Source organism: Carettochelys insculpta, chromosome 2 (assembly GCF_033958435.1).
Source record: "Carettochelys insculpta isolate YL-2023 chromosome 2, ASM3395843v1, whole genome shotgun sequence".
Classification (NCBI taxonomy): domain Eukaryota; kingdom Metazoa; phylum Chordata; order Testudines; family Carettochelyidae; genus Carettochelys; species Carettochelys insculpta.
In genome coordinates this window covers 45,309,950-45,532,629 of record NC_134138.1, presented here as the reverse complement: position 1 = coordinate 45,532,629, position 222,680 = coordinate 45,309,950, and the positions used below count along the sequence as shown (strand labels likewise).

At 44.2% G+C, this 222,680-nt stretch overlaps 4 protein-coding genes and 1 long non-coding RNA gene across 17 annotated transcripts; 3 read left to right on the top strand and 2 right to left on the bottom strand.

Annotated features, from left to right (window-relative positions):
* Window positions 1-16,928: 16,928 nt before the first annotated feature.
* MATN2 (matrilin 2) lies at window positions 16,929-144,574 on the top strand. 8 transcript variants are annotated; one of them, XM_074986893.1, is made up of 28 exons: window positions 16,929-17,000; window positions 34,832-34,997; window positions 61,278-61,847; window positions 70,196-70,318; window positions 75,643-75,765; window positions 88,937-89,059; window positions 94,150-94,272; window positions 101,761-101,883; window positions 105,539-105,661; window positions 114,402-114,524; window positions 116,760-116,882; window positions 117,040-117,162; window positions 117,346-117,468; window positions 117,624-117,746; window positions 117,899-118,021; window positions 118,177-118,299; window positions 118,632-118,754; window positions 118,913-119,035; window positions 119,126-119,248; window positions 119,392-119,514; window positions 119,660-119,782; window positions 119,872-119,994; window positions 135,253-135,666; window positions 138,230-138,382; window positions 140,945-141,016; window positions 141,594-141,704; window positions 142,052-142,150; window positions 144,249-144,574. In XM_074986893.1, the coding sequence occupies exons 2-28, from the start codon at window positions 34,874-34,876 to the stop codon at window positions 144,299-144,301; spliced, it is 3,933 nt and encodes a 1,310-aa protein (XP_074842994.1). In that variant the 5' UTR covers window positions 16,929-17,000; window positions 34,832-34,873; the 3' UTR covers window positions 144,302-144,574. The 8 variants fall into 8 exon arrangements, with proteins under 8 accessions (XP_074842994.1, XP_074842993.1, XP_074842992.1 ...); XM_074986892.1 differs by lacking the exon at window positions 16,929-17,000 and adding an exon at window positions 17,022-17,336; XM_074986891.1 differs by lacking the exon at window positions 16,929-17,000 and adding an exon at window positions 17,454-17,540.
* Window positions 144,575-155,013: 10,439 nt separating this feature from the next.
* RPL30 (ribosomal protein L30) lies at window positions 155,014-161,482 on the bottom strand. Its single transcript, XM_074986890.1, has 5 exons — window positions 161,437-161,482; window positions 161,293-161,343; window positions 158,981-159,126; window positions 156,666-156,796; window positions 155,014-155,129 (listed from the first exon to the last, which is right to left on the bottom strand). The coding sequence occupies exons 2-5, from the start codon at window positions 161,311-161,313 to the stop codon at window positions 155,080-155,082; spliced, it is 348 nt and encodes a 115-aa protein (XP_074842991.1). The 5' UTR covers window positions 161,314-161,343; window positions 161,437-161,482; the 3' UTR covers window positions 155,014-155,079.
* A 66-nt stretch (window positions 161,483-161,548) lies between these two features.
* LOC142009204 (uncharacterized) lies at window positions 161,549-176,853 on the top strand. 5 transcript variants are annotated; one of them, XR_012644375.1, is made up of 4 exons: window positions 161,549-161,629; window positions 169,975-170,729; window positions 173,594-173,751; window positions 176,349-176,853. It is a non-coding gene; the product is annotated as an uncharacterized LOC142009204 (long non-coding RNA). The 5 variants fall into 5 exon arrangements; XR_012644376.1 differs by having other exon boundaries at window positions 161,569-161,629; window positions 169,972-170,729; XR_012644377.1 differs by lacking the exon at window positions 161,549-161,629 and adding an exon at window positions 161,652-161,666 and having other exon boundaries at window positions 169,972-170,729.
* A 2,994-nt stretch (window positions 176,854-179,847) lies between these two features.
* Window positions 179,848-199,762, top strand: ERICH5 (glutamate rich 5). Of its 2 annotated transcripts, XR_012644372.1 has the most exons (5): window positions 179,848-180,078; window positions 188,825-189,247; window positions 192,132-192,245; window positions 197,440-197,577; window positions 199,010-199,762. XR_012644372.1 is itself a non-coding variant. In XM_074986888.1 (4 exons), exons 1-4 carry the CDS (start codon window positions 179,976-179,978, stop codon window positions 199,030-199,032), a joined length of 663 nt encoding a protein of 220 aa, XP_074842989.1. In that variant the 5' UTR covers window positions 179,848-179,975; the 3' UTR covers window positions 199,033-199,762. The 2 variants fall into 2 exon arrangements, 1 of the variants encoding a protein (XP_074842989.1); XM_074986888.1 differs by lacking the exon at window positions 197,440-197,577.
* Window positions 199,763-206,852: 7,090 nt separating this feature from the next.
* Window positions 206,853-218,102, bottom strand: RIDA (reactive intermediate imine deaminase A). The gene is made up of 6 exons (XM_074985674.1): window positions 217,993-218,102; window positions 212,417-212,522; window positions 211,588-211,642; window positions 210,510-210,578; window positions 208,374-208,429; window positions 206,853-207,955 (listed from the first exon to the last, which is right to left on the bottom strand). Exons 1-6 carry the CDS (start codon window positions 218,055-218,057, stop codon window positions 207,887-207,889), a joined length of 420 nt encoding a protein of 139 aa, XP_074841775.1. The 5' UTR covers window positions 218,058-218,102; the 3' UTR covers window positions 206,853-207,886.
* Between the last annotated feature and the right edge of the window lie 4,578 nt (window positions 218,103-222,680).

The following is a 222,680-nucleotide window of genomic DNA, read 5'->3' as shown; positions in this document are numbered from 1 at the left end:
TCCAGGCCCTGGTTCAGGGCAGGGCAGCAAACAAATGCAATTTGAGGGCCCAGACCCTGGGTCAGAGGTTTGCCCTAGCACAGGAAAAGGCAGTAGCCATACAAGCAGTGGTGTGAGTTGGGAGAGGCGAGGGGTTGCCTCTTTGTGGGTGGCACAGGGGAGCACAGGCCCACCCACCCCAATGTGCTCCAGCCTGGTGCCCTAACAACAACTGTCACCAGGAGCTGAGCAGTGGGGATCCAGACCGAAACACACCACCATGGCCTCTGGTGGAGCATCTCCCTGGTTGCTTTCTACCTCCATCTCCATCGGTGACTGGTCCCACTTGGGGTCCTCAGAGAGATCAGGAAGGCAGGCATCCTCCAGGTATGTGGCAGCTGGCAGGTGTGACCAGTTGGGCATCTCCACGCCCTTCGTGTAGTGGATGGGGGGTCAGGATTGTAGGATCTGGCAAGTCTGAGGGTTCAGGGTTGCTGGTGGCAGGCAGGATCCCAGGCTTTTGCTAGTCCACGTCCTCAGGATAATCAGAAGCCAGGGGAACCCTGTGGTGTAGGCAGGTCTGGGCCCTCAGGGCAGCTGGCAGTGGACAGGCATACTGGCTCAGGCTGGTCCTTGAGGCATGGGGCTCACCAGCTGCCAGAGGGCCCTGGTAGATATGGAAACTCCAGGTACCAGGCCAGAGGCAGGCTTAGCTGCAGTCCCCACATTTGGTCAGGGCAGCTGACCAGTGGCTCTGGCCAGCCTGATTGGCGTGGGCCCTTTTGCTCCAGCTTGCAGGAGCTCAGTTGGAAGTCTCCACTCTGCTCCGAAGCCAACCTTTTAATGAGCCTCAGGCCCCACCTCTGGCACTTTTGGCCCCACATGCTGCTCTCTGTGGGTAGGTCACAGGTGTTCTGGGCCCACCCACCAACGTCTCTCAGAAGCCTCCTCTGCCTCAGAGTCATGGGAAGGCTACTGCACCTCTCTACAGGCACCCTCAGGACCCAAATAGTACTGTATGAGAGAATTTGCTAGACTATGGAAGGTCAATATTGCCTAGCACATTACCAACACTTTCACTGCTTACTGGGCTCTTAGGAGGTTTGAGGGGTAAATTACATCTAAATAACAGTACAGAACATTGAGCCCCAGGACTGGTGGTTGTAAACAAACTTCATGGAACCCTGGGAAACTTGGCCACGCCCATAAGTGGTCATCCAGCTAACTAAAATCATGCTGGATTACAGATGTTGCCGAATGAGAGAGTTCTGGGTTAGTGAGATTCAACCTGTAGTCTCTCTCATACAAAAATAATGCAGTGTAGAGAGTGAGCAGAAAAGTTTGTGATCTAGTATTACCTGTACTTTTGATGCTACAGTGCTCCTAACATATTGCAACAATTATTTAATATACTTTTGAGTGATGCACTGGTCCAGTTAATATTAAAGAAAATCTCTGGTTTGTTTGCATAACCCCACAGATGACCTCTCTCCATTTCTAAAGAGTGAAAGTTGCTGGAAGACGCAGAGCATAGTATCCCCATTTCTAAGGATATAGATTAGAAATACTGTTCACATTTTTATTATAGACTGGATTGGAATTGTGTTCTGAAATAGCTTTCCATGTAAAGATTCTACACCTAAAGTTAAGGTGATGTGTAACATTGTTTTAGCTTACAACTGAGTAAATAAAAGTAACATCCATAATTGTAAATGGAAGATTGGTTCTGATAAATCAGGGCTACATCTACACTTAACAAAAACTTCAAAGTGGCCATGCTAATGGCCAGATCAAAGAGTACTAATGAGGCACTGAAATGAATATTCAGCACTTCATTAGCATGCTGCCAGCTGCAGCACTTTGAAATTGCCACATTTTGCTCCTTCGTGGCTTGCCTACACGGGGGTCCTTTTCAAAAGGACCCCACCAACATCAAAATCCCCTTATTCCTATGAGAATTGTATTTATAAAGAGGTCTCCTCATCCAGGGATTTGACCCAAAGGGGTTCTGCAAGCGGGCCAAGTATTCAGATGAGTAATTCAGCTGGATATGGCAGCTGTGACCTTCTGCCCAGAAGCCCATCTCTGCCTCCTGCAGAATAGGATATTGAATTATCAGGGACAAAGAACTTCATTGTCACCCAGCCAATAAATATTAAGTTACTTCAAAGCTAAAGGCTGTTGGACAAACATCTATTTGATCTTAGACAATTAGTCAGAATGGCTGCTTATTTGAAATGTGTAAGTGAAGTGAAATGTAAAGCAGGTGGAGGGTTTTTGGTTTTGTTTTTTAAACTATATCCAAACTTTTCAAACAGCAAAGCATTATAACCAGGTCTGGGTTATTTAAGGGTACGTCTACACAGCAAAGTTATTTCCAAACAACTCTGCTAGCGTCTACACCAGGGCTGTACAACCTTTTGGCTTGCCTGGGCCGCATTGAGTGAAGAGGAATTGTCTTGGACCTCATATAAAATATATAATATAGTTAATGTATATAAATCACATAATAATGTTAAAAGTTTACGATCTTGTGGGGCCGCATTACTAGCTGTCCAGGGCCACATGAGGCCCGTGGGCCACGGGTTGGACACGCCTGGTCTACACAATGCAACTACTATTTCAAAATAATTTTGAAATAGCAGTTGGTTTATTTCAGAACAGGTAAACCTCATTTCACAAGGAATAGTGCCTATTTCAAAATAGCTGTTTTGAAATAGGGGCTATGTAGACAGGCTGGGTCTACACTTGCATTTCTCTTTCAAAAGAGGCATGAATATGAGGGAAATTGAAAATGCAGATGAGATGCAGATTTACATATCTGGCACCTCATTTGCATATTCTGTTGAAAGAAGAAAAGCAGTGTAGCTCATGGGAATAAGGGGACTTCAAAGTAGGCGGGGTCCTTTCGAAGAGGAGCCCCATCTGGACGAGACGTGCGATGGCGAGGCGCATCAATTTCAAAGTGGCGTGGCCGCCCGCATGCTAATGAAGCGCTGAATGTGCATTTCAGCGCTTCATTAGTAAACTTCGAAATGGCCATGTGCGTGGCCATTTCGAAGTTTGGGGCACGTGTAGACGTAGCCATAGTGTGTGTGTGTAGCAGCATTATTTCAAAATAAGCTATTCCAGAAAATCTCTTCCAGACTAGCTTATTTTGAAATAATGCTGCTGTGTAGACATAGCCTAAGAATAGTCCTACAAGAGAAATGAGGGTGTAGTTATTGCATGGGAAGGCATTGTTTTAGTCACTAGCATAACACCATGGCATGGGCTTACAACCTGAATGATGATGTATCCAGGATCCACAGCAGGCTTGTACTGTGCTGGCTAGCTGCTGTTCAAGCTTCTGCTGTTACATCTTTACAGTTCCCTATGCTGTTTATATTAAAGCTATCCTGGGCAACTAAAAGTTATCTAGGAATAATACAATCAGACCTCCAATTGCAGCATAAACGTACCCATTGGTGAGACCAGGGCACAGTGATTTTGGCCCTGCTCCTACCTGCAGCTCCATTCCTTCTGGAGCATAGACCCAGATCCCACACATGCACCTTGTCGAGGGAACCAGCAAGTTTCCCTTCTCCCTCTCTCCCCAGAGAGCACTCTCCCAACAGCATAATTATTCCACTCCACAAGAGGCAGAGGCTAGGTTGGCAGGAGCGTGTCTGCCACTGACATAGGGCTGGCATGGGCAGTGCTCATGTTGCTGTTACTTACGTTGCTCAAGGAGAGAGAGGAGAAGGATTTTTTCAAACACCTGAGTGATGCAAGTTAGATGGACTTAGGCAGTAATGTACACCTGCCCTGAGATTCCTTCACACTAAACTCCAAAACCAGAAACTCAAGAAATGGGACAAGCTTCTAGCTTTCTCCATCCATTTTCCCTTTCAAATTTCCAAAGTCACTGCCACCAGCTTCTGCAGGAGCAGTAATGGTAAATGTGTTATTGTATTTATAGCTACAGGACTGCTTATTATTTATGAAGCTACTGACTAACACGACTACTCCTCTGAGACTATTTCTCTTCTTCCAGTTTTCGACTTCTGTTCACAGTATTATTAGAAAATGGAATGGCTTTCATTTCCTTGCCTGCAAACAAGGTACTAACTTCATCTGTGGTGCAAATAAAATGAAATGTCCTGCTATTATGCAAAGCTGTTCTCCTTTGCTAAACAGAGAAACTAAATTAGAGATGAGTGTTTCCAGTGAAATTGTGGTAGTTGATGTTGCAATTTGTTTCTTAAAAATAATTTGCAATTTACAATTTAATGAAAGAAATCAACTGAGTTATGGACATTTAGTCCAAGATTTTCGAGCCAAAATGACCTCTGCAAATGTGGTCTGGTTTCAAAGTTTTCATATTAATTCCTTGTTAGTATTTCAAAGCATCCAACAAACAGTAGTTGCTGATTATCAACTTATTGTTTTTGCCTAAGCTTATAATTCAAATATTACTGTTGATAGCGGCCTGATATCTAAATTATTTAATAACTGTAGCATGCAAACATACAAAGTGTTGTGTATTTTATGTCAACTGATGAATGTAACAGCCATCTGTCATTCAGGATAAATGTAAAGAACAGCAGGAGACAACCCAAAATAAATCAGAACTGTGTAGGATGATGGGGTTTGGTGGGAGAGGCTTGTTTGGAGAAGGCTATGGATATGTCAAAAAAAGTAGGAGATCAGAAAAGCGGCAGAGAACAAAGTCCTTTTGTCAAGTACAGTGTGAACAAGCTGTGAAGCATGGGCCTGAGAAAAACACATAGGCCACAGCTACACTATAGCGATCTGTCAACAGAAAGTACTGTTGGAAGAGCTCTTCCCACAAAACTTCTGTCAACAGATCACGTCCACACACAAAAGCAGATCAAAAGAGCAATCTGCTCTTTTAACAGAGAGCGGGCAGACTGCCCACCTCTCTCTCAACAGAAAGCAACTGAAAGCTCAGCAAACAGGTCTGACCAGCGAACCAGAAACTCTGTCTGTGGACAGAGGGCCCACCCAGAGTGTCTTTACAGCTTTTTTGTTGATGGATACGGTCAACAAAGGCATTGTTCCTCATTACAGAGAGGCAGAACACTGTTGGCAGAAGTGCTGATTTTTCTCAACAGACTGTCAACAAAACTCATTTTGTGTGTAGATGCTCTGAGTTTTGTTGACAAAACTCTATAGTGTAGACGTACCCATAGAGAAGAGCTTTTGGGCAGAGTACTGGCTAACAGAAGCTTGAAACATTCAAACAAAGATGTCTCTTGTAGTTTGATTCCTTCTGTTTTCAGAAAAATCAAACTTATTATTTATTTATTTATATTTATATTTATTTATTATTTATAAATTTATTCTTTGTAGAATAAACAGGATTGCATCAAAAATACCTAATTCCATCCTCAATTTCTTCAGACCAAAATAATTTAAAGGACTCCAAATTTTATCTAACTGCTTGCCTGAAAAAGGGATAACTTTATCATCCACAAGCAGTGCAAATAGTTCAGGAAAAAAGGAATCCTGCAAAATCTTCAATATGTATACTAAGCAGTTGAAACAGTGAGAATCTAAGGGAGTGTCTGTACTGGAACTGGAACGTGTAATTTTCAGCTTTAGAAGACATGCCCACATTAACTTTGATCAAGCTAGCATGCTAAAAATAGAAGCATTAAGCACAGCAGAAAAGGAGTTAGCTACCCAAGTAAGTGCCTAGCAGCTCAGGTAGTCCATTTTTAGTGTACTAGCTTCATCAAAACTAGAGTGGGTTTTCCTTCTCAAGCTGGAAATTATATTTTCCCACACTCGAAAGCATTGGGTTTCACATAATCAAATGTGTTATGAGTTCATATATATCCAATAGTCCCATATGACTGGATCATGGGGCACTACAGGTTGCTAGTAAAAAAAAGGGGTTAACCTTAGATCAGCTCAACCATCTTCTTCCACAGGTTTTAGGAGGAAAGGATATAAGAGCTGGTGTTTGGGAATGTGAAGAATGCCTTTGGGGAAGTTAGATTTCATGCCCAGAGGTCATAAGACTGGATAGACTCACAGGCTGGGATGTTTTGAGCTGTGATATGATCTCTGATCAAAGAGCTGGGCTTATGACGTGACATTATCTAAATCCGTGTATCAATTTATGTCAATTTTGAGTTCATCTTTCAGACAGTTGGTTTGGCTAGTGTAGACATGGCCATTGTCAAGTACCATTTAGTCTTTCAGTGATTTTCCTATACTGTAGGAAATCTTTTGTCTCCATAGTAACAGAGAGGAAGCTATGTTAGTCTGTATTCTAACCACAAAAAGTAGTCATGTAGCACTTTAAAGTCTAACAGAATGATTAAGTGATGAACTTTCATGGGACAGACCCATGTCTTGTCTCTATGTACATTTTATCACAGATTCTCACCTTGCTGTGTTTCACTAACAGCTTGTGTCTTGTTCAGTAGCATCATGTATATTTTTTCTCATGGTGAACATTTTCTACTTCCCTATTCAGTTATCAGTATTCTCAATATCTGAAGAAGTGGGTCTGTCCCACAAAAGCTCATCACCTAATAAATACTGTTAGTCTTTAAGGTGTGACAGGACTGCTTTTTTTGTTTTGTGAACACACAGACTAAACACAGCTACCTCTCTGAGACTAATGCACTAATTAACAAAGACCAAATGGTGCCATGAACAACTTTACTAATATGTCTGTTTTCTTCACAACTGTTCTGTAAGTTCTTCATGATGGATAAGGCATTTTGATTGGAGGTAACAGAAACCAGGTACTTTGTCCCCTGCCCTTAGAAGAACAAAGGAAAGGGTCAAGATAGCAAATAAGTGATTTACAGGACTTAAGGTATGATAGGAAATTAACCATATCTGGCAATAGTTTAGACAAACTAGATAACGTACATTGGATAGCTCAGAACATAGAACCTTTGTGGAAAATAGATCTTGTCAAATAACATTTCTTTTTATTAGATTAGAAGTACTCTTTTAAGACATTTGACTTCAAATTGCAAGCTATTTTGATTAAGAAACTAGAACAATGCAAAATTAATACGGCACATTAAATGTATTTAAAACTGGATAAATAAAAAATGTAATCGTAAATGAGAAATTATCAAGTATGTTTCTATTTGGTTTCTTGCAGGGTTGGTTCTTGGCCCTACTCTATTTCATATTTGTATCGATGACCTGAAACAAATTATCAATGATAAAGTCTGCAGATGACACAAAGATTGGGGAAGTAGTAAACAATGAAAAGGACAGGTCACTGACAAAGTAATCTAGATTGCTCGGTAATGCAACCAAACATGCCTTCTAATATGGCCACATGAAAATGTATTTATTTATAAACAAAGGCAGACCATGTTTACAGGATAAGGAGAATCCCCACATTCATCCAGAAGGGGTTAAATAGTTCCTCTGGATAAACTCAGCTCCAGCCCAGCACGCCTGTGAGGACTCTGATATCCAGAGAGGGACAGATCCTTAAAAGGGAGGATCCAAACCCATTGTAGAGTGGCAATTAGAAGGAAGCAGAGCCAGAGTTCCTTAGATCCATAATGCAAGAGCTGTTCACCCAGAAAGCTGCTGATGAATCTCTCCTTTCTGGAACCTCTTGGAAAGGTAAAGAGGGACCATCTTTACTTTGCTTTAGTCTTCAGTAGAGCCCCGTGTACTCAGCCTGGGCCTCTCAAACAGCTGAGGGTTAGGAACCACTCCTCTTCCACAGACACTATTTATCTATTCCTTATGTGAAACAGCAGAGTGAGCCCAAACTGTTTTAGATATTACAGATGTCTTTTTTTTTTTGTTTTGTTTTGTTATGGGCGGTAGCCATGACTTGACAGGAGAAAGCTGCCTCCTTAAGCCTCAGAGCCAGAACACTGTACACCTCAATCCAAACCTGTGTTACAGCAGAAACTACAGCCAGAAAGAGCATCAGGAACAGTAGAACTGCCCATCCACATCTGACAGGATGACCTGCTGACCTTTGAAAAGGGTACTTTCTTGGGATGTAGTGATTCGGAAAAATACTTGTGACAGGGTCAATATGGAGGTCCCAGAAGGCTGCCTTGAGGTACAGAGTGCCACTGGGCTATAGTGAGCATATGGAAACTGAAATAACCTATCATCCCAAAGTGGTTCTCCAAGAAGACTTCATTTGAGGGCAATATTGTAGCTATTCTGTGACTATATGGATGGAGGGCTTCTGCTTTCATCTGATACGTTTAACTAGCATAATGATCACAGTTAACTGCACTCCCACTGATAGATGGTGCTATATCTTTAGCTTAGTATTTTCTTGTTGTATCTGATGGGGGGGTGGGGTGAGGGGGAGGGTGGTAGTAAGAAGTTTGAGTCCTGCCTGTTTGTGCCAGAGTTGTTACTTGCAATGTTCTAACAAATACTTGGCATTCTGTAAGCAGCTACTATAGCCCAGAAGAATGCCTATAGTGGTGGATCACACACTGAGGCTGTCTACACTACACAGAAATCTTGAAAGGGGGAACATCAAAAATCTATATCGAAAGAAAAGATTTCAAAATAGTGCGGCCACACACACAAAGTAGATCACCATACTGGCCCACTATTTTGAAGGAGGCCCCCTGGTCTTTCGAAAGGGAGTGCCCACACAGCAATGCGAGTCCTTTCAAAAGAACAAGTCAGGAAACCACACACGGGGTCAAATGGCTGACAAGCCCTTTCTGGTCCCACAAGTAGTGGCTCCTTTAAAGGCCCCCTCCCAAACACACCCAGCCTGCACATGCAGAGCACAGCAGAGCATCAGACGGCACTGCGGAGACCGTGCTCTGGGAAAGTTGCTGCACATGGAGCACCAGCAGCTGCCCAAGGCTGATGCCTCCAACACTGGGGCCCAGATGGCCATGGTCATCCTGGCAACTGTGGAAGCCCTGCAGTCCACAGAACTCCCGCGCCACCAGGGTCCTGCAGGCCCTCGCCAGAGGGCAACCACCACACCCCATTCCCCATCCCCTATGGTGCCTCTGGAGCCACCCCAGCAGCAGGGACTGGTGGGAGAGGCTGGTACTGGGCCCGTGGGATGATGAATGGTAGTTCCAGAACTTCCGCATGGCAAGGCAGACATTCATGGAGCTGTGCCAGTGGCTCACACCCGCCCTGCAGCACGTGGACACCTGCATGTGGCCCACACTCCCAGCTGACAAATGTGTGGGGATTGCAGTGTGGAAGCTGGCCACCCCAGCCAGCCACCATTTGGTAGGACACCCTTTATCTTGGGCAAGGCCACTGTTGGAGCCGTCCTCCTGGACGTAAATCAGGCCACAGCCCCACACTCACCCCGGGAAGCGGGGGGGAGTGGGCCCCTGGACAGCAGGCTCTCCAGGGGCCGGGGCCACAGGGCTCCCTGACATGCAGGCCCACGTGTCAATGCCCCCCACACACATACACACAGGTGGTCTAGGTGATCAACTGTGTGATCCTGCAGAGGGCTTTTTGTCTCAGGCACCTGGATGATGCCATGGCAGGATTTGCAGCCACTGAGTTTCCCCCCTGCTTTGGTGACCTCAGGAGCGCCCATGTAGCGATCTGTGCCCTGGACCACAGCGCAGGCCACTACATAAATGGCAAGGGGTACCACTCAGTGCTGCTGCAAGCTCTCGTTGATGCCCGGGTATTCTGGAACTCCTGACTGGGGCGCTGCATGGAGGAGGAGGGCACGTATGTCCCTGCCCAGGAGCTCCTCATGGGGGACGCCACAATGCCACCTTGCACAGTGCCTGATGGGACTTACCCACTGCAGCCATGGCTGATGCACCCCTATACACGGCACACCACCGCCTGCCAGGACTCTCTTAAAAAAATCACTGCCTCAACTGTGCCTGCAATACCATGGAGTGGGCCTTCAGCTGCCTGAAGGGGCACTTCTAATACCTCAAAGCGCGGCTGGCCGGCAGCCTGCCCAATGCCCCAGGGTGGTTGCAGCCTGTTGTGCTCTGTACAACATCATGGAGGGCAAGCATGAGCATTTTGTGCAGGGGTGGGCTCCAGATTGCAGCCCCAGGCACAAGCAGACGCCCATGGCCCTGTGCTGCCAAGCGCACAGGGATGGGGTTAGGCTCCGGGAGGCCTTTGATTGGGAGCCTTACTGACCCTCTCCCGATACCCCCAGCCCACACCCACCCCTCATCACAGCCCTCCATGAACCCACCTCACATCACAGCTCATGCATGCACAGGGGACACAGGATGCGCAACACAACGGTTTACTAAACATAACTTAACCAACACACATATAAATGAACTGCACATGAACAAGAAACAGTGTGGGGTCATAACAACAGAGACAGACATGGGGCCGAACTATGTACAAAGGAGTGGGGGCACACCCCATAGATGGGCCACAGGCATGGGCAGGCCTAGTCCTCCACAGGGGTGGAGGGTCGGGACCCTCGGGGTGCAGGAGCCCCATCTGGGCTGGGACAACAGGGAGGTAGGCTCAGGCAGGGAGTAGGGGCACTGTCCTGTCAGGGGGCCAGGTGGGCTGGGAGGGGAGGGGGGAGTTGGCAGGGCAGGCTCTCCCTGGCCTGCCCGCACTGGTGACAAGCCAGTGGCCCAGTGCAAGCCGGGTGGCCGGGCAGAGGGTGGCCAGGATAAGGGTGTTGAGTTTGGAGGCAGCAGAGGTGGGGATGGGGCTGGAAAGGGAGGGCGGAAGCGGGGGCAGTGGGTTGGGCAGCAGGGGGAGCAGCAGAGGAAGTGGACAGACCTCCCTCCCCCAGGCCCTGTTCTCCCACTCCATCTGAGCCAATCCTGGAAGGCAGCCATTAGTTTCTAGATGGCAGCAGTATGGGCCACTGTGGCCTCATCCAGGTCAAAGTGATGGTGAGCCCTCTGGGGCTGGGCAGACAGCATCCTGGGTGCTGGGGATGAGGGTTCCCTGGCCCTGTCAGATGGCAGGACTGGTGTGCTGGTGACAGGGACAGGACTGGTCCAGCCCCAGAGGACGAGACTGGAGACACTCAAGGGGGGGAGATGCCACCCATCAAAGCTGCCACCCAGCCCCAGAAGCCCCCACAGCTCCCCCATCTCTCTGACCATTCCCCAACACAGCATCTGCTCACTTGACCCCCCCACAGGGCAGTCCTATGATGGCCGCTGGGGCTGCATCTGTGGGGTGCCTACTGGCTGCAGCCTATCCCTCGCATCCCTTCCTGCTCCAGTTGTCCACAGATGCAGGTGCTGGATGTCAACACACCTGGGTCTGGGACCTGGCTGGGGGACACAGGATGGCTCCCCCCTCCCCCATCTGATCCACCCATTACCTGCTCTAGAGAACAGATCTGGGTGCACCGGTCTTGAGGGAACCTGGCTGGAAGTGCTGGAGCTGACAGTGATGATGAGGGGGCCTTCATCTTCTGAGCTGCTCCCTGGCTCCACTGCCCCAGTCCAGCCAGATGATCCTGGCTGGTCGTGTGGGTCTGCATCAATGTCTGTCTCGGGGCTGGCCATGTCAACCATGGCCACGGGCTCGGGGGCGTCCTTCTGGCTGAGCAGCTGGTTCAGTATCCAATAGTATGGGCACCTTGGGGTGGCCCCTGCCCCCAGTCACCTGCAGGTGTCCCTAAGTCCATCCATAGGCCCGCCTCAGCTCCTTTACTTGGTTGGCTGTGCACTGGGGGTGGCCCTGCTTCCATAGCCCCAGCAACAGCTGTTGGAATGTCACTGTGTTTTGGGGCCACCCAGTGCAGTGCAACAGTATGTCCTCATCTGCCCAGAGGCCGAGAAGATCTTTAATCTCGGTCTATGTACAGGAGGTACCCCTCCTCTTCTGGTCCTGGCTTGCCTCTGGAGACCTCTCAGGCTGGGAGAATGGGGCCTCCTGGGGGTCCCTAAGGTGTGGGAGACTCACCATCTGGTCAGTGGGCTGAGTGGCACCATTGTCTGGGCTGCTGAAGTGTGTGTTGGGCAGAGTTTGTGCTGCTGAGACTCTCAGCTTCCTGAGCAGGGTTTCCAGAGCTGTGCAGCTATAAGAGGCTGGCCCCGGAGACCACAGAGCCCTGCTGGGACTTGCTCGAGCAACTCCACACTCCCTGAGGCCACTGCCATGGAGGACCCACTATTTTGAAATAGTGGCCCCGGAGCATCTACACATGCCCTATTTCAAAATTCAGTTTTGAAAGGTGCCATTCTTCCTGAAATCGGCTGGGAAGAGCGGTTTCAAAATTTGCACCCCTTTTTCCCCAAAAACAATTTTGAAAGAGGCTGTTATGCTTGTGGATGCTCTGCAGCCTCTTTCAAAATTGGACCCCCTTTCTATGTTAATTTGAAACATGGGGCTAGTGTATATGCACCCTGAACGTATTTTCAAAATCCACTGTAAACCAGGAAAGTAAAATATCATGGCAAATGCTCTGAGAGGGCAGTGAGAAAAGACTCAGCCTGATCTTGTGACAATATCTCGGAAAAACAGTATTTTTATGTCAGGAAGCTTACAGAGAACAGGGCTGAAGTGTCTTTGCAATAATAATACAGCAGGACACCTGTGGTATGAAAAGACATGGAGTCAGGCATCTGACAGATATGTTTGGCTACCCACTGCTGCAGCAGTAAAGAACTGTGTGCTTTCCTATCTTGTCTGTCAAGAAAGCAGAGCAGCAGCAAGGAGAGGAAGAACTCCTTTAAAGGAGATGCTCTACATTAGCAGGCCATGGGAGTTCACATGCCAAGCACAAGATGCCAGGAAAAAGGAGAAAAGCCAAAACCTATTTTAGAAGGACTTAATGACACTGTTAAGAATGCTGGCAACTTAACACAGTTTATGCAATGAACATGGCTGTCACAGCATACCTCCTTTCCTATTTAAGTGAGATACCACACAGTACAAACTGGAGGCCTATGTTAGTGAATTGTCTCTTGTTAACCCTGAAGTTGGATATTGGTTCCAAACAAGAATGGCAAATGGTCACTATCTTTCTGAAAGAAACACAACAACTGCCTAGAAGCATGCAGTGCAATAGTGAAAGTCTCAGCAGTCAAAAAAAAAAAAAAAAGGAAGAGCGGCATACAGGGCTGATGAGTGCACCAATACAAATGGGCAGCTAGTATTAAATCATTTTATATATTATCTTGATGTCAGTGGTAGGGGAATAGATGCATTTGTAGATGTTCAGATTATAGTAACCTATTAGCAGCATCTGTGATAACACATCTTAAAAGAATTAAATACTTCTAAATTAGACAGAACTGATGGCTCTTGTGCATTCTGATGAAGCTATAAACTTCTCAGGAGGACATATTTGGCTCAGAGAAAAACATAATTCTAATATCTCCTATCCACGTTGCAGCAACCTTTTTTAAATGTACGTACCTGGAAAGATAATGCAGAAAATAATTATGCAAGCACTTTGCAAAACACCTAGATGATGATAAAGTGGTAACAACATGGATTTGTTAAAAGAAAAGCTTGTCAAACCAACCTAAAAGATTTCTTGGACAAGGAAACAAGAACAGTAAATCCATTTATATATCACAGCCCAGGAACCAGGAGGTCACCGGATATTCAAATTTACTGGATAATAGAGAGGCATACCTAGCAATGGATAATAGTAAAGAAAAACAAAATTAGCTATTAAAAAACAAACAAGTGTATGAAGAGTACTTTATTTACCAACAGCAGCAGTATTGTACACTGTAAACGTATTGGCTGTGGACACACTAGCCCCTCCTTTCGGAGGGGGCATGGTAATGAGGCACTTTCATCAATATGCAGTGCCTCCTTAGCATAATGGCAGCCACACATGCTTCGAAAGTGCTGCTTTTGAAACGCATGCCACCCATGTAGCCGGGGGCCTTTCAAAATGACTCCCTGATTTCAAAAGCCCCCTTTCCCCAAAACCAAATAAGAAGGAGCTTTTGAAATCTAGGAGTCATTTGAAAAGGCTCCAGGCTACACGGGTGGCGTGCATTTTGAAAGTGGCACTTTTGAAGTTTGCACGGCCACCATTATTCCAATGAGGGGCTGCATATTCATACCAGTGCCTCATTGGCATCTCCGAAAGTGCCTAATTACTGTGGCCCACAGCCATACTGTTTTTATTTGTATTTACTTTCACTGTACTGTACTTATGGAAAATATAACTAAAATTTAACCTAGGGTAAAAATACTGGTTGAGAGTTCCAGATAACAGAATGCCAGATATGAAAGAGTTTACTGTATTGTGAATGAGTGGAAGCAGTAGATATAGTATATGTTCAATTTCAGAAGGCTGTTGATACTGTCTTGCACGAGCTTCTTATTAACAAACTATGAAAATAGAACTTGGCTGGAGCTACTATAAATTGGGTGTGTTAACTAGTTGGAAAACTGTTCCCAGAGTGAATGTATCAGCAGTACACCATTGATCTGGAAGAGCATATTTAAGTGGGATCCCACAGTATTTTTAAGTATCTTCATCAATGGATTTAGGTAGATGATGGCATAGAGTATACATTTATAAAACGTGTGGACAATACCAAGCTGGGAGAGGTAGCAAGTGCTTTGGGGAATAGGACGAATTCAATAAGGCCAAATGAAAAGTATTCAGTTTAGAAAGGAATAATTAATTGCACACATACAAAATGGGAAATGGCTGTCCTGGAAGAAGTACCACAGAAGGGGGTCTAGGAGTCAAACAACAAGCAGTCCTGTAGCACCTCAGAGATTAACAAATGTATTAGGTCATGAGAAAGACCCACTTCTTCAGCCAAAGTGGATCAAAAAAAAAAAAAAAAAAAAAAAAGTAACTCTTCCACTCTACTCCACCCTAATATAGTCTCAACTGGAATACCGTGTACAAGTCTGTTCCTGAAACATGGCACCCAATGTGGAGATGTAAAGTTCAGAGAAGATAAATTATTTTAGGTCTAAAACAATGACCTGTGAGTAAAGACTGAAAGAATTTGGTTTGTTTGGTCTGAAGAATAGAAGAAAGTACATAAAATGTTGTTACAAGCAAGAAAAATTGTTTTGGTTAACCTTAGAGAATCAGAGGCAATGAGCGTGCAGCAATGGAGGATTAAGTTAGACACTAGGAAAAACTTCCTGTCAGGGTAGTTAGGTGCTGGAATAAAATGCCTAGGGAAATTGTGGAATCCACAACGTTGGAGACTTTTAAGAGAAGGTTAGACAATCATTTCTCAGGGATGTCTAGAATAAGTTACGTAGCCCTCACCTGAGTGCAGGGGACTGGACTAAGATCTCTCAAGGTCCCTTCCAATCATAAATTCTATGAGCGACTCAAATAGTATTAGTACAAGCTGCACACTCTTAAAAATGCATTTTAAACTCCATAAATGTAATGTGTTCATTATGGTTTCTTTTCCCCATCAAGAGCATCTTTGGAAAGAAACAGAAGATGCTCTGGGACTTAAGTTCAGATTAGTCCAAGATGGGAAAATGCACTGGCTCTCTCATGAGTGATCTTTGGCTGTTGTCTTAAAATTTCTGCAACTGGTTTGGACAGTATCAATCAAGATGGAACAGATTTACTTTCACTGTTACATTCAGAGAACACAATCGCCATTCTCTCTCATGTAAGTCTACTGTTGAAACCACTTCGATGATTAACAATGCCATCCAGACATCTGCAAGGACAGTAGTAGATCTTGTTCCAGCAACAGAAGCTATACTTGGATCAATCAGAAAACTATGCTTTGCAAACATACTACAAGAAACAAAGATTTCAGTTCAGAGGTTCACTGACAAAGGCACTTACATAAAATCCTTAAGTGAAGATGAAAAGAACTGTTTGCTAAACCAGCTGAAAAGTACACAGATTTGGTTCTTACAAATCTACAACAGTGACTTCTGGATTCTACCTAATCCCTACATAGCTCTTCCAGAAGCCTGTCTTATAAAACACTGCCAGCTGAGTAGAGTGAGGCACTATTGGCAATGGAGCTCCTTTGATCAGGACTGAAGAGGAAACTTGAACACAGAGTTAAATGTCGTACAATGAATGAATGAAGGTTTGACTTCAATTTTTTAGCCATCACTAGAGCTTTGACCTGACATTTTGGTATTCCCAGTCATAACCGCTATAGTTGAGGGTTCGAATTCATTATTGAATAGACTTTTGTGTTCTGAAAGAAGTTGCCTTGTGACTAATCAACACGAATGAACTAATGGCATATTAACTGCAGGAGTGGAAGTACCCCACACACAGGTCACCAAAGTTGAATGCACTGCATTCAAAAAGTTCATTAACAGAGCTCTGCATCATTAAAACAAGAAACCAGAAAAGATGTAGACAAAGTGTTTCAAAGAAGGGTTGAGTAGCCAACTTCAATATGGGGAAATGATTTAAGAAACAGAGTGATAATAAAATGGTTACGAAATATTTTTCAGTACATACCATGGTGCTATAAATCCCATCTTCGCCTCCATAGTTTCAGCCCTTGGCCATCCTCTCTCCTATTAATTTGAACCCCTTCCTGCCCCAATACCAATTCTTGGGGAAAATACCGATATAAATTAATACCATTGACAGTGAAACAGCCAACTCTGAAAGATATTGCAGGTTTTACGATGGGCTTCTCCCAGTTGTAGTTCCCGGGTGTGTTTTATAATGGAAAAAACACATCTCTCTACTCTTAAGAAACCACTGAAAGCACAAATTCTGAAGTGTTTGAACTCAATTCATAATTGCTTTTTGTAACTTAAAATTGCAGGCTTCCACTTAGAGCTTGTTATCCCACAGTGCTAGAGAGCTCTCATGCACCCTTGCACTTGACCAGCCCTTGGCCCCATTTGCATCCCTGTTTGCCATAAGGAAGTCATTTAGACTAACAAAGATGATGACTCTAGTTTTCTTCCCCGACAAGGTTGTAGCTGTTGCTTTAAAGCCCACGTCCAGCTTTTTCCAGCTAAGTAATTTATTATCTTGCTGTCTACTCCCGTGCTAACTAAAACGATCATTACCCCAGCCCGACCTACTCATTTGCACTGCTGCCACAAGCTGCTTCCCCGCCACAAGCTCCCACCGCCTCCCTGCAGGCACAGCAACCACGGCTGAGGTGAGCCAGCCCGCAGGAGCGCTGGGGCCTGTTTGCTTTGGCGCCGGGGGTGCTGCGCCTGGGGAATGGGATTTCCATTTCCCAGCGTTTCCTTGGGTGGATTTCCCTGGAACGGCGGCACGAGCCGCGCGGGGGCCTTGTGCCAAGGGCTGACGCTCAGATGCTGGGAGCAGGATGCTGCTGCGCCCGGCCTGAAGTGCAGCTGCTGGTGCCCGGGAAAAGCAGCCCGCTCCGCGTGGTAGGAGCCGAGGCAGCGGGCCCGCGCCTGACGGGAAAGCCGCCCGCCTGGGAGCGCCAGGCGCAGCGCGGGAATCCTGCGAGCCCCCGCGGAACCAGGTCAGACCCAGGGCTGTGGCGGGAGGGGGAGGGGGAGGGGGAGGGGGAGGGACCCGGCCGCCGTTGGCCTCACGCGTGGGAGGGCGCTCAGACGGGGGGGGCAGCGACCCCCTTCCCCCTCCCGGCCCGGGCGGAGACGAGCCGAGTCCAGCTTCGGAACCGCTCCCGCGCGTCGCCCCGGCTTGCGGCCCCTCCGCGCCGCAGGTAAGCGCCGTCTCAGCCCCGCTGCCGGCCCGGGTAGCGCCCGGCGGCCCCAACCGCCGCTGGGCTGGCGGGAGGTGCTGGGGACAGCCTCGGCGCCGGCAGCCGCTTCCCGTCCAGCGCGGGCGCGCGAGGTGGGCTCTCCGCATGCGTAGCCAGGCTGGGCGGTGGCGGGGTGAGGCGCAGCGCTGCCTGCGCTCGGCGCTGCCTATAGGGGGCTTGCCGCCTGCCGCCGGCACGGGCGGGGAGTTGGCTTCGGGTTTATTTAGCTTGCGGCCGCGCAGCCGCGTTATTTCCGGGTAACAGCTGGTTCTAAGTCCCAGCTGGACAAAGTCCTGGCTGGGATGATTTAGTTGGGGTTGATCCTGCGTTGGGCAGGGGGCTGGACTCGATGGCCTCCTGAGGTCCCTTCCGGCCCCAGGCTCCTATGATGATTGAGAACATCTGGCTGTGCAACTCCTCTTTTGAAATAAATCTGGGTGCGTTATTTCAAAATCGGTAAGTCTCAGTGCAGGAGGAACAGTGCCTATTTCAAAGTCACCCTTTGGAAATAAGCACTGTGCCCGCGCACTGTGCAGTTTGAAATAGCCAGGTGCTATTTGGAAATACAGTTTTGTGTGTAGCAGCCCTCTTGTGAAATAGCTGTTCTGGAATCGCTTATTTCGGAATAAGGCTGCTGTGCAGATAGTCTTACTGGCTATATTTTGATGTGTTGTTGGCAGTGGCTACGTCTACGCGTGCACACTACATCGAAATAGCTTATTTCGATGTAGCAACATCAAAATAAGCTATTTCGATGAATAACGTCTACACGTCCTCCAGGGCTGGCAACGTCGACGTTCAACTTCGATGTTGGGCAGCACCACATCAAAATAGGCTCTGCGAGGGAACGTCTACACGCCAAAGTAGCACACATCGAAATAAGGGTGCCAGGAACAGCTGCAGACAGGGTCACAGGACGGACTCAACAGCAAGCCTCTCCCTTAAAGGGCCCCTCCCAGACACAGTTGCACTAAACACCACAAGATCCACAGAGCCGACAACTGGTTGCAGACCCTGTGCATGGAGCATGGACCCCCAGCTGCCACAGCAGCAGCCAGAAGCCCTGGGCTAAGGGCTGCTGCACACAGTGACCATAGAGCCCCGCAGGGGCTGGAGAGAGAGCGTCTCTCAACCCCTCAGCTGATGGCCGCCATGGCGGACCCCGCTATTTCGATGTTGCAGGACGCAGATCGGCTACACGTGCCCTACTTTGACGTTCAACGTCGAAGTAGGGTGCTATTCCCATCCCCTCATGAGGTTAGCGACTTCGACGTCTCGCCGCCTAACGTCGATTTCAACTTAGAAATAGCACCGAACACGTGTAGCCGTGATGGGCACTATTTCGAAGTTGGCGCTGCTACTTCAAAGTAGCATGCACGCGTAGACGCGGCCAGTGTGTGTTATAATGGTCATAAAGCAGTAGTGTTTTGCATCTCAGTGTCTACTAGCATGACATAACTACAGTACACTCATCCCTTGTTAAACAAGTACTTTCTTTACAAGTACTCGCTTAAACGAGGGACATATACTTGCCTTTTGTTCACTGGACAAGTAAACTCTCTCCCCACTAATGTGGGGCTTACCCAATCCCTGCAGCTCCAACCCCACAGCCTGACACCCCACTGCCAGCCTCACAGACACCAAACCACCAAAACTTAACGCCCTCCCCACATACCTGAACTGCTGCAACTTAGACACCCCCCCAGCCCTGCACACCTGAACCACTGCAACTTAACCCCCCCTGCCAGCCCCACACAACCAAACAGCTGAAAATTAACCACCCCCCAGCTCCATGCACCTGAGCCACCAAAACTTAACACCCCATCCCCGCTGGCCCTGCAAATCTAAACCACTGCAGCCTTAACCCCCACCCCACAGACCAAACCTGTGGCAGCCTGCACCCCCATCATATTTTAACCCTCCCTCCCACTCATGTCTCCACATTGCCTCCAGCCTTTAACCCCCCACAACCCCAGGTTCACTTACCTTTTGAAAGCAGTGCCACCTGCTGCCACTCTGAGCACTTGGAACAAATCAGAATCTTTTACACGTATTTTAGTAGGAATTTAGTGTCTCTCTTATGAGTTTTCCCCTACAAGCAAAAAGTTAGGAACCAATTGTGCTCGTATAGTGGGGGATGAGTGTATCTGCGTCCCTTAGCGTCTGACACCTGCCCTTAGTTATCCACAACTGTGACCATTTAAATTGCTGAAACTAGGGGGGAAATGCTTGAAACCCATAATTGCAAGCAATTGGGAATGCATACATCACTAAAAACAGGCAAGAAAACTTAAAAAGAAATATTGGGTTTATCAATTGAAATTACTTAAAACTCTAAAATTCTGCTAAACATTTTTATAGCAGAATCAAGAAGATTCCTTGGTGCTTAGAGTCCTCGCTTGAAAGAGCTATCTGCCCTGCCTCTCTTAGAGACAATCAGATCCTTTCTACTAGCCTTAGGCATCAGAAAGCATCAAAAATAGCCATGCTGAATCCCCCATACATTTGAAAACACTATTAACAACTCAGTTTTATACTTATGTCTGTATTTTTAAGGAATAGCATGGCTAATATGTATGAGCCTAGCAGCTTTCTCATGCAGTCTCAGAATAGCTCAACTGTGTCATATGCACTATAGTGTAGCTAAAGGAGATAAGGGTCTACACTCTTGGAGTAGGAGAATCTGAGTTAGGTTCCCAGTTTTCACTGTAAAGTTCTGAGTGGTCATGATATAGAGTATTTTGACAATTATAAAGTCCTGAGTAGCCAAAGACTTTTAATTTCTAATGTTAACTGTTTGATATTGAGGAGTGAGGTGGAAAGGGATGTAATTTAAGTGTATTCCTTCATTTTGTGCACTGTCAAAGAACTGACACACCTGTCACTATACAGATAGCTACGTTCAGTGGTGGGCAAAATGATTCCATATCCTATTGTATATTCAATGTAACTGTGAATTGTGTAACAGTAAGCTCCCCGTTCTGTGGGACCATTCACATGCATCAGTCTCGTACATATGTAGGCTTAGGTTTGCAAAAACTTGTTTTTAATATTACTGCTTCCTGACATAAATTTGACCTCACAATAACTATTTAATACAGGCTGAACCGCTCTAATCCAGCTCCCTTGGGACCTGACCAGTGCCGAACCACAGGAGGTCAATATTGTCTAGTAGTATTACCAACACTTCCACTGCTTACTCAGCTCTTAGAAGACATTTAAGGGTAAATTACAGTACAGAACACTGAAAACAAGGACCGGTGGCTGTAACAAACTTTCTGGGACCATGGGAAACTTGGCCACATCCATAAGTGGACATCTAGCTAACTTAAAATCATGCCAGACCACGGACGTTGCCTGACCAGAGAGTGCTGGACTAGAGCAGATCAACCTGTAGTTACCCAAAATTATATTTAATAGTTGACAATCATATTTTTTACTTAAACTCTTTACAAATTACTCAGAATTGAATCATGACCCTTTCTGGCCATAACATGACTATTTTGACATCCTACAGGCAACACACAATACAGTTCTGAAGAACACTGCAGCCAGTTGAAATGTCTGGAGAATATAAATTGAGTGGAAAATGTTTAGTTAATCCGGAAATTAGCCAGTTGATGATAACTGTCTAATCTAATGAAAACTGTGGGATCTTCGGTGACCATAAGTGGTCAGGATCTCAGTTTCAGAAGACAACAATTCCGTGTCATACTGCCTCCTGATATGATGCTGGACGTTGGTTTACAATTAACTCAGTGGGGAAGAATGCAACCTAATGATGTACAAAGCACTTCCTGAAACATTTGGCTTTTCTTCTTAGGTCACCATTCAAGAAGTGAACAGGCCTGACTCTGTTTAGCTTGAAATATTGGAAAAAAATCGCACATGATGTGGTATGCCTGTGCTACTAAGGGGCACTAAAACAGAAGGCATAATCTCAACAAATCTCACCACATCTCGGGATAAGAGGCTCTATTAAAGGGCATTGTGAGACATGCATATGATTTTTCTATGAAAACTGAAATGTTAGAAACTGGAAACAGCTTTAATCATATTCTAAACTATTTTCTTTGCATTTTAAAATCTATTGAAAGTGTAGCTTTGTATAATACATAATGTGAACGTATATGGATATATATTTAAATCAACATTATTATCACTGCATCTGATGCATTTACATGTTATTTTAATGAAGTACAACATCAGGTTGATTATATGAGGCTGCAGCTAAGGCCCTAATCCTGCAAATATGCACCTGCTTAACTACTTCTGTGTACGTTCCATTGACTTAGTAGGACTGCTCATCAGTACTGCATGCTTTAGAGTGTGCAAGGTTGACACCACAGAATACTATAGTAAGGGTTATTTTAAGCAGTTGATGCAAACTAGAGGAAGACTAATCAGACATAATCTGGCATGATTTGTATACTTTACTCAGGTGAGGAGACAACACCAGTTGCCACTATTGTACATATAATCAGAACATTAGGGACAAACATTTCTGACTGATAAAGCATGTTCACAATTAAACTTTGTTTTCATTGTAAGTAAGGAGTATCTGGAATGCACTACTTCATATCCTGAACATTTTGTTTTAGGCAGATGGTGGTGTACAATTCACCCTTTCTTTAACCTGACACAGCAGCATGGAGTCAATATGGATAAGCTAATTCCATTTAGCATGCCTGCTTATTTTTATTTTTTTTTAAATAGCGCTTTCAGTTTGTAAGTCAGGCTATGTCCAGATTGCAGGCTTTTTTTGGGAGCTTGGAGTTTTCCCAACAGAAGTCTGCTGCTGTAGGAGCCTTGTGCTGACATCCTGGTCATCCATGAGGAAGACGGGGTATTTGTGCAGAGGAGTTTTCCCAATATTTGGCCCCAGGTGGACAGGCCAAATGTCAGGAGAGCCTCTCCTGACAGAACTGTGGCAGGAGATATGCAAATGTGTTGCACAATTTGCATTTCTTTTGATGACAATTCTCAGCAATCTAGACATAGCCTCAGTTGCTGTACATTATACCAACAACCATGTATGATTTGTATAAACTGAATTTCTCACCATTATGATGCTACTATTTCAGTAACTTTGTAAAATATCTGATGTCTAGAACAGACCTATAACCAGAGAGTGCAGATGTGTCTGCTACAAAAGAACAAGTTTAATGAAAGACCTATTGTTTAAGCAGCAACTGAAGAAAAATCACTAACAGGGTGGTTGATGCTGTCATAAAATAAGAATTCCCCCTTGATAAATGCTGGTTACTAGAAATTGTGAAGAGTGATCCAGGCTGTTGTGCTGGTATCCAATATCATTGTAAACTTTTCTTATGGTAAATTTCTGAAATTCTTGAAATGACACACACACACACACATATCTCCTAGAACTGTAAGGGACCTCAGGAGGTCATCTAGTCCAGTCTCCTTCTTTCTTGGCAGGACCAAGCACCATCCCTGATATCTATTTGCCCCAATCCCTAAATGGCCTCTTCAAGGATTGTACTCACAACCCTGGGTCTAGCAGGCCAATGTTGTCAATATTAACCACCACAATATTAATAGTCCAGATGTTACAAGGATGGATGTGTTAGAAACAAGTAACGAAAGCTATATTATTGTTTTATTTCATTAGACATATAAAAATGAAATTTTATACATGTAACTCTAAATGTATTCTCAAACATACTTAACACTTTCACTAAATTCATTAGATTATAAAAGTGAGTAAGCGTGAGCAAGAAAATGTTATTACAGCATTTACACAGCACAGTGACGTAATGTGGAAGCTGACGTGTGGAGCATGTTTATAGAATCGTAGAATCATAGAAGAGTAGGACTGGAAAGGACCTCGAGAGGCCATCGAGTCCAGCCCCCGCCCTCATGGCAGGACCAAGCACTTTCTAGGCCATCCCTGAAAGCCATCTAGCTAACCTCTTCTTAAATATCTCCAGTGATGGAGATTCTACCACCTCCCTTGGCAATTCGTTCCAGTGGTTGATCACCCTGACAGTTAGGAACTTTTTCCTAATGTCCAACCTGAACCTCCCCTGCTGCAATTTCAGTCCATTGCCTCTTGTTCTATCCTCAGAGGCAAGGAAGAACAAGTTCCCTCCCTCTGCCTTATGACACCCTTTTAGATACCTGAAAACTGCTATCATGTCCCCCCTCAATCTTCTCTTTTCCAAACTAAACAAGCCCAATTCTTCCAGCCTTTCTTCATAGGTCATGTTCTCTAGACCTTTGATCATTCTCGTTGCTCTCCTCTGGACCCACTCCAATTTCTCCACATCCTTCCTGAACTGCGGTGCCCAGAACTGGACACAATACTCCAGCTGAGGCCTAACCAGCGCAGAGTAGAGCGCTGTGTGCTTTGTGTTTGTAAGGAGTGCGTTGATCTTCTGACTGCAGAGTTTTTTTTATTTTCACTTTCTTCTTAAAATGTCTTGTTTGTCAAAAATTGTAAGATGACATAACTGAATAATCCTTTTACATCAAGAGAAATATGTAAATATTATAAAATATTTAGTGTGTTTTTGCATAATGAATTGCTGTGGATTTTTTTTAGCTGAACTCTGTACAATTCCTGGAGCTTATAATTTTTTTTTTTTTTTTTAGTAACTAAGATGGTGAAGGTCTTGAGCTCTGAGTATGAGATATACTCAAATTATTATAACATACAAATAAAATATCAGTGGGTTAGCAGATATGACTGGTACGTGAAATTCTGTTTGTAAGGATTTTTAAGGAGAGAAGTAAGGATTAAGAAGTTCTAAAAAACTTCCAACTGTTTTTTACCACTTGTAATTTAAAACTAATTGTAATTAGTTCATACGTATTGAAAAGATGTTTGATGTAGGTCTGACTGTGTGCTGCATGTACAATATTACAAGAGGCACTGTATTCTGAAGTGTATAGGCTTACATGTTTAGCTCTGGGTATGACTTTTGTGTTTGTTAGACTATATATAGCATTCCTTAATAAAATCTGAATGATTAAAAATTGCTACAAACAAAATTTTGTGTGACAGCTAATGTTTATGAAAAAATGCACTATAAAATCCAGCTAATTTAGAGATAGCCACCAACTGAGAATATTGGAATTCAGTGGTGGCACAAAACTAGTGGAAGACTTGATCTTTGTGACTCTTCTGAAGTATGAAAAAATGTCTTATTGCTCATATCATTTGTGAACCTGCTATAGTGATGATTCTTGTTAGTCCAATCCCACAGCTGGACTGAGTTTGCCCCAAAGCAAAGGAAGTTAACAGAAAGCTGCAGTTGCCTTTGACTTCTCTTCACCACAATAAATAAATAAATCAGCAGCTCAGCTGAGTGATGTGTTATATGTCATTATGTCCTGGACTCCCCATTAGGGAGTGTGATCGGAAATTGTGTGAAATGAGTTTGCAACCACAGCCTTCTGTTATCTTCCTTTGCTCTGTGGTCTCCATGAATGTTTGGGCTGGGTGGGAAGGAGGCACACATTATAACACTGATGGTTCGGCATGATACCCCCAACGTTAGTTGCTGTGTATAAACTTGCCTCCTTATTAGCTTGCCCAATTTCTATAGTGACCATAAAAGAAATTGTGGGAAAGATGCCTTGAAATCTCTACGTTTTCTGCCGTGCAGAGAGCTCCTTTTACCTTTCTAATGAGGGTTTTCTGGTACAGATATCTTGGCTGACTGGTGCTAAAACCGCTATCCAGAGAGAAAGGAAAATCTCCAGCAGAGATCTGAGTGCCTTGCTGGTGTCCCCTAAGGTGCAGGAGGTGAGGAAGCAGTGAAGGACTAACTCCCTGTAAGTTCAAATAGTACCAGATGCAGGCACCAGAAAAACACAGTTCTGTCTTCAGCAGATCTTCATTCTCAGAATGGCCCAAATGTTTGGAGATTAGATTGCAGCATATCAGGCACTGAGACACAACCTGACCTATTGCATGACTGCTGTTTAGAGGATGAGTCTGACTGCAGTAAAGTGGGACCTACATAAAGACATATCATGAGTGGACAATGGACTGTAACATGAATAGCCACACTGCTGGGTCTCTCATCTTCAAAAGGACAGATTTAGAACCCTATCCTGTGTGGTACTGTGCACCTCCTGTGAGATGCTGCTGAACCACTGTTAATTCCCAATACTCAAAAACTCACAGAATTGGGGCCCTGAATAATCTAGCTCCTAAGGTAGGGCTGGCACCCTATATGATTCTGCATGTCTGGTTTGGGGATCATGTATTAAATACATCATTTCTATCAGCTTAATTACACTTTATAGGATGATAATTGTTCATTTTAAAAGTGCTTGAGATTTAATGTTGCCTGTGAAATTTGCCAGCTTGTTCCTTCATGTGAAAGCAACCTCTCCTTATCTCGTTACCAGATCTGTGCCATTTTTCATAGGACCTTTTTCCTCATCTAGTCGCTTTCTGAGGAAAAACTAATCCCATTTTTATGCACTAATATCACCAAGCCAAGGCTCCTTGGTAGTGAAATATGGTTTGGGAGGCAGGGTGATTTCTGGGAAGTATTGCCTCACTCTCCCCTTCTTTCCTTCTGCTGCACAGGATGTAAGGACCATTGACCAAAGCATTGTATTCTGGGTTTGGAGGTGGTTGCCCAAAAAGGGGAGGGCTGGAATTCAAACAGGATGCAATCTGACCAGGTCTACACTAGGGAAGAAGGTCAACCTAAGATATGCAACACCAGCTACAAGAATAGTGTAGGTTAAATCAACATACCTCAGGTTGAAGTTCTGCACTGTCCTTACAGAGGGAGGTTGACCGGAGTAACTCTCCCGTTGACTTCCCTTACCTCTCATGACTGTTAGGAATACCAGGATGGATGGGTACACCCTCAATATTTGATTTAGTGGGTCTATACTAGACTCACAAAAACAAGCCCTGGAAGATTGACTTTTGGTGCATCAGCCTAGCAGTAAATGTAGACAAGCCCACAAAATCACTTAGAAAAGCACCAAGGGTATGTACTAGAACCAATTTAAGCTCTTTATCACTGTTATGTAAGAGTACCATGGATGACAAAACATAATCTGTTTTGGAGACAATATGATATACCAGGAAATGGAATGGTGTTAATTTGAGTCAAAAAAGATTGGGCTGAGCAACAGATTCCAGAAGCCAGGTTAGAGAGGTCAGAATTTCTCTCTTCACTTCCTTTCAGTGCCAAGTATGCCTGGGCAAGGTAGTACCTTATGTCAAGTACTCCTTGCAAAATGATTAGGTTGAAATTTGGATAGAAGTACCTGTTTTCTCATCGACAGTTGGAAGGTAAGAGAACTCAGTTCCCTACAGGGAAAAAAGTAATCAGTTAGTACTGATGAAGGCACATAGTGATGCAGTCTCAGTAAGAATGATTTGCTGTGTTGTTCTAGTCAGCATTACAAACTTATCTGCATTACCTCTGAGCTGCCTTGTGTATCATGATGGAACCTTGGGGCTAGATCAGGGTGGGCAAGATAGACCCCAGGGGCCAGATCTGTCCCCCCAAACATTTTAATCTAGCCTGAGGCAGACCCATAGGGCAGCAGAAGGAATGGGGCTTCAAGTGCTGCTTCCACCACCTTAGGAAATTCTCTCAGCTTCTAATGGCCTGAAACTGGCCAAAGGCTGCTGAGACATTGGGTTGCACTGTCCCATCCCCAGTAAAATTTCTCAGGACTTATTGGCCAGATGCACAAAACTGACCCAAGGGAACTGAGAGATTTTGCAAAGGGTAGGGACAGTGCAGCACAAGATCTTAGTCCCCATTGGCTGTTTTTGGTCAATAGGAGCTGAGAGATTCTGTTAGGGTGGGAACAGGAAGTGCCCCCCCCAAAGGCAGAGACCTACACAGAACAGCCTTTATGCTAGGGCTGCTGGTAGTCAGGGAAGCCTGGCTGAGGCTACGTCTACACCATGAGATAAATTCCACTTTTAATAAATACCATTTTTAACCTTGTTCCCATGAATCCAAATTGAAGTGTCCACAAACCTTCTGTAAATTCAACCCTCTGTTTTTCAGTATCAATCTACTGCATCCTCATTGTCTTATCCAAGTTTGACTGCATGAGCAATGCCTTGTGCGTATCTATCCCACAGTGCCTTAGCCCTGGTTGCTCGTGGGTGTTTGTCACTATCCCAGAATGCAAAGTGGTGTCTCAGAATTCAGAGCACCCAGTAACCTCATGAAAACAAACAGGAGATTGCACCATTTTCTCTGTCACAATACTAGTGCAATGATGGATCCTCAAATGCTTCAAGTAATTTCACACACCATTACAGCAACTTCATGGGCTGTTGTGCAATTTTGCTCCCCATTAAAAAGGGTGATGATGGTTGAGGATGATGATGACATTTTTGAAGAGGAAATGTTTCTACTGCAGTCTAAGAACTCACAACTGCTGGCTGCCCTGAATGCATAGCTGGTGGTGGAACTGCAGTTTTGGACTCATATGACCAGCACACACTGGTGGGACCATATCATTTTGGAGTCCTGGGATGACCAGCAGTGGCTGCAGAACTTTCACATGTGCAAGTCCACTTTTATGGAACTGTGTGATGTGCTGGCCCTCACGCTGAAGGACAGCAACACAAGAATCAGGCCAGCCTTAACCGTTCAGAAGTGAGTAGCAATCACTTTGTGGACGTTGGCAATGCCCGACAGTTACCAGTCAGTGGCAAATCAGTTTGGGATGGGCAGATCTACAGTGGGAGCTGTGGTGATGCAGGTAACCAATGCAATCTGTCGGCATCTCTTCAGAAAGATTGTGACCCTGGGGGATGTACAGGTCATAGTGGATGGCTTTGCTGGCTAAGGGCTTCCTAACTTTGGTGGGGCAATAGATGGCATACACTTCCCCATCTTGTCCCTGGACCACCTGACCTCTGAGTATATAAACAGAAAGGGGTACTGCTCCATGGTTTTGCACGTATTGGGAGATCACAAAGATTGTTTCACTGAAATCGATGTGGATGGTTGGGGAAGGTTCACAACAGGCGCATTTTCAGAAATTCTGGGCTGTACAGAAAGCTCATGGATGGGACCTTTTTTTGCAGATGAGGAAATCAAGATTGGCAATGTGGGGATGCCTATTGTAATATTGGGCAACCCTGCTTACCCTCTACTCCCCTGCCTTATGAAACCCTACACAGGAGCCCTGGACCGCAGCAAGGAAAACTTCAGTCAAAGACTCAACAAATGAAGAATGGCAGTTGAATGTGTGTTTGGCCATTTAAAAGCAAAGTTCAGATGCATATTGATCCGTTTGGACTTTTATGAAACCAGTGTCCCCACCGTGATTGCAGCATGCATTGTAAGCATAATATCTGTGAATTCAGGTGGGAGAATTTCCTGAATGTCTGGAATAGTGAGTCTGAGGCCGTAAGCAGGGATTACTCACAGCTGCCTACACAGCCATTCACCAATAACCATGTGGAGGCAGCAGCATCAGGGATGCTTTAAAAAATAGGTTAATGAATGATCTGCCTTGCATACGATAGCGATGTATTTCTCTGTTGTAATAACAACCAACCCCCACTCACCAGACTGATTTGTGCTCCCCATCAAATGTGAACCACTAAATCAGACTGTGTCTTACATGAATGCTTTTACTTGGTGGGAGGGGGCTAAGTTGCAGGCAGAAGAATGGATATGGGGGGTGTTATTTTCCTAAAATTATATTCCCCGCCTCCCCCTACCTGGGTGCCTCTGCCTCCTCTGTGGACCTTGGCTGAGCAGTGGGCAGTTGTGCTATTGACCCTCTCCACCCCTGCCCGGATGCCTCTGCTGAGTCCTCTGTGGCAGGTAGCTGTGTTATCGCCCCTCTCCACCCCGCCTGGTTCCCCGCAATGATTTGTGCACCCTACCATTCATGCATGCCAAAAAATCACATTGAGCTCAAAAGGATATGTTTATTTTTGGGGGAGGAGAGATTTAAGCAGTGGGAAAAAGAAGTATGATCCAGGGTGGTGGAATAGCCTTTTGCAGTAGCCCTTGGGACTGGAGCCCTTGGGGGCTATAGTGGCAGGCTGCCCTTGCCTTCCCTCCCTCCGTTCGGGGACCACGGGAATGGAGGGTGGGCCACCGGTCTTCAGGGGACTCCGAACTGCTGCATTGGGAGTGTCTGTGCAGCTCCAGCATGGAGCACAGGACCTCCGTTTGCTGCGTCCTCCCTCTGGTTTGCTGCTTGCTCTCTCTGAAAGTTAAGCATACTCTGCAACCACTCTGCTGTCTCCCTTTTCTTGTCACTGGTTTCTGATTCAGACCACTCCATGTGCTGCAGGATCAGATCCTGCTTGGACCCTTTTTTGCTTCCTCTCCCTGTCTACCACGCTGAGCATGACAGCTGGAAAGTGAAGGTCAGAAATGAGATACAATTCACACAAAGCAGTTACCCATGGAATGAATGGGTCTGTGTCTCTACTGTCAGGGCAAGTTTCTTTTTGCAAGGCCACTTAAGACTTAAATATGGGATTCAAAGCATGCTTTGCACAAGCCTTAATTTACCATCATTTATCCAGAACATTTCACTGTGGACATGATAAGCTATTGTCTGCTTTCACTGGGGAGGATGGATGGGGGCTGCAAATAAGGGTAAGCAGTCCTGATGCCCTGGAGCAGGGGAAAGACTTTTTTTGGCCATTTCTGAAACAATCCTCCTCAAGGAGCAAGGCCCGCAGAGCCTGGCAGCTGCGTGGCAAGAGGAAAGGGCAGGGAAGGGTTCGATTCCAGCCACATGGATACAGAGGGATCCCTGTAAATTGGAAAAAAATACTAGGCGGGGGCAGGGGGGTTCCAGCTGTCTGCTGATTTGGGGTAAAAAAAAAAGTCTCAGTGGTCACCTGAGCAGCCCTCATTAGCGAAAAAAGGCCACATGAAGCAGGGCAATCTCACCTGTGCTGCACATGCCAGTTTGTGGTAGCAGGGTCTGCAGAGCTGGGCAGCTGTGTGGTGAGGGGGAAGGGTGGGAAAGGGTTCGATTCTAGCTGCATGGATGGCTGGGTATGGAAGGATCCCTATGAATTGAAAAAAAAATGTGGGGGGAAAGGGAAATGGGAGGGGAGAAGGCCCAGAGAGCCTGCCACCCATGTGGAGGGAGAGAGAGACAGAGTGCACACCAGTCACATAATGCAGCAGTGTGATCCAGGGAAATGTACAGCGGCAGGAAGCACTTAAAAAAATCCAGTTCAAATTCCCAGGCTTCTTTAGGTTGCCAAAGATGACAACACCCTCCTAAAACTAACAGATATCAACAAAGAATTGCTGCTCATTCTGTGTGACCACAAACCTGGAAAATTTGCCAAAATGGTGTGTGGTGCCATGACACCAGATCACTATCTGGTTGCCTGGCATGGCAAAGTGTGCTACCGTGGAACCTGCACTAAGTCAGGCCTGCCCAAAAACCTGGTGCAAAAAATACAAGAGTGCCTGGATGAGGCCTTCGAGGATATCTCCAAAAAGAATAAGCGCTCCTTCCCTAGAAATATTAACAAACTGTTCTGAGGGGCACAGATCCATAGAAAACCTATACCCATACTTACACCCACCCTCAACCCTCTTCTAGCATTCAGAAAAAATACTCACCGCAGCAGCTTGGTCCCGGGAACTCAGGGACCAGCATAGGTTGGACCAGTTCCAGCTCTAGGGAAAAGAGATCTGGGCTGCTGGGAAGAACTTCCTCGGGCCCCGGCTGGTTGTCCCCATCCTCCTCTCTATTAGCCTCTTCCTCCTGGCCCTCCAGGTCCTCTCAGCTCACACCAGACTCCAGATGAGGGCCTCCACAACTGTGGCAATGAAGAGTAGGCAACGTGGTGGGGTCCCCCTAAGAAGTACATGCAGCTGTTCATACTAGTGGCAGGTTTGTGGAGATGACCTGGACCACCAACTGGCTTCCTGGACTCTGTGACAGGCCTGTTGGAGTTCTTTCACCTTCACCCGGCATTGCATAGAATCCCAGAAGTAACCTCTGGCAATCATCATCTGCAAAATCTTTTCATATGTGTTCACATTTCTTTTGGACACCCAAAGTCTGCTCACAACCGATTCCTCTCCCCAAATTGCAAGAAGATCCAATATCTCCTGATGGCTCCACAGTGGAACTCTCTTGAACTGCTAGGCAGATCACTACCCTCAATGCTCATGATTGAAGGAGGTGGCTACAGATGCGATAGCTACCAATCTGGTGCGATGCAATGGGAAAAAGACATTTTTCATGATGGGCACCCTTTGTATTTTCAGGCCTGGGTGCTGATGAATTCAAATTTGCAGGCTTCCTGTGACCTCCTGCAAATTTGAATTCCTGTGCACCTGGAGAGCAGCAGAGAAGGAAGTGGCTATACGTGGCAGGTAACCACATAGCTTTGTGGGATACATACAGGACACTTCTGGAAGCTAATAAATTCAGTTTTAAGACATGGCCCTTGCATCCTGGTCTTTATTTAACATTTTAAATTCGAGCTTGATGCTACACCCTACCAGTTCCAATGACGTGATATCGATATTAGTGCTTCCTAATTCAAACTAATGGTATTGACAGTGAACACAGTAACATTTTAATATCAAGCTATATGGCTTAAATATGAATTTATCTCGTAGTGTAGACATAACCAGAGGGTGCTGCTGGCCAGGAGCTTAGGTGCATGCCTTCTGGCCAGAGTCTGCTATTGGAACCACTTCCCAACTCCCTCCCAGACCCTGCACCTCTTGCTATGCCCCTCCCCAAGTCCAGGATCTTCTCCTGCACCTGCTCCCCCTCCTGGACCTTGCACCCCAAGACCCTGCCCCAGGTCACAACCCTCTCCTTCATCCAAACTCCCTTGCAGACCAGCACTCCTGGTGCAGAAGAGGGTGGCCATCATGGCCCAACCCTGAATAAAGGGCTCCCACTGTCCCTCCACAAGATTGTGGAGGGCACAGCAGGTGGCGATGACCAAGGGGACATTTGGGAGGCTGACATCCAGCCTGGTGAGGAGGCTGCAAAACCTTCCCTTCAGCCTCCCAAACGCCTGCATAACTGTGCCCTGGCATGGTTGAGGTGACTGTTAAAAGTGTCATGGGCTGGCGTGGTGCATCCAGTATAGGGCTGCATGAGCCACATTTGCAGCAGGTCCACAGTGACAGCCACGATGCAGGGCGGCATCATGATATCCTCAAGCAGGAGCTCCTGCAGGGGGATATACGTGCCCTCCTACATCAGGTGTCCCAGCCACAAATTCCAGAACACCTGGGCATCATGGGCATTGCCCAGCCACCCCACACACACATCCAGGAAATGGCCCCTTGCATCCACCAGGGCCTGCAGTATCATCGAGTGGTACCCCTTCCTGTTAATGCAGGCACTCCTGGTGTGGTCAGGAGCCCCGATCACCACCTGTGTCCTGTCCAGAGCTTTGAAACAACTGGGGAAGTCCAGGTGCACGAACCCGGCGAGGGCAGTGTTCAGGTCCCCCACGGTCACAACTCGTGGCAGGAGCACGCTATTGTTGGCTCCAATGACCTGCAGGGTGTGGGGGGAAGGAAGACACGTCCATGAACACCTGACCAGGAGGCCCCCTGCCCCCTGTTTCCCCCCCAACAGGGACCTCCTGCCCACCAGGGACCCCTGGTCCCTTGCCCAGTAGCCCTCTCCCCAGCATGGGTCCATGGTGCACGGTGGACTTACCTCAATCATCACCGCTCTGATGGTGGCCTTGCTGATACTGAATTGGTGGCTGATGGACTGGAGGCTGTCGGAGGTGGTCAGCCTCCACAGGGTGATGGCCACCCTCTTCTGCACTGGGAGCACTGGCCGCATCCATGTGTCCTGGTGCTGGAGGACTGGGGTGAGCCAGTGGCAGAAGTCTTCGAATGTCTGGTGGGTCATTATGAAGTTCCTCAGCCACTGCTTGTCATCCCAGTCCTCCAGCACTAGCTGGTCCCACCACTTGCTGGTGGTGGTGAAGGCCCACTGGCGCTGGATTGGGGGGACCCAGGGAAGGGGCAGCAGAGCCGTGGCCAGGGTCTGCAGGCTGGGTCCCATGTGGGAAACCTGGCCATGCCACTAAAAGATCAGGGTGAACTGCATGGCCAGCAGGCTGGCCAGGATGGAGAGGACCTCATCCTTGGGAAGGGTGGGAACTGGCATGTTGCTCAGCTGTTCTCCCCAGCATGTGCTTTGTTGTTGTCCACAGCATGGCAGCCTTGAGCATGTGCCGGGTAGGAGTGTTCGGGCTGGCTGGCTGCGAGCCCAGAAGGGCTTGTCTGCCATGCGACCCCATGTCTGCATCATTTCCTGGCCCCTTACTTAGAAGTAGGGGCTAATTGTGTGTAGATGCTTAACTTCGAAGTAGGGGAAAGCCTATTTCGAAATAAGGGAGGGTGCATTTTGTGTTTAGATGGTCTACTTCGAAGTAAGCAACTTGAAAGTTATTTTGTAGAGTAGACACAGCCTGTGACAGGTAGGTGGGACAGTACCTGTTTGAAGTAGGCTGGACAAGTGATAAGAATGGGGAAAGAATGATCAGGAAGAGGACATCAAGTAAGGTCATGGCAGACTGAGGCTATGATGGAAAGACTCATCAGGAAGTGTGACGAGAGACAAGTGGAACTCTGTGATCTTCAAACATGTGCCATGGACCAGAAGTTGTAGAATTAAAATTCAGGAATTTCCAGTCCTGTGTAAACAGGAAAAGGAGTGGAGAAGTGAGGTGTGAAAAGTTCAGCCAGTCTATCTATTTTCCTGAAATTCGTTATGTATGTGAGTGTGTCTTCCTTCCGCTATATCCATGATGACTTTTCACAAGCATATTTTTGAGAGTTTACTAGCACTAGATGGTTTAAGGAGACAATTTTTAGAGAATACACTCCATTCACTGACAGCTCAGGGTTTTGAATATTGTGAGGTGTTTATTTTTGTTTTATTTTAGCTATTTCCAACCTACATATAATAATTGGCATAATTACAAAGAGAACGTCCCTTTTCTAGACTTACATCAATTTGCTTCTTGTGAATGACCTAGGTATAGATCTGTTAGCAATGTCAACTGTGAAGGTCATCTATTTATACAGTCTCGTAAAGACCAAGCTGTTTTCGACTAGCCTAGATTACTTACCTATGTAGACCTGTTTTTAATGGATATGAGAATCATTACAACCCAGAGCGTCTGGGTGTTTGTATGTGGTAGAAAAGGGAAGAGGGGTGCTCCATGAGCACAGTATAAGCATATATGGTTTGGTTAATCAGAGAGTTCATTTCATTTCTTTTCTTTGTCACAGTTTTGCATCCCTGATTGTCCATCTTGCTTTTTCTTCACGAAAATGAAGATTATGAATCCATGCTTCCTACTGCTGTTTGGACAAACTCTGCTTTTCAGTGCCTCTGCCAGGGAAAGACATCTTCAAACAGCATTTTCAAGCCGAAGAAATGGTGCTAACGTACAAGGTAATTTACTTAGTGAGGCATAATAAACCTCCCTCACGCAAAAATTACAAGGGCATGGCTTATTAGTCAGATACTGGCTGAGATAATTATAGTAAAAGGAAGTCTTCCATCTGTAGAGAGGAATGAGAGATTTTGACTTATGAGTCTGTTGTTGGGAGAAGGAGTTTGCTACCAATGTGCTAGACCTATGTAATTTATTTCTAACTGGTGTGTGTTTTCTACAAATAAATGTGCAATGTCGGACTATTGCATTGGAGAGTGACACCCATCTTGCCTGGTTAGAGAATGGATGTTTATGTGAGGTCCTGTCACAGCCATCTTACCACTGCACTTTGTAGCAAGTTCCAGCTGTGTTTGTGTGGGCCGAGATCAGGGAATTTGTGTCAAATTTAATTAACAGCTATTGAAAATTGGCTGCCTTGGTCTCCTATTAAATCAGTCAGATAATTCCTACATTTTCATCATGTTGGTTTTCTTTTAGTGGCTGAGAGATTTCCCTGGCTGTGCTGAGACACTGTGGAGGATGGAAAGTAGCATTTAGCTAGTGACTGGAATATATAGAGTTGTCGAGTACATTTGCACTGATCGTGGATGTCATTTCATAAGGTAGTGTTCAGGTCAGCTTTTTGGAGGTCATGAATTAGTCATGTTTGTGTTCCACTACTCACAGTCTGAAGTAACTGAGTGGATGAATTACAAATATGCCATACTGCAGAGCCACAAGAATTGACATTATAATTAAGGTTGCATTTTGAAACTCTTAAAATAGGACTAAAATCTTATATTTTGTGCTTTATTGGTGAATTTAGACTCCAGATTTGGTACAGTAATTTTTCAGGGAACAACTCATTTTTCTGTGTGATTTTTCAATGTTTATTTTTGAAAAAAAATTAACTGTTCATTCTGAAATGTTGCCCATTTGTTTTCTTTTGAGTTCCAGTAACTATATATTTACAAACTTCAACTCCTCCTTCCCATGTATGATGATAATATTGTGCCTATACGTCACTTCTGAAACTTCAAAATTAAAGAGATTTATTCCTTTAACTCATGAAAACTAATGGAATTTCACTAAATTTAGATGATAGAACTGCTTAGATCTATTAGCTACACCAGTTTTTTTATTCTGCTGTTCTGTTCCACTTGGCAGCCTTTAGTTCCAACCTAAATCCTTCATTACCTCCCAATGCACACATCCCCATGTATTCCTTCTGAGTCCATCAGATAGCATTAAACTAAAGACATATGAGTGGACACTTAGAAGAGATGTTTGGGAACATGAGGAAGAAGTGAGTGTTGAGTTTGGTTGTGGAAGAAGGGAAAGGAGCATCTGAGTTTTGACAAAGTGGATATTCTCCAGTGAACCACCTGGGCTGTGGACCATAGACACATTTCTTGTTGGGACTGTTTTTTGGTGATTTGTGCTATCCAAAATTTGTCTAATTTATGAACACCAAAGAAACACCAATATTTTATACCAGGTGAAATGTTTAGAGTGTCTGTACTTGTATGGGGTAGGAAAACAGGACTTCTTTTGAAATCTAGAAACTGTTAAGTGAATTTAGAAAAACCCTGAAATAAATTACTATATATTATATGGGTCATAGAGCTATTGAACTCTAGGTGGGGGTTTCAATTATTGTAATGTGATATAGGAACCCAAGGTTTAGATTTCAAGTTGTCGTGTACATTCCTGGGCTAGACCAGAGAATGTCCAGTGTTAATGAATGATTGCCTTGTAAAAGTTCCCTGTAATTTGTATCTTGCACATGCCAAAATGGCACATGAACCAGAGTTTCCTGAAGAAGCATAGGCCACAAAATTGCTCTGACGTTTCAAAGGAGGAGGACATTTATTTACTTAAATAATTTGATTTGTGTAAAGAATGTATCCTTTCAGTATCAGGCAGCTCTTACAGAAAATAAAATATACAAATACTGATATTAAAAAAAAATCAAAAAAACTCACATAATAAAATGAGAATTTTTTAGACTATTAGAATCCTTGTATGTTCTGCTGATGTATTAGCTTGTTGAAGATATTCTTTTATTCATTGAAGGATTAAGCTTTTTTAGGCTAACTGCATTGGAAACATTAGCTGTTAATAAAGGTTATTTTATGTTTACAATTTCACAGAATATCATGATTAGGAGTCAGTCTTTGTGAAACATGTTTGGTTGGTTTTTAGTCTCTGTCATTTTGACAGGTTGATAAATATCTAGCTTTAATGTAAAATAGTAAGTATGAAATGCCATAATAAGAAAAGGCTTGTAAATGTGTCAAACAAAAACTTTCTTCTGCTGATCCAGGATACTTTGTTAGGTCTACTAGAAAAAGTGAGTTTAAGGAGGATTTCAGAAGGAATGACCCATAGGCCGCCTTTACACTACCAAGTTCTTTTGAAAGATTTTTCGAAAGATGAGGCTGTTCTGAAAGATCCTGCTGAATGTCTATACACCAAATGCGCTCTTTCAATCTGACATCAAAAGAACGCATCTCTTCTTCCAGAAGTCATCTTCTGCTCCCAGAGCAGGAAGAACATCTTTTTCTGAAAGATTCTTTCAGAAAAAAAAACATGTGTAGCTATTCCACGGGCCCTTTTTTTGAAAGAGCAGTCCTCATGGTGCCGGCTTTTTCAATCCCTGGTTTATTATTTTGAAAGAGCTGGGACTATATGGAAGCTCTCTTTTGAAAGAGCAGATTGTTCTTTCGATCCACTCTTCCAGAAGAGATCTACTGGAAGATCATCTTTCAGAAGATCACTGTAGTGTAGATGTGGCCATGGTGTTTAACTCATTTTTTGGTTCATCCCAGTCTCTCTTGTACATCACAGGGTATTTTATGTTTATTTTATGGCCGCTTATTTTATTATGCTCACTTTTTAATAATTTTTCTTTTAAAGATTTGAAATAATTTTGCTTGCAAGAGCAGAGTAGCAGTAATGTTATTGGAATTCACTGTGGGGAAATTGGTCCACAATAAATTGGTTAAATTTCCCCTGCCCCCCCCCCCAAAGAAAAAAAAGAAAAAAAAGAAAATTTATCCTGAATTCCTAGCTATTAAACCACTTCACTCCTGAATCACTTTCTTCTTAGTGCTTTTTCTTTAAAGTTTCTTACAATATAGTAATCACAACAAATGTACAGCAAGTTAGTATTACTAAGCTGATTCAGCATATACGTGTGTGTGATTACATGTGGTTGTGTATATACAAACATAGTGGCCGTGTCTACACTAGCCCCAAACTTCGAAATGGCCATGCAAATGGCCATTTCAAAGTTTACTAATGAAGCGCTGAAATACATATTCAGTGCTTTGTCAGCATGCGGGTGGCCGTGGCACTTCGAAATTGATGCAGCTCGCCGCCGCGTGGCTCGTCCAGACGGGGCTCCTTTTCGAAAGGACCCCGCCTACTTCGAAGGCCCCTTATTCCTATGAGCAGATGGGAATAAGGGGACATCGAAGTAGGCGGGGTCCTTTCGAAAAGGAGCCCCATCTGGACGAGCTGCGCGGTTGGCGAGCCGCATCAATTTCGAAGTGCTGCAGCCGCCCGCATGCTAATGAGGTGCTGAATATGTATTTCAGCGCTTCATTAGTAAACTTCGAAATGGCCATTTGCATGGCCATTTCGAAGTTTGGGGCTAGTGTAGACATAGCCAGTGAAACATTTACACTGATCTAATTTCAGAGAAGTTGCTATTGCTATAAAATGTGTTATTAGTTATGTATATGAACATCTGTCTTGGTATTTAAGCTATGATACGTAGTCATGTAAGACCTTGCAGACTGTGGGGAAGAAGGCAGGATGGCTCATGGAACTGGCAATTATAACAAGAATTGCTGCAGGATGAATAGGGAGCCCCACGTGTTTTGCATTTTTAAAACACCACAAAATGATAAATCATACAAAATGACATAAAATGAACACTCACGCTCAGCGAAGTCTCCTGCTGCTCCTGTCCTGCAGGCTGGGCCTGAAAACCTGCTCTTGCATTGCTCTTCTGCACATAACTCAGATCACCCAAGGAAGCGGGAGTAGTGGAGGATCAAGGTTCAATGAGGGAGAGAGAATACGTAAGGGATATAGAGGATAGGTCCCTGGGACTGACGGAATCTTGTGGGGTGGGGGTGAGGCTCAGTGGCAAAGGGGAGTAATATAAGAGGAGATGTGGCACTCTGGGGATACAGAGGTGGGAACTGGGATGGCTGCCGAGAGAAGCAATAAGGGTTGGGAGCATTTGATATGTGGAGTTTCGTTTGTCTGAGTGGGATGGAGAAATGGGGATTATCTGAAGGCTGCAGTACTGGGTACATTTGAAGGAGTTGTCTGGAGTATTGTAGGGTGCATAACCATAATGGGGATGGTGAGTGTCTCAAGGCATAGAATAAAATCAATAGTGCGTACTAAAATGATGTAATATACAGAAACTGAGTTTATATCCTGTTTTTACATTCAATCTTTGAATTATTTAATCTATGTCAATGTAATATAAAGAAATAAAACAACATTTTAAAGATATAAATTTCCCTCCTCCCCCACTTCCCACCAAAATGAAAAACATTTAAAACTAAAAAGAATTTCAGGGGACTCTAAGGAAGAGAGAGACAGGAAAACATGGTTCCTAGTCATCTTACGTTTCCGTCAGAACTCTGCTTAGTTTGGTCTTCTTCTCTCTTTCAGGAGAAGTAGCATGGGGAAGCTAAACCCCATCACTCTGGAAGAGAGGTAAAGGCACGGTAGCCCCATGGTTAAAGTCAACATGGCTGCCCTCAGCCTCAGGGCTGTGTTACTCAATGGCCAGACTGAGGACTCTTCTGAGTTTCAGGAAAGCACAGTTGAATGGCCAAAGTCAGGAGGAGGGGGTGTGATGGGTAGTCCACGCAGGGCTGGCGAAAGATTGCACTGGGCAAAGAGAGTGTGTGTGTGTGTGTGTGTGAGTGAGTGAGAGAGAGAGGGAGAGAGAGAGAGGGCTTGGCTTTTAGGCCTGTGGAAGGGGTGGTGTCTCAGGCGGAAGAGGTGGGTCTAGAGAGAGTGAGTCCTTAGTGCCACCTGAACTGTGTCACCCCCAGCCAGTCCTCACCACTGCCCTTATTGTGCCACGCAGCGTTCCGGCAGCAATTTAAAAAGCCCAGACACCCAGGCCCTTTTAAACTGCAGGTCCCCAGGGCAACTTTTCCCTTTCCTCTCACCCCTGCCAGCAGCCGTGTGCCTGCCAAAGGGACCAAACAAGGGAGAGGGATCCAGGTTCTCCCTGCTCAGCCAAGTTCCATCTAAGAGCCCTGGTAGTGGCCAATGGCTTCACGTCTAGGTCACCAAGGAATGTGCTGCAAAATGTGCTAGTCCCTCCCTGGTTATGTCCTACAACAGTTTCTACATATGAAGTCAGGGTGTCTCTGGAGTCTGTGGACTCCTTGGGCAACAGCAGCAAACTCCCTGGGGCATCCACAGATACCTAGTGCCTGCCTGAGCCTGGGAGGGCGGGGGGTGGGGAGGGTGTCTCCTGATCATGTGGTCAGGGATCTCAGCTGCTCATTGGCTCAAGCCAGTGAAGTGCATCCTTTCTTCTCAGTTGTCAGCCCAGACTGAGCTAGACTGCTCCCATGTTATACTACAGCAGCAATTGGAGCGTGCCCAACAGGGCTGAGGGGCATGGCTTCCACTGCCAAGTGCGCTGCCTTAACTCCTTCTGCCCCAGTGGAGGGCAAGTATTCCCTGTCACAAGAAGGCTGAGATTTGTATTGAATCTGTCCACAACCTTACGGTGCCCTGCAAAAGGGGGGAACTCAAAGCAAACCACACCCTGAGAGGCGGCCTCTGTAGTGAAACTGTGCAGCAAAGAATTCTTGTAGAGCCCAGTGAGAGAGCTCTATTCAAGCCCTTACTGGGAACTGGTGAGAATGGAAGTTGAGGAGAGGTAGCTCTGGTCCCCGGAGAGCTCATCTCCCTGTCTGCATAGTAGATGGGGCAGAATACAACCTTTTTTGGCTGGAACTGGATCTCTGCCTTGAAGCTTGGCTGCAAAAGACTTCTGGGACCTTGGTATGCAAGATAAATCAATTACCTGCTGGAAAAACAGGCACATATTTAGAGAGGAGCTGAGAGAACTCCAGGATCTCAGGATAAGAATACATGCAGATTCCACTGCATGTCCTGAGTTTTGCCTGCTCTACCATCTGCTTTATGATCTACAAGCCAAGTAGAAGAAGTTGGTCTTTAGAGACTGCAGGGACTATCTGTTCAGTGAAATTCTCTGAATGGGCTGTCCTGGTGTTGGGGATTTTTACCATCCCCTGGGCATAGTCTTCCCCGGGGGCCAGGGGATACAGGCCTTTGGCTATATAAAATCAGTGCAGGCACATGAGAAATCTAAAGTGTCATAGGCTGCCATTTGGCTGCAGCACCAACGGTCACTTTGGGTCAGTTGGTTTCCCCGGTAACCTGAACTCATGAATAATTCATGATCAAGGATTTAAATTCCAGGCCTCTGATTGGGCAGAGGTGAGAGTTTCTGGCACCTTCTAAGCCCCAGAGGACCTGGTGGAGAACCACAGGTAGAATCATGAATATTTAAATCACGTTATGAATCATGCCTGAGAACTCTCTATATAAGCAGGTGCTGCAGAGCATTCTGTGGCCCTGGGAGCTTGCTGACATAACAGTGGCGACCATATAGGGGAGCGTGGCTGCCTCAGCAGCGTCTGCTGGACCCTTAGGCTAGCCCACTGCGCGAAGACTTTGTGAAGAGCTCCCGTGAAATCACTCGCGGCCTCACCTGCTGCTGCGGCGCCAGCAAGGCCAGCTCCATCACCACGCTTGCATCTAGGAGCAGCAAGCGGACCCTGTGGCCAAGCACCCAGGTGGCGAACTGGCCCTGCCTTACAGCAGGGTACTGTGTACCTGGCTGTGCAACCCAGGGTCTGCCATCTTGCAACACCAGCACTCGCGCTGCCTTCATACCAGCAGCATCACCGTTCATGCCGCCATTTTCACTGCTTACCTGATTTGACAATATCACCAACTTTGACTCGACTCACCGGACGTGACAACCATACTGATCTTTAGGACACGTAAAACTTATATACTTATCCAGACAAACACAGATGCTGTCGCCTGGGGTATCGGGACCCCCAATGGGGGAGCAGGGGGTGGCTCCCTTGCAGTGCAGGTGTCTGACAAGGATCCTGCAGTACCCGAGGGCCTGACCTTTCGAGGCTGGGCCTACTCCCCAGGCTGGCAGTGCATTTAATCATTATTGTTTAGCTGTTAGTAGTTTAACTAGTTATTAGTATTTTAATTTAATAACAATAGAGTTAATATTAAATAGCTATAACACAAAGCAAGGTGAAGGCAAATGCCTCCCTTATTCTTATTTCCTGTATACCTACCTATTCCCTCCACTACTGAGATATCCTCCAGCTTGTGCAGAGAACACAAGCAGTGGAAATTTTCCCATCCGGTAGCACCGTTAAAGGGATACGGACACCGGGTACCCCGTTTTTCCTATAAACTAATCACCTTAGTCCTCATACCCATCTATATTAAACTAATTATGAGATTCTTGCCTTCTGGTACAATAAAGTATTCATTTGAGGGGAACTCACAACAGAGTCAGCATGAATATAAGGGTATAATAGTATAATATATAATAATATAATAGTAAGTTAAAGTAAACACTGCTACATATTGCATAAGTTACTTTGTTACCTTTGTTATTATTTGTTTTTTGTTTAACCTTGTTATATGACTAATAAAACAATTTGTTAGTTTGTTACCTGTCTGGGCCTCAGTCTTCTCTGACAGCTTCTGCCTGCTGGGTGGGTTCACAGCGAGTCCATAGCTCCAGCGGTGTTCCCTGGGGTAGCACGCTCTCAAGTGTCTGGGTTTGTTGTGGGGTCTGCAACAAGGTCCTTAGGATAGAGGGAGGGCTGTGACGCCCCCTCCCGGTAGCGACCGACCTTTTGGGTCCCAGCGGGGTAACTTGACTGGTCCGTGTCTTTTCCAACTACTGGTCGCGACTCCTGGAAGTGACAGTAGTGTAAGCTGATCGCTTCATATGTCTATGCTGCAAACAAACAAACAAGCTACAAACCAGGCCACCTGCTTGGCCCAGTACCCTTTCATCACACAGAAGTGCCTTACCAAGCTAGATATCTTGCATGATTACAACATTCCTGCATGAAAACTTGCAGAATGTGGTCACTGTCAATAGAGCCCTGCAAATCTGTGGCTATTGATTTTATATCTGTGGATATCAGTATCTATGGCTGTGGATGCAGATATCTGTGGATCATTTTTTCCTGATATAAATTACCTGTGTCAGGCTCTAACTGTCAATATACATAAAGGATTCTGTGGGTATACTTTTGGGATTTCCTATTTGTGCCATCGTTCAAAGAGTGATGGAAAGGTTATTGGCTGGATTGCACCATGTCATGGTACGTAAATGATGTTCTTCTGACAGGAAAGACAGAAGTGGAGCATGTACACAGCTCATATGAAGTTCTACAAAGGTTAAAAGAAGCTGGGTTGCAACTCAAATGCTCAAGGCATATATTCATGACCAAAGAGGTGGTTTATTTAGGAAATGGTATTACTGGAAAAGGACCGCAAATGCTGGAAGAGAAAGTTAAAGCCATCAAAGAAGTTCTGATTCCAGAAAATTTGAGTGAGCTCACACCATAGCTTTGTCTTTTAAACTCTTTCTGTTGATTCTTAGCAAATCAATCAATGTGGCTTGCACTTGTTCATGCTATATAAAGGGTAATGTGGCTCTGGGGTAAAAAGCAGAGGTCGCTATCAAAGACAGAAAAGAGTTTTTAAGGTCAGCCAAACTTCTGGTACATTTTAGCGCAACCTGTTCTTGTTACTTATTTGCATTAAGTAAGAGATGGGACTGGCTGGCTAATCTCTTGTGCCTCATGCTTGTTGTTGCCAGAATAACAGTATTCCTAGTTAGATAAGGAAAGGCTGGCTATTGTCTTTGCTGTCAGGAACTTCTATCAATATCTATATGGGCAACAGGGGCCAGCAGCCATGCGCAGCTTGACCTGCTGCTCACAAACAGAATAGTAGGAGAGGTAGAAGTGGGTGGCAACCTGAGCTGCAGTGATCGTGAGATGGTAGATTTCGTGATCCTGACAAAAGGAAGAAAGGTGATCAGTAAAGTACAGACCGTGGATTTCAGAGGAGCAGACTTTGACTCCCTCAGGGAACTGATTGTCAGGATCCCCTTGGAAGCCAGCGTGAAGGGGAAAGGAGTCCAGGAGAAATGGCAGTTTTTTAAAGAAGCCTTATTGAAGGCACATGAGCAAACCATCCTGATGCACAGTAAGAAAAGCAAATATAGTAGGTAACCAGCTTTGGCTTACCAGGGAAATTCCTGGCAAGCTTAAACAGAGAGAGGATGTGTATAAGAAGTGGAAATTTGGATGGATGACCAACGAGGAGTATAAATATATTGCTCGAGAATGCTGGAGAGTCATCAGAAAGCCAAAAGCACAAATGGAATTGCAGCTAGCAAGAAATGTGAAGGGTAACAAGAAAGGCTCCTACAGGCATGTTAAGCTGGTGAACAGGGAAGGTGTGGGGCCCTTATTAGATGAGGGAGGTAACCTTGTGGCAGATGATGTCAGAAAAGCTAAAGTACTTGACTCTTTTTTTGCCTCTGTGTTCATGGACAAGGTCAGTTTCCAGACAGTGGCACAAGTCAATGCAGAATGGGAAGGAGCTGGGCAGCTCTCAGTGTGGAAAGAACAGGTTAAGAGCTATTTAGAAAAGCTAGACATACACAAATCCATGGGTCCAGATTTAATGCATCCAAAGGTAATGAGGGAATTGGCAAATGTCACATCAGAGCCTTTGGCCGTTATCTTTAAAAACTCGTGGAGATTAGGAGAGGTCCCGAATAATTGGAAAAAGGCAAATACACTATCCATCTTTAAATAAGGAAAGAAGGTCAATCCACGGAACTATGGACTGGTCAGCCTTACCTCAGTCCCCAGAAAAATCACGAGGGGATCCTCAAATAATCTATTGTGAAGCACTTGTTAGGGGGAAAGTGATAAGGAATAGTCAATGTGGATTCACCAAGGGCAAGTCGTGTCTGACCAATCTGATTAGCTTCTATTATGAGGTAATTGGCTCTGTGGATATGGGGAAGGTGGTGGACATGATATACCTTGACTTTAGCAAAGGTTTTGATACAGTCTCTCACAGTATTCTTGCCTGCCAGTTAAGAAAGTATGGATTGGATAAATGGACTGTAAGGTGAATAGAAAACTGGCTAGATGATTGGGCCCAACAGGTGGTGATCAACAGTTCTATGTCAGGTTGGCAGTCAGTTTCAAGGGGAGTGCCCCAAGGATCAGTTCTAGGGCTGGTATTTTTCAACATTTTTTATTAATGACCTGGGTGAGGGAATGGATTGCACGCTCAGCAAATTTGCAGATGGTACTGAGCTAGGGGGACAGGCAGATATGTTGGAGAATAGGGTTAAGGTCCAGAGTGACCGAGGCAAATTGGAGGATTGGAAGAAAAGAAATCTGATGAGGTTCAACAACGACAAGAATTCCAAGCACTGTTACAGGCTTGGGGCCAACTGGCTAAGTAGCAGTACAGCAGAAAAGGACCTGGGGATTACAGTGGATGAGAAGATGGAAACAAGTCAACAGTTTGCCCTTGTAGCCAAGAAGGCTAACGACATGTTGGAGTGCATTAGGAGGAGCATTTTCAACAGATCTAGAGAAGTTATTATTCCCCTCTGTTTGCCAATGGTGAGGCCACATCTTGAGTATTGCATCCACTTTTCGGTCCCCCCCGCAGTATAGAAAGGATGGTGGATGCATTGGAGAGGGTCCAGCAGAGGGCAACAAAAATGGTTAAGGGGCTGGTGCACATGACCTATGAGTGAGGCTGAGGGATTTGGGCTTATTTGCAGAAGAGAAGAGTGAGGGGTGATTTGATAGCAGCCTTCAACTTCCTGAAGGGGAGCTCTAAAGAGGTTAGAGAGAGACTGTTCTCAGTAGTGATGGAGGGCAGAACAAGGACAAGTGGTCTAAAGTTACAGAGCAGGATGTGTAGTAGTGGCAGGGCCTGACAATAAGGCCTAAAGGCCTGAGTAACAGGCAATACTTTGTTGACATACAGCAAAAGCCTAAAGCCTGAACAACACAGGGTTAAAGCAAAAGCTGTCAGCTAAGCAGGTTCCGCTCATAGGAATTCAACCAAGGCAGGGCTGATAGGGAACGAAGACAAAGTACCAAGCACTCAGTGATGCACATAAACACATTCCAGGGAGGTATTGGTACATCTAACATACTCCCCTCAAACAATGAGTACATCTCGCTAAGACATTCCAGCCCAAGTACAGATCAGAATGGCAACATGATGAATAAAAAAGCAGTCCAGTAGCCAGTTTTTTGTTTTGATAGTAGATAGACCAGCACGGCTATCTCTCTGTTAATATTCAACATGATGGATAGTGTTGTTTTGGTGGTACCTTGTACCATCTACAAGATAATGGGTAAGATATAGTTACGTCAAGGGGTGTCAACATATTAAAATTAGGGGAGGCTCCTGGGATATGTAATATACAAGTAAGTTGTTTGTACCTGGGTATAAAATCATCTGTCAGTTGAGGTGTGTTGGCCAGTTAAGGGGACAGCGGAACGTCCTAGCCATGTATCAGGGCTGTGTAATCCATTGTCATGGAGTATGCATGTACCAGTGTAAACTTCTGAGTCATAATGGAGACATACAGGGTGTTGGAGTCCATGCGCTATTGGCAGTAAACTTGGTTCCAGTTCCTTCATACATCGCTTGATTTGTGGTTATTGGGGACCCTCAGAAGTCTGTGGTGCAAGCTAACTGGCATTGGAGAGGGCAAATACGCATGCAGCCAAAGGTTATCAACACAGCAGGGAGCAGTACAGCCCTCCAGACACCACACCAGTAACAGCATCTCACTACAGGGCTACGTCTACACGTGCAGCCAACATCGAAATAGCTTATTTCGATGTTGCGACATCGAAATAGTCTATTTCGATGAATAACGTCTACACGTCCTCCAGGGCCGGCAACGTCGATGTTCAACTTCGACGTTGCTCAGCCCAACATCGAAATAGGCGCTGCGAGGGAACGTCTACACGTCAAAGTAGCACACATCGAAATAGGGATGCCAGGCACAGCTGCAGACAGGGTCACAGGGAGGACTCAACAGCCAGCCGCTCCCTTAAAGGGCCCCTCCCAGACACAGTTGCACTAAAAAACACAAGATACACAGAGCTGACAACTGGTTGCAGACCCTGTGCTTGCAGCATAGATCCCCAGCTGCCGCAGAAGCAGCCAGAAGCCCTGGGCTAAGGGCTGCTGCCCACGGTGACCATAGAGCCCCGCAGGGGCTGGAGAGAGAGCATCTCTCAACCCCCCAGCTGATGGCCGCCATGGAGGACCCAGCAATTTCGACGTTGCAGGACGTGGATCGTCTACACGGTCCCTACTTCGACGTTGAACGTCGAAGTAGGGCGCTATTCCTATCTCCTCATGAGGTTAGCGACTTCGACGTCTCGCCGCCTAACGTCGAAGTTGGTGCCGCTACTTCGAAGTAGCGTGCACGTGTAGACGCAGCTCAGGAGGTATAGGTTGGATACTAGGAAAAACTATTTCAGCAGAAGGGTGGTGAAGCACTGGAATGCATTACATAGAGAAGTGGTGGAATCTCCATCCTTAGAGGTTTTTATGTCCTGGCTTGACAAAGTCCTGTCTGGGATGATTTACACAGGAAGCTGGACTTGATGACCTCCTGAGGGCCCTTCCAGCACTACGATTCTATGATTCTGGGAATGCTTTTAGGACTTCTGAGAGAGTCCCAAACTACTCCTGTTTTGGCTTTTGCATGTCTGAAGCATTGGCTATCATTGCTAAGAGCTGACCAGTAGGAGCTGATCTATAAGCCTGGATCAGAAATTACTGATATGTATGCCCTCATTTCACTGACAGTGGGTAGAGCACCAGAAAACAATCTTGTATCTCGAGAATTGTTGCTAGCTTTAACCAGAGTAGAAGAAGCTCCACTAACAGCTAAACGGATCAGTCACTGGACTGAGACTCTGTTCTATACCAGGTCTCTCATTTTGTACTCCACTGATGGCCTAAGTTGATGGTATCTTCAGATATATGTCCTTATTTTCACAGGCATTAGGAATTAAATCTCCAAAGCAGATTTCTCCTCTGGGGATCTTGAATCATAATATCTTTCCAGATAGGAAAGTTAATACTGGAGGAACTGCATGGAACTCAGCCTGGGATGATCTGAATGTAAAACTGGCCAAAAGGTACATCTGGTGACCAAGCCTAGACAGAGGGAGAAAGCAATTAGTGCTAGCCTGTACCACAGGCAAAAAGTTAAGGGAGCTGCCTTCAGAACTGATGTTGTTAGCATGGGAATGGCCAGACAGGCTTTGGATCAGACCATAGATTGACTGTGCTGATCCCTTCACTGGGTTAACATTCCTTGTTATGGTGGATGCACATTCTAGGCAGATGGAAGTCATTCCAGTCAGAGCAGCTGCCTCCTCTGTAACTATTGAGGATTTTCATTTTTGATTAGCACATGTTGACTACCTGAGACTAGTCTCTGACTATGCCAGTATCTTTCCCACTGATGCATTTGAGGCTTTCTTGAGGGCTAGTAGTATCACATATGTAATATCTGTTCCCTACCACCTACACATGGACTGGTAGAGTGCTGTTCAGTCCTTTAAAAGTGAACTTGGCCAGGGTAAGGGGGTTGCTGCAGACCAGGCTGTCTCAGTTCTTGTATAATTACAGAACAATCTCTCATGTCACAAAGGGGATCTCGCCTGCTGAACTACTTATGTAGTAGGCATCCTTCAGTCTGCATAGACTATGGATCGCGCCCTTTAAAGTTTCAATTGAGGACTTCATTTACAGCGTCTATTGTGACTATGAAGACCCACACGAGAGTGACAGTCCTTGCTGCATCTCTTGCAGATGTAGTGGGTGTCTGGCAAGTCCTTATTGTGCTTTCTGTGCGCTCACTTCTCCTCTGCTAGCCGTCTGATCTTCATCTCGCCCTTCTGAAGGCCCTTGTGTAACTCCTGCCTCCAGCTGCTGCGGTCATCTGCTAGTTCTTCCCAGTTGTCCAGCTCGATGTCTACCTCTCTGAGGTCTCTCTTGCAGACATCTTTGTAGTGCAACTGGGGGCGTCTGGGAGGTCTTTTGCCAGAGGCTCGCTCACCATACAGGATGTCTTTTGGAATCCTTCCATCATTCATCCTGTGGACGTGGCCAAGCCAGCGGAGTCGACGCTGCCTGAGGAGGGTGTGCACGGTTGGGATTCCAGCTTGCTCGAGGACGGCGGTGTTGGTCACTCTGTCCTTCCATGATATTCCAAGGATGCGCCTGAGGCAGCGCAAGTGGAAGACGTTCAGCCTCTTTTCCTGGCGGGCATACAGGGTCCAAGTCTCGCTGCCATAAAGCAGGGTGCTGAGGATGCAGGCTCTGTAGACTTGCATTTTGGTGTGAGTGTACAGCTTGTTGTTATTCCACACTCTCTTGCTGAGTCTGGACAGAGTTGTGGCTGCTTTTCCAATCCTCCTATTTAGCTCAGTGTCCAATGACAGGGTGTCAGTGATGGTGGACCCGAGGTAAACGAACTCGTGGACGACCTCTAACGTATAGTTGTCAATGCTGATTGATGGGGATTCAGCAACATCCTGACCGAGTACGTTTGTCTTCTTTAGGCTGATGGTAAACCCAAAGTCCTTGCACGCTTTGGAGAACTGATCCAGCAGTTTTTGAAGCTGGTCTTCTGTGTGAGACACTACAGCAGCATCGTCTGCGAACAGCATGTCTCTGATGAGGACTTCCCGCACCTTAGACTTAGCTTTCAGCCTTGCAAGGTTAAACAGTTTCCCATCAGATCTTGTGTGCAGCAAGATGCCCTCTGTTGAAGATCCAAAGGCATGCTTCAGGAGGAGTGCGAAGATCCCGAACAATGTTGGAGCAAGCACACATCCTTGTTTGACACCGCTCCTGATTCTGAAAGCATCCGATAATGCACCGTCATAATGGATGGTTCCTCTCATGTCTTTGTGGAATGACTGGATCATCTTGAGTAACCGTGGAGGACAGCCTATCTTGTGGAGCAGTTTGAACAGACCATCCCTGCTGACCAAGTCAAATGCCTTGGTCAGGTCGGTGAAGGCTATGTAGAGTGGCTTTCTCTGCTCCCTGCACTTCTCCTGCAGCTGCCTTAGAGAGAAGAGCATGTCAACGGTAGACCTCTCTGCGCGGAATCCGCACTGCGATTTGGGATACACCCTCTCAGCAATCTTCTGGATTCTGCCAAGGATGACGCGAGCGAACAGTTTACCAGTGACGCTTAGGAGGGAGATTCCACGGTAGTTGTAGCAGTCGCTTCTGTCTCCTTTGTTCTTATACAATGTTACAATGTTAGCGTCGTGCATATCCTGTGGAACCTCACCCTCTTTCCAGCACAGTTACAGTAGCTCATGTAGGGGTTCCAGGAGTGTGTCCGCAGCACATTTGATTACCTCTGGTGGTATACCATCCTGACCAGGGGCCTTTCCTCCTGCAATGCTGTCAATGGCTCTCTTCAGTTCATCCACAGTCGGTTCTTGATCCAGTTCGTCCATTACTGGTAGGAGCTCGACAGCATCGAGGGCTGCGTCAACCACAACGTTCTCGCTGAACTACTTATAAAGCAGCTGATATATACTCAGTGGCATTTCTTGAAACCTTGTCTTGAGAAACAAGTGCATCAACATTAAGAAAATATGAAGCACAATCACAATCATCAGTGGGGCATTTTCTCTCCTGGAGTGCTTGTTTACATTTGCAGTTTTCTAGGCACACCCAAGTGGCTGCCTGACATGATCAGAAAACTTACAGTCCTGCTTTCCTATCAGGTTGCTGTAGGACATTCCCCCATGAGATGGCATAAAGGTAGGCTGCTTGCTTGAGCAACAGCCAAGGATCCCAAATTCAGGTTCAAAGGATTCCACATCTCCACCCGATAGTGGTGGATCAGTGGGTATTACTGGTTCTGTGATTTACCCAAGTTCCGCATTGGGCGAGAGGCTGCTCTCATTGAAGCAGGTATAGGAGTAGAACTCTTGAGGGACTCTGCCTCTTACTACTGTGGTTCCAGTAGAATTTCATCATATCCTGACTACACTAGAAATATCTGCTCCATTCTGCTGCCTCTGCATGAGACAACATACCTCACCTGTTCTACTGAATCTATAAATAAAGTGTTTGGGGGTAGGGAATGATTTGGGACAGAATAATCCCTTTTGTCCTTTTTTCCACATGAGCTCAGATACAGTTCCAGATAATATACTGAGCTGATCATTTTCCTATCAAGAAACTTTTGTTGAACTGGATGGGGAGGGAAGTTGTATCCTAGGGGGTTCAGAATAGCTTTTTTATGATTGTCAATCAACATACATTCTGGGATAGGGAGTTTTGTCTGTTTGCTTGTAAGTTAATAAAAATCAGTTGCATACCCAGTTTGTTATGCTCCCTACATGACCTATGCAGTTTTAACAAGCACAAAGAGCATCACCATTCCTGGTGAATGTTGCTGCAAAATGATCTTTAAAATAGCTGAGAGTCAGCCTAGTGATAATTTTATCAGCTAGGGTAATATTGTTTTTAGGAAACTAAAGTGAAATAGATTATTTATAATACACCGAGGCAAAACGTCCCAGCAGAATACATGTTACTTTCACTTATGGCAAGGAACAGTATAGTGTAACCAATATACAGTATGGAGTCTCTGCACTCAGATTGAGAAGACCAGCTAACAGCTGTATAAATGCTCCAGTGCTTCTATCTTTTATTCTACAAAATAAAACATGGATTTTTTTTCAGAGAAAACAGTTTGTTTTTTAGATATCTGCTCTGTTAAAGGCTACACGTATTTTGTATGACATGGTATCAGTTTCTGGGAGCTATAGCATGAATACATTTGGGTAATTGAACGTGTCTTGCAATTGCATGTCAGGTAGTGAAAATCATGTTTTTTAGGAATATAAATTAAGTTCTGCCTGTTTCTGAGGGTAAGAATATAATGGAGGAAAATGTTAATTCAGGGAACATTTCTTCCAGAGTTGTTTTTAGGTAGCACTGGAACTTAAACTGCTTTAAGTTTCCTGAAACTGGGGGCTGAAAAACACACACACACACACACACACACACACGGAGGGAGGGAGGGAGGGAGGACGGGAGAGTGGGCAAAAAATGTAGTTGGACTCTGTCCAGTAAAACCAGCTGTGAGTCAAATTTGCATGTCTGTGTTGAATTATATTTTGCAACTAAAGACATAATGATTTATCCCTTGGTTATACCCTTTTCCCTTAATAACATGAATAGAAGAAATACGATGCATGCAAGTGATTACTACATTTGTGATTCATTCACTCTAAACCGTCAAGCAACACAGGGTTATTCAAAAATATATTCTATCCCATCTAGCTTTTACACGTGTGTGTGTATGAGTATGTTGTGTGGTTAGTTTTTTTTTGCTCACAAGAGGTGTCAGATTAAGAACCTGGATTAAGTTAATCTGTCCACAGACAGGACCACAAAGACAGGGGCCAGGAGGCTTTCCACATGACTTGCCATTGTGACACCTGCCTGACATAATACACCAAATGTAGGAGTTAGAGGGCAGTGTGGTCTCCATTCCCATTCAATCCTAAATGTTTCTGCTGGCCTGCTAACAAGTTTCCCATGAGTGCCAGTTGTGGTGGTTATATTATGGTCCCTGTATTTAGTAAGGGCTGGACTGAGACCAACAAACTAGAAAAGTGGACCACTGAACATTATCGGATGGTAACAGCTTTTGATCACTACTTACCTGGTCTGGATTTGAAACAGTGATAATGTCAAATGGTTGTGTTTAGAGTTTACCGCTTATTTTTAAGTTATGCATCAAACAGCATTGTCCTCTTTCTAGCAGATAGCGACCAATACAGTATCCACTGTGGCAGTGGGAGGGCATTATTCTTGTAGTGATACAAGAATAGCAAGTTATGTTCTTGTCCATTTTTTTCCAGAAGGCTGTCCCAATTCTGTCCATAACGGCTACGTCTACACGTGAAGCCAACATCGAAATAGCTTATTTCGATGTAGCAACATCGAAATAGGCTATTTCAATGAATAACGTCTACACGTCCTCCAGGGCTGGCAACATTGATGTTCAACTTCGACGTTGCGCGGCACCACATCGAAATAGGCGCTGCGAGGGTACGTCTACGCGCCAAAGTAGCACACATCGAAATAAGGGTGCCAGGCACAACTGCAGACAGGGTCACAAGGTGGACTCAACAGCAAGCCGCTCCCTTAAAGGGCCCCTCCCAGACACAGTTGCACTAAACAACACAAGATACACAGAGCCGACAACTGGTTGCAGACCCTGTGCCTGCAGCATGGATCCCCAGCTGCCGCAGCAGCAGCCAGAAGCCCTGGGCTAAGGGCTGCTGCCCACGGTGACCATAGAGCCCCGCAAGGGCTGGAGAGAGAGCATCTCTCAACCCCCCAGCTGATGGCCGCCATGGAGGACCCGGCAATTTCGACGTTGCGGGATGCGGATCGTCTACTAGGTCCCTACTTCGATGTTGAACGTCGAAGTAGGGCGCTATTCCGATCCCCTCATGAGGTTAGCGACTTCGATGTCTCGCCGCCTAACATCGAAGTTAACTTCGAAATAGCGCCCGACGCGTGTAGCCGCGACGGGCGCTATTTCGAAGTTAGTGCCACTACTTCAAAGTAGCGTGCACGTGTAGACACAGCTAATGTGTCTCTGATATAGTGGTATTTCTCTAGCTAGCATTCTTTAAATAGGGGTAATAATTCACTAAATGAACATTTGATTAAAAAGCAATGCAGGTTTCACCTGCCTTATCCAGCACACTTGGGTCCTGATAGGTCCCACACAAGAGAATTTGCCAGACGAGGGGAAGTCCAGGGCATCTGCACCCAGACAGCTCCACCCTCCAGGGCTGCTGCAGCCCCAGCCACCCTTCCCTGGGACTACAGCCCCAGTCCAGCCTCCCAGAGGCTGCCAGGGAGCTGCAGCTCCTGCCTCCATGCTGCCGTGGGGCAGTCAGCAGCTCCAGCTCCTGGCCCCTACAATACCATGGGGCAGGTGGGGTGGGGCTCAGCTCCCAGCTCTACGGCTGCTCCTGCAGCAGCTTGGTACGCTCTCATCCTGGAACATCAGCAGTCCTACCAGACCACAGTACTGTACTGGATTTGAAAGGTGCAACCTGTCCTAAAAATCATGTACCAAAATCCAAAAAGTTTTATTCTTGTGCATTCTCTATTCAAAACTGCTTGTTTAAAAAACACAACCACCAAACTACTGTTATGGACTGTGTATGTGTGGAACACCGTTTGTTTTGAAAATAAGTCACACTCTAAAATTAAAAAGTCCACGTTCATACAGGAGGACAGGCCAAAAAACAACATGAAACATCCAAAAGTGTAGCATTCCTGGCTTCTATGTTAGCACTTCAGTTTACCATTTGAAAAAAACTTTAAAATCATTGTGAAAATACTGTCAGTAACATTTTTCAGGGGACTCTGAGAAGCTGCTTCACTTTACAAGAAAGTGCGGATAAGCAGAAAGAAGGTCTTGCCGGCAAAGAGTGGAGAAAATTGTTGTGAAAGCCCTGAGGCCCTGAATATTTAGGTTTTGGAAAAGTAGTGGTACAAATGTACTGGCTCAGCTCTTGTGATGTAGCTTGCACTTTATTTATTTGCAAGCTATGTCGCACTAGCTCATGATATTGTTTCCAAAGGAATTTATGGCAGTGGGAAAGGTCAGCTTCTGAAATGTGAGAATGTGTTCCCTCTGGATGAAAGTGACTTGTTGCAAGGCATGCTTTTAGTGATTAATGTTGAGATGATTGGCAGCTTACAATGTATAGAAAACTTGCATTACTATACAGAGTCAGAAATTCACATTTTAAAAGCAGATTGTTATACACCTTTAAAATATTTTGATACGGTATCCTGAGTGAACAGTAAAAACTCATTAAACTTATATTGTTTTATGTTGAATTTTCCACACAATTCTTCCAAAAGCTATTTTCTTTTTAAATCTGGCCCTTCTCAACTATAATTATTTCCATGTCCTCAGTATGATGCCATAAGAAGGCTGAGAAGTAGGCTACAAAGAATTTTCAGGCCTGCGAGAAAAAACAAAAATTAAGAATCCCCCTGTACACACTTGTGTGCACCCACTATTTTATGTGTATGTTTTTGTTATGGTTTGTTACAAGGTATTTAAATATCATTTAACAGTAAATACTGGGCCTGGGGTCCCACTGGAGCTCTGGGGCTAGAGTCCCACCAGCCAGGCATGTTGGAGCCTTCTGCTGGTATGGCTGTGGCCTGTCTGCTGCAGCTGGGGCCCAACTGGTTGACCACCTCACTGTGGCCCAGATCTCACCAGCCAGCTGGCACGAAGCAGCCAGGATTGGGTTCCCTTTGGCCAGTGCCCTTTTTGTTTTTTTTTTAAAAAAAAAAAAAAAGGGTGCTAGTACTCAGCCGGCTTCCTGCAGTCCCCGCACCCTGACCCCTCAGCCAGTCTCATGGCTGAGGCTGCTGAGGTGCCAATACTCAGCACCAGCACAAAAAAAGCACTGCTTTGGGCTGCCAGGTTCTGAGCAAGGTCCATGTAACTGGTTAACCAGTAAGCATTCCAGTAACTCTAATACTGACCTGCTAACCTTTTACATCTCTGTTTATGTGAGTAGGAGGAGGAAGCAAAGAGGAGAAAATGATCACAAACTGTACAGAAACAGGATTAAAAGTAGCACTAGTTGTGCTTCTGCACATTAGCCCCTCCCTGTCGTTGCTCAGGAAACTTATGCTTAGTCTCTTACATATCTCATCTGTTCTCAGTTGGGGGCACACGTGACATTCATACATAGTGGAGAACAGCTGAAACAAATGAGGACAACTGGAGAACTGTAGGTCATCAGAATCTGTGTCCCTGTGGTCCATGTAAATGGCAAAAGGAGTGCTTCGTACTGAACTGAGTAGGGAATTGAAGAATTATTTGAGCTCATTTTTGTCTTTGGTGCTCTAGGAGGAGAGGCACTAGCTAAAGATATTAGTAGTTACTCTGGTGCTTTGCTGTGGGTGAATAGGGGAAAGGAAGAAGAAAGAGGCAAAGAACAGGGCAAGGTAATCATTTCCAACAGTGATGGGTAATGAAGCATTTGTGTATGGAAGGAAATGGAAGTCTATGGGCAGGATCCCTGCTGGAACATGGTGGAAGAGAGCCTGAATGAGGGAATTTGGCACAGAGGGCATGAAGAAGTGACTGGAGGCTGTAAAATATTAGAAAAAGCTATTTTCCAAGTCACTCTGCTTAAGGGCTTTATGCTAAGGAATGGAGGAGAGGGAGATTGGGAAGGGAGGAAAGAGAGAAAAGAAAATGAAGGATGGAGAAAAGCTGTGCAAAATATTTAGTTGGAACTGAAAAGCACTCAGAAATATTCATATAGGTTTATTTTTGATAATAGCCACAAAAGCTGTGTCTACACGTGCACGCTACTTTGAAGTAGCGGCACTAACTTCGAAATAGCGCCCGTCGCGGCTACACGCGTCGGGCGCTATTTCGAAGTTAACTTCGACATTAGGCGGCGAGACGTCGAAGTCGCGAACCTCATGAGGGGATTGGAATAGCGCCCTACTTCGACGTTCAACGTCGAAGTAGGGACCGTGTAGACGATCCGCGTCCTGCAACGTTGAAATTGTGGGGTCCTCCATGGCAGCCATCAGCTGGGGGGTTGAGAGACGCTGTCTCTCCAGCCCGTGCGGGGCTCTATGGTCACTGTGTGCAGCAGCCCTTAGCCCAGGGCTTCTGGCTGCTGCTGCTGCAGCGGGGGATTCATGCTGCATGCACAGGGTCTGCAACTCGTTGTCGGCTCTGTGTATCTTGTGCTGTTTAGTGCAAGTGTGTCTGGGAGGGGCCCTTTAAGGGAGCGGCTTGCTGTTGAGTCCGCCCTGTGACCCTGTCTGCAGCTGTGCCTGGCACCCTTATTTCGATGTGTGCTACTGTGGCGTGTAGACGTTCCCTCGCTGCGCCTATTTCGATGTGGTGCTGCGCAACGTCGATGTTGAACATCGACGTTGCCAGCCCTGGAGGACGTGTAGACGTTATTCATCGAAATAGCCTATTTCAATGTCGCCACATCGAAATAGGCTACTTCGATGTAGGCTTCACGTGTAGACGTAGCCCTTATGTGATAAATACTTTCCAAACAGAAAAGAAGGAACAGTAATTGCCCTGAAGAGCCTGCAGTGTAGGTTCAAGCTTGATGTGCCTTGCAAAGCTTTTGCAGTTCCCTAGAATTACGTATTTGCAGGGCTGGCGACAGACTTCGCTGGCCCCCAGGCAATGTGGAGGGGGCCTGAGATCTGGACCCCAGAAGGGGCAGAGCTAAGGGCCAGCCTCCCCCCAGCCAGCCGTCAGCACCACCTGGGCCACGCCACATAGCATTCCAGTGTATAATTAATTGCAGGGCTGGGAGCTGGGGAGACGGAGAGAACATAGAATTACTTTGATCTTGGAGGTTTGGGGGGAAGCTAGAATCATGGAAATGTAGGGCTGGATAGGACCTCATGAGATCATCTAGTCCAGGATCAAGTGCACTTAGGCCATCTCTGACAGCTGTTTATCTAACTGGTTCTTAGACACCTGCAGTGACAGGGATTCCATGAGCTTTGTACTGTTGGGCAGTTTTTGACATGCCTCCTTGCAGATAGAGCAGTGGCACCACCTGAATTAATCTCTAGGTGGGGCCTTAGGACACCCTGGCTGGATTTTCAGACTTTGTTGCTGGGGATATTATTGGGACCCCAAAGCCTTTGGTGATCACATACTTGCCAATTTGAGCTCAGCTGGGTTGTTTCAGTGAGAGCCAAAATCATATTATGATACATATATGGGAGAATTGCAGCAGTGTTATTTCACATCCCCCCAACGATGGGCAGAGGCTGTTCAAAAATCAAAAGATAAACCAGAAGCTGATATTAACTTTTCTTCTTTATGTCTTGTTCTTGGGCCAGTCACATGAGGGATGTGACTCATGCTTTTAAAGCTCCTGTGGCTGGCAGTACTGAAATCTGCTTTGGCCAGGAGTTGGACTGGAGGACAGGACATATCTTTCCCATTTCTAGAGCCTATGAATGTGCTGCTTCTCATAAGTACAATTGATTAGGATATGAGTTGCTTGCCAAAATCGTGAATTGTTTATCTGCTCCATAAATAGGTGGATGAGCTCCCAGAATTATGGAGAAAATACATTGAGTGACTGCGAAATTAAACTTTGCAAAATCAGGGAAATGAGGTAGTGCCAAACGAAATATCAGAACTCTAACAAAAGACTAAATGTCAGTGGAAGAGAATGTTCTCAGACTGGTCAGTCTAATCAGTCCAAAATACCACTTTTCCTTACTTTAAGAGTTCTATGTAGTACAAGAATTAAAATTTTATTTTTCACTGAACTGAGTTCAGTTACTTCAGCATTACTATTGCACAATAGCCACCAACTTATTCAAATAGCAACTTTAAGCAATCCCGTTTTTTTTTAAAACAACACTATTGATTTGAAGACAAAAATCTAAATCCACAAAGAAACTATGGTCTTATTTTCAAGTAGGTGAGAACCTTACTGATGAAAATAACATTGGAATGTATTATGAGTGGTATCTATCCCTGACTATCATTCCATTCAGTGCTGTAGAATTTCTGTAGCACAGATCAGTACTGTTGTGCAGATCCTGTCCAAATGTGTATACAAAGATCTGCATCTGAACCCCCAAGTGTGGAATTAGGAATCCAACAGGAACCAGAGCCCTTGAGGTGAGTCCAGCTTCTTAGATTTAAGTTGAAAATCCCCTCTGCAGCACAAAGAGATCCAGATGTGAGGTTCCACTTTTGACCTATCCTTGATAAACTAGTTTTACAGCCAGCTTTCCAGAGAAGCAGCCTTAGCTCTTCTTCACTGTCTTGCTTTCCTCCCTTTTGCCTCCACTCCTGTAAATTACTTCACATCACACCTGGGGGAGGGGGTTGCAATGTAATTAGATGACAGTGTTTTACTCTTTTTAGCTAAAGCAAGAAGTAATTAGAGCAGTTAGATAATGAGCTGGAACATAGTTTAATATGCCGGCAAGCCTGTATCCCATTCAAACTGGAATTCCATTTCTGCTCATTTTGGTGTATGTGTAACATCCTCGGATTTTGTAAGACTGTGTGGCTCTTGCTTATTTGTCTGCTTGTTAATAAAACTGTACTGTAGATTCCAGAGGAATAAATCTGTGCAGTTATTTTACGGTCAGCAAATAGCACTTCTATTCTATGCCTACAAATGTTCTAGGCTGCCTGTGAAAAGGCCTCTGATTTAGTGAATGGAAACAGAATCATTTCCTTCTCCTTGGCAGAAACGTGTAGTTAATATTTTTCAGCTGTTCACAAGAAAACTTAAACCAGGGATTGTCTACATGTAGGGGCTTTACGGGGTTAACTTTAGTAGCTTCCTTTCATGTAGGAAGACCACTTGCCAGCTTTGAACCAGTTCTCTTTTGGGGTGATTTGTCTTGCGTCCAGCACTGGGACAAAACAGGATGTGGTTTTGTCTGGTATTGCATAGGGGATGCCCTTTTTAAGAACATGCTGCTCTACCCTGTCTGGTATGACCTTGAATGCACCATGTGTGTGAGGTAACACTGGGAAGGAGATACACACTTAAACCTGGTGCCCACCATGTAGTGTAACCACCTCACTCACTGTATGTTTGAGATCACACAAGTGGGACAGAGTAGCATGCAGTTAGATGGCACCCTCCATGTGGCACAACCTCATGTGCACTGTGCATGCGGGATCACACTAGCAGGGGCATTTTTCATGCAGCACAAGCTCACATGCCCTCTGATGCTAGGGAGTGGGGCGGGTCATGCCATTTTTGAAAGTACTGTAACCTCCGGTATCCCAGGAACATGCAAGCAGCTATTTGTGCATATGTATAATACAATCTTGAAAAACTGGATTCCAGTTTCCTTTCCAATGGTAGACCAGTTGTTTAACTTTACACATTTGGCTACAGATTGTGTTTTCCTTATTTTCTGCATGCCCAACTTGAAACGCAGAGGTTTTATTGGCAGAAATGCTGAGTATTCCCAGCTGCCATGGAAGTCACTGAGAGCTGTGCTTTGAATGTGTACAGCACTATACAATGCCAAATTATCTGAAAAATCAGGCCCATTGCATCTCATATAGGACACACAAAACTAATAAGCAGTTTTAGCCTTTAAATGCTCCGTCTCAGTTCCTCCTCTGTAAACAGGGATGATAATATCTCCATTCATTAAAGATAAAAACAAATTAATCCATGTATTTGAAGCAGTCAGATACTGCAGTGATGAGTTCTGTAGGAAAGCCCATGAGAAAAATACTAATTCTGTCTTCAGGACAGAGTTTGAATAGTGTGCGGTACATAAATCCTGGTGACACATTTTAAACCCTGAAAGCAAGAAGAAAATAATGAATAGCTACTCATTCAGTGAGCAATGCCTATCGTGTGCACTGAATGAAGAAGGAATCTGGGGAAAAATAGTATTTGATAAATACTTGTACCAGGTCCATCTTTCTCCTCTTTCTCTCCTTATGGTGCTGAAATGGAATGGGAACAGGGACAGATTAAAACACTAATGAGAAACCTAAAAGAGTGTGAAATTCGGATTAGGGAAAGTGGAGGAGGACCAAGAAGAGAGGCACTGTTGGGGCAAATGAGAGAATAAAAAAGTATTCAAGATGATGGGTAGGAGAGAGAAAATGTTGGGGAAGGGTGAGGAGAAGGGAAGAAGGAATAACAGTCACTGAACAGCCCAAAGGAGCAGGGCAGCATATACATAAGAAGGAAAGAAAAGTGCAGTGAAAGAAGGAAATGTGAGAGTATTACTAGAAAGTGTGTGTGTGAATGTGTGCAGTGCACATATGCTGTGGAAACTCTATACTCTCAATAGATCTCCCCTCTGCACTGAAGAGTAGCTGAACTGTAGGAAATTAGTTTTTGTTCCATAGCCGAACTTTGCATTCCCTTGACATAAATAGTCACTTGCTGTTTGCCAGCACACTTGACTCTTTGAGCCAACTTGATTTGCTTTGTATTTTAGAATTCTAATCAAATAATCTTTATTTTTTCCCCTTCCAGAGAACTCTTGCAACCACAAACGTCTTGATCTCGTCTTCATTATTGACAGCTCTCGCAGTGTGCGTCCTTATGACTTTGAAAAGGTGAAGGAATTCATTTTAACCATCTTGCAGTTCCTCGACATCAGTCCTGACATGACCAGAGTAGGCCTCATTCAGTATGGCAGCACAGTCAAACACGAGTTTTCCTTGAAGACATACAGGAGGAAACAGGATGTGGAACGAGCAGTGAAAAGAATGATGCACCTGGCCACTGGCACTATGACTGGGCTGGCAATTCAGTATGCATTGAACATTGCATTTTCAGAATCAGAAGGGGCACGGCCTCTGAACCAGAATGTGCCTAGAATTATCATGATTGTGACAGATGGGAGACCACAGGATCCTGTGGCAGAGGTTGCAGCTAAAGCCCGGAACACAGGCATTCTGATTTTTGCCATTGGTGTGGGTAGAGTGGATATGAACACCTTAAAGTCTATTGGTAGTGAGCCTCATGAAGAGCATGTCTTTTTGGTGGCTAATTTCAGTCAGATGGAAACGCTGACCTCTGCATTCCAGACTAAACTTTGCGGTAAGAAAACTATTTGTGATTTTGAAACCCCGGGTGAAAATAGTCAGGGTGAAAAACAAACATGCAAAAACATCAAATAAAAATTGCTTAGGGTTTTATGGCACAATTTAAAAAGTAAGCAGAGAGCTAATTAAACCCAAAAACATTGGAGCCTAATTCATATAAAATGTATATGCCAATAAAAGCGATTTAGCCAAAAGACACTCAGAATAACCAACATATCTATAGAGGAGAGAGCCTGTTCTGCTGTTTAACCCATTAAAATGTGATTTATTTCTTAGTGGAAATATGCAGTGAGTGAAGTACAAATACAATTCTTTTAGTAGTTGTTATCATCACTGCAGAATTTACTTAAATGTCAGATAAGTAATTTGATCTATATTCATATTTTGATTTTTTTCATTTAATACTGATCTTTCAATTTGATTACCTCATGGTTGTCGTGTTCTGGGCACAGTCCAAACCAATGAGGAGTTGTTTCACTGCCTGGCCTATAAGGTTGGGTGCCTTAAATTATTCTGCTGTTCTAGCACCTTTGTCTGGATGCTCTCAACCATTTTACAAACACGCACTGGCTGTCTGTGTGATAAGTAGCACTGGGCCCATGATTCTGACTCCAGTTGCACTTCTTACACCCCAGCCACAATCTCATGTCTCTCAGATTTTTGGTTACATCTGGCAAGATGACCCTAACACACTACAATCCCAAATTTTCCCGAAACTGTGGCTCGGCAATGTGCAGTCCTTTCCTGGGCCATTCAGGGGCTTGCTTGCTCCATTAAAGAGACAGAATACACATCTTATCACTTTAACTGGAGTAACAATCAATTCAATTCAAACACAGCACTGGACTGGTTTAAATTAAAAGTGAAACAAATTTATTATCAAAAGGAGATAGGATTTTAAGTGAGTTTAACTGAGAAGCATAAAGTTACAAGCAAATAAAAGTGAAAAACAATTCCCAGGGATTAAGACTTCATAAAATTGTTGCCTTAGTTCAAGATCAGATTCACTACCTTGTAGCTGGATTGCAAATCACCCTGCTGGCCAAGATCTTCCACGTATTCCAAAGTGCTCTGTTCCTTTGAAAGGTAACTTGGGGTTCTTTGCCCCTCTTTTAGAGTCCAGTGACCTTTTGAAATGGATTCCTTTGAAGGTTCTCCCCTCAGAAAAGTAAGTGTTAATTGAAGCTGTGTGGAAGGTGGAGTCTGGTTTTGAAAGGAAGTTTCATGATGATTTCTTTGCCCATTGGTGTATACAAAAAATGAAAATTTTTCTATTCTTCCTCTTCAATCCTTACCATGTGGTTGCCAAATGACTCTGACAACACTTGGCTTATCCGTTGTCTGGCAGGAACATGTTTACCTACTCTCCGGGCACGTTTTAGTTCCACATTTCCTTCACATTTGTATGGTTACTTGGCCATTTACTGTACGTATACCATAAAAGAATGTTAATCATCAGTTTTTTATTTTTCAGTGATAACATATATCAGATGCAGTTTATGACACTTCTGAACTGGGGTATGCTGAATTGGTCATGCCAAATGAAGGTTACTACCAGATGCCAGTTAGTCCCTTGCTTTCCTGCACTGGCATTCTTTTAGGGTCAAAATGGTCTCTTGGCTATAGTCAAAATAGAGTGCAAGCAGTATGTGTGGAACCCTTCCAGGTCCTTAACCTTTGGCAGCTTGCAGAGAAATAACTCTGCCCATACCTTGAGATTAAAATAGACATTAAATTTAAGCAGTGCTTTTGCTCCATTCAAAGCACTTGTTGTGTGCCCAAAATTATGAACAGCCATTGCTGCAGGATTGTCAATACATGCAATAAAGTTGAAAGTAAGATTTGCTAATGTACACTACTTTGCAATAGGCAAATGGCTTCCTGGCTAACAAGAGTTCTGAGGCACCTCACTAACACCTACTCTGAGGGTCAGGAAGCCTTGTTTGTGCCTGGCAGGGGTCATCTCCTCATCTCTACCAGCCACAAGTTCACAAGCAGTCGCCTCTCAGCCCACACACATTCCACAGTCCCTTTGCAGGTAAGCAAGAGGCCCGCTCCAAACACCAAACACTGTAGAATGTCCAGCCCCTGTGCCACTAAACATTCACAACATTCATAGATCTGCTACTCGCAAAAGAATGTTCCACTAGTTTACCAGTTTCACCTCCACGTCATGGCTCCACTCTGCTCACCGCACATAGGATTGTTTGTAATGAAAATAAGTACAAATTTATTTAATAAAGAACAGATAGACAGAAGTAAAATCACAACATGCTTTCTGAAGCCTGAACTTAACTAGCAAGTCATTCTGTTTCAGCTTTTCCCCCCAGGGTGAGTATGTAGCTCTGGCGATACATTCTCAAAGCCACAAACTTTCTTTGTTTTCATTGATTTCTGTGCTTTTCTCTTTCTTTCCTAGGGAATGGCCAAAAGTTTTTGTCTTGTTCCAGCTGTAGAGATTGCTTGTATTAACACCATTCTTTTTAGATTACATCTTGAAATTTTATCTGTATCTGCTTTAGCAGTATTAATCGAGTGTGTAGTGATACTGTGTGGAAAGATTTTTTGTTGTGTATTTCATGGGTTTTGTGCTTCACCAAACATCCTGAGGAGTTTCCATGCTTTCCTGATAGATTTTAAGCTGTCTGTTTCTAAGATTGTTTTTACCACACATGATCTTTGGACTACATCCGGGATCCTTGGAAGACGTTAGTCTATTTGTGTATCCTGGGGCTTTTTGGTACTGTTTAAGGATGTTTGCATATTCTAGTTCTAGACATGGCAGTTCAGAGCAGCCACACGGGATGGACTTGGAAGCCGTATTGAAGATTGCTTTGGTATACTTTGTATATGTTCAATCTTTTAAAATGTTACACAGGACACAGACTATATATTGGTCAATGAACTTAGTATAATTGTTCCAGTCTGCCATTCTGTAGTTCCAACAATAAGTAACAATAGGTGTGGTAACACCTATTTGAAAGAGGATGGGATCATGCTGGATGAGGAGGGAAGTTTCCATTTTGCAAGTGACTGGTAGAGGATGGTCTCAATTACAAATGACCCAGGGGAGCAGAATCATAGAATCATAGAATGTTAGGACTGGAAGGGACCTTGAGAGGTCATCGTGTCCAGCCCCCTGCCCTCCTGGCAGGACCAAGGACTATATAGACCATCCCTGAGAGACACTTATCCAACCTGTTCTTAAATAGCTCCAGAGATGGAGATTCCACAACCTCCCTAGGCAATTTATTCCAGTGTTTGACCACCCTGGCAGTTAGGAACTTTTTCCTAATGTCCAACCTAAACCTCCCTTGCTGCAGTTTAAGCCCATTGCTGCTTGTTCTATCCGCAGAGGCCAAGAAGAACAAGTTTTCTCCCTCCTCCTTATGACACCCTTTTAGATACCTGAAAACCGCTATCATGTCCCCCCTTAATCTTCTTTTCTCCAAACTAAACACACCCAATTCTTTCAGCCTGTCTTCATAGGTCATGTTCTCCAGACCTTTGATCATTCTTGTTGCTCTTTTCTGGGCCCTGTCCAATTTCTCCAAATCTTTCTTGAAATGCAGCACCCAGAACTGGACACAGTATGCCAACTGGGGCCTAACCAGCGCAGAGTAGAGCGGGAGAATGACTTCTCGTGTCTTGTTCACAACACACCTGTTAATGCATCCCAGAATCATGCTTGCTTTTTTTGCAACAGCATCACACTGTTGATTCATATTTAACTTGTGGTCCACTATAACCCCTAGATCCCTTTCTGCTGTACTCCTTCCTAGACAGTCGCTTCCCATTCTGTATGTGTGAAACTGATTGTTCCTTCCTAAGTGGAGCACTTTGCATTTGTCTTTATTAAACTTCATCCTGTTTATTTCAGACCATTTCTCCAATTTGTCTAGATCATTTTGAATTTTGACCCATTTTGATTAGGGGCCAGTGAGTAGCCTAGTGAGCAGAGTAAAAAGTTACTGTGTGCTTAGTGTGGGAGGTGGAGCCCTCTCGGGGAGAGGAGCTGCCAGTGATGTGACAGACTGATGACAGTAAATTGTCTTTATTCATAAAAGCCTTTATATGTGAACATGGGTATGTCAGTAAATTGATGAAAGGCTTCCACTACAGTTTTGACAGTAGGAGACTCAGGTTGCCAAACTTGAGAGCCCTGGCTCTCAGTCCCAGGCTGGAAGATGGCATATTCCCAGATAATCGAATCAAAGGGCTGAAAGGGACCTCAGGAGGTCATTGACTCCAGCCCCCTGCTTCCAGCTGGATCAACCCCAACTAAGTCATCCCAGACAGGACCCTGTCAAGCCGGGACTTAAAAACCTCTAGGGATGGAAATTCCACCACCTCTCTAGGCAACACATTCCACTGCTTCACCACCCTCCTGACGAAGCAGTTTTCCTGATATCCAACCTACTCCTCTCCTTCTGTAACTTCAGACCATTGCTCCTTGTTCTGCCATCTGTCACCAACGAGAACAGTTTATTTCCATCCTCTTTAGAGCTCCCCTTCAGGAAGTTGAAGGCTGCCATCAAATCACCCCTCATTCTTGTCTTCTGCAAATAAGCCCAAATCCCTCAGCCTCACTCATAGGTCAAGTGCTCTAGCCCTTTAATCATTTTCGTTGCCCTCCACTGAACCTGCTCCAGCACATCCACATCCTTTCTATACTGGGGGGGCCCAAAATTGCACACAATATTTGAGATGTGGCTTCACCAGTGCCAAATAGAGGGGAACAACAACTTCTCTAGATCTGCTGAAAATGCTCCTCCTAATGCACCCCAATATGCTGTTAGCCTTCTTGGCTACAAGGGCACACTGTTTGCTCATATCCAGCCTTTCGTCCACCATAATCCCTAGATTCACTTCCACTGTACTGCTGCTTAGCCAGTTGGTCCCCAGCCTATAACAATGCTTGGGATTCTTCCATCCCAAGTGCAGGACTCTACTCTTCTCCTTTTTGAGCCACATTGGATTTATTTTGGCCCACTCCTCCACTTTGCCTAGGTCACTCTGGATCCTATCTCTACCCTCCAACATATCTACTTCTCCTGCTAGCTTAGTGTCATCTCTGCCTCTCTGATAGTCAGTTTCGAGTCACTTAATCCTTTCCCTGCACTGGATGTGTATCTGGTGAATCCCCAGTGCTACCAGCATCTTCACTATTTCTAGATATGCATGGCCATTCCTGCAACTTTTGCAAAATTGGACTTTTTGTTCACCTTGCTGCAGAGATTCTCCAAAATCTGAGTATGCGCCTGTGACCAGAAAGCTGCACGCTTGGCAAAGGGCTTTTGGTTGGTGGCCACTGCAAATGCTGTGTTACTGTGCTAGAACAAGGAAGGTTACTTCCATTTCCTGGGAGTCAACTGAATTTAGAGAGGAAAAAGAACACCAGCCCATGGAGTTGTGGGTTAGCACTGGAAGACACTCATATCCCAAGTCCAAGGCCCTGGGCCCAAGTTGTACCACAGGACAAAAGATGAAGTATGAACCTCTTTGGGACTGGACTCAAAACCTTCCTCCCAGTGCAAGGTCCCAGGGCCTGGACCCACGCCTGAGTCAGACAGAACTGTGTGTGGATAGAAATGGGATTTGGACTTGAGCCTGAGTGTAAACTCAGATTTACATTTCAACATAAACATACCCACAGGCAACCTTAATCCTAGTATTTCCTGACTTCTGAGTACTTGACTTTGCAACTTGAATATTCTAAGATACCATGTGGGTCTTTGTATGTAGTAGTCTATAAATACATCTTGTGCTGCATTTGCTCACCTTGTAAATGGAAGACTCCCTAGTGCCTGGAACATTGAGATGAGTTTGTTTTCTACTTAGCATCTGACAGATTGAAAAGGCATTTTTTGACATATTAAGTTAGTCTTTAATTATTATGGCTAGTGGCATGCAGCCTGCAGGAGACTTATGTTTGGAAAAGCATCAGAGAGCTTAAGTGTCACTTTCAGAAAAGTATTAATGGAAAAGAAGAAGACAAGGAGTCCCAGGAGATCCTTGTTCACCTAAATGACAGCACTTGAAAAGTTGTAGTACAGTAGATGATTGCATGATCCAAAAATTTTAATTGGATAATTAGTAATAGAGTTGGCTTGTGCACTGGTGGTGAATTCATAAGGCTGGAATCTGTTCCAAAGACTAGACACAGGGTATGTGTTTCTCAACTGTAAAGTTTTTTTCTTAAGAAGTACCACACACAACACATGCTTAGTTGTTTCTCTGGTGTCTGCTGGAATCATTAGAAAAATATGGAAGCCCATAAATTTAGAGGTTCATCCACCTCATTCCATGAAGACTCGTGAAGATTTAGGTGGCTTCTACACAAAGTATACTTATCCATAACTAGGTATTCATTGGGAAAGTTTTCACCTTATGGAACAGAAGTGACATATAAACAATGTAAAGAAAAGATTGGAGAGGATTCTTAATGCCCAGAGTCAGTCTGATCTAGAAAGCAGAACTCAATAAAACAGCAATGAGCATTGAAGAACTAGCCCTAAGTTCTTGCTTCCTTTTTCCTTACCCACTCTTTGTATTTTGCTACTTTTATCTTGCAATTTAATTTAGCAAGAAAATAAAAAATATTTTGTACTGTGTATTGGGCTGCAGGTGAATGAGTCTCACTTGGATCTAGTGTGATCTAGTTTGATCTAGCTCGGAGATGGGCAATAATTTTTATGGGGGCCACTCCAAGAATTTGGTAAGTGGTCAAGGGCTACACTCTTCTGTGATGTTAATGGAGGAGGTGTGGGGTCTGGAATGGTGGTTGGGTGCAGAAGGAAGCTCTGGGCAAGGGACTGGGGTGCTAGAGGGGATCTGAGGTCTAGGAGGGAGTTTGGGTAAAGGAGAGGTTGTGACCTGGGACAGGGGATTGGGGTGCAGAAAGGGATGCAGGGTCTGGGAGAGGATTGTGTCCAATGTCATGTGTGAGATGAGTGCTCGGGCATCCACATGGGAGAAATTCAGATTCTGCCCAGCTGATTAGCAGAGCACCCATGGCTGCACAGACCCAGCAGCATGTGTTTCTGTTGGTGATGCACATCCACACATGTCCTGATGCACATAACAAATTTTTTTCCGCCCATGGAAGGAAGAAGTTGGAGGGAACATTAGTTGTGAGCAGGTGCAGGGGTGTAGGAGCAGGTGTAGAGGGTTTGGGGTGTGACCTGGGGCAAGGGATTTGGGGGCCATGTCTCAGAGGGAGTATGGGTGTAGGAGAGGACTGTGGCCTGGAGGAGGGTGAAGTAGGAGTGCAGGGTCTGGGAGGGTGTTGTGTCCTGGGGTAGGAGTACAAGATGGGGGGCACAGGGTTTGGGATGTGATCTGGGGCAAGTAGTTGGGCTGCCTGACCGGGTGAGGTGCCTGGTGCAGGCTGTGGCCAGGAGGTGCTTATTTTAGGTGGATCCTGCCTGCCTCTCTCCCACCCCCCTGCACTCAAAATGGCCAGTTACAGGGGCCATGTGTGTCCCTGTGCACCATGCATCCCTTGGGGGAGGGGACCATCTGTGCACTGCCTACGCCACAAGCACAGCCCAGGCAGCTTCCATTAGCCAGTTTCTGGGGCTCACAGTACACAGAGATGCCCAGGAGTGTGTCAGGCAGGGAGCTTGCCTGAGGGTCCTGCTGGGCTGTGGGGTGGTGGCAGGCCAGATCCAACGTTTTGGCAGGCTAGATCCAGACCATGGGCCTTATTTTGCCTGCCCCCGTCTAGCTTGATGCTTGTAAGCACTTTGTGAGCTGAATAGTGCAAGTTTCCTCATTGCTTTGTCTGCTACTTACTCTATTTCATTAGTTTGATGTTGGGTTATGTTCTTCATTCAATAATCATATAATTAAATACTCCATAAAAATGCATGTATTTAAAGTCATTTTATTCCCCAAACTACTCAAGTGAGATATTTGTTTAATTGGTCTCTATATCCCATTAAAATTGACAGTAATTCAACATGTTAGGATATCTGCCTTACAAACTCTGGTTTGTGTTTTATTTATATTAACTCCTTGTAAAATTTTAACTGTTAAGGTACAAAACTTGCACGCAGGTAATTTCTTTCACAAAAGTATTATATGCATTTCAGCAAGGCACAGAAACATCTTAAGTATAAAATATTCTCAGGTATAAATATACGCAGTTAATTATAGTTTTATCATATGTTTCACAATATTGCATAGTTGTCAGAATTCCTTGTTTGTCTTGGGAATTGAAAATTAATTTTAGAACCTGTAGATTTTTATAGTATAATTGTTAACAATTTATTTTCACTTCAGTTATAGTCACCATTAGCTGACCATGTTAATGAATGATATTTTGACTTTTTTTGTCAGTGCCCCATGTGTGCAGTATAATTGAGCATGGTTGTGATCACTTCTGTATTAACACGCCTGGCTCCTACCTGTGCAAATGTAAACAGGGATACACTCTGAACACTGACCAGAAGACTTGCAGCAGTAAGTTATCCTTTCTAACTTATTTTCTTGCTCATTCCCATGACGTGCAAATTCTCACGCTTTCAGTGAGGGGATAAAAGTGGACTCAAGAGAACATAAAAACTTGGGAGGTCTCCAAGACAAATAAGTTGGGGCAAAATTTTGCCTCCTTTTGGTAAATGGGAAAGCTCTTCCTGAACCCTTCCAAAGTGTGTCAACTCTAAGTTAATTTTTAAAAATTGTAGCATTGTACTGTTAAAAAGTGAAATCCTATTTATATTTGTTTGTTAATTAATGCCAGAGGCTCATGGAAAAAATCAAGACGAGAACTGCATCTCTAACCAACATTCCATCTCATCCAGTAACCTGTCTCAGGTCGTAGCCAGCACCAAATGCTATGGGAAGATGCGATAAATCCCTCAGGGGACAACTACAAGATAATATGAGGGGAAGTTTCTTCCTAACGCCTGTCTAAATCATGAGATTTTATGTATTTTCAAAAAGCTGTTTTAATTTTCACATCCAACATAACTGTGGATGTTTCGGTTATTCACATAAATGGCTAACATTTTTTTAAATCTAAACAATAGGCCTTCATGATATTGTATGGTTATCAGTTCCACTGGTTAACTGTGCCTTATATAAACAGTATTTCTTTATAACTGTTTAAAATTTGTAGCCTTTCAATTTAATTGACTATCAAGTTGTTTTTATGTGAGAAGGTAAACTGGAGGTGCCTAATTTGTCTTCTGTGTACTAACCATCCCTTTTAAATACCTCTATCATGTTATTTATTAGGTGTTGTACTACCCACTATGTGCAAGGCACATGTTCACTCTTAAATGTCTCTTTTTTAAATGAGAGTTCCAGTCACTCCAGCCTTTCTGCATATAGAAGTTTGCCAATGTAATTGTTTTGCTGCCCATCTCAGATGCCCTTCTATATCTGTTATCTATCTTCTGAGAGAGGAATATCACAATCAACCATAGCCCTCCATGTGAAGTTACCAATTATTTATGTAAAGATGATATATTATTTTGACCCATTCTTTGTGTACCTTATCATTTTGTTTGCTTTTCAGACTATCCATTTGCAAAATTTCATCTGTAGAGTCCGACCTTCACTTAAAAAACTTTAAGAATTTAACTTTGTACTTCTACTGCTTCTTCCAAGACTCTCAGATTACTTTGCAAATATAAAGAATTAAATGTCACAATTACGCCCATGTACACTTTGTGTTACTTCCCCTGCACTCTCATATTACACATGGAGAAATCAAAATTGACAAGTCACTTGTTCAAGCTCATGTAGTACGGAGGTATTGAATCCAGATCTCCTGGCTCCTGTCTTTGTATTTTATCCCATTCTTGCCTTTCGTGATCATCAGATCCAAAATGTAGTTTAAATTACAGTAATCCCCACTGGCCCTGCACCATGCTGCCTCACTAGCTCCTGTACCCAGCTCTGGCTCCAGCTCACCAGCCCCACGCCCATCTCCAGCTCCAGCTAACCCCACCACCACCACCACCTGTCGCCCTGCTTCACCCCACCCGTGGCCCCGGTTCACACACTTCTCCACACACATCTCTGGCTCACCCCCACCCCTGCATGGCTCTGGCTCAACCCCCCAAAGAGCTGCGCAGCCCCAGCTCACCACCACCTCGCCCCGCCACTGACCTAACCTGCTCCAAGCTTAGCCCCTCAGCCCCCATCCCATGGCCCCAGCCCACCACCAGGCTTAACCCTCTCCAGCTGCCACCCCAGCCCCAGGACCTACCTTTCAAAAGGAGCTCCAGGTGCTCCTGCCACTTCCCTGGCTGCAGAACGTGCATTCTGCCGTGGAGAAATCTGCCCCCCCAACTTATGTGAAATTCAAGTTATGTGAGGGTGCATGGGAATGAAACTCTTGCATAACTCGAGGGACTACTGTACTCTTATCTCTGTTTCCCCACCTCAAAAATATTAGAAGGAATTCTTCTGAGTCATGCTAATTTTTTGTCATGACCATGTTCAGACACGGCTGCCCCTGAGAGGCCATTCTTTCACTCCTTCCATAGCTCTATTTGCACAGTCAAATATGTTTTTTAAGAAATATTCCCTCTTCCCTAGCTTTACATGCAAACTGTTCTCCTCTCAAAAATTTTGAACCCGATAACTGAATGTAATTGCTGTTCAGTTTTGGATGAGATCCTTTCTTGAGTAGTTCACGCTGTTTTCTGTTGTGTTCCACATTTATGCATTTCCTGAATTTCAACTGGAATTTCAGATTTTGGGCTCCGTGGGTAGACCTGTAGAGCATGTTGGAGTGAGCCCACTAGTCCTGGCCAACAAAAAATGGGCTAGCAAAAAACAGGTGTGCAGACAGCCCTTTGAAGTTGCCGTGTGAGCCTTCCTAAGCCACTTCTATTGACCCAGGTTGAGAGGTTCATTCTAGAATGTGGTGTAGACATTCCCTGCTCTGCTTTCAACCTTTAGGGGGGACTTCAGGTTAGTCAGCTGGAATTTTGTGTGTGGAAATCACTTAGGGGAGCATCACAATGGCAGTTAATGTGTTAGTGTTACCACTGCTGGTTCGGCAGCAGCATCTGGATCTCCAGTCTCCTTTGAAGTGCTGTAGCAGTGCTGCTCTGGTGTTCCATGTGACTCCAGTCCAGGCAGCACCAAGGGCTGACTGCCTGAGGCTCCACCCCTGGCTCTGCCCTGGCCCCACTCCTTCCAGGGCACAGAGCCAGGCCCCCTTGCCACAGGGCCCATGGTGGCTATTGGCCCTGTTGCTGGCAGGAGCCTCAAAAGGTCATGAAGTCCAGTCCCCTGCACTCCTGGTAGGACCAAATCACCATCAAGACCAGGGGTCAGCAACCTTTCTGAGGTGGAGTGCCAAAATTTGACCTTTTGACCTTTATGTATTTGGACCAGTGATACTTTTAAAAGTTGCTAATAGTCCCATTTACAGCAGCTTCATCAATAAATAAATTAAGGTGCAGCGCTCTTCCATTTAGGTGCTGGCTGGTAGCATTAGCTGGTCTTTTATTAATCCACAGGTGGCATGGCTTTGAGCAAGCTCCCAGCTGCAGGGGGAAGGAAGGGCAGGGCTGAGCTCCTACCACACATGCCAGTGAAAATTGACTCACGTGCCAGGGGTTGCTGACCCTGATCCCTGCCAGGTGATTGCCTAACCTGTTCATAAAACTCTTAAATGATGGACATTCAACAAGCTCTCTAGGCAATTTGCTCTAGTTCTTAACTGTGTTGCTTATGTAAGGAGTGCAGGGCTGGACTCTGTAAAACACATTCTCAGAGAAACGTTAATCCATGGATTAGTGCATCAGACTGAAGGTGCCTTGTGAAACAGCATCAGCTTGAAGGAATACATGGTGGATCAGTGTGTATTTAGGAGGAATATAGTGACACCCCTCTGGAACATCAACCCTTTTCAGATACAGTACGTGGTAGCATGTCCAGAGTACCTCAACTCAAAGTCAAGTGTAAAAAGGTACATGAACTCCAGCTCCTGGTGGGTTCATTCCAGTGCATGGCTCAAACAAAAATATGATAAACGTGGTGTGGCAGAATAGGTTACAAATACCACAGGTATGCTAGCTTCAACAGTTGCAAAGAAATGGCAAGAGTAGTCCCCAGCATGGCCCCTAGGAAGCATCCAAAAGAAGATGTGGGCTCATCTGGTGCCCCCTTTTAGTCCATGCCTCCCCTTTGTCTAGAGTCAATTATGTAACCTGCAGATCTCCTAGTCAGTCCTGGGGTACATCTTATTGGGAACCAGCGGCACCAACAAGCACCACGGGGCAAGGTGTGGGGAGCCAGCTCCGTGTCTGGAAGAGGTGGGGCCAAGAGCAGAAGGGGCATGGCCAAGGGCAGTCTACCCTCATCGCTGCCTGTACTGCAGTGCTGCTCCCCCCTCCATACCATGTCAGCTATGGGCAGCCAGAGCAGCACTGCTGCAGCATCTCAAAGGGTCCTGGAGCGCTAGCCATTACCACAACCAAAGTAGCAACAGTGGTGGCTGGAGCTCCAGGCCCCTTTCAAGCCCCAGGCCTAGGGGACAACTGCCCCTCTTCCCTCCTTCCCCTGGTCAGATTGGAGAGCCTGTTGGTGACATGTCTGCATTTTTCCTCTGTGCTGATGCAGCAGTTCCTGCATTGCCCTCAACAGAAGATAGCTCCTCTGTACTTGGCTGGTGTCCAACTCAATAGTCAACTCTGGGACAGCTGTGCGCCAGTTCTGATAACCCACCTGCCTTCAAACGATGCACAGCACATCTACTCAACTCCTGAGCAACTCTCCTCCCACCTGCCACAAACATTTCCATTTCCACTGTCCTATGGTTGCTGCTCAGCACAGTCACAGTGGCCACATTTGTATCATTCAGGCCATCCATAGAAACTTGCCTTTGACAAGAATCCTGGTACCTCGTTCACAAGCGAAGTAGTGGCACATAAAATCCTTTGTAAAACTTAAAAGGAAATCAAGAGAGTAGTAAGTATGTTACTGCATGTCAGTAACTAGCAATAGAGTGATGGCTGTTTAATAATTCTCAGGATTTCTGTAGCACACTCTGAAGAGTCACAGTTCAGCTTGTGACAGAACTGTGCCTTGTGAGTTCATAAAATCATTTACTACTATTTTGTGTGTTACGTTGAAATGTGTTACAGAAAGTAGTGTGAGCAGCCATCTGAGGTGAGAACTCATGGTCTCTATGTCTTTAGACAAATCACTTAACTTCTAGGCTGCATCTTCCTTCTTTTAATCGTATATTGATTCTGGTGTGTTTGCACATTTTTTTACTTAATGTTTCACAGGTATTTGCTCAAGCAAGGATGGGCCCTCTGACTGTTTGTGGGATATGAATTTTGGGCTCGCTAACAAAGATTTGTTTAATGAAGCAGTAAAATGTTTTAGAACTAAACTGAATTTTAAGGGAACATAAGTAGTTTATAAAAATGTTATCTAATCAGGGAACAGAAAAACAAAGCAAAAAAACCAAGAAAAAAACATGATTTTTGTGACCAATATGTAATTTTTTTAAAACCCAAACAAGCAAAAAGCCCCCAACTTTTGTCAGCCAGCTCTACTAGGGTGTGATCAAGTAAATAGCAGTTTTGCTATTGACTTCAGTGGATGCAGGATCAGGCCCCTAAACAGTATGTGGTCACTCTTGAAAGTATGACGTTTTCAAAATTTGTCCAGGAGATAGGTGCTCCACATTAGTATGTGACATTTTCTGACGAGTTATTCATATCTTCCTGAGCAGCATTTTCAATCTATAACCCAGCTATGCAAATTTGGAAGGTACAGAAATCTCATATTCACATAATGGTCTTTTGCAGCCCAGAACCTATGTGCTGTGGAGAAACATGCCTGTGAACACATCTGTGTGAACACACCTGGGTCCTATGTCTGTCAGTGTTATGATGGCTATGAGCTTGATGAAGATGGAAAGAAATGCATCAGTAAGTATGCCTTAGGAATTCTCCTGGGCACGCAGGCCAGAGACAAGAAGATGAGATTCTGCTGTTCGGGGCTGGTTTTTGTAGGGGAAAGAGTGTGAAACAAGCAATCTGATTCACTTTGTTCAGATCTCACTGAATTCTGTGACCAAATTTTGTAATCAGACTGTTAAATAGTATGAAAGATTCTTGCTTAATTCTTTCAGTACAAGTAAATATACAGTATAGCCACAAGACTTGATAGGAAACTCTCCTTTCTCACACAAATTTTAAACATGGTATGTTGTATATATGTTGTTACATTTTGGGGGGGTTTTTTCAGTGAAAAAGTGACCCAGCTAATTTCACATGGGGTTATACTGGAGTTTTGAATCAAGAGCCTGATTTTCTAGTCATAATCCACACAGTTCCTAGCAATTGCATGGCACTATTTAGACGAATACCATTAAAAAAAAAAAAAAGCAAGCATAGAGACTACTCTTACTACTCGTGCTAGTAATACTGCTCTAGGGTTGCTATCTCTTCAAGTAGAAGTCAGATTGTGGGAAAATCTAGGAGAGGATGGATATTCCTTGAAACCTCTGTTTCTATGCCATGGTATGTTGAGAAGACTTTCCACATCTGTTTCCAAGGGGTGGCATTAAAAGATCACTATATCATTATTTATTGTGTTCTCCCCACACTGCACCGTAAATTGCAAGCCTTAGGTAGACAGACTAACAACTTCGCTACATGGCTAATTTATTGCACTGTAACTTTCTCATGTAGGAGTCTGACAAAAGACACACATACTGAGTGCAGAAAGTTACGCTGCTGTAAAGCACCAATGTAAACAAGCTCCCAGTGCTGGGAGTTATCACATTGTGGAGGTGGTTTACCTATAGCTCTGGGAGAGCTTTCTCATAGCACTAGCCATGACCACACTGTCATTGCATTAAAGCACTACTACACCAGCACTTTAAACTTGTAAGTCTAGATAAAGCCTTAATCTACAATATATTTTAGAGAGTTTGTGTGCCTGTCTGTCTGTCTCTCCATCTGTGAGTCCATTTGTTCAAGAACTCCACCTAAACAGTAAGAGCTAGGAGCTCCATATTTGGTATGCAGCTTCCTCTTATCCTAACTTAAAGCAAGGCCAGGGTTTGGATTTGCCTGGAATGTGATTCTTTCTTTTCAGATGGAAAGAGTGGGGTTTGATGTGGGAATGGTGATACTCGTGAATGACCACAGGAGAGCATCAAACACACTAAGCCCAGGAAGCAGCATGTCCCCCATGACCTCTGCCTGCCCCAGGGAGCAGCTGCTGGCTGCCACACAGCCTACACGTGCCCTGTCCTCCCATCCAGTGCCCCAGGCCAGCCCCAGGGAGAAGCCAGTGGGCAGCCTGCATGTGGCCTCTCTCCACCACTCCTTGTGCCACACCTGGGCAGAAGCTGGTGGGACAGGCTGCATGCGGTCCCCTCCAGCCCCACCCCAGGGAGAAACCAGTGAGGGCCACCACCCCCACAGCCCCAGCCCCAGCCACCCTTGGGTATATCTTCTAGTGGGCTGTAGAAGTTTTGCAGAAGAGACAGGAGAGTGCTCTAACTTTTTGCCCTTGAGGCAGGAAGTCAGAATTTTGTTTATAAATAGAGTGATTATGTGATGTGTAGATGATTAAGGTAATAAAAGGTTGTTCAGATGTTTTCTAAAGATAAGTTACCTGTTCCAAACTTTGTGAATTGCAAAAAGTAAGTAGCCAGAATAACAGAAAGTACAATGTTAGAGCCTAGGCCCCACCCCTTCCACGTGGTCCCACCACAATTCTTCTCAAGTTGTAAGAAATTACTAGCTCCCCAAGTTGTATCTCTCTTCCAGCTGACTTCTTGTCAGTTTAAAGTCCCATAACATGATACAAAATTCATCTTGACATCCCACTTAAGTAATTTCTTAGCATGCCCTCAGACACCACATAGTATTAGTTCAGCATGTAAAACAGGTAATTGCCCATACCAGTGGGCATTTTACATATCATTACCCATTGTATGCACACAAATAAAGTGCCATTTTGTTTGCTTTATTTATAAGAGCCAATGTTGTATGTGCCTTTTGCAGATGCATCAACTGTGTGCTTACTCCTTTGAAATATTTCAATTACTTTTGAACTTGTGATTAAATATGGGAATGTTTACTTGTCTCTGTGTCTCACACATTCTTCTTAGCACATTGTTTTGTTTTCCTGGATTCACAGCCTTTTGAAGATTCAGAGCATGTGGGATTCATTCTCACCCATAAGCAGATGAGGATCTAGATCCACGTCTGGCTTTTTAGAGGACATTTACCCGCTTGTTTCGCAATGAAGCCATCATCATTTTTTCATGCTGTGTAACCTTTGCTTTTCCATAGGTCTTAAAAGTCAAGTACCATTTTAAGTTTTTGTCCTCTGAAGCTAGATTCTTCCCAATGGCCTCCTGTATAAAAGAAGCCATAGAATTTTACCCAGTTACCCCTGTACTGAACCCACTAACTTGTTTGACTGAAATATATCCTCTGGTAAGGCCTCCAGTATTGATGTGAAAACATCAAGAGATTCAGGCTATGTCTGCACTACAAGATAAATTTGAATGTATTAAAATTGATTTTGTAACGCTGGGTTTTATAAATTTGAATTTGAGTATCCTCACCTCCCCACAAATTCCCCACAAAGTCAACTTGTTGCTGCTGCACTCTATCACCAAATATCAACTGTTACAGCAGTGCACTGTGGGAACCTGTCCCACAGTTTCCTCAGCCCCATAGAATTATGGGCATTTTCACTTGTGCAGCATCAGAAAAAAAAATGTTCCACAAGTGGTTGTGGGTATATTATGTCATCTTCCCACATTGCATTGCCCTCATTCCCCTCCCATTGAAAGCAAATGGCCATTTTCCCAGAAGGACAGAAGGAAATGTACAGCATCAACAAAGATCACCAAATTAACTAAAATCTCTTTGTTTGTTAACTGAACTATCAAAGATTTTACAAAAATCAGCAGTTGTCTGTGTCTTCTCAACTGGCCTTCCAGCCACTTTTCCCTGTGTTTGAGGAATTTGCCAACGCTTGAAGAAAAGAAGGATAGAAAAGGTTAGGAAAAAGAGTTTTGGCTTCTCACTTCACTGCAGAGTTGTCCAATACTGGGGATAGGGCTCAACAAATTTCAGCGAGCAGTGTTTCTCAGGCAGGGGTGAAGGGGTCATCCCCAATTAACTCTTAGGAGGCCTGCCCCCTCATCCTATTGGGGAGGGTCCAGGAGATTGGTGGATGAAGGGCCAGTTGAGATGGTCCCCTCAGTGTTGCTCAGGTGGGAGGGGCAAACCCCAAAAATCTTTCCCGCCTTTGGAACCCTCACCCCACGCAAGCCAGGACATGGTGCTGCCTGGCAGCCTGGTCTGCACTAAACAGCAGGCACGTCCTTTTATTGGGTCGGGGGCTAGCCGCATGATGTGCTTGGGTGCAGGAAAGACCCTGACTGCATGGCGCTGTGGGGGAAGGAAGGCCCTGCCCAAAAGTAAACCACAGAAAAGAAGTTTATCAGCCTCTTAGACAAGCACAACCCCCTCCCTGCCCCAACAACCTAGCTGCCATGTGGTGTGGTGGGGCAAGGGCTGGCAACAGTGCTAAAAAAAAAAATCCAAGTGCTCAGTTTGCAGAGGTAGGCAGAGAACCAGGAACTCTGCATTGAGCCTATTTTTAATGGGTAGATGCACCACTCACCACAGTGATAGCAAAGAAAGAAAGAAGTTTCTCAGCCTCTCATACACGCACGACCTCACAGCCACATGCTTCCTGGTGCCGAATTCAAATTCGTGGGCTTCCTGTTATCTAATTCCTGCACACCTGGGGAGCAGTGGAGATGGAAGTGTCCGGAACGGACAACTATGGGGCATTGTGGGATACATATGGGACACCTCTGAAGGCCATTAAAGTCTATTAAAAGACATGGCATTTCCACACTAGCCTTAACTCAAACTTGATGCTATGTTGAGTCGCTTCTCACAGTGTTATAATAGCGACATTAGCACTGCCTAAAATCGACCTAATGGTATTTACAGTGAAGACAGTAACATTGTAAAATCGAGCTAACTGCCTTAACTGACTTTATTATGTAGCGTGGACATAGTCAAAGAATCCACCACTTCTCATGGTAGTTTGTTCCAGGAGTATATCACCCTCACTGATAAAAATGTACATCTAATTTCTAACTTGAATTTTTCTTGCTTCAGCTTCTAATTTTGTTTTTCTGTACGAGATTAAGAACCCTTTGGTACCCAGTATTTTCTATTCAAGGAATTACATGAAATGATCAAGTCACCCCTTTAATCATCTTTTTGATAAACTAACCAGATTGAACTTGAACCTACATTTCTCACTCTAAGGCATTTTGTTTCCCACCGTGACATTGCTTTGTGGCTCTTTCTTGCACCTTTCCAGTTTTCCAACATTCTTTTAATATGTGGTCACCAGAACTGGATGGCGTATTGCAGCATCAGTCTTACTAGTGCTGAATACAGAAGGCTAGTGGAGCTGTGGGTATATGTCTGTTTAAATACATATATGATTCCGTTTAAGTTTCTCTTAATCAGAAATGTAACCACATTAAATAACCCCATATCATTGCTGTCCTCCACCTCCCTCACCATTTCCTCTATTGTTTGTTACGTCTACTTGTAACACTGTCTTAAACTAAATTGTAAATTATACAGAGCAAGGAGGGTGTCTTCTTTTGTATTTTTATAGGAACTGTCACAATGGGATCCAGTCCTTATTGTGACTCTGGGACCTCTAGTACAATACAAGTAAAAATAAATACACCTGCATCATTGGAGATCATTTATAGGTTCTGTTGATGTCCGCTCCTATCCTTTACAACACAAAATGTACATTTATCTTATTAAAATAGTAATACATTCCTGTGCAGTTTCTTGCTTCAGTCTAGCTGTTGTCTTGTCAGTCCCTTCACCACCTCCGTATAAATTCTGTAATGTTTTACCCAGAACTGAGCTGCATCTTTAATTTTTCATGTTTTTTTCATTTCATTACACTAACATGTTGGCTTCCCTTGAAAGGAAGAATTAAGTTCCAAATTCTCTTGGTAATGTTCAAAGCATTCATATCCTAAACACTAATTAATTTGTGTGATCTGGTTCTGGCTTGCATTCCCTCTAATAGGTTGCTTTCTCCTTCAGCCCTAACTCCACATGATCTCTCAAGTACTTTTTACTTATACTTAGCTTGGTGGAATTTCCTAACTCATGCTATTCTTCCTGATGCCAGTGTTGGCAAGTTCAAGAGTAAATGCAAAACATCTCTAGTCGCACTTTTATTTGTAGAACAAAAAGCAGTCAAGTAGCACTTTAAAGACTAGTAAAATAGCAAACTATTTTGCTAGTCTTTAAAGTGCTACTTGACTGCTTTTTGTTTTGATAGTGTATAGACTAGCACAGCTTCCTCTCTGTTTTTATTTGTAGGTTTTGGGTTTTTTTGCATCATATACAAGATTTCACTTTTAATTTTTTTGGCTCCCTACAATTCATATGCATGTGTCAATATATGATCATTAATCATGTTTCCCTGAAGTGTTAAAACTGTGTAGAAGTCAGCCATTCTTTTTTTGTTGAGAGGGGATGTTTGTTTTTGCGAAGAAAAGAGTGATTGGCTAACCTGTAATTCCTATTAGCAGTGTATCTGCAGGAAATGATGTCTGTGATTTGAGCAACTTCAGGCTGTAGAATGGATTTGTTATGAAAAAGGTCCTGCTTCTGCAAATGTCATCAAGGATACATGCTGGTTTCTGGTGGAAGATCCAAAAAATGTTCATATGTGCGGTACTCAGTCAGGAGCTATAACTCTCAGCTTTCATTAGCTTATGTTAAAGTATCATTCATTTTTGTGGGTAGCATTTACTAGGTAAATGATTTAGTACAAATTAGCCATCAAAGGAAAAGTCTGATGCACTGTGTATTTAAAGATTTACAGTCAAATGGGCCAAAATATATTGGTCAAAATGCTACCTCCCCTAACACAAATAGACCAGTGGAAAAAAAACCAGAAAACATGTACACCATGTTTTTAGTTTATCTGGTTATGTACACTGGATTTGCACAGATCCCAGTGTAGCCAGTTTGGGCTCCTGGAAGGGTGCTCCCATTCTGGATCAGTGGGCAGCCATCCCGCCCTACTGCCACAAGTCTACCAACCCTCCAAGTCACTTGTTTGGGGGAGGGGTTCCCACCTTGCCTCAGGTGGGTGAGAGACAACAGTTCAAGCCCCCCTCCCTTACCTCAGGCAGGTGTTGGGGAGAATTAGCTTTTCTTAGGGCCTAGCCCGAGGTCCGGGCACCAGCAAGCTCACAGTCTTTAGGCGGCCCCTGGCCCTAGCTCAGGGCAGGCCATCAAGCCCACAAAAGCCCAAGCCCTGGAGCAAGGAGCACACAGAAGAGCCCTAGCCCTGGAACAAGGTCGGGCAGCAAACCACAGTTCACAGCGGCCCAGGCACTAACTCAGGGCAGGGCAACAAACAACACAACACTCTGCGCATGCTGGCAGAGAGTGGGAAGACAGCCATCTGGCAAGTGGATGGCAGGGGGGACGTGGGCCCACCCGCTCCACCACGTCCTGACCCAGGGGCACTGGTCGCAGCAGCACAGCCTGCTGTGCAGGTCAGTGGGGAAATCCAGACCGCAACACACTGCCCTCGGACCTTTAATGGTCTGCTCTGTCCCCTGAGCCACTCCTGGTCTCCCCCCACCAGCACATGCCTAAAGTCCACCAACGTCTTGGGGCATCTGCTCTGGCTGGGGCCTGGGTGGCCCAGTCCAGGCCTGCATAGCCTCTCAGTTCCACTGCCTCGGGCTGGCTCAGGGTGCAGGCTGCGGCATATACTCTGGCCAGTCCTCCGGGCCCAGCTGGTCTTCTCCAAGAAGGTTCCACAGGTCTGACTGTGGTCCACAGAGTGTCAGGACCAGCAGGGCCCCAGGTGGCCCAATCCTGACCTCAGCCTCCCTCAGCCAGTCCTCCACCTCCCCGGATGGGAGCCCAGAGCCATCCTCTGGCTTCCCTGGAGTCTGTCCCCCAGCAGAGTCCTCAGGCTGCCGGGCAAGGAGCACAGAGCCATCCTCTGGTCCCTCTGGAGGCTCAACCCCAACTGAGTCCTCAGCCTGGGCTTTTAGAGGCCTGGCCCCACCTCCTGTCTTCTGGTCAGGTGATTGGAAGGGGCCAGGCACTACACAAAATGGCTGCCCCCTTCCGGGTAGTGGGGTGGCCATCCTGTCCCACTACACCAGACACTGAGCTAGATAGAGATCACTGAAAGCTGAATTCCAAAACACAGACTTCACCTGATTTAAATCCAAGGCAAATCAAAGAGCAGAGTGCTACTAAATCAGCTTTCCTTCCAGTGGCTGATACATCACATGGAGGGCAGGGGTTACAAACGACACTGCAGAATTCTGTGCAAGCCATTGGTTTCATTACAGATGCCGGTATTCTCTCGCCTCTTGATTAGGAGAATGAAGGGAAGGATTTAATGGGACACACATGAGTACTACCAAAGGGGCAGAGGTTCTCTAAGGTGTGTTGGCACCTTAACCTAGCAAGAGGAAATGGTAAAACACAGATCACAGAACAGTTATCTGCTGGCCCTAGTGGGTTATTCAGACCCTTGTCCGATGTAGAAATATTTACATTATTTCGTTAAGGAACAGGAACTATATTGTCTAACATCAGTGATCAGTTGTACACTTACACATTGATACTCAAAGGAATCCTTACGGCCAGCACTTCACCAACAGTGCAGAAAGTGAAATTTGGCCACTCCATATTCACTGAACAAAATTGAAAAAATCAGTCAGTTGTTGGACAGCTTGGGACAGAGAGCAGGTTCAATCTGTAGACCAAATTATGCGTTGAGAATTAGTCACATGGCTCTGGAAGTGGTGCCCGTAGAAGCCTGGTAACATGGTTCCATATTCAGCTAGAGGAGCTGCACATTACTTCTTAGTGGGTTTATTGACAAGGAAATAAGATGGCCTATGGCCGTGTTAGAAAGGAAAACCAATCTTTTGGATGCCTTGCAGGCCAAAAGACCATCTTATGGTGGCCGCCTCTTTTCAGATGAGCAAAAAATTTACAATAAAATACATTCTGGTTTTAAAACATGTTCTCTCCCTATAGGATCTCTCCTTCAGGGGCTCCTGGACTCTTTCTTTGCCAATTTTGCTGCTAGTTCACATATTAGGTGCTTCTGGGTTTTCACTCTCCTCTTCTGGCAGTGGTGTGGCTGGTGGCATCCCTCTGCTCTCCTGGCGCTACTGCATTCTTTTTAGCTGACTTCTCTTTCTTCTTCCCAAATCTTTCATCCCCCACCCTTCACACCTCTTTCACTTTCCTTCACTCTTCCCAAATTATTTTCCAAGCCTTCTTTGGTCTCTGTGCACTCCCCCCAGCCTTCTTTTTTCCTGCCTTCTAGCTCATCTCACACAGCTGATGGAGGTCTGTGGTGGTATCCTACAAATGTACGGGCAGCATTTGAGAGCCACACAGAAACAATGCTCCCATACTTCTAGCAGAACTGGGGAGCACGCATAAGTATCCAGAAGGCAAAGCATCAGACTGGAGGTTAATAATGGTTTGGTAGTATGGAGGACCCACTTATGAGCAACACATAAATTCCAACTGATTTTATAAACCTCACAACTCCAGTCCTCAACGTATAGTAAGTCAGCTATGGGCATCTCTCTCTGTAAGGCTACGTGTACACTAGAAACATCTGTCCGCAGAGGTTACTGTCAGAAGAAATGTTCTGACAAAACTTCTGTTGACAGATTGAGTCTACACATAAAAGCAGATTGATCTTTTCACCCTCTCTGTCAACAAAAGAGCCCCCGGAGCATCTACACAGCTTTTTTGTCAACAGTTTATGTTGATAAAACACATTTTGTGTTGACGCTCCACAAGTTTTGTCACCAAAACCCCCGTTTTGTTGACAAAATTCTCTAGTGTCACGGTAGCTTATGAAGCTGAGAAAAAACAAAAGGAGTTGTTAAAATTGTAGGGTTGCTCTGGCAGGGCAGTGGGTTTGCTAAAGAGAGGGTCTGAGCTTGAAGTGTTGTGCCAGATCCATCTGCAGGGAAATGTGTTTGAAGGAACAGAAAACCCCACAAGGAGAACAAAGAAACCAGGTATTAGTGCAGGCTTTTAAAAATACAAGAGAGAGGAATGAAAGGTCAGACTTTGAGAAGGAGAGGGAACTAGCCAGAGTTGACAGACACTGACTGCAGGACACAGGGAAAAAGACTCCCTGATTCAAAGGAAAAGCTGTGAGTTAGAGGTGTGAAACCCAACAAAGGGGACTTGGAACCCTCAAAAGACACTGGTCCAAGTCCCAAAAAATGCTCAAGAGGGTGAGGAAGCTGAGGCAGGGAATGGTATACTTGTGTTTATTGCTTTTTCTAGAGCTGAATCTCACTTGTGCTGTCTAAAGTAAGAAGAATGAGAAATCCGTCTGTTAAATCTGTGCCCATTTGCTTCCACTTTCCCATCTCCCTGAAGGAGTTGAGCTATAAACTGGAGAACACTCAATGAGGGAGCTCTGGGAAGGGATGTGCTTAAATTACTAGGGATTCTTGGAATGTCAGCATTGATCTTGGAGGCCACATGGCCGGGCCACATGGCTGGGCCACGTGGTTCCACTCCTAGAAGGGATACAAGACAAGGAGACTGTGTCGAGGAATCATACCAGAAAAGAAAGACACCATATTGGAACCTAGTCAGACCAAAGAAACTTAAAAGCACACAGACCCAAATGGGTAGGCCCAGAAACAGCAACCTGCTGAATGTTCAGCAGTGGGACATTTACCAGACCTGTAACAGATGGAAATTGTAGAATCTCATAAAATCTTTTTAAAAAGGCTGCTGATGATACTGTTGGAGAGAATAAGATCGCAGATAGAAGAACATCTAGCAGATGAGCAAGCAGGGCTGAGGAAAGATAGAAGTACCATACAGCAGATATTGGCACTAAGATTGATAGCGGAGAATGTGTGATGAAAGAACAAGAACAGCTACACTTGCTTCATCGATTTTTCAGAAGGCATTTGACAGTATAGATCAGAAAGTGACTTGGGCAGTGTTGGAATCATACGGAGTGGATTGTAGACCGATGCGGTTGTCGAAGGATATCAACAACAATATGGAGGTAGTGGTGAGAACATGAGGAGAGTTGGAAAGTTGGTTTAGAATGAGTAGAGGTACAAGACAAGGAGATGTGATATTGCTGAGTATCTTCATCACGTATGTAGAAAGACTGATGGACAAGATCAAGGAAGAGGTAGAAGGAGTATCTGTGCATGAGATAAGAATTAACAACTTGAGGTTCACAGATGATATAGTTATCATTGAGGAAGATGAGGAGAAGCTAGCGAAAATGGTGCTGGTGCTAAATGAGGAAGGGAAGCAGTAGGGACTGATTATGAATATTGATAAAATAAGAACAATGGTATTTGGAGATAAGAAGATATAAGGAAATAGGAAGGAAGATCTGTGTAGATGGGATTGAACTAGAGAATGTAGAGAAGTTCACGTATCTGGGGAGCAATATAATGTATGATCTAGACTGTAAGAAGGAAATAGTAACTACAATAGCGAAAGCAAGAGAGAGTTTGAAGGCGATGGATAAGATCTGGAAAAGCAAAGTGATTAGCTTAGGAAGGAAGCTGAGCGTCTTAACGTGTGTATTCAGCAGCATGTCATACAGATGTGAAACATGGGTGATAATGAAAGATTTGAAGACAAGAATATTGACTTTTGAGAGCTGTTGTTATAGAAAGATCCTGAGAATAGGATGGATGCAGAAGGTCACCAATGAAGTATTATATAGGAAGATACAGCTGAAAGAGAGCCTACTACAGAAGGTTATACAACACAAGTTATAGCTATTTGGGAATATTTGCAGAATAAACAATGAATGAAAAATCAAGACCCTGGTATTAAGCATAATGGATGGTTTGAATAGGGAGGCAGACCCCACAGAGAATGGGTAAATGTTACAGTAGACTAGTGCAGAGCTAATCTACAGAAATAGCCAGTCTGCACTGGGCAGGGAAAGGTGGAAGGAAATAGTAAGAGAAGCATCAGACACCAACAGGCTCTGAGCCCACAGTTGATGATGATGAGGTAATGCCATGCCTGTGAGTATCTGAATAAATTGTTAGACTAGCAACGGGTGGGAGCCGGGGAGGCTAACCCTACCTGGAGCAGGGGTTCTCACAACAAAAATTTTTGGTGGCCACTCTGACAATGTTTCCTAAAATTCTTAATTAAATTTAGGAAAATAAATAAACATTCACATATACTTGTCCAAATAATCGTTATTGATTATTTCAAACTAATTAAAAAAATGTGCAGTTGTGTACAGTTACATCCTATTCTTAATGGACCTAGACAAAGCAACCAACAAAGGAAAAGCAAAAAAGCAAAAGAAACAAATGAAGTGCATTGCATGCTCTTGTCTTTTGTTGTTGTTTCTTTTGCTTTTTTGGTTTTGCTTTGTTGGTTGCTTTTTCATTTTGTACTTGCTAACTAGTAAATCTGCCACTTTGAAAAGTAGTATTTGTGTGTTAATATTTTTCACAGAAGCAGACTTGCAAGCTACGTAGGAGACAGTGAAAAGTGATGTTAAAAAATATACCTCCTACTCCTCACAACAAATATCACTTTTAGCAGCAAATTTACTCAGCCCCAGAAAGTTAGGAGACAAGTTCAGCCCTTCATAGGGAGATGGGTGGGAGGCAGCAGGGGCCAGGCGCAATGAAGGGGAGGCTGGGAGAGGCAGCAGGGGCCAGGAGTTATGCAGGCAAGTCCAGAGTCAGTGCCTGAAGCCTGGGGTCCAGGCTGAAGCTACATAGCCAGAGGCCAGAGCCTGATGTTCTGTGGCCAGAGCCTGCTACCCATCAGCCCATAGCTGAAGCCAGAAGCTCAAGCAGTGGAGACGGGGCTGTTGCCATTCGCCATCACCATTCAGAAGTCTGTGGCCATAATAAAAGCCCGTGCTGGCCACATTTGAAAAATGTTGGTCTAAAGTATGGTTCATTTGTATATGAAAAGTATTACAACAATGCAGCAATGTAAGAAAAATTGGCAAGAGAGACAACATACAGTGACATACAATCAGCCACTAACGTTTGTTTACACTAGAGAAACTGGCAAGCTAACTAGTGTTGCCAGCCCTCCCAGACTGGTGGGGGTGGCTGTCTGAATCAGCATCAGTCTGCCAGTGGCTATTGAAAGCAGTCTTGGAGATTTTAATGGGTTCAGTACAATTAATGACATTGCACCCTGTTGAGAGGAAGACATCTCCCTGAATAGCTCTAGTCAGGATTGTCCACCCTACTCCTCTCATTTCTATGTGAAGTTGGGTGTGTTGCTGTCCTGAGTATAAAGAACTTCAGTCAGAGGAACTAGGAATAGTGTTGGCTCAGCTTCTTGATGCCATATGCAATTGGGGATAAGTTACAATAGGTATTGTGGGGTCTGTCAGAGCCCCAGTTCATTCCAGGATTGGGAGTAGAAGGACAGATGACAATAGAGTAAAACCAATATTACCTCTCCCCAACCTGTGCTAAAGGCATCTTGTATGGAGTATAGGATTAAGGCACCATTTCAAGAACTGAGTAGAAATGATGAAAAGTTGAAAAAGTTTCCGGTAGCTTATGCAAAACTGTATTTGGTGAGCGAATCAATCTGTGATCAGATTCAAATTTCAGTTAATCCGGTTTAATTCCTTTCCATGAATGGCAGTAGCCTGGTTTAACATCAAGTAGTCCACGTTAGAATCTGCCCAATGTCCCTTCTCTAATCAATACGAACAAGTGGGATTGGATAGGATTTCATGCTGAGTCTTGCCATATTCGACCAACCATTCAAAATGTATCCCTTATGATAGAAAGAAGCTAGCCCCTAATCATTGGTACATCACTCATTGCACTAAAGTTCTTAAACTGCAAGCTTTTCAGAGCAGAGATCATGTCAGTTCAGTATTTGTACAGCCCTTGACGATGAATGGGTTCCTTTGCTGCTGCCCTAAAATAAATATTGAATCATATTTTTATTTGAATCTGCTTATCTTAATTATGCATACCCTTCCTGTTTTATTTTTTAGTTGTAGACCTTTGTGTTTTGGATAACCAAGGTTGTCAACATGAGTGTGTAAGTACAGATGACTCCTACTACTGTAGATGCCATCAAGGATTTATTCTAAATCCAGACAAAAGAACTTGCAGAAGTAAGTTGTGATGAATTTTAAGCTATTGTAAATTTTTCCTCATATCTTCCAGTGGTGATTCTCCCACTGCTGTTCTTGAACGTGCTGAAAACATTCAGTAGAATGTCAGGGATGGACGAGCTCCTGGAGGCATAAGTAATAAAAGCGGTGCAAGTTTCCTTGTCCTCTGGGGTCAAGGAGTCCTTAACCTGAGGGCATGCCTCTCCCTAAGTTGTAAAATTAAAAGCCTTTATGTTGAATGATCACTTTGGATTGCTGGAGTCCTTAATTTTGAATGTCCCAATTCCCAATTTTCTTTTTTTATAGAACAAGTTTAATCATTAACAACAAAATACCATGCATTAAGACCCTGTTAAGGTTGCATAGATAAGTATGCCACGTTTAGGAGCTGTAAATGAACAGGCTGAATATACATTAGCACTGGTTCTTTCTATATATGGTTTATGATAAAGAAATTTAATTGTTTTGGGTGTGAGTGAGTGCAGTTCTTAACTTCTGCTTACACCAGTGTGAACAAATACTGTTTATCAAATATGCAATATGACAAAGAGCCTTATACAATCCTAGATATGCATGAATGTCTAAGACAGCCCGTGACTGTAATAAAGGGCTGTATCTTAAAGAAATGCTGCTAGCCAGAATAGAGTTGGTGTCCAGTTGATGAAATTGGCAACTTGCAGGCCCTTGGTAACATTGAAAAGTCCCATTCAGAAGGAAGTCTATTAGAATTTTATGCAAAGTGTATTTCCATACCTGTGTTTGCATATACCAACACGAGCATTCAGTTTAAACAATTCTTAGTACGGCATAATTGCATCCCACTGCTCAGGCAGCAATCCAGAGTCATTGTTGTTCCCCAAAATTGTGGAGGATTTTAGAAAGTGGGATTTTTTTTTCAGTTTAAACTGATCAAAGACCTAGAAACTGCAGACACATCTTAAAGCAAGTTAAATCTTTACATCAGCTGGAGATAAACTGATATAAATCTTAAACTGTTGTAAGCATGTTAAAGAGATCTAAATCTCTGGAGCACTTTAACCTGTTTAAGATGCTTTAAATACTTTAAATCAGTTTGAAGTGCAAAAAAATGTTCCAGCAATTACAAGTTGCAGAAGAGAGATTGGATGGATGTAGTGAGAGAAGGAATGCTGAATAAGAAGCAGCAGCCAAACAAGAAAAGGCTGGAGCCAGGACAGCATTGGTTAAGACTAGCTCAGTTCAGGATGCCCGTGATGAATTTTTTTTTTTAATTAATCAAAAATCTTTAAAACTTACCAAACCACTTCTCTGAAATCTAGACTTCTTTTGCGTCTTGCAAACCAAACTGAGAATTAAGAAATGACTGCAAAGTGCAATTGCCTTAAAATCAGCAAATTGTTTGGGTTAGACTGAGATTAGTCTAAATTGATTCAGAGGAAAGGTGTGTCAGAGATCCCCTGTGTGCTAAAGCTTTGGGTCAGTGTGAACAACACACAAGAAAAAGCTCCTAATGACTCATTTTAAATGTTCAAAATTCAAAACGCTTAACATTATTTTCTACAAATTTGGCTTGATGGGTAAATCTCCATGAGAGACAAAAAACTAGACAGGATTCTACCCATTCTAAGAAAGGTGGAGGCAAAATGGTCAAACAATCATTTTTTTGCGCTTCGATTAAGGCTGACAGCTTTCTAATTGCACTAAACTGAACACCCCTGTCCCCTCCCCTTCCTGAGCCCCACTGCTTTTCTGAAGCTCCACCCCCGACTCACTCCATCCCCCTTCCCTCTGTCACTTGCTCTCCCTCACCCTCACTCACTCATTTTTACTGAGCTGGGTTAGGAAGCTGGGATGTGGGAGGAGGTGAGGGCATCAGCTGGGGGTGCAGGCTCTGGGCTGGGGCTGGGGCTGGGGCTGGGGCTGGGGCTGGGGCTGGGGCTGGGCCTGGGCCTGGGCCTAAGGGGTTTGGGGCGCAGGAGGAGGCTCTGGGCTGGGATGAATAAGTTCGGAGTATGGGCAGGGAATTCAGACTGTGGCAAGGGTTGGGTGTGCGGGGGTTGGGATGCATGATCTGGGAGGGAGTTTGGATGGGGGAAGGGGCTGAAAGATGGAGAAAGAAGTGTGGAAGTGGGGCTTGGGGTGTGAACTCTGGGAGGGAGTTTGGGTGCAGGAGGGGGATCAGGGCTAAGACAGGGGATTGAGGTGCAAGAGGGATTTTGGGGAGCTGGCTCTGGGCTGCATTCAACTTGGGTCACTCCAAGCCATGACCAGGAGGCTCTGCATACTGCCTCCACCCACAGAAGCTTCATTGGCCCTGGTTCCTGGCCAATGCAAGCTCGGAGTAGGGCAAAGCAGCACATGGAGCCCCCGTGGCCATTTCTTCACATAGCTAGGTAGGTACAGAGCCTGTCAGCCCCACACCAACCAAACTTCTAACAGCCAAGTCAGTACTGCTCACTGGAACTACCAGGGTCCCTTTTCAACTGGGCATTCCAATCTAAAAATGGACACCAGCCAACCCTAGATCAGTGCAGGGTTAGAGTAAGAGATAAGCACTCTTGGCCTTTGCCTAGGGCTCCAACTCCCAGAATTGTTTGATCACATCTTAAAGTTGGCTTTAATTTACAAAAAGAAAAAAAGTAAGCTTCTAGCCCCCTGTGGTTACAAAGCAAAGCCTGAAAATATAAATGTTACCAAGATTGTTTGGAACAAAAGTGCTGAGAGGCGTGAACTATCCATCCATCTCAAAGTTAACTGCAAGGCACTGCTCTGGGGGTTTGCCAATACTAGCTCATCCACCAAAGCAAGTACACTCTGGTACTCCCTGGCTTTTGGGCTACTTATTAGGGGCCTTTCTGCCACTGTTTTTGTTGCTGATTCTGTTCCTTCTTAGGGTAGGGGATCCCCTCTTGTTACACGTGAGGTGCAGTGGGAGCCGATCTTGCAATCTAAGGGTATGGCTGCACTATGGGGAAAATCAACGCTGCAGTGGTCAATCATCTGGAGTTCAATTTCGTGCATCTGGTAGGGATGCACTAAATAAAACTCACAGGGCACCCCTGTTGGCTCCAGTACCCCTGCTCCCTGTGAGGAGTAAGGGATGTTGTTGAGAGCATTTGCTTCTGTTGGCCTGCCGCAGTGAAGACAGCCTCAAAGCTTGAATTAAGGTATGTTGACTCTAGCTACATAATTAGTGTAGCTGGACTTGCTTATCTTAATTCAACCTTCCCCTTTAGTGTAGACCTGGCCTAAGCTTCACTCATGCACCATGGCCCTACTGTGCGAAGCTCTGTATAAACAAATATCAAAAAGACAGTCTGTACACCATCAAGTTTGTTCTATGTTACCTTTCACTCACCTCTAAGGGTCAGATTTCTAAAGGTATCTGGGGCACTTACAGATGCAGATGGGCACCTACTTGGATTTTCAAAAGCACCTTAGTACCTACCTGTGTCCTTAGGAGCCAAAACAATAACTGGGTAGGAATTCTTAAGCAAAATATTTCTCCATTTGAAAATAATGCTCTGTCAAAACTGTAACTTTTAATGGAAACAAATGTGTTGTGATGAAATGTTCCTTGGGAATGTTTCTGAGGTCCAAGATGGAATTTCTGATGAGGGGGACCAGAACAGTGGTCATCACACTCATCCGGGAAGTGGAAGACCTGCGTTTAACCCACTGATTCAGAGTGGAAGAGCTCCAGAAGGAGAAATTAAAAGAAACTGATTGAGAACAAAGAGTGAAACTGGGTCTCTCCCCTCTCCCAGGTGAGTGCCCAAACTATTAGCTCTTCAGCCATGAGCAGACCTCTGTGGGGTGTTTGTTTTTGGTTTTTTTTTTCATTAAAATTGTGGAAAGGTTTCAGTTTTCTTCCAACGAAGAATGAAACCACATAGGAAAACTTCAAAATTTTTCACAAACTGGATTCCTGTCTTCCAGCCCTGACTACCTTTAAAAATCTGACTCTAGGGCCTTGTTTACATTATTCAGCACTGTCAGTGTACTTCAGCTATGCATGCAAATAGTGTAGCTGAAGTCGACATACTGCAGCATCTTGTGTGAGGTAGGGTCAGCAGGGGCTGCTCTCCCTTTGATGCAGAGTAGTCTTCTCATCTTGAAGTACTGATATCAACGGGAGAATGCTCAGAGATCGATTTATTGCCTCTACAGTAGCTGCAATAAATCAACTGATGGCTCAATTGCTGCAATATTGATCCCCAGCCTAGTGCAGACAAACCCTGTCTAACTAATTTCTGCAATCCTGTCTAATTTTGCCAAGAATGAAGTGTTAGTGGCTAACTCTGACTGGTGTAAATCAGGAGAAACTCCACTGAGGTCAGTGGAGCTACACTGATAGAAAACCAGTGAGGCCCCTATGGCCAAATGCTGTTTTTCACTGCAGTAAATTATAAAACTCTCATTGACTTCACACTGGTGTAGGATAAAGCCTTAATTGTTAGTCCTCGGGGAATTCTGCAGTTGTTGCATTTGGAAACACAGTAACAATGCAGAATTCCCCCAGGACTGTGTTGTACATCAGTTCCATTGATCCCTGCATGGTGAGCATCCTTTTCTGACATACTTATACAAAGGTGGTAGTGGTTGCCTATAAATTTTCATGGCTACCATCTCATGAGAAACTTAAATGAAGGAACTGCAAAGCAAATGTGAGGTGTTCAAACACTAACTTTATAGGGGAAGAAATGCTCTGAAAGGCACCCAGGGACACACTAATATAGCCTTTTATAAATCACATCTAAAATCCTATTTTGCATATAGTAAAATAGCATTACCATGTAATTTGTTAGAAAATCAAGTGATATGTTTTCAGTGTGATCTTTGGGTGTTTAGCTGCAGTAGTCTCAAAAATGCTGACACTCACTTCTGTACATCCTCCTATTGAAAACGTATCCCCCAAGGGTTCATTAAAAATATGTTAGATTTATTATTGTCTGTGTGAAAATGGAGCATTCTGTTTTCACAGCTTGAGTTAGTATGGCATAGTGTCAGGAGCATGTCCAGAAAGCAACATGTTCATTGAAAGAAACTGAGATAATTGTTTTTAATTTAGTTTATTTGTCTGTGTTCCTTATTGCTACACATTCTTTCAGGACCAGATTACTGTGCATTGCAGAACCATGGCTGTCAACAGGAATGTGTAAATACAGATGATTCCTATTTTTGTCAGTGCCAACAAGGGTTTACTCTTAATCCTGATAAGAGAACTTGCAAAAGTAAGTGTAAATTATCCAATAGTATATAATAAAGTTCACCTGCTTTTATTTCTCAAAATCTGTATGGATGGCTTTCTGGAAAGACTGTAATCACTTCAAGAGTGGAGATTCTAACTTCTATTGTAATGTTCATTTTTAACCTCACCCCCTTCCTCCACTCCATAACTTTACCCAAAACCGAATCAAATTCCTTGATATTTTGCAAATCAGATTTTCCACCACATTAGAATTTTTCTGAAGAGTTTGATGCAATCCTGGGGAATAATATAGGACACATGGGCTACGTCTACACGTGAAGCCTACATCGAAGTAGCTTATTTCGATGTAGCAACTAACGTCTACACGTCCTCCAGGGCTGGCAATGTCGATGTTCAACTTCGACGTTGCGCAGCACCACATCGAAATAGGCGCTGCGAGGGAACGTCTACACGGCAAAGTAGCACACATCGAAATAAGGGTGCCAGGCACAGCTGCAGACACGGTCACAGGGCGGACTCAACAGCAAGCCGCTCCCTTAAAGGGCCCCTCACAGACACAGTTGCACTAAACAACACAAGATCCACAGAGCCGACAACTGGTTGCAGACCCTGTGCCTGCAGCATGGATCCCCAGCGGCGGCAGCAGCAGCCAGAAGCCCTGGGCTAAGGGCTGCTGCCCATGGTGACCATAGAGCCCCGCAGGGGCTGGAGAGAGAGCGTCTCTCAACCCCTCAGCTGATGGCCGCCATGGTGGACCCCACTATTTCGAAGTTGTGGGACGCGCAATGACTACAGGTCCCTACTTCGACGTTGAACATCAAAGTAGGGTGCTATCCCCATCTCCTGATGAGGATAGCGACTTCGACGTCTCGCCGCCTAACGTCGAAGTTAACTTCGAAATAGCGCCGGACGCGTGTAGCTGTGACGGGCGCTATTTCAAAGTTAGTGCCGCTACTTCGAAGTAGCGTGCACGTGTAGACACGGCTATGATGGCTCAAAACTAGGATGCTCATTACCTCTTTGAAATTTTCCTGTTTGGACTTGTTAATATAAGTGGTTTTGCCTAAATACTTCAGATATATGTTTTAGCCAGGAATGGATGCCTTTGACTAGTTTTGGACAGTAGGAAATGTATCTGTATTTTAAAAAATCAATGTTCTTTAAATCACCATCCCAGTTTCTTTCAAAGTTTAGAAAACAGCATCAGTTGTATCACCTTCCTAAATGGGACATAGATAAGGTGACCATATTTCCCTAGGCCAAGTACAGGACAGTCTAAGGGGGTGCAGCTCCTCAGCTGCGGCTGCCAAGCAAGTGCAGCTCCCTGCCTGGCCTATGCTATGGGGTGCTGGAATGGGGCTGCTGCCCCACAGGGGAGCTCCCTAGTTGCAAGGGCCCTGAGGATGTGTGGGGGAGTGTTTCTGGATGACTCAACACCAGGCTCTGGGAACGAGGCTGCTGCCCTAAGGGAAACTCCCTGGCTACCCCATGCTTCTGGGTGCCAGGAATGGGGCTGCAGCCCTGTGGGTGAGGCTTCTGGCTTCTCCAAGCCGTGGGGAGCTGGAAACAGGGCTGCAGCCCTGCCTGGGGGTAAGAGGGGTCTCCCTGGCTGAAGGGGCGGCTGCCAAAGGCACCAGGTCCCATTAAATTCTTAAAAAGGACTGGGGGACATAACACTACCCCCACCCCACCCCAACATATCCTGCCTTAGTTATGGCATGGCCTCTGCTGGCTCCCTCTTGTGCTGCTGCCTGCACACATGGCCAGTGCGTGCAGCATCCTACACATACTCTCCATCCACCAGCTGTGGCTGCACTGACCTGGGGGAAGGGCAGCTTAGCAGGTGGCGTAGATATGGGGCAATTAGCCCTTTTGTTAAAATAAATCAGGACGCCTTCCTGGCACCTGAAATATGGAACCATCCCAGCCAAAATGGGATGGATGGTCACTCTAGGCATGGATCTCGGTACAGAACAGGTGTCCTAAGGAAAACGTGGAATCTCGATCACTGGAGGTTTTTAAGAACAGGTTAGACAAGTGCCTGTCACTGAGAGTCTGGATAACATTTAAACCACATCTATATTACAAAATGTTGCTGATGTAAGTTACACAGCAATTAATATATTGCTTGTGCACGTGCATACTTGTTCTCTTGGATCAGTACTGTGCTCAGCCTTCAGGATAGCTTGTTAATAGGCACAATGCACCATGGGTAGATACCTGCCATCATTCAGGACACTATCTTTTAGATAGCTTTGGCAATGAATAATGGGACAGAAACTCTTGCATGATGACTGAAATGAAGGGGTCAACCTCCCATAATGCACTGCATAATATCATCTGTATTCCATAACTTTTGAACCTGTTTTTCAATTGCCTGTAAACTTGCATGAGACTTGCTGTCTCTGGCAGAGGCATGAAGCTTGCACAGCTTGGAACTACTATCATGAGCACTGCAAGCACAGGATGCACAAGTCTTTGGTATTTATATGGCTGCAAGAAGAGCCTTGAAAAAGATGGTGGTCAGTTTGCTGTGGGACATAACAAGAACCAATTCAAGGTTATTGGTGGCATTTATAGAGCATCAGCAGATGGCGAAGTGCCATTTCTGAGCCTGAGAAACAAGCACTGACTGGTGGGATTGTATCCTAATGCTAGTTTGGGATGATGAGCAGTGGCTGCAGAACTTTCAGACACACAAGGACGTATTCCTGGATCCGTGTGCCAGATTCCTTACAGCCATCAGTCATAGGGACACTGGACTGCTGCAGTGACAATGGAAAAATAAGTGGTGACCGCAGTATGGAAACTTGTGACATTGGATCACTATCAGTCAGTGGGAAGTCATTTTGGAGTGGGCAAAGCCACAGTGAGGGCCTTTGTCATGCAACTGTGCAGGGCCATTAATCATCTTCTGCTGTCCAGACTGTGACTATGGGAAATGTGTAGGACATAATGGATGTATTTGCACCAGTGAGGTTCTTGAACTGCAGTGAAGCGATATCCCTGTTTTGGCTGAAGATCATCTGACCACAGACCACATCAACAGGAAGGGCTACATTTCAATAGTTATGCAAGCACTGGTAAATCACTGGGGTTGCTTCACTGATAACAATGTGCAGTTGTCAGGGAAGATAAATGATACCTTCACCTTTAGAAACGTATCACTGTCAGAAAGCTTCTAACAGGGACCTTCTTTCCAGACCGGCAGATTGCCATTGGCAATGTTGAAACGCCAGCAGTGATCCTGGGGGATCCAGCCTGCCTCTCACTCTTCTGTCTTATGAAGCTATGCATCCCAACAGTGGCAAGGAAAGATTCAGTCTCAGCAGCTGCAGAATGACAGCTGAATGTGCAGTTGGTACAATGGAAAAGGTGCTGGTGTTGTTTACTCATTGGTCTGGATCTCAGTGAAAACATATCTATCCCAATGTTTATAGCTGCCCATTGTGTCCTGCATAATATTTGTGAAGCAAAGCGGGGAAACTTGACACAAGGAAAGGAGGTGATACAGAAAGTCTGAATAGCCAAACACAAGGGCCATCAGATGAGTTCATTTAGGAGCTGTACAGCTTAGAGGACTTTCAAAAAGCACATTAACAGCAAGTCATGGAAATTTGCTATGGTTCACTGTGCTCAGTCTAGCTCTTCAGTTAGGAATTCTGTGGAAGCTGATGCACATCTGTTGCATATAGTGCTGACGCTGCACCTATTCATGCTGGGGGTCTTGCTCTATGTTTCTGATGACTACACTGTCATTGGCCCTATGAGCTGTGAGCGTACAATACTGCTGCTTTCAAAGACAACAGGCATTATCCACTATGTGTTATAAACTAACTTAAGATAAATAATTTTTAAAGCAAAATATTTTAGTTATTTACAGTACATCTCCAGAGAATTTAAAAAAACAAATATTTTAACTTAAAATATTTAGATACCTTAATAAACAAGCAAGAGGAATGGACGTTGATGTTGATTATAACGATGCATATATCCATGCTGGATAACAGAGTGGGATTTACCCATGAAAGCTTATGCCCAAATAACTCTGTTAGTCTTTAAGGTACCACAGGACTCCTTGTTGTTAGTGCAGGTGAAGTTTCAGTTGACCATGCTTCTCCTGGTGGGGTGTGGGAGAGGCAGGTATGTAGACCCTGAGGTCCTATGGAATGGGGCAGAGGATTGCTGTGTTGCAGTTCTCCACAGACTGCAATGGCAGCCAAGCCCAAAAATGTTCAACTTGGAGGTCCACAACAGTCTGCAGCATCTGACTTTGCTTATGGAGGCTCGCCATTATCCCCATTCTTGTGCATCTCCCTCACCTTTTCCTACACTTTTCTCCTGTCCATTCCTTTCTTATCCATAGTCTGCAGTATTTACCCTTCAGAGCCTGAGCATCTGGTGCAGCACTGACTTGCAGAATTTGGCAGAATATGTCCTTCTGCATCCTCTTTTTTGTTCTTTCTTGTCTGACTCAGTTGTTACACTGGTGTGGAGGAGGAATCTCTCAAGGCTGCAGCAGCCACAACTGAAATACACAGAGGTACCATTGTCAGTATAGTAGAAACAGAAAGCAAAATTTCTGATTCAGCATCCCTTCCTTGCTTTGTTGCCCTAAAGTGTTAAATAATATGAGCTTATTAGCTCATCTGCTTTGACATGCTTGTGCCTGGTTCCACTCTCAGCTCAACCCATTGTGAGTATGGCCTGCTGGGGTGAGTTAAATGAGGAAAGAATTGCTTGGTTGCTTGAAACTACAAATATAGGGCACTGGCATGGAATGCTGGTGCCATCCTCCATAGGTGGGGATATTTAAACCATGTTTGAATGGTACTTGAAGTTATCACCACCCAGCATGGGAAAGTGTCCTACCATGGAGAAAGGAATAAAACTTCTAAGAAACCTTCAGGAAAGGACTACAATGTATTTCCATGGAAGTTTCATTGATATCTCTCTGGAGGACTCGAGAGGCATTTTTGTGTACCTAAACAAACTACTCCACATGGCTCTAGAGGGGGAATGAAAAGCAGATAGCAAGACTGCTTCTTTGTTACACCTCTTGTAGTAAGAGTAAATTAATGAAAATCTGATAGCTGCTAAGTTGGCAGTGCCAGTGCTTTAATGGGACATTCATTTACATAATTACCTGAGGTTTCTTCCCTTGTTTTGGGCACACCCAGGCTCAACTGCAGCTGGACTGCAGAAGAATCAAAAACAGATCCTGGGTCACAGCACAACTGGAGCCCCTCTCACCTGTCCTCCGTACTCTTCCTCCTTGCTGGTCACAGCAGGACCGGTGACTTGGTCTCCTCAAGACAAACTGCAGTCTGAAATGGCCCCTCATCATTGGCAAAGGGACCTCCTGGTTTCTCCTGCACTGGCTGCTTCCCTGCAGTTCTAGAACCCCTCAGGCCTTCAGAACAAGGCCTCAGTCTGGGAATTTGCCTGGTCAGAGCTCCCTGGCTCTTTCTGCGGCACTGCTCGGTTGCAGGTATTGTCTCTAGCTTCCCAGGAAGCCAGGTCTTTCCTGCTCCACAGCTGGAGCAGTAGAATGAGCTCCTCTGCCCCACAAGCCCTTCTGATAGGACCTAACCAGGCCCTGATTGGCTGTCCCAGCCCCCCCTTAACTCTTTATGGGTCAATTTGATTTTTGACCTTACTGACCTTCTGATATGTCTGCTGCAGTGCTTTGACTTCCATTGCTGTTACTGCTGCTGGTCCCTGTCACAGCCCTTTCCTGCCTCCCCCAAACAAGCTGCTCATAGATGCTGACGTTTATACTGCTGGTTCAAGCTGTGCCTGCAAAGCTTCCTCTCCCCGTAGGCCCAAGAGGTCCAATACCTTCTGTTTACTCGCAGCAGGAGTATATCTGGTGCATGTAACTGGGATGGTCAGCCAGGCATTTGGACTCAACAAAGGGGAGCAGATAGAAGTGTGCTCACCACATTGGACAACCAGGAAAAGGCATTTCACACATTCACAGGGATTGTATGGGAGTGGGGGCTTCTGATATATGTTGCCTCTGGGCAGTAGAATTAACAATTAGCACTAACCAGAGCAGTTAGTGTTGGGCATTGTGTAACAGCTACTGGAGGACTAGTTAGGATCAATGTAGACATCACAGCATCTAAACTTGCATTGCATCAACCTTCATCTGTGTCTCAGTGATGCTCCAGGAGTTAGTGCTGCTATGTGAACAGCACTTACTTTGGTGAGAGACCAATTTAATTGCAGGCAGGTGCACAGCTAGGTGGATGTAAGGCAGTTTATGCTGACCTAATTTTGTGTGGTAAGCACAACCTCAGGGCAAGAAACTGGACTAGATGGTCAGTCTAGGTCCTTTCCAGTCCTACATTTTTATGGTTTCTGCAGTGTGGCTCTTCCAATGTGGGGCCAAGCAAGCTTGCATCAAAGCAGATGTATCACAAGAGTTTCTTAAGACATATATAAAGCATGCAAGCAGATGAAAAAGCTAGCTTTTCTTACTGCCTAAGCACTATGAAAGTTAGACAGAAGAGGTATTATTCTAGTTTCTCTAATTCCGTAGTCACATACAGTGAAAGTAAGAAAATAGACTCCTCTGGAAGATGATTAAATGTCTTTCATTTTCACAAAAAAATGTGTGTTTTGGCATGAGCTTTCTAAATTGAGGAAATACTTTTCATGTACTATTATAATTGAACTGAGCTGTTGCTATTTTTGAAATTTTATATGGCATTGTGACTATATTCTTGAGTTTAGAAGACAGATGTTCCTGGAGGAATACAAGAGCAAAGGTTCCCATCCTGAAAATGTATCCAAGCATAATGTTTATTACCAGGAGTACAGTTATGAATTATGGACAGGAACTCAGAATTCCTTCCAATTTTTTTTCTTTCATGGGTGGAATAAATTTTATGTGCACCAATGCATGTTTGGATGTGTAATACCAATGGAAACACATGCTGCCCACTGTGGGTGACTATTAGTGCTCTGCTAATCAGCTGGGCAGTGCCTGAATCTCTCCTGGGTGTCTGCCTATGCGCTCAGCTTTCAGGGAACACTTGGCAGGTTAATGTCTCTAGTAACATCAATAGGATTTTTTCAGTGACTTCAGTGGACTTTGGATCAGCCCATGAGTTTGGTAGTATTTTCAGAAAGGGGCTCTCCTTCCCACACCCTTTACTTCATGGTTTATGTGTAACAGACTTGTAAATATAACAATCCATCAACTTTTCTACTCTCTCCTTTCTAAGCCAAACTGTGTGTGTCACTCTACAGCAGTACCAGGCAGTCTTCTGCCCCAAAGTGCTGATGTCACTTCTGATGGCTGGAGAAGAAAGAGTATGGGAGTCAAAGCAAAGTCTTGCATGTTTTTACCAAGAGGCCACTGGATCAGTTGCTTCCCACAGTTGTATTAACTGTCTGCCACATGAGGTTTAGTACCATTTAAGAAGCATGATGTTCTCTAAACCATTTAGGTCCAGTAACCATCATACTTAGCTTGTATTCTTTAACGTCTCCTCCGCAGGAATAAACTACTGTGCTTTGGGGAAGCATAACTGTGAGCAGGAATGTGTTAACACAGAAGACTCTTTTGTGTGCAGATGTCATAGTGGATACACCCTAAATCATGATGGCAAAACGTGCAGAAGTGAGTGTTTCACACAAACTGCAGTAATTAGTTATTGCATTGGGCTGAGATTTCAAAATAAGGGAACTCTCCAGGGCCCCTTCTGAGATATGAGAGCGATGTAAGCTGCTGTAAGTGTAAGTCCAACAAGAGCCAGCTCTGGTGAGGTAATGTTGGTAGGGTGCCTACATATGTTCAGCCAGTAGAAAACAAGTTTATTGTCTTGTAAAATTCTAATAACAGGAATTATTTATGTAGCAGAGGTGCTCTTACATATTTTGAAGTGTTTGTTACCAATGCACCCAATCTTAGCTGATATTTAGACAGCTACACCTAATACTAGTGATTTTTTCCCTTGAGGGCTAGTTTATTTATTTTTTCTTGTCAAGTTTATCTGGTATAAATGCATCTCTCTGCATGTGGTTTTGAGAATACTACTGAAGGAATGATATGCTAACAAAAATCATGCCAACTCTAGCTATCAGAAGATACTGTTTTCCCCAGACATTTTGCATATTGAAAGCAACATTTTAAAATGCAGAGAGCATTATTTTTTTGTGATGTACTTATGCCATTTGGAAAAAAACCCCAAAAGTTTATACAATTTAGAAAGTTATTTGCTTCAACAAGCACAGGAAAATGGTGATGGATTTGGTAGCATACAAGAAAATGTTGATACATTGTAATATAAATAAATGCAACAACTTGGTTTGATTTTCAGATGGGCAGATGCTTGGCATTAAAGTCAGGCCCCTTATAAGTGTCACAAATAGGGCACTTCATGGCTGAGGCATCTAAGTCACTAGGTACTTTTGAAAATATTGGCCATTTTCTCCTTTTTAATGCTTTTTATTTTTTGAAGATTTAGGAATCAAAATATGAGTGTTGACCTAAATTTACAGTTACTGTAGTTCCAACAGACTGGAAATGGGCAGATTTGTGATTGCATTTTTACTTGAGAGAACATATGGAAAGATTTAGTATGAGAAACAGGGAGGGTTAGATTTTAAGTGAGATTAATAATACAATGTGCGTTTGTATTTGCAGCAGATGATGGTGATCTGAGACTGTAATTTGCCAAATAGGATAGTGGTTTGTTTATTTTAGTTATTTCAGATTTCTCTTTGTATAACTTCCCCCAAAGCACAGCTCCACTTATGCTTATGTAAACTTATGGAAAACAGGAGAATGTGCCAACTGTAACTTACTGTAACTAGTAAAAACTTCAACCTCAGCTTCACTTGTTCAAGCCAACAGTATTTGTAACTATGTATGATGTTAAATCTGGACAGATTCCTGTCTATATATATATTTAAAAAAAATCTTACGTGGTACAGGCAGCCTTTTTTTCCGTAGCAAATGGCTATGACTGTGATAATCCAGTACATTTTTTTATCTACTTTGCAGAAAGGAGACATAATAGACCATAATTTATCATAGGTCACATTGACTTAAGGCAAGTTAAATTAAGGTAAATTTGACTCATGTGACTAAGAATAGTGAAGAGTTTTCAGTGTAAAATATTAAGGGAAAAGCTTGCTGTAAAAAACTTGTAAGATTTTTGCTTCCTTAGAAGTGCTCTGTACTTTTACAGAATTGGCAGTTAAACTGTAGAGTCCCATAAGCACATAGCTTTCTTTATGATCTGTCAACCGTACCTTTCAATTGTCCCTTGCTACCAAAAAAATGCAGACTTTAAACTCAAATCACTATAAAATATTTTTATAGAGACCATTTCCATCATAAATACAAAATCAATAAAATGCGAAGTGGTTACATTGCGTTCCCTGCACTCTCAGTTTTTAAGTGTCCCATATCTTGGCTTTCACAGCACAAGAATATTTTTGGATTACTGTATTTGTCAGTTTAAACAGAATTTACTCATAATCTTTTAATTTTTGTGAAATAAGTTGAAATTCATAAATGATTAACATTCACATTTACTAAGAAGGGTAGCTGTATTAGGCTGTAGCTTCAAAAAAAAAAAAATCCCACAAACCCAAGCAGCCCTGTAACACCTTAAAGACTGACAACATTTTAATTAGGCAATGAGCTTTCATGGGTAAGAGCCACTTAAGTCCAAAATCTGAGAAAGCGGGTCTTACCCACAAAAGCTTGTTACAGTAAACACTCAAGATACGCACAAGCAAGTTGCCCATGTCTTGGGTTAATCCAACGGCTGTCCATGGCAGTAGTGGGGAAACCTCTCCAGTCAGGGGCAGCAACTTCTGCCGTCAAGGGAAGCAACCTCACAGGAGAAGTTTTCTGGTCTCCAGACTGGGAGGGAGCTGGAAACCAGGTAGCAGCCTGGATCCTGGCTTCCCTCTGCTTGCAGAGCCAGGAAACTGAGCAGGGTAGCAGCCCTGGTTAGTTTCCTGGCTCCAAGGAGCAGAGGGGAGCCGGGAACCATGCTGCCCCTGGTTCCCAATCTCCCTGCACTGGCTGGAGTCAGGAAACTGACCAAGGCTGCTGCCCTGCTCAGTTTTGCCTCTCTGCAAGTGGAGGGCACCCTGGGTCCAGGCTGCCACCTGATTCCCTGCTCCCCACCACTTGCGGGACCGGGGAAACTGACCAGCTGGTTCCCAGGTCCCGCAAGCAGCAAGCTCTGGTTTCCAGCTCTCTGCCACTCTGGGAGCCAGGAATCAGACCAGTCCTGCTGGGCTTGTCAGTTTCCCAGCTCCTGCAAGCCCAAAAATTTGAGTTACATGAGGGTTACAGAAATACAACCCCCGGGAAACTTAAGGGTTTACTGTTTCTAATAAATAAAATCATCTGTCTTTCAGGTGCTACAGGGCTGTTTGGGATTCTTTAATTCACATTTACTGTCTGAGAAATATATGTGGTAAACAAAGAAGAGATTTCTGTGTGTGGAAAAGGGACCGTGGCCTTGTGTTAAGGCATAGCACTATTAAGATTCCTGGGTTCTCGATTCTCAACTCTGTTGCAGATATCCTTTGTGACTGTTGGCAAGTCACAGCCTTTCAGTGCCTTATATTTGTTGCCTCTAACACAAGGATAATAGAACCTACTTCACTGAGGTGTTACAAGGATGAATTAAGGGGGAGGGATAGCTCAGTGGTTTGAGCATTGGCCTGCTAAACTCAGGGTTGAGAGCCTAATCCTTGAGGAGACCATTTAGGGATTGGGGCAAATAGAAGTCAGGGATGATGCTTGGTCCTGCCAAGAGAGCAGGGGACTGGACTAGATGACCTCCTGAGGTCCCTTCCAGTTCTAGGAGATCTCAGTTATAATAAGTCATGTTTCTCAAATGGATCATTAGATGAGATAGCTATGTAAGTGCAAACATTTATGATTTTTTTTCTTAATGATCATATGTACACAAATTCTGCAGCCTAAAGGACAGATCTGCCCTAGGGGAAAGTTGATGTAAACTACACAATTTGAGTTATGTTAGTAGCGTGACTCGAATCAATGTAGTTTAGATCTACCTACCTTGGGATCCACACCATACTGGATCAATGGGAGAAACTCCCCCTGATTCTACTTATTTGTATGGAGTACTGGAATCTACGCGAGAGTGATTAGCAGTTGACCCCTGGTGGATTGATTATCACAGCGTCGGTCTGCCCAGAAGTGGAGATGCCTTGGTACCATGTCTTGCTTTTGGTCTTTAAAATTCTAATGTATTTTCTTAATTTCTAACATAAACCATTAGGAGTGGATCACTGTGCTGAGAGCAACCATGGCTGTGAGCAGTTGTGCCTGAACGTAGGTGACTCATATGTCTGTCAGTGTTCTGAAGGCTTCATCATTAATGAAGACGTAAAAACCTGCACGCGTAAGTCTCTTGATAATTTCTTTGATCAGGATTAAATCAGAGAGAAACAAACAAATGGTAGGAACTGCTACACTGTATCAGACCCGTGGTCTATCTAGTCCTGCTTTCTGTCTGTGACAGTGGCCAGAACCAAATGCTTCAGAAGAAGATGCAAAAACGCTGCAATAGACAGATGTGGGGTAATTTATCCTCCACATTAGGTCTTATCCTGGCCTGTAATAGAGATTGGCATAAATTCTAAAGCATATCCCTTTTGTAACATTTTATCATCCTTAATTATAACGCTGGATAATTTGACCCATGTTAAGTTCTTGTTCTCAATGACTGCCAGTGGCAGAGAGTTCCACAGTTTAATTACTTATTGTATGAAAAGTATTTCCTTTTAATGATTTTTTTAATTTTCCACCTTTTATTTTTATTTAATATATTTTGTTCTTGTGTTATGAGATAGGGAGAACAGAAGCTCATGATCTGTCTTCTCTATACACCATTCATTATTTTATGTACTTTAATCTTGTTCTCTTACTCATTTCCTTTCCAAGATGACAGTCCCAAAATTTCTCAATCCCTCTTCATCTGAGAGTTTTCCCAGGACTTTGATCTTTCTTGTTGCCCTTTTGTGAACCCCCCTTTAGTTCTGCAATAGCCTTTTTGAGCTAGCATGACCAGTACTGCTTTCAGTTTTCCAGATGAGGACCTGCAATTAATTTACGTAATAGCATTACAATAGTCCCCATATTATTCACTACCCCATTCTTTAAACACTGTAACATTTATTAGTTTTTTAGGCCACACCTATGTACTGACTTGTGCGCATTGGTGTCCAGGTCCATTCTTGAGTTAATTTAGAATACTGTAAAGTGTATGAATACTTATGAAGGTTTTTTTCCTGCAATGTTCATTATTTTGCACTTAGTGACAATTAATTTTATTTGGCAGCATATCGCCCATTCACTACCTTGTTCCAGTCTTTCAGAAGTTCCCTCCAGCCCTCTCTAGTCCTGACTGACCTAATAATCTGCAGTCTTGGCTACCTCATTATCTGCCCCCTTACTTGATAATTAGTAAATATCTAACCTTTTGCCACAATGAAAATTTACCATTTAATCCTTCTCTTTGTTTTCTGCTTCCTAGCCACTTTTTTGATTCATGACAATATATTTGCTTCTCACCTAATGACTAAAAATTCCTATAAAAAAGCAGATTATGCTTCTAGTTGAGCAGCTGAGAGTGTAAATGATGTAGGTCAGACTGAAAGTCTTTTTTCTGCCATTGCAGCATGTGCACATTTTCGTAGAAGATTGCACTGAATCTACAATTTGTGCTTGAATCCTGCATTTTTGAGATGGCCATTCCCAAAAGTTACTGGTTATGCCAATAATGCAGCACAAAACATCTTCTGCGTTGCCTTATTGATTAATCAGAAGTTTAGACAATGCAGTTTCTTCTTCGAGTGCCCCAGTGGGTGCTCCACCTTAGGTGTCCGGATTGCCCTAGCGCTACAGCTTGGAGATCTTGATGGCTGGTTTTCAGCCAGACCGTGCATGCACGGGCTCCAACATGCCATTTCACACCCTTTCTATCATGTGCATGGTCCGGACTCAGCCAGCTCCTCTCAACTGCCAGCAGCTGCAGATGGAGCTTCTACCTTCTCCTCAGCCTTGATCGTTATTCATCTTCTTTCTCCCTTCTTCCGGTTCATTACTTGAAATAGAGGCTTTTACAGTTAGAGTTTGAAGTTTGAAGTTTTCAAGTTGCTTGTTATCTAAGTCAATGGCTATTACCAGTTAAGCTTCGTTGACAACTCCTGTGGAGCAAACAGACTCCTTATCTCTATTTAAGTGACTTTAATTTACATGTTAAAGAAACTGTGATAACCCTACCTGGCACGGTTGGTTTTAAGAAATGTGACACTTGCCACGAGGCGATACCTGCCTCAGACGGCCAGTCTAAGTGCTTCCCGGTGTTTGGGAGGAGGGCATGTCCAATAGATGTGCCTGCATTGTTCAGAGCTTAGCGCATGGGCCTGGAGGAACAGGGAAGTGCGGCTGCACACGATCCTGTTCAACAAGGCTCTCCAGCCTTCCTCCCTTGGAAGTGCTGAGCCTTCCCAAGATAGCCAGCACAAGCACAGCGTACTCTCCTCTGAAGCTGTTGCTGCACACAAGAATCCAAGAGCCTCCCTGACTTGATTGTTGCCTAGTTTACCGAGAGGAACAACAAGTGAGGCTGAAAGTGCTGCTGAAACAGTCTCTGGCACATCTAAAAAGGCCAAGACCAAGAAAACGGTTCCACCAATGGCACCGGCGCATGAAACAGAACCGAGTGGTAGATCAGTTCCGGACTGTCCAAAGGCGGCACCAACAGTTTCTGTACCACAACGTTCGGTACCAACAGCCCAAGTCCAACAGCACTAGAGGCCCTGGCACTGAAGAAGGCACCAACCCATGAGGCACTGATGCCAACACCGACTCCCGCAGCACTGACTGTACCAGCACCCGGCCATGAATCATCATCACTGACTGTACTGGCACCGACTGTCTTGCAGTCTTCTAAGGACTTGACTAAAGCTACAGATAAAGACCCTAAACACACCAAGGCTAAGTCCAAATCAAAGCACAGGTGCACTCCCGAGCCTTCACCACAGTGCTCGTTGTCACTACCTGTTTCTGTTACCTTGCAGATATCTCCAGGATGATATTTGATTCCATCGTCATTCCTGCTTCCTTCATCACCTTATCACAGATCGAGGTCGCATTCACCATTTTTAACACCACGATCTCCTTCTTTGTGAGAGTTCGAATCACGGAGGCACCAGGGTAGCCGCCCCTCCATATCGCAACCTCCTTCATCCATGTGCTCACAAACGTATTCCTCACACAGGCATGGTTATAGGAGCCATTCTCCATACAGATGCTACTCACCTGCAAGGCATCATCACCATCGTTGCTGTGCTAGATCCTGGGACTATGAGACACATTATTTTTGAGAATGAGGCATGCATGAGTGACGAGAGTTCTCAGGAAGATACTCCGTGGCGTCCTGGTCTTCCAGCCCATCTCTGGTAGGTCTGCCACCATCGGAGCCTCAGCCTCCATCTCCTCCCCCACAGTCTGGGGAAGAGAAAGCCTGTTTTTCTGACACTGACACCCCTCCTAGGCCATCATCACCAATTGATCTTTTTTCATCTTCACCTGACGAAACCATTATTCCCAGCGATACATCTCCCCTGATGATCTCAGGGACCTTCAGGACTTGTTCCTCAGAGTGGCCAGTACACAAGGTGTTAAACTGGTGGAAATCCAAGAGAGGAAACAAGGGCTGTTAAAGAAGTTGGGACCCCCGGTTTCCTCAAAGATTTCTCTCCCCTTGGGTGGGGTCATTGTGGAAGCAGCTGACAACATATGGCAGACAGCAGCCTCCACTCCCTCTACCAACAAAAGGGTAGATAAACACTTGGTCGTCCCTTCTACAGGTATGGAGTACTTATTCACACACCCACAGACAGACTCGCTGGTGGCGGAGTCCTCTCAGTAGAGAGCTAAAGCTCCACAATACAAGTCTACCAACAAGAACTCTAAGCGTCTTGACCTTTTGGTCGAAAGATTTATTCCTCTTCCACACTAGTGCTACGAATGGCCAATTATGTGGAGCATTTGTTGAACCACAATTTTGACAATTACTCCATGCTAGCATCGTTAAAGGAGTAGTGGAGAGCAGTACACAACGCTTGCAAGCACCTTCTGCCACGCATTCGCGACATGCCTGTCAAGATACGCGCAGACAGCATGGCTATGATGTATTACATCAATTGCCAAGGAGGAGCACGCTCTCAGTCTCTTTGTGCAGAGGTGATTCGTGTATGGAACTTGGTGCATTCGCAATGACATAATGCTGGTAGCTTCATACTTACCAGGCGTCAACAATATGGAAGCAGAGGCCTTGAGCCAATGCTTCATGCCAGACCACGAATGGGAGACCTGCCACGACATTCTTCTCCCTGTGTTCCACCGATGGGGATTCTCAGCCATAGACTTATTTATTACCCATCTGAATCACCAATGCAAATGATGTTGCTCCAGAGTGGGTCTGGAGCTGAACTCCCTGGGCAACGCATTCTTAATCAATTGTAGGGGTCCACTACTCTACTCATTTCCCCCGACAGTGCTAATTCCCAGAGTGCTGGAAAAAGTCAACAGGGATGGAGCCAAGCTCAGACTGGTAGCACCTGCATGGGCACGTTAGCATTGGTTCCCTGTCCTGAGCAGGGTGTCATTACACATGCCACAGCTCCTGCCTTATCCCATAGATCTATTGACTCAGAATCAAGGGGTGATCATGCACCCATAACCTCAGACTTTTCACCTCATGGCCTGGCTCATTGCTGGTTTGAATGTGCCAAAGACCTCTGCTCGGATCAAGTAAAAGAGGTCCTCATGCAGAGCAGACAGCAAAATACACATATAACTTACCTTTCTAAGTGAAAGCAATTCACGATCTGGTGCTCCTCTAGGCAACTGTCTCCAAGTGAAGCACAGAGTCCCTCTATTCTGGACTAATTGCTGGACCTAAAACAACAAGGTTTAGCACTGGCATCTTCGAAAGTGCACCTGGCTGCCATATCAGCATTCAGGCACACAATTGACAGCACATCAGTCTTTGCTCACCCAATTACGGCACGTTTCCTTAAAGGGCTGGCTAACCTGTACCCACCGAGGTGGCCTGTTGCTCCCCCATGGAGTTTGGACTTGGTCCTAGAGACACTGACAAGAGGCCCATTTGAGCCTATGGCCACGGCCTGGCTCAGACTGTTAATGTTAAAGACTGTGTTCCTCATGGCGATTACATCTGCCTGAAAGGTGAATGAGCTGTCTGCCCTCATGGTGACCCCGTCATATAGGATTTTTGACAAAGATGGGGTGATACTCAGATTACATCCCCGATTCATCCCCAAGGTCTCCTCGGAATTCCACATTAATGAGCCAATAGTGCTGCCTGCGTTTTATCCTAAACCGCACGCCTCGGCACGTGAAGTGCAATGGCACACATTGGATGTTAGAAGGGCTCTAGCCTTCTACATCAACAGAACCAAACCCTTTTGGAGGACTGATAGCTTGATGGTGTCTGTAGCCTGTCGCTCTAAAGGCAAAGCAATATCTTCGCAGAGACTGTCTAACCTTATCACGTCCTGCATCACAACTTGCTACTCCCTGCAGACGTGTCCTTACCTTGCCAACCATGGGCACACTCAACCAGAGTGATGTCAGCATCAATGGCATACTTCAGAGGAGTCGCCCTTCACAACAACTGCAGGGTGGCAACCTGGGCATCCTATGACACATTAGTCAGACACTACGCCGTCTACCAACAGATGACTGAGGATACCTCCTTGTCCACAGCAGTGCTGTCTATCCTGGACAAGACTGGAATTCAGTACCTGCCTCCTTGTTTACTTAGCTGGGAATACTGCTACTCAGTCACCTGAGGTAGAGCACCCATGGGGACACTTGAAGAAGAAAAAGAAGTTACTCACCTTCGTGCAGTAACGATGATACTTTGAGGTGTGTCCCCATGGATGCTTCACCCCCCACCCTTCCTCCCCGCTTCACTCTTCTCTGTGTTTTTCTGTTTCAGATTCAAAGTGCTTTTGAGCAACTGGCTGAGTCTGGAGGTGCACATGATAGAAAGAGTGTTAAACAGCGGGTCAGAGCCCACGCATGTGCAGTCCGGCTGAAAACAGCCTTCAAGATCTCCGAGCTGCGGCTCCAGGGCATGCCTGACACCTAAGGTGGAGCATCCCTGGGGACACATCTCAAAGAATCATTGCTACTGCACAAAGGTGAATAACTTCTTTTTCCTTGAAGTACTCAGCCTCAGGTCAACACCCAGACAATCCAGTCACATAAAGTTCTACCAGTCCCAAGGGATTGGACACATCATCTTTCAGGTCAAAAAAATATTTCACACCTTAACCAAAATACACATTTCTAGCTAATTCTTATTAATTAAACTAAAATGTATTTAAAAGGGAAAATAGAGGGTATTGGTTAAAAGATCAGTATGCAAACAGACATGAGTTCAATTCTTGAGGTTTAGTCACAGAGTTGTTGAGCTTGGTAGCCGCAGATGAGTCTTTTCAGATTGGTCCAGAGTTATTAAGGCAGTGTCCATAGTAGGGAAACCAGGATCTCCTGAGATCTCATTCTTGATGGCTTGCAGCTTTCCCAGTGACCATCCACACAGATGTGAGATGAAGAAGGATCCTGTCCAAGGGATTTTATACCTTTGGGGCAACCTCTGGGCCTGGGAAAATATGATAGTCTTTTAATGTAAACTTCTATTTCCTAACCTTTATGGCAATTAGCACAGGATAATGTATTCATTAAATGGTTCTTATACAGTTTACCATACCTTTTAAAGACATATATAAACAATACCACTTCACTCCAGTTTAATCATAAACATTAATATTCTCTTCTGATCTTGAATCAGAACTGTAGTAACAGACAAGGATTGTTTGTTCACATCACAAGACCTGAGCAAACACCTCACATTCTACTGTTCTAACAATGCAAATTTGCATTTCAAAGTTTTACTCTAACCTAATGTAACATTTACAAATCTTCCCAACAAGCCTTAAAGGTTGACCCTGGGTCAGTTAGCCTGTGAGCTGGTTAACCCTTTCTGACTGTGTGCCACATTTGAATCAGAAATCTAATATTTCAATCAGAGAACATCACAGCATGGAATAATGAACTGAGAATACTGAGAGGGAGACAGGGAGACAGAATTAGAGAAGTCTGGCCAATGTAACTACAAAGGCTGGGTTTTTCAAAAGTCTGAGGACATTTAGGCACATAAATCAATGAGATGTGAGCACCTAACACCCTTCAAGTTTTGAAAATCCTGAACTATTAGTAAGACTATACAGACCATAGAAATACACTTATGAGTCTATATTCCCTGAGTATTTCCATTCCCCAAATGTGTACAAAAATACTCTTTTCTGTTTTATAGGTTTATTTATAGACTTTTAAGTCCTGAAGGGACCATTATGACCATCTGCTCAGGCATCCTATACAACATAGGCTATGCTATCCATCTCCACAGAATACAGTTATGTACAAAGCCCTACAGAGAACATCCATCATCACTCTCCATTAAATCTATATATACAAAATACCTCTCCCCTAAGAGATCTGCCATCAGTTGCTCAGGTGATCTGAGAGACTAAATAAATGCTTCCTGGGAAAATCTGTTTTCAATATTCTTGCTCCACAGGCCTTCCACCCACCCCAGTCCCTTACACACCTTTTCAGCTCCTGGGCTCCAGAATTCCTCTGTTGTAGAGCAGCAATCTGTAACAGACTTAGAGTCCATTTTCAGCCTGCAGTTCTAAAATCTCTTTGCTGGGCGAAGGTCTCTGTCTCATTTACTGTTCACTTATGATCTCTGGCTATCTGTTCTTCTATCCTGCTGGCAGGGAAGAAGACGATATTGGGCATTCTTATCCTGTCCTCTTTGCTGTTGAAGAGGGGGGTGTTGGTGAGTGTTCTATTCTAGCTATTATTCTAAAGCCAGATACCTCATTTGCCCTCTTCACAAATTTCATGCTGCTGCTTTTTTCATTTTATGCCCTTCTTGTATGAGTGGATTTCCTTGGTAGTAGAAAAGATGTTTTAAAAATATGGCAATTTAGTTTCCTCTGGGTGTTACTTAGATTCCTACAACTAAAACTCTACAGTGACTCCCAGGCTCCTCTGGGCCCTGAATTTAATCCTTGAGTATTTCTTCTATTTGCTCATTTATTCCTCTCTGCGTATCTATTTGAAAACAGACTTTGTTCTGCTCCTGAGCTCCAGTTGATGCTGTTAAAATCATATGGGCAATATTTTAGGATTATTGGAAGAGATTTTTGGGTCTTTCAGATACCTGTTAAATGGATAGCTGAACTGATGCATTTAATACATATTACTTTTGTGTAAAAGCATTTGGGAATCAAGATACTGCTGTCATATATACAGGCAAGAGCATCTCGTGGCACTTGAGGGAACATCCTAGTGATAAACTGACTTCTGGTCCAATATCTATCAATAAAAGCAAATGGAATTCAGATGCAGCAGTGATCATGCACAGCTAAACTGAATGCTGATTACTGAATTCCCAGGGAGCACCTTGTCCTTAGAAAACTCAAAGATGACAAATGTAACTGAATTAAAACGATTTATGTCAGTTACTGTTTAGCATGAAAACCTACAGGATCTAATCCAAAATCCATTGTAGTCAATGGGATCAGGTAAGCTGTGAACACTAGGACTTACCCACATCTGCTTTCACATCAGATATGTATGCAGAATGATCAAGGAAAGGTGAATGTTCAGAAGCAAACCTCTGTTATTTTGCTAACTTGTGGTTGTTAGTGTGTATTACCTCATGTCATTTGCAAAATATCTTAAAGATTTATTCAAAAAATACTGAAGTATCTGGACTCTTTTCTGAGCAGTTCTGCAAATAGGATGGTTGCTTTTCCCTCTTCTGACCACAGGAACCACTGCAAACCATATCTAATGTTGTTTCTTAAAGTTATATTTATTTTTAGGCTAATGAACTGAACTAGGGTTCAAACAATACAGTGTTTGCTTGTTCATATGCCATGCGGTTTTGATAGAGATGATCAGCTGCTAATTCATTAATTTTTAACTTCTTTTTATAACTCCAATCATCTGAACTGGTATTGTAGGTGTGGACTATTGTGCACTGAGTGACCCTGGCTGTGAACATTTGTGTATAAATGGTGAAAAATCTTATACTTGTCAGTGCTTTGAAGGATATGAGCTTCGTGATGATGGGAAAACATGTAAACGTAAGTTTTTATTAGACCAAATGCCATGGTACCATGTCTTTTGTTCCCTGAATCTTTAGAGTATAAAATCAGTATGTGCAATAAAAATGAGTAGATTTGAAACTGGATTCTTTGTGACCAAAGGTGCAGAATTGTATCTTGCAACAGGCAGCAGTAGTTTTCTTCACAAAGCAGGTTAAAACATTTAACATTTCTAAGACTTCTCTCCATTTACTGCAATGAAGAAGCTCACAGTATTAATGTTGTTTCCGTTTCTTTGCCCCACTTGTGGGACAGAGAAGGTTAAAAAGGTTTGCATAATTTGTGCAACACTGAAATGAAATTCTAAGATGGAAAAATGTACTGCAGTTTTTTTCAGTATTACAGCCCTCCCTGCTGTTCAGTCTCTGTGTCTTACATTTTTATAAGTCACCAAAGTGTATAGCAGGGCTGAGTAAACTTTTTATATCAGGCCCCACTTTTCATCCCTGCAATTAGCAGGGCTCCCCTAACCTGTCTAATGTCATCCAAACCAATGGAAACTTTGATTATGTAGATATTAAAAAAACTCTTTTCGGCATATATAAGAAAATAAGTACGTAGAATGTAAAAGTTTTATTACTTGGTGTGTGTATGTGTGTGTTGATAGATAGATAGATAGATAGGAATACACATACGTGAAAACAGTAACATATTTCAATATTTTTAATAAGAAGGATGAGCCTGACACCCAGCAGCCAACTGTGCTGCGCCCCCACTTAAAAAATTTCATTCCACCCCCCACTTTGTGCACTCCTCATGTAATTGTAATCCCAGTTGTTTGGGGTCTAATTCATTAAATTGATTCACATCTGAGGTTAAAGCCATGTTATTAGGAAAGTTTTTCAAAGACATTCAGATGCTACAGTGATAAATCAATAGTATCATTAATTACTCTTTGTATTAAACCCTAATCAGCATTGGAGCTCCATTGTGCTAAATTATGCAAACATATAGAAAGACTCCCTTCTCTAAAGTATATATGAGGCCCTGATTCTGTAAGAAATCCTGTGCAAGTAAATTCCCGCACCAGCTCAGAGTTCTGTGGTGGTGTGTTCACAACATGCTTACCTGGAAAGCATTAATGTTGGCAGGATGGGGAGAGGTGTGCACTTAATCAGACAGGCTACAGCCAAATGATCGTCTGGTGGAATGAGGAAGCCCAGTTGAGGAGGAAGAGCTGGCTGGGGTTTCTGAAGAGGCAGGCCTGCCAATGGGATGGAGGTTGGGAAAAGGGGGCAACTGGCCCAGAGCCCGGTGATTCAAAAGAGCCCAGGGCTCCCAGCCACCACCACAGTGGTGACACTGGTGGTAGCCAGAGCCCTGGATCCTCTAAATCTCCGCTGGAGCTCTGGGTGGCACTGAAGACTAGCTGCGGGGGTGAGCTGCAGAATAAGATAATAAGATGATGATAGCAGCAACAAAGGGTCCTGTGGCACCTTATAGACTAACAGAAAAGTTTAGAGCATGAGTTTTCGTGAGTTAACTCACTTCTTCAGATGCTGGAGCATCTAAACTTTTCTGTTAGTCTATAAGGTGCCACAGGACCCTTCGTTGCTGCTATCGTCATCTTATTATCTTATTCTGCAGCTCACCCCCGCAGGACCCTTCGTTGCTGCTACAGATCCAGACTAACACGGCTACCCCTCTGAAAGATGATGATAGAGATTATTTTCACGGGAAAAGATGGATTTGTAAATAACTTGACAGTTTAAAATCTGCTCACTCCTTTGAGGCCAGTGACCCACCGGCTGTGTTTTTGTAGGTATTTAGATTCTCACATATGCTCTTAGTGGGATTTTCAAAAGCACACACAACTCACTTGTCAATGGCTTTTTAGGAATTTAACTCCCCTTGGTTTCAGTGAGAGTTGGACACATAGGTACCTTAGAAAATCCTAGTAGGGGCCTACTTGCATCTTTAGGTGCCTAGACCATTGAAAATGAGCCCTTAGTTTCTATGCTTTCCTTTCTGATTCTACATATCCCTTTACAAAAAGACCATGGATTAAGAGGAGAAGAAGGAAGCGCTTGTTTGTTAAAAACAAAAGATGGAAGGTCAAAGGTTATTAGGAATGCATTGCCAGATTCCACTAAGCCAACACATGAAAGAATATAAACTGCAGGGTTCTTTCACTGGACAACTAAGATCTTTTTAATTTTTGCATTTATAAAAATTATATCTAGCAAACTTTCTTTCCTGTCAAATTATTCTCAGGTAAAAATGTCTGCAAATCAGTCAACCATGGTTGTGAACATGTTTGTGTTAATGTGGACAATTCATACATCTGCAAGTGCCATGAGGGATTTGCACTACGGGAAGATGGGAAAACATGCAGAAGTAAGTAACCTTATTTTTGCTGTACATTTGTGCATGCGGCAGGCACAGAAAGAAAGAGAAATTTGCTGCATTTTTACAGAAAGGATGTTCTTATAGGATTTGCATTTATAAGAACATTTTAATTAGTAAACTGCTTAAATATCTAAATTCTTCTCAGATAAAGACCTCTGCAAATCAATTGACCATGGTTGTGAACACATATGTGTTAATATGGATAATTCATACATCTGCAAGTGCCACAAAGGATTTGTACTGCAGGAAGATGGGAAAGCATGCAGAAGTAAGTAAACTTATTTTGCTGTACATATGTGTGTGCAGCAGGGAAAGAAAGAGAAAAAGGCAAGAAAGAAAGAAGGACGGGTGTCCTTCATGGGTCTTTTACTGAAAGAATATTCTTATAGGATTAGCATGTATAGGAATGTTTTACTTAGTAAATTGCCTTACATATCTGATCTGTTTTCAGCTGAAGACCTCTGCAAATCTGTTGACCATGGTTGTGAACATGTTTGTGTTAACACGGACAATTCATACATCTGTAAGTGCCGTGAGGGATTCGCACTACGGGAAGATGGGAAAACATGCAGAAGTAAGTAAACTTATTTTGCCATACATATGTGTTTGCAGCAGGCAATGAAAGAAAGAACTTCACTGCTCTTTTACTGAAAGAATTTTCTTGTAGGATTTGCGTTGATAAGAGTATTTTAATTAGTAAACTGCATTAAAGATCTAAATTGTTCTCAGATAAAGACCTCTGCCAATCTGTTGACCATGGTTGTGAACATGTTTGTGTTAACATGGACAATTCATACACTTGCACATGCTGGGAAGGATTTGTACTGCGGGAAGATGGGAAAACATGCAGAAGTAAGTAACCTTATTTCAGCCATACGTTTCTGTGTTCAGCAGGCAAAGAGAGAAAGAACTTTACTGCTCTTTTATTGAATTTTCTTATAGGATTTGCATTGATAAGAGTATTTTAATTAGTAAACTGCATTAAATATGTAAATTGTTCTCAGATAAAGACCTCTGTAAATCTGTTGACCATGGTTGTGAATATGTTTGTGTTAATATGGACAACTCATACACGTGCACGTGCCAGGAAGGATTCGTACTGAGGGAAGATGGGAAAACGTGCAGAAGTAAGTAACTTTATTTTTGCCATACAGTTGTGTGTTCAGCAGGCAAAGAAAGAAAGAACTTCACTGCTCTTTTATTGAAGAATTTTCTTAAAGGATTTGCATTGATAAGAATATTTTAATTAGTAAACTGCATTAAATATCTAAATTGTTCTCAGATAAAGACCTCTGCCAATCTGTTGACCATGGTTGTGAACATGTTTGTGTTAACATGGACGATTCATACATCTGCAAGTGCAGTGAAGGATTTGTACTGCGGGAAGATGGAAAAACATGCAGACGTAAGTGTAAGCCCAGAGGCACCGAGACCATGTACTAGGGTGAGTGAAGTCTCTGCTCTACAGCCTTGGCTGAGAGCTAGTTGATCTTTACCTCATGTGGTAGAGCACAGGGCTGTAGAACTCTATAGTTGCAAGTTCAATCCCTTGTGCTGGCAACCCTGGCCTGTTGGCATTACATAGGTAACCAAATTTTTGCCATACATTTGTGTATTCAGCAGGCAAAGAAAGAAAGAACTTCACTGCTCTTTTATTGAGAGAATATTCTTATAGGATTTGCATTGATAAGAATATTTTAATTAGTAAACTGCATTAAATATCTAAATTGTTCTCAGATAAAGACCTCTGTAAATCTGTTGACCATGGTTGTGAACATGTTTGTATTAACACGGACAATTCATACATCTGCAAGTGCCGCAAAGGATTTGCACTGCGAGAAGATGGGAAAACATGCAGAAGTAAGTAACCTTAGTTTTGCTGTACGTTCATGTATGTAGAAGGCAAAGAAAGAAAGAGGAACATCACTGCTTTTTACTGAAAGAATGTTCTTATCAGATTTGCATTTATAGGAATATTTTAATTAGTAAACCGCTTTAAATATCTAAACTCTTCTCAGATAAAGACCTCTGCAAATCGATTGACCATGGTTGTGAACATGTTTGTGTTAATATGGGTAATTCATACATCTGCAAGTGCCGTGAGGGATTTGTTCTAAGAGGGGATCGGAAAACATGCAGAAGTAAGTAGTCCTGATCTTTAATGGAAGATTATCCTTGTAATAATATATTTGTAGAAATATTTAACTAGCAAACCTTTCAACTGTTCTCAGAGAAGGATGTCTGCAGATCAGTCAACCATGGTTGTGAACATGTTTGTATAAATACTGATAACTCATACACCTGTCAGTGCCATGAAGGATTTGTATTAAGAGAGGATGGGAAAACATGCAGAAGTAAGTAGCTTGAAACTTGTAGTACATTTTTGCCTTCACTTGATTAAAAAAATAATTTCCTTGCTTTCTAACTTGAGAAATATCCTTTTAATCTTTTATAAATATAAAACAGTTCTGACTAGCCAACTCCCAACTATTCTCAGATAAAGACCTCTGTAAGTCCATTGACCATGGCTGTGAACATGTTTGTGTTAATGATGGTATTTCATACACCTGTCAGTGCCATGAGGGATTTGTTCTAAGAAAGGATGGAAAAACATGCAGAAGTAAGTGGTCTAATATTTACTGAATACTTTATTCTGGTCTCAGTACATGAAAGGATAAAAATCTTCAGAGCTCTTTTTTTGCAAGATTGTCTTGTAATCTTTTCATTATAGTGTTTTAGCTATTTAATATCTAAATTGTTCTCAGATAAAGACCACTGCAAATTAGTTGACTCTGGCTGTGAACATATTTGCATTAATACTGACGATTCATATGTCTGCAAATGCCGTGAGGGATTTATACTGAGAGAGGATGGGAAAACATGTAGAAGTAAGTAATCTCATATGTACTGGCAGACTGAGTTTGTAATCCCACTTATAAAAGCATTTTAATGAGCAAACTCTCTCAACTGTACTCAGACAAAGACCTCTGCAAAACGGTTGATCATGGCTGTCAACATATTTGTGTTAATAATGACCATTCCTATGTCTGCAAGTGCCGTGAAGGATTTGTACTACATGAAGATGGGAAAATATGCAGAAGTAAGTGACTTTGATCCTCTCTGTACCTTTTGTTCACTGAGTAACTGCTTGTTTGATTTTTAAATGAACTGATCCAGCATCCCTTCTTCAAAAATCATATAACATTTGAGATCACAAAGCATCAGGGACACTGATGGAGAGTGGAGGGAGTAAAGGGGCAGTGGCCCCAGAGCCTCATGATTTAAAGGGGCCAGGGCTTCAAGCCACTGCTGGTACCATAAAAACAGTAGTGGCCAGAACCCTGAGCCCTTTAAATCACCAGAACCCTACAGAGCTCATTCTGGGCAGCAACAAGGGCTGGTAGGGGAGGGCAGTGCCCCTTTTGAGCAATGCTGAGGGATCACTGACCCTAGCATGGCCCGTTCTGCCTGAGGCCTGCACCTTCCAGGAGGCCTGAAGTCAAGCTCCTGCCCTATTCCCCATGGGCCCAGGCCCACAAAATACACAGAAGACCTCTTGGCACTTTCCTATCGATATGTTGGGCTGCAATAATCAATTACTGTCTAAAAATATATAGATGTTGGCTTTTAGGTTTTAGTAAAGAGTAGATTTTAAATTGCTTAGAGAAAAGGAACAGGGTAACGGCATCTGGAATGTAAACACAGCTATATGCCAATATGTATTTATATTTTCAGAAACTACCCCAAGTTGCACACATGATTTATTATTAATTGATAGTAACATATTAGACTAAGTTTGTGACAGTTACTGTGTAAAGCAGAGCTAAATTGGACACCTAGTCAGCTAACCAGAGCTTAGTATACAATGTATAAACTTTTTCTAAGCCTTTTAATTCAAGAGAAAGGAGAGAGAAAATCTCCGACTAATTTGAATATTGTCTATCAGGAATTATAACTAGGAAAGTACACACTGATCTCAACGCCAATAAAAGTTATAAATCAAAGTTAATTTGGGGCAGTCAGAGGAGACATTGGAAGTCTGAAAGAAATAAAGGTGCATATCCTACAGTCCCTACTCAATCACATTTCCCTTAGAAGTTAGTGAGAATTTTGACTAAATGAATACCCAGGCATTTGGTTTAACATTATCTAAAACAAATGTGTTCTTTTTTGTGTCCATTCCTATACCAGTGATGAGGCTTGATCTGGCAATATTTGATCTATGTTGAGGTTCCTTTAGTGTTTCTGCTGTAAATCAGCAATTAGAAGGATAACGTAAAGTTTCAGATGAGAGGAAGTTGAAAGGGGAAGCACAATTGTATTTGATTTTTAGTAAGATTTGTAACACCAAGGAAAACCTCAGAATAAGTTCAAATGGCTGGTGGTCATTCATTTCTTTCAAAACTGACAAATACATATCTGAATTCAGCACATTTAGTACATTCCTATCAAGCCTTTTTGGGCACTTTCTAAACGCTTATCTAAATACATTAAATGTAGCATCACAACACACCTGTGAAATAGAGGAGTATTATCTCCATTGTACAAATAAAGAACTGAGGCACAGAGGGATGAAGTGCTCAATCTTGTAAAGTGCTGAGCACTGCTTCTGGTCCAGCCAAAGCACCTAAGTACATCAATATTCCTGTATGTGTAACTTTAAGCACACAAAGCCAATAGGACTACTCCTGCTCTTCAGACCAGATGATTGCAATCATCCCTTCTAGCCTTGGCATCTATGATTCTGAGTGCCAGATGGGAGCCAGAGTTCTAAATACCTTACAGGATGAAGCTCGTAAGTGTCTTGCTTAAGGACACAGAGGATGTCTGTGGCAGAGGGGCTTTCTACACATATGCAACAGGTAAACCCATCAGGCACGGGCTTTTCTGGGGATACTTTATAGTATCACTGCCTAAGCTCTTGTCTTCTTTGAGCCCACTGGTTCACAGCCTGCAGGGCTAGCTCACCTCACATCCTTCACTGACTTCAGCTAAAACTGTGGCTACCTCCTGTGTGGGTGGGTGACTGACTATAAAATGTGCAGTCTTCTCCTCTCCACTGTTAGTCCATCTCAGAACACCTACCATCATATTGTAGCCTTTAATCTTCAAAGTGAGATATTAGTTACTCAATTCTGAGGAACTGTAGCTGCCTTCCAAGTGGATAAGGGTAAGAGAAGGAGGGGAAGTTGTTTCATCCATATGTGCCAGCTGGTAGCATGATACAGGTTGTTAGAACTTGAACCTGGGTCAAGTGATGAATATAATAGGAACATATAACGTATGTAAGAAAAAACTTTATTTTCAAAGATGCTTGGCAAAGACAGAGCTGACCCACCTTGAGGAAACAGCCAGCAACACCCTCCTTCAGAAATGTAACCTGTTTCTTGGTGTCTGAAATATACTTTCCAGGTCCATTTCCATCACTCTGTGGTCTCTGTAGTCTATTTGTTTTGAGAATAGGGACAGATGGCATTAATTTAAAAAATGCAGACTGTGACCATTCCATTTTAAAAATTTAAATCAAAACATAGCAAAACAGAACCCTAGGGCACTGAGTAATGATTTAAATATGGCTAGTGCCCTCTGGTGTTGTATGTAAAAGTGTGACGTTGTCTTCCTTTTAAAAATGAATCTCTCCAAACCGTTCTTGCTTGAATAATTTTTAATCCAATATAGACTGTCTGGTAAAAATAAAAGAAATCTTGTTTGTTTGGTGTTTTGAAATTATTTTCCATGATCACATGAAGACTGTTTGCTTGTACTATGTTTTGTTTTGTTTTGTTTTTAAGACAAACTAATTCCAGGAATTTCTTAAATGTGATTCTTTCTCACAGTAAAGCACAGTAACTGCTTTATTGAAAAGTGGAGAACCCATCCTACTTCCTGACACAAGTGGTGTGCCATCCCCTACTTCCTATTAAATTGTGTGGCCACAGCCTCAGTGTTTTACAGGAAGGTTGAAAGTAGAGGCCTGGGTGGATAGTAAATTTTATATCTGCATCTACTTCTGTATCTGCAAAAATGAGGCATGGATATCTGCAGATGTAAAGCAGATATCTGCAGATTTGCAGAGTTCTAGATACAGAATTTGTATCTGCAGCCACAAAAATGAGCTACAGGTATCTGCATCTGCAAGTGCAGAAATACCTGCTGATATAAAGTGGATATCCAAGGATTTGCAGGGCTGTAGTTAAAAGGAGAAGGTAATGAACCCTTCAATTTTAAACATTCAGCTGAAAGTCTAGTCCTTGCCTTTATTTTAAGTAAATACAGCCCTAGGAATAATTTTTAGGCCACATTTAGACTACAATGTTATGTTGAACTAACTTATGTTGGCATACAGCAACAGAAGTTATTAAATTGTCTGTGTAATGCTCACTCAGGAATTTGTGTTAGTGGTGTATGTCCTAACCAGGAGCACTCTTATCTATTATATTGTCAGCATGGGGCATTGTGGAAAAACGCCTGAAAGCCAGTGACACTGTATTGCCCTAATTACATCAATTGTGACTCTGTGCTATTCAGGAAAGTGTTACTAAATCAATGCAGAGAGGCACTTGTGCCAGTGGGAGCCAAATGTAAGTGAAGACACCTCTATAGGTCAACACAAGGCAGCTTACTTCAATCTAACCGTGTAATGCAGACCAGGCTCTAATAATGTCCTCCTTTGGCTGCTTTCCCTCATCGAGCTTCATTGTTTACAGAAACTACGTCAAATTGTTGCTTGTTTAATCTAGTTCCCTTCCCTGCCTTAACACAATAGCTGCATCTTTCTGGCAGTCTTGCATAAATACAAAACTTCCCAGACTTATAGCAGCTTGAGAATGCTGCGTGTTCTTCAAGTGATTGCTCATGTCCATTCCATTTAGACATGCCACATGCACAATTGTCAGGACTTTTCCTTTAGCAGTACCTGTTGGCCCAGCAGGGGAGGCCCCTCGAGTGGCGTCTTTACCATGGTGCAGATATACCCCTGCTGTGGCCCCATCCCCCAGTTCCTTTTTACTGCCCATGACTGTTGTTGCAGCATTTGGCCCTTGCAATATCTGCAAGTGCCTCTGTCATGTGGCTGGACTTTTATATTGGGTTTGGAAGCCATTTTAATGCCCAGTGTGACTGTTGGCCCCAAACAGTGTGCTGGGGGTTGTGTGAGGTGTCTAATGAAAGCTGATAATGCCCTGAATCTATGTATGCTACTCACATCTGCATCATATATATACGTGAAGTTATACATTTTAGCTATGTAGCTATATTAGAAAATATTTCAGTGCTAAGCTTCACAATAGGAGGTGTGAACTCAGCCCCAGCCAGAACATTGGGCTAAACAATAGAGTGGAAACCAGGTGCTCAGACACCAAATCCACATTCTAGATGCTTGGGATGTGTCAATGGGATGAAGCCCAATGGTCAGGTGAGCTGAGCTGAAACAAAGGAACAGGTCCATTTCAGAAATCTAAAACTCTCTACTGGGATTCATCCAATGGCACAACAGCCCACCTGAGTCAGGTGGGGGCGGACTCTCAAGGGACTATGGGGAAAAGAAAGGGCTTTGTCCCTGAACAGAAAAGAATACAATAGACAACAACAAGAGAGAGCCATGCTGTGGACTTAGCAATGTCCATCTTGTGTCCTTTGTCTTTTAGTCTCCAAGGGTCCACATGCCAGCATGTGGATCCCAGGGGGCTGGATCTGCAATGCTTTGGTAACTGAATCTATGTAACCTGAAATCACTTTCAGAGCCTTTACAGAATCACCAAATAACACCACTGGCCTCCATCAGTAGTTAAGACTGATGCATGTAAAGTATTGCTAAAGCAATTCTTCTCTCTAACCCTGTTCTTCCTTTTTTATTAATAAACCTTTAGATATTAGATCTAAAGAATGGGTGAGTGTGGTGCTTTGGGTAAAATCCAAGTATATATTGACTTGGGGTCTGGAGCTGGGCCCTTTGGGGTCTGCAAGAATCTGCGGTGTTGGGTGAAACAGGCTTTAGAGCCTCTCACCTTCAGTTGGGGGCTGTTGGTCTGGGCTGGTACAGCCACTGAGAAGTCTGTGGGTTTGCTTATGTGGCTTCTGGCTCGCCAGCGGGGCTGGCAGAGGTGCTTTTGTGGCTGGTTGGATTTGCTTTAGTGAGAAAGAAATCCCAGCCTGGGGCTGTAAGTGGCTCGGATTTTAAGCAAAGGTACCCTGGATTGATTTCTCTACCTGTGCCCAGAAACTCTGTCCTATTAAAGCCTCTCTTAGCTAGTTGTAAATAGTTCTTTGTTATTTGTCTTGGCTGTTGATAGGCTGTTAACTATTGGGCTACGTCTACACTTGCATTCCTCTTTTGAAAGAGGCATGCAAATGAGGTAAATCAAAAATGCAAATGAGGTACAAATTTGCATATCCAACACCTAATTTGCATATTCTTAATTCAAAATAGCTTCTTTCGAAAGAAGAAAGCCAGTGTAGATACTGCTCTTTCGAAAGAAGAAAACCAGTGTAGATACTGCTCTTTCGAAAGTAAACCCCATCTTCAAAAGAACCCTCCTTCCCATGATAAAGGGGAAGAAGCCAAAGCCTCCTCATGCCACTCCTCATCCTCATCCTAAGGACCACATGGAGGGTTTCATGCAGAACGCTCAGGACCCTGCCATCCTAGAGGATGATGAAGGGAATGGGCACGACAAACCAGTTCTTCTTAGGGAATTTTCGTCATCCCCGACTGAGCCAGTACTTAGCACTGCTGCTTCTCTCCCCTCTGTGGATGCCAGGGCCAACCAAGAGCTGCTTTGTATAGTGGCTCAAAATTTGGGTATCAGAGCAGAGTAGGTCACGGAGGACTCTGACCTGGATGGTGGATATCCTCGCCCCAGAGGGCCCTTCTAGAGTGGCAGTGCCACTGATAAAGACAGTAGCTACCACCACCAAGGCCCAATGGCAGACCCCAGCATCCATCCCCCTGACTGTTAAGGGGGTTGAATACAAGTACTGTGTCCTCCAAAAGGACCATGAACACCTGTTCATGCACCCACCACTTGGCAGCCTCATGGCCCAGGCTGTGAACTATCAGGAGAGACAGGGTCAGCCTGACCCCACTGAAACAACAAGATCAGCCTACTATTCATGGGTCGCAATGTATGAGTTTAAAGACATTCTCCCAATGGACTCTAAGCAGGAGCTTACAGCAGTGGCTGAGAAGGGGAAGGTGGTCTTCTGCATGGCCCTACAGGCTTCATTAGCTGCTGCAGATTCTGCTGCTTGCCCTGTGGCTATGGCCATAGTGATGAGATGGTATTCTTTACTACAATCTTCTGGGATCCCTTCTGAGATCCCGGATACAATTCAGGACTTGCCATTTGAGGGAGCTGGATTATTCTGTGAGCAGACTAACTTAAATCCATAGGAATTCACATCCCAACCCTTAAAAGAAAGACCTTTAAGCCTGAGCCGCCATTCATCTCATCTCTATCAAACCCCTGTCATAACAAAATTTCAGTAGATAAAGGGGTAGTGGAAATAATAACAATAGGGGTTGATGCAGATGTTTGAGGTCATCCTCTGGCCAGAGTTTGTGGCCCCCTAGCAAATGGCAAGGTCCCAAGTCAGAATTTTGAAGGTGTGCCTGTGGATATTGAAACAGTGCTTTTACTGGATCAGCCCCGCTGTTTGACAACCATTTATCCCATTTCCACTGTGCCTTGACCCTAATTATGTCCATTTGCTGGGTGCTGGACACAGTGGAGATGGGATATATGATCCCTTTCTGCAACCTTCCCCTTTCCGATCCCCCTTCCCTTTTCAGGGACTCCTCTTATGAGCATCTTCTTCAACAGGAGATGTTTGCTTCTAGCTCCAGGGTCAATAGAGGAAATCCCTCCTGAGTTCAGAGGCAAGGGACTTTATTTCTGTTATTTCCAATCCCAAAGCTCCAGGGAGGGTTGTGGCCCATATTGGATCTCAGAGATCTCAACACCTTCATTCAAAAGACATTGTTCAAAATGGTGACACTGGCTCCCATTGTTCCCTCCCTCAACCAAGGAGGTTGGTTCACTGCCCTGGATCTAGAAGATGCTTATTTTCATATGTCCATCTTCCCAGCGCACTGGTTGGCTATTTGCACTACCAGTTCATAGTGCACTCATTTGGCCTTTCCACATCTCCTCATATGTTCACCAAATGTATGGCAGTGGTGACCACCTTTCTTGGGAAAAGGCACGTTTAAGTGTTTCCATACCTGGAGAACAGGCTCACCAAGGACAAGTCAGAATCCCAGATATTGGAGCACACAGCATTAGCTTGCACAACATTTCATCCCCAAGGCCTCATGTGGAACGAGGCCAAGTCAGTCTTGGTGCCCACTCAATGCACAGAATTTGTAGGGGCTCTATCGGGCTCATCATGAGCAAGGGCATCTCTACCCATTCACAGACCTAAAGGACAGGTTATGCCTGTTCCCTGTTACGCCTGCCAGAAGCTGTATGAGGCTCTTGGGTCACACAGCAGCTTGCACATATGTGGTGCAGCATGCCAGACTCAGACTGTGCGTGCTGCACACGTGGCTGGCTAGTGTGCACAGACCCAGCCGCCACCTGTTGGACTCAGTGGTCACACTCCCTCCCCAAGTGCTAGATTCCCCTGGTGTGGTGTCTCCAGCAGGCAGTCATCTGTGCAGGAGTCCCCTTCATGAGGCCAGAACCTTCGGTGCAACTGGTCACAGATGACTCAGCAGTAGGATGGGGAACACGCCTTGGACACAAGATAGGTGGTTCCAGGGGCAGTTATCACTGCACATCCATGTCAGAGAGCACAGGGCACTCCACCGGGTGTATCAGACATTCATAGCCCTTTTACATAGCAAGTGCATATCAATGCTAGCAGACAATACTGCAGCAATATTTTATATGAACAAACAGGATGGTGCTCTCTCCTCTCACCTATGCCAGGAAGCCCTCAAGTTATGGGACTTTTGCATCACCCCAGACATCCATCTAGAGACCCCTACCTCCCAGGAGCACACAGTCTCTGGGCAGGCCTCCTCAGCCGCTCATTTCAGGCACATGAGTGGTCCATCAGGGTGGATATGGCCTTCAGCATCTTCCACAGGTGGGGGTTTCCCTAGTTAGACCTCTGCAACCAGGGGCAACAGGAAGTACCACCATTTCTCTTCCTTCCTCAACCACAGCTCGGGGTCACTAGGAGATATGTTCCAGATCTCCTGGCTGCCCTACTTTCTCTATGCTTTACACCCATTCCCTCTAATTCAGACGGTTCTTCTTAGAATTTGACTCTAGAGGGCTTCTGTGATATTTGGGGTGCCAGCATGGCCTTGTCAGCACTGGTTCACCACCCTTCTGGAGCTCTTGGTGGATGAACCAGTAACACTCCCTGTGCTCCTGGACACCCAGGAACATGGCTTGCCAAGCCACCCCAATCTGGAGTCCCTCCACCTGATGGCCTGGAAGCTCCATGGTTGACAGCCTCAGAGCACCTCTGCTCTGAGCCAGTACAGGAAGTCTTGCTGGGGAGCTGGAAGCCCTCCACTAGGGCTACTGATCTAGTGAAGTGGAAGCATTTCTCAGTCTAGTCCCTCTAGCAAGGCAAAGCCACGAAAGAGATGCTGATCCCTGTAATCCTAGGCTACCTTTTGGGCCTCAAAAGACAATGCCTAGCTACTTCATTGGTTAGCATATATCTGGCAGCTATGTCAGCCTTTCACCCAGGGTCCCAAGGAAGATCGGTCTTTGCCAACCCACTGGTCTGCCGTTTCTTATAAGGCTTGGACAGGCTTTACTCTGTGTATGGCAGCCCATCCCAGCCTGGGACTCACTCCTCATTGGTCCCCCCCTTTGAGTCATTAGTGACTTGCTTATTTTTGCACCTCTCCTGGAAGGTGGCATTTCTAATGGTGATCGCCTCAGTCAGATGTGTATTGGAGCTCTGAGCAGTGACATCAGAGCCTCCATATGCTGTCTTTTTTAAGAATAACGTGAAACTGTGACCTCATCCAGCCTCCCTGCCAAAGGTTGATTTTAGTTCCACTTCAATCAGAACATCTTCCTTCCAGTGCTTTTTCCCAAGCTGCACACGAGCAATAAAGAATGTGCACTACGTTCTTTCAACATTAGAAGAGCACTAGCATTTTATTTAGAGCCTACAAAACTGTTACACAAGTCTCCCCAAATCTTCATCTCCATAGCGGAAAGGATGTGTCAGTATTAGCACAGCACTTATCCAGGTGGATCACATTGTATATTAAGGCATGTTATACTATCGCAGAGGTGTCGGCCCTGGCACTCATGACGCATTCTACAAGGGCTCAGGCCTCCTCTGCAGCTTTTTAGTTCAGGTGCCCGTACTCAAAATATGTAGAGCAATCAGCTGATCATCAATCCATACAGTCACCATGCATTACACCATCTCTCAGCAGGTGAGGGGTAATGGGACATTTGTCAGAGCTGTGTTGCAGTCCATTTGTTCGTTGTCTTAATCTCTGACCCCACTGCTGCCAATCCATTTGGCTGTGGATTCACCTAAATGGAATCACTTGAAGAAAACAAAGCACTTACCTATCTTTCGTAACTGTTGTTCTTCGAGATGTCTTGCACTTGCACTTGTCCTTTCCAACCTCGCCTACCTCCTCTTCTTTGGAGTTTTCCCACAAGAAGGACCTGAGGAGGTGAAGACCCACCAGCGATATATATGCGCCGCAGTAAAGACACCGCTGTAGGGGGCTTCCTTGATGGGTCCATGGGTAACACAAAGGGAAAAATTTCCTGGCAAGCATGCATACAGCACACATGTGCCTACATGGCGTGGATATGAGCAACACATGTCGAGGAATAACAGTTATGAAAGGTAGGTAAGCATTTTTGCCCTCACTAACAGGTTTAGGGGGTTTAGTGTCCACTTCAGGGAGCAGTTGGTGATAGATAGAGCTACACAGATGCACATCTCTAAGTGCTGCAGTGATTTGAGCACCCTCAAATTGCTCTCCAGAAAAGTTTTCACACCTTATGAATGTCTTTAGTTTATATTAGTCTTTACACTATGGCACTACAGCTGTAACACAGATATTTTCTACATCAGCAGAAGGTTTTTCCATCAAGGTAGTTAATCTATCCCTCCAAGGGGAAGCAGCATCTACACTAGGAGATTAGGTCAGCCCAGCCATGGCATTCAGAGTGAGAAATTACTTTGCAGCCTTGAGCATATGTCTAATCTTTAAGTGTACATTGGACCTTGGTTTTGGCAGTAAGGTGAGATTTACCTTTATTTTTATCATTGATAAAATGAAATGTGAAACTTTTTGGCATAGGAGAAACCTGATCTTTTCTCTCCCAGTTGTAGAGTTCAGGCTTGGCTTAGCTGAGGTTCAGAACCTTTCACTTCATCTTTGTCTCTCCAGTCTAGAAAAGTGAGCAGGATGCACTTTTGAGGGGTCTCATTGATGTGAGAGAGTCTCCACTTCTTTCTGCATGGTTAAAGTGTTTTATAGGGATCAGAGTCCCCAAACTCCACCTCAGCAGACACCCCAATATCATTATAGCCCAATTAGATGTTACTGTCTGGTAGCCATAATTCGATACAAGACAGTGGTCTGGCATCTTGATCTTGAAGTCACATAGAAGATACCAGATTACAGCATATATGTCTTGCTTGAGTTTGTTCATAATTGCTAAAAAAAGGTCTATCAAAAATAGGACACCAGAAATGTCATATGATAAGAAGCTGACAGGCAGATTTCTGCTTATGCCCACACCACAGTGTTTAAATATAATTAGTGACTTGTAAGCATATACACATCCACTCCTTCCACGTGTACTGAGGACAATAAAATGACACTAGTAAACTAACTCTGAAAGGTGGGAGCAGAGTCTGACAAGTGGATGACCTTACCCTTATAATGCTTTGCCCGTAAGACAGATAGCTACTTTGGCCATCTAGTAATGCTAACTTTCATTAAACAGCTACTCAGGCCTAAACCAGATATGGTTTATGTTTTGTGCAGCTTTCTTCACACAAGTTTTCATTATAGAATTTCAAAAAGTGATGAAAACGGGATGTGAGGATTCAAGCTGTTAACTTCAGCAACTAATTGCAAGGGGAGCTGCTTTCAGTATATTCTGGATATTGGCTCCTATGGGCTGCGTCTACACGTGCACGCTACTTCGAAGTAGCGGCAGTAACTTCGAAATAGCGCCCGTCACGTCTACACGTGTTGGGCGCTATTTCGAAGTTGAAATCGACGTTAGGCGGCGAGACGTCGAAGTCGCTAACCCCATGAGGGGATGGGAATAGCGCCCTACTTCGACGTTCAACATCGAAGTAGGGACGTGTAGACGATCCGCGTCCCGCAACATCGAAATAGCGGGGTCCTCCATGGCGGCCATCAGCTGGGGGGTTGAGAGATACTCTCTCTCCAGCCCTTGCGGGGCTCTGTGGTCACCGTGGGCAGCAGCCCTTAGCCCAGGGCTTCTGGCTGCTGCTGCTGCAGCTGGGGGTCCGTGCTGCATATACAGGGTCTGCAACTAGTTGTTGGCTCTGTGTATCTTGCACTGTTTAATGAAAGTGTGTCTGGGAGGGGCCCTTTAAGGGAGCGACTTGCTGTTGAGTCCGCCCCGTGACCCTGTCTGCAGCTGTGCCTGGCTCCCTTATTTCGATGTGTGCTACTTTGGCGTGTAGACGTTCCCTCGCTGTGCCTATTTCGATGTTGGGCTGAGCAACGTCGAAGTTGAACATCGACGTTGCCAGCCCTGGAGGACGTGTAGACGTTATTCATCGAAATAGCCTATTTTGATGTCGCAACATCGAAATAAGCTATTTCGAAGTTGGGTGCACGTGTAGACGTAGCCATGAAGTCATATTTTCCTTCGTCTTAGGTACCTTCCATGGCCTGTGCTGCCATATTATCTCAGCACCTCACAATCTGTAATCTATTTGTCCTCATAATGCCCTGTGAGGTAATGTAGTATCATCATCCACATTTTACAGATGGGGAACTTGCAACACAGACAGACAGACACGATGTGTACATCATCATCATCATCATCAATGACAAACAGGGGCTCAGTGACTGTTGGTGTCTGATGCTTCCCTCGCTATTTCCTTCCATCTTTCCCCGTCCAGTGTGGAGTGGCTTAGTTTCTGTAGACTAGCTCCGCACCAATCTAGTATAAAATCTACCCATTCTCTGGGGGTCTGCCTCTCCCATTCGAACTGTCCATTATGCTGAATATATACTATGATATAAATTCGAATTTAAGGCAATTAGCTCGATATTAGCACATGACTGTCTTCACTCTAAATACCCTTAGCTCAATTTAGGGAGCACTAATATCGATATCACAGTATCATCTGTACCTGCTGGGTGTTCCGTCAAACTTGAATTCAAAGGTCGCTTAAAGGCAAGTGTGAAAGTGCCACATCTTAAAATCGAATTTATTAGGCTCCAGAGGTGTTCCATATGGAACCCACAATGCCCCACAGTGCTCCGCTCTGGCCACTGTTCATGGGTGTGCAGGCATTAGATAACAAGAAGACCATGAATTTCACATCAGGACCAGGAAGCCTATAGCTGTGGGGTCATATTTGTAAGAGAGCCTGTGAAACGTCTGCCTTTCTTTGCTCTTAGCGCTGCGAGCGCTTCTATGCAGTACAAATAACCCCAGCATGGAGTTCGTGGTTCTGTCTCTACACTTTGAATTTTTTTTCTATGCCTTGCCTGGCACCAGCCGATGTCCTTCCACACCACGTGTCAGCAAGGCTGTTGTGGGGGGTCGTGCTTGCATAAGAGGCCGAGAAACTTCTTCTCAGCAGTTTACATTTGTGCGCAGACCTCTCTTCCTCCTCCACAGGCGCCGTGCAGTTGGAGTCTTTCCCACAGTTAGCCACATCACATGGCTATTCCCCCGACCCAATAAAGGGATGTGCCTGCTATTTGGTGCTGACCATGCTGCCAGGCAGCCCCGTGTCCTGGATTGCGTGCACTTAGGGGTCCAAGGGCGGGAAAGCTTTTTGGGGGCTTGCTGCCATCAGGGGGAAGTCTGCCCCGGCAGTAAAGATATTTGGGGGCTTGCACCATGGCAGGCAAAGGAAGTGCCATGAAAAATTGAGAGGGCAGACATTCAGCATAATACATTTCTAGATTATGGAGTATCAAGAAATAAATGTGACAGAGCAATAGTTCAGTATAGGCTTAATCCAAAGACCATTGAAGTCAATGTATTAGCTCTACAATTACCAGTCAGCCAAGTAAGGCTTGACCATAACTGATTTAATGAGCCATTCGCAGTTGCAGTGTTGCCTCCTTCTTAAGGTGGCACAGTGGCAGTTCGTGCCCGGTGTGCAATGCTGGCCCAATAACACACCGAAGCTGCGTCTACACGTGCACGCTACTTCGAAGTAGCGGCACCAACTTCGAAATAGCGCCCGTTGCGTCTACACGCGTCGGGCGCTATTTCGAAGTTAACTTCGACGTTAGGCGGCGAGACGTCGAAGTCGCTAACCTCATGAGGAGATAGGAATAGCGCCCTACTTCGACGTTGAACGTCGAAGTAGGGACCGTGTAGACGATCCGCGTCCCGCAACGTCGAAATTGCCGGGTCCTCCATGGCGGCCATCAGCTGGGGGGTTGAGAGATGCTCTCTCTCCAGCCCCTGCGGGGCTCTATGGTCACCGTGGGCAGCAGCCCTTAGCCCCGGGCTTCTGGCTGCTTCTGCGGCAGCTGGGGATCTATGCTGCAGGCACAGGGTCTGCAACCAGTTGTCAGCTCTGTGTATCTTGTGTTGTTTAGTGCAACTGTGTCTGGGAGGGGCCCTTTAAGGGAGCGGCTGGCTGTTGAGTCCGCCCTGTGACCCTGTCTGCAGCTGTGCCTGGCATCCCTATTTCGATGTGTGCTACTTTGACGTGTAGACGTTCCCTCGCTGCGCCTATTTCGATGTTGGGCTGAGCAACGTCGAAGTTGAACATCGACGTTGCTGGCCCTGGAGGACGTGTAGACGTTATTCATCGAAATAGACTATTTCGATGTTGGCTGCACGTGTAGACGTAGCCCGAGAGTGGAAGAAGAATCTTTATTTGGCATGCCAAGTAAGGTGCAGGGGGATCTCTCCTCAAGCCTGCACACCTTGCAACACAAAGTGAGCAATACTTATACCTCTCTCCTCCTTTGTTCGCCACCCCAACAAACCAGGAGAGAGTTTCTCATACTCCCTTTATCCATTCCTCCAGCTCAAACTGAATTCCTACTGCGCATATGACATTCCGCTCTGGTAATTCCCTATTAATCAGGAGGTAAAGTACCAATAGATTGTTAACAGAATGTAAGTTACAGGGAGGTAGAGTTATTCAGTCGTATAGAACATGAACAGGATTTCAGTAACAAAACAATGCGGAATTTCATGAGAAAATTAAGGAGGATTCACTAACAATGCTAAATACAATATTGAACCTCATGGGAACATCAATAAGCATTCATATACAAAACAATGTTTCTATGAGAGCAAAATATAACAACGTTTCCCCTGCCAACAGTAGTGTAATGCCCATGTGTACTTAGACATACATTTCTAGCTTATGGAGCATCAAGAAAAAAATGTGAGAGAGCAATACCTTGGGTATGGGCTTGATCCAAAAAGTCATTGACGTCAATGTATTAGTTCTAGAATTCCTCAATATGGGCTTGATCCAAATGCCATTGAAGTCAATGAAAAGAATCCCTCTTATTTCAATGGGCACAGAATTTCTTTTCAGAGTTATGGGTTAATCCATTCCAGATGACTGATCTGGAGTGGGAAGACCTTCTTATGCAAAACATTGAGCCCTGGGTTCAGCAGGCAAATGCTCTAACCGCTTTGCTACTCCTTCCCTCCCCTCACTTATAAAAAAACAAATCACTTATAGAAGCAAGATCCCTCCCAGAAAAATAGGTGTTTGCTTAAAATGGCAGGGGAATGAGGGAAATGAAATGTATGAAGATGTCATCAGATACCCACAGCCACTTGCAGGTCATTTTTTTTCCCCACACTGCAACAGTGAAAATACTCAGAATGCTGTGTGGCTCAGGGAACTGTGGACAGGCTCCCACAATACACTGCTGCAACAATCGATGTTTGGTGACTTGTGTGTGGCAGCAATACGTCAAATTTGTGGGGAGCCTGTGGGAAGTGAGGATGCTCTGTTTCGAATGTATAAAAGCCAGCGTTAAAAAAATCAATTTTAATACAGTCAAATTTATCTCATAGTGTAGACGGAACCTAAGTGACTTGATTGGGATCACAAAGAGGGGACGAAACCCACTCCCAGGCTAGTTCTCTAACCATTGAGAAATCCTTCCTTGCTTTAAATCTTTACTTTTATTTGAATTATACAGGATGCACTGAAGGCCCAATTGATCTGGTGTTTGTGATTGATGGATCAAAAAGTCTCGGAGAGGACAATTTTGAAATTGTAAAGGAATTTGTCTCTGGAATTTTGGATTCTCTTGAGATTTCTCCCAAAGCTGCTCGAGTTGGTTTGCTGCAGTATTCCACTGAAGTGCGCACAGAGTTCACCCTAAGACAATTCAGCACAGCCAAAGACATGATAAAAGCAGTATCCCAAATGAAATACATGGGGAAAGGCTCCATGACTGGACTTGCCTTGAAACAAATGTTCGAGAGAAGCCTTACTGAAGCAGAAGGGGCAAGGCCATTTTCAGCAGAAGTGCCCAGGGTGTCAATAGTGGTGACAGATGGACGAGCCCAGGATGAGGTCTCTGAGTGGGCCAGCAAAGCAAAACAGAATGGTAATTTTGTCACTGTTACTTGAAGGATAATGTTTATATTCATTTATTTTAAAAAGTATTTTAACATATTGTAATGAAGAGACAACACGAATGACCAGAGGTCTAGAGAACATGACCTATGAAGAAAGGCTGAAAGAATTGGGCTTGTTTAGGTTGGAAAAAAGGAGATTAAGGGGGGACATGATAGTGGTTTTCAGGTATCTAAAAGGGTGTCATAAGGAGGAGGGAGAAAATTTGTTCTTCTTGGCCTCTGAGGATAGAACAAGAAGCAATGGGCTTAAACTGCAGCAAGGGAGGTTTAGGTTGGATATTAGAAAAAAGTTCCTAACTGTCAGGGAGGTCAAACAGTGGAATAAATTGGCAAGGGAGGTTGTGGAATCTCCATCTCTGGAGATACTGAAGAACAGGTTAGATAAATATCTAACAGGGATGGTCTAGACTTGGTCCTGCCATGAGGGCAGGGGGCTGGACTCGATGACATCTCAAGGTCCCTTCCAGTCCTAGCATTCTATGAGTCTATGACTATCGTAATGTACAGGCCAGTGCATGTACTACTCCCTCCATGGGAGAGAATTATATTATCCTCAACATTTGGTTTGCTGTGCAGGGACTCTGCCACAAAGCACTCCATTACAACTACTATCTCAGAAACTAATGAGTGAATGTCTCCGAGCATCTTTGTACTGATGTAACAAAGCATCACAAGACAGTTGAGTTGCATAGGTTGGATGCTGAGCAGACCCATGCATGATTCCACGGGTCTTATTTAAATGAAGAATTGCAGATATTAAGAACTTTATTAAATATTCCTTTTAACACAATATTAATATAAAACACTCCACTCATGTTGTTCTGGCCTTTGCTCTATGCTATATTTTTTAAAAATACAGCATAGATTTGGAAGCAATTATATGTTGATGGGATTAGGTGTCCACTCTACACAAAACCAGAAGGGACTGAGCTTGCCAGGTGCCCCAGGAGCTGAGAGCTGCTGGAGCTATTGGGAAGTAGCCTCCCATTTCTCCCTGGGAGGAGGGAGTTGTGCATCTGACAAACCCAGAAATCAGAAGTGAGGGGGAGAAGAGCCAGAAGGTACAGAGAAATTCAGGGAAAAGGCAGTAAGATCCTTGGGTGTTGATTTGAGGGTCCCTGAGCTGGAAACTAGGAATGGTGGGCCTGGGTTCCTCTTCCAGCCAATAAGGAAGTGGCACAACCCAGGTAGTGGAGAATGGACTGCCTGGGATAATTTGTTCCAAAAGACTTTGATGCCTTGGAAGATGACCAGTGACCTGGCCAGTGGGCCAAACCATGAAGAGGAAACTGCAGCTCCAGCATTCAGAGGGCCTGCATGCTGAGAGAGGATGAGGGGTGAGAAGACTGCAAGAGGAAGTTGAAGTACCTCAGAGATGATTCCCAGGGAGGTTGGGGGATGTGCCCTAGTGGTGAGCTGATCCTGTGACAGTTGTGACGGACCAGGAGTCCTTTAATTGAGGAGTGGTGCTCAGGGTTTCCCTTGGCAGGGTGGGGAGGCTTGTGGGTCTGCCCGAGGGTGAGGGACAGAGCACCCATTGATTGTGGTTCCTTGGAGCCTGGAATTCCTGTCAGTGTGCCTAGTGAGAAACCTGAGATATTGTGAGAGAAATACTTTTCCTGCATAATGCCATGGAGCAGAGTGGAGTTATGGTGAGCAGGAATTTGGCAGTGAACCTGTTATCTCGTTAATTCCATGTCTTTTAAAAGCAGCAGACCTAAGCATTCATTAACCTGAATCAGCCTTCCTCCTGTGATAACCTTCCTCCTGATGAATTAAGACTAACTAGGGCAGGAATCCCTTAAACAATTGATTTCCTGCTCCTAGTTTTCTTCCTTCTCTCCTTCCACAGAAAGCCAAACCCTAATTCAGGAGAGATACTTGCATCCCTGATCCCTGCCCCAGGACTCATCTTTCTTCTCTGACCCCCCAAAGGACTCCTCTCTGCCAGTCCCTTCCTCCCACATAAATTGGCATTTCTCTTAGATGATCAATATGCCAGGCTCCTGATTAATCTGCCTAGCTGAATCTATTAGAAGGTGATGCATGGAAGTCTATTTCTTGGAAAATGACTGACCAAGTTCAGGATTCTGTCCCAATCTGCCTTGTTACTGGATCAAGCCTATTTATCATTTCAGCAAAAATGGGAATGAGCTCTGTGTCCCTCTAGATGAGTATTTCAATGCCATTGCTAAATTGACCAGAGGTGCTTTCTGTCCCTTGGTATGTTGCAGCCACAGGCTCTTTCAGGGTTCGTTAATTATCAGTCCTAACCCTATATGCCCATTGTTTCTTTAGCTGGATATTTTCTTTTGTTAATAAACCCCAACAGTAAAGCAGTCAGTTTCTAGAGCATTTCAGATGGAATAAAATTCAGTGCAACTAGGATTATTCATCTAATACAGTCTTTGCAGTTACATGGCATGCACATTTATGGGGCTATAAGTAATTGATTATACATCTTCCTTTCCCTTAAACTGGGGATTTATAAACGTTGCTGTAGTAATAATATGTAATTTCTCTTGCACCTAGGTATAACTATCTATGCTGTTGGAATAGGAAAAGCAATTGAGGAAGAATTACTGGAAATTGCTTCTGAACCACCAGACAAACATCTCTTCTATGCTGAAGATTTCAGTACCATGGACAAGATAAGTGAAAAACTGAGAAAACAAATCTGTAAAGGTACCATGTGCTACTTCCATTGAGATATAAGAAAAGCAAACAGCCACCTATGTTCTATTTCTCTTCTGTGTTCAATAAATGATGCATAAATTCAACACTTAATCCACAGGAGGATTAGTAATGTCCCTTTCCCAGTCCTCATTTTCCCAGGCTGCTGTTAGGTCAATGAATCTCACCTGGGCTAAACATGATCTAGTCCATAAGGAATACAGGGGCAGGGCATTCTAAATGATGGTTTATAGATAGAGAACAATGGCTCTTATGACTATTACATTTTTTTTCATCTGAGGTGGGTATTACCCACAAAAGCGCATGAGCTAATAAATGTGTTCGTCTCCCAGAGGCCATAGACTGCTTGTTATTTCTGAAGCTACAGACTAAAGTGGCCACCTCTCTGAGACTATGGTCTGTTTGAGTTGTGTTTAAAGCTATGCAGGGGAATGTTGCTGATCTCTCCCTCTACATATTAATGGAAGGGCTCAGCAGCGAAAAAAACCCACCAAGAACTTCTTGTAACGTGTTAGCAAAAACAACAAAATAGTTCAATGTACCCAATAAGTAAACTGAAGAACAACCAGTTAGGGCCTGAGAGCAGTTCTTTGATCCATCAGTGAAGAACCTGGCCTCCAAAATCAAACCATTGCTCCCTCTTCCACTGTGGCACAAGCAGCCACACTCCAGATCTGCTTCCTATAGCTTCTGAGTTGGGGGTGTAGGAGGGGAGATTCAGAGATGAAGGGGACTCCTGTTCACTAGGGATCCACTGATGACCCTGTACCACTCACACAATTAGCAGTACTTGCTGGTTCATATCTGCGCCTGAAATAATTTCCTGTAACAAAAGAGTGAAAAACAGGAACCCCAGGGGACCCTTTAAATTTCCCTATGTTTAATCTTAAAATAGCATTTTTTTAAATAAATAAGCTTGCTGTGCAAGATTGCTTGGCAGGAAGTAACACATTCCTCCTTTTAGGCATGACTGGGATGAGTCAGTATTGGGTTCCTCCAGACTGTCTCTCTTCTGCCCTAAGGATTTTATTATTAGCCCCCTTCAATATGCAAAATACTGAGATGGTAGAAAAGCAGTTCTCTTTACGCACCCTCATACTAGGTAGGCACAAAGATGAGAATTGCAAAAGCCTAGGGAGATTCCAAGTCCAAAATGCTCTGGCAGATCCTCTAATAAATCCTTCTATCAAACATCCTTTAGGTAACTGCAGTGCTGTTTGCCAAAAATTGTGTTTACTTTTCAGATGTGTTATTTGCTAAACCAAAAATAAATAAATATCACCCCCTTGTGGCAGTTTCCAAATGAGAAACTCTGCCACCAATGATCTGGTATTCTGGTACACATCATCTTTCATTGTGTAATGGGAAAGTGTGGTATGGGCAGTCCGCAGCCATTTTGGTTTCAGCAGCCAGCAGAGACCTCACATACACAGCAGCCCCTTGAACTTTTGCACGGTCTCCCGCTTGCAGCCCTGAAGCAGCCAAAACCAGGTTCAGACTGGTTCTTATCTATATTCTGCAAATACACTGATTTGCAGAGTTTCCTGTTAACCACCAATCAAGTAACAGCTCAGTACAGCCACTGTATAAAGATCCCTGGCTTTGTATCCAGGCAGAGTCTTTGTACCAAGGTACTTGGCTCTCCTTTCTTTCTGCAGAAATAGGGACAAGGAAGTTCTTTGTCTAGTTGTTATTGGCTCTCAGCTAGGCGGACCGAATTTTTGGTAACAATTGCAAATGGAGAATACCTCTCGTGTGGAATTCAGAGACTGTCCATTCAGGGTTACTGCTCGAATCCCCATGACTGAACATCACTCTTTAACCTGGGCCACCAGAAATTCTGCCCCAAGTGGTAGAACAAATTGGCATCTCTACTTCTCAGTCAGTTTGGGTTTTTCTCTTTTTTTGGTTAGTTATTAGCTTTTGTTGTTGTACAACAGAGTTTGTTCCATTCTCTCACTCCCCCCCAGCTGAGAAATCAATGGCTTTAACTCTCTGGTTTCACCATTGCAGCATCTCTGGAATGGGCTCCCTATGCTTCCCACCACAGTACTAGAAAAGCTCTTCAAGCATCAAGACAAGTCTAAGATATGCTATAAGAAGCTTTTCAGGAACCTCAGAGGTCATTATACCCTGCTGCTGTTAAGCCCCCATCCCTCACTCTGGCAGGCCATGCAGCTGAATTAACATTGCAGGTTGTACAGAGATGGAGGGGGGCAGAGGGGTTAACCTAAAATTTCTCTCTAATGTATAATTGACTTGATTGTATCAACAAATCTTAAGTTATTAGTAATCAGTTGCTGAAGTGTCTTTAGCTTTGGAAGAATTCTTTTGGCAGGGTGATATCAGGGGGAGGAGTATAGTCCTGGAGCCTGCAGCAAAAATCCTGGGCCCCCACCTCTGAACTGCACACACAAGAGCCTTTGCCAATTTGTTACGACTGAAAAGGAAGCAGCTAACAGAAAATGCTGTTTTCCTGGCCTTGCAAGCTACTGTTCTGTGCAAAGGAACAATTTTTTCCTGTTAATCTCTCTCTTTTGGAAACTTTGACAGCTTTGGAACAGTCAGATCACCATCACAATCCACTGCCACGGAAGCCGCAGAAGCCTGGCTCTCATTCTTCAGGTTAGGTGCTTTAAATCTGTTTTTTCCATTTTCTCCTGAGCTGGACCCCCTACTCAGTATTCTTCTCGGGGAATCCTCTCCTACAAAGTTTGTCATTTTCCCAAAGAGATACTCATACTAAAATGTCCTCCACAAACCCGTTCTGCTCTGTTTAGCTACTGAGCTTTGCTGCTACAGGCTCATGGCTATATGTACCCTCCTTATCCCCCTGCAGTAGTTCATTTGGACGCTGTAACTTCCATACACATTCTTTACTGATTTTAGAGTCTAACGCAGTCAACTTGACAGGAACCAACGAAGATCTGAATTCCCTCTCTGAGCCTGGAATACAACACTTACATTATGTTTACTGCAAAAAGACTAACAGTTCAGCTTCTTTGGGTAAAACACAAATTCTGAGTAATATCCTACATCATGAGTAGTCCTCATAAAATCCAGTGGATTATGATATTAATCAGGGAGTAGCAGAATCTGGCCTTAGGTGAATAAAGGTGTTGCATACAAAGTTCAATAGATGTGCTACATAATCATGAGTTAATAAAATGTGACAACAGTTCTGTCTTGGGGTTTCCTACAGAATCCGAACCGGCTAGCACAACCATCACAGACCACCTCGACTGTTCCAATTTTGCAGTACATCACAAGTATCTTTTTGAAGAGGAGAATGCTTCACAGTCAGCAAGATCAGGTAATCAGTTACCACACCAAAGGGGATCTTCAGGCATGTCCATCCTTCTTCAGCTTAAAAAGACAGGTCAAGAGTGGAAATTCATAAACAATGTCTTTCACAGAGTAGCATCCCTTGTCAACATTTCCTCATTGTATCCTCTCTAAGCACGGCCTCCTTTATAACAATTACAGGTACTTATTTAACAGCAATTTGATATATGCATCTTTTGATGATATAGTATCTTTTCATGCCAGAAAAACTATATAGAACATACTAGGCATTTAGTGGTTACATTTTTGTGCAGATTCCGTATGTTTAGCTTATGCATCACTGCTTCTCTGAATGCCTTTGGTCTGCTTTTCCAGCAAACACTGCAGAAGATAAGAAGGAGCAGTGCGACTGCGAAACTCTCATGACATTCCAAAACCATGCCAATGCTGAAGTAAGAAAACTAACCCAGCGATATATCCTTTCTGAATAAGTGTTCCTGCATCGTGGGTTGTTCACAAGAAGGAAAAAGAAATATAGTTACAATAAATGCTAATCAGAACCACACTCGTAAAACAAACTCAGATAGCTCCTTGGGCCAAAAACAGTTTATTAAAGGCAACAATTTCTACTACTGTTTCTACAGCTTATTCAATGAAAGGACCCAAGCCTGCATTCATAAACATGCATCACCTTAATGTTTCCTAGCCCCTGAATAGTAAGATCACTTTGAATTTGAGTTTCCTGTTGCCAGGAAACAAGACTATCAAAATACTGAAATAAGTCTCCTGCTGTGGTCAAGGAACAGATACCTTCAACCATAACTTTTTCATTTGAAAATCATGATAGTAACCATGATATTATCCAGAGAACAATGACAACTGATTTTATATACAGCACAAACCCCTTCTCCCTTCAATTGTATATTCAAAGTTACTCCACACTGCATTCTTTAGTCAGCTGCATTGTTCCAGAGGAGTCATTACAGTGCTGCAATAGACAATCATTCGTAAGAACAAACAACGTAGACTTTCTACCCACCTTTCCACAGTGCCGTTATTACCTTTATGAACAATGTATTTTGAATATTTAAGAGAATTAAATGAGGAAAAGCTGCATGTTCTCTCCCTACCATTTTACTTTTCTACACAAGCGTTTTGTTTGAGATCAGAACAGACCTATCCATTTTGTAGGGGGTGGGATTTACAGTGCTGCTTATTAGTTATCAGAGTAGTTCGTAAAGGGACACATCCCAAAGCACAGTGCTTATAAAACTGGCTTGTTGGGCTAGTTAACAGCTAGCTTGTCTGAGGCACATACATGGTTCAACAGGGAGACTTGCCAGAATAATTATACTGCTATAATTGCATTACTAACATCCCATGGGCACTTAATTAAGCTTCCCTGTACAAACAAGCCCTAAATAATGCTGAAGTTTGTAACTGAATTCTCTGAAGAAGGGATTATAATGTGAGAAGCACTGGAGATTAACTGCCAAAAAGGGCACTAGATGAAAGCAGGGTGCCAAAGCCATGACTTGTAGGTTTGACATGAGGATGGCTGGGATCTTTATAGAAGCCAAACAAAAAGAAGGAGTTGCCAAAGGAGCAGAGGTGGACCTAGATCTTGTGATTCTTAAGGGCTGACTAGATCAGAGGAAGGCTCATCCAGTAGTTAGGGTGCTAGTTTGGAATTCAGGGTATGTCTACATTGTAATAAAATGCCCATGGCAACTGATTTTCCCATGGGACCCTTAAAATTGCAGTGTAGACCTGTGGTTTAGGGACCCACCTGAGCCAGAATGTTTACACTGCAATCTTTTAGCCCCACAGCTCAAGCCCACATCAGCTGACAGACCAATCAAACAACCCTACATATATAATATGCTTCCTGGTAGCAAGTAGTGAAATATTTTTCAAGATTGTACTAGCAAGGAACAGTTTCCTTGCACTTGAAAATGTCAGTAGAAGCCCCTTTTCTCCTAATCACTGTGCTAAGCTGGGGGGGGGGGGGTGTACAGGCAAGACATGCCTGTCTGTGGTTACTTTTAGTAATGCACTTTTTAAAAGAATTGTAACTTTTAAGGGTGATAAATCCAGTTTTAAGTTCCACATTAGGCTCCCCACAGTTCCCTTTGTTCCTGTGCCCAGCCCTACTGTGACAAGGAGGACATAGGATTGATCTATCAAATACAAGGACTGAGGAGAGGGAAGAATGGTAGTGATAAGCATCTTAGTAATAAATCACAAACCTCCACAACCAGCAGCATCTACTGCAGTAATATTCTCTCTTCTCTCCAAGATGGGCAGGGGGAGGGGATGGGACAGAAAAGATTTTTTTCAAAAAATCATTTACATATTAGAATGCTGAGATACAGTCTAATATTTAGCTCTCGTTACAGGTGTGTAGTTTAGAACAGGCTGTCATGACATGCTTGTCAAATTAATGTCACTTTAAAAAGATTTCACCTGCCTTCAGTATATTTTGAATCAAAATAGCATTCAGTAGGCTTTCTGGTAAGTTTTTATATAGTTCTGGATACTCCAGATAGCTTTTTCCTTAACTTATTAATACTGGAAGAAATAACTAAGAGAATGGAAGCCCTGGAAAACAGACTAAGATACTGATGAAGACATCTTAAATGTACATTGTACTGTATATTTATACATACAAAATGCAACAAAGCTATTTTGTTGAAGCAGTACAAAGCTACATAGCACAAATCTATGTGTCTGAAGAAAAAGGAAGTTTTGTACCCAGTGCTTACATTATATTCTTTTGCATTGACTGCAGTAAGACAAATGTTGAAAGGAACTTAAATATTTAGTAAAATTTCTAAGTAGAATTTAACACTTGAATTTATAAGCTATGCTGCCTAATAAAATGCATTTATTTTTAAATTGAAACTTCTGGGGTGTGTGGTATTTTTATACTACTTATGTGTGTGTTGTATTAGGGAATTCTATGGCCTGCACCACAGAGGTCAGATTAGCAATCACAATGGCCCTCTTGTGTCCTGGGAATCTATACTTCGTAAATCAATTTTACTTCATCAGTTGTTCTTCTTCCCTTGCTCCCTCTATAAGCATGCAGCATAAATTTAACTACACCATAACCGCCCCCGAGAGATGCACAACCAAGTTGCACGTGTCTCGGATTAACATGACTGCCGTCCCTGACAAGTTCCCCAGTTCCCACAAGCAAAAATTTGAGCAAACCCCCATGTAACTCAAGGATTTACTGTAAAACAATTATCTTCAAAAAGCAAGTCCTGGGGCACCTTATAGACTAACATTTTGGAGCATAAGCTTTCATGGGCAAAGACATGCTTTGTACTCGCACATCTGATGAAGCCCACGAAACCTTATGCTCCAAATGTATCACAAATGTATACACTAACTCAGACTAGTGTTCTCTTGTACTACTCCAAGTGTTTGAGCAGCGGTCCATACCAGGTTTGCCATCTGCCTACTACAGCCAGAACACACTGTGATGGAGTGGGGGGAGTGCATGTGTGAGTCAGGCTGGATGTCTGAGGCAAGCAGCAGCTCCCAGTGGCTAAGGATGACCCTGGGGCTACAACTGGCAGGTAACACCTCTGCCCTGAACAAAGAGGAGGGAGGAGCCGAGCTGGGTTTTGAATCGGGGGCGGCAGTTAGGAAGCTGGGGAAAGAGGAGCTGGAAGGCAGCCAGCCTGAGGAGGGGGAAAGCTACACCCCAGAGGGGCACCCCTCGGGGTCTTCTCCCCAGGACAGGTTGGAAGGACTGTCTCTGGCTGCTGTGCTGTCGCTTCTGTGAGAAACTGGGCATCTGTTGCCTAATAAACCTTCTGTTGTACCTGCTGAGTGAGAGTCAATCCTGCCAGCAGACAGGGTGCAGTGCAGGGGGACCCCTGAACCCCATCACACTGGTGTCAGAAGTGGGATGCACTGCACCCACGGATGAGCTCCCAGCAGTGGCTGTCTGAGCACAAGAGAAAGAAGGAGCCTCACAAGAGCCAGAGGGGGAGCAGAGCAATTCCTGCAGCTGCTGCTGGTGAGTGGATACCCCGGGAGGCAGCGGGGAGATGGATTATACCCGACTCCTAAAGGCAGAGCTAGCGGGGCTGTGCAGAGAGAGGGGCCTGACCGTGGGGAAGGCGACCAAGGCCCAGCTGATTGCCCAGCTGGAAGAGAGTGACCGATCCAGGGGGGCAGAGCCTGTCCCGGCAGAAAGTGGCCGGTCAGCCTCGGGAAGCGTTTCGGATTCTCCGACAGGAGCAGGGGCTCGACGCCGTCAGACAGACGCGGTGCCCGCCAGGTCGCGCTCAGCTAGCGGCGGTCCATTGTGGGCAGAGTCCCCCGCCACAGAGCTGCGACGGCTGGAGCTCAAGGTGAAATTAAAGGAACTGGAAGCCCAGGAATGGCAGAGGGAACACGAGCGCCAGGAACGGGAAAGAGAGCGTGAGCACGAGCGCCAGCTACAAGAGAGACAGCGGGAGGAGAAACAACGAGAACGGAAGGAGAGAGAGCGAGAGCGGGAGCATGAGCGGGCCATGGCAGAGGCGAGACGCCAAGAGGCCCCAGCTGCGGTAAGCAGGGAGAGGGCCAGACGGCTTGGGGTGGCCAGTCACTTCGAGACGCGTGTGCTGGCCCAGTGTCAGGACCCAGGGGACATGGACGAGTTCCTTACCGCCTTTGAGCGAGCCTGTGAGTTGCATGAGGTTCCCCCAGATGAGTGGCTCCGGCACCTCACCCCCTTGCTGGGCCAGAAGGCCGCAGTGGTGCTCAGCCAGCTGGAGGGGCTGCAGCCTGGGGACTATGAACGGTTCAAACAGGCCCTGCTGCATAAGTTCGGGCTGACTCTGGAGATGTACAAAAAGAAGTTCCAGGAGGCGCAGAAGAGGCCAGAGGAAACCCATGTAGATACAACCGCCTGCCTGAAGCAATACTACCAGAAGTGGGCGTTCGGAATGGGAGTCCAGTCCGTAGAGGACCTGATCGAGCTGGCGGTCGTGGAGCGATTTTACGAGATGTGCGCACCTGACCTGAGGGTGTGGCTTGTGAACCAGAAGCCAGAGGATTCACACAATGCAGGGAAACTGGCAGATGACTTCACAAACAGCCGGGCCAGGTTTGAAAGTGAGCCCCATAAAGAAAGTGAGCCCCGGGGAGAGAGGGAGTCCCGGAGGGAGAGGGAGTCCTGGAGAGACCGAGAATCTCAGAGAGACCGGTCCCTGACTGTACGACAGAGGGGACCACCTCTTGGGCGAGCCCAGGAAAGAGGGGCCAGCCACCTACCCCCCAGAGAGCCAAGCAGAGCCTGGGCAGAGCAGCCGGCCCGAGGGACACAACAAGACTCAGGCTGTTATCGCTGTGGGCGAAAGGGGCATAGAGTAGCCCAGTGCCCCAAGCTCCCAGACAGGGTGAGCAGGCCGGGGGGTCGTGGAGTCAACTGGGTGGAGTCCCAGAAGCCAGAGAGGCTGGTGGCCAAGGCGGGTGGTGCTGACAATAGGCACTCGGATTGAGCTGAGTCCGCCCCACAGACCAGCTCACCAGGGGGACCAAATGCTCAGAGGTCAGTTTACAGAGTCGGGGCGGCACTACCTCTGTGGAGCAAACGTCTCAAACACCTCGAGGTAGACGGGAAAAAGGTCACGGGGTTCTGGGACACAGGCGCTGATGTGACGCTGGCCCGACCCGGGGTGGTGGCACCAGGCTGCATGATACCCAATTCCCACCTGACGATAACAGGAATTGATGGGACCCCTTTCAAGGTGCCCATGGCGAGGGTGCAGCTGAAATGCGGGAAGAAGGAAGGCGCCAAGGAGGTGGGCGTGCACAGCCATTTGCCAGCGGATGTACTGATGGGGGCTGACCTGGAGAACTGGCAAGGTGAACGCCCCATGCCCTGGTCCTGACCCGTAGCCAAAGAAAACGAGGGGTACGCTCCCCAGATTCAGGGGTACAAGCCCAGCCAAAGTCACAGGAGACACAGGGGCCAACCCTGAGAGAAAGGGGGCCCCCAAAAACCAGATCTCACAGGCCAGGGGTGCTGGAGCCAGACAGGGATGGGGAAGTAGCATCCGCCCCTGCCCCAGCCGAAGAATTTCAGGCAGAGCAGCAGAGAGACCCCTCCTTGCAGAAGCTGAGGGAACTGGCCAGTCTCAGCTCAGCTCCCCAGCTGGGGGAGGGCTGCAGGGAGAGATTCCTGTGGGAAAAGGAATTCCTGTACTGGGAATGGGCTCCCAGACGCAAAGCGGAGCCATGGAAGGTCCAGAGGCAACTGGTGGTTGTTCCCCAAAAGTACAGGCGCAGGTTGCTGTACCTAGCCCATGATATCCCGCTCGCAGGACACCAGGGGATCCACCGCACCAGGAGAAGGTTGTTACAAAACTTTTTTTGGCCTGGGATCTTTGCAGCTGTCCATTTGTATTGCCTGTCCTGCGATCCCTGCCAGAGGGTGGGGAAGACCCGGGACAAGGGGAAAGCTCCCCTAAGGCCACTGCCCATCATAGAGGAGCCTTTCCAGAAAGTGGCTATAGACATAGTGGGACCCTTCAGCAAGGCAACGCGTTCGGGGAAGAAATATATTTTGGTAGTGGTAGATTTTGCCACGCGATACCCAGAAGCAGTGGCCTTGACCTCTATCGATGCTGACACCGTGGCGAATGCACTGCTGTCCATTTTCAGCAGAGTGGGGTTTCCCAAAGAGGTCCTCACAGATCAGGGGTCCAACTTCATGTCAGCCCTACTGCAAAGCTTGTGGGTCGAGTGTGGGGTCCAGCACACCTGGGCCACAGCCTACCACCTGCAGACCAATGGACTGGTGGAGAGGTTCAATGGGACTCTGAAGCAGATGCTGAGAACCTTCATGAATCAATACCCCCATGACTGGGACAAGTACTTACCCCACCTGCTGTTTGCATACAGGGAGGTGCCCCAAGAATCCACGGGGTTCTCCCCGTTTGAGCTGCTGTATGGAAGGAGGGTACGGGGACCCTTGGACTTGCTCAGAGAAGAGTGGGAGGGGACGGCCTCTCCTGAAGGGGGGTCAGTGGTACAGTATGTGCTGTCCTTCCAGGAAAAACTCACCGAGCTCATGGGCCTGGCCAGGGAGAACCTCTCCATGGCCCAAAGGAAGCAAAAGGTCTGGTATGACTGTAACGCCAGGGCCCGAGCCCATGCCACCGGGGACCAAGTGATGGTCCTTGTACCTGTGCGGCGGAACAAGCTGCAAGCGGCCTGGGATGGGCCCTTCAAGGTCGTCAAACAGCTAAATGACGTGAATTATGTGGTGGAACTGTCAAACCGGGCCCACAGCCATCGGGTCTATCATGTGAACATGATGAAACCTTACTGGGACAGAGAGAACTCGGTGCTGGCCATGTGCAGGCACTGGGAGGGGCAGGGGGATGACCCCTTGGTGGATTTACTCACAAGGGCTGGAGCCAGCTCCTTGCTGGAGTCTATTCCCCTCTCAGACCAGCTGACCCCTGCCCAGCAGACGGAGATCAAGGAGGTGCTGCATTCGCATCAACAGCTGTTCTCTGACAGACCTGGACGCACTGACCTAGCTGTCCACCGAATAGAGACGGGCACTCATGCCCCTATCAAGTGTGTGCCATTCAGAGTCACAGGGAAGATGGCTCAGGACATAGAGCAGGAGGTTGAAGACATGCTGGCTCTGGGGGTGATCTAACCCTCGTCCAGCCCCTGGGCCTCTACCGTGGTGTTAGTCCCTAAAAAGATGGGTCTGTTCGGTTTTGTGTGGACTATCGCAAGCTTAACGCCATCACTGTATTGGACGCCTACCCCATGCCCAGGCCTGATGACCTTTTAGACAAGCTGGGGGGAGCCCATTACCTCACCACCATAGACCTCACCAAAGGGTACTGGCAAGTGCCATTAGACGAAGATGCCCCGCTCAAGTCGACTTTCATCAGCCCTGTAGGGCTCTACGAGTTCCTGGTCCTGCCCTTTGGCCTCAAGGGGGCACCTGCTACCTTCCAGCGTCTGGTGGACCAGCTACTGAAAGGGATGGAGAGCTTTGCCCTGGCATACATGGACGACATTTGCATCTTCAGCCAGACGCGGGAGGACCATGTGTCCCAAGTCAAGCAGGTGCTGGACCGACTCCAGAAGGCTGGTCTGACTATCAAGGCAGGGAAGTGCAAGGTTGGAATGGCTGAGGTGACCTACCTGGGCCACAAGGTGGGCAGCGGCTGCTTAAAGCCAGAGCCAGCTAAAGTGGAGGCTGTCAGAGACTGGCCCACACCCCAGACTAAGAAACAGGTCCAGGCCTTCATTGGGATGGCGGGGTACTACTGGAGGTTTGTGCCCCACTTTAGCTCCATCGCAGCCCCCCTCACGGGGCTATGTAAAAAGGGAAAGCCTGACAAGGTGGTCTGGACCGAGCAGTGCCAAGAGGCCCTCTGCGCGCTGAAGGAGGCTCTGGTCAGGGCCCCAGTGCTGGCAAATCCAGACTTCAACAAACCCTTCCTGCTGTTCACCGCTGCCTCAGAGGAGGGGCTGGGGGCGGTGCTAATGCAGGTGAATGGCAAAGGGGAGAAACACCCCATCGTGTACCTGAGTAAGAAGCTGCTGCCCCGGGAGCAGAACTACGCAGCCATAGAGAAGGAATGTCTGGCCATGGTGTGGGCACTGGGGAAGCTGCAGCTGTACCTGATTGGACGGCGTTTCACTGTGTACACTGATCACTCACCCCTGACCTGGCTGCATCACATGAAAGGGGCCAACACCAAGCTCCTGTGGTGGAGTCTGCTCCTGCAGGACTACGACATGGAGGTGGTCCATGTGAAGGGGAACAACAACACCATAGCCAATGCCCTGTCATGCAGGGAGGGCCCTGAACTTCCCCAGGTCACTGGCTAAGTGACCCCGCTCAGTTCAGTCTGGAAGGGGGGAAGAGATGTGATGGAGTGGGGGGAGTGTATGTGTGAGTCAGGCTGGATGTCTGAGGCAAGCAGCAGCTCCCAGTGGCTAAGGATGACCCTGGGGCTACAACTGGCAGGTAACACCTCTGCCCTGAACAAAGAGGAGGGAGGAGCCGAGCTGGGTTTTGAATCGGGGGCGGCAGTTAGGAAGCTAGGGAAAGAGGAGCTGGAAGGCAGCCAGCCTGAGGAGGGGGAAAGCTACACCCCAGAGGGGCACCCCTCGGGGTCTTCTCCCTAGGATGGGTTGGAAGGACTGTCTCTGGCTGCTGTGCTGTCGCTTCTGTGAGAAACTGGGCACCTGTTGCCTAATAAACCTTCTGTTGTACCTGCTGAGTGAGAGTCAATCCTGCCAGCAGACAGGGTGCAGTGCAGGGGGACCCCTGAACCCCATCACACACACAGATTCCCCACCTAGCACTCTAGTTCTTGGGCAGAATTCCTGATTTTGTCCTAGTCTACATTCTACTCTATCCAACCATGCTTCAAGCCAAGTCTCCTCTTCAGTTTTATCTAGCCTCCAGTGGGAGACATGCAAGTTTCTCCAGTTAGTGGGGGCAGAATATGGGCACTAAATGCTTTAGGGGAGTGGTTCTTTACCTGGGGTGCAAGACAATTTTTTAGAAGGTAAATCACTGAAAAATTAAGCACAGGCACGTTAGTACAACTACTTTGTTTCATCAGACCTATGTATGAATTCAGTTACCTGTTAACTGTGAGCTTACTGGTTACAGTTTACTTCCACAGCAAACCTCCACATCTCTGGATAGTACCTGTGTGTTTTTGGATGCCTACTATACTATTGTGGCAAGTAGTAACAAAGGTATTTTACATATATTTAATATGCATTTAAGTGTATAGGTCCCCCATCTCCATTTTGGATATGGGGTGCAAGAACAAATTGAGAACCACAGGGGTGCAGGCTACAGTAAAGATTAAGAACCACTGCTTTAGGGGGAATAATCAGAGGATGAATTTACACTCATGTACTCCAATTTGAGAACCGTGTAAAAGGCACCCTTCTCTCTGAAGTAAATCTGAAGGGTGTATTTTCTATCGCCCTTAAAATCCTCTAGTTTGTTACTACCGCCCTCTATCTTCAAAGAGTGTTTTACATACCTTTTCCCCTTACTATGCCTGTAACGAAGTACAGGCAACCAGTAAGCAGGTTCCTTTGGTATCAGTTTGCCAGAACAGTTATTTCCCAATCTTCTTTCCACAGAAGCAACAGCCTTTTCTACACACACTCATTAAATGGCAGGTCATCTGTTGTGGAGATGAAAGCATAACTCCTAGAGACTTACTATTGTGAAGTGACATCCCTCCCTGCATACGAAGGCTGTTTCTACACACTATATTGTATTTTTCAGCTGAAGGAAATTTATGCCATACCCTTTGTTCCCATCAAATTTGAACAATTTCTGTCTTCAGGTATCTTTTTGATAACTTCCACTGCCTAAGAGTTTTAAACACAAGCACAAATGTGGAGGCACTGGGAACTGAAAACCATTACTCTGAGGCCATTTCTACACATACACAGAGCAAAAGATGCTAATGAGGCGTGGATGCAAATTTCCCACACCACATTAGCATAACTTCACGTGATTTGGGGTCCGGAAGACCATTCTTCCGGACTCCTAAACGCTGTATAGAAGTGTGGCCCCGGGGAGCTTCCAGAAGAAAGTCCTCCTTCCAGAGGCCCCTTCTTCCCAAAAATTTTGGAAGCTTACCCCTCAGACGGCGCTTCTATACAGTGTTTAGGAGTCTGGAAGAATGGTCTTCTGGACTCCAAATCACGTGACATTATGGTAATGAGGTGTGGGGAATTTGCATCCACACCTCATTAACATGCCACTTCCAAAGGAAGTGGCCTGTGTACAAATGGCCTAAGAATAATGGTTTTCAGTTCCTGGTGCCTCCACATTTTACACAGCGGAAGTTACCAAAAAGATATCTGAAGACAGAAATTATTCAAATTTGATGGAATAAAGGGTAAATTTCCTTCAGCTGAAAAATACAATAAAGACTTCGGGGAGTTTTTTGTACTCACTTTCAGCTAAGTTTACAAAACAATATATAACCCATGTATATACATACATGAGCTATCTTGTGATGTTGTTAAATTCATACCTAAATAAATCTATCTATTCTCAAATTGCAATTTTTGAAAGTATTTACAATTTTGGACTCAAATTCTTAACAAATCTCCCTCTTGCAACAGGTTAAGAAAAACAACTTACCATGATAATCTCAAACTAGACTGCAGCAGTAACTGAAGAGATCCTGTAATTGTGCAGTGAGATTTGCAAAACCCAACACTGGAAATACAACTGTTTACAAAGATCCATTAGGTTCCTTAGACTAGTCACAAAGAAAATTTACATATAGTGACTGTTAAGATGTTACTTAAGTGGCTTCCAACCTGACATTCAGCACATGCCCCTTCTTTCTAGAACAGGGAGCTAAGTGCAGTTGGTTGCATTTTATGTACTATCTACCATAAACCAAGAGTATGTTGTGTTTGATATCTGCATTAGTATCTTCTAATGCGAGTGGTTTGCAACTTTGGGCATCTGTATTCTCCCTATAATTTAACATATAAGGCAGACAGATGATCCTGGAAAACAATGCTGCCCCCCCAACTTTAAATATCATAATACTGAAGTACAGGTAAATGAATTTTAACCAGGGTCTAGCATAAAAACTAAAGGGTGGCTAGTATACTCCAATTTAAATAATGCCCATTTAAACAGGCAAGTTGTACATTTTATAAAAATGCCCTTTTAACAAAAGGCAAGCCAAGTGTATAGATTTAAAAAATGGGGGCAGAGCTAAGTAAATGCCTTCCAGCTTTGTTGTGACTTCTTTTCCTAAAGATACATGCTGGAAGTAATTAGGGGAAGTTCTCCAACCTGTGCCACACAGGGAGTCCGACTAGATGATCTCTTCTGGGCTTAGAACCTCTGAATTTTGAGCTTTGGTAGATTTATGATTGTGTCTAGATTCCCTCATTCCCTCCTCCTGTCTCCCCCCCACCCTTCACCGGCCCCAACAGGTGCCACCTGCCAAGATTCTTACCATTCAGAAGAAATTTAGTATCAACGACTGACTTGGCATATATCAAAGGGAATTACACTTCACTAAAATTTGTGTAAGTGTATTTTGTATGGCGCTGTATGAAAAGCTAGATTGCTGAAAAATTCAGAGCCACCCATGAGAGAAATTTTATTTTTACTAGATGGTGGCAGAGAGTTGACCTCTCTTTTAAAACCTTATTCTATTAAAGTAGCACCCAAGATCCGGGCTTCTGGGTACATAAAGTGCAGACAGAAAGATGGTCTCTGCTTCTGGACCAAAACCAAGATCTTTAATCAGATCATTAGTGGTGAGTCAATCGCTTTAAAAAACCCATCATCTGCAGATGGGGTACACAGTGGTTTCTAAAAAAAACAAAAGTCTCTTTAAAATGTGAAGCTGGTCCCACAACCACGTAAGCCCTATGCCTCATTACTGTTTCACAGATTTTTGCAGACAGTTTTAATATACTGAAATGAATTCCCCATTTAGAAATTACATTTGGGTGAACTAGGCATGAAACCTAAGAGAATGAAATCACGAGAAGAGTTGCAACAAGCTTGTTGTGACCATCCCAAATACCAATGTCATGTCACTTAAGCTTTGGGCGAAAGCAAAGAAATACAAACAGAGAACTGGATACCAGATGCAGTAAATATTGGGCTATACATGAAACTCCTTCAACTGGCCTTTGCTAAGATTTGATAATTGGTAATAACACCACTTGTTCGATAAAACATAAGTAAAAAACTTCAATGATTCTTTGCTAATACCTATCAAATCCAGTTGAAGCCAACCAAACAATACAGGGTTAAAACCAAGGGTACCCAGACCGTTCATAAGTTACAGGGAGAAAATGCTCAAACTTATAGCTGTAGTAAATTGTGGATTATTTAGAGTTTTTAGGCACATTTAGAGCAATTTTATGAATACCCATTAAGCCTTTGGATTTAATAAAAGATGTTGTGCCTACGTTATACCTCACAAATAATTCCAATATGCCCTTGGAATAAAAACACAATCTTCTCTCTTCTTTGGATCTTTAACAAAAGAATCTGTGTTAATTCAAATAAGCTTTATCCTTTTGCATCTATTTGAACAAGTCTTCCACTTACATACTTCAGATGAAACTGATTTTTGTAGGCTTTTTTAAGTTCTACGCCTTTTGAATTAACCCCTCAAAACAAAAATCAAACCATCAGGATTTTCATGGACTCATTCATTCTACTTGCCCTATTCAAATCAAAAGACTTGTAAAAAAATTCTAAAACAAAAGGAAGCACAGCAAAATTGTGCCCCAAGTTTGTAACGATATAATTGATACAAAGTACAATGTTTTAAAACAAGTCTGTAACCAGTTTTATTATAGAAATTCTGACAGCATTTTTTTTTTTTTTTTCACTTCTCACTGGTCTGCTCTGGCATGCTTCTAATGATGTCAGAATCACCTGCAAATGAAAGAAAGACATACTGAAATCTCAGGATGGGGCGATAGCAAAATTCATTTACAAGTAGAGGACAAGTTAGCTGTGTATTATTTTATTAAGCCTGGAAGCTATTTCAAGTTTGCCATTCCACAATGATCAATAGCTTCCACTTACAAATCTGTACACTTGGCTTCTGCAAATTCTACCACATTAAAAGACTCAATATACTTGACACACAAATAGTTGGGGGATAAAGACAACGCTCAGATGTATACTATTTAAAAAACAGGGATGGGGAACCTAGGGATTGTGGTCCAGATCCAGCCCACAGGCTCTGGCTGATATAGGGAAGAATCTGCTCTATAACACTGCTGCTTCCCCACCCCCTGTCAGCTGTGGGAGAACAGTAGCACTAAGAGGAGCTGCCTGGAAGCTTTGCACATGCTGTTCTGGCTGGCAACAATTGCAGCCAACCAGACAAGCAGGGGGCCAGAGGCTGGAAGCAGCAAGGCACAGATACTAAGGCATCTGTGCCTCTGAGGACTGGTGCCAAGTACCACCCCTCTGGCACTTATTTCCCTGATTCTGCCCATACCCACCCCCCAACCTGCTCCTGCACCCTCCCTCCCAGACCCCACACCTCAAGCCTGCTTCTTGGCAGCCCACTCCCACATTGAACCCTGTCAGTTTTGGCTCACTCAGAGCATAGCAAGCCCACAAACTATACCAGCACTGACCCATTTAGGCTCTGGGGCTGGTGAGTGAGGGGAAATGAGGTTTGGTGGAGTTTTTTTTTTTTGTTTTTTGTTCTTTTGTTTTTCCACTGGTGTGGTCCCAGACCAAAAGGGGGGGAAAAATTCCCTGCCCATGTTAACTGGCCAATTTTAAAACAAAATTACTACCAACTGTCAAGTCTTCTAAAGACCCCCATATCTGGTGGAGGAGAAAGAAAAAACAAAAAAACACAGGTTGCTGGATTAAAGTAAGCTCAATAAAGAAAACATGCAGGCTACAGTTACACTACAGTGATCCGCTGAAAGAAGTTACTGTTGGAAGACATTACCAACAAAACTTATGTTGACAGAACATGGCCACACAAAAGCCAACTGGAAGAACACCCAGCTGCTCTCTTGACAAAACAGGCATCCAGAAGTACAGCACACAGGGCTGCTCAGTGTCCTGGACATCTGTCTGCCGAGAAAAGCCCTCCAAGCATCCACACAGCCTTAAGGTGATCTTCCTCATCTGAGAGATGCAGAAGGTTGTCAGCAGAAATGCCGACTTCTGTTGACATATTGTTGACAAAACACATTGCATGTGTGGATGTTCCAGTGTTGTCAACAAAATTCACTAGTGTAGCCTTAACCATTGTGTCAAGAACATGAATTTTACTTAAAAGTTTCATGTCATGGGAAGTGCAGTTCATGCCCTGGATCCTGGTTTTAAACAGAATGGAAAATCCAGTGACTGTTCTGTGGTGAGTCATACACAAAAGCAGCAGGATGACCAGTGATGGGGCTGTGGGTCACTCTGCTCTCAAAGTAGAGATACACATACCTGGATCAATGATAGCCAGCGTGCACACTCTGTAGTATTTTCCACATGCTGTACCCAATTCAATATTGTTGCCGCTGTAGTGGTGCACACCAGTCTTTGCCAGCATAGCATAGTACTCAATCTCTGATTTTCTGAAAATTAAAACCTGTGTATCAGAAAACTGAACACTGGGACAGACCAGTTTGAAACTTACTTACACTTCCATAGGTTTAGATTGGGCAGCAAAGTTAATTTTATTCCTCCACTTATGGTGGCCACCCCCTCAGTATACTTTATTTTCCCAAAGGGATTCCCATTTTCCAATCCCAGCTTTGGGATAGGAGACGGTCATGAAGAAAAGCAGGGCAAGGGTTAACCGTTACAGACAACTCTCAGAAGGTGGGAAGAAGAGAAACTTTTATGAACTGAGAACAATTGCAGTCTGAAGGGTCTCTCACACCAAGTCCAAAATAACCATAACCTGATCACATCTACCACATTTCCCTTGTACTTACATATCTCTGGCTGATTTTGTGATGGTCAGGATATTTACTGGATTCATTTCAAAAGCCTGGGAACAATTATCTCTCTTCCCCCTCTGCATCAGCCACAGACTCCTCAAACTGCAAATGCCCTCTGATCAAAAAAGTCCTTTCATTCCATTGGCTTACCTGACCACCCCTGCTGAGAGGGGTCCTCATAAGATTTAACCCTTCCCCTGCATTTCTTCATGCCAGAGTCTAATTTGGCTGGTCAGGAACAGGGTTTGGCAGCTCAGGCTAGTGCAGATGTCTTTTCAGCAGGCTACAGGGGCTGTTCAAATACCAGGGAGGCTCCTTGGTAGAGGGCTGACAGAAGATGCAAATAAATACTGATGAAAGGGAGAGTGATCAAGACTGCTTGATGGGATAGTAATTGGAAACTGAGCTCAGGAAGGCTGAGGAAGAGCGGTGGCCAGATTTTGAGCAAAGAACCAGGAAACAGATTCTGTTGGCAACAGTGGCACTGCAGTGCATTGTATCCAGCCCTTTCAGTCAGTCAGTCAGCCACTTTTTTACCCGGCCTCTGAACTACAGGTTTTGCCTGCCACCATTAGTCCCCTGCAGCAATCTAAATGAGGGACAGAGCCACATCAGCCTGTCCTCACCCCACAATAGCTTCACAGATTGGGGAACACTGGGCTAGACAAAACTAATGTGGCCACGAAACATGTTGGGGCTTGAAATATAATGAGGGAACATACACATGCTGGTCTGGGGGAAAAGCGTGTTTCCATACCAAAAAAAATTGCCACACGTAACAGTCAAAAGTTGATTTAGTAGTTTTTCAGATGTCTTATTTTACAAAGAAAAAAACAGCAAGAGAAAAAAAAAATCATCTGAATGGACAATTGATATCCTGATAGGACAGTTAGCAACCCGACAATTAAGTTTTAAACCAAGCACAAACTGAAAGCAAATCAATATAACAGCTGAAAGAAGGATGGCTAGTGTCATTCTTTTGTACAAAAATAGAAAGAAAAATACTGTTCATAAAAGGACTGTCCTTCCTTAAAGCTTAAAAACATTTATGAAAAATGCAAAATAAATTAGTTATGGAAAAAACTGTAAATAAGTGTGTTTTCACAAAAAACTACTAAAAATAAAAAGTAACCTTTTTATTAATGGGAAGAGTGCTTTCCTCCCCTGTCTCCACACAAGTTATATAAAACTATACTATTATGAATGTGTTACATTTTAATATCTCTACAGTCTGAATACTCTTCAAATAACTTAGTATTTTTGATGCACGACTGCTTATTTTAGAAAGAAAAATATTGCTAGCATGAAAATTTTTTCATGGAACACCAATTTGCATCCTACAGAACACAGTTTGGGAAACACTGGTCTAGCCACTACACAGGATCTGGATACCTTTTCTGCATCTTGCAATTTCTACGTCTTTAGAATGCCACCAAACCCTCTCTGATCACAAACAAGGTCCAGCCCACATAGCTGGAGACTTCAAAATGTGGGAGAAGGGAAGAGTCATTTAAGACCTCCGGCTCCCTTTTTCTCCCTTCCTTGTCACTAGTTGAGCAATACTAGGTATAGAAAGTTTTTAATATAAGCTTACTTTGCTATACAGAAGATAAGCAATATAAATTACCAACACTTTTTACAGACAACTGTGCATGCTCTGCACATGAAACTTGAACCAGAGATCGTAAAACCAGAACAGTTTGGTGCACTGTACTAAAAATACTCACTGTGAAAACATAAGCTGCTGTGGATAACTATACATTCAAAAACCATACAACTTTTAGGAGTTCAAGTTTTCAATATAATTCTACCTACCTCAAAGCAGGACAATTGTTGGCTAAGATGACCAACTTGGCTTTGCCCTGTCGGATCATTTTCAGAGTCTGTTTGTAGCCTAGCACGTATTTACCACTTTTCATAACCAGTTGAAGCCTTGAGTTTATGGACTCTAGTGACTTTTTCTGTAACAGAGTTCAATTACATAGAGTAAGTCAAACTAACACAGAGAATAGACAATTTGTAAAGCACTTTAAATAAATACAAGTAATTAAACTTTCTACCATTTAAAGATAAAGTAGCTCAGGTCTAGAGAGCCAAGTTAGGAAAAACCTTGTAAACGTTTATTTTTGTTTTGACGCACCACACAACATTCCTCCAACTTCAAAATAAGTTTATCTATGTCTTAGAGAAAAAAAGTTATTTTTTAAAAAGCTACTATATAAATTATGTTTTGCCCCAACTGCTAGTATGCCTCTATCCTTCTTAGCACCAAAATATTTTTGCATCCCTATAAATCCTTTTTCAGTTTTGCAAAACAAATCTAGATTTAGACGCATTGAGTTACCCTACATAAAACTAACCTAAACTTAAGGCCCCATGCTATGTATAGTAAACACTTTCATATCCAGCTGTAACAGGCCAGGGAGGTGGCCAGATATTCAAATATTCTGAATCATAGAGGGGTATACATAGCAATGCAGACCACTGAAGAAAAACAAAAATAGATGTTAACAAAAATGCATGCAGAGTACTTTACCAACAACAACAGTATTGCACACTGTAAATTTATACTGTATTTATTTATATTTCCCTTCATTAAAGTGCACTTGTGGAAAACGTAACTAAAATTTACTGATGGTTAAAATGCTGGTTATGTGAAAGTGCTAGATAACATAATGCTGGTTATGGAAGACTTTACTGTATATGTGTCATAAAATATCACGATGACACCAATTGCTATCAAAAGGATGCTTAGTGATTTTTTGTCATGGTTTGCAGCACGTTAGAGGTCGTCCACGAGTCCATTTACCTCAGGTCCACCATCACTGACACCCTGTCGTTGGACACTGAGCTAAACAGGAGGATCGGAAAAGCGGCCACAACTCTGTCCAGACTCAGCAAGAGAGTGTGGAACAACAACAAGATGTACACTCCCACCAAAATGCAAGTCTACAGAGCCTGCATCCTCAGCACCCTCCTTTATGGCAGTGAAACTTGGACCCTGTATGCCCGCCAGGAAAAGAGGCTGAACGTCTTCCACTTGCGCTGCCTCAGGCGCATCCTTGGAATACCATGGAAGGACAGAGTGACCAACACAGCCGTCCTCGAGCAAGCTGGAATCCCAACCATGCACACCCTCCTCAGGCAGCGTCGACTCCGCTGGCTTGGCCACGTCCACAGGATGAATGATGGAAGGACTCCAAAAGACATCCTGTATGGTGAGCTAGCCTCTGGCAAAAGACCTCCCGGATGCCCCCAGCTGCGTTACAAAGATGTCTGCAAGAGAGACCTCAGAGAGGTAGACATCGAGCTGGACAGTTGGGAAGAACTAGCAGATGACCGCAGCAGATGGAGGCAGGGGTTACACAAGGGCCTTCAGAAGGGCGAGATGAAGATCAGACGGCTAGCAGAGGAGAAGCGAGCGCACAGAAAGCACAATAAGGACTTGCCAGACACCCACTACATCTGCAAGAGATGCAGCAAGGACTGTCACTCTCGTGTGGGTCTTTATAGTCACAATAGATGCTGCAAATGATGTCCTCAATTGAAACTTTAAAGGGCGCGACCCACAGTCTATGCAGACTGAAGGATGCCTACCTACCAGCATTTCACATTAAAGCTGCCATTACAATGTGCACTAAGGACATTTTAGAGCACGATACCCCTATGTTCCAAGGTCCAGAAACGAATGCAATGCGAAGACAAGACTGAACATACTGAAGCCCCACTCCAAATTTCCTTCAGGACCAACTGGGCAATAATCCCTCCTGACCGCCTATGACGAGTCAGCAAAGCCTCTAGAGGAGAATACGACACGCGAGGGAACGGGCAGCTGACAGCGGTAACAAGACCGGATGCTACAAGGGGCTCAGAGCAGGACGAGACCGGCCAGCACCAGGAGCAAGGCCCTCCTAGGAACCAAAGGAGCCCAGCGAGAAGCCTCCCCAAGCGACCCCGGGACAACCCACTCACCCCACCCCCCTCCCAGTCACGGGGTGCTCCGCTGGGCCCGCCGCCTCCGCCCAGAGCTCAACAGCAACCTCGGGAGAGCGGGCCACCAACCAGGCGGCCACCCCGCAGTCTCCAGCTGCAGCCACGTGAGCGCCAGGCCGGCCCCGCTCACTCACCGTTTTCTTCGCGGCCACCATGTTGCTGCCTCGCGTCGGGTCCGGCGGTAGCTGAAACACAAGGGAAAGGGTTACCGCCTCGCGCCGGCCGGCCCACGGCCCACAGCCCCCCGGCCCAGCCCGGCCCGACGGAGCCCCGCTCACCCGAGACGCGCCTCCAAGATGGCCGGGCAACAAGAAAGGAAGGAACTCCCACAATGCAGCGCAAATCCCCCCGCAGCCCGGCGTGAGACCTCGCGAGACGTCAGTTCGCCCCACCCCCCCGTCCGGGTGGAAGCACGTTTGCGCCCGGATCCCAGGCTGTGTGTCTAGGCGGCAGCTGAGTGACGGAGAGAGAGTGAGGCGGCCCTGAGGCTGATGAAAGCCTCGACTGGGTCTCAGCTGCGTTGGGGCGGGGGAGCGGGAGCGGGAGCGGGAGGGGGGAGGTGAACTCTGCCCCCCCCCTTGTCGCTCGTGAACTTTGCGGCTGGCGCGGGCGCGGGCGCGGCTCTGAGCGGAGAAGGCGGCGGCGGCGGCGGCGGGGGGCGGGGTAGTAGCTCTGGAGGGTCTGGTCCTTTGGCTGCGCTCAGCCTGGGCCTGGGCCTGGGCCTGTTCCTGATAGCCCTGAGAGGCAGCTGCCCAGTTCGTCTGGGGTTCCCTGGGGAGGGCCCTGCCCTTCACTCACGGTATCAGAGAGCTGAGGAAAGGAAATCTCCCGTTTATCTGTTTGTTCTCTATTCGTGAGTGATGGATTTTCCCTGCCTCGCTCTTCGCTCCTGGGCCACCTCTCCTCTAGTCTAGAACATGGTTTAAACCATTTCCCCAAACTCGTGTAAAATTCCTCTTTATAGAAACCCTGAAAGATGGGGGACAGCGGCTGAGCCCAGGGGACCACCTCCAGCCTCAAGATCATTTTATTTGGCCTGCCAGAGCCCAGCTTGGGAAAGTGGACATCAGGGCCCTTCCTGGGTGTGACGTTAGTGAGAGTTAACCTGCTGGAGCTCGAGAAGTGTGGACTCTTAACCTCCTGTGACCCAGGAATCTTGTGGTGTCAGTTGGCAAGGGGTACAGAAGAGAGGTGTAGAAGTTAAGAGGAACCCCTGAAACTGGTATAGCTAGAGGCTGGTATGTGCAGTCTAATTTACAAAGGAATGTCATGTTAGGTCACAGATAAAAGCCAGTGCCAGTTGTAGGAAAAAAGGGTGGTGAAATTCAAGCCCCAAACTGCGTCCCATCCTACAGCCCCAGTCTGCATCCCCTCTTGTCTCCAGGTGGCATAATCCCCGCCCCCCGTATCCCCTCTTGCCTCCAGATGGCTTGACCCCCCCCCCTGCAGCCCAAGCTTCCACCCCCTGCTCTAAATTTATGCCATCCCCCAGACCCCTCCAGCCCCCCACTCTTACTCCATACCCCTTCCTTCCCCTTGAAAAGCTTAGAGAAGCTATGACCATATGCATGGTGGCGGTGCTTTTATCTACACACTGACCAGTCGATGCTGAAGTGGCTTCATGCAGTCGAAGAGCCTAACAAGAAACTCCTTCTATGGGCTTTGGCTCTCCAAAACTTTGACTTGTAACACATTTCAGGAGCTTCTAACAAAGTGACTGATGCACTCTCCCAAGAGGGGTTTCCAGACTCAACTGCTGAGAACTCTTCCTGTTTATCAGGCATTGTACTCTGCAAATGTGGGAGCATTTTGTTGGTTCTTCATGTAGACCATTGTAATGTTAAAGTGTACATGTATATTAAGTATGTTTCTCCTAGACCTCCAGAAAGAAATTACAGGCAGTGTGGACATACCTTCCATCACTGTCTGTAATATGGAGGGTCTGTCCCATGAAAGCTCATCACCTAATAAATTATTTTGTTAGTTTTTAAAGCAGTACATGACTGCTTTTTTGTTTTGATAGAATACAGGTTAACGTGGCTATCTCTCTGTCGCTGTGTAATATGGAAGGTGGGTTTGTGAATGAATGCCTGCAAAGGGTTAAACCCAGAGAGAGTAGCGTTTTTGCTGGCAAGCAGGCAGGTAAGCCAATGGGAAGAAAGGTGGATTTTTTTAATTGGAGCAGTTGCCTGCTGAGTTTTTTCATTTGTATGGTCCAAGGAGAGCAAGAAGAAGACAGGTGTTTAAGCCTAAAGAGGCTTAAAGAATTCAGTAAATATCTAGACCTCAAAGAAACCTGGGCATCCACATATGTAAGTGGAAAGGAAATGTTTAGTCAGACGCAATCAGTTTTTTTTTTATTTTGGGTTTGGTGCAGGACTTCTCAGGCTGGCTGATGTATTGCCTGTACATTGTAATCTTTAAACTGAATCCCAGGGAAGTAATTATCTGTGCCTTAATCTCCCACCCCCCCCAACTTTTTAGTTGCTCTGTAACACTTACCACCCAAGTATGCATCATCACGTGTGTTTTATTAATAAATCACCCCCCACCTTTTTTTTTAAAGAGGCAGTGATTTGATTTCTATGTCCTAAAGAAGTGTCTGCATATATGTGTGCCTAAGACTGAAAGCTTAAATTTAGGATAGGTTAGAGCTGGGGGATGCCTGGCTCTGGGGGAGAGGGAGGACAGTGAGTTAGAGCAGGGAAGCTGGAGGATTCTGGCTGTGAGGAGCAGAGGGTGATTGGGGTAGAGTAGGGGTGCCCAGTTCTGGAGGAAGGCAGGGGGATTGAGTTTGAACTGGGGGGTGCTTGGCTGTGGAGGAGGGGGAGGGTGTTGAGACATGTATCATCTTATCTGTATACAGGTATTACTCCTATATACAGTAGGCCCTCAATTGGCACGCAAGTTACACCTGGTTTTCCAGAAACGTAACTTGAAATTTGTGCAAGTCAAGGAGGTGGGGCAGCCAGCTCAGCACGAGCAGCTGCCACTGCAGCCAGGAGCAGGGGAGCCCCCTGTGAAAGGGGAAGAAAGCTGGTGGAGCAGTTTTCTCTGCCAGCTCTATCCTGGGGTGCTGCCACTGGGTGGGTGGAGGCGAAGATTCCTTTATTAAAGGTGATCTGAGATTTAAAGTGCTACTGGCTGGCTGTGAGCCAGCTCAGCTGAAGCAGCTGCCACCACAGTGCTGGGGGGGGAGGCAATCCCCCTGTGAAGGGGGATTGCAGCTGGCCTGGGGTGCTGTCAGCTCTACCCCTCAGTGCCATAGTGGGGGAGAGTTGGGGGGTAGTGGATCCCCTTGTTAAAAATCTACTGCCTGACTATCAAAGGGGAACAGAGATATTGCAGCCAGCTTTTCCCATCAGTGCTGTCACCTGGGGAGGGGGTGTCAGGGAATCCCCTTGTTAATGGAGGCTTCCAGGTGTGGGGCTGTGGGTCTTCCCACCCCCTGGCGAGGGACCCCAAAGCTGGCTTGGCTAGCCAGGTGCTGCCCAGCTGGCTTCCAGCCACCAGATGGCACTGTCCTCCTTCCCCCCCCACTTGCCTTCTCTCAAATGCACTGTGTCTCAGGAGATTACTGTGTATGAAATTTAAAAATGTATAATACGTGGCTCTTTGCACTCTATCTGTGGCTCTTTCTCCCCAACTGGTTGGTCACCCTGATCTAACCTATAAGGGTAGTTAAGCTCTGGAATAGTCTTCTAACACGGTATGGATATCTCATAATTTTAAAAACAAGTTGGACAATTCAACCTTTTTGGAAATGGGCACAATTCCTCATGTAGTCAATGGTAGTGGAACCCAGTCAAAGAAGAAATCAGATTTAACATATTTCTCAGTTGCTTATAATGTGGATGGATGATACCTTTGGAGAGTATAAAGGGAGTTTTCATTTTTTAAAATTACAGTATTTGACCATTTAAGTGTGTATATGTTTTATTATATTAAAGTAGGTATTACATTGTAATGAAGGGTTGTGTCATGTGCTATATGTCTGCAGGATTCCTATATAACTTAAATGAAGTCTTCTTAATCAAAGGTTTCATGTAGGAGTGGCGTAGTCATGCACTGGAGGATAACTTTATTTTTTAAAAATTGTAATATATCCTTTTTCATTAAAATAGGGTATAGGGTAATGAGCAGGGAGAAGGGAACATTCTGTGAATAATGTGTGGCATTACTGGCTTTCATTGAACAGAAATGTCACCTTTATTGAGAAATCTTCTGAAAGTAGAAGTTCTTTGTAATTAGATGAGTGTCTGAATTTGAATCACTTTCTCTCTGTCCCTCACCAGTGAAAAGGGACTGTGCTTCTTTTCTCCCATCTTTTGTTTACTGTATTAAGGCCACCTCAGTAATGCATTCTCTTTTGTTTTTACTATTCCTTCTCTATAATGGTCATATTTAGCATCTAGCACAGTGGGCCCCCAGTCTTGCCCGGAGCTTGTAGGTGCTACTGTAATAATGATAGAATTACATAGGGTAATAGAGGCAAAGATGGTATTCTGTAAATATGTCATGTAATTCCACAACAGTCATGTGAGGCATATACATAGAAACAAATCTAGTAGCCACAGGTCAAGAAAGAACATAACAAAAATGGGAAAGAACTCCCTCTATCAAAGAAAGAAAACTTCACATTGCACACTCTAAAATGGCCCAGGGGTGGCCAAACAGCACCTCATGAGCCACATGTGGCTCTGTTACAGTTAAAGTGTGGGTTGCCAAGCCCTCCACTCCTCCCTCCCCTGCTTCCCATTCTCCACCAGCCGGATTGAGGAGAGGGGGGAGGCAGGGTTTCTGCCCAGCTGCAACATGTTGGGGCTGGAAGCAACATGCAGCTCTTTAATGAGTCATTCGTGGCTCCAGACACTGACTCCTGTGCAGCTCTCTACAAGCCCCTGTCCCAACAAGAGTTCCCCCACTTCCACCTCAGGGCAAGGACTAGCCACTGAGCTGCCTCAGGCGGGCTCCCCGCTCCGCTGGCAGGTTGCCCAGGATGCAACAGAAGTCCAGAGGTACATGAGCCCGAGCCACACATGGCTCTTAAAGCAATCAAATGCTCTGAGCCACGGGAGCTCTGTCCATGTGCCCCTCCCCAACATTTCGAGGGAGAAGTATGTGGCAGCGGTGATGGTGGCGGTGGCTCCAGTGAGTTGCTGGCATTGAATTGCAGGAGGGGAGGGGCTGGGGGTGGCTGGCTCTGGAGGAGGGGAGAGGAGCATTGGGTTAAAGGTGGGGAAGGGGACTGTGGGTGCCTGGCTCTGGAGTAGGGGAAGGGTGGGTTGGGTTAAAGCTGGGAGGGGACTGTGGGTACTAATAACATTTTTTAAAAGGTTGAGAAATGCAGGTGTGGAGGATTGATGCAAATATTGCTCCTTCCTGCTTAAGAGCGTATCCCCAGGTGCAGTGTTTTCCTTGTCCTCATGTGCTCTCCCACCCACGGGTGACAGAATTTTAAACTTTCTAACTGGTACAAATCATTGTGTGCGTGCTGTTCTTAAAACAGAGGTTGCAAAAAGTACAGTTTGACAATTATAAAGGACTGTTTCATATTCACATGCATTGCAGCTCTTGAAATACTGATTTTTATAACTGAATTTGGAAAAAATGGCTCTTCTTGCTATATTGTCTGGGGTAGGGGCTTCTGCCAGGGATGACTGGTGCCTCCTGGGAGCTGGAGTTGGGCTTTGCCTCCCAACAAATTGTCACCCCTTTAATCCTCAGTGGTCCCTCCCTGCATCTCACAGATGTTAGCCCCCTATGGAGATGCAGTAGCAAACAGCTGGGAGCTGCAGGGAGGGGCCACGGCTTTAACTCTGCAAAGAGAGCCAGAAGCAAAACCAGCAGCTCTGCCATCAGCTCCCAGATGTTTGCCACAGCCTCTCACCACAGCTGCAGCTCCAAGCTTGCCTGCTCCAGCAGTTGCCATAGAAGGAAGGGGCCTGGTGACACCATGTGACTGAGTGGGGTCAGCAAATCCTGCCAGAAATCTGACCTCATGTATTCCCTCACACACGTTACTTCTGGCTTCTGCCCTTTGGGAAGGGATTCTTGGGGTATCAGCTCCAGAGGGTGTGCCTTCCAGGGCTCGGCTTCAACAGGAGCAGAGTGAAGTGCTGAGCCCCAGCAGGCATGCCTGAGCTTTTGAGCACCGAAAGATTGTATGTGACTCGGAGGATCAATAAGTTTGGCATCCCCAATTTACATGTACACCCAGTGTGTTACCATTCTGTACATTTGTGTGTGACCAGGGTTCTCGTGAAAACTGGACCAACAGCACTGGGTCAAAGAGGAAGAGCTGATCACCCAGATAAACGTAGCTGGCGTATTCAAGGCATTGGAGATCGTAACTATCACCTTGGCTTTCACATGGAAGTAGATTGACCAACTGTATGCACAACAGTCATCCTTAGCTGAGGAGAGAACTTACAATGGAATTTGGCAATTGTGGTCTGGAACCACTACTGGGATTTAATCCCAAAATCCAAATTCCGCTCTGTCATGACTTACTCAGCCCTTGGGTCCAGGCACACCGAGTAGAAGGGGTTATGTCCCTACTAATTCCCTTGTGAGGCTGGCAGCACCAGTGTCAGCAGAAGGTACAGCATTTTAAAACTGACAAAGGACCCAAGATGCAAGGATGATGAAGCAGGGGAGGTGTTGTGATTCAGAGGTGTATATCTCAGCCACAACACCTACTTCAGGGCTACTTCTGTGATGATTCAGTTTATGCACCACTCCTTGCTCAGGGCTGTGCCTGAATACCTGAAATTATTATTACCCCCAAATGGCAGAATTATGCACTCAGAAATGAAAGCTGCTCTTTTAAAAGTATGATCCATCATTTTTATTTTATCAGTGTGACCATCCTAATTTTTAGACCATCTTGTAAAAGCTGTTGGAATAATTTTGATAATGGAAAAATACAGAAGAAGAGTATGGTTAATGTTTTTGAATATTTCCGCATCAGAGTTGATAGATAGTTATGTAAGAACATGTGGGCGCTTGCACTCATTACTTTCACTTTTGCACTTGTTAAGAATATTAAAAGTGACAGTTTGTGTTTTCTGATGATGATCACATTTAAAGCAAATGCAAACATGTTCATCCAATTTTTGTCAGATCGTGCACTGTTCTATCCCTTTATTGTCAGGCAAACAAATATATCTCGTTGTTTAAGAACATTGGAGTCTGGAACTAATGTGTGTATTTGCTGAATTCGCATTCGCGTTTCTTGTCTGTTATCCATCCAATAACTAAAGATTTTTTAAAAATGAGGAAAGGACCAGGATACAGGAAAAATCATGAAGCTGAATACCTATTTGTGGATATTTGGATATATGCAGATTAAATGCAGTTAGGCTTAAACTGGCAAAGAAAGTAGCATATTGCTCGTGCGCTATTTTCAAGTATTCATATCTTTACTTCTTGACCAGTTATTTTCAGGTTGGCAGAGGAGGATTTATTTATTGAGTACTACATAAATGCCAAGCTTAAAGTGCTGTTAAAAGCTTTCCACAAAAATCTACATTTTTTTCCAATGTCAAATTCTATCAGGAAATGTATGCAGCTGCAGGTTTCTGAAAATTTTACTCTGGTGAAAAGCTCTTCAGATTCCTTCCTTGGCAATGAAGAAGCACGTTCTGTCAACCATGTTTGTATGTTTTATTGTTGCAGGAAAAATAAAAAAGTTGGATTTCATGGAACCAGTTCACGATGTAAATCAACACCGCCCAATTAATTTCGGTGGACATACACCCAGTTTATTCCAACTGAAAATCTAGCCTGCACTTTCTCTCAAACAGTTGCCATTCAGTCTATGCAGTCTTGCTCTTTCTGTACAGCATAGCATAAGGATCTAAGAAAAGGAGTTCTGGCTTAAGGAAAAGATCTCTTGACTTCCATAGACTTGTTTGAAAGACTAGTGAATCCTGGGAGCTTGAGACAATACTTGGATAGGGGATCAAAATATAGGCAATGTAAAGTTGCAGCAGGCTGGTCGACTGTCTAAAGCAGGGATCAGCAACCAAAATAGCAAGAAGAGCCATTTTTTTTCAAATTCCATAAAAACTTAATAATTCAAAAGACACAATGCATGTGAATACAAGATGGTCCTTAATATATAACGTCAAACCATACTTTTTGTAACCCCTGTTTTAAGAATGGTGCACACGCAATGATTTGTAACACAATATATGTTTACTGTAGGACATTCACAAACTGTTTACATATTCTATTTCCTCACACTTCACGTATGTGTTTGTGCCACTGTCTTCCAGACTTTCACACCTCTACCTTCTCTCTCTCTAGAGGACGCTAGATTCTGAACAGTTTCATTTTTGTTTTTGAGATCACTGTACAGTTGCTCTGATACTTTGATGAAGCATTCTTTTATATATTTGCCATCTGTGAACAGCTTTCCTTGCTTCACAATCTCTTGTGTTGCCACAAAACTAGCCACAGTTATGCTGTGTGGGGAGTTAGTGAACAAGTTCTTACTTTGCTCTGCTTTTGTCTGGCATCTCCAGCTGGATGCTGTTCAGCAAAGGTAGAGGTGGGGTTTTTTTGAGAAAATTACTCTTGAATTTGCCTTTGGTGGTGGTGGTGAATTTCTTGTTGCATATGAGACATAAAGGGAGTCCAGCCAAACTTAATATAAATAAGAAGGATTGGGTCTGTTCAGTTTGAAATTCTCTGTTTTCATCTTCAGTTTTCCTCTTTTTTGAAGCCATTCCAACCCCACTTTGATTATGTCAATTTTATGCCATGTTTAATTTTTCTTTCTTCAAATGTGCATTTTCCCTTCACAGCAGGAATGCGACAAGCTTCCTTTTCAAAATCAAGACTTCATTAGGAACATAATCAAAACACAGATAAGTATCATATCCCACAGTGTACTGCACATATTAAAGGGAGAGTCACCCAACCTTTCAAGATTACATGTCACTTGCTATTTAGATATGAGTTGTTCATTACTGGGCTTTTAGATGTTCAGTGTTTATTGAAAGTATTAAGAGGTGTTTTTTGTTTTTTTTAACTTTGCAATTACTTCACAATTATTGCATTGGGAGCCACAAAGAAGTTCTTAAAGAGATGCAGGTTGCAGACCCCTGGTCTAAAAAGTTCAAAATTGCAGTTAGATACTGAGCTTCAGTAAGAATGAGATAAGTTAGGTGCCTGTTGTTCTGTCCTAAAAAGCTTTAAAAATTGCTCACATTTTAAGGAAAACTTTAAAAAGTTGTTTATGAACTAGCATTTCCACTTACATAATGTTTTATATATAAAATTACTTTATTATTAGGGACATAGGCGCAAACAAACTGTCTTTGCTTCTTAAGAATTCTTCTGTTCATGCTCCTTATTGCCCATTTGAAGTCCTAATCCTCTGTTTCTTTTTCCAATGAATATAATTGTAGCAACCAGAAGATTGTGACCTCCAGTAAGGAAGCATCAGGTGGAGCCAGTAAACTCTCTGGCCCCAGACCTGCCATATACCTCACAAGAGTCTGCTCCATCATCATCAGATGCTTGCAGGGTAGGAGTCAGAGACTAGGCCTACACTACTGCAGTAAGTCAATCTATGGTATACAGCTTCAGCTATTTGAATAACATGGGCTGTGTACACTACAAAAATAACTTTTAAGTTGCTTACTTCGAAGTACAAGGTCACAATCTTCTGATTGGTACATCAATTATATTCACTGCAAAAAGAAAGGAAAGTAAGCAACTTCAAAGTTGAGCATCTACACACACACTACTTTGAAGTTAAACTTTGAAGTAGGGCACTACTCCATTCCTGGGAATGGAGTAAGGACTTCCAAGATGGGCCCCCTACTTCGAAGTTAACTTTGATGTAAGGGAAAATGTGTGTAGACTCTCTGCTGGCTACTTGGAAGTAGCGCCTAACTTCGGAGTTAGTTCCTAGTGTGGACACAGCCATGGTGAAGTTGATGTACCTTAGGTCAAGTTACTACTGGGTCTACACCACAAGAAGTTGACAGGAGAAACTCTCCCATCCATTTACCTTAACTCTTCTTGTCAGGGGAAGAGTACTTGGGTTGATCAGAGATGTATCTGTAATTGATCTGACAGAAATTAACTGCTGGTGCATCACTCTAGGATCCTTGATCCCAGCTGTATTATGGATGTAATCTAGGGAAACAAAGTTCTGTTAACATGTAATACCTTTAGAAATAATGGCTAAGAAGCCGGGACCATGTATTTTACTTGGTCATATGGCACTTAAATCCTTTTATTTAATAAAGATGTTCATAAAACACTAAGGCTGTGTCTACACTAGCCACCAGATTTGAAGGGGGCATGGTAATTAGGGTGTTGGGAGATTACTAATAAAGTGCTGCAGTGCATATGCAGCACTTCATTAGGGAAAATCTCCCCCATGTTAGCTTCAAAGTGTGAAACTTTGAGGAGTAAAGGGACTTCGAAGGAGTGCGGGCACTTCAAAGTACCTGCAGCTGACACCCGGCTACATGCAACCCAGTGCTTGGAAGTTTCAAACTTTGAAGTTGCCACGGGGGAGATTTTGCTGAATGAAGTGCTGCAAATGCACCGCAGCACTTCATTAGTAATCTCTCGACACCCTAATTACTATGCCCCCTTCAAAGTTGGGGGCTAGCGTAGACACAGCCTAAGTGTCCGAAGGAAATAAATACACATTTGATCTGAAATCAGTTTTGAACTGCAGACAACACACTTCTCAGTTTTCCTTTTAACCACCCCTTTCTCTCTGCACCCCTTAATTTTTATTTTTTATTTGTGAGTTTACTTCTCCTTTTAAGGTAGGAGAGTTTGGCCTCCCCTGATGGGTCTACAGCCTAAATTGTCCCTTCAGTTATCCCTGCTTCCTGTTTGACAACCCCGACTCCTCCCATTCATCTCTGTCTCTTTCACTCTCTCTTTTTGTATCTTGATTCACTCTTCAGGATAAAATAATACTCCCTGCCCGCCCCCAAAAACAAGTATGTTTTGACAGACTCCTATTGTGTATGTTAGTTCCTTGGATAATTTATGTTTAATGGAACACTGTAGTACAAAAATCAATATTCCTTCATCTGGTTAAAGAATTACCAATATTACATGCTTCACTGTCTAATATTAACAGGTGTAGGAAACAGCCACAAAGCAATCTACTGTAAGTTTTTGTACTGTTTAAAAAAAAGATGTAAAAATGAACACACGCTACAGATGAGGAAGCAGAAATGTTGAGGTTGCTGTGTTACATTACTCTCATACATGCAAGACATTTATGCTAATCCAGTTGTTGTTATAGATGGATGCAGTATGTAGCACCTCACTGTCCTAGGCACATGGCAGTGCATATTTCACACTGGAAGGAAAAACCCTGCCATAAATATTGACTCTATACCAAATCACCTTCCTTTTACATCAATGAGGTTGCATATACATAAGTGTGATCAGAACTTAACACTTGTTTTTGCAGATTTAGACTCAGATTCCAGTTAGGATAAAGTGGGTGTATGTGACTTTCTCCCTTTGTGTGTTCACACCTGGAGCGGTCACAATTTTAATTTTTGAAAACCTGTAACAAAAGGACCAGCAGGAATGGATAGGGCAAACGTGGAGCCTGACACTCTGACCCCATTTCCTCTAACCTGTCCCAGAAAGGTACACAGGTATCACAGTGAATGGTGCTGTAGAAGAAATGGCCTGTACCTCAGATGAGGGGAGTTTTTGCAGCATTCATTTGGAGTGTAGAGATGTCTAAGGCAACATTTCAGTCTCATGCAGGGGTGAAAGTAACTGAGACCTGGTCTACAGTCGGTGATTAGGTCAAACTTAGCTTGTTTGGGTTGATTTTTCTAAGCAATCAGTCCACACTACAGGGTCTGTTCAGCAGATTTGAACGGCTCCTAAGGTCAATTTTAGTACTCCTGCTGTTCACAAGGAGTAATGCTAAATTTGACCTTCTGTGGTTGGCTTTAGGATAGTTCAGACTGAGTGTTGTGAAATTCAACATTCTTGGCTCCTTGAGGTATCCCATAGTGCCCCATTGTGACCACTTTGGCCACCACTGTCAGCTGTGCTGCTCTTCAGGTGTTCAGGAAATGGCTCAGGAAAGTTTGAATTTGATTTCCTGTTGGGCCACCATACCAAATGGACAAAGCAGTATGCCTCAGCAGTATATCTGGCTATAAATTCCCAGGGTTGCAGCAAAGCTCCAGCATGGAGTTTGCTGGAGATCCATGATCTTATTGCTGTGGTGGGGATGAAGTTGTGCTGGCAGAATTACAAAGCAGCAAAATAAATGCAGCCATCTATGCCAAGATCACACAGGACAAGGTGGAAAAAGGATATACCAGGGACTCCCAGGAGTACCACATGAAAATAAAGGCACTGAGGTAGGCCTGCAAGAAGGTAAAGGAAGCAAATGGATGTTCTGGGTCTTTGCAGCAAACATTCTGCTTCTAAGAGCAGCTGCATGGGATTCTAAAGGGGAACCGAAGCACTGTCCCCAAACGGTCCATGGATACCTCCCAAGAGACGCCTCTGGCAACAGCAAGGAAGACATGGTGGATGAGGAAGAGGAGAAGGTCAACATTGGTCAGCAGGTAAATAGCGCATGATCTAACTGGCAGCCAGGAACTCTCTTTAACTTTGAATCTCATCCCCTGGACCCTGACGGTAGGGAGGGCACCTCTGGTAAGTTCTCATTCTTAATCATGCTAAAAGTGGTTTGGGGCAACTAGGTGTGATCTGTGACAGGTGCTGTACTTACATAGGTCGGGTCCCCCAGAATAACTGGTTAATGTGTCTGGAGATGAAGTGCTGATCTTCCCTGCACATCTCTATAAAGATCTCAGACAGGTACTCCTTAATCCTTCTCATGAGGTTTCTGGGGAAGCCTGCTTTATTCTGACTGCTCTGATAGGATGTCTTTCCATGCCAAGCCAACAGTAAGTAATCTGGCATCATTGCAGCACAGAGCAGTGCAGCATACTGATCAGCCTTCTCTCTATATTCATTCAGTATCCTTTCTTGTCGCTGTGTGTTATCCTAAGAGGGTTAATATCTCGCTTCGCAACCTAGGGGAAGGAGCATTAAGCTATGATAGCACAAGCTGCTCCACCATGCCTGGTTCACCCCCCTCTCTTCTTTTCCCTGGGCTCTTGGGGGAAGGAAAACTTTCACTGTCCCAGCCTGTTACCTGCACAAATGTCTTTATCCCCTCCCCACTTCAGGGGCACATACATCTCTACCCAATTTCTAAGGCTCAAGTTGTAACCCTGTTAATTCAAACTCTCACTCTTACCCAGGGCTCAGGGTATAACTTCTTGTGGGTTTGCAGGAGGTTTGCCACTGGAAAAGCTGCACACAATAATATTAATAATAATAATATTAACAAGCAAGCAGAATGCATGCTAAGCGCACAGAATCCTTCTCACCAATCCCAATAAAGGCAGGCAGACTTCTGCCATTGGCTGGACAGAGGCTCCCTGGATCCTGATTGCTGCACCTCATGGTCATGCAGTGGTGTCCTGGCAGCTCGAGTCTTGGGGACTGCAGCTACACTGTAGCCATAACTCAAAATAACTTATGTAATTTGCGAAACACAGATTGTGTAATTTATTTTGTGTTAATGTATTTTGAACTTTGGTGCCACCTACATGGCACCAAAGTTCAAAATAAATGGCTATTTTGAATTTTCCACTACTTATCATTCAACAAGGGGCACCGGAACTGGAGCACCAGGCTCGAATAGTGCTGCTATTTTGACTGTGGTGTTTGGCCATAGAATTGCTGTTTTGGAATACATTTGTATCCCAATATAGCAATTATAGTAAAGCCATAGCCAGACTGTGTCTTGGAGGTGAGTTCTTCTCCAGGTCTTTCCCTTCTTCTTCTTCTTCTTGCTGTTCCTTTCCCTTTCTTCCTTCCCGGACTGCAGTTTATATAGTGAAACTTAAATCTTATTTAGCTATACCTTGATAATTTTTTAGCATAATTTTACTAGCCAATCATAACATACTGTAATAGAATTACCTAACTAATCATACCCCACCACCGTAGTTGATTTACACCTATTGTACAGCAGACAGAAACAGTTACAGCCGGACAGAGATCCTACAGACAACCAAAATGATAGTAAGGACATTTATCATAGAATGAGGATTCCACAACCTCAGCTATAGATAAGTAGTTTCTTGACAGACAAACTGCTATTAACTAAGTTTTCTCTACCCATCTTGGAATCTGTTTCTCTGTCTGGTGACAGTGGGTGCCATTAGGACAGGTGTCCTTCTAACAGCCTGGTATGACATCATTGTAATTAAATTTAGGTGGAATGTGAGTATGTGACTCTTGTGTTTACAGTGAATGGCTGCTGCTCTTCATTTTGTCTACAGAGGTGGTCTTTCAATATGGTTATAGAAAAAAATACATTTGTTATACTGTTACAAGCCAACAGACAGGGAAGGGGAAGCACATGGAAACCGTGAAAGCCACAAATACAGCCCCAAAGAGAAAAGCCATGCCTTGTCCCCCTCTCCCTTTCCACGGGCTCTTGGGGGAAGGGAAACTTTCACTGTCCCAGCAGAGTGGGAAGGAGAAGTATGCAGCGTTTGTGAGAGTCACACAGCTCCAATAGCACACGGTGTTCCTCCCTCCTTTCCCTTCCCTGGGTTCCTGGGAAAAGGGAAACTCTCAATGCTCCAGCCTGGTGTGGGGGACCACAGGGCAAATGTGAGAGCCATACAGACCTGATAAGACAAGCGGCACTACCATGCGTGCCCTCTTTCCCTTCCCTTCCTTTCCCAGGGCTCCTGGAGAAAGGGAAGCTCTCCCTGTCCCAACAAAGCAGGGAGGGGAAGCACATGGTGACCATGACTGTCCTGAAAGCCGCCATGCCCCTCACCCCCACCGTTCAGCAACCACAGTGGTAGAAACTACTTTTCAAATCACAGGCTTGAAAGCATATCTCAGTCTGTGCCTTATCAATTCCTGGAAGAAAACTGAGTCAAGCAGGTCCCTTAAGATCTTTGCATAGTACTTGCTGCACAGGGCATGCTTAAAAGCCAAAAATTGTTCTACGTAGCACACCCTATTGTTTGCCACAAAGGCTCTTTTGTGAAATACTTTGTGCATTTTAAACTTATCTAAAGTAAATGCATTGCCCTAATGCATGGACTTCACTTATGTTTTGTTGCAGTGTGCACAGCAACGGGCTGTTTGACCACCGCTCCTCACTCCCTTCCAGCTGTTAGAGTGGTACAGATCAGAAGGAGAAACCAAATGCGGGTTATGTGCCTGGAGCATATGCAAGCTGCCCGCATAAACAGAGCCCAGTTAAATGTATGGAGGAAAACCATGCTGGAGGAGGGGAGAGCACTCAGAGACCATGAAGTTCAGACCCAGGATGAGATACTGAATCTGATCGTGCAGCAAACAGATTTCCTGAGGTGCCTGGTACAGGAGTACAGAGTCCCCTGCAGCCCATGATGAACCATGTGCTTTGCCCGCCATGTTCCATACCTTCCACGACAGCACCTCAGAATGCAGGGTGGGAGGAGTCAAGGGCAACCTTCCATTCCACTTCAGGGATGCTTCACAAGGCAAAAGGCCTCTTACCCTTCTTTACCCTCCTCTGAAGTCCCTGCAATGAACTCTGTTACTGTGTGCTTCACTTTCCCTCTAAATAAAAGTAATTAAGCCATCAAAAACAGTGTCTTTATTGCTTGTGTTGCACCGGGGTGAGGGGAGGTTTGCAAGGTTTACAGGCCAGCACACATCATACAATGGGGACTTCCTCAACAGCAACAGACATGAATGTCATGTCGCGCTCTGTTCATTCATAAAGCTGTTTTTCAAAGCTTCCCTGATTAGCAGTGCCCCTCGTTGTGCTCTCCTTATTGCCCTGCTGTCTGGCTGCTCATAAGTAGTGGCGAAGTGATCTGCCCCATTCCTCCAGCCTGGCATGAAAATTTTCCCCTAACTCTTACGTAAGTTATGGAGCACACAGCATGCTGCCAAGATGAGGGGAATGTTGCATTTGCTAAGGTCTAAGTCAGGAGGATCCTGAACCGAGCTTTTAAACAGCCAAATGCACGTTCTACTACCATTTTGCACTTGCTCATCCTGTAGTTGAACTGCTCCTTACTGTGGTCCAGGGTGCCTATGTATGGCTTCATGAGCAAAGGGAGTAAAAGGGTAAGCTAGATCTCCTAGGATCACTATTGGCATCTCGAATGGTAATTTTCTGGTCTGGGAAGACAGTTCCATTATTCAACTTTCTGAACTCTCCAGAGTTCCTAAAATTGCATGTGTGATGCATCTTTCCTGACCATCCCATGTTGATGTCAGTGAAACGGCCCTTGTGATCCATGAACACCAGCAACACTACTGAGAAGTACCTCTTGTGGTTTATGTCCTCTGTGGCAAGGTGGTCTGTTACCAAGATAGGGATATGTGTTCTGTCTATAGCCCTGAAGCAATTTGATGGTCCTAACAGTCTGAGCTTGTTACATGGCACCAGCACCACTGCTCCACTGTGTACAAAGCATAGAGTGCAGCCAGAAACTCCCCATTCTTCCTCTCCCCACACCTCCTCACATTCAGGTATGTCCATTTCCCCCTCAGCCTCTTCATTGCTCTTATGGCTGCTTAGGCCCTGCACATACCATGTCACAGTGACTGAGGTATTCATCTAATACTTGTCGCAACAGTGTGAAGCTGGACAGGTTACATGCTAGCCTTGGTATGGCATCTGCATGGCTCACCAGTGAAAAAAGGGCACAAAAAACACTTTTTCCCTTTGCTTTCAAAAAGGGGAGGGGGAGATAATTGTACTATGAGAGGCTGACAGCTCACACCCAGAATTACCCATGGCATGTTTTTGTCCCATCACACATGGGGAGATTAACACACAATGCAAGGGGGCAGCAGGAACTGGGGGGATAGGTATGCATGTATTTCTGACAAAGTCAAAGCTGAGTGCCCTAATGGGGATGTACTCCATCAGCTTCATGTGCCAGTGGGGATATGAACTCATGACTTTACAAAATAAAGTGCTAAAAAATCAACCTTAACAAATTTGACCTAATCTCCTAGTGCAGACATACCCTGAAATGTCTTACAGGTACTGGCCTATCACAATCTACTCTTTTAATTTGCCTTGAACAGTTTTCATTATAACAAAAGACTTGAAGCAAGATTTCAGATGTTTTCACCTTACTGCTAGTGTAGTTTTGGCAACGATGTTAATGAAAAATTTGCCAAAGCAAAACTTAAATTTTGTGCATTATTTTATTTATGCTAAAAGATGCTTGAAGTCCATATCACATCTGAAACCGTTTGGAAACTCTAATTGACTTTCCACATTCTCGCTCTGCACAAATTGGATTCTGCATTTCCTACCACTGGGATAAAGAAACTCGAAGGGGTCCGTTTCCTTGTTAATTTCCTCCTGCTCTAGCCCACTGTTGGTGGGGTTGGGTTTCCAGCCCTGCAGTGGAGGTAGCTCTGGCTACGTCTACACGTGCACCCAACTTCGAAATAGCTTATTTCGATGTTGCGACATCGAAATAGGCTATTTCGATGAATAACGTCTACACGTCCTCCAGGGCTGGCAACGTCGATGTTCAACTTCGACGTTGCTCAGCCCAACATCGAAATAGGCACAGCGAGGGAACGTCTACACGCCAAAGTAGCACACATCGAAATAAGGGAGCCAGGCACAGCTGCAGACAGGGTCACGGGGCGGACTCAACAGCAAGTCGCTCCCTTAAAGGGCCCCTCCCAGACACACTTTCATTAAACAGTGCAAGATACACAGAGCCAACAACTAGTTGCAGACCCTGTATATGCAGCACGGACCCCCAGCTGCCGCAGAAGCAGCCAGAAGCCCTGGGCTAAGGGCTGCTGCCCACGGTGACCACAGAGCCCCGCAAGGGCTGGAGAGAGAGTATCTCTCAACCCCCCAGCTGATGGCCGCCATGGAGGACCCCGCTATTTCGATGTTGCGGGACGCGGATCGTCTACACGTCCCTACTTCGATGTTGAACGTCGAAGTAGAGCGCTATTCCCATCCGCTCATGGGGTTAGCGACTTCGACGTCTCGCCGCCTAACGTCGATTTCAACTTCGAAATAGCGCCCAACACGTGTAGACGTGACGGGCGCTATTTCGAAGTTACTGCCGCTACTTCGAAGTAGCGTGCACGTGTAGACGCAGCCTCTGTGATCTGTTGCTATTTTAAGGCTGTGGGGACGGGGGGGATCCCAGTAACTCTGGGCTTTCCTTTCCTGGCGGTGCGAGCTGCTGCCTTCCCCGGTATCTCCAATATGAGAACTGCCCTTCTTCGCCGCTGCCTCCCTGGAGAGTTAACCAGGTGGGAGAAGTTTCGGCTGGGACAGTGTGTAGAGCTGAATGCTGACAGCCATTCAGCCAAACTCTGTAAATCCGGCGTGTGATGGACACCTCTACAAGCCAGGTGCAGCAGCACTCACGTGCCAGCACCTCAGGGTGGGCGAGGGGCTGCCTGGGGCACTGGCCAGAGGTGACAAAGGGGGCGGAGACATTAGCACTTCTCTCTGTGTACGGCCCAGTTCCGCGCCTGCGCTCTGCGCCCTGCGCCAGCCGCGAGCCCCGGCGCTAGGAAAGTGAGCGGCGGCTGGCTGCGCCGTTCATATGGCAACGGAGCGCGAGCTGTGAGCGCGCGGCGGCGGCGAGGGCTCGGACCCCGGGGGCTGCGGCTGCTGTAGCGGCGCCTGGTCTGCTCGGCCGGCACCTGCGCGCTCTGTGGGGGCCGCCGCGGGACGCCTGAGAGCCCGGAGCGCGCCATGGGCTGTACTAGCAGCGCCCAGACCCAGACGCAGGACAGCCAGCGGCCGGCCGCCAAACCCGGCGGCGGCGGCGGCGGCGGCAACGGGCTGCCGAAGTGTGGTGAGCGTGGGGCGGCCGAGCGGGCTGGGCTCCGGTGTGCAGGCGCTGCCCGGACAGCAGGCGTGGGGCAGCTCTGCCGCCCGTTTCCTGGGGGGGCGAGTCTCTGGGAGCCGCTGTTGCTATTATCATTGACCGCTGTTATGACTTTCCTGTACCTTGTCCTGCGCTGGCACAGCCAATCCCAGCCCCCCGCTCCCCTCCCCCAGCCGCTCTGCGGGGTTGGGGGCAAGAGCCGCTCTGGCTGAGCAGGTTCTGCCGCTCACCGAGTTATCCAGAGTTCCAGGCTGCCTGTGCAGCCGAAGGGGTGGTGTGAGACTTGCAGAGCAGATCAGTAGCTGGCGGTGCCTGTCCCCAAAGAGCAGGTTAGGAAGCACCTGCTTGTAAGCGTGGGTGTGAATTCTTCCACTCGAGAAGTGCTGCTGAGAGTGATGGGAATATTCAGGGAGAAGAAAGTTTTGTGTACAAGGGTTCTAGGAGTGCGGTTCAGATAAGTCCTAACACATCAAAGGATGACTACAGACAAGGAAAGGAGAATTGCAGGAACACATCCCTCCACCAAGCCTACTTTCACATTGTAAAAGAAACGCCAGTCTTTGAAGAACTCTTCTTAAACTAGAAAGTCCGCTAGTATCAAATGACTGTACTATTTGTCGTGCATCCCCAAAGTTATTGCAAAGGATGCGTCTACAAGTAGTCTTTCAAACAGGCATCCTAGAAATGTGTCACTATAATTTCTGTTTCAGTTTTAGTTGTCACAGTTTATAAGCAGATCATAAAAAGTGCTGGAACTTAATATATAAAGTCTTAGCCTAAAACTATTACTTTTTTTTTAAATAGACATTTTTCTATTATAAAACTCTGGAGGAGTCATCAGATAAAATCTTCACAACTTCTTTTAGAGAATTAACACAAACTAACTAAAATAAAATAAATAAAATAAAATAACCCAACCTGATCTTACCTGCAAAGTTGTGAAAAGCAATAATATAATAAAGTTATTTTGTAGCAGTTAGTAAACCCACATGTTAGTAGTTGTTCCATATCATAGAGACGTGCTGAGCAATGCATTCTGAACTTCTTCAGGGCTAGACACAAGTCTTTGTCTAGAATTGGATGGTCTATGTGGTTTCTATGAACTTCTTAAAAATTAAATTTTGGCTACATCCATCTACACCACCTAAGACTAGCACTAGAATTTTGGGGAAAACACATTGTACAATAAAATTGTCACAAGCAGCTTGCATAGCTCAACTCTGCAAAGAAGATGACACATATTTACTATTTTAGATGAAACAATAAATGATTGTATTAGACAATGAAATGATTGTCTCATTATAAAACTACTTCTATAACAGTTTAGCATCACTGATCTTAATGTCATCCAAGTATTTTTTATATATATGGTATCTTATGTTCTGCTTTTTCACAAATGTTCCCTGACCACAGTTTTTCCATTGTATAAAAACATGCCTAATTGTGTGCCAGCTGAAGTCACTGGCAAAAGGTGAGCAGAGTTGCATCAAAATTTGAGCCTAATTCTGCATTCTGCTCATGTCACACTAGAAGTTTAAACTTCAATCAAATCAGGGTTGCAGGATCTGGCATAAATATTCCTGGATTTTCAAAAGTGTCTTAAGAGGTACAAATTCCCTTCACTGAAGTGTTACATAAGAAGCCCCTCCACTGTCTAACCCATTGGAGAATACCCCATACCCTGGTCTGATCCTCATAGAGTCACTGCAATGACAGCACAATTCAAATAGTTATATTGTACTAGAGACTCCAGTTGCTAACATGCAAGTTTAACATTCAGGTTCTTTACAAATGACAAGAATCCATTAGAATAAATAATGCAATAATACAGCAAAAAAGTAGAAGCAATAAATGATTCTGATATTTCCCTTGCACTTAGTGAGGGGGATATCTTCAAGCAAGTTAAGGATCCAAGCCTGCAAAAATCTCATTTATGCAGATATGCCTTGCTAACACAGTTCTTTCAGGCCTGATCCTGCTTGAATGAAGTCAGTAAGGCTACGTCTACACTAGAAACATCTGTGTACAGAAGTTACAGTTGGAAGAGATGTTTCGACAAAGCTTCTGTTGACAGGTTGTGTCTGCACATACAAGTAGATCAATCTTTTGATCTGCTCTGTCGACAAAAGGGCCTTCCAGAGCCTCTCCATGGCCTTTTTGTCAACAGTTTCTGTCAACAAAACACATTTTGTGTGTAGATGCTCTGCATGTTTTGTCAAACTCTCTAGAGTAGATGTAGGCTAAGAGTTTTGCCATTGACTTAAATGGGCTATTGTTATTACAAGGAATACTTTCGTGACTTTTAGTAGATCTAAGTGGCTTGGTGCTTTTGAAAATCCCAGGGTAAATACAATACACAAATTGTTGGTATTTTTATTTTCTGAACAGTGTGTGTGTGTGTGTGTGTGTGTGTGTGTGTGTGTGTGTTACATAGAGTCATACTTTTTTCCTTACGCTTTCTTTTGATTCTGAACAATTGATCATTACAATTATGACCATCTATAACAGTATTCAGATTTTTAATTAGCTAATGCAGAGATAATTTTCACACCTTGAAATACACGCTTTTTACATGTATTAAAGGAATTACTGAGTAAAATACTTACTCTTAGTAATCTTATCTGATTGTGAACTTGCCAAGATCCAGCTATCATACAAGTAAAGAATAATTCCATTATTGGTAGCCCATTACTTTAGTTCAGATTATAATTTCCTATGCAAATGAGAGAGCATCCTTAGCAGGTTCTTTCCATGTATTTTGTCAGTTGAGTTTTTTATTTTTGCTATTCTTCTGCCTCTCTTATTTTTCCTTGTACTCCTACTCACTTCAGGCAGGATGCAGGTGACACTTCTTATGGGATTGCCTCACCAGCATGTTCCAGAAGTACTGTTTTCTCCCTGACTGCCTCTCACAGAAGATTCTTTTCCCTTCATGGATCTACCACAATGAATTTATCTCAAAAGCAATCAGACCCAATTACAACTGCTTAATTCTGCTGACAACTCTCATCACTGCAATAATCATTCCACCAGAAAATGCAATTTGTCAGAATCTTGCAGTTACTATATTAATGCATTTCCTCCATGAAGTCCCTAAGGCTTTTTTCATCCTAATATTTTTGTGAGATAGTTGAGTCCAATTTCTTGGCAAATTTAATCATATGATTAAATCTGCTTGGTAGATTGGTATTAAATTGATTAAATTGATTCATTCTGTGGCTTTTTCAACTTTATGACAGAATACCTACACGAATGATGCATAAAAGCAATTTTGTTCTGTTTTTTCCCCCTAAAGTTCATTGGGCTAGCAGACCTGTAGGTTTACTTATTCTGTAATCTAGTCACAGATGAAGGAGCCAGAACTATTTAGTTTATGTTTACCTGTTTGAATTATTCCTTTCATATTGCTAGAGGAGTAAATTTGAAGGAATAGTCTGTTATAAAATGGGCTTTAGTTCAGTGTTTAAAAGATTGTGTACTTTAAGAAGTTATGACAAAGTAAATGCTTTTTCTTGTCAAGTATGGGAAGTACTGTGCTGACAATACTCTGATCTTCACTGAGCTTAGCAGTGATTAGATGGTAGCGTTTAGGCAAGTGTCCCATCCTGCTTTGTTTTCTCCTCAGTATGTTTGGAGTGCATATTACTGCTGCTATTATTAACTGGAACTGTGTGGCTGCATCAAGAAGACAATCAATCAATGGCTAGAGCCCTGTGTGGATAATGTGTATTCACAGCCACATCTCTATCCACAAAAATGAGCCACAGATATCTGCACTGACATCCATGGATGTGGACATAAAGCAGATATTTGCAAGGTTCTAGATACAAATTTTGTATCGGTATCCACCTCCATATCCACAAAAATGAGCTGAAGAGATCTGCATTGACACCTGCAGATGTAGATACCCATGGGCAGGGGTCTGCAATCAAAATAGCGAGAAGAGCCGTTTTTTCAAATCCAGTTACAAAATCAATACTTCAAGAGCCACATTGTGTGTGAATATGAGAGAGTCCTTAATAAATAACATCAACCTGTACTTTTTGTAACCCCTGTTTTAAGAACAGTGCACACAATGATTTGTACCAGTTGGAAGGTTTGTTACTTTCATCCCTGGATTGGAGAGGACAAGGAAATGAGGACAAGGAAAACACTGGACCTGGGGATAGGCTCTTAAGCAGGAAAAAGCAACGTTTGAATCAGCCCTCCACGCCCCCCCATTCCCAGGCTCTGCGCCCTTCAGCCCTCAAGCCTACCGCCCATCTCCAGGCTTTACGCGACTCAGCCCCCAGATCCGCCCCTCCTATCTCCAAGTTTTACCCCCCCCCCCGCATATCGCAAACACATCCTCCATATCCCTCCACTCTGGAGCTGCAGGTTACCAACCCCTGCCCGTGGATATTACTAGATTTGCAGGTCTCCACTAATGGCTAGTAATTCTACTGAATAAGAAAATCTAGCTTGGTGAGTTGCATTTTCAAGTGAAAGACGTAGCACGCCATCTGTAAGCACCATTAGACCCATGTGCCTCTAGTGTTGCCAGCTTTCTAGTTATACAAACACCCAACACCCTGGCTCCACCCTCTGCCCTCCCCCTTCTTTTGAGCTCCCTCTAATCCCCACTCCCTCTGTTGCTCGCTCTTCTCTGTCCTCACTCACATTCAGTGGGGTAGGGGTGGGCGTGAAGGCTCTGGCTTGGGGTGCAGGATGCGGTGTGGGACCAGAAATGAGGGGTTCACAGTGCAGGAGGGAGCTCCAGGCTAGGGCAGGTGTTTGGGGTGTGGGAGGAGGTGAGTGCTCTGGAGGGGGTATGAAATATTTGAGGTGCGGGAGAAGGCTTTGGGCTGGAACAGGGGGTGGGGATGAGGAAGGGGATGTGGGTGCAGGGCAGGCCCAGGATGGCTCTTTACCTCAGGCAGCAGCCAGCATGTCTGGCTTCTAGGCAAAGGGACCAAGGGCCTCTGTGTGCTGCCTGTATCAACAGGCACCACCCCCACAGCTCCATTGACTAGTTCGCAGCCAATGAGAGCTGTGGAGCTGGTGCTTAAGGCAAGGGCAGTGCATGGAGGCCCTGTACCTAGGAGCCAGACATTCTGGCTGTTTCTGGGAGCTGCACAGAGCCAGAGAAGGCAGTGAGCCTGCTGGAACCCAGCTGTGCCAAGGTCTGGACTTTTAGCAGCCTGGTCAGCTGGGCTGACCAGATTAGCCAGGGTGGTTTTTTCCAAGTGGGTGTTCCAGTCGAAAACTAGATGCCAGGCAGCCCTATGTGTGTCCCAGGGTAGCGGGGCCGTCCCTCGGCGTACACAAATATGTGGCTTCATAGGAAGCTTGAAAATTTGAGGCACCAAATGTTCACGTGCCTCTGTGCAGCTGCTTGTACTTGTGTGCCTAAGCTAGGCCCTATCACCTCTGCTGCAGCCTGCCTGGTTCCCCTCTGCCTGCCTCTGCTACGCTATCCTGCCAGCAGCAGCAGCAGCAGAGCTGCCTTCACCCTGCCTCCTCCCTTCCCCCACTGCTGCTCGTGGCCAGCAGTGTTAGTGAGGGCTCCCTGCTGCTAGGGTGGCAAGGGTGGGGGAGAAGAGCCGTCAGCCTCTGTGGCTCTGCTTTGGTCCCAGGGATGTCCTGAGACCTTTGTGGGGTGTGGGTAGGAGGAGTAAGCCCTGGGCACCCTGACAGCCTGTGTTACACAGGGCCCACGAAGTGTAAGAACAGTCCTGCAGGGTAAAATTTAACACTCGGGATACTTGTTTCCACGGTCATTTTCTGAACCTGACTCAGGCAAAACTTAGATATTCAATATGCTTTTCTCATAGAAATGACAGATCTGTTAAAAGAATAGCATTTGCACACGTATACAGACTATTACAGGTCGTAGCTAGAACTGAGTGAATAGGGTTTTTTGATTTTTTTGGGGGGGGGCCAGAGTTGAAATTTGTTTAAAAAAATCTGATTTTGTTCAGGAAAAAGCTGAAAGGTTCTCCTCATCAAAATGAAAGAACTGAAAAAATAATTTTGGGTCAAATAAAATATTTTGTTAAAACCAAAATTATTTTTATGGGTTTTTGGGTGTTTCTGCCCTCTTTTGTTTTCGTTTTAAATTAGCTTAGTTTCAAAATTTAAAAAAGTTAAATGAAAAATTCAAACGTCATTTTCCAAAATGGCCAGACAAAGCACTTATAATTTTTCAAAATATATTTTTAGGGCTGTAAAATAACTTTTAAAATATCATACTTAATCATGAGCATATAAACATAGTTGCCAATAATTGGGGTTTAAACAATAGAATGCCAATTTAAATTTATAATAAATAATTTTGTATATTTTTCTACATTTTCAAATATATTGATTTCAATTACAACACAGAATACAAAGCGTACAGTGGTCACTTAGTGTTATTTTATTGCAAATATTTGCATTTTAAAAAAGACAAAGAGAGGAAATGGTAACAGAGAGCCGTGCTAGTCTATATACTATCAGAACAAAAAAGTAGTCAAATAACACTTTAAAGACTAACAAAATAATTTCTTAGGTGAGCTTTCATGGGACAGACCCACTTCTTCAGATCATAGCCATACCAGAACAGACTCAATATTTAAGGCATAAAGAACCAAAAACAGTAATCAAAGTTGACAAATCAGAAAAAAATTAACAAGGTGAGCAAATCAGAGACCGGGGGGGTGGGGGGGAGGTCAAGAATTAGATTGAGCCAAGTATGCCAAAGAGCCCCTATAACGTCCCAGAAAATTTGCATCCCGGTTCAAACGGCGTGTTAATGTGTCAAATTTGAATATGAAAGAGAATTCAGCAGCTTCTCTTTGTAAAGCAGACTGAAAATTCTTCTTCAATAAGACGCAAACTCTTAAGTCATTAACAGACTTCAAACTCTCTCAGACAAAGAGTTAATGGGCACAAAAGAGACATCGAGCCATTCCTGATCCACAAACCAGTTAGTTTACATTTTAATGAGGTGGGCCATTCTGTTAATGACTTAAGAGTTTGCGTCTTATTGAAGAAGAATTTTCAGTATGCTATAGAAAGAGAAGCTGCTGAACTCTCTCTCATATTCAAATTCGACTCATTAACACACGGTTTGAACCGGGATGCACATTTTCTGGGACGTTATAGGGGCTCTTTGGCATACTTGGCTCAATCTAATTCTTGACTCCCCCCAACCCCCCGCCCCTCTGCTCTCTGATTTGCTCACCTTGTTAATTTTTTTTTCTGATTTGTTAACTTTGATTACTCTTTTTGGTTCTCTGTGCCTTAAATATTGAGTCTGTTCTGGTATGGCTGTGGTCTGAAGAAGTGGGTCTGTCCCACGAAATCTCACCTAAGACATTATTTTGTTAGTCTTTAAAGTGCTACTTGACTGCTTTTTTGTTTTAATAGACATCATAGTATTTTTGAGTAATGACAATTAATGCCATGCACTCTTTTCATTTTATAAGTTTAACTTACAAATTTGGAATTATTTTTTTCTTTTACATAAGTGCACTCAAAACCAAAACAATGTAAAACTTTAGTCAAAGCATAAAGGGGCATACAAATGTTTAGCGTAAGTAGCATGTAAACATCTTGCAATATCAGCTACAGGTTGAAACTCCAAATCTGGGATTCTCTTGTGCAGCAACATCAGACTATGGATCTTCCAGGACCAGAAAGTCGCAGGGCTGGGAGGAGGAGGGACCGGCTAGACCAGTGGCCAGAGCAGCTACAGCTGGGCTGGTGGCAAGGGAGGGCCAGCAGCAGCCATGGAGCCTGGGCCCAGGAGGAGCAGCCAGGGAGCTTCATCCTGGGAAGCTGGCAGCCCAGACCAGGGAGCAATGGCTCACAGCAGTCATTGCCGGGGCTGGGTGGGCTGCTATTGCCTGGTGAATCTGCAGCTGGATGGAAAGCCATGGCCTAGGGAAGTTGCAGCCAGAGCTGGCCAAGAAGCCACAGCCCAGGGAAGTTTTGGCTGGGGCCAGGTGGAAGCTGTGCCCAGGCAAGGTAGAGGCTGGGACTGTGAGCTGACAGCTGGGGAGCCGTGGTCAGGTCCAGGAAATGGCAGCTGGTGGCTGAGCCACAGCTGGGGAGCCTGCGGAGGGGGAAAAGGGGAGAGGCATCCGGAAGCTGCAGGCAACAGCTGTGAGGGGAACCCAGGAGCGTGCCAGCAGGGGAACATTACCTCCCCTGGTCCAGCAAAATTCCTGGTTCAGGACCACTCAGGTCCTGAAGGTGCCAGACCGGGGAGGTTCAACCTGTACCACCATGCTGTGTGCAACCCTGGTTCTCTCAGGGTGAAATTGTATATAAGAAGTGGGCAGTATTATCTGTCATAAATGTAAACAGACTTGACTCTTTTACAGCTTGGCTGAACAAGAAGTAAGTCTAAGTGGACGTGTAGACTCTAAAGTATTGTATTGTTTTACGTAATCGTAACTGGTTTTTAATCTTAATTTGCTTTGTGGCTTTTTTAACTGTGATTAACAGCTCTATTTTTTTCGGCCAAAATTATTAGTTGATTTGGACCTGAATTGGCAGATAGTTTTGGTGCCCTGAAAAATGAGTTTTTCACCCAAATTTACTGTTCACCGAAAGAATTTCATTCAACTCCAGTTGTGACATAAGCACATAAGTGAAATGCTGATCTAGTATTGATCTGTTTTAAGCCTCAAATTAATGTCATGTTTTTGTTTTTATTTTTAATGACAATAAATAAAAACTACCTCAGATGAAAACGCTCCAGTCACAGAGGAAAATGAAACTATACCTGACCAGACAAAGTTGGACCTGATGGAGGAGGTAGATATCACACCTGAGGAGACACAACCCAGTGAGAATCTTCCAGCAGACAAACCAAAAGTTTTGATCCCAGCACCTGAAGAACACGTTAATTCTGACTATAAAAGAGAGGATCTGGACATCATTGGATCAATGGCTGTAGAACCACTGGAGAGCACTGGATCACTGGCAGAACACACTGGGACACCACCTCCCATAGGATCAGTGGAACACACTGAAATACCACCATGTGCAGGACCAGCAGAGGGCATTGTTATACCATTACCTGCAGGACCAGTAGAGGAAAGTGTCCACCCTGTCACAGAAGTCATCAGGAAAATAAAAATCAACAAAGAGGACCAACAAATTGAGGGTAAATATTTATGCTTTTGTAAATTCAGGATTCCAAATTCTGCCTTCAGAGACCTGTACACAAGTCTCATTAACTTCAGTTGACGCTGCACATGAGTATGTGAGGGCAGAATGTAGTCCACCTGTTTTTTACAATGTAGAGAATGAACGAATGGGGTTGGGAAAGCCTCATGTGCAGAAGTCAAAACTGTAATCACCTCTCAGCACTACGAGCTGTTGACTATGCTACTTCTTTTCACTCTTGGTGCTTTCTGGTTAGATAAAACATGCCTTAGACTCCTCATTTAACTACAGAGGTATTTCTTTGTAGAAATATTATTGCTTAATATTCAGAAATGTGATAATATCCATTTTAAAGTACATAGCTGATGTAAATATTGTATTATCCTTGGCGGGGAGTTGGATTTCTGCAAGCTATGGAAAGACATGGAGGGGTGGTGGTGGTGGTGATGTATAGCTTATTTATAAAGCACCTACAGAGTGCTGGATGTCATTATTCTAGAAGCATAAGTAACATGGGAATCAAGCTGACTGCATAGAAACTCCCCTTACTTTGCAGGAGTCAATGGATCTCTTTAAGAGAGGGTAGCAGAAGGCATAGGCTCTCATTTATTATACTGTGGGGTATGTTTCTCCCTGGTGTAATTCTTTTGAAGTTATGCCAGGGATGCATTTGGCCTTATAATGCAGAGTTTCTATTATGATGATGTTCTACTAAATTAAAAAAAAAAAAACAGAGACAAGCTGAGGGGACACTGGGCAGAAAGTCCATCTTACAGGGCCATCTGCCTGACAAGCAGAAAAACACAAAAAACAAGTTAGAAAAGAAGGAACATAAGGTAGCGTTTCGCAAAGAAGAGGGAACCTAGATATCTGGGGCGGAAAATCATGTCAGGGAGTGTAGGTGCCTAACAGAGGCATTTGCGATGCAGTATGCATTGAAGGCCTGGGGAGAGAGGAAGGTGGGGTAAGGTTTTCCAAGACAAATGTAGGGTGGTCCCACTGTTGGCAGGGTGGCCTAGTGGCTAGATCCCTGTGGCAACCTAGGGACCTGCGGTGTAGGACTCCAGCCCACTCACTAGAGTCTGTTGCTTTAGTTTGGGGTGTGACCCCAGGAGTCTAATTTCCCACTCCTTAGAGGGGAGGTTTGCAGGGGTTCTCCCCCTGCAAGCATGGGGAGAGGGTTTGGAGGCTGTCTTCCTGCAGCCACCCCTGGGGCAGCTCCAGCTCAGTCCCTATGAGTGTCTGAGGCGGCACCTGCCTCTTTGCAGGTCAGCCCCAAACAGGGCTAGTTTTCTTCCTTTTATCCTGCCTCCAGGCGTGAAACTGGCTGCAGGTGAAACAGGGTGGGGCTAATTGGGCCAGCCTGCACTGCACTGCCAGGCCATCCTCTCACTCACTTACAAGAATGCTGCTCAGTGAGTCAGAGATTCAAGGGATTGTTTATACATGAGGGCAAAGATTGGGCTTTTCATCACAGATCTGCATAGATAAAATATTGGTATCCACATTGGCATCTGCAAAAACTATGTGGATACTCCCAGATATAAAGCAGATATCTGCAGATTTGCAGGTCTCTGTTTATCACTGGATGAGTGTAAGGGTAGCAGTAAATGTTTAAGGGAAGTAGCTTAAATTAGGGATCAGAAGACTCATAACAGGTGGCAATTACTTATTAAAGAACTGGACACTTGGTGGAGAGATGTTTTCTAGGGGAGCACAAATGGCTTGGTTCTCTACTGGAGGGCTTGCCACAACAGCCTCTTTTACACCACATTCCTGCTGAAGAGGGGAAAAGGTTGCTTCTTCAAGCAGAACTTAGTGGCACATGCAATCACTTTAATATGTAGCATCACCATCCCTAAATGTGTTGGCTCTTCTGAATCTGTGTTACGAACTTGTATACCTCGCATAGGAATATATGAGGAACAGGCCCTGCCTTTTCCACTCTTATGTGTCCTTGTGTGAGAGAATTCACAATCTATTTCTTCAACAGATGGTAATTTATCTCCATGTATGTTAAATTACTAGAATAAAATACTTGTGTTATGTAAAAGTTATATGACTGACTTACTAGTTTGATTACTTTAGTATTCCATTGACTGGCCCTTATTGGCTTACTGGAAAGATATTGAAAATATAACACTGTCCACTAATCCACATAGCATGGGCCCTGTGTTGGGACATCTTTGCAGCCAAAAAACTGATTTCTGAAGGACAGATATGGGGATTACTTTGACCATCTAGTCATTGGTGTTCCCCTTCATCTCAAAGCAGGATTCCTTTTTGATCAAACTCTGTGCACAGTTTTGCTGATAATGTCTGTCTCAAAGTGGTTCTATAGCACGTATTGTTAACCCAGAGGGTTCTTTCTGAGAATTTTGTGATGCTTTTGCTACTCTAATTATCAGCAGTATTTTTTAAAATTTCCTTAATTCACTGTTACTACTGAGGATGACAGTGAAGAAAATAATTAGTTTTATATTTTAACTGGAACAACATGCTACTACATTTTTCTACTTGTGTTGCTGACTTATACATTTATATATTTATGATCATGATAACACTTATATTAAATGTTTACAATAAAATCATAATTATATAAGAGAAAACAGTTTAAATATGAAATTAATCCTCAGGTCAGAGTATTATGACTGATAAATGAAGCAGGAGCATTTTATGAATATGAAACATGCATGTACATCCACAATTGTAAGTTGCATTTGAGCGTCTCTTATCGATTCATTCAGTTATGGACATATTTCTGTGTCTATAAAAGATATTGCAGGGCTGACAAACTCAGATCAGCCATGTAGAAAAAAAAGTTGGGGCACTTAATACAAGTTAAGGGTGTCCTAATTTGATATCCATGGTTACTGTTCCAGGTGAGACGGGAGAAAAAGTGGAAGCTGAGAAGCACAGTGAACTACTAAGTGAGGGTATTGAAACAAAAGAAGAAACAAGAGAAGCTGTGGATGCTACATCAGCACCAGAGAGAGGTATGTTGACAGAGACTTGAAGGACAATAGGTACTATCATTTAAGAGGCAGAAAAGCTGTGCAATGTTAATGAACATATCTTTCATTATCATTGCATTCTCAGTTGCAACTGCTCCCTTCTGATTTTAACACAGATGGCTTTTTTTTTTTTGTGTAGCAGTCAAGTGTAATTTGTACATTCTGCCTGGTCTCATTTATATAATGTTCCTATAACCAGCAAATTATCACCTGTTGGCAAAAATGATAGACTTTCTCTAATCATAGGCCTGGAAAATTAGACATTTAATTAAGAGCATGAATCCCATACTTATTATTTACTAGGCTTATTCTTATGAAGTTTATTATCAGAACTCTGAGATTTCCTTTCCATGATGATCATGCATTTTAGATTATTTTGCTTTTTGTTAGTAGCTGCTGAATTCAGCAACATAACAATAGGATAAGTGCAAATTCCAGAGTCAGTGCAATCTTGGGTAAATAGAAAGCATAGAATATTTAAAAACAAATAAATGAAAACTAATAAATGTAGGGGTATAGGAACATCAGCCCAGAAGAATTTAACTTTATATTCAAATTACGGTAGTCTCCCTGAGTTACACAAGGGTTGCACTCCTGTGCACCCTCACGTAACTCAAATTTCGTGGAAGTTGAGGGGAGCTGGGAGCGAGGCAGCAGGACCCTGCAGAAGCTGGGAGACTGATCAGTGCACCAGCTCTGATCAGTGTCCTGGCTCCCAGAGTGGTGGGGAAGCCAGGGAGAAGCTGTGCTGCTGTGGCTGTCTGTCCCCTGGATTCCCCCAGCTGGGGAGCTGGGGACTGGAGCAAGGAGCTGGTGGAGCAGCTTTGCTCCCCAGCCCCTGGGAACCCCATAATTTTAACTTGTGTTAACGCAAGTTAAGCTCAAGTTGAAATTGTGCACATTGGGAGTTTACTCCTTACATCTTTAACTTCCAGCATTGTGAAGGCACTTCCTCATTGTTGAACAGAAGATCCTATATTAACTTTAATGGAAGCCAGTCACTTAGGCTACGTCTAGATTGCAGGGATTTGTCGGCAGAAGTTTGTGTCAGAAGATACCTTGTGACAAAACTTCTGTTGAAGATTGTGTCCAGGCACCAAGGTGCATTGAAAGAGTGATCTGCTCTGTCAACAGAGTGGCCAGACAGCCCAGATACTCCCTGGGCAAAACCACCACCTGGAACAGCATCAGCCAGGGTTGCTGGTCACCCATTTCTTCTGGGAGCCAGTACCAGAGCCCTGTGGAGATGGATGCTTAAAGGGACCCCTCTGGACAGCTGGCCCCTGACACTGCTGCAGGCTTGCCTACCCCTGCAAGGGACAACAGAGCTCTCCCAGCACCTGCTGTGCTTGCACTGCCTTTGGGGTGACAAAGCCAGTCCCTGAGTGCCATGCCACTGGAGCTGCCCCAGGCTTGTGGTGGCCCCACACTGACATGCTGCAGCTGATGCTGAACTTTCTGACAGCCATCCACCTCTTCCTCACCGAGGGCAAGCCTGAGACCACCTTCAGGGACAGCGCCCTGGTTTCAGGACTCTCACATTGCCCCCAACCCCAGGTGCACAGGCAGCTCTGGAGGCACTACACCAGTTCAGACTGGTGGGACCAGCTGATCCTGGAATAGTGGGATGACCAGCAGTGGCCCCAGGACAACTTTTGCAGGTGGAAGGCCACCTTCCTGGAGTTTTGTGTCTGATTCACCCCTCCCCTCTGGGGATATGACACTCATCTGCAGCCCACCATCCCTGTGGAGAAGCAGGTTGCAATTGCCCTCTGGAAGCTCGCCACCTCTGACAGCTACAGTTTGGTGTGGGGAAGTCCACCATCGGGGCCCTCCTTGTGGAGGTAATGCACTCTTGGGAGTGGTTCCACACAGGGATGAGGGGCGTCCCTTCAAAGGGGGACTTGGGAAACAGGATCAGAGGTGAGAAGAGTGGAGTTGGGGTGAGGGGGAAGAGTGGAGTTGGGGTGAGGGGGAAGCCCTGTTTATGGACAACCATACTGTCCCATCATTTCACAGGCCTGCTGGGGGGTAGCCTCACAAGGGGGGCTCCCGGAGAGCTCAGGTGGGAGGGGACAGGAGGGTGTTGGAGGGGGGCACATTTGTCCTCCACTGGGAGCTAGCAGTTGGGGATGTGCAGATGCCACTCTGCACAATGGTAGATGTGGCCTACCTCTTTTGCCATGGCCAATGAAGCCTTTCATATGCCAGCTGGACTCCAGCCGGGAACATCCACCTGAACCGCACCGGGGTGCAGGCCAATTGCACCTTTGGCCGCCTCAAGGCATGGTTCAGATGCCTGCTCACCCACCTTGATGTCAGGGCAGTGCAACATCCACCAGGTTGTGCCTTTCTTTACTTTCACCCTGACCTGTTCCAGGGTGCAGTAGCAGTGACCATCCTGCTGTAAATGTCTGCATTTCTGCAGTGGGCCTGGGGGAGGTCCTGTAGGGTGTCCTCCACTGCCCATAAGTCCAAGAGGGCCTGTAATTCTGTCCCACTCCAAGAACGGGAATGGCATTTGGACCGCTGGGGAGGGTCCTGGGAGCCCTGAGTCTTCTCCCTTAGGGGTTTGGGGGGCAGGGTCTCTTGCTCCCTCCTTCTCTGCCATGGGGGAACAGAGGCTGGAAGGGTGCGGCTGTGAGGGTGTTGCACACAGTAGCTGGTAGACTTGGTGCTCACATGCTCTCAGCTTCCTGCCATAGGGTTCCCTGGGCTCACTGTGGCTTTAAGAAGGGCAGGAGGCAGGAACCATAGGGTGCTGATTATTGCGGACAAGGTGCCCCCCAAAACGTCCAGATATACGTTTTGTCGACAGATCTTTCTCGACAGCAGCATGCTTCCTCGTGGTGAGCAGGGTATGGCTGCTGACAAAAGCACTGCATTCTGTTGACTTACTGTCAACAGAGTGCGCTTCACAATCTGGATGCTCTGCAGTTTTTGTCAACAAAACAGCCATTTTGTCAACAAAACTCTGCAGTCTAGACATAGCCTGAGGGCCAGATTTATAGAGATATTTAGTTGCCTAAAAGCATAGACAGGCTCCTAATAGGATTTTCTTAAGCACTTATGTGCCTAACTCCCATTGATTTTGGAACTCCCACGATATTCCTGTCTGTATTTTTAGGTGCCTAAATACCTTTAAAATCTGGCTGTTATGATCTGTTCCTGCAAATTCTAACTCAAACAAATAGCTAGTCCTGACCATTCTGATTGAGCTACTCACATGGGTAAGAACTACTTATTTAAGAATTGACCTTAGGAACATAATAGTGAATTTCTCTGAAAGTGGAAATCTGTATGATCAAAAGGAACCAGAGGACTCAGGAATATAAATTAGCATTGGTTCGTGCCTCTATTCTGTATATTTGTGAAACAAAATAAGAGAAAGTCCACTATCTGCTTTTTATAGTTAGCGCCACAGTACAAGCTGCTAAAAAGCGTGCTGCTGCTGCTTTTCTGCACACCTTGGGTTGTCTATATTTCTCTGCATAATTCAGTCTGTCAGCATCACAGTGAAAAAGAAATGCACCATATGCACATTAGGCAATAGATTGCTCTTATTTTAAAGAGGGTGACTCTTGAAGCCTTTATTATATGGCTTTCGACTGTCCATCTGTAGGATATTGCAGGGAGACTCAGTTTCTCTGAAAATTCTGTCACCTTAAATAATGGTTAATGTCAATTCTGGCTTTAAATCTACAGTCAATCATGCAGAATAGCACTAGTCCCACCCTCTCATATTGCTACCAGCTGGTACTCTTGAGCCTTTATAGTGATGTAACAGCAATGAAGGGTCCTGTGGCACCTTATAGACTAACAGAAAAGTTTTGAGCATGAGCTTTCGTGAGCACCGACTCACTTCATCAGATGCTGGTCTTGGAGTGAGTCTGTGCTCACGAAAGCTCATGCTCAAAACTTTTCTGTTAGTCTATAAGGTGCCACAGGACCCTTCATTGCTGTTACAGATCCAGACTAACACAGCTACCCCTCCAATACTTTATAGTGATGATGTCCCAAAATGTATTATCCAGATCCCCCTTCAAGCCAATGGAGAACAGCCTCTGGGCACTGAATAAGATGTCACTCACATCTGCAGTGAGTTCTGGTTCATGCTTTAAGCATTTAAGTTCACTGTGGCAAGCAAACACATTTTGTACATTGCAGTGTTGCAGGATAACAAGAACAGCTTTTCACCAAGAGTGATACATCCTGAAAGGCATGTGGTACAGTAGTTTAAGAAGTTTGGTAAATGCCCACAAATGTTGCTGTAGGTGGGGTAATCAGGTCGGGGACTCCATTGTAGTACGGCGGATTTACTGCCATTCTGTCCTCATGAGTCTTTGGCTCTGTGGAGTGTGCATGTCCAGTGTTATGGAGCCAATAACCTCAGCAGACCTTGCAAGGTTCCCCAAAGACCACAGACCAGATAAGGATTGAAGGTGCCCAGCCAGGGTTTATTGCCAAGCAAGGTACAAATAACAGTTGTCAAGTATAGTATACTGTACTGATACACTGTACAGATGTACCTGCAGCAATGGACTGACTCAGCCAGTGAGAATTCCACTGCCCCCTAAGTCAGAAAAAGACATCACCTTCTATACAGGTACAAACAAAGCACACCTCACTGCTGATGTATCAAGTTACCACCCTCTGACGTTGTCAGGCTACCACCTTCTGACACTACTTAGATACTACCCATTAACCTGTACCTCATGGTTTGGTTAGATCATCTCTATCCATCATGCTGTCATTTTAGACCCTTTCCTGAACGTGGGTCTGTATCTGTAAGGAGAAGGTATCAAGGCCTTTTTTAATGATCTGGTAAGACCTTGTGATTTCAACTTATACCAATTATTGTTCAGTCCTGGGCCAATTACCAATTAGTGTCCTGTACTCTCAGCCGTGTCTGTGTCAAATTCTATTAGCAGAGGCCTGCCTCTTGCTCACAGCTTAGCTTTGAGTCATGTTTTGTCCATTGCTGCTAGGCCTTAGGCTTCACACCAGGCCTGTGCTGTATGGGCTTAGGCCTTCCATCTTATTACAGTTGCTATTTGTTGCAGATTTTAATATGGGAGGCAACTTTCTTTTCACACCTGTGTAATGTGGTATAATACATTGTCAGTTTGTACAGTGTCATAACATGCCAATTCCTTTATTTAAAAAAAAATGCTAGGCAACTGTGGAATCAAACATCGGAACGATATTTGTGGTGACTGATGTAGTCTGGTTAATATGGCATGTGTGTTCAATGACAGCTTTGCTTCTAAAGATCCAAAAATGTTTTCTGCTTCACCTATTTCATCTCTTAAGGGTAAGTTTTTTGACAAAGTGGCCACAATTAGTCTTTCATGCAGTGTGTTTCACCACAGCACTTTTGAGCTTTTGTATAGCCTTGTTGTCATGGTGGACAGCTCAGTGAAGACCTCTGCTCCATGTGCAGCTGTGGTCAAAAAGCAAATAACGTGTTAGGATGCATAAGGAATATGATGGTGAATAGTACAAAAAATACAAGGCCATTATATGAATCAATGGTATGGCTTTAGCTGTAATACTGTATGTGGTACTGTTCACCTCATTTCAACAAGGAGTTTGCAGAATCAGAGAGGATTCAGAGATGGGTGACAAGAATGATTGGGGCATTGAAAAATCTCATATGAAGACAGGGTTGATACTTTGGGATACGAGTAAGAGGGGATGTGATGAAAGTTCATGAAATAATGAATGGCCTAGAAAAGATAGAATGAAAATACCTGTTGTTCTTCTTTCAAAATACAAAAACAAGAGACTATTTAATGAAATTAAAATGTGGGAAATTCCAAACTGCTAAAAGGAAATACTTTGTCATACAATATGTAATTAAACTGTGGGACTCACTAATACAGATCTTTGAGGCCCAGGATTTAGTCAGATTCAGAAAGAGATTGCACATTTATATGCTATTGTAAGCCAGTGTCAGAGACAGGATCTACTGGACTAGGTGAACCTTGAGTCTAATTCCATATGTGAATTCCTGTGTTCTTCTGATAATTTTTAATAATTGCCTTCAGTTCACTGGCCTGACTAGCAACTGGTATACTTCACACATGCCACTGTCCAAAGACACTAGCAACATGAAGTCCCAATATATTATAACAACTTCATGAAAAAACAATGAGAAGTCCTGTGGCACCTTATAGAGTAACAGATTTTTTTGGAGTATAAGCTTTCATGGGGAAAGAGCCGCTGCGCCAGATGCACGAAGTTATATCTTAGAAAGCAAATAGTTTTTTAAAAGGTAAAGATAAATTTTGAGACATAAAATAGCATGATTAGATCACAGTTGATTTGGTACATAAAACCACACCCACACTGATTCCCTCTCAAGCTGCTCATTTGTATCTAGCCCTAGTGTGTTGGTGGTCATCTGCATGGTTTGTCTCAGGCAGTGATCTGAGCTGACCTTTGACATACATCATTTTTTCCCTAATCCCTGCAAGTGGGTGTTTGCTAGTAACAGCAGCAGCGCGACTAAAATATGCAAAGGGGATGGGGAATGAAGACATGGGGATAGAAGAGGTAGGGATTGCTGAGGATGGGTAATGGTTTTCTCAGGCCCTCCTGGAAGATCCTTCCAAACATACTAGCAGAGGGGCAGACTATTCAGGACATAATATTTAAAGGTGCTCTCAAGATGATGATGTCACTTTAAAATATATCTTAATGTTCAGTGCATGAAAATTTAACTTTTTATGTATGTCTTTCAGAGACAACGAATAATGAAGAATGAAGAGTCAGGTCTAAATGGACTGCCTCCTCTTGGTTTTATCAGCTGTTCAAAGGGTTGTTTTAAATGGCTTTTGGGGGGAATATCATGATTTTATAAAAGCTTTTATAGACTTCACTGTGAGTATTAACAAGGGGCCGTAGAAAAAAAATTAAGTATTTTTCCTGAAGTCCAGTTGCCAAGACTTCAGTAAGTAATTGTATGAACTTTTTACCTATCTGCCATAGAGTGCCTTCTATACACTGTTAATAGACTGGAATTGTCATGTAAAGCAGTATAATGGCTCAATTTTCATTTAAGATTTTTCCAGGTTAAAATGTGTAACTTAAAATCAATCAGAGTGATTCTGTTATAACTGGTATAAACTTTTACAGGATGCAAAAGATATCGTGCTACATGTTTTTTCAGTTAGTGCTAGGTTAAGATCAGAAACTTGGATCCAGTCCTGATCCCAAACTTTACACAAGCAAGTAGTTTTAATGAGTGCATGGACTACTCCTATGTATCAAGTTGTTGCCGCGTGCAGATGTAGACAGGATTAGGACCTAGGAGTGCCTCTTTAACAGGACCTGGCTTGATGCAAAAATCAGTTTTTTTTTAAGAAAATAAAGAATATATAGGGTATGACACCCTCTGCTGACAAATGTTTTTTGGTGACTTCAAATTAGGTTACCAATAATATAGGAATAGCATGTACGCTTCGGCTGGGTCTACCCTTGCATTCCTCTTTCGAAAGAGGAATGAAAATAAGGGAAATTGAAAATGCAAAAGAGGCACTGATTTACATATCTCATGCTTTATTTGCATAATCTCTTTTCGAAAGAGATTTTTCAAAAGAAAAAAAGCAGTGTAAATGTGGCTTTTTTGAAAATACACCCCATCTTTGAAAGAACCCTTATTCCTAAAAAAATTAGGAATAAGGGTTCTTTTGAAAACAGGGTTTGTTTTTGAAAGATCCAGGTCTACACTGCCTTTTTGCTTTCAAAGAGATTATGCAAATGAAGCACAAGATATGTAAATCAGTGCCTCATTTGCATTTTTGATTTCCCTTATTTCCATTCATCTTTGAAAAGAGGAATGCAAATGTAGAGACAGACTTGGTAACTATTGCAATGCATTGGAAAACCCCATTTAAATTTTGTAAAATATATTTTATGCTCATAGATTCAGTCCTGACCCATCCAATAAAGTACAAAAGGGACTTAGCTATTGCTAAAACTTAGATGGATGTAAATTATTAATAAAAGTACAATTAGGCACTGCACAGTTTCTAAAAATAAATTATAAACAGCAGAAACTCCCTCCTCTCAAAGTACTTGCATTCTAACTACATTTTCCTAATGGTCTCCTTTTATTTTGAAAGATAACACTATGTGGATTCTTACTTCCTGAGCAACATGCTAAATAGTTCTTCGGAAGCTGAAGTTGAATAATTAAGCCTTTCAACACAAACTTCCTGGCTATGTCTACACTACAGTGATCCATTGACAGAAGTCACTGTCGGAAGAGATCTTCTGACAAAACTTCTGTCAACAGAGTGCAGCCACACACAAAAGTGGATTGAAAAAGTGATCCATTCTGTCACCAGTGTGTGGCTGGACTGCCCGGCCCTCTCTCAACAGAACGGCTGACCAGAAGCACTGCAGACAGGGCTGCTTGGTGACCCAGAAACCCCGTCTGTCGACAGAGGGCCCCCACGGAGCATCCATGTGGCTTTTTTGTCAACAGATTCTAACAAGAAAGGCTTTCTGCCTCATGGTGGCGAGGCAGAAGGTTGTCAACAAAAGTACCGAGTTTTGTCAACATACTGTTGATAAAACATGTTTTGTGCATGGATGGTCCACGAGTTTTGTTGACAAAACTCCCTAGTGTAGACATTGGTCCTGTGTAAAAAAGCCTTGAAATAGGTGTTCTCATGAATGCGATAGGAGATAAATCTGTCTTGATACTGGATAGGAAGAAAGACACTACTGATTACGGCTGGGACTGTTCACAAAACTCTTTGGCATAAGAAATCAGAGGACTGCAGTCAAAGAAGAAAGGTGAGATTTTTTCAGAATGGGTGAACGCTTACTGGCTTCATTTAGGCAGTCTTCACATAAGTGTTAAAGATACCAGCATCTTATAAACTACTCAGACAAAGTGCATTGTGTTTGCACATGTGCTACCAGCTAGCTTTGGTTTGTGTTAAATATGTAGATTTATATCCATTGCATTTTAATTTTCATTTCAGCTTGTATCAGTTGTGCTTACTATGTCATTTCTTAGAGTCTTCTATTTTAATGTTCTGTTCAGACTATTGAAATTTACTGGTTTGATTAAGACCCTTTTTAGAAGTACCCATTATCCTCATTTGCAGCCTGGCTTGCTGTATCAAGTCACAGTTATTTTGGTAGTGTTCTTTGCAATTTATTAGATGAAACAACTGTAATCAGTTACATCTTCTATTTAATATGCTACGATTTTAAAAATGCTGTGGTTTTTGCTAAACACTTAGGCTACGTGTACACTACCCCTATCTCTCAACAGAAGTTACTGTTGGAAGATATCTTCCAACAAAACTTCTGTCAACAGAGTGCAGCCATGCACAAAAGCGGACTGAAAAAGTGATCCACTCTGTCGACAGAGAGTAGCCGGACTTCCTGGCCTTCTCTTGACAGAACATCCAGTCAGAATCACAGCAGACAGGGCTGCCTGGTGTCCTGGAAGCCCGGTCTGTTGACAGAGAGCCACGAGAGTATCCTCACTTGCCTTCTATTAACAGAGGTATTTTGCCTCCTGGGAGAATGGCAGAAGGCAGTCTACGAAAGTACTGCATTCTGTCAATTTACTGTCAACAGAATGCATTTGTAGTGTGGATGCTCCATGAGTTTTGTCAACAAAAGTCTCTAGTGTAGACATAGCTTTTTAGTTAAAATGCACATTTTTTTTCTTTAAAAGGTCTGTGGTTGGCTGTTGATGGGGCCTTTTCATAATTCTGTAATATTGGACTAAAATCAAAGCAACCGCTCCTAGTTACTTTTTTCTGATACAAAGTTCCAATATAGGCATAGAATAATTAAAGATTTGAAAGAGTTTGAATATATTAGTAGTAATTAACAGTAATTAACAAGTTCTTGGATTCAGCAAGACCAGTAGTAGCAGCAGAGGAGCTGCCTTAGCTTTTAAAATGTAAATTGATTAATAATTAAGATAAACTGTAGATTATACATACAATCTCCTTACCATGGCACAAACTGCATAGTAGGGGCCTCGTCAAAGAAATGAGTGAAAATATCCACATGCATCACACTACACAACTTTTTTCCAGGTCATTTAGCAACTTTAAATTGGAAGTAGGACTGTGAGCCTGCCAATGTCTCAGCAATATTATGTTTCCTCAAACACTATTACCTTTTGTATCTCATGATTACAACTAGCTTAGATGTTACTTGATCCCATCTATTTTAAAAGCATAAGAGCTTCTCTGATTGTATGTGGAAGACAATAAACTACCACAAAAATACTTTTACTTTCTGAATGACACTGTCACTACCTCCAGAAATAAAACAAGCACTAGAATTCTAGTGTCAGAAATGACCGTGTTCTGTAAGCTACCAAAGTATACACTCAGAAGAGTAGTCATGTTTGTTTGTCACTTCACAGATAACAATCAATCCAGCAGCACCTTAAAGACTGACACATTTATTAGCTTTTGGGTCTTACCCGTGAAAGCTCATTACCTAATAAATGTGTTAGTTTTTAAGGTGCTTCAGGCCTGTTTTTTATTTGTAAAATATACAGTTATCTGACAAGCATCTGTGCATTACTAAAGCCCAGAAGGCCAAATATGGCACATGCCTCTGAAATTGCTGCGACATCAAGGGGGTTGCTGATGACAGAAACAAGTTCTTGGATGAAACAGGAGTTGCCCCATGTTAAAGCAATGAGGAGTCCTGTATCTCTTTGAAACTTTTCACCATGTTAAAGATTAATATTTGCTGGTGTGTTATGTTTACAAGGCCTACCTACCTAGCTGTGGAGTTATGCCTGAGCACCTTAAAGGAGATGTTTGTCTATTTGAATCTGAAAAGCCATTTTCAAAAGCATTTGTAGAAAGAACTAGTATCATCTTCTAGGACTTGACATAAAATCGACTCATGCTGATAGAGGAATTGAATGGATCCCTTTAGGTTCAAGTTCCAAACTTGGGTCTGTGTATCTCTTCATGCCACAGGGAATGAGGATCAGGGATAGGACAAGGGTCACCTTAGGAAAAGCCACATTCATGAGCAACATCTGGTAGGAAGGATTGTTCTTTCGGGCTCTTCTTGGTTGTTCTTTACTGTTTAGACCTTATCCACTGTGTGTGCATGTGCATATACTATGTTAGGAACAGAATGAGAATGTTCCCTGCTTACAGAACTACTTTGCAGTCTGCTTAGCCAGATTCAATTGTTTCACATCTTTTCAAGTATATAAGGTGGCTGCTGTTGATATTTCAACAAGGGTGAGCTGCTCTAAGCATAGGCACTCTCAGCTGAGGAATAGTTGCTAATTTTGACAATTATAGTTTTATTAAAGCTAGATTACGTATGCTGATTTTAATTCCTGTTTTGTTCAACCTGTAGGGAATTTAACTATTTGTGGGGAACACTAAAGAACATACTGTACCAGAAGTGTATTAATTTGAAGGTAAATCAGTTTTTAATTAGAGAAGGCTTGGCAGAATTTGAATTTTTTTATACCAATTTGACTATTTTAAAATTTTCATATTTGCAGGAAATTATGGAGCGGGAATATTAGCTGATAAGGTAGATCAATTATTTTGTCACAGTAGATGTTGAGGTTCAAATTTAAAAGTTATGAAGCTTTAACAATACAAATTGTCAATATCACAGGAAATAGAATAAGACGGTAAAGTTCCAACATAGGCAAAGTAAGAGAAATGCTATGTGCAAATTTTCTTTATCATCAGCAGAAATATTTTTCCATGAGTTATTATGTGTACAGTGAAATTGATGTTTACTGACATTCACAATAAAAATCTGATCCTCTCAAGCCTATAGATAAGCCCTTATAAAAATTGCTTAAATGTGATTGAACTAGTGTTAAGATGGCAGATGTGTTATAACTGCATATTGCAAACTAAATTGTTAAGGTTGTGAATGGTAAGGTCCCAAAGCAGCCAAACCATTCTGTAAGTGCCCAATTTTAAGCACATGAATAATAATTCAATTTGTCAATGTGAATATTTGTGTATTCATGTACTTTGCTGGATTAAGGCCTAAATATGATTTATGTGATGATACCCATTTTTCATATTGAAGAATTTTGGATTAAAACACAATGGAAGTGTTCCTGTTCTTTTTGCCATCTTTAAAAATAAAATTAGGTGAGAAGTATGTTGTAATTTAATTTTAAAAATAAAATGTTTAAACATTTAAGACTGTTTTTCAAATAACTACTTCAATAGTAAATCAAAATATTTAGTTTTCTTGTACTGTAGATTTGGACCATGAATTTGCAAAGAACTCTGCACAGCTAGAACCTCTTTTGAGGGTTTAAAAAAAAAATCACTTACTCCCAACATTTGGATATTTTTTCCAGACTTCATGGAGAAATGATAATTCACCAAACACACAAAAATACTTAACACATTTCTTACAAAGGATTTGACATGCATCATCATTGGCTTTCTAGTGCATATTATTTCATGCAGCTGCATCTTACATTAGCACCTGAATCAGTATTTATATGCAAGGTAGAGGTGCATGACTGCAACAACAGGATATTTGGGTATTCAACCCTGCTATAAGGTAAGTAGTGCCTCTGGTTTGGAATACTGTGTTCTAAAATAAGAATTCAGGGAGCACCATGGTAAAAAGCTGATTGGTGAACTTTAGCATTGGTTGATGCATCTCTTCTTGGCAGCCACTAGATAACGAGTATGACATCTTCGTGTCACCCTCCTATTTGTGAGTCTGTTGATGGCTGACCAGCACAATTCTAGAGCTGCAGGAGTTGACAGCTTTTAGATGAGTGTGGGGAAGTTTTTGCTGCTCATTTCTTATTCTCTGCTTCTTGTCTGCACTGCTGCAGGACCTCTTAAACGGCACGACCACCTCATAAATTACTGTTCTTCACTGGGAATAGTCCAGGACAAGGTTCTCCCAAGCGTAGACACTGATGTTGGGCTGTTTCATGTGTGCCTGCAGCACATCCTTATAGTGCTTTCTCTGGCTCCCAATGCTCCTCTGTCCTTCCTTGTTGAAGTATAGAGTACTTTTAACTTGTAAATAGCTCTGCTACAAGCATAGCTCATTTTAGGGGTATTGCTTGGATGCACACCTATTGTGTAAGGTGAACATGCTGTGAGATAAGAATTCTTTCCTGAAAAGATTCTCTCCTTTTCACACTATACTTTGTCTTTAGGCAATAAAATTACATGAAATTTTAGTTTGGACTAACTGTGCTAGTGCTTTTTAGCTAATTAGTTGTAAAACTAACATCTAGATGAATTGATGTATCCTTTCAAAACTGCTATGTACTTCCAGGTTCAGGGGTACTCCATCTGGGAATCACTGGAATATAATATTGTTCCAGTGTCTTTCCATTCATTGAAATTATGCTAGCTGTAATTCCCTGAATCCTGTTTCCCCTGAAAAGATAAGTAGTGTTTGCTGGGACCTCACTTATCCTGCATGAGTTCTTGAAGATCATTGCTAATGATTCTGCAATTGCTTTAATTAGTTCCTTAAGTACCACAGGGCATATTTCATCAAGCCCCCTATTTAAATATATCCAACTTATCTAAACATTCTTTAGCCTGTTCTTTCCCTATTTTGGCTTGTGTTCTGCCCCCTTTGTTTAATATTAATTGTATTATCTGATCACCATTAGGCATTGTAGTGAATATTGTAGCAAAACACACACAAAACTCGTCAGCCTTCCTGAAGTAATCAATTTTTAGCTCTTCTTCCCCCAAGTTGAGGACCTGTCTCTGCCTTTCATTCAATCTATTTATAGAAGTACTGGGGGGCATGGAGAAAGCTGGTGGTTCCTGGCACAGTGGAAATGATGGGGGAGCTCCAGCCCTTTAGTCAGTACCTCTCCTTTCTTCCCCTCTTGACCAAGCTCTACCATTTTGTGAGATTTCTCTCACCAAATCTGCTGCCAATTAAGTAACAATTTAACCCAGGAAGAACTGGATTAGTACATCTTTTCCTCCACACTCATTTACATAGAGACAACTTTGATATCAAGCAGACTTCCCCCCGTCGATTTCATTATTGTTGCTCTTCCCGTCCTTTTATAGTTTTCCATGTCCCTCCCCCATAGATACATCATGGTTGTCTCTCTTTATGGTTACCTAGGGGGTTCTGTAACTTGCCCTCTTTCAGCTTCATCTAATATTCTCACTAGGTTGGCAAGCTGGTAGGTGAAGATGTTCTTCCTCTGCCTGGACAAGTGGGCCCCATCTCCTCCCAGCAGGGCTTCCCTCTCAAACACCATTCCATGACCAGTGAAGCAAAAGCTCTTCCACCAACACCCTGGGTGTAGTCTAACATTTGTCTGCAGGGGCCATACTTCTGCCTGCACCATTAAACCTCCATCTGGAGGTGGATGAGACCATAACCTGCACCCTTGACTCCTTCACCCTGTCAGAGCAGCGTCAGTGCTGCTGATCTGTTCAGATAGAATGTGTTTAGTACCAAGTAGCACGAGCAACATGGTTTAGCAGTGAGGACAGATGTACTTCAGCAACTTTTCCGTAAGATAATAGAAACAGGCAGCACACGTCCAGGTCATCACGTTTTCATGGTAAGAAAGAGAAGTATTAATTTTTAAAATGAGAAAGTAGGTTTATTCCTCAAAATCAGAAGTTATCACATTTAATGCATGTATTTATTTATTCATTAGTTATTACATATTTCCCCAAAGCTAGAATGTGCCTATCTTTAATTAAAATCAATGAAACAATTCAAAACTTTATGGCTGGTCTACATCGCATGGCTTTCCTGACAGGTCCACACTAATGAGCAGCCTCAAAATTGCAAATGGCTGCTCATTAGCATAGCCACATAAATGCTTGGTCTCAGCCTCAGTAGAGAGGGGGGCTGGCAGTAAAGGCGCCATGTCGACGTGCCTCTGCTGGCATAAAGCCCCTCTGTTACCAGACCCTGATGCCTGAATTCTTTACTGCTGGCACCACCCATCTGCCAAAACTAAGCTCTTACGCAGCTATGCTCACAAGAAGCCATTTGCAATTCGGAGGCTGCTCGTTAGCATGGACCTGCTGGGACAGCCACGCCGTGTAGACCCAACCTAGATGTAGGCTTTCAGATATTTGAAGCTCTGCTGAAATTCAAACACAGAACATTAAAAATACATGAACTCCACCTCATTTATAAAAATACAAAGTGATGTATTAAGAACCCAGGTCTATGATTTATAGTTAGAATGCTAGCAGGACTTCTAAAGGTTACACTATATGCTCTCAATTTTCCAAGTCACTACCTATGTAATTCCCTACTTCTACATTTTGGGTTTGTTAGTTACTAGATAATTTTACCTAAAACCAAGAACTTTTAGTAAGGTACCTATACGCAGCTGCCACTACAGACTAAGGCCCCAATCCCACAAAGAACACAGGCAAACCCTGAAACTACCCCACTGATTTTAATAAGACCGCACAAAGTTGATTATACAACTGAGGTTTTAGAGAACACAAGGTACCACATTCCGCAATTGACAGTGCACAGGTGCACCTCCATGGAGCTTCAGTGACTTCCAGGGAGGTGAGCCCAGAGGCAGCCCCTTATAGGAACAGGTCTTAGGCCTCAGACACTGTCAGTAGTGTATCAGAATACTGTGTTTATAGTTGTGCTGATGCTTCTTGGATTGGTCCCTGGACAGCCACAGCTTCAATCTCAACTCGTGCATTCTGTAGAGGCAAAAAAGCGAAGCAAAAATTTTATTCAGCATAATACCCTTTAGAGAATAGCCATACATATTGGAAACCCACAGATTTGACTATTTCAAAGAGGTGTGTTCTAAGAATCTTGACTTTTTTTTTGTATTAGTAGTATCTTCAGCAATGTTAATGAAAACAAAACTTTCTTTTACCATTCCTCTATATATAATAATCCCTCTCCAGAGAGACTTTCTCCCTTTCAATGTTACAATACATGTGTGAGTGACAGAGATTACATGTTTTAAACTACATAAGAAAAAATCTTCAACTTAAAAAACAAACAAACAAACAAAAGTACTATGCAGGAAGTTAGCCAAGAATGAAAATCCTCCAGCTGCAAGAAGTCAGAGAGAGAACAGATATTTATAGAAAAACAACTGACACTCACTTTTGGCAAAGCAACAACCTGGTAGGCTGCTCTGGCTGGAAAGTTACCACCGAAAACTACCGTTTAAAAGATAAATAAAGATGAATTACATATAGAGATAAATTGTAAACATTCTACTATGTAACATTCTACATGTAACAGCTATGATACAATCCTCAGTAGTTTACTTTTTCATGATCAAGAAGAAACATTCTCAAGATTCTCTGTTATGATGCAGCCACTGTTCATACCACTGATGTAACATGACCTAAACACCAGCTTAACTGCCCCACGAAAGGCTACCACAGAATATGGGTGATTCTCCAGCGACAGAGTTGATATAGCGGCTCTTACATCCAGATGAGCAAGGAAGAGAGGCATAGCAGAGACACCTGGCATTACACACAAACTCCCCCAACTTTGGAACCAGCCCTATGGACAGAAAAGGGGACTCACAGCTGTGCTGTGTTGAAAAGTGGCAGTGGCACCAGGCTGAACATGACCCTGCATCCCCACAGGCAGCACTAACTCCTCAGGGGGCTCCTTGGGGCCAGCATGCACAGGCTGCAGGGACCAACGCGGCTACCTTTCCAAGCTGGGAACTCACCAGCTTGGCCCCGCCGCTTGACTCCAGGCCTCAGAACAGTCTGATTTGCTTAGTGTCTCTCTCTCTCTCTCTGCAGGAGGGACGGGAGGGGAGCAGGCGCTCCCTTGGTGATTGCAGAGGATGTAGGGAAGAGGCAGAGGGCTGAGAAGGCAGTGGAAGCTGGGGAGGGGGTGAGCTGATCACACTGTGCCCCCTTACAAAATGTCACCCCCCAGGGGGTGCATCCCCCTGCCCTAACCTACTCTCAGTCAGTTTTGCAAATTCCATGATCAGACTCCTAGTTTGAGGATTCCTAGCCAACAAAGTAAAAAAAAGATCCAAGTAAGGTATAATACTGTGTGAATTCAGCTGTTGCAGACACCTTTTACTGGTGAGTTTTAATTCTAAGATCAGCAGCTGATAACAAGATCTTGTTACTGAATCAGGTTAATAAGCCACAATAAAAGAGCGAACTCCAAATATGTTAATGAATTACAGGTACATGGGAGCATGGTAATGAGCAACTAGGTATTTAACTGTTCTGCATACTGTACATATGCCAATGGAATTGCATTCTGATATACAGTAGCAAGTACTTTAGATTCAGAAACACCTACCATGAAAGAAAAGCTTGAGGCCAGAAGCTGCTGCTGATTCAAAAATTGAGTTGACACATATTTGAAGGACATAGCTAAGTACTCCGAGCCCCATGTTTGTTTCAAAATGGAGAATTAGCCCTTAAGAATTTCATATCTCAGTACACACTATATTTTACCAACTATCCTTTACATTCTCAAACAGGAATGGTTTCACTTGTAATATATGTGCTAACTAACTAGTATCCCACCAAAGAATTCAACTGATTGTTTCAAGATAACAGATAAACATACACAACCCCAGAAAAATGTAGGCAACCTTCAAATTATTAATTTGTTGCAGCAGCGTAACATTAAGGAAAATACAATAATGTGCATATGCATGCAGAATTGTAAAAGTCTTCATAGATTTGGCCCTGTGAGTCCACCAACACAAAATGTCTAGTTTTTACTAGGCTTTGCAGTGTTTAAGAGACATACCATTTGAGGCTCTAATAAACCACCTGGGCTATGGTCAAACACTGCTAGTTCTCATTTGATACAAGATGTGAACCCCCCGTCTCCACCTTTTGGATATGCAGTCTCTGACGTATTCTAAGTTGTGCAGGAGAACGAGAGACAGAGAGAGCCAAGCACATATGAAGATTAGTTTTCATACTTATTATTCAGCCACACTGAATTGAGATTTCTGTTCTGATGGAGCCCCCCTTTACAAGTTATATTACAGACAATATTGCATTTGCAAATCTCAGAGTAATATCGTAAGAAGCAGCAACTAAAATCTAAAGTGTTATGTGAGGGCTATTATGTTTTGTCTTAAGCCTGTGCAAATCTCTAAGTCACTTTTTCTTGTTTTGACTATCCAGTTTTAATCCACACCTTAATCTTTGGGCATGCTGTCAAAATATATCATCTCCTAGTTAGTAATAATACCATACAAGATACTGCTAAAATGGAAACAATACATGTACTTACCCTGCTTGTAGCATTCATTTATATCACTGAAGTCATTCATGTCAGCCATCAACACAGTAGTCTTTACAACTAGAAGTTACAAATGCAAATATTATGTACGCATTGTGAAAATCCCCATGCGTTCCTTTAATGTTCAGTTCTTATTACTTCATTTTATCTTAAGTGACAAACTTCATCCATTCTGAATAATGACCTGCATTGTTAAAATGAGGTTACATCTATTCATTCCAACTTATTACACTAGATCATGATCTTTTAGAGACAAAGAAGCGTCCTGAAACTCAATATGCACCACTGCTTTATAATATTTTTCCCATGCACCGTGTCAGGAATTTTCAAAGTGGCTGCACTACCTCTGGACTTGTTTTATGCTTTCCAGGTTGAGATTTTCAATGACACCCAAGGGAAATTAATGGGAAATGGATATCCCTAAAGCAGCTTTGAAAATCTGTGCATTAAAAATTCTCATTTCTTCCGTGAAACACACACGTGCTGCTGTATCCCCAACCACTGGCTTTCCAAGACCTTGTCACTATGATTTTGTGTTACTCTTTTAATCCTCCCCTTTTTCTCATTGCTCATGTGGGTTAAGATCCACAGTTATAACATTAGCATTGGTAGTTATTGGCATTATAAGATGCAGGGATGGGATTTACAAAGGTATTTAGGCCCCCTAAAGCCAATGGGAAATAGGCAACTAAATACTTTTCTGAATCTTGCCCTACAGAACTAATCTGAGTTGGGTTAGAGGACAGGATTGTAAAGTGCCAGCAGCCATCTGGAGCCCTCTACACTAGTGTTTCCCCAGCTGGGGCTGAAAACACTGGCATCACTACTCAGAAGTTTGGGGTCAAGACAGCCTAGTGTACACACCCCTCAACAACTCTTTTTGTGGGTTTCCACGTTACACTGTATTGTCTTTTTTGGTTTTAAAATCCTTTTAACATTTTCTTTTATATCACTCAGCTATAAGCACCAACTGCACATCCAACAAGGCTTCCTATTAAAAAAAGTCACATTGTTTTCTTCTCCAAATAAAATGCTTGGACATCTCTACTATTGTTATGTAGGCACTCACCATTGCAATAGTTGCAGCCTGCAGCTTTCAGGATTTCCCCTATATTTTTCAGTGCCTATTGAGGAGAAAAGCAGAGCTTTGAGGTACGGACATTGTTACAGTTATAGCTTCTCTACATACCAGTGCCTCAAACTCTAGTTATCAGTTTCCTCCAGACAACCTCAAAATAGTAGCCAACCTTTTCATTAGACAAATAAAAGAATGGTAGGCTATGAATCATCTTCTGTGTGACTGCACTGCCAGCACGGCTTCCATTTTTATGCTTTAACTCAGGCAAAAATTATGCTTGTAAGACGGACAGTCCCCCAATGCAAAAAGAGGTTCATAGGCAATGCCCTGAGGAATAAGCCTGCCCGTCCTCCCAAGACACATACCCCCCGGGACCTGCACGTAAGCTCAATTTTAGTCATAACTGCCTAATGAATGAGTAACAAGAAGTGAGATAATATCTTTTATTGGACCACCTTTTCCTGGTGGAAGGGACAAGCTTTTAAGTTTCAAAGAGCTCTTCTTCAGATTACAACACCATGAACAGTTAATAACTGTCCAATTACATTTAAAGCACCATTTCCCCCCTCCCCATTCTGGAAGTAAGGATTTCACTACTATCTACCTCCCCACCCTGCCATTACTTCTGGTGGGAAGTGGGGAAGAGACTTTTCCCCTACTTTATTCTGCACCCCCGCCTCCAGCTTCCTGAATTGCTGCGTGTGATCATCTCCAATACTTCAGTCTCCATGTTTGGGGCTCAGTGAATGAAACACAGGCCAACTATTAAGACACTCAAATATTAAAATGTATTCTTCGGAGACTTAGGACAACATTTTACCTGTTTAGCTTCTTCTTTTGCCCCGCCAGGTACAAGCTGACCACTAGAAGGATCCATGCCTAGCTGTCCTGCGATATACATGGTCCGGTCTATCAGTACTGCTTGACTGCAATTGTAAACCATACATACATTTGAAGCTCATCCAGAAAAATCTCATTTCCATCTAACCAGTCAGAACTATGCATTATTTTGAGCAAGCCTCTTGTGGAAATATTTCACCTTCCCTTGCCCCCATTAATTTATAACATTTTATGGAGACAGAAAGCTCAGATTCAGAAGGTGGTAACAGATTATACTGCCTCTTTGGGAAGTAAAGTACTGTACAAGCATCATCGGTCCAGGTTATTTTAGTAGTAGAAAAGGCAGTAAGTGTTTTCTGTCAAGAGAAGAGTTAACCTTGTAACAAAGGGAACGCCACTTTCAAGCACCTAAAGCATTTCTACTGTCAGCCCCCCCCACTCACTTTCAAAAGTCTTGCCCATAATAATTAAAATAGTGCTTCATTATGTCTCAGCACCATACAGATTCAAGTATCAGAGGGGTAGCCGTGTTACGTGAATACAGATTCAAGTGAGAGATATTCCATCTACTGGTCTAAGTTGCCTGTAATGTAAATTGTGGCTCAATAAACCTGGACTCTGTTTTCTTCTCTGCCACTGTGACATTGGGCAATTGCTTCATGTATTTGGGTCTCTGTTTTTCCATTTGTAAAATGGAGAAAATGGTTTCCTTTGTAAGAAGTTTTGAGATCTACACATGAAAAAACATTATATTATCACAGAGTTCACTTTACCTGTCATTGAAGTGAAACACAGATACTGTTTAATAATGAAGAGACACAGTACAGAAAAGGAAGAATACTCTAAATTAGCCCCTTTATTTTCAAAGAGGTTAGATTCCCAGTCTTTATCAATGACATTTGACATGCACTTTATCAATTGAAGGAAGAAAAAGCCCCAGTGAAAAACACCCTGACAAAACAAAATGATCAGAACCGGAGGCCAAGACTTCTGGGAAACCCTTTGTAACAGGATGGATCGCAGAGGGCTCCCCACTTGGGCTTGTCACGCAATGTGCATGTGATGCCATTGAGCCTCCCCTACCTGCCCTCTGGGGCACTGGACCACCCTGTCCTGCTCGCCCAAAAGCTCTGGTCTCCCACTGTCAAGGAACAGAGTTGAGGTTGCAGCCCCTCCAGAGAAAAAGACGCTTAACCTGCTCAGTTCTGGGAGGACTCAACAGAAAGGCAGTTGACAGCACAGAGGAACGCAGCCTTAAACAGGACTAAAACCCCATATAAATCCATCTTACTCTGTATAAAAAGTTTTACACTGAGAAAGCTTGTACATTTGCCCTCTATCAATAAAAGAGATATGCACAATGGACCATTTTCCACTATCAATCAGCTAGTGGAATACTCAACAGAAAACAGACTCCCTTTGTGCTTCCCCTTTGTCGATTATGAAAAAGCATTCAACAGCGCAGAGGTTAATGCAATGATGAAAGTTCTTCCAGAGCCGGTCATTGACACAAACTAGAAATGTTAATGTCCAACCAGTTAACCATTAAACCTCTTCCTAAACAGATGAGGCTTATCAGTTACAGCTAACTGGTAGGGGCTTGCTCCAACGCCATGGGGCCACCATGGGGGCAGGAGTGCTCCAGCCTGGCGGGAGCAGTCCCTGTCTGTCACAGCTTGGGGGTGGGTAATTGTGGGAGGCAGCTGGGGAGTCCACTTCAGCAAAGCCAAGCCAGAGCATCCCCTCTTCCCCAGGGACAGGGGCTGCCTTGCCCAGGGTGTGTGTCCCAGCCTGCAGTGTGCCTGATGCTGCTCTGCCCCACTGGAAAGCCCCTACTTGTGGTGCACCAGGGAGTCTGGCTGGAGCTTCCCTGCCCACAGAGCAGCCTGGGTCCCTGGCACACTAACTGCTGGGGAAGGGTGAGGGGGTAAATAGCTAGTGACCATGGAAAGGGGGCTGCTCCCCCCAAGGGCTGTCACAGACAGGGACTGCTCCAGCTGGGCTGGAGCCCCTCTGCCTATGGTGATCCTGGACCAGGCTGCTGCAGATTGGGGCTACTCCAGCCCCCCACCTGTGGCAGCCCCACAGACCTGCAGCAACCCTCTGCCTGTGGCAGGTGGGGGACTGCATCAGCCCCTACTGTTTAACAGTAAGTGGTAAGGTAGGGTGAGGCTCACCAGTTAACTTGTTAAACTTTAACATCCTTAACTAAAATACAATTATTCTGATCAAATAACTCATAGATATTAGTGATACAAATAAAACAACAAGCTATAAAGTAACAAAAAGTAGGCTAAGCAGCATTCCAAAAATACATACACTCTGGAAGATTTACAGGACTCTCCTGGATTATTTGTCTTTATTTTCAGCGTGCATGGGCTGCTAATGTTTGTCTCCTAGGAACTTTAAAAAGACTGCTTTTTGGTTTGATAGTTTTGTTTGATAGTATACAGAAAAGCATGGCTCTCTGTTACATTAAAAAGTAGTGCCTTTAACATTCAACAGGTATGTAAGTAATGGGATAAATCTAACACTGTAACTTAAATCCACACTTTAAGTCACCAGTGAGAGAGAAAGTCGTGCTCGTCTATATACTATCAAAACAAAAAAGCAGTCAAGCAGCACTTTAAAGTAAATAATTTATTAGGTGAGCTTTCATGGGACAGACCCACTTCTTCAGACCATAGCTATACCAGAACAGACTCAATATTTAAGGCATAGAGAACGAAAAATAATAATCAAGGTGGACAAATCAGAAAACAATTTATCAAGGTGAGCAAATCAGAGAGTGGAGGGGCAGAAGGGTGTGTGTGTCAAGAATTAGATTAAGCCAAGTGTGCAAATGAGCCCCTATAATGACCCAGAAAATTCCCATCCCGGTTCAAACCACATGTTCATGTGTTGAATTTGAATATAAAAGAAAGTTAAGCAGCCTCTCTTTCAAGAGGGTTGTGAAAATTCCTCTTCAGTAAGATGCAAACTTTTAAGTCATTAACAGAATGGCCCACTTCATTAAAATGCTGGCTGACCGGTTGTGGATCAGGAGTGTTTTTATGTCTGTTTTGTGCCCATTAACTCTTTGTCTAAGAGAGTTTGAAGTCTGTCCAATATACAAAGCATCTGGGCATTTCTGGCACATAGTGGCATATATGATGTTAGCTGAGGAACATGAGAATGTGCCCGTGATTCTGTGAATAACCTGGTTAGGTCCAGTGATGGTATCTCCAGAATAGATATGTGGACAAAGCTGGCTTCTGGATTCTCACCCACAACTACAGTCTATACCACACGAACACCAGTCCTGGAACTTTTCCTTGCAACAAAGCCTGCTGCCAGCTTTGTTCACATATCTATTCTGAACACACCATCACTGGACCTAACCAGGTTAGTCACAGAACATGGGCACATTCTCATGTTCCTCTTAGACAAAGAGTTAATGGGCACAAAACAGACATAAAAACACTCCTGATCCACAAACTGGTCAGCCAGCATTTTAATGAAGTGGGCCATTCTGTTAATGACTTAAAAGTTTGCATCTTACTGAAGAGGAATTTTCACAACACTCTTGAAAGAGAGGCTGCTGAACTCTCTTTTATAGTCAAATTCAACACATGAACACGTTGTTTGAACTGGGATGGGAATTTTCTGGGTCATTATAGGGGCTCATTTGCATAGCTGGCTTAATCTAATTATTGACTCCCCACTCCTCCTTGTGCCCCTCTACTCTCTGATTTGCTCACCTTGATAATTTTTTTTTTATTTGTCCACCTTGATTACTATTTTTGGTTTTCTGTGCCTTAAATATTGAGTCTGTTCCAGTATGGCTATGGTCTGGAGAAGTGGGTCTGTCCCACAAAAGCTCACCTAATAAATTATCTTGTTAGTCTTTAAAGTGCTACTTGACTGCTTTTTTGTTTTTAAGTCCCCAGTTGGCCACTGCTTAACAAATCAGCTGTTGGTTACAGCTGTGTCATTAAAGATGTGCACATCTCCTCTCTGACTTTATTGCTGAAGTGTGATGATAGGCTAATGCTAGAGGCACCTCCCTTTGTATTTCATGCTCAGCAAAATCATCATATTTTGATTGCCACTGAACAAACTGAGTGCTGTGTCAGTAGCTGTAATTTCACACAGCAAACATATAATTAAAGACTTCAAAGAAAGTCCACTTCTAAATATTACGTAGATGTCAAAAGATTTACTGAAACAGTGCCACCCAGTAATAATGCTTATATTCACTGTAAAGAAATTGAATACTTCAACAGTATTTCATAAGGCAGACAGACAAACTTGTCATTTCACAGCCACAGCCATGATTCACCTTTCAGTGGTAATTAAAAAAACCCTAAGGACTGCTGCATCCAGGAATATTCTGGCTACTCCATCACATTGCAGTACAGAGGCTGTCATTGCCCCATCTCCCTATGTGTTCCCTTCCCAACAGGCTGAGCTTTACCCCAGATCACTAAGCCTCAAACTCCTCCTCCACATGCACCCCAAAGTCCCACTTGCTCTGCAGTGCACAGGCAGTTTAAATTACAGTTTTGCCACATGGTTCCCATTTCCAGCTCCCCAGAATGTTCAGTCTCATCTAGCTCAGTGTTTTCCTCAGCTTTTTAAATAATGTATCCTGTTTTAAAAAAAATGTGTAAGTATCCCCAGACTTCTCTTGTGTACCCCTATGGGTATGCATACCACCAGTAGGGAAACAAGGTCCTAAAGTAATCTGAACTTTTCAAACAAGTATCATTCAACCTTTCATGATTAGAACAAACAAGGAATCCTGTAGCACTTTAAAGCCTAACAAAATAATTTATGAGGTGATGAGCTTTCATGGGACAGACCCGCTTCTTCGGAGCTGGAATTCTAATTCCAGTGGGTCTGTTCCACAAAAGCTCATCACATAATACATTATTTTGTTAGTCTCTGAAGTGCTACAGGACTGCTTGTTTGTTTTGCGAAGACACAGACTAACAGGGGGTACCTCTCTGTGGCCGTGCTGATTACTGTACTCTCTGCAGGAGTCGGGTTTGTTTTGCATACCACCCAGTTACACCCCACTTAAAGACTACTTACAAAAACATGCAAAGGTATCACAGGAGACTACAAGTGAACACCTGCTGCCTTTCTACTACTTTATTCTCCAGTAAGGGACGTGGAAGGGAAATCCTGTACTCACCCCCCACCCCAATCATGCAGCTGATGAAGCGGGTCTTTGCCCGCGACAGCTTATGCTCCAAAACATCTGCTAGTCTATAAGGCGCCACAAGACTTCTTGTTCTTCTCGAAGCTACAGACTAACCCGGCTACCTCTGTGATCCCCGGGCTTACGCCGCCGCGTACGGCGCATGCAGCAGGAGGAGGAAGAGGTCGCTGGCTGAAGGGACTGCCAGACTGCACTGACTTCACGAGTGCTTTGAGGTAGCCTGGTGCAAAACCGGGCAACCAGCTAGATGAGCTGGTGACCCCTCCCCGCCCGACCTCGCTGTACCCCAAGCGTAGCCGTGCCCCGGGCTGACAAAGAGCCCAGAGGCGCTGAGGACGCGGACGCGTTACCTATAGGGGCCCATTGCAGCCGGCGCGAGCGGGGTGCTTATGATTCTCTTTATCAGTGTGGCCATGACTGCCCCGCGCCAGACTCCGCTCAGCGCCCGCCCGCCTCGCTCCTTCAGTCCGGACTGCCCACAGCACGGAACTGCGCATGCTCCTGAGAAGGGGGCGGGGGAAGCAGGGAGAAGGGGTTTGCCGCCTTACGCGGTCTCGGCGTGAGTGCGACGGGCTGAGAGCGCGGCCGCGAGAGCTGCACGCCGCTGGGCAGAGGGACGGCGGGCGAAGGAGGCCGTTCTCACGCGGGGCAGCCCCGTTTCCAGGTAACGCCCGGCTGCTCCATCCCCCCTCCCCCCGCGTGCTCGCTCCCGCTCTATTTTGCTGCCCGCCTCCGCGCCGCGTGCTGGGCCCTGCCCTTCCGTGCCTGCTGCCGCCTGGCCCCCTCCCTCCTGCACCCTGGGGCTGCCCGGTTGCCCTGTGCTGTTTCCTCCCTCTGCTGGTGCTGTGGGCCCAAGTCACCCTGGGCGTCCCGCTCCTGCATTGCAGCGCTGGCTTGTAAGGGCGTGCGGCCGTAGCCAGCTCCCCGGCAGTCTGCTTACCCGGCCGCCCGCCCGCGGGCTTGCCTGGGGTGTGCTATGAGTCGCAGCTGCTGGCGTGCTGAGTCAGGAAGCATTGTGCACCCCAGCTCCCTCCACTGCGTGAGAAACGCATCTGCTGTACGGTTCCCGCCTTGCTCCAGCTAGTTCAGCAGCAGAGGATGTTCAGTTTGGATTTGGAGTGGTACAGATTATAAAGCAGTTTGTACAGAGCATGCAGTCAAACCCATCAATAATTTTTTTGTGCGGTGGCTGGATTTTTTTTAAAGGAATCTTTTAGATTTTCATTGAATTTATTTATTTCCTTTTCCTTGTGTGCACGTTGATTTCCTACCTATAAAACTATTCTGCTAGAGTTTGACAATTAAATTGATACCACTTCTGGTGAGGCCGCATACCTGTGTGAAAGTGTGTTGCGTCTAAATATGGAAGGTTTCAGTTTTTTTTCTTGTAAATGTCGGTAAGTATCTTTTTACCACACACAAAAATGCAAAAAAAAAATTCCATTGTTAAGTGAAGTTTATAGATGACAAAAGTTAGAAAAATTATGTGTGATAACTTCATTTGATTTAGGAATATTTTTGTATTTTGACATGTCATCATTATCAGCCATGGTGATCATCAGCCATGGCTCAGTGCCCATTAGTGTCTGATGCCTTTCTCGCTATTTCCTGCCATCTTTCCCTGTCCAATACAGAGTGTCTTACTTTCTGTAGACTAGCTCTGCACCAATCTACATCATGTACTTATTCTCTGTGGGGTCTACCTCTCCTATTTGAACCGTCCATTATGCCACATACCAGGGTCTTGATTTTTCATTTGTCACTCATTCTGCAAATATGCCCGAATAGCTATAACATGCATTGTATAACCTTCTGCAGTAGGTTCTTTATCATCTGCATCTTCCTGTATAATTCCTTGCTGGTGACCTTCTGCAGCCATCCTATTCTCAGTATCTTTCTATAACAGCTCCTCTCGACTGCCAATATTCTTCTTCTCAAATCTTTTGCTATCACCCATGTCTTGTATCCATGGAACGTACTGCTGAATACACACATTTTCAGCAGGATCAGCTTCATTCCTAAGCTAATCACTTTGCTTTTCCAGACCTTATCTGTCGCCTTTAAACTCACTCTTCCTTTAACTATTCTAGTCACTATTTCCTTCTTACAGTCTAGATCTTACGTTGTGTTGCTTCCCAGATAAATGAAGTTCTGTACATTCTCTGGTTCAAGCCCATCTATCCTGATCTTCTTTCCTATTTCCTCATCTCCAGCTACCATTGTTTTTGTTTTATCTATGTTCATGATCAGTCTGTACCATTTTCAGTAGCTTCTCGTCATCTTCCTTAGGTCATATCCAGTGCACAGATATTCCTTCTACCTCTTCGTTGATCTTGTCAATTGCACTCTATAGATGTGTGATGAAGATATTGTGTGATCTCAGATCTCCTTGTCTCTTACCTTTACTCGTTCTAAACCGACTTCCCAACTTTCCTCACATTCTCACCGTGGCCTCCGCATTGTCACTGATATCCTTCAACAACAGTATCAGTCTGCTATCCACTCCAACACCCCTCAAGTCACTTTCTGATCTATACTGTCAAATGCCTTCTGAAAATCAATGTAGCGAGTATATATGTTGTTCTTTTGTTGAGCTTTCTCCACTATTGGTCTTAATGCCAATATCTCCTGTATGTTACTTCTGTCTTCCTGGAATCCCGCTTGTCATCTGCTAGATGTTCTTCTATCTGTAATCTGAATCTCTCCCTCAGTATCTTCATCAACACCTTGCCTAGATGACTCGTTAGGGCAATGACTCTGTAGTTCTTGCACTGCAATGCACTTCCTTTTTTGTGTATTGACACTAGCATGTATCTTGTCCATTCCTTAGGTGCCTTCCCTTCTTTCCGTGCTATATTACATAGTTGGTGTATTTTCTGAATCATACTTTCTCCACCATATTTAATCATCTCTTCTGTGATCTTCTGTCCAGGGCTTTCGTTGCTGTTTAGTCGTTTCACTGCTCTTTGTACTTCTTTTGGAATATCGGTCTTGCTTTCAATGCTCGGCAGTGATATCTCTTTCAGTTCTTTGATCACTCTCTTTGAGATATTTGGGTCCAACTGTGCTTTGTATAGATCGACGCAATATCTCGTCCATTGCTGTACAATCTTCGTGTTCATGAGTACCTCCTTGTTCTTGTCTTTGATTGTGGTCTGCTTTGGCTGCCACTTCCTATTAATATTCCTAATCATTTTATGCAATTCCCTGGTCTTACATTTGCCATAATACCTTTCTGTATCTTCACACTGTTCCTCTAACCATTTTGCCATATCCTTTCTGGCCACTCTCCTTACCTCATTGTATTTCACCCTATATTGCTGTTCCACCATCTTGGAAACATCCCTTCTGATAGTCAGTGCTCTCTTCTCCTGGACCAACTTTAGTGTCTCCTGTGTAATCCACTTCTTATTTATCTTTTCTTCTTCCTGAACAGTCTGCTCAGTTACCTCTTCTATCCCCATGGCTATCCCTTTGACTCTTATCTAGGTGTTTCTCTGTGGCTGCATTTTCATTTTCTCTTTGAGTGCTGCTCTGTATTCAATCCCTATTTCTTCCCCACTTAGCCTCGCAATGTCTCTTCTTAAACTGTCTCTTACACTTTCTCTTGAGTTTCATCTTGATGTTTGCGATCACTAGACTGTGATCCGAGTCTATATCTGCTCCGTGGAAAGTTCAGCACTGCTGTACAGACGTTACTGATCTTCTTATCAAAATCATATCTATCTCATTTTTGGACTTCCCGTCATTCAATCATCATGTCCACTTCCTACAGTCCTGTTGTTGGAATCTTGTGTTGCAGATCACTGTCTCGTGCTCTGTAGCAAAATCTAGTAGTTTCTTACCTCATCTGTTTCTTTCTCCGTATCCAAACCTCCCCATGACTCTCCCCTACCCTTCGTTATCTGTTCCAGTCTCTGCTGACCAGCACATGTCTCTTCAGTATCTCCTCCAGTGTCTTTGTCAGGTGTTTGTAGAATAGCTCAATCTCTTCCTCCGTACTGTCCGACGTGGGTGCATACACCTGAATGACTGAGATGTTGAATGGTTTTGCTTTGAATGTAGCTGCGATCATTCTTGCACTCCCCGGTTTGTATCCTAACAGTGCTGCTCTAGCTCTTCTGCTAAGAAGGAATCCGACTCCTGCCTCATGCTTCGTTTTGTTCCCTGACCAAATGACTTTGCAACTGCACATCTCTCCTGGTGCCGTCTAATGAATGTCTGCCAGTCCAAGTATATTGCACTGATATCTCTCCATCTCCTTGTGAAGTAGCTCTAATTTTCCAGTCATCCACAATGTTCAGACATTCCATGTTCCAATTGAAAGCACATGTGATAGTTGTAATTTTCTTTTGATAGCTGTCCCCAACGGTAGCCATCTTATCAACATTACCCCAGTTGCTTGATCGATGTCGTGGATCTTGTTTGTCTGAGTGACATCTGAGCTGTCATCTTTTATCATTTAGTTGTGCTGCCATCAGATTTCGTTCATGTTGTTGTTTCATGGTCAGCCCATTGTCACTCATCTGTCACTCCTCCTTTATCCAGACTTGGGACAGGCATGGAACCCTTAGAGGCTTCATGATTTTGACATGCAATGTTGATTTTGTGCTTTAATTGCTACAGAGCTTTTGAGTCTCATCTCTTCCTTTCATCATTATCTGAGTCCCCCCATAACTTTGGGCAACTGACGGTTTAAAATGATACAAATTAAAAATGTCTAAAAATTAACATGGAAGTTATCTATCGAAATTACATTAAAAATTGAATTCTGCTAAGCATATTTATAACCCCTTGCTCTTCTCCTGACCTACTGGATTAGCTATTGTAGTGTAGTAACAGAGAGGTAGCTGTGTAAATCTGTATTTAACAAAACCAACAAGCAGTCATGCGGTACCTTAAAGACTAATAAAATAATTTACTAAATGATGAGCTTTTGTGGGGCAGACCCACTTCTTCAGATCTGGAGACATGCCATTTCTATTACAGCACTGAAGGTTTTATAACACAGAGATTTTAAAAAAAGAAGAAAAAAAGC

Bases quoted from the DNA above. Each gene is read 5' to 3' on its own strand.
- MATN2 (XM_074986893.1), top strand. From the start codon at position 34,874: ATGAAGATTATGAATCCATGCTTCCTACTGCTGTTTGGACAAACTCTG. The intron at 119,515-119,659 runs GTAAGTGGTCTA...AATTGTTCTCAG, and splicing joins GGATGGAAAAACATGCAGAA to ATAAAGACCACTGCAAATTA. The intron at 119,995-135,252 runs GTAAGTGACTTT...TGAATTATACAG, and splicing joins AGATGGGAAAATATGCAGAA to GATGCACTGAAGGCCCAATT.
- RPL30 (XM_074986890.1), bottom strand. From the start codon at position 161,313: ATGGTGGCCGCGAAGAAAACG. The intron at 159,127-161,292 runs GTGAGTGAGCGG...ACTCTGTTACAG, and splicing joins TGGTGGCCGCGAAGAAAACG to AAAAAGTCACTAGAGTCCAT. The intron at 156,797-158,980 runs GTAGGTAGAATT...TTTAATTTTCAG, and splicing joins AACAATTGTCCTGCTTTGAG to AAAATCAGAGATTGAGTACT.
- ERICH5 (XM_074986888.1), top strand. From the start codon at position 179,976: ATGGGCTGTACTAGCAGCGCCCAGACCCAGACGCAGGACAGCCAGCGG. The intron at 189,248-192,131 runs GTAAATATTTAT...TTACTGTTCCAG, and splicing joins AGAGGACCAACAAATTGAGG to GTGAGACGGGAGAAAAAGTG. The intron at 192,246-199,009 runs GTATGTTGACAG...TATGTCTTTCAG, and splicing joins TACATCAGCACCAGAGAGAG to AGACAACGAATAATGAAGAA.
- RIDA (XM_074985674.1), bottom strand. From the start codon at position 218,057: ATGGCCACACTGATAAAGAGAATCATAAGCACCCCGCTCGCGCCGGCT. The intron at 210,579-211,587 runs GTGAGTGCCTAC...TGTAACTTCTAG, and splicing joins AGGCTGCAACTATTGCAATG to TTGTAAAGACTACTGTGTTG. The intron at 207,956-208,373 runs GTGAGTGTCAGT...TTGCCTCTACAG, and splicing joins AGGTTGTTGCTTTGCCAAAA to AATGCACGAGTTGAGATTGA.